We start from the raw sequence: 277,753 nt of genomic DNA, 5'->3' as shown, positions 1-277,753 counted from the left end.
TTGTTGATTCTGTCAAGGCAGGAAGATGGACCTACTGAGTGAGTGAGTGTATTTAGGCAGGAGAAAGGCTGTGTATGCGAGAGTGGTTCTGTGTTTGTTACTAGGTGTTTTTGCAAATGTCATCGAAAGTACTTTTGATGTTTGCAGTATCTATTGAGGGAGGGCTCTGACTGGGTGTAAGTAAGGATATGCTGGATCTGAGTGGGTTTGTATGTGAGTATGTGGGTGTGGTTGTATGCATGGGGCTTTGTGTATGTGAATAATGATTTCTAGGTGTGTAACTTTGCACACACAGCCTGTCTTTGGTGTTTTCAGGCTCGGCAGCCGTGCTTTCAATCAATTCCAGATTGGAAATAACTGACCAAAATGCTGAGGATAAATGACAGTTAAGTGATCAGCCCTAAATAATAGACCATCTGTGCCACTCACACACACATGCACTGACTGGACTGGACAATGGGCAGGAGTGTTATGAAAAGCACTATCTGGACATGACACAGCTGTGGGACTCATGAACTCACAGCAGCTGTGGTTTACTTGCATTAGACCTGCACAAGACCAAGCCAGCAAGATCTGTCAATACTCCAGCAGGCAGCACTAACTGGATTCAGTGGGTTGCAAAAAAATCAAAAAACAACCCCCCCAAAAAAAAACAGTTGTGCAAAGGTGAGAGGAGAACATTTTTGGGGGGAGGGAGCACCACCATGGGTAGAGGAATTGGGGTGGATAAAATCAAAACACATTTCATATATGTATGAACTTGTCAAAGAATAAATGATTCAAAAGAAAGAAAAAGGATAAGTATTTGGAAAAATCATGGAGTCCAGCTGTGCACGGTGGCTTCCTTCTATCATTTCAGCACTCAGGAGGCTGAGGCAGAAGTACAGTCCATGAATTCAAGACCACCCTTGAATATAGAATGAGACTCTGTCTCAAAAATGAAGCAAAAGCTGGGAGTGGTCGTGTACGCCTTGAATCCCAGCACTTCAGAGGTAGAGGCGGGTGGACCGATATGAGTTCTAGGCCAGCCAGTGCTGTATAGTGCAACTATCTCAAAACAACAACAGACCAACCAACCAATAAAAAATAAAACAGATGATGTCTAAGACCCAGGTGTCATGTCATACCCTGTCATCTTAATACTCAGGAGGTGGAGGCAGAAGGATCAGGAATTTAAGGTTTAAAAAAAAAGGTATTTTTTAATTATTATTTTGTGTATATGTGTGTATTTGCGTTTGAGTTTGTGTGCGTTCGAGTTTGCATGTGTGTACACACATGTGTGTATATGCATATGGAAGACAGAAGAGGGCATCAAAGTCCTCTGGATCTGGAATTTCCAGCGGGTGTGAGTTATGGGAATTGAATTCCAGTCCTCTGCAAGAGCAGCGCAAAGTCTTAACTTCTGAGTCATCTCTCAAGCTCCCAAATTTGAGTCTTAACTAAACCGTAAATATAAACTTAAAAAATTATCCTCCAAGCAATACAATATGATGACAGAACTGGGTGTGGCAGTGCAAACATTTAATCCCAGCACTCAAAAAGGAAGAGGCAGGCGGATCTCTCTGTGAGTTGCAGGCCAGCCTGATCTTACATATCAAGTTCCTTGCCAGCCTGGGTAACACAGTGAGATCCTATCTTAAAAGAAACAAACAATGTAATGACAGTATGCATAGCACATATAAAATGAGTACTAATCATGTCATGTAGAGATGACTGAAAGCATACAAGGGCTGGGGCTGTAGCTCTGTTGGCTGAGTGCTTCCTACCATGTACAAAGACGCAAATTGGATCCCCACACCACACTACACACTTTCAGTGCCAGCACTTCGGAGGCAGAGACAGGAGGATGGGAAGTTTAAAACCAGCCTGAGCTACATGAAACCCATCTGAAGAAAGAGTCCTTACCCACACTTGGCAATGGATATGTGTTACTCTCTGCAACTCTTCAAGAAGTCCTCACCTGTGTCTTGCTTTCTTCTGAGTTCCTCTCTTTCTTTTAACTCTCCTGCTTAAGCCTATGTTAAAAAAAAAAAAAAAATCCCTATTAAACCCCAACTCTGCTTCATTAAAAAATGAAATCCTCCTACTCAGAAACCTGAAACAGGAGGATTGTTGTGAGTTTAAGGCAAAGCCAACTTGGACTTCATGACGGCACCTTCTCTGTGTCTCTGTGTCTCCTTTGGTCTCTATCTGTCTCTGTCTCTCGTCTCTCCTCCTCTTTCTCTCCATATATATGGTAGGGACTGGAGAGATAGCTCAATAGGATAAGAACATTTGCTGTGCATGCAGGAAGACCTGAGTTCAAATCCCCCAGAACCCTCCTGAAAAGACTGGTATGACTTTGTGTACCTACAATCCCAGCATCAAGGGTCAGAGACAGGCAGGTCCTGGGATCTCCTTGGCCATCAAGCCTAGCTGAAATGGTAAGCATTCCCTTTAATGAGAGGTCAGGTCTTAAAGGAACAAGGCAAAGAGTGGTGGGAAAGACATCCAACATATTATGGCTTCCAAATGCTCGAACACCTACACACCCATGTGCACAGTGTGTGCGCACACCACACACACACACACACACACACACACACACACACACACGTGCATGCACATGCATGCAATATAAAAAGTGTCTGAGAATATGCAAACATTATGCTACTTTCTTTATTTTTAAGATTTATTTATTTGCTTTGGTTTTTTGTTTTTGTTTTTTTGAGACAGGGTTTCTCTGGGTAACAGCCCTGGCTTTTCTGGAACTCACTCTGTAGACCAGGCTGGCCTTGAACTCAGAGAACCACCTGCCTCTGCCTCCCAAGTTCTGGGATTAAAGCACTACTGCCTGGTGAATTTATTCATTTTTATTTGTATATGTATGTGTGTACCATATTTATGCCTGGTGCCAGTGATGCTGGAAAAGCGCATTCAATTACCTGGATCTGGAGTTATTACTATTATTATTACTGTTACATATAATAATAAATGCAGGTCCTGAAGCTCCCCATCCCCTCAGCCGACTCTCTGTTAAAAGTTCAATGTCCTGCTGCACATCACACACATACTTAGGCGTAGGTCTCACGGTGGAGAGCAGAGCATGTGACTGGGCAGGGGGATGGGTGTGCCTGAGGGAGGGGAGCTGGGGCATGTGTCCTCCTGTCTGGATGTGCCTAAGCAGGAGTGGGTGTGGGTGCACAAAGCGGCCAGTGTGTGTAGTGTGTTGGCGCACACGTGCACATTCGCATCAGTGTCTCCTGCTCTGGCTCCTGGCCCAGTCTCTTAAAGTATGCATACCAGGTGCCTTCTGTACTCAGCCTCAGTTTCCTTATCTGCTGTATTCCTGGGGTGGGGAACACCGGAAGAAACTCCTTGACAAGGATGGGTGTTCCCTTTACCACCCTGTCACTACTACCATGAGCCTGGCATGTCCTATCGGTCTCACCCACTTGTTTGCTTTTCCTAAGAAGGTTCTCATGACCTCTGGACCCCAAGGACAAGCCCAGGTGAGCCTACAGCTCCTGCAGCTTGCAGCAAACACTCAGAGACACAAGGCTGACATGCAGGCACTTGTTTTCCGTCCCAGGAGAGGGCTGTAGGCTCTCGTTCACACTGGGCTGGAAGGGCAGGGGGCATATGAAAGTGTCCTAGCATAAGCCAGGCTAAGTGCCCTAACCCCAAGGCCCTCAGGGCCCTCATGGGGCCCAGCCCCCACACCTGGCAGACCTGTAAGCCTGGCTGGGCTAGACCGCCCCACCCACACACTGGCCAGGCAGGCTGGGATGGAGATCCCACCTGCCCCTGGGGGCCTGTTCCTGCAGCCAGGGCAGCCCGAGACACACTGGTTCCTCTGTGTACACAGGCAGCCCCCAACCCGCAGCCTCCCTCCCTCTCCCAGCAAATTCCTGCCTCCTTCCTCATCCCTCACGGGGATCCTTACTCTCTCTCACGCCTCCTGCCCCATGAGACAGAAAGGCCCTGATTATTAAGCTTGGGGGTGGGGATGACTTAGAAGGTTTATAGGTCAGGGGTGTTCAGGGTTAAGTTTGGGGGAGCCAGTGAATTCCCACAAAAGTCATCTGCAAGATTTTTGCTTGTGTGTGCATTTTTTTCCTCATTTAATCCTCCCTCAAATCATAGCATAATTATTTAACTCTTGAAACAGGCTAATGGAATGACTTCCCCCTTGAGATGGAGGGACTCTGGTCTGGGGGTGTAGTTCACAGGTGGGGTGCTCAACTTGAATGCAGAAGCCCTGCACTCTATCCTCAGTACCCTTATAAAATGGGCATGGTGGGGCACACCTGTCATTTCAGATCTTGGGAGATAGGGACAGGAGGATTATAAATTCAAGGTCATCTTGACTACATAGATTTGTGGGGAGCTGGAGAGATGGCTCAGCAGCTGAGAGCATTAGCTGCTCTTTCAAAGGCCCTGGATTCAATTCCTAGCACCCATGTGGCAGTTCATGTGGAATTACTGTCTGTAATTCCAACTCCAGGGGATCTGACATTCTTACACAGACATACATGCAGGCCAAACACCAATGTACACAAATAATTTTTTTTTTAAAAAAGAATTGTGGTCAGCCTGGGCTCCATGAAACCCTACCACGGATCAGGGTGGTAGTGCACACTTTGTACTCAGGCGCCAGAGGCAGAGACAAATAGGTTTCTGTGAGTTCCAGGCTAGCCTGGTCAATACAGAGAGTTCCAGGCCAACCAAAGCTACATAGCAAGACCCTGTCTCAAAAGCAAAACTAAGCTAAACTAAACATGGAGCTACTAAGGTGGCTCAGTGCCTAAAGAAGCTTGTCGCCAAGTCTGACAACTTGAGCTTAGTACCCAGAACCCACATAGTAAAGTGTCTTTCACCCTCTATGTATGTTATGGCACAACTGTGCCAATACAAACAGACACATACACAATAAATAAGCAAAATGTAGTTTTAAATATTTTTTGTTTTCTTTATTTTTAATTACGTGTGTGCATACATGCAAGTGCCCACAGAACTGCAGGGCCTCTGCAAGAACAAGTATATACTGCCTAGTAAAGATTACCTCTGCGGGGGACTTTGTCAGGGGAAGTCTTCCTGGAGGGATGGAGGTAGAGTAGATGCTGGAATGATGGTTGGTAGGAGTCATCTTCACAAAGAACATTCCAAACAGAGAGACCTGTAAGGGCAGAGCTCTGGGGCAGGAATGATCCCTGTGGGATAAGGAATTTAAAAGGAGCTCCTAGGCCAGGAGCACACCTTTGATCTCAGTACTTGGGAGGCAGAGGCAGGTAGATCTGAATCTGAGGCCAGCCTGGTATACAGAGAGTTCTAGGACAACCATGGCTACATGGAGAAACCCTGTTTCAAACTCTCCCTCCCCCAAAAAGGAGCTCCTGTGTTTGCTATCTCTGATAATCTCATACTGTCTCCGGTGCCTGTGTCAGTCTTTCTCTAACCCAACCCATAAAACACAAGGCAATGCATTTGCCAGACATGTAGGGGACCTGAGGCAAGCGGATCACTTGAGGCAGGAGTTCCAGACAGTCTGTAAAAAAAGGTTAAAAAAAAAGAAAAGAAAGAGCTAGGTGACTAGGTATTGTATACACCAGTAATCTCAACCTAGGGTAGTTGAGGCAGGAAACTAGCTAAGAGTTGGAAACTAGCCTGGGATACATAGTGATAGTCTGTCTTAAGAAAAAAAGAGGGGTGCAAAGAGAGAGATAAGGAAAATGATTTATATATGGAAGAGAGAGAGGAGAGAGAAATTGCCAGCCATTAGGGAATCCCTGGATCCCATCCCAGCAACTCCCAAACCTAGGGTATGGTAATGAAATAGGGGCAAGAGGGACTAGAGCTCAAGGGCATCCTTGGTTACTGACACCAGCTTTTTTTGTTGTTTTTGTTTTGTTTGTTTGTTTTTTCGAGACAGGGTTTCTCTTTGTAACCGTCCTGACTGTCCTGGAACTAGCTCTTGTAGACCAGGCTGGTCTCGAACTCAGAGATCTGCCTGCCTCTGCCTCCCGAGTGCTGGGATTAAAGGTGTTTGCCACCACCGCCCATAGAGGCCAGTTTTTGAGACTCCAGATCCTGTCAAGACAAAAGAGGAGGAGGAAAAGGAAGAGAGAGAGAAACAGAGACAGAAAGACAGGGGTCCTGCAACACATCCTAGCTTTCCTCCAGTCTGCCAAGAGCATCAGACAGGAGGAGAAACTGTTCCAGTCAAAAGGAATCTGAGGAGACTTGACTGTGTGACATGTGGGCCTGTGAGTGTGGCCCAGAGAACTGGCCTAGCCTGCTTGTGGCCCTGGGTTTCACACAAAAGCCATTTAGGATCCAAAGTGAGCCCTGAAATAAAAAAGGGGCATTTTTGGGAAAATGGAGGCAATCAAAGCAATGATTAGACTTGAGCTAATAATGGAGAGTTAAAAGTAAAATTAATAAAAAGCTTCCTTAATTCTTAAATTTAGGTTTTTATTTGTTTAGCATGTGTGTGTCTCAAAGGACTGCTTGAAGAAGTCAGTTCTCTCCTTCCAACATGGTGGCTCCTGGGGATCAAACAGAAGTCATCGGGATTGGGGACAAGTCCTGCAAGCTGTCCTCTTCCCTCCTCTAACCTCCACACCTATGTGGCAGCAAACGCACCCACACTCATGAATACAAGCTCTCTAACAATAAATACAAAAATCTTAAAGTAGTCTATAGTGTAAGGGGCTGTGCTTTGTTGGGAGAGCCTCGAAACTGTCAGTGAGTGGCTGGGATGGGGCTCAAAAGACTACATCTGCCTAGAATCCACCAGTGAGACACTGGGGGCGGGGCTCAGCAGTGGAACTCTGACACCCACCAGTGACACTGGGGGCGGGACTCAGCAGTGGAACGCTGACCTAGCATGTATGAGGCCCCAGGTTCAATCCTTTAGCAGAAGGGAGGCAGGGAAGAGGGTGTGGCGACCAAATGTGAGCAGTGATAGAGCCTAGCTGAACATCTGGTCCAGGAGTACCCGTGTACGTGTGTGAGCTTTGAATTGGCCCAGAGGGACCCACCATTTCTAAGACATTCCTACTGGTACCCAGGGGACCACACAGGCTCCATTAAGGAGGCCAACCTTAGGGTGTGGTTTTAGAGCTGGGAAGAATGCAGGGACTCAGCATTGACAGAACTTGCCAATGAATGTACACAGGCGGGCAGGATTGGGAGGGTGGGGGTGGGGCCTCGAAAATGCTCAGATCTCTCTGCCTTTCACAACTAGGAAGCTGATGCTCCCAGGGACAGAGATGGGGACACTTGATGAGGGGTTGGATGAGGAGGGCTAGTGTCACTTTGCACGGATTCAGTTTCAGGTCCCCAAGGGATATCAAGGAGGCCAGAGGTTTGTAGCATACAGATAAGGTGACTAGTAAACCACCAGAAACTGAGTCCTGTTAGTTTTTTTGTTTGTTTGTTTGGTTGGTTTTTTTGTTTGTTTGTTTGTTTGTTTTTCGAGACAGGATTTCTCTGTGTAGTTTTGGAGCCTATCCTGGCACTCACTCTGGAAACTCACAGAGATCCACCTGCCTCTGCCTCCCAAGTGCTGGAATTAAAGGTGTGCGCCACCACGGCTTTTGTTTTGTTTTTTGTTTTTGGGTTTTTGTTGTTTTGTTTTGTTTTGTTTTTTTGACAGGGTCTCTCTACATCTCTACATAGCCATAACTGTCCTGGTACTCTCTGTAGACCAGGCCTCAAACTCAGAGATCTGCCTGCCCCTGCCTTTGGAGTGCTGGGATTAAAGGTGGGCACCACCACCACCATCATCACCACCACCACTACCACCACCCAGGTTATTTATATATATTTTGAGACAGGGCGTTACAATGTAGCTCTTGCTGGCCTAGAACTATGTAGATCAGTCTGACCTCAAACTTAGAGACATCCATCTGCCTCCGATGCCCAAGTACTGGGATATGTCATCAAATTTATTATATTTTTTTGGTGTTTGAATGTTTTGTGTGCATGGATGTCTATGTACCACTTGCATGCAGTGCCTATGGAGGCCAGAGGAGGATGTTGGATCTCCTGGAACTAGAGTTACAGATGGTTGTGAGATTCCCCTTTGGGGGCTGGGAACCAAACCCCGGGGCCTCTGAAGAGCAGCCAGTGCTCTTAACTGCTGAGCCATCTCTCCAGCCCACATTCCCCTTGTTTGTCTTAGTTAAGGTTTCTCTTATTGCAATGAAACACCACAACCAACAAACAAGTTGGGAAGAAAAGGTTTCATCTACCTTACACTTCTTCATTGTAATCCATCACGGAAGGAAGCCAGGATAGGAACACAAACAGGGCAGGAACCTGGACGCTGGAGCTGATGCAGAAGTAATAGAAGGATGCTGGCTTGCTCATCACGGATTACTCAACCTGCTTTCTAATAGAACCCAGGACCAACAGCCCAGGGATGCCCCACCCACAATGGGCTGGTGCCTCCCCCATCAACCACTAGTAAGAAAATGCCCTCCAGGCTTGCCTACAGCCTGATCTTATGAAGGTATTTTCTTAATTGAAGTTCCCTCATCTCAGATGACTATGGCTTCTGTCAAGTTGACACAAAACTATCCAGCTCACTGATACAAAATCATGTGGGATTTGGAATGACCCAAGACACCTGTCAGTAAGTGACTGAACAAGGAAATTATGTAGCATTCAGTGCTAAAAAGAAGAGAGTGGAGGTGGGTGGTGGCGACACAGGTGAATCTCTGTGGGTTAGAGGCCAGCTTGGTCTACACAGTGAGTTCCAGGACAGCCAGGCGTATGTAGAGAGACCCTGCCTCAACAGACAAAACAAAACAAAAAGTGAGTGGGCCTACAAGGGGGCTCAGTGGGTAAAGGCACCTGCCACCAAACTGATAATCAGAGTTCAGTCTCTGGCACCACATGGTAAAAGAGAACCAACTCCTGCAAGCGTCTTCTAACCAATAATACACAGGCACCATGACACCTTCCCACACCCCCCCAAAAATTTTTTTTTTATTTAAAGAAGAGACCCATGGCCAGGCAAGGTGGCACATGACTATCATGCCAGAACTGCAGAAGCTGAGGGGGGTGGGATATCATGAGTTCAAGGCCACCAGGACTACCTAACAACACTAGGTCTTGGAATAATAATAGGGTAGGAAGACAGCTCAGTTGGTAAAGCACTTGCCTTTACCTCCCAAGTGCTAGGATTACAGGTGTGCACCACCACAGTGCACTTACAGGCTGTTACAAATGGAATGTATGGCTTCTGCATACTAAGCAAGGGCTCTGTTGAACTGATCTCTGTCCCCAGCCTGACTTGAGAGCTTTGAGATAAGGTCTCATGCACTCAAAGCTAACCCTGAGCTTCCTGTCTTCCTGCTTCTGCTTCTCCAGTGCTGTGAGATGGCAGGTGAGGGCCACCACACCTGATTTATTTGATGCCGGGAATTGAACCCAGGGCTTTGGGCATGCCAGGAGAGCATTCTGCCAGCTGAGCCATATCCTTGGCCTGAGTTTAGTTTTTGAGGCAGGGTGACGCTATATGCTCAGGCTGATCTGAACTCATTTTGTAGCTCAGGCTAGCCACAAACTCCCAAACTCCTCCTCTTCTACTTCAGCCTTAAGATGGAGGAACTGGGCATAGTGGCACATACCTTTAATCCCATCACTCAGAAGGCAGAGATAGGCTGATTTTGAGGCTAGCCTGGTCTACATAGAAAGTTCCAGGACAGCCAGGAATACATAGAGAGTAGAGAGACAGAGAGAGATTGATTCCAGGCCTGTCTCATGTAGACTAGAAACTATCTCTAGATGCTTGCTTGCTTGCTTCTCTTTCTTTCTTTCTTTCTTTCTTTCTTTCTTTCCCTCTTTCTTTCTTTTTGAACAGGGTTTCTCTGTATTGCCACCACTACTCAGTTCTAGATGATTTCTTAGTGGGATGCAAATGGATGTTCAACTGTGTTTGCAAAGCAGTGATAACAAGGAAGAAAAATCAGTACATGCTCACTGCAGCATCTGTGGGATCCATGGACACAGGGTAACAGCATCTGTGGGATCCATGGACACAGGGTAACAGCATCCATGGGATCCGTGGACACAGGGTAACAGCATCCATAGCATCCATGGACACAGGGTAACAGCATCTGTAGCATCCATGGATACAGGGGTGATCTCTAGAAGAGACAGAAGGTGATCTGAAAGGCTACTAACTCTGGCTGGGATGAGTGCAGCTGTCAGAGTCCTTGTCTAGTGCAAACCAAGAACTGGATTCTTTTTTTTTTTTTAAGATTTTATTTATTTATTATTGTGTTTCCATGTATATTTGCACACCAGAAGAGGGCACCAGATCTCATAACGGATGGTTGTAAGCCACCATGTGGTTGCTGGGAATTGAACTCAGGACCTCTGGAAGAGCAGTCAGTGCTCTTAACCTCTGAGCCATCTCTCCAGTCCCCCAAGAAATGGATTCTAACCCTAGCACCTTATAGCACCAGCATGGTGACTGCATGCCTGTCATCCAAAAACTTAATAAATAGATGCACAAGAATTAGGAGCTCGGGCTGGAGAGATGGCTCTGAGGTTAAGAGTACTGGCTACTCTTCCAGAGGTCTTGAGTTCGATTCCCAGCAACCACATGGTAGCTCACAACCATCTGTAATGAGATCTGGTGCCCTCTTCTGACCTGCAGAATATATGCTGAAGGCAGAACACTGTATACATAATAAATAAATAAATCTTTAAAAATAAAAAGAATTAGGAGTTCAAAGTCATTCTCAGATACATGAGAAATGCTAGGATTGCCTGGTTTACACGAGATCCTATGTCAATATAGTAAGAGAGCTGGAGAGTTGGCAAAGTGCTTGCTATAAAAGCATGAAGACCAAGCCCGGCAGTGGTGGCACATGCCTTTAATCCCAGCACTCAGAAGGCAGAGGCCGTGGATCTCTGTGAGTTCGGTCTACAAGAGCTAGTTCTAGGATAGCCTCCAACACCACAGAGAAACTCTGTCTCAGCCGCCCCCCCCAAAAAAAAAAAACAAAAAAACATGAGGACCTGAGTTTGAATCCCAGAGCCCATGTGGAAAAGGCAGGTATGGTGACATGTGCTTCTAATCTCAGTACTGGGGACACAGAGACAAGTGGATTGGTAGGGCTTATTGGCCAACCACTATAACATAACTGGCAAGTTCCAGACCAATAAGAGAGCATCTCAAAACACAAGATAGGGCAGGCAAGATGGCTCAAGTGGTAAAGATGCTTGCCACCAAGACTACCAATCTGAGTTTGATCCCTGGGACTCATAGGGTAGAAGGAGGAAACCAACTCCTGCAACTTGTACTCTAACCTCCAGACATGCACACATATATAAATAAGTAAGCTGTAATGAAAGATTAAAAATGTCTGGGCTGTAGTGAACCATGTCTTTAATCCCAGCACTCAAGAGGCAGAGGCAGGAGAATCTCTGTAGGTTCAAGGCCAGCCTGGTCAAAAAGCAAGTTCCAGGACAGGCTCCAAAGCTACACAGAGTAACCCTGCCTCACCAAACAAACAAACAAACAAAAAGATTAAAAACTAGGAAGATGGAGTCCTGAGGAATGACACCTGAAGTTGACTTCTTCCGTGTTCACATGCATTTACACACACAAATACGTAAGGTAAGCATACATACATGTAGAGGGCATACTACTGAAGTACTGTCAATCAGCGCATCCTTGTTTATCAATATGCCCAATAATTTCACCTGGTTTCTCTCATGGGCACAAATACCTGTGTGCCCCTGCTTACACACATAGGCTCTCTCACACCCACACTCACACGCATGTATTCCGTGTGTCATGCTCATGCACATTAATACTGGAACAGCTCAGGCAGGGTATGGCGCTCCCCCGGTGTGTCCTTGGTCATTTGTATGTCCTTGATGAGAAGAAACATTTTGTCCACTTCATCGCTTTCTTCAGCTCCATTCCTGTGGTGGGAGGAGGTGTCTGGGCAGACCAAAGCAAGCAGTGACTTAGCAACTATGGAAAAAAGCAAGGTCAAGGGCTGTGGCTCAGTAGAGCACTTCCTAGCCCCACAGGAAGCCCAGGTTCCATCACCAGAACTACATAAATACAGCTGTGGTGGTGCACACCTGTCACCATGGCACTCAGACTTGGAGACAGGAACATTAGAAGTTCAAGTTCATCCTCCAGTGCATAGCAAGTTTGAGGTCAACTTGGGGTCAGGGAGATGGGAGGGCTAAGTTCCCCTGAAGTCTGATGCCCCTTCCCAGTCTTCTCTCCATCGAATTAGCTCCCTCCTTTTCTCCACTTATCTGTTCTCTCCAGCAGCTTCAACTTTGGACCTTTTACATCTCCCAACTTTCCCCCAAACTGAATGTCCTCTAGGAATTTTTTAAAAATATATTTATTTTATGTATACTCGTGTGTGTCTAGGTGTATGTATATAGGCTGCCTGTGTTTGAGAGCCTATAAAGGTGAGAAGAGGCACTGAATCCCTGCAACTGGACGTACAGACAGTTGTAAGCAGCCATGTGGGTGCTCTGGAAGAGCAGCCGGTGCTCTGAACCATCTCTCTCCAGCCCTCCATTGCAATCAGATATTAAGAAAAAAAAAAAGAACCTTCAACACCAGAGAACCCAAAATCTTAGCCAGACTCTTACCCAGAGCCGGGTCTGTCTTTGGTTTCCTCCATGAACAGAAAAGCTCTCTACCGAGAGACCCACTCTGTTTGGAGTTCGTCAGCTACAAAGTTCTGCCTTTAGCAGAATCATGAGTAGAATGGTTGACGTTTGTGGTGTCTGTTACTGAGCTGTGGTAGACAGATTAACTGTCAATTTGGCACAATCTAGAATCACCTGGTGTCCTGGTGGCAGTGTCTCCCAACCCTCATCAATGTGATAAGCTAGAGTTATCTCAGAGGATGGAGGCACAACTGAGAAAATGCTTACGTAAGAGGGGCCTTTAGGCAAGCCTGTGGGGCATTTTCTTACTTAGGGATTCACATGGGTGGGTCCAGAACACAGATGTGCCTGTGTGTGGTGTGTGTGTGAGAGTGTGGTATGTGTGTGAGAGTGTGGTGTTATGTGTATGGTGTATATATGTGTGTGTGTGTGTGTGTGTGTGTGTGTGTGTGTGTGTGTGTGTGTTTGTGCGTGGGCCATGTGGTCCTGAGTTGATAAGAAAGTAGGTTGAGCAAACCATGAGGACCAAGCTGGTAAGCTGCAGTCCTTCATGGCCTCAGTTTCAGTTCCTGACTCCTACCCTGACTTCCTTCAATGATGGACTGTGATGTAGAAATGTAAGATGCATTAAAGTCTTTGCTCTCTACGGTGTTGCTTTTGATCATGATATTTTATCACTGCAATAGAAACCCTAACTAAGACACATGGGGATCGTCTCAAAAAGAGGTTGTCTAGATTAGGTCAGCCTGCCATCATGTCAGTGAGGCCATCATGTCAGTGTGAACTTCATTAATTCATGTAGAGGACTTGTCCTTTGTAGGTGATGCCATTCCCTAGGCTTCTAGAAAAGTCCTTCCTCCCCTAGGTTGTTTTTTGTAAAGTATTTATTTAATTTATTTTTGTGTCTATTGTGTGTATGTGTGTCTGTGTGTGTTTATGTGTACACATGTGTGCTAGTGCTCATAGTGGCTAGAAGAGGGTACTAGATCCCCCAGGAAATGGCTCCGCACACATGGGCAGGGCATCAATAACCAATTAAGAAAATGTTCTACAGACTTGCCTACAGCCAGATCTTATGGAGACATTTTCTCAGTTGAGGCTCCCTTCTCTCCTATGACTCTTGCTTGTGTTAAGCTGACATAAAACTAGCCAGCATAAATCCCTAGCACCTACATAAAAACTGGGCTCAGTCATGGGTATCTGGAGTCAACAGCAGGAAGTAAGAAGACAGATGAATCCAGGAAGCTCACTGGTCAGCAAGCCTAGCCAAAATGATGATCTCCAAGTTCAGCCAAGGACCCTGCCTCAAAGAATAAGGTAGAGTTGGATTGGTGCGATGGCTCAGCAAATAAAAGTGCTTGTGAGAAAGCCAGAAGACCTGAGTTCAGTTCCCAGATCCCACAGTAGAGATAGCCAATAAGCTGGTTGTGGCAGAGAAAGTGGGTGACAGGAGTGTGAGGCAGCTGTTCAAATTGCATCCATACTGGTGTTTAGCTCCATTTCTCCTTTTTATTCACCCAGGGACCCCAGCCCATAGGTCAGTGCCACCTGTGTTGACAGTGACTCTTCCCACCTCAGATAACTGAGTCTAGAGACTCAGACATGCTCAGAGACTTTTGCCTCCTAGACACTGTCAAATTGACAGTATTAACCTCAGTACTCCCTTCAGTTCTTTCCATCCAGTATTTGTCACAGAAGCATGAAAGTAACTAATCCGTTGCTATTGCCTTCTGTGGAGGGGGAGGGCACGAGCACTGGGAGACCCTGAACTCAGGTTGCAGACTTGGCAGCAAACTGCTCTCCCTCTGATCCAGCTCAATGACCCCACTGTGTGGACTTACAGAGCATGTACTATGTGCTGTGAGCTAGGGGTAACAGCAGAGAAGGCAGGTCCCATCATCACAGGGCTTGTATTTTAGCGACACAGTCACAATTATTGGTGTTAGGAAGAGAAGTGGACTTAAGAATAGCCAGGTAGTCCACATAACACAGGTCTTGAGCGGGGTATGGTGGTGCACACCTGAGATCCCAGCAAAGCTGAAGCAAGAGGATGGTAAATTTGGGGCCAACCTGAACTACAGAGTGAGAGCCTGTGTCAAAGGAATAACGAATAAGAAAAGACATCTTAGGCTGGCAAAATGGTTCAGTCCGTGAAGTATCTGTTAAAGAAATGCAACAACCTGAGTTGGATCCTCAGCACCCATACGAAAACCCACTGCTAGCCGGGTGGTGGTAGGGCAGGCTTGGATCCCAAACTCAGGAGGCAGAGGCAGGCAGATGTCTGTGAGTTCAAGGCCAGCCTGGTGGTGTACAGAGAGTTCAAGGACAGCCAGGGCTTGAAAAACAAACAGAAAGAAAGAAAGAAAGAAAGAAAGAAAGAAAGAAAGAAAGAAAGAAAGGAAGGAAGGAAGAAAAGGAGAAAAGAAAAGAAAAGAAGAGAAAAAGAAGATTTAAACAACAAGGGAAATGGCTCCTGAGGAGCTATACCTAGGTGGTCTCTACATACACACACACACACACACACACACACACACACACACGTACAAGTGAACACATTCACATGAGCATACACAACCATGAGTACACACAAACATACAAGCACTGCTCACACATACACTGAGTACACATGAACACACACGCATGAGCATACATAAAAAACCATGAGCATACACATACAAGCACACACACACACACTCATGAGTACACATGAACACACACACATACACAAGCATACACAAACATGAGCACACACATACAAGCTCACACACACACACACACACACACACACATGCTCAACACTGTTGTTGCACGTGGGTAAATAAGCTGGTTATGCAAAAAATCACCACTTATGAATATGAACAGACATGAGGCAAGGAGGCTCACGTGGTAGATTGCTTCAGTAATGACTCCCAGTATGTCTGCACCTTTGGGGAGTGTCATGTCGTTGTCCCCGTCCCCCCCACCACCCCACCCCTAGACTCAGGGCCAATAACATTAGAACCAATAGAAAAATATCACAGAAGCAGAGGCTTGGGAAGCATTTGCATACTACAGTGAGACATTAAAGTGAGGCAGGGGATGGAGGGCTACAGGATGGCTCAGCCAGTTAAGAACAAACAAAGAAAGAAAACAAAGGCAGGCTGCTACCAAGCCTGATAACCCTGGTCCCTGGGATCCACATGGTAGGAGAGAACTGACTCCTGCAAGTTGTCCTCTGCCCTCTACATGACATATACACACACACACAAACACTAACTAAATAAGTGCTGTGAACTAATATAAAAAGTAAATTGTTTTTCTTTTTGGTGACTGGGTCTCACTATGTAGCCCTAGCTGTCCTGGAACTTGCTATATAAACCAGGCTGGCCTTGAATTCATAGAGATCCACCTGCCTCTGCCTCCGAAGTCCTAGAAATACAGTCTAAGGGTCGTTATCGGGTTCATTTCTCTGTCAGTTAGAGAATTAAAGGGCAGGAAGATTTCTAGCACAGCAGGTGGCAGCGGGGAAATCTCCAGCACTTCAAACAGTAGACGGACAGACTCGGCAGTGAGTCAGGCGTGAGGAAGTACACACAAGCAGGGGGCACAAGGAGAGGAAGATGCAAAGCAGAGAGGCCCCAAATTCCAACCTCTCCTGGGAGGGCTGGGGTTGCAAAGTCCCTGAAGAGTCTTCCTCCCTGATTTAGGGTTGGTCAGTTTGAAGGAAGACAGGCTGGCTGATTGGCCCACAACTGCTGCTACTGTCCGGCCCAGGCCTTGAATTTTTTGACCCAGCCCAGCAGCGGCAGGGTCCTGCTGGCCAGAGACAAAAGCCCGAGAGGCCTTTGTTTTAAGCTGCCAGGCTTTTGTCTCTGGTCAGCAGGGTGAGGAAGAAACTGACATCTTGGAAACTTGGCACCTTTACCACCTAGCCCTGGCCCCTCTCCCTATCTGCTGTATATCAGGCAGACTGTCTAATTCCTAGTCTTTCAATAAGATTAAAAGGTGTTGGAAACACACCCAGCTCCATTATTTTTTTAGAAGTCAAAGAAGAAGTGGGGGAGGGGTGTGCAGGTTCAAGACAGATTTTCTCTGTGTAGTCCTGGCCATCCTGGAACTCGTTCTGTAGACCAAGCTGGCCTGGAACTCACAGAGATCTGCCTGCCCTTGCCTCCCAGTGCTGGGATTAAAGAGTATGCCACCAAGTCCCACAGGGAATAGTTTTTATCTTGTGTGTTTTCGTGTGAATGTAGGCATGCACTTGCCATGGTCTCTGTGTGGGTAGGTTAGACAGTAATTTTGTGGAGTCCATTTTCTCCTACTATCAGTTCGGTGATAGGGATCTGAACTCAGGCCCTCACACTGAGGTGACAAGCGCTTTACCCACTGAGCCATCTCTCCAGCCCTAAATTTGGGGGGGGGGGGCAGGCAGGGTCTCATGTAGCCTAGGCAGACCTCAAAGTCACTAAGGGTGACCTTCAACTTCTCATCCTCCTGCTTTTACCTCCTGAGTGCTATAGTACAAGCATGTCACCGGGCTTAGTTTGTGGTTGTTTGACTGGGGAGGGGTAATGTGTTTGTGATGGAGCCCAGGGCCTCAGACATCCTAAACATGTTCTGTGCCCCCAGTAGCACTTCCAGCTCTCCTGTCTAATAGTTTCCATCTGTGCTATGAAACAAGGCCTTCCACCCACTGCTGGAGGTGCCGTTAAACTTTTCCAGAACAACTTAGCCAAGTGTCCCTAGCACTACAATGAAACCACTCAGCTGTGAGCTGCTGTTTTCAAGTTCAGTGTTTGTTTTTCCTAAGAACAGGAACAGAGAAAACGAAAGAGTGGCCTCACTCATATATTGCAATAACACCTTGACGGGAATGGGAAGCAATCCCCAAGGGCTTGGGGCTGTGGCTCAGTTGGGAGAGCGCTGGCCTAGCCTGCAAGGAGACCTGGGTTCCATCCCAAGTATTGGGTAAGCCAGGCATAGCGGTGCTGTGATCCCAGCACTTAGGCGGTGGAAGCTGGAGGTTTAGAAATTCAACATCATCCTGGGCTAAACAAGACTCTCAAAGAGCAGTCACTGCACAAGCCTGATGCTCTGAGCTCAACCCTCAGGAACCATAGTGAAAGGAGAGCCCATAAATTGTTATCTGACTTCCACGTACTTGTTGCTGCACAGATATCTCCCAAAGAAATCAATGTAATGAGTTTTTAAAGGGAAATAGGGAGGAAGACGGGGAAAGAGGGGGAGAGAGAGGCAGGCAGGCAGGCAGGAAGGAAGGAAGGAAGGAAGGAAGGAAGGAAGAAAGGAAGGAAGGAAGGGAAAATAAGTTGGTGGGTATGGTGTACATCTGTAATTCAAGAATTCCAGAGGTTGAGGCAGGAGGATTTCAAATTCAAGGTCATCCCGAGCTACATATTAAGAACCCACTGGAGCTGTGAGCTGTGCTCTTGGGAGGCAGAGGCAGGCAGATGTCTGAGTTCAAGGCCAGCCTGTTCTACAAAGTGAGTTCCAGGACAGCCAGGGCTACACAGAGAAACCCTGTCTTCAAACAAAACAAAACAAACAAACAAAAACCTACCTGAAAGAGAGAAGAGGAGGAGGAGGGGAAGGAGGAAGAGACATCTCCACCCCAATTTCATTTATGAAAATGAAAAGCTAAAAGCAACCCTGGTGGAGAAAGAGGTCACAAGCTCAGGGAATATTTCACCTTCAGTAACAAGACACCTCCCGCGGCTCTACACATTCTCCTAAATAACATACCACCTCGTTCTGAAAGGGGCAAAGAGCATGACAACAAAACTATGGACTTCCCTCCTTAGATCCCCTCCTGCGGCTGGCTGAGCACACCTGGAGCTGCGAGCCCAGCGCAGGGAGTTAGCTCACTGCAGCAGCTCTGCAAGCTCCTGCTTGCACCTCACCTCTACAATCCACCGGTACTCAATGTCCCGGCTTCCTTTTCCACAGAACAATATGCTGACCAATATTTCCATGTCAGTAAATACAGGTCTGCCCTGTTCTCCCCATACCCCTATGCCATCCCCACACTTCTATGTCGACAGCCACTGAAACTATTTTCCATCTCTACTTTTACTAGCGATGGCATCACTGCCCAAAACACAGTGATGAGCTCACCTCCTCAGACACGTGCGTTCCCAGACGGTTGGTTGTTGGACCCAAACTGACCAACAATCAAATTGCATTCCAAAAGAAAAGGCCTTAGACTGGGGGTGTGGTTGAGCTGGTAAAGTGCTTGCCTAGTATTCTCTTTGCTAGCATAAACCAGGTGGGGTAGAATAGTCCTATAATCTCAGAGGTAGAAGCAGGAATTCAAGATTATCCTACACCATATAGAAGTTTGAGGCCAGTGTGGGCAACCTGAGGCCCCAATGAAAGAAAGAGAGAGAGGAAGGGAAGGGAGGCTGGGAAGGGGAATGGGAATAGGAGCAGGAAGAGAACAGGGAACAGGACTCGGAGAGAGAGAGTGGGAAATGAGTATGTGGAAGGAGTGGAAGGGACGGAATGGGAAGTGAGGGAACAAAAGGGAAGGGAAGAAATGGTCTTCACTGTCACTTTTAGTGGCTAGGGAGATGGCTCCTTTTGTTATGTGTTTGCCACACACACAAGTATGAGGAACTGAGTTCAGTTCCCAGCACCTACCAAAAAGTCTGGGCACGGTGGCATGCAGTGATAATCCCAGGTGTGGGGAAGGAGAGACAGGCATAGATCCCAATGGCTCCCTGGCTAGTCAGACAAGCCCAACAAAGTGAGCTCTAGGTTCAATCCCCAGCAACTACATAAAATGCAATGTAATGTGCTTATAACCCTATTGTTTGGTGGTCGGTGGGGACAGAGATGTGAGGATCCCCAGGTTCACTGGCCAATCAGTTTAGCAGAGTTGGTGCTCTCTAGGCTCAGAGAGAGGTCTCATCTAAAGAACTAAAGTGAGTGTGGCTGGAGAGATGGCTCACTGGTCTTTAGAGGACCAAGGTTTGGGTCTTAGAACCCATTTGGAGTCTCACAACCATCTGTAACTCCAGTTCCAGGGGATCTGATGCCTTCCTCTGGCCTCCACATGTCATGCATATCCATACATACACACAGGCAAACATTCAATTCACATAAGATTAAAACTGTATATTATTTTGTATAATATGTTATAATAATATAGCAATAATATAAAACATAAAATAGAAATCAACTGAGAAAGAAGATAGCTGACATTGACCTCTGGCCTCCACATGCACTCACATACACCTACACACTCACACACACCTGCATGCATTCATGCACACCTGCACACCTGCATACACACACACACACACACACACACACACACACACACACACACACACACACACAAGACAGATAACTCCTGGGTGAGGACACCCAAGGCTGACCTCTGGCCTCCACACACACATTCCCATATATACATACCCACACATACCTACATGCACACACATACACACATACACACAGACCAGATTTTAAAATGATTGTCATTTTCTGGTTCAATAGCTTTTTTGTTTTTTTTAACCCAATTCTCAGTAAGGCTGAATTTGTTAATATTTTTAGCTTTTCCCCAAATTAAGGAGTAAGAATAAAATGTGTGAGAGAGCTACTGAGGTGGGACACTCAGCTATCTGTGAGTTTCTTTTAAGATTCTAGAAGCTGGGCTCATTCAAAGCAGTGTTATTCAGTGCTAAAAGTCAGCAGTCAGGGGTTGGAGAGTGCTCCTAACATCCTCTGCACTCAGGGGCAGAGGAGGGAGGATGGGAACTCAAGGCCAGCCTGGACTACATGAGTTCCTGTCTTAAAAAAGAGGAGTGGATATGTGGCTCAGATGGCAGAGTACTTGACTAGCACCCGTGAAGGCCCGGTTTCAATTCTCAGCACTGTACACCGGCTGTGGTGGCAAAGGACATGTGGAGATAGGCAGACCTGAGTTGGGTGCCTAGTACCATGTGGAAAGCTGGATTACATTTGTACCCCAGTGCTGGAGAGGCAGAGGTAAGTAGAACTCCCTGAGACTCACTGGCCAACCAGCCTAGCTTTGTGGGGTCCCAGTGAGACCCTGTCTTAGAAAAAAAGAAAGAAAGAAAGAAAGAAAGGAAAAGAAAAGAAAAGAAGCCGGACATTGGTGTCTTATGCCTTTAATTCAAACACTTAGGAGGCAGAGGCAGGCAGATCTCTGTGAGTTTGAGGCCACCAAGTTTGACAACCTGAATTCAACCTGTGGTACTCACATGCAAAAGGTGAGAACCAATCCCTGTAAGTTGTCCTCTGACCTTAGAAGGCAAGTCATGGTATGTGCATGCCCCCACATACAGTAAATAGCCTTTTTTTTTTGAGATGAGGTCTCTCTATGTGCCCCTGACTGTTCTAGAATTTACTCTGTAGACCAGGCTGACCTCAAACTCAGAGATCTGCCTGCCTCTGCCTCCTGAATGCTGAGATTAAAGGTATGTGCCACCACCAATAAGTAAGTTTTCTAATGAACAAAAGAATGTTTAAATTGAAGACAGAGCAAGAGGATGAATATGAAAAAAGAGAAGAACCTGTTAGCAGAAGTTTTTGTTTTGTTTTAAGAAAGGGTCTTAAACTGGGTAGTGTGGCCCAAGCCTTTAATCCCAACAGTGGGGAGGCAGAGGCAGGGGGATCTCTGAGGCCAGCCTGGTCTACAGAGTGAGCTCTAGGTTGGCCAGGACTACACAGAGAAACCCTGTCTTTAAAGAACAAAAAGAAAGAGGGGGAAGGAAGGAGGGAGGGAGGGAGGGAGGGAGGGAGGAAAAGGGCTTATGAAGCCCAGGCAGGTCTTGAACTCCCTATGTAGCTGAGGATGACCTTGAACTTCTGATCTTTCTGCCTCTACCTGCAGGTGCTAGAGTGACATTTGTGCATCACTGTTCCTGGTTTATGCAGGGCTAGGGATGGAGCTGAGGACCTTCTGTATGCTAGGAAGCACTCCAGCAATGGGCCTCAGTCTCTCTCTCTCTCTCTCTCTCTCTCTCTCTCTCTCTCTCTCTCTCTCTGTCTCTTCCTTTTTTTCTTCTTTTATTCTTGAGACAAGGTCTTATGGTATAACCCAGGGTGGTCTCAAACTCTCTTTTCCTTTTCTTTTTTCAAATTTGTTCAAATTTGTTTGTTCTTTGAGACAGAGTCTCACTGTGTAGCCCTGGGTGGTCTCCAACTCACAGAGATCCGGCTGCCTCTGCCTCCTGAGAGTTGGAGTGATCTCAAATCTTCTATCTCGGTTCTTCAGTCTCTTGGGTGCCCCACTGGTCTTGTGTCTCCAGATGAGCACCCATAGCTGCTACTTTTGTTTCACTTGTTTTGTAAGCTTATTTGAACTACACAGCAGTTTCATAATAACCTTTCTCCCTCCTCTCCTGCCTCCAATACAATAAAGGAAAGGAGATATTTAGCTTTTCCATACTAATTCTTACAGTTTCCCTTTCCAGAAAGCTGCTTTCTTCCTGCCGGATTACTGAATGCTGCAATGGGAGCCCCCTAGTGGCAGAAAATGAAGGAAGCCGTTGGTAAAGCAATAGTCCCCTCCTAGCTGTGGAGCCTATGGTCTCCAACAATGACCAGCATGGCAACATATCTCAAAGGGTGCAACAGTGACACTCAGTCTTGCTGATAAACAACAATCTCTAGTTGAATTCAAGGCCCGCTCAACAGGAGGCAAATCCTGCCTGGTTCTGGTGTCATAGGCAACTTCCCAGGGTCTGGCGAGATCATAGATTTTTTTTTTTTTTTTTTTTTTTTTTTTTTTTTTTTTTGAGACAGGGTTTCTCTGTAGCTTTGGAGTCTGTCCTAGAACTCTCTCAATAGACTAGTCTGGCCTCAAACTCAGAGATCCACCTGCTTCTGCCTCCCAAGTGCTGCAATTAAAGGCGTGCGCCATCACTGCCCAGCCCAAAAGTCTTCTTTTGACCCCCACACTTGTGTGCTCGAGTGTACATACATGAGCGCACATACACACTAAAATAAATACCAAATATAAATGATCTGCACATAAGCCAATCTTGAAGAATGAACTTGCTTTAAGACAAGGAAACAGGACTGGCAAGGACAATGGCCTTGGGGGTTGCAGAGGTGACAGTTGGTGACAGAGTTACTCACATACATAGAGAAGAGAGATTAGGGAACTGGAACAGAGCTGGTGAAATTCCCAGAGCTCAGGTGGTGAAAGCTAGAAGATTAAGAAGAGTTCAAGACCAGGCTGGAGAGATGGCTCAGTGGTTAAGAGCACTGGCTGCTCTTCCAGACAGCCTGAATATGATTCTCAGCACCCACATGACAGCTCACAACCATCTAGAACTCCAGTTCCAGGAAATCTGATGCCCTCTTCTGGTCTCTGGAGGCACAGAAAGACATGCAGGCCAAAACACCCATAAACATAAAGTAAAATTTAAAATACATAAAATAAAGTACAAAGAAAGGGTGCTGATGGGATCGGAACAGCAAGAGAAAAAAGACAGTAGGTTATTAGGATGGAAGTAATACTGTGTGGCATAGCTTGGACTGAATTTTCATTTTCTAAAAGCAATAATTTATTTTGTGTGTATCAGTATTTTGCCTGCATATAAGTCTGTGCACTATGTGCATGCAGAAGCCAGCAGAGACCAGTAATTAGCCAGCGTGTGCTGGGAATTGAACCCAAATTCTCTGCGAGAGCAACAGTACTCTTAACCACTGGGCCAGCTCCCAGGCCCTCTGACTTTTCATTTTCATCTGCTTCCTCACCCCTGAATCACAGAAGATCCAGTGGTGTAGGCTCATTGGGGTTCAGAGGCAACAGCAGTTTCAGACCGCACTCCTGCTGTCCATGGTGCTGATGTGCTAGGACCCCTGTAGGTTGGAAGTCATCCAAATTTACCTTCGGTGGATAATGGGTAAAGACGATGTGGTACAGTCACATGATGGACTGTCACTCAGCTCTAAAAAACAAAGGAAAAGTGAAACATGTTCCATTCTAAACAGATGGAAACCATGGTGCTTGGTGACTAAGCCAGACTCAAAGGGACACACCCAGGAGGATTCTATACACAGAAGGTCCTCAGAGTTGTCAGACCTACAGACAGGAAGTCTGGTGCTGGGTACTGGGGTTTGGGGAGGACATGGATATTAATGGGAACAGAGGTTCAGCTTGGAAAGATGAGCAGGTTCTGGAAATGGAGGATGGAGAAGGTTGCACAATTCAAATGTTGCTAAACTTTACATTTCAAACATGGTTAAGAGGCCAGAGAAATGGCTCAGAAGTTAAAAGCACTTGCTGTTTATGCTGGCTTGTTTTTGTCAACTTGACGCAAACCTAGACACACCTGGAAAGAAGGAATCTCAATTGAGGACTTGCCTCCATCACTCGGGCTTGAGGGCAAGCCTATAGGGCATTTTCTTGGTTGTTAATTGATGTAGGAAGGCCCAGTCCAGCCATGCCTCCCCCAGGCAGGTGGGCCTGGACTGTATAAAAGCAAACCAAGCAAGCCATGAAGAACAGGCCTGTAAAGCAGTGTTACTCCATGGTCTCTGCTTCCGTCCCTGCCTTCAGCTTTCTGCCTGGAGTTCCTGTCCCGACTTCCCTAGTGATAGAGTGTGAACTAAGAGTTGTGAGATGAAACAAACCCTTTTCTTCCCAAGCTGCATAGTCAGGTGCTTATCACAGCAACAGAAACCCAACTAGAACACTGTTTTGCAGAGGACCTGAGTTCAGTTCCCAGCACCCATGTGGTTTGGCTTACAACCGCCTGAAACTTCAGCTCAAAGGGGAGATCTGCTGCCCTTTTTTGGACTCTGTGGGTACCTGAATGCATTTACACATACTCCCACACAGACAAATGCACATAAGTAAAAATATAAATGCAATTATTTAATTGGTTTTTCCAGACAGGGTTTCTCTGTGGCTTTTTTGAAGGCTGTCCTGGAACTTGCTCTGTAGACTAGGCTGGCCTCGAACTCACAGAGATCTGCCTGCCTCTGCCTCCCAAGTGCTGGGATGAAAGGCGTGTGCCACCAATGCCCTGCAATACATCTCTTTTAAAAAGATTAAGATAGGGACTGGAAAAATGACTCAGTAAATGAAGGTGCCTGCATCCAAGTCTGATGGCCCAAGTTTGATCCCCAGCCCCACAGGTGAAAGGATAGAATTAATCAAAGGCCAAACCAGAGCCATCCTAGAAAAAAAGGGCCCAAAACAGCACTATGTGAGAATCTGACCCCATGACCTGTGCAGATGGCTTGCACCTTCACACCCCCACACCAAAAAGCTGACAGTTGGGAAGGGGAGACAAATGGCTCTGACCCCAGGGCAACCCAAAAAGTTGAGAAGCAACTTTTTTTTTTAGACTTTATTTATTTTTTATTATGTATACAACATTCTGCTTCCATGTACATCTGCACACCAGAAGAGGGCACCAGTTCTTAGATGGTCGCCAGCCACCATGTGGTTGCTGGGAATTGAACTCAGGACCTCTGGAAGAGCAGTCAATGCTCTTAACCCCTGAGCCATCTCTCCAGCCCGAGAAGCAACTTTTATGAGTACAAACAATGCAAGAGATAAATCCCTGGAAAGTGCCCACTCCCCCTAGACTCTGCAACCAATCAGCTTCGAACCCATACCCCTAACCCTATTCTGTGATCTTTGCCTTTACAAACCCCTCATTTATGAGGCTCAGGGCCTCCTCCTGTGGCTGCTGTGCCAGTCTGTGGGATGAGGTCCCTGCCTAGGCTTGAATTTAAAAAGGAAACCTTGTGCGCTTGCATTCGGTGAGTCCTCTCCTTGGTAGTCTCTCTGGGGGGTCTTGTGGACTGGGCATAACACTAACTCCTGAGACCACTTCTACACACAGATCATAGCTTGCATACACCCCCACCATAATAAATAAGAACAAATACACTTTTTTAATATTTTATTTATTTATTATGTATACATCATTCTGCTTCCATGTATATCTGCACACCAGAAGAGGGCATCGGATCTCATAACAGATGGTTGTGAGCCACCTTGTGGTTGCTAGGAATTGAACTCAGGACCTTTGGAAGAGGAGTCGGTGCTCTTAACCTCTGAGCCATCTCTCCATGAATATACTTTTTAAAGAGACAGTTAAGATGGTACCTTTAGGTCTGGTGAGATGGATCAGCAGGTTAGGAGCATTGCTACATTAGCATAGGACTTGAATTCAAATCCCCAGAAACAATGGAAGAAGTGAGGAAGGGGCAATAGAACACGTGTAATCCCAGGACTAAGGAAGGTGGAGACCCAAGAACTGCTGGGGCTTACTGGCCACCAGCCTAGTCCTATGTACCATGAGAGACCCTGTCTCAAGGAAATACAGCAAAGAGCAATAAATCAGGACATTGTATGTCCTCCTGTGGCCTCTGTATGTGTACACATACCATGAGTGCATACACACACACACACACACACACACACACAGCTGGATGAACACACACACTGGTTCATTTGCTGCACTATTTTCCAAGGTCTTTCACCAGGCCCTAAAGAAGCTTCTCAGGCTTTCTACTCTCCCACGAGGTCCAGCCTGTGGCAAGGCCTTGGCCTGAGCATCAAGGGTCCCAGGCCCAGGCTGTGGTCCCATACAAGTAATACCTGATGAGGCCTGTGCTATAGCCCCAAGTTACTGATCCAGAAACTGTTGCAGTTTCAGCGTGAAATGACCCCTAGGCTAAACAGTGGGTGGCACTGTTTAGCAAGATTGTGGAAACTTGGAGGGAGTCTCTGGAGTGGACCCTGAGGGCTTGTTTTTTTTTTTTAAGTTTATTTATTATACATTCAGTGTTCTGCCTGCATGTATGTATGCAGGCCAGAAGAGAGATGGTTGTGAGCCACCATGTGGTTGCTGGGAAAGGAACTCAGGATCTCTGGAAGCACAGTCAGAGCTCTTCTTAACTTCTGAGCCATCTCTCCAGCCCCAAGGGCTTGGTTTTTTAATAATTTATTTTAACTTTATTTCTTGTGCTTTGGTGTGAAGGTGTCAGATCTTGGGGAACTGGAGTTAGACAGTTGTGAGCTGCCATGTGGATACTGGGAATTGAACCCGGGTCCTCTAGAAGAACAGCCAGTGCTCTTAACTGTTGAGCCATCTTTCAGCCCCAGCCTTGAGTTGGGTTGTTGTTGGGTTTTGTTTGTTTGTTTTTATCTCAACCTGGATACAGTGTGACAAGCCAGCCTTCTACCCCTGGATGGACTACACTCTCTGAAATGTAAATCACCCCCAACTCCCCTCCCTCACAGGAGCAACTAAAACCTCTAGAGCTCTACAGTCACTTTCCATGCCTGTTAGAGGTCAGGCTGGGGACCCATCTTGCCCCCAAGGTAGTTTGGCTCCATGGACTAAGCTGGAACAGGAAGCAAGAATCTCAAATCTCGGGGTCCATGGGAACAGACTCATTTTGGGTAGCCATTTCTGAGCACATAGGAGGAGCGATGCTTAGGAGTCACAGAGCAATGCTCTCAGACCCACACTGGGGGTTCTAGGCAGGCTATGTACTGTACTGTAGACCTGCCCTTTTGACGTTTTATCTCAATATAAGGTTTCAATAAGGTGCCTAGGCTGGCCTTGAGCTCTCGCTGAAGACCAAGCTGGACTTGATTTTGTGACTCCCTGAATCAGCCTCCTGAGTATCTTGGGATGACAGGCCTTCACCACCAGGACAGGCTGAAAGGAAACTTCCAGAAAGCCCTGTGTATGCCCAAGTCTTGAGCAGGGGTGGCGATCTAACCTTTAGGGCTTAATTTGTAGTATATACTGTCCCACAGAGCCCCTGAACATAGTAAGACTAGCTGAAGTGCATAGGCTGTGGGAATGTTTATATTTCACTTTGTATAAGTGTGTGTGAGAGGCAGTAGGCACACGAGAGTGCAGAAACAGTGGGGGGCCAGAAAAGGCCACCAGAAGCTGAAGTCACAACCAGTTGTGAGCCACTAGGAGTCTAACTCTGATCCTCTGCAAGAGCCCTTTGTGCCCCTTCTGAGCTGTCTCTTCAATGGCTGTGGGGTTTTAATAGGAGTAAGGGGTGCCTGAGACACCCTGGAGCATCCACAAGCCAGGCAAGAAGAACCAGCTTGTCTGGAGGCAGCATGCTGTGGACCCACAAGCGAGTTGTCACGGCAGTGGATGAGCTACAGGCTCCTTTGGGCTCAGCCCTGCATACTGAGTACAGACAGTGCGGTGAGGAGCCCTGAAACACAAAGACAGCATCCAGCTGCTTTCAAAGGGGTGACAGTTTATTAGGGGTTAGGTAACATAGTTAGTCAAAGGTCATCAGTGCAGCTCTGCCCTCCCCTTGGGGACAGGGCAAGTCAGTCCAGTGTGTGGGCCTTGGAGCCAAGGGGGAGGGGGTCCAGGGCGTGTCACAGTATAGCAGCAGGAATAAGAGTGTGAGCTCCCCCTCAGGCCCACTCACAACCTGGTCCAGGAACAGGGCTCCCATGTCAAGGTCCTCAGGCATCTGCTACTGAGCTGGGGTCTCCTGAGGCAGAAAGCGTCGCTGCCGAAGCACGGACTTCTCCTCCTCCTGTAGGGACAGGCAATTTATGTGTGTTAACCGGACTGGGTAAATGCCACCCACTTTGTGACATCTACATGACAGCTCCCAAATAGAACTGTCCAACCCTCACCACTCAAAATCAGTTTCATCTCAGGCCTTGCTTGATAAATGTCACCTTAGAAACAACCAGTTTTGCCGGGCGGTGGTGGCGCATGCCTTTAATCCCAGCACTCGTAGGTAGAGGCAGGCGGATCTCTCTGGGTTTGAGACCAGCCTGGTCTAAAAGAGCTAGTGCCAGGATAGCCTCCAAAGCCACAGAGAAACCCTGTCTCAAAAAACCAAAAAACCAAAAAAAAAAAAAAAAAAAAAAGAGAAACAACCAGTTTGTGCATCATGACACACTGCCCGGGGACACTAACACACTGTGGCAGTTAATTTTAATTGTCAACTTGATACAATCTGGAATACCCTGGGAATGGAGAGTTTCCTGGAAGCATGTGGTGGGGGGTGTCTTTATTAAGTTAATTGTCGTGGGAAGACCTGCCTACTGTGGGTGGCACCACTCCCTACTCAGGGCTGTAGAGTGGGGAGACGGGGCTGAGTGCAGGCATGAATACACATATTACTGTCTTCTGACTGCACACCTAATATCACCAGTTTTCTCAAACTCCTGCCTCCTTGTCTCCCCTGCAAATATTGAATGCAGTCTTGAATTGTGAGATAAATAAACCCTTTCTCACCCGATTTGCTTTGAAAAGTATTTTGTCATAGTAACAGATATGAAACCAAGGAAGGTTTAGTCTGTCAGTCCCAAAACATGAATCCTCACATCTTTAAACTTGTGTTCCCATGTCACCCGGCATCCCCATTCACCACCCCCTGGCCCCAAGACTTTAATCAGTTCCCTTCAATCGGTGGCACATGTGATCTGCTGGGGACATCAGGAATCCTTGGGCTGTCCATTCTTACCACCTCTGAGGCAGTGCTAGGGCTGGCGCCCTCGGGGGAGCCCCCTTCATCCCTTGAGCATTCAGGTCCTGCTTCTTCCTCATACTCAGTCAAGCAATCCGACTCCTCCCCTGGGATAGGAAGCACAGGGCACAGGTAAGGAGACATGGACTCTGGTATTTGCAGCCATGCATGCCCCTCCCCCACATCTCCAGGCCTACCACCCCCAACTCTCAAGGGTCCCTTCAACCCCTCACCATCAGCACAGCCATCAGAGACGTAGCTTGTTGGGGGCTCAATCCGGGACACGATCTCAGCCAAGTCAGTGAAGCCAGAACTTGGGAATGCGAGTATCTGTGGTGTGGAGTGGGGTGGGTGAGGCTTTGGAAGTGGAGATAGTCTGAGGGTCTTAAGAGCTCAGAGGGGACCCTGAGGTGGTGCCTGACACCTAAGGGGCTCAGTAAAACCCAAGGATGTACTGGATCATCTGAGGTTTCCAGATGACAGGGGCTTGGGGTTCTGGAATCTCTGAATAAGATTGGCCTCAGCAAAAGCATCGCAAGCTTACATCTGCACGGCGGCTCTCATTAAGGTCTGTAGACCGCCGATCTGTGAGCATTTTCTCAATGACTTCACCACGGGTCCAGCCTCCAAACACAGCCTTCCCATATTGGTAGCCCACATCCTGTAAGAAACAAGGAGGCTGGGACTATGCCTGACACCACTCCCTGCCCCAGCATCTACACAGTTTCCTGCAATATGCCCATTAAGTGCTTGACTTCTGGGAGAGCAGGCATGTGGATTAAATCTACAGCATACCTCCCTACAGATTTCTAGTTGGTAACCCTGTCAGACATTACCAGTCTCTCTCTTCAGTCTTTCCCACTCAGCCCCATGTGGTATTTCAAGTACCAAGTGACACAAGATGGTAACATGCAAAATTATAAGCCATCTATTTGTGAGTAGTGTCATGTCCCATGCCCATGGTAGACATTAGTCCATTATGGCCCATCCTTCCAGTGGTCGCAGAGGGATACCAGACATTTTAACGTGGGGCCTCTCTAGGGCATTAACTGCTGACCAGTTTCAGTTGATGTGGCCTATGGCATGTTTTGCAGGGTCAGCGGCACACAACATATGCTATATCCCTCTCCGGATCTATGGCAGACATTCCTAACTGGTCATTGCTTTCATTCTCCACTCATTAGAAATGGCATTAGAAACTACTGCACAGTGCTTCAGGCAGTGCAGCTGGCACATGACAAATGTCGTACAAACACAGAACACACACAGCCATATCCATATCGCATCTACTGAAGACATGCCTGTTCAATCACCGATCTACTCCCCACAGCCCACCTACTCACATAGATCTGGTCGAACTTTCCGAAGTCCATGGTCTTGAAGCAGTCAATGGACGGGCGCAGGTACTCGCAATATGAGCTGGATTTGACAACCTCCAGCTGCCGCACACATGACACATACGCCAGGCGGGACTGGATCTCAGCCATGTCTGGAACCTTCACCTTGTCTGCCCAGGGGTTCAGCCGTTTCCACAGCAACCACCAGCCAGACAGGCTGTCCCCATAGGTGCTGAGATCTGTCTCGTCCTGGCTTCCCACGTCGATGGCAATGACTGTTTTGGCTCCCATGCTGCGGGCGATGTCCGCTGTGGAGCCAGGATGTCAGCAGCCTCTCCCAACAGGGGCCCAGCAGGGCAGGGATGCCCAATACAGTCCCACAGATACCGCAATACAATACAGGGGGTGGGGTGTGGAAGGGTGCATGCAAACATCATGGGGTCATGCAAATGACATGGAATTTATGCAATGAAGCCAAGAGAAGCTGGTCCAGTGAGAATGGCAGTTATGTCTGTGCACTCCAGAGACTGTGTTGTAGCCAATCCCAGCCCAAGGAAATACCTGACTGTCTATTCAACTTTGTGTGGCTATCCTTGGGTTTCTGTTTCTGGGTATGCATGCCACGTGCACATGCCTGTGGCTGTTCACAGCTCTCTTGTCTGAGTCCCTGTGGGAAGCAGTATGTCTGCCTGTTGCCTGCATTTCTCCCTAGGCCTATCTGAATGTGTATTGGCAAATGTTCATCTGTGTGTGTGCTATGTGCAGGCTGGAGGTCAACACTGTGTGTCTTCCTCTACCACTTGGCACCTTAAAAATAAAAAAGATTAGGCTGGGTGGTGGTGGTGCGTGCCTTTAATCCCAGTACTCGGGAGGTAGAGGCAGGTGAATCTGTGTGAGTTTGATGCCATCCTGGTCTACAGATTGAATTCCAGGTCAGCCAGGGCTACACAGAAAAAGCCTGTCTCAAAAACAAACAAACAAACAAACAAACAAAACCAAAACCAAAATAAAACAAACAAAAAACTTAAAAAGATGTGTGTATACACACGCGCTCGAGCATCTGCCTGTGTTTATGTGCATTTGTGTACAATGCTCACAGAGGTCAGAGAGGCATGGGGAGACCCTGGAGATGGAGTTACAGGCAGTTGTGAGGATGCGGGTGCTGAGAACAGAATTCAGGTCCTCTGCAGGAGCACTGTACATTCTAAACTGCCAAGCCATCTATCCAGCCCTGTGCCTTCTTTATTGAATCAGGCTGTCCCACTAGAGCTCATCCACTCCACTGGATTAGCTGGCTGACAAGCCTTGGGAACGCCTCCTGTCTGCTCCACCCCAGTGCCAGGGTTATGGATGTTCACCACCGAGACCATCTTTTTTATGTGGGTCCTGGGATAGAACTCAGGTTATTACATTTGTGCCATCAACAGAGCCATCTACCCAGCTCATATGTGTCTGCATATTCAAGTGTGCTGGTCTCCTGTAGGTCTGTTAACACGTGATCTATGTGAGAGTTGTAGCAGGGTTTATATGTCTACATACAGCATTGGCCATCTCTGCAAAGGACTGTGAGAAAATGCTTTCAGTTCTGCCCTGAGCTTTCACCACATGACAGAAACTGTTGCTAAGAGATAGATTGTGGGGCATGGCTATCCCAATAAAACCTTATTTTAAGGCAGGCTCACACCCATAAACCCAGCACTTGAGAAGTGGATGATGGAAGACTATATGTTCAAGATCATCCTCAGCTGTGGTGAGGGCCAGTTTTGATTTAACAACAGCAACAACAAGAAGCAGGACCAGCGAGATGGCTCAGCAGGTAGGGTACTTATTAAACCATGATGTCTAGAGCTCAACCCCCAAGGACCCGCATGATAGAATGAGAGAACTAACTCCTGTAAGTTGTCCTCTGACCTCCACACATGCTGTGGTATGTGTATGCATGCACACACAGGAAAAAAAATAATATGTAATTAGAAAAAAAATCCTTTATTCATAAAGTCAAACACAGGCCCAGATACACACTGTGTATTATAGCTGGCTATCTCCTGGTGTGTGTGTGTGTGTGTGTGAGAGAGAGAGAGAGAGAGAGAGAGAGAGAGAGAGAGAGAGAGAGGCAGAGAGAGACAGACAGAGACAGAGACAGACAGAGACAGAGACAGAGAGACAGACATAGTAACTAGACAGCGTTTCTCTGTGTAGCTCTGGCTGTCCTGGAGCTTACTCTGTAGACCAGGCTGGCCCCAAACTCTGAGATCTGCCTGCCTCTGCCTCTGCCTCCTGAGTACTGAGATTAAAGGTGTGTGCCATCTCCACCATCACCCAGCAAGAGAGTGAGTTGGTTTTTAGAGCTGCACACTCATCCACTTCCTGTTGCACTTGTGAAGTCAGTGGACACACTGGGGATGCAGCTCAGTTAGCACTGTGTCTGCACAGCACGAGGGAAGCTCTGGGTTCCACCCCTAGTGCCATGTAAACTGGGCATGGGAGAGCACACCTGGCATCCCAGCAGCCCAGAGGTGGGCGAGGGAGGATCTGAAGTTCAAGATCATCCTTGACTACCTGTCAAGTTTGAGACCGATCTAAAAAAATTTTTTAAGTTGGTAGGTATGAAAAGTGCTTCTCGATGGGCGTTGGTGGCGTATGCCCTTAATCCTAGCACTCGGGAGGCAGAGGCAGGCGGATCTCTGTGAGTTCCAGGACAACTGCCAAAGCAATATAGAGAAACCCCGTCTTGGAAAACAAAACAAAACAAAATAAAAAACAAAACAAAAGAAAAAAAGAAAAGTGATTCGCTTGGTCACAGAGGCACCTTACTCAACCTGCATGTCTACACACACATGTTCCATAGCACATGCAGGACACTGGTCAGTGTGGATAAATGATATCTCAGGTATGTGTTTATTCATATGTGTGCCTGTGTTCTACCTATGTAAGCACCTGAGAGACAAGCGTGCATATGTGGAAGTGTATTCTCTGCATATTTGCATGTGTAACTGTACACCAGCCCTTCTTCCTCGTGTGTGCACCCCTCTGTGTCCACTGTAACACATGGGAATGGAGAGGAACTTCATTTGTTTGTTTATTTACACACAAGCTTGTCTGGAACTTGCTTTGTAGCTGAAAATGGCTCTGATTCCTGATCCCCCTGCTTCTGTCTCCTGAGTCCTGGGATGACAGGTGTGCAGTATCACACCTGGCTGTGTGAGCAGGAGGTAGAATGTAGAGCTTTGCTCACACTAGGCAAGTTCTTTACCAACTGAGCTAGAGCCCATTTTTAATAATACATATTATACATACATATATATATTGAGATAGGGTCTCATGTAGGCCACGATGGCCTCAAAGCTAAGGATGGCCTTGAACTTCTTTTATTTGTTTTGTTTTGTTTTGTTGTTTGTTTTCCCAGACAGGGTTTCTCTATGTAGCCATGGCTGTCCTGGAACTCTATAGACCAGGCTGGCCTCAAACTCAGATATCCTCCTGCCTCTGCCTCCTAAGAGTATCACCACCACCAGGTAGCCTTGAACTTCTTACCATCCTGCCTCTACCTTCCAAGTGCTGGGATCACAGGTGTGTGCTACCATGCCTGATCTGTGTACTTTTCAAATGTTCATGTTACTGTCCACATACACTCCCATATCTGTTTGTATGCATGTGTGTCAGTCTATATTCCTGTGCAGGCTGTATGTGTCTACACCCATCCATGTACCAGTCCCTTTCAAGTCTGCATGTGCAGGAGTCAGTATGGGCATGAGCCTGTGACAAAAATGTCCATGCAGATGTGAGTGGCAGCCACTTGCCTGGCAGGTTGTTGATGTAGCCACCGTCCATGAGCAGGTGCCCATCCTTCGGGTCGCACAGCGGGGGCAGGTAGCCTGAGAGCGTCATGCTGGCACGCACATACCGCCACAGGGAGCCTGCCCGGTGGGATACACAGACACAGACACGCACAAACACACTCAGACACACTTGGAGGCCCGGCCAGCCCGTGGGCTCGCTGACCTGGAACGTTGTTAACATAACACCCATCCACCAGCAGGTGCCCGTCCTTGGGGTCGCAGAGTGGGGGCAGGTAGGGACAGTAGGAGGCACTGGCCCGGACGTAACGCCACACGCAGCCTGTGGGGGATGGTGGGAGGGGGTGAGGTGCTCGACAAGCCTCCCAGCTCCCCACCCCTGAAAATGGACATACCTGGGACCTTCGGGACATTAGTGGGTGATGGTTAGTGGTTGGTGGACGGGCCCAGGTGGACGGTCACTTGTGTTAACAACGTCCCAGATGCTCAGCTGCCCCTCCCCTACAGCCCACCCCCACACAGCTGTCCAGTATGGCTGTAGCAGAGCCAGGCAGGATGCCACCCACCATCTTTGTGGACACGCATGGCCGAGGCAGTGATGTCTGTGGTCACATTGAAGTAAGGCAGCCACAAGTCCTGGGAAAGGGCAAAAACTGAGGTAGAAGGGGGTTGAAAACCCAAGGGAAGAGACAGGCAGAGCCAGGTATGGGGGGTGGACATACCTCAATTTGCTTATCCTGAAAGACACGGTGGATACTTCGGTTAAAGGCGGAGCCAGTAAACATGGAGGTGACAGGATATGTGAGGTCCAATACAGGCTCCAGTACAGAAGTCATGCTCTATGGATCAAGTGGTCAGAATGAGTTGCTTATAATCACAGAGCGATCATTGCTCCAGGAACAGCCAGGTACACCCAGGGGTTGTGATTGTTACTTGGTACCATGATTGCTCTAGCCAGAGTTTGGGGATTAGAGTCATTGGCTAAGAAGTCTCAGAAGGCTCATCCCAGGTCCCAGCCCAGGTCCCAATGATATTTCCATAAGGATCTAGGCAGAATCTCCAGAGCTCGGAACCCTGCCCACACTACTCAGTCAGGCTATGGCATCATCACACGTCTCCCTGCACTTCTGGGATGCTGCAACCCCATCTCCTTATACCCATAAAACATACCTTGGCCCATTCCCGGGCTCGTTGTTTAGTACGGCTGGCGCTGCGTTCCTCTGCGTACAGGGCCCCAATGAAGGAACCGATAGACGTGCCACCCACAAGGTCGACTGGTACCCCTGCCTCCTCTAATGCCTTCAGCACCCCAATATGTGAGCAGCCTCTGCAGAATGGAGGGGACCCAGTGACAAACTGGGGCTCTGCTAGGACCTGCCCCCAGGAAGTCTCCTGCTCCCACTTCTCCTCCTGACAAAGAACACTATGACCAGCTACCAGGCAGTAGGGTCTCTCCCGAGTAATAAGCCCCACCCATTGGGCATCCTGGCCTTGCCCCTTAGGATGCCCCAGTATAAGGAAGCTGTGTCTGTAAATATACCCCTGCCTCTCACCTGGCTCCGCCTCCACCAAGGACCAGGGCAATAGTGTTTCCAGTGAGCACCCGGGCTAAGCGGGAGAAGTCGCTGTGCCGGTCTGCACGCCTGGAGAAAACCTTCTCATACAGCTCATGCTGGGATCCAAGAGAGAATAAAGATGCATTAGACTCAGGTATAGGGACCAGGTCCAGGAGATCACTCAGGCACAGGCTGATCTTTGACACCAATCTTCCCTCCCCTTGTGCCAGACTGTCTCTGCTTCTAGTCAGAGGAGGGTGGGCCTCCTAGGGGCTCTCTTAAGACCCTACCAGAGCCCTGGGCCCCTGGGGAGCAGTCTGTATACCTAAATTTCAGCCTTAGGCAGAAGAGGGCATAACAGCAAGCTATGCCCACAGGTGGACGGGTGCTTCCCCAAACCCCAACTGGAAGCAGCAGAGGGTGTGCCACTAAGTGCCCTTCTCCAAGCCATGCCCAAACCTCAACTTCAGACAGAAGAGCAGTTACCCTAGTGCTGCTGGAAGGGAAGTATCCCCCAAACCTTACCTGAAGGAAGAAGCTGTGCCTCCCAGGGCTCTTATTTGTGCCACACCCAAGCTCTGCCCCTTAGAAGATGGAGCGATTTTTCACATTTCACCACTTACCAGTTTAGCTGGGCTGCGGCGTGAGAAGAGGCGGCGGGGGCAGCGCAGGTGTAGGTGCCCCGAGCACCAGCTGCGCATGTTGAGCCACTCCACCGTGCGCGTGGGACCTGGGCCTTCCTCCCGGTGCAGCAAAACCAGCTGCTTCAAGGCACGCACGGCAGTGTTCTCCAGCATCTGCTCCAGCTGTGTAAAACAGAGACAGGTGGAGGTCACTGATACCTTTCTACCCTCACCTGGCCAAACTCAGCTCTGTCACAGAAAACCCTGAGAGCATACACGACCTTATACAGGCACAGAGGGGCAACGGATTAGATCCTGAGGGGAGGATGGAGGGGGTGTTCTCCAGACCTGACCGACGGTGGGTTCCTGGTCACCGAGACCCACAATAAGAATGCAGTCAGCCTGGCGTAGACAACGCACTGTCCAGGGAGTCAGTGATGTATCGGTCTGGTAGAGCACAATGCGATGGGCATCTTCCTGCTGGGCCAGCCATCCTGACAACCGGAATTCTTGAATGCTGGGATGAGATAGTGAGTGTCATCTTGGAGCTAGCCTGGAGTCCCACAATCTCTCCCAATATACAGATAGTGTAATCCTACTGCTGGGAAGAGTTAGATAATCCCAGGTCCCAGCAATTAAAGTTCATGCCAAAGTAGGGATGGGGGGTGTCGAAATGGGGACTCAGGTGTCGCAAGGACACAAGTATGTGTATTTTCACATATTTGTTTTGCATCACTTTGGTACGTGACATTATCTACAGAATGCCAAGAACCATGTTACAAATAATAATAATAATAATAATAATAATAATAATAATAATAATAATACCACTCATAATTAAGTATGTTTTGAGCCACACTCATAGCTATGAGAGCTGCACATGGCCCCTGGGTTTCTGGTTTGACACCCCTGCTACGAAGAGGGATTTGTCCACATTGTCTCCTTACTGACCCACAGATGGGACACCTTATTCAGAAGCCTAGCTTGCCAACCCAATCTGAAAGAACCTCCAATAGATACCTTCCACCCTTCCAGCCCCACCCCCAAAGCCCTACACACCTATCTAGTGCTGAAGCTCCCAGGCGTGCGCGAATGATGTCACTGTTGAGGAGGAGCGTGGGACCTAGAGGTAATTGAGGAATGGAAATCAGGAGCCGAGCTCAACATTTGGGAGGCCTCTCCCAGAACAGATACTTGCAGCCCATCGCTGTGGCTTAGGATCTTTTCCCATTCCGCCACCCCCACCTACCCACCCACTGGGGTACATCCACTAATTAGGGAAGACTGGTGTGTACAGACATGGTCCCACTGGACAGACTTCCCCTCACCAATGGCTTGCAGAGCATGCTGAAGTTCCAGAGTAAAGGCCATCATGGGCACCTCAGCACACACAGGGAGGATGGCCACAGTGGACAGATTGCTGGCTGGGTTGGTCAGTTCCGAGTGTTGAGGGACACTGAGCCCAGAGCCTGTTGAAACACCAATAGCAGACTGGCTGAGTAACTCTGTTTGGAGAAGCTGATGCTCTCTTTCTCCCCCACCGCCCTTTCTTCTATCTTCCATCTCTTTTCCACCACTCCCCGCCCCATGCCCCCTCTACTTCCTCTTCATCTTCCACCTTCTCCTCTATCCCTGCTCTTTGTCCGCTAGCCTATAGCCCCTCACTGCTCTGACCTATGACAGCACCATACTGAGGCCATGGCTATAGTATCCAACATACAATTCTGTCCTTGGGGTATTTCTTGTTAAGACGTGGCCAATACCCTTCACCTTAATCTCAGTGAGACCCACTATGCAATTTTGCTATTGCTGTTCTTTTCTGAGACAGGGTCTCATGCAGATGAGAATGACCTAGACATCCTGCCTCCAACCCTCAAGTACTGGGACACCAGACGTATGCTACTATACCCATCACGCAATGTTAGGACCACTCCATTTCATTCCCATTCTGACTTGGGCCACTGTGTCCCAACATCCAGCTGGACAAGAATATAGTTTTGATTCATCTATCACTTCCCTGTCTCTCAGCTAAAGCCTAGATAGAAATGTCACTCCTACCCCTTGCCCAGGTATCACCTCACACTTTACCTCCTGGTTGGTCCTTCTCTCCCATATAACAACCTAGTGAGCTCAAATGCTTTCCAAAGCCCTCTGGCTCCTGACCTCATCTCTCCCTCTCAAGTTGTACCAAACCTGGACTGCAGCTATAGGTCAGTTGGTGGAGTGCTTGGCTTAGCACGAGAAACACTGCATTCCCTCCGCAATGTCACATAAACCTGATGTGGTGGCATATGCTTGCCATCTAAGCGCTCAGAAGGTGGAGGCAGGAGCATCTTAAATTCAAGGTCATCCTTGGCTATACAGTGAGTTCAAGCCCAGCCTGGGCAACATGAGACGCTATCTCAAAACAGAACGAAACAAAACAAACAAAACCTCCAAGCCACCAAACCTTGTGTGGACCTATCTACTTCTTTCCCACATCTAGCAAGGCTCAGCTCATAGTCCTCAGAAACCAAGCTTCCACTCTCCTCTCCCACTTTCTGCCTGCAGCCCCGTGTAATTGCCTTACTTCGCTTCCCTCTCTGTACTTACCAACTCCCGATGTTTATGTGTGTTGTCTAAATGATGTCTTTCCTACCTACATGACCTTGATCCCCTGAATGTCAAGGCTTATGTGGGGGAAAGCTCAGGCCCATTTGGTGGCATGGCTGAAACAGACTGTATTGTGATTTAGTCTAGCTCACAGAAACCACACTCCTGTACATAGAGCCACACTTCTAGCAAGCCAGTTTAACTTCAGAAGCCATTTAACAATGTGCCTCTAGTACCACAGGCTCTCGCTATTAGATTTTGATTCTTTCCCAGGATGCTCAGGGTTGTCTATCGGGACCAGGAACCAACCGCCCTACTGAAGAATCCACCCCAATGAACCTAAGAGATGGCTAGCAGGTAAAGGTGTTGCTTGGACAGGAGGATCTCTGTGAGTTCGAGTCCATCCTGTTCTATATACAGAGCAAGTTCCAGGACAGGCTCCAAAGCTACACAGAGAAACCCTGTTGCTTTGAAGCCTGACGGCCTCCCTTGAGTCCCTGGACCCAAATGGTGGAAGGTAGAACACTGATTCCTCTGACCTTCATACATGTTCAGACACGCACATACATACGTACACATACGATAAATAAGTATAATTCAAGTGTTGTCCTTACTTAAAAAAAAATACAAGAATCCACCCATGAGCATATTTTACACCAATCAACAAGCTGCCTGGAAACAAGGATTACATTTCCCAGCATACACTAGATGCATGTGTGGCAAGGGCAGCCCCCATTGAGACAACTTCCGGTCCTAATCCCGCCCCCAGCAAGATTTACAGTCGAATTCGGTTTCCCATCACGCTGTTTGATGGAATACTCTGAGCACACCAACCCTAAATCCTCCAGTATGCCCCAGGGTTGGCAAACTCACCTGGAAAGGGTCCTTGCAACTGCTGCAGATTGCCTAGAATTTTCTGACTCAGTAGATGAATAAGGCGGGTCACGACCTGAGGCAGGGGATTGGAGAAGGGTGAGGAGAATGGTGTTTTGTGAGACAGAAGGGTCCCACCTTTGCTTCCTTCACCTGGGAGACTAGAAATCCTGTCACTTGGGCTGCACCCTGATTAGGGCAGCCTGGCACACGGAGGCCCCGCCCCCTGCTCGCCACCTCCCCAACCAGGAGATGTACCTGTGGGTACCGACGTTTGATGTGGCCTAAAGTGCCCTCCGGGAGCTTGGCCAGCTCCGTGTCTCGAACAGCGTGTACAGTGGTGGCTCGTGGCTGCCGGGTCAGAGCCTCCACCTGGGATACAAAATAAGAATTCCCCACAGATGATAACGGGGACCTGAGAAGACATACATTTAGGTGAAGGGCTGGCTATGCTTGGAGACAGACAGGGGCTGCCCTTACCACACCAATGAGATCCCCGCGGCCATATTCCCCCACTAGCTCCTTCTTGCCACTGCCTCTTTGGATGACACTGCGGAGACGCCCATTGAGCACAATGTAGGTGCAGTCTGAGCGGTCGCCCTGCCTGGGGAGGATGAAGAGTAGAGAGTCAGGCAAAATTGTAGGCGGGGTCTGAGCAGTGAGGTGGGATCAGGATGGTACCTGTAGAGCGCGCGACCGGCTTCCACAGCTGTCCAGTCGATGGCAAAGTCCATCTGGCGCACGAAGGGGGACATCCTTGCAGCCACCGTGTGTGCTGCGCTCAGCACCACACTGGGCTGTGCACGCATGATCCTGCATGCAAAAAAGAAGGGATGTGTGGAACCAGGCTTTCTTGGAACATATTAAAAGGAATGAAGAAAGGGGTATCGGCTTGGGAGTGAAACAGAAAGGACTCACACCTGCCCGAGAAGGGGTTGGGAAGCCCTATCTGGGGGCTCCTTCCTACCTTCTAGAAATGGGGTGGGGGAATGATGTCTTGATCTCCCCCCCTTGGAAAAAAATAATTGGAATGGGGTCATCCAGGTGCCAGGCCCAGCCCAATCCCAGCCTTACTCGTAGAAGTCAGATTTGGAGATCCGCAGGAAGGTACAATCTCTCTGGGCTCGCAGCGTGAAGATGAGGGGTTCCCCGGTGAGCACGGCCAGCTGCCCCACCAGCTCCCCTGGCTGTGCCACAAACAGGCACACTTCCTCAGCCTTGTCAATCATGCGTTGGTACACATGCAGGCAGCCCCAGAGCACGAAGTGCAGGCTCACATCCTGTTGGGACAGAGGCTAGGTGATCAGATGAGCAGCTACAGCAGCTCTCCCCTAACTCAGGCTAGCATCCCTCACAGTAAAACTTAAAGAAGGGTTAAGAAAAGGCTGGGGATATAGCTAATGGCGTACAGAGCCCTGGCTTCCCTCCCCAGCACCATATACACAGACATGGTGGTGCAGCCTACAGTCCCAGCACTCGGCACTCTGGAAGCAAGGCAGAATGCATGTGGAGGAAAGAGGGTTCAAGGTCACCCCTGACTACAGAGCAAGTCTGAGCCCCACCACTACATGAACTAGTCCCAGCCCTCAAGTGGAGGCTCAAAGTCAGCCTCAGCTACAAACCCAGTTCAAGACCAGCCTGGGACGCTCATAATATAAAGTGTAGCTCACTAAAGCACAGTGTTTGCCTAGGAAAGATGGAGCCTAGAGTTCAATCCCAGCCCTGGACACACAGGTGCCCCAGTGCGCATCAGCAATCCCCACACTCAGAATGCAGAAGAAGTAGGGAATGTGAAAGACTCAGTATGAACTTAGTCTTTTTTTTTTTTTTGGTGTCCAACATAATTGTTCCCAGGGACACCTTGTGGATACCAAAACTCATTATGCTTTCACCTGGACAAATTGGTGTCAATTTGCATAGAACCTATACATACTATACATTCTCCTGTAGACTTTCAACTAATTTAGGCAACTACTTATACTCCCTAATGTCATATAAAAGATGCTTTGCAGTATTGCTTAGGAAATGTTATACCTGTCCATACAGACACACTAGTCTTAGACCTACCTATGTTTTATTTATTTTTCCTTTTTTACACAGGCTCCCACTATTACTTGCCTGGCCTGGAACTGCTATGTAGACCTGGCTGGCCTTGAACTCTAGAAATCCACCTATCTCTGTCCCCAGAGTGTTGAGATTAAAGGAGTGTACCACCATGTCTAGCCTTTTTTTTTAATATATATGTATTTTTGTTTTATGTGATAAGTATTTTGCTTCCCTGTAAATATGTGTGCCACATGCCTGCCTGGTGCCTCCAGAGTCCAAAAGAGGGCAATGGATCCCTGGATCTCAAATCACAGGCAGTTTTGAGGTGTGTGGGTGTTGGGTGTTGAATCTGTGTCCTCTGGAACAGCAGCAAGTGCTCCTGAGCCATCTCTCCAGCCACACTAAGTACATTTTCAGTCCTTGTTGGTTGAATTCTGCAGATAGGATGATCCTATGTATGTATCTACACCAGGATCTGCACCCAGGACAGACATTGCTAATGGATCACCAGACTTTTAGGCCAGATTAAGGCCCATGAATTCCTTACAAAAGAAACACAGCAGGAGGCTGCAAAAACACAGAGTCAGGCCTGAGGCAGATGACTGTAATCCCAGCATTTGAGAGGTAGAGAAAGGAGGAGGAGGAGTTAAAGGCCACTCTCAGCCAGATAGGGAGCTCCAGGCCAGCCTGGGCAATGTTAGATCCTGTCTCATAGAAATAAAGCAGACACATTTATGGAAACAGGAAGATTAGTGATCGCCAGGCCTTGGGTGAGAGGTTGGCAGCTAAGGAGAGCTTTCCAAGGTGATGAAATGCTTTAAAATTGATCCCGAAACTCTGAATGTACAAAAATTCAGTAAAACATACACTTTGCATAGTTAAACTGTATGAGTCATGGACTACCATTCAATAATGAGATCCCCCTTGAGAAGACCCTCTTGGGGCTTCTGCACTGGCTCAGAGTGAAGGCACCTGCTCCCAAGCTTGGCAGCCAAATCCAACCTGAGCCCCATATAATGGAAGGAAAACACTGACTTCTAAAGGCTGACCAACACCTATGCTTGTGGCGTGCATGCCCACATTAAAAAAATAATAATAAAAAAATAAAAATAAAAACTTTAAAGCAATAGTCCCCTTTGTGCTCATGTATCTATTCCATTTGATCCCCCCTGCTTTTGTTTCCTGCACAGAGCATGTTCCTTTCTACCCCAAGATATTTTAAAGTATTTTTCTTGTTTCACACCCCTCCCTCAAGTGCTCTAGGGCTCAAGCAGATCTTGGGTCAGGTGTGGTGCTGATCTCAGCACTCAGGAGGCAGAGGCAAGAGGGCCTTCAGGTCAGGGAGGGGCCCCTGGACTGCACAGTGAATTCCAGGCTAGCCTGGTTTATGTGAGACCTCAAAAAAGAAAAAGTAGGGACAGACAAGATGGCCCTGCTGATAAATGTTGCCAAGTCTGACAACTTGAATTCAATCCCAGGTCTCATATGGTGAAAGGAAAGAAGGGCTCCCCCAAGCTGTCCTCTGACCTCCACATGGGCACCATTTCATGGGTACACACACACACATACACACACACACACACACACACACACACACACACACACACACTTGTGCACACAAATAAATGTGATAAAAAGAAAAAGATATTTCTGGCCATTCAAAAGCTAAGCAGTGTCACCCCAGGACTTTTGCACAACTCGCTCTCTATCTAGACTGACCTTTCCTCCATCGACACCTAACTCATTGCTCCATCCTTCCTTCCTTGTGTGTGGTCACATTCTTAGAGGCACTGCCCTGTGTAAGCTAGTCTTTGTAGTGCCAAGAATTTGGCCTTTGTAGCTCTAAGCCCTATGAGTTTACAAGGACTTGTGTGCTCCTCTAAGTGACAGTCATCAGAACCGCCCATTTACCAAAGGCATACAGATTTTTTCCCCCTCCTGTCTAGCAAGCAGGACAGGATCCCGGACATGCCACAAGTTCAGTAAATGGATGATCCTCTCTTTCGTGGTTAGCCTGAGCAGACAGACACATCCCAGCCCCACCCCTTTATAAAAGAGGAATTGAAACCACTGAGAGATGGGAAGAGCTTTCCTCTGTCCATCACAGCAGCCTGTCTGATGCCAGACAAAGCACCAACAGTGATGATCGGGCAAGGTGAAATATACACACATGCATATTTGCAGCTAGTGCTTGGATTACATACGGGTATTATTAAAATCACACTATGGTGTTACTAGATTGGGAGATTGTGTGTGTACACACAGATATATGTGCATATGAAAGCCCTGAGTGTTGCTCCATCTTCTTTTTGTTGTGATTTGTTTAAGACAGGGTCTCATTATGTATCCCTGACTGGCCTAGAATTTTCTGTGTAGACCAGGCTGGTTTCAAACACAAAGAAATCTACCTGCTTCTGCCTCCAGAATGCATTTGCCCCTAAACCTGGCTCAATTGTGGTTTTTTGTTGTTGTCGTTTTAGTTGTTGTTTGTTTTATTTTGGTTTCTTTTTTGAGACAGGGTTTCTCTGTGTAGCTTTGGAGCCTGTCCTGGAACTCACTCTTTAGACCAGGCAGGCCTTGAACTCACAGAGATCTGCTAGCCTAGTCTTTGTGCTAGAAAGGCATGCCCACCACCACCCGGCCTCAATTGTGTTTTGAGACAAGGTTTAACCCGGTGTTTGCTTAGCTTAGGCTGTGTGGCTAGCAAGCCCAAGGTCTCCTGCTGTCTCAGCCTCACCTCTGCTGAAGTTACAAACAATACCCTGGTTTTTTTCATGTGGGTGCTGGGGATTTGAACTCTGGTCCTTGGGCTTGTACAGCAAGTTTTTTTTTTTTTTTTTACCAACTGAGCTGTCATGATGACCAGTTCTAGATTAGGAACTTTTCTTTTTGGCCACTTTTTCCAGACAGCGTTTCTCTGTGTAGCCCTGGCTGTCTTGGAACTTGCTCTGTAGACCAGGCAGGGTGGCAGAGATCCGCCTGCTTCTGCCTTCAAGTGCTGGGATTAAGGGAGTTCAGTACCACCATCAGGTAAGAGTAGGGAAATTTTAGTGCAGGAATTCTCGGGGCCTTGAGCATGCTAATATATTCACTCGGGATTTCCAAGAAAGGATAAAACAGCGTTTCTCAAAACCTGTTTAGCTACATCCCTTGTTATAATATGGGCTGAGTATCTCTTATTCCAAGTGCTTGAGACTAATAGTGTTTTCTATTTTGACCCCCCCCCCCCCCCCGCCAGATTTTGGGATATTTGAAGAAGTAAAATGAGGTATCTTGGTTGCAGGATGCAGGTCTAAACAGATGTCTTTTTTGTCTCATATGCATAACCTAAGGCTAATTCTTTTTAGTTTAGTTTTTGTTTTTTTAATTGGCTTTTTAAGACAGGGTTTCTCTGTTGTAGCTTTGGAGCCTGTCCTGGAACTTGCTCTGTAGACCAGGTAGGTCTTGAACTCACAGAGATCCGCCTGCCTCTGCCTCCTGAGTGCTGGGATTAAAGGCGTGCGCCACCTCTGCCAGGCCTAATCTTTTTTTTTAAGACATGGTCTTATATAGCCTAAACTGCCCTCTAACTCTCTATGTAGTTGAGGAGCACCTTGAACGTTCTCAATCCTCCTGCCTCTACCTCCCCAGTGCTGGGATTACAGGCAAATACTATAACCTCACGACCTGCATTCCAATGTGGGAATGTGGGTTTTAGGGATCAAACTCATGTCCTTGTGCTTGCAAAGCACACACCTTAACAACTAAGCCATCCTTCCAACCCCCTTAAAGGTAATTTCATACACTATTTTTACTGCTCCTTGTTTGACTGCACTCTGTCCCAGGTCAGGTGTGGGCTTCACTGCTTATATCATGTTGACACAAGGTTTTAGATCTGGCAGCACTGTGCATTTGAGATTTTCCATCTAGATGCTGATTACACCTTAGAGATAGATGGTGCAGAAAACTCAATTGGGAAAATTCTTGTGTACAGCAGGGTTTCTCAGTGTTGGCACTATTGACACTTTGGTCTGGATGACTCCTTGCACAGCCTGGGGATTCTAGTATCCTGGTCTCAGGGTCACACACACACACACACACACACACACACACACACACACACACAGACACACTTCCCAAGTCATAACAATCAAAAATGTGACATTTGGGGGAGGGCACTAACAAGATGGCTCAGTGGCTAAGAATGAATATTGCTACTGGAGAGGGCCCATGTTTGCTTCCCAGCACTAATGCTGGGTACAACCACAACTGCCCATAACTCCAGCTCCAGGAGATCTGATGCCTCTGGACTTCATAGTCACCTGTGCTCACATGCAAATACCAACACACATAATTTTGAAAGTTAAAAAAATAAAATTGACATGGGGCATGGTGTGCCAGTTTGAAAGAAAATGGCCCTGAAAGGGAGTGGCACTATTAGAGGTGTGGTTTGCTGGAGTGGGTGTGGCCCTGTTGGAGGAAGTGTGTCACTGTGGGGGTAGGCTTTGAGGTCTCCTATGCTTAAGCTATGCCAGGTGAGACAGTTCACTTCCTGTTGCCTGTGGATCAAGATGTAGAACTCTCAGTTCCTTCTCCATCACCATGTCTGCCTGAATGCTGCCATGATGATAATGGACTAAACCTCTGAAACTGCAAACCACCCCTATTAAGTGTTTTCCTTTATAAGAGTTGCCTTAGTCATGGTGTCTTTTCACATCACTAGAAATCCTATATAGCAAGAAATAGGGTCTTAATATGTAGATGATGTTGGCCTCACACTCATAGAAATCCACCTGCCTCTGCCTCCAGAGTGCTGGAATTAAAGGTGTGTACTACTAACACCCAGTTAAAATGCATATATTCATTTTTAAAATGCTGGATGGGGGGAGAAATGGCTTAGTGGTAGAACTCTTGCCTAGCATGTCCAAAGGCCCTGGGTTACCCCCCCCCTCTCTCTCTCTCTCTCTCACACACACACACACACACACACACACACACACAATTTCTTTTTAAATAAGCACCAAGCCCTAGAGAATAAATGAGAGGTTAAAAGCACTGGCTGCTCTTACTGAAGACCTGTTCTCTATACCCACATTAGGCAGCTTACAACCATCTGTAACTCCAGATCCAAGGGCTCTGTTGCCCTCTTCTGGCCTTCACAGGTACTGCACACACATGGTGTATACACATACATGCAGGCAAAACAGTCATACACATAAAAATGAACAAGGCTAACCAGGCAGTGGTGGTGTACACCTTTAATCCCAGTATTTGGGAGGCAGAGGCAGTTGGATCTCTGAGTTTGAAGCCAGCCTGGTCTACAGAGTAAACCTGGTCTATAGAATGGTCAGGGCTACAGAGAAACTCTGTCTCAAAAGAAAAAACCTTAAAAAAAAAAAATTGGTATGAAATGTTAGATAGAGATAGGCAGAGCAGCACAGCTGGTCCCAACAAAGCCAAGAAGACAAATAGAACAAAACCTCCTGCAGGGGCTACAGACCAGTTAGGCCTTTCTGCAGGCCAGGGCTGGGTTCAATTCAACCGTCTTCCTGATCAGCCAAGCCTGGGGGGTGGGGGGGGGGAAAGCAGCAGCCGTGTCACTGCATTTCCTCATGCCCCCGGGGCCACACAAGATTGACATCAGCCTCATCTGACTTCCTCTCCTCAAAGGAGCATGCATCTGCTATGAGCAGCCAAAGGGAGAGTAGAACACCCCATCAAGTAATGGAACCTCTTAACTATCAATAGGGCACACACTCCACTTGACCCCCAACTCCAGTCCAGGTTCTCAGTGCCTCTATCCCATTGCTGCCTTCAGCTGTCACTAGAAACACGAGGGGCTACAAGCCCCTGCAAAGCCTTTCCTGAGCTGTCACTTTTGCATTGCTGCAAGGAGCTGATGGGTTCTGCTTATTATCTCCCCGCCCACAGACCGAGGAAGCCAAGGACTTTCTAGACTCTTTGCCTAGAGTCACAAAGGGAACTGGAGACAAGGTGTGTGGGTATCAACTCTGGAGCTCAGAACTGGCTCAGCTGCTAAAGCACTTGCTGCTAAAGTGTGACAGTCAGAATCCACACCCCCAGAACCTACAGAACTGGGCATGGCAGACTGCTGGTCATTCCAGCCTCAGGGGGAGACTGGATCCCCAGCACATGCTAGCCCGAGACTGAGAGCATGGTGAATTCTAGGTTGGAATGAGAGGTGTGGAAGGAAGATAATTTCTGACAGTAACCATGAGCCTTTAAATTCATGCATCCAGCCAGGCGTTGGTGGCGCACGCCTTTAATCCTAGCACTCGGGAGGCAGAGGCAGGTGGATCTCTGTGAGTTCGAGGCCAGCCTGGTCTCCAGAGCGAGTGCCAGGATAGGCTCGAAAGCTACACAGAGAAACCCTGTCTTGAAAAACCAAAAGAAAAAAAAATTCATGCATCCATGTGTACACGCATGTATTCATACACGAATCCACACAAATGGAAACAGTATGCATATGCATACATACACAGGAAAACTGAAAAAAAAAAAAAAAGGAACGTATATTTCAAGCACCCATTCACTCCAGATTCCCCTCCTCCACATCTGAATATATGATTCCAGTCTCACAGCTTCTTCCTGCAGTGGGCCTCAAATTCCTCATACAGAGGATGGGGGGATGGGGAGGCTATAAAATGGTGCCTCAGGCTTACACGGGAACCACCCAGCAAGCCTGTGAATAACTGGAGGCAACAGAAGCAATGCAGAGCTGGAGTGTTGCTCAGTGGCGAATCACTTGCCTAGTGTGTGTGAAGTACTGTGTTCTATCCCCAGGCCCAAAGTACTATAACTAGTAGCAATAATCATAAAGACGAATAAAAGACCAACCAAGCTCCATGCCACAACCATGGCAGACACAATTGATGACTGGACCTTTCCTCTGTATCCTTCTTAACACAGGTGAGAAATTATGGTCTCTGGGTCAATTTTACACACACACACACACCAAAAAAAAAACCCCAAAAAACTGGTGTTTTTTTTTTTTTTATGTTTTTTCTTTTTTTGGTTTTTTGAGACAGAGTTTCTCTGTGTAGCCTTGAAGCCTGTCCTGGAACTCGCTCTGTAGACTAGGCTGGCTTCAAACTCACAGAGATCCGCCTGCCTCTGCCTCCCAAGTGCTGGGATTAAAGGCGTGCACCACCGCCCTTCTGATATATAAATATATATATATATATATATATATATATATATGCTCACTTTATGTTGTGCTGGGTGTGAAACCTAAAGCTTGGAGCACGCTAGGAGAATACTGTTCCAATTGAGCCATATCCCCAGACCTATTCCTACCTATTTAATAAGCACCTATCCTAGCAGGCAGGCACCAAGGCTGGAAGGAGGACAGAACATGTAGGTACATCACAGAGTCATGGGGGCCACAAGAGGAGAGAGTTAGAGGTTGGGAACTCCAGGAGAAAAAGTTCAGGGACTAGGGGTGAAGGCTTGGTAGGTCAATGGGACTTGCTGTGAAAGTAGATGGTGGAGATCACAAAACCCAAGGGTAGGTCATACATGGTGGTGCGCACCTTAAATCCCAGCAGTCGGCGCAGAGGTGGATCTCTGTGAGTTCGAGGCTAGCCTGGTCTATATAGCGAGTTCCAGGCCAGCCAGGGCTACATAGTGAGACCCTGTCTCAAAACAATACAATATAAACCTCCCACAGTGGGAGGCTAAAAAGGTATACGAAGTTGACCCCCAGAGAAAGAAAGCAGCCATCACTACATAAAGGTCAGGTATCAGAGGTCAAAGGAAGAGATCTGGTACCACAGGTCAAGGGTCAGGCTTACCTGGTCTCCTTGGCGGGCTATGATGGTGCCGGCTTTGGCATGATGTAGCAAGACTCTGCTGTTCAGTAGAGAGGGGTCCTGGGAAGGGAGGGGAGTTGAGATGGACCCAGCCAGGCCTTTCACCTGGCTCCCTCATACCCTGCCTCCCTTCACGCTCTGCCCACCTCAATCCTCATCAGCTTGGCTAGCTCTCTCTTCGCAGCCTCAAAGATGCTGCTTGTCTGGCGGCCCTGGTAGGGCCCAAAGGGACAGCCACCGGTCGCTGACTCATCTTCACAGTAGCTGTATTCACAGGCACCGGCTGGCTGCTCCCGGAGCTCCTGAGTTGGAGTCTGTGTAAGGCAGGAGGACCTGTAATTTCCTGTGAGTCTCCCAATTGACCTTTTCAAAGACTCACCCACTGGCCAAGGCCAGAGTTCTGAAAGGGGGGCTGTGGTGAGACGGGAGCAAAGAGAGGGCCTCACCCTAGCGGATGCTGTCTGAGGTCCCCCAGATGCCTCTTCTTGAAGGGAAACAGATATCCGGCCACGCTCATAGGCCATGTCAAAGTCAGAACGAGGGCCTCCTTGCAAGCCTATATGCATGGAGGCGAGGCAATAAAGCCAATAAGTTGGAGCTGGGGTAGAGCTCAATGAAGTGTCTGCCTAGAATGTGTAAGGTCCTGGTGTCCACCCTCAGGCACAAAGTAAATAAGTAAACAAATAAGTTAGTAACCACATCTATAACCAACCTTAATTCCATGCTAAAGCTGCAACCATGACAGATATGACTAACTGATGATCGCATTTTACCCCTGCATCTTTCCCAACACAGATGGCAGGAGAATGATCTCAGAGCATACCCACCAAAGTAAGAACCAAGGAAATAGGATATGCCCATTTTGTAGGTAGGAAAACAAAATCAGGACTGAAAAGCAGCGTGTCCTGAATTCAAATTTAGGCCCTTTTGACAGTGCTTTCCATACCGTCCACCACTTACTCCCCCCACCAGGGCTCCGAACCTGAGATGTCTACTGGCATGGAGATGCAGCGGCTCAGCAGAGGAGCTGAGGGGGCTTCTAGGGATGTGGGCTTCACAGGATCCCCTGGGGAGACAAACACTCAGGACCCTGTGCTCAGATCCATAGGCCTCAAGCTGGGACTAGGGAGTGAGCAACACAAGGTGCCTGGGGCAGGATCAATTTAAACCTGCAAAACTGGGCTCAGTAAGGGCTTGGGGCAGCAAGCTTGGCAACCTGAGTTCTAGGCCCTGGACCCACATGGTAGAAAGACAGAACTAACTCCTGCAAATTGTTCTCTGACTTCCACTGCTTGCATGTCTGCACCCCCCCACAATAAATAAATACATGTAAAAAAAAACATACACAAAACTAAGGGACTGAAAAGCACAAAGGCCAGAGATGGGGCTGAATGGGCTCAAGTCCTTGGCTGGGAGCAGCGGGAAGGAGTTGCCCTGGTACCTGCGGGTCCAGGCAGTGGGGCTCCAGTGGGGTCAGGGGGCCGGCCAGAGGTCTCCTTTGGGGCATCCTCAGTACCCGAGGTGCTGACTACCCGTTTAGAGCCACGGACAGGACTGGTGCGGGATGGGAGGCCAGGGCTAGGGAATAGGCGTAAGGGCTGGATCTCCTGGGGTAGGGAGATAGAGAGACATTTACAGCATGTCTAAGTGTCCCCCATTGTGTCCCCACATCCTCTTGTGTGTGTGTCCAACTCACATGGCTGAAGAGTTCATTGGTCAGACCCAGGTAGTTGTGAAGCGCCAGGAAGGTGACTCTCTGCAGCCTCACCATGATGATCTGCAGGGGCGGGGGCAGAAGCAGGAGAGGGGCGTGGTCAGGCTAGTGAGCAGTCAGCATCAGCAGCCTCCATGGAGGTCTGCTGCTCAACAGTGATAAGCAACAAGTATGCCTATCCACCAAGCACTGATGCCTAGGATAGGTGGGGCGGAGTGTTCTGCCACCCATGGAACACTTGAAAGGCCAGCTGACCTGCACCACTCGCACCAAGCTCTCAGGGTACTTGGTGAAGACAGCTGAGAAGGCTTCTACTGGGAGTCTCAGCACTGTAGAGTCCCGGGCAGCCCTAGCTGACACAGTCCGCTGGGGATGCTGGTGACCCTGGGAGAGGCACGCATGGGAAGAAGAGATAAGATCAAGATGTGTGAGACCACACCGCTCCTTGCACCCTTCCTGGTGCCAGTGACCACGAGCAATATCAGAGCTAATGAGATGGGGCCTCCCACCTTTCTACCCGGCATGGGACTGTCACTCACAGTGATGACGTCAAGGATGCTCAGAAGGCTGTTGACGCTGTCTCCAGGGACGACTTCCTTCACCACACACTCTTTCCCGTCCTGAGACACAGGGGCCACAGACCAGTGCCAGCCTCCTCCCAGTGGCTGCCACTAGACCTCCCATCCAACTCACCCCAGCAATAACCAAATTCCTAACCTGTTGTTTCCTACACATCACTCCCTGCCCATCTGTGTGGATCTCCCCAAATGGTCACGCTAATATTTTTATAGCACTAGAATGAGAACCCAGAGCCCTGCATGTACCAACCAAGTACTCATCAATGAGTGGCTCACTGGGGGATTCTAGGAAGGGACTCTACCACTGAGCCACGCCTGCTGTCCCTCACTGGGCAAAGGCTCTACCACTGAGCCATCATTAACCTGACTTCTGACATCACATCCAGGAGAAATGCCCAGCACCCACCCTCCCAAAATGGTTCTGCAAGGTCCACTCACAGGCCCTGGCAGACAGAGCTCCAGTAGCCCGTCTTGAACCACGTAGATGCTGGCATCTGGCTGACCAGGCCGGAAGACGTAGTCCCCCTGCCCAAGACGCTGGAAAACCATGTGCCGGCAGAGCTCCAGGAAAAGCGGCTTTTCAAAGTGACCCAGCACCCTATAGGATGGGCAGTGAGAAAGGGATGGAGGAGGTCAAAGCAGCCACAGGCTCTGCAGGAACCTCAGAGCATCCACACCCCAACACTTACCGAACATTCTTGAGCATGTAGAGCACCTCAGAGGGTAGGTGGGAATTGGCCAGGTCGCCTTCTGTGAGGTCAGCCTCCAACACTGAAGGTGGGGGCTCCTTCCGCTGTAGGGTTGGAGTCTCCTTCTGGATACGCAAGATCCTGATGGGAGGAGGGGTTAGAGCAGTGGTTCTCAACCTTCCTAATGCACAACCCTTTAATACAGTTCTTCATGTTGCAGTGACCCTCAGCCGTAAAATTATTTTCATTGATACTTCATGACTGTAATTTTGCTACTGGCATGAATTGCAATGTAAATGTCTGTGCTTTCTGATGGTACTTGTGAAAGGGTAGTGTGATCCCCCTCCCCCCCCCAAGGGGTTGCCACCCACAGTTTGAGAACTGCTGGCTTAGAGGGATGATAGAAGGCTCAGGCACCCATTTACCCTTTCCTTCTGGTTTATACAGAGCAAATTAAACTCACTGTCCAGATCAGGCCCTCTATTTACTTTTTATCATTAAAGTTTTATTAGCACACTGCCATGTTAATTCATTCAAGTATTATTTATTACCATCTTACTTCAAAGACAGAGTTGAATAGCCAACATAGAGACTGTATATACCCCATAAAGTCTAAAATGTTTGCTATATACCCTTTTTAAAAATATTCATTTATTTATATTTATTATGTATAGTGTTCTGCCCAGGCCAGAAGAGGGTACCAGGTGGCATTACAGAAGGCTGTGAGCCACCATGTAGTTGTTGGGAATTGAACTCAGGACCTCTGGAAGAGCACTGAGTGCTCTTAACCTCTGAGCCATCTCTCTAGCCCACTATATACCCTTTTACAGAGTAAACATATGGTGTCAACATCAACTTCAGAGACACCCCCCCACCCCATCATAGGACTCTAGAATTTCACACTTATATCTAACATTTTAATTATACCCTCCTTAACCCTCTCTTCTTTCTGCCAAACCCCTTCTTTTGGGGAAGTCCCCTTCCTACTTTTGTGGGGTATCTTGTTTGTTTTTATGGCCCATTGCTTTAATTAGGGGGTGCCTACATGAGCATGGGTTGGGGTTATTTACTTGAACAAAGGCAACTTCCCAGTGCCTACACCATTGAGGACTACGGCTTAGATCAATCAATGTCAGCCCATACTTCCTCAGGGAGGGGTGGAGCCTGGTGAACCCCTCCCCCTGGACTCTATAGTGTCAATGACACACTCCTAAGATCAGGCTGAAGGCAGAAAGAACACTTGTATTTGTCACAGGAGACCTGGAAGGCATTCCAGGAGTTTATAGAGTTTAGAAGTTTATAGTATGAGCATACTATGAAGACCCCAGATATAAACACTTCTGTTCTCTGTAAAAACCCTTCAGTTGTTGGGTTGGTTTTTTTTGTTTTTGTTTTTTTCCCTTTTAGGAAGCAGGGGGCCAGGGAGATGGCTCAGTGGAAAGCACTTGTTGTACAAGCACGAGAACTTGAGTTTAATCCCCAACATCACATAAGGGGCCAAAGAGGATCAAGCATCCATGTGCCTGAGGTCTCAGTTTAGGTGGCAGTGGGGACAGGCGGATCTCTAGGCTCCCTGGCCAGCCAGTCTAGCCAAAGGCATGAGCTGCAAGTTCAGTGAGAGATCTGTCTCAAGGGAATAAGGCAGAGAGCAATTGAGCAGGATACCCCATGTTCCCCTCTGTGCACCCACAACACGGTACATACATCACGCATACCTATACACTCAATTAATTAATTAAAAAGAAAGGGCAGGAAAGTGAAAGAGAAGGGAATGAAAGAAAGAAAAAAAAACAAAAGAATGAGAAAAATAAAAGGTCCATGAGGGAGCATCCTCTTAGGTGGTAATAAATGAGCCCCACTGTAGCTTTTCTGATGGAGACAGATGCCTGAGCTAGCCCTCCTCCAGTGTGAAGAATTCAGTTACAGCAGTTCTGCTAAGAACTTGGGGGAAACTCCTGTGAGTCACAGAGGTTTGTGGGGCAGGCCCCTTTACTAGCACAACAGTCTTGAGATAGACCCTCTCATACGAGCTAAATTCAGTAATACAGAGAAACCCAGATAGACCTCTTCTGTTTTGTTGGTATTTTTAGACAGTGTCTCTCATGTAGCCTAAGTTGGCTCCAAACTTGGTTAAGGAGCCAGTGCTGACCTTGAACTCCCAATCTTCCTGCCTCCACCTCTTGCATATAGAGACAGCAGGTGTGCACAGCACCATACCAGGCTCAGATAGAATTCTTCTATTGAGGAGATCTTAAGCAAGTCTTTCCCTGGCTCACAGTTCTGAGATAATTGTTCTGAACTCACAAAGAACACCAGGGTAGCTTCTTAGGAATATGTGGTTACCACAGACAATCCATGGTGCAGAATAACTATACACACTTTTGCGTGCGTGCGTGCGTGCGTGCGTGCGTGCGTGCGTGCGTGCGTGCGTGTGTGTGTGTGTGTGTGTGTGTTTATGTGTGTAGGCCAGAAGACAACCTCAGCTGTTGTTCTTCAGATGCTAGCAACCTTACTTGTTTGAGACAAGGTCTCTCAGAGAGGTAGAATTCACCAAGCAGGCTGTGCTGGCCAGTCAGGGAGACCCAGGGACTTGCCTGTGTCCACCTCCCCATCTCATTACATGAGATGACAAGTAAGCTACCATGCCCAGTCTTTGTTTTTTTAAATGTGGGTCCCGAGGATCACACACAGATACTGATGGTTACAGTACTTTACCAACACAAACCATCTCTCCAGCCTAATCAAAATAAACTAGACACACAAACAGCCCTTCTACTAAACCATAGAAAGCCCTGTAATACCATGGTTTGTCACAGAGTTCAAGGATGTTCCCCTTCCCCGGTATTAAATACATCCTGAGAAAGACCTTCAAGTAGACCTCCTGGTGCAAGAAGATCCAAGAACCATTTCTCTGAAAGTACCTTCTCAAAGACACCGACAAACACTTGGGATAACCGTCCTATGTTTCTTTTTTTTTTCTTTTCCTTTCTTTCTTTCTTTCTTTCTTTCTTTCTTTCTTTCTTTCTTTTTTCAAGACAGGGTTTCTCTGTGTAGCCTTGGCTGTCCTGGAACTCACTCTGTAGACCAGACTGGACTCAAATTCACAGAGATCTGCCTGCCTCTACCTCCCAAGTGCTGGGATTAAAGGTGGGCACCACCACCATCCAGCTTCTTCCTATGTTTCTAATGCAAAGGAATTATTTTCTTAAAAAATTTAACTTATATTTGTTTATCTATCTGTTTGTGTATGTATAGGTCAGAGGACAACTTGCACAAGTCAGTTCTCTCCTTGCCCCATGTGGGTTCCAGGAATGGAGCTCATGTCTTCAGACTCGGTAACAAATATCTTTACCTACTGTGCCATCTTGAAGAAGGCAAACATAATGTATACAGGCCTGTCATTCCAGTTACTCACCAGGCCGAGACAGAGGATCACATGGTCAAGACCTGCCTGGGCTACAGAGAAAACCCAAGGCCAACCTGGATAACTTGTTTAAAAAAAAAAATATAGGACTTGAGTTTGACTCACTGGTAAAAATGCTTGCCTAGCATGCCGAGTCTCTGAGTTTTATACTGTGCACCACAAAGCAAATTAAATAAGATCAATAATACCAAAAAATAGGGCCAGCAAGATGGCTCGTGGGTAAAGATACTTTCTGCCAAGCCTTACAACCTGAGTTCAATCCCTGGGATTCACATGGTGGAAGGAGACAACCAATTGTTATACACATGTTATGACATGTACACCTCCACATATAAACACATATATAATAAATAAACAAATTTTAAATAATAAAAATTTTAAGTAAAGTAGGGGCTAGGGATACAGCTCAGTGGCAGAATGCTTGCTGAATGAATGAATGAATGAATGAATGAACAAGGATGTGTCTTAGTTGGTAGAGTGCTTCCCTGGCACTCACAAAGACTTGAGTTTGGTTCCCTGGCCCATATAAACCAGACATGGTGACACATACCTATAATCCCAACACAAAGGAAAACTGGGAGTCAATGTTAGTCTTGACTATATACAAAGTTCCAGGTCAGTCTGGGCTAAATAAGACCTTGTCCCCATGATGCCCCTGGAGAGTAGAATCATGAAAAAGGCCCTCTAGCTAGCCATGCAAACTTCTGAGATAACTGCAATAAGACACTTTGAATAAACTCTCCAAAATGGCAAGACACCAGGTGCAGACACCTAAATATATGGCAGATAGCTTTCAGGGACAGGGTAACATTATTGAGACAGGCCTCGAGCCACAGGCGTACCCAAACCATAAGCATCACGTCTGGGAGAGCAAAACATTGAGATAGTCCCTGCCAAGTGAGAGCCTCGAGATGGCCCTCTGATGTGGGACATTCCAAGACAGTCCATATGTTTCAATAACTCTGAGGTACAGATGTGAGTTGCCCCTATCCAGCACTTGATATTATAAACCAGTGTCAGCCTTACTTCTTGGCAATGTTAAGCATCTTCAGTTTCTTCTTCATGCGGGGCCGGGAAGTGGTGGAGACTGAAGTGTCCACCAGGGAAGAAGTGGATTGTGATACCTGGGAGAATTAAGAATACCAGGTCAACTGGAGAAAGAGGAAGGGCAGATCCAAGAGGACCTTAATAAAGGCAGAGGTGTTCGCTATTAAGTGTAAATAGGAAAAGGGCCTGGCTTCTGTGGTCAGCCAGGCCAGCAGGAGGTCCAGGAACTCACCTTCCGCATAATCTTCCGGCCATAGAAAAGCACTTTGTCCCGCTTCCGGAACCGATACCGGGGGCCCTCCGGGGCTGGAGTTTCTAGGGGTAGGTGGGACGGAAGGAAGGGAGCTTTGAGATCCGTGCAGGCTCCAGCAAATTTCCCAACCCTGTGTCTTGGGCTCTCCGGGTATTGCAGTTCCCCCTCCATCCCTACAGCCTTCCCCCAGAGGGGCCCTTCGAATCCTCACTCTGCACCCGCAGCCTCCGCACCACCAAGAGGATGAGCACAGCGGTGACCAGCACCGCCACTCCGGCCCCGATCATCACGCCCAGCACCTGCGGAACGAACGGCACAGGCTGGGCACCGCATATCCGTCTCGCCAAGCCCTCCTCCAGGGCCTTTCGAATCACCTCTGCCCCGGAGGAGGTCGTGTTCAGCTCATGACTCGGTGTCCCCATCTGCAGAATGGGTCACTGCCGGTTCCCTTCCCACCCCCCACAGGGGGGTGGGGGAGCGACTGACTCTTCCCCGAGGCTAGGTGGCCCGCGATGCATGCCGGGAAACGTAGTTTCGCCTCCACATACATTCTCGTAGAGAGAATCGCGCGGCGCACAGCAAGCTCGCCGGGAGTTGTAGTCCGGTACACAAATTCCCCAACCCTTACCATTCCGGTTTGCAGGGGCGCCTCCATTGGTTGTTTCGGACTAGGTAGCAGGTCTGATAGCCTGCAGTCCTGGAAATCGAGGAGCAGAAGGGACCAGAGCGAGACGTCAATCAAGCTTACCCAGCCGGGACCACAGGCTACTCCCCCATCTCTTCTCACAAGCCACACCCCCTAGATACCTTTGGCCTCGATGACATCTCCATTCGCCGGGGTTGGGGTGGGAGCGGCTAGAGGGGGTGCTGCTGGACAGAGGGATGGGGGCGAATTGACCTCCCAGTCAGGATCCAGGGGTGAGACCAGCCTCCACCTCCTTGTCTGACCCTCTTCATTTAACATAAGGCCGACCAGACTACCCAGTATATTCATCTGCACCCTATGGTCAACCGGTAGTGGTCCTGGCACCCACAGTCAACAGTTCCCTGGCAGGTGCCTTAGGCCATGGTCTCTTCTGAAAGTGGTTCGTTCCTTCCTTAGCCTTGGCTTTCCGTAGGTCTGACTAGTCTTGATCAACCAACCCCGGTAAAAACTTGATGCCCCACTGGAGGAAAAGCTAGGACTCGTAAGCGACAATTGGACTCTGGGCTCCTGACTCAAGCCTGCCCCATCGAGGAATCTGGAAGCTGGGGTCGTTGAGAACTGCCGTGGACTCTCTTGGAAAAGGGGCCCTAAGGCCCTCGGGGTGGGATGAGCTCCCAAAAATGTTACAGGGTTAAGCTTGCAGATTTAACAGTCGCGAAACAGGAAAGCTACGGCGCGGAGCATCCCTGGGATTGTTGGAATGATGCAGGAGGTGTAACCAGGGACGCCGGAATTGGGGGAGGGTGGAAGGGGGCGGCGCACTGGAAAGTTACTGAGAGATCTGGAGGTATTCTACTAACGAAAAGTATAGGTGTTAGGGGGGAGCACCTGAGCTTCCTGGAAGATACTGAGGGAGGATGGAATGCTACCGGGACTCTTCTGGGACGCTGGAGATTTTTTTTTGATACCTTAGACTATTAATGGAAATTTAGGGGGATCGCAGAGCCCTGAGATGCTACCTGGAAAATTGTTAAATCGACTAATCCCGTTCCGTACTCCAAGACGCACCTGGCTACCGAAGCGGAAACACCGGGGCAAGGAACTCAGGAATGGGGGTGGGGTGGGAGCATCAGAAAGTCGGGACCTACCCGGAATCAGAGGACAAATCGATTCGGGGCAAAGCTGAAGCTCTCTAACGGTCCTCGAAGGGACACCCTTGCTCAGCCGAAGAAAACTCGGATCACCCAGGAGCTGCAACCAGTGTCCATCCAGCGTTCGCCAACACCCCTAGTTTTCCGTCCGCTGCCGCAGACGCGGCACCTTTAAATTATTCCACTGCAGGGCACGCCCCAGCTCCGCCTCCCGCCATGCTTGGAAGGTCATACTGCGCCAGCCATGCCGAGTGTGGCAGCTTCTTAAAGGAGCTGGCTTGTGGTGTAAGGGCTGCCCCTCCCACTACAAATTAGATCATCAGGTTTATGTTCCCTTTTATTTAACAGCCACCCTACATGCCCTCCCTTCCCCAGTGTCTAATTCGACCAGCCGGAGCCCTCACTAGGCCTGTCAGAAACAGATCTTTAAAAGCAAATTATTTTTTATTTTTATTTTTTTTCTTTAATATTTATTTATTATGTATACAGTGCTCTACCTGCATGTATGCCTGCAGGCCAGAAGAGGGCACCAGATCTCATTACAGATGGCTGTGAGCCACCATATGGTGGCTGGGAATTGAACTCAGGAAATTTGGAAGAGCAGGCAGTGCTCTTGACCACTGAGACGTCTCTCAAGCCCTCCGAAAGGCAAATTCTAAAAATAAATAAGCTGGGGTCCCAGGGGTACAGGGGATAAAGTGTAGTGGCGATCATCTTGGAATCAGTTTACCAGCAGCGAGTGGTCCTCTGGGGAGTCCCTGGAAGAGAGAAGTGGCAAGAAGGGGCATCGAATCTCTCTGGCACACACTCCTTCCTCTAGGCTCTATCAATCCACAACCCAGACCTGGGCTCCAACCTTCCACAGCAGCAGAGCAGGCTGCAAGCTGAGCCACTTCCTCGACGGAACTTGCCAGATGTGGGACTATCCTGGCACTGTTCGATGTAGGTCTGGAGCTCGCTCTTCTCTGTGCCAGTGCCTCCTGGGTGCTGGGGAGAGATGACCCCCAGAACCTGGCATGAAAGCTGGTCCTGACCTCCAATACTCTAAAGCTCCAGTCAATTGGGTGTCCCACTGTTTCTCTGATGTGACCACCCTGGGCCTCACTTCTGGACCCTTGCCTTGTGGCTTGCTTCACTGTAGAACCCTTTCCCATCCCTGGATGTGGCCACAGGTCTCAGGTTTACTGGTTTAATGCCCTCTGCTGATGACCAGGAGCCTAGACTGGGTATTTAGCAATCTTTTTTACGAGCTGAAACAAGGTAACTCCCAGGCCTGAACTATATCCAAGGGTGCTACATGTGTGTGATAATCTGAGTACTCCAGCAAGACTCAAGGTGGCTGCCTGGGGCCTGGGTGACAGTAATACACCTGTGAGTGGCTATAGATCATCCATGTGGGAAAGTGCACACACAGCTGCTACCAGTGACAAAATGAGGCAGGGCCCAGGAAAATCTTCTTCCCACTACTTCTGGACCACCACTACTTCTCCAAGCCTTTCTGGCTGCCAGGTCTTTGGATCTGCCTGTCTACAAGTACATTCTCCCTTGGGCTCCCATCTCTCCAATCTAGAATTCTTAGGAGATTAGGGGAATGCTCTAAGCAGCCATCTAGCCACAGTGGCTTTTGGATCCTTAGGTATATTTTTAGTGTGTGTGTGTGTGTTTGTGTGTGTGTGTGTGTGTGTGTGTGTGTGTGTGTTTAACTCCTGTGCCTTCTGGGGTGCTAAAAAAAACTAGTTTTCCTGCAGGCTGTGGGAGGCTGAATGAGAGGACAAGAACACTATGTAGGGTGGCAGGGACACAGGCATCACACTCAGCAAACATGTCCTAAGGAGTGTGGAGCACACTGGGTATCAAGTGGTCACTGTCCATCTAGTGCTAGTGGCGAGTATGACTACTACATGGGTTGCTAGCCATCAGCAATAGGTATAAGGAAGCATAGAAGGTTCCAGAAGGACCTTGATGTAGGTGGGTGTTAGGGTAGGTCTGGAAAGGCTTCTAAGCCTGGTGGAAGTGATTGCAGAGCATTCAGGAAGCCCTGAGTGCCACTCCCAGCACCGAATACACTTCATGAGGTAGTAAGCATCCACCTAGAAGCCCAGCACTCGGGTGGTGGAAACAGAAGGACAGAAGTTCAAGGTCATCCTCCAAGGAAAGATCTTAGCAGGCCTGTAAGATGGTTCAGAGAGTAAATAAAAGTATTTGCCACCAAACCTGATGACTCCACATGGTGGAAGGAGAGAACTGACTTCCACAAACCATTCTCTGAGCTCCAAACACTGTGCTGTGTACAACCCCACCCACCCCAAATAAGTGTTTAGAAAAGATCATATAGGAGAGGGAGGAGGCCGGTGAGATGGTTCCGGAGGTAAAGGCACTCAAGTTTGGGTTTATGGTCCATGTGGTGACAGGAGAGAACCAAGTCCAGCAGGTTGTCCTCTGACCTCCATACATGTAACAAGGTGTGTGTGTGTGTGTGTGTGTGTGTGTGTGTGTGTGTATACCTACACGAATGTGTGCTGTGTGCACCCATGCACACCCCCCCCTCTCTCTCTCACACACACACACACACACACACACACACACACACACACACACACTCACCTTTTGGTTCCCTGGCAGGACTGCAGGAAGCTGTCTTTTTTTGCCCATCCAGCTGAATCAGCTGTGGTATGTTCTAGGCTTCTCTTTCAGAACGACCCTGACAACCCCAACTACCCTCAAACCCAGTTCCAGCCTCTGGGTCTTCCTTGCTCCACCTACTGTGACCCCAGGACAACTCTGTGAAGCCAGACAACCCTTGGAGCTCAGGGATCAAAATGTTCAGGGGAGGGGAAAGGAAAACAGAATTCCCAGGGAAGAGGGTAAAGGTGGCTGACCTTGATGGTGTCGTAGGCGCCAGTGATGAGTGCAATGAAGAGACTCAGCACCATGTAGATGAAGAGGCTGATGAAGGAGTAGAGGTAGAGCTGGGAGAAGAGCCACACCAGGCTACTGTGACCCTGCTGGGCCTGCATGGCTGCGAATGTCACAAACATGTCGTCCCCATTGATGAGCGAAAATAGACACTCGGAAACCATGGACAGCGAGCGGAACTGCAGGCAGTGAAGTGGGGTAAGAGGATAAGTATGGCCAGGGGTAGTCAGGCTCACCGGGGGTCAGTGGGCAGAATGACTGGCAACTGGGCCCATCTGAGGGTCATCATATCAATGGCAAGGACACAGAGTTAATAGAAAGGTCACACACCCAGGGACTGGTTCCTCAAGAGTCAGAGGGGCTGTTAGATAGAGTAACTTAAGTCAAGCCATCAGTGACCACAAGAATGACCAAGTCACAGGGTCAGGATCATTGAGGGTCAGAGGACACAGAATACAAAAGTGCTACAAGGTGAAGGAGGTGGCTCAGCTGCCAAAGCATGAGATCCCAAGTTTGATCCCCAGCACCTACATAAGAAGCTGGGCGTGGAAGTGTGCCTGTTATCCCAGCACTGAGAGGTGCAGCCAGGAGCATCCCTTGGGACTCAGAGGTCAGATCATTGATCCTGATCATAGGCCACAGGCCAATTAGACCCCGACTCAAAAGAAAAACCAAGGTGTGGCTGGACATGACAACACATGCCTTTAATCCCAGCATTCTGGAGGCAGAAGCATGCATGTCCGGGAGTTTAAGGCCAGCCTGGTTTATACAGTGAGTTCCAGGATAGTCAGAGCTACACTGTGAGACCTTGTCTCCAAAACAAAACTAGTGGGTGAATAACTTTTTAGAAATGACAGCAAAAGCTGACCTCTGGCTTCCCCATACATGTGCATACACACACAATACATGTATACATGCACTCACACACACAAACACAATTACTTATACAAATGAAAAAAAAAAAAAAACCTAAAAGTCTGTAGACCAGAGGTCAAGGTGGGTCTTTCAGATCCTCGGGTCAACAACTAAGAGACCAGAGGCAGGTAGGGAGTCTGGGGCCCTTTAATGGTAGTTCACAGATACCTGCAGCACCCAGCAGCCCATACCTTCACGTGATAGGGTCCCAGGACAATCCAGCCACAGAAGCAATAGCCTAGGTAGATGACAGCCACACAGCAGCAGAAACGCATGACACTGGGCAGTGCCACACGAAGCGTGGCAATCAGGATCTGCAGAGGGGCAAGGAGACCACAGTGAAGGCAATGGCCACAACCTAACTAGCCTCTCAAATGTCAGGGAGGACCTCACCAATGTGGCCGGGGGGCTGCTGAGAATTTAGATAGGGCAGGACCCACCTGGGAGGAGCCTAGGACATACCACAGCTGGACTCAGCTGGATGGACAGGTATGGACAGGCTCCTGTGGTCCTGCCCAGGTACAAAGACGAGTGTGTCTGTGGTAGGTGGGTATAAGAAAGAGATTTGTAGTTTGGAGAGTGCCTACTATGCACAGGGCCTTGAGTTTGACCCCTGGCACTACATAAAACCAAGTGGAATACAGCTGTCATTCTAATACTTGGGAGGTGGAAAGCAGGAAGATCAGGAGTTCAAAGTTATCCTCAGCTATGTAGCAAGGCCAGCCTGGGCTATACAAGACCTTGTGTAGAGACACAGAGCCAGGCAGATCTGTGAGTTCGAGGACAGCTTGGTCTACAGAGAAAGTTCTAGGACGGCCAGGACTACACAGAGAAACCCTGTCTCAAAAACTTAAAAAAAAAAAACAAATAAAAAAGTAAACAAAGGAAGAATAAAGAGACTTGTAGTGGGTCACAGATTGGCAGGAATTAGTGACTGCTTTGTGTGCTTGGGTTTGTCCTAGAGGCCTGGAGCAGATAATACCCAGGGACAACTCAGGGGCAGGAGACTCACATTGTACTTGTGGAAAAAAGTCAGGTAGCGGATGACACCAACCCAGACGAGCAGAGTGGAGGTACCCAAGAGGATGCTGCAGACATCATAGCTGGCTAGGTTCTGTGGGAAGGAGTTTGGGATCAATCCATAGGCATACTCTCCCTGGGGGAAAAGTGGTCCCCAAACAGGCAAGCAAAAAAAAAAAAAAAAAAAAAAAAAAATGGAGACAGAGAGACACGGGGTCCTGAGAGCAGGGCACTGGCAGGACTCATACCTTTGCCTCAATGCCAATCTTCATGACAGTCCCTGAGATGGTAAGCACATCACTGGTAACCAACAGGATGTACCAGCCATTGACGAACTCCAGCCGTTCCCACAGACTGATTTCCCGACCCCTCCGCCGCCACATGAATGCAACAAACTCCTATGGAAGGAGCCCAGATGAGGGTCTGTCTAGAAACCACTAGGCCAACACCCCCACCAGAGCCCCAGGGCTGGGCAAGGCGGGCACCAGCGCTCGTGACACCAGGGCCTCACGTTCTGCAGCAGGAAGCCACGTAGCAGTGAGCGGGCACACAACAAGAAAGACAGGGAACAGGTGAGGATGACCACCACATCAAATAGAAGCCGGAAGCTGTTGTCTCCTGCAGGAAGGAAGGTTGGTCCCATCAAAACTTACATGTGGCCATAAGAGGCTGGAGCTAAGGGCTGGACTAGGGGAGCAGTCCTGGAGGAGAATGTGAGGGTGTGTGTACATCTGGTTTAGAGGGTTAGACTTAGAGGTTCCCTAGCAGGGAGTGTCAAAATCCCTGATGAACACTGGTATGGAGCACACTTTTTTTGTAGTGTTCAGCCAAGCTCTCTACCACTAAAATATAGCCCTATCCTGTTTTGTTTTGTTGTTTGTCTCAAAGACGGGATCTCATATATCCCAGGCTGACTTCAAACTTACTATGTAGCCAAGGTTGGTCTTGAATTCAGCCTCCAGAATACTGGGATTACAGGAAAACTAATTTTAAAAAAATTTCAAAGCACTGAGGATTGAACACAGGGCTTCATGTCTGCTAGGAATTACTCTGCTATTGAGCTACTTTTGAGACAGGGTCTTGCATATCCCAGGGTAACTTGGAATTTACTATGTAGACAAGGATGAACTTCAACTCCTAATCCTTGTGCTGTGAGTATAGGAAAATATTTACTTACTTATATATTTATTTGCAGTACTGGGGACTAAACCTAAGGCCTTGAGCATGCTAGGCAACCACTGTACCACTGGGGTACATCTCCAGCTATCATTTTACTTTTTGTTTTAAGGCTGCCTTTGAACTGTTCTGTACCCAGTAGCCCAGGCAGATTTTGACTTTGTGACTCCTCCATCAACCTCCTAAGTAGCTGGGATCACAGGCCTGGTTCCCTGTGATGGACTTGACTGGGCCCAGGACACTCCCAGGTGGGACAAGGTGTGTGATCAACACCGGTGCTCACAGGCAAGGCATGGAAGGTACTATAAGGAGGCCCAGGAAACACTCGGGAGGGAGGGTCAGGGCTGTTCTTGGGGTGGTAAAGCGTCTGAAGGTAGGAGGGTTTACCGTGTCTGGAGACACTGGGGTGTTTACACTCCTGGATGTGGGTCTGGGTCTCCAAGCGGATAGGGATTCGCCCACTGTGCGCTTTATTGTCAAACGTGATCTGAATGGGTAAGGGCAGAGTAAGCCTGAGCAGCCCCAAGCATCAACTCCCAGCCCCATGACAGATGGTCCAGGTCCCAGTCTCTACCCCATCACTCTCACACCATGTTGTGTGAATGCTCCTCTGATGGCCCTTAACCAGGGAGTCCGGAGGACCACCTGTTTGCTCACCAGCACACTGAAGGTGTAACAGTCTGGGATCTCATTGTTGATGAGGCTCTGCAGGTTAATTGTCTTCAGCTGGAAGTGGATGGTGACGTTGATCAGCCTGTTGGGGGAGGCTTGGGTGAGCAGCAAGGGTGCAATGTCAGCCGCTCCTATTCTGGGCTGACTTTGCAGCTAGCAGGGCAAACAGCTTACTCAGCTGCCCATCAGCTCACTGTGTGGTGGCCTCACCCCCCACCAACTCCATTGAAGTGGCCTCAGATCCAGATTTCTGGACTTGTCCCCTCCACCTTACCCTCCACCCTACCCTCAGCTGGACCCTTGAGCCCCTCAAGAAATCAGCCCCCTCAAGAGAAAAGGGCAATACTTGTGGAATTTCAACGTGAGGTTCTTGTAACTGGTGCTGCTATCCAAGAGATCCAAGTCCTCACTGGGGATGTCGGGGGGTCTGTCAGGAGGGTCCACCTGGATACATTCTGAAGACAGGTAGTCACGGAAAGAACTCAGGGAGCAGGGGAGGCCCAGGCCAGTCTCCCACGGTCCTGTCAGGTTATCTTCACTCTTTCAGCTTCACTCTTATATGCTTTATTGCTTTTTTCCAGCACTAGGGATCAAGCCTAGAATTCGAGTGCTGGGCCAGAGTCCACCAGAGCCACACCTCCAGCCCTTCTCTTCATACCTAACTTTTTGCTGCCTCCACCAAAACCAGGGTATGATCTACCTCATGCTCTATAGCGACCACAGCATGCCTCAGGCCCTCCAAAAGCTTAGTGAGTAGAAGATAATAAAAACAATGCCTGGCTCTTCCTGCCTCTTCTTCTTTCTTCACTAAGCATGCTGCACATGTCAAATAATTCAATCTGATTACAGACAGATAACTGACAAGGTCAGGATTTTAGATCTTTTTTCTGTTTCTCTATTTTCTTTTTCTCCCAACAGCCTCGCCTTTAGCCTCTCACTGGGGGATTCTAGCCAGGCTCTCTATTGCTGGGATCTCTAGCCCAGAGGTCAGGTTTTAATCCTGGAAATCTAAACTCCCCGAAGTTAGGCCTTGCCCTGGCTACTCACCAGTGACTACCCTTGGGTCAATATCAAAGGTATCATTGGCTGGGTCCACATGGCCACGGTGGTAGTACTGCTGGCAGAGAGCCAGAGCAGAGCCATTGGCCCAAGGGCCACCCCCACCACGGACATAGGCATACCGGCCCAGGGATATGTCAGGCAGTATCAGGTACTGTGGGTAGAGGAGAAGAGGGTCTGTCAGGCCCACCTGTTCTGTATAGTACTCCCCCAACCCTCTCACACCTGCTCACTATACCTGATCCACAGCATAGAAGATGGCTTGGTAGAGCTGTTCCCGTGTATAGGCAGCAAAGGTGTCATCCGCCCCATCAGAGTAGCCCAGCAGGAAGAGATGTCGGAAGGCAATAGTGTTCTCTTCCCGGAATGTCACCACCAGCTGGTTGCTGAGCCCAAAGAGAATGAGCTGCCAAGAAGAAGCCAGAGGTTGGCCCTGAGAGTACAATTCAGCAAGGCACAGATAGAGGAAGAAGAAAAAGAGAACCCAAGAGATGTCCCCTGGGGTGAGACAAGACCCTAGTGGCACTGCAGAGGATAGCCTGTAATCTGTTATTTGGTCTAAGTTAACCCTGAGCCCTGATCCTCCTGGCTCTACCTCCGTGTTGGGATGACAGTGTCCACCACACCTGGTTTATGCAGTACTGGGGATGAAACCTAGGGCTTCACGAATGCCAGGCAAGCATTCTACTGGCTAAACCACATTCCCAGTTGCTTTTGGATTACTATTGTGATGAAACACCATGACCAAAAGCAACCTGGGGAGGAAAGGGTTTATTTGACTTACACTTTCACATCTCACTCTATCACTGAAGGAAGCCAGGACAGGAACCTGGAGGCAGGAGCTGATGCAGAGGCCATGGAGGGGTGCTGCTTACTAGCTTGCTTCTCATGGCTTGCTCAGTCTGCTTCTTATAGAACCCAGGACCACCAGCCAAGGGAGGGAACTACCCACAGTGGGCTGGGCTCTCCCTCATTGATCATGAATTAAGAACATGCTCAACAGGCTTATTTACAACCAGATCTTACGATTGCCTTTTCTCACTTGGGGTTCCCTCCTATCCACTGACTCTAGCTTGTGTCGAGTCATATAAAAACCAGCCTACACACCAGCTCCTTCTACTTTTCCTTTTTTGCCTTGAGTAGCATAGTCCTCTGCACTTCTCACTCCTGAAATTCCACGCTACACCCATCAAAACATCCCCAATGCACAGTACGAGGTGAGTACTAGAGAATGGTCAGCATTTGTTTACTGATTGACAGGTAGTGTGCTAAACTCAAGCCCCCAGGACAGGTACCATTGGTCTATTTTGTGATCTACTTTTGCTGAGAGGCGATCAGGACATCATCAGATTGACTGGGTTCAGATGTCATCTACCCAGAGCTCAGCTACAGGGTGACTACACAACTCTTAACCTGTGTGAGCCTCAAGGGCATTTGGGTATACAGTGGAGGGAAGAGTGTGGCCAGTGCTTCTGGGAAGCTACAAGGAATTATTAAGCACAGATCTTAGACTTCTTCCTAATACCCCTGTCATTGAGATGTGGCAGCACGGGGCCATTCTAAGATGAAAACAGTGGCTATGGTGGCACTTGGCAGAAGCGCTGCCTGGCTGGTCTTACCTGCACAGTGACCACCAAGATCTTGACCACCTGTAGCATAAGCTTGCAGGGCTTACGACCTTTGGCCCGGAACTTATCACAGGGGCTCATAAAGAAGTACTTGAGACGGCGGCGGAGGTCTTCCTCTTCTGGGGGAGTTGTTGGGGCTGGCGAAGTTCCCACCTGGGACCCATACCCAGGATTGGGGGTCAGCAGTCGCTCAGTCTCTAAAAGAATGGGAAAAGATAGTAGAAGATCAGGGACGGTCAGTGCCCTCTGCTTCCTTCCCCAGCAAGTCCCACCCATCTACAGGCAAGGACAGATGGAGAAGAAACACTACAGCTTGAAACTGTAGGATGGCTCAGCAAATAAGGTGTCTGTCTTTGAGCCTGACAACCTGCATTTGGTCCTCTGAACCCACAAGGTGGAAGGAGAGAACCCACAAACTCATGCACATGCACACACATACACAATAAGGAAGTGTCATTAAGAGTATTTTAAAAAGAAAGAAAATCCAGGGTTGGGATGTAGCTCAGCTGGGAGAGTGCTTGCCTAGAATGCATGAAGCTCTGAGTCTGATCCCACATAAAAGAGACTGAGCATGGTAGTGCACATCTGAAACCCCAGCTCTCGGGAGCTACAAGCAGGAGGGTCAGGAGATCAAATCTATCTCTGGCTATACAGTAAGTTTGAGGCCAGCTTGACTTACACGAGACCCTGGTAAGAAAGGAAGGGAAAGTGCAGAGGACAGAGGTAGGAAGGGGAGAAGGCACAAACTTATAATTCCAACACTGGCAAGTTGAGGCAGGAGGATTACAAGTTCTAGGCCAGCATGGTTCACACAGTGAGAGAAAGAAAATGGACCCTGGCATGCCACATGCCTACAATTCTAGCACTTGGGAGGTAGAAGCAGGAAGATCAGGAGTTCAAAGCCCTTCTCAGCCTGGGATTCTGTCTCAAGGAGAAAGAAAGGGTGGGGGAGGACAGGTAGACAGTAAAATGGCTCAGAGCGTGAAGATGTTTGCTACCAAGCTTGAGGATCTAAATTTAATCTCCTTGCTGAGCCTCAACCTCATCTTCCAAATGAAGCAACCATTACCCCCCAATAAACTGAGAACTCAATCCTCAGACAGCCTTTATCTCAGAGCCTGGACTGAGGCTAGCCAGAAAAATCCACCAGTCTTCTTGTGGGTTTGGGGGAAGAAGGACCAGCTTGGGCTGGGCTGGGCTGGGCTGGGCTGGGCTTGCTTCTTGGAGGTTTTGGTAAGGCCTACACGCTTATCCCAACTCTAGCCTACAAGTAATTAGCACAGAGCAGAGCCCACATTCCAATGTTCTCAGGACAAATCCTCCAAGAATAACCTTTGAACCCATTAGAAACCAGCCCATCCCAAGCTACGAGTCTGGCCCTAACAATACTAAAGGCTGGTATAATGATTCATGTCTGTAAACCCAGCACTCAGAGGTGGAAGTTCAAAGTTTGCCTGAACTACGTACGAAACACAGGACAGCTTGGGTTAGAGTCTGACTCAGAAGAACCCCAAATGGGCTGGCAAGGTGACTCACTAAGTAGGTAAAGGTGCTTGCTGCCAAGCCTGACGACCTGAGTTCAATCCCTGGGGCCCACATGGTGGAAGGAGATGACCAACTCTTACAGGTTGTTCTCTGCAGCCAACTAACTCACTTCATCACCCTTCAGGGGATCACATGGCCAAAAGTCAAATTCCAGCCCCAGTTCACCTCCCCAACTCTTCCAGGAACCGGAAATTAAAACCATCTACCCATAAGGCTGAGATCCTGAAACTTCTTTGAGAATCCTGCCAGATCTAGCAGGGAAAGGCCCATTCTTCAGTGCATAGCTAAGTGTGCACATAGCTAGGTCATAGCCTGGTGCTCACACCCGCAATGCAAACACTTGAGAGTTGGAGGCAAGAGAGCTGTGAGTTGGAGGCCAGTGTGGAAGAGCCAATTCTGCATACAAGAACAAAATTCCCAGGTGGTAGCAACTGCTGGAGTCCCAGCCAGTCCTGGTACCTGGTAGGCTAGAATTGTCTCTAACAGTCTAGTCACCTCCACAGGAAAACCTTTCAGGTCTCGGTCGGTCTTTCTCCTACTCTCTAAGGAAAAAACAAAACAAAACCAATGAACAACAACAAACAGATGAAGTCTGGTGGTGGTGGCTCATGCTTTTAATCCCAGCACTCAGGAGGCAGAGGCAGATAGATCTCTGTGAGTTTGAGGCCAGTCTGGTCTACGGAGTGTGTTCCAGGACAGCCAGGGCTATACAGAGAAACCCTGTCTCAAAAAACAAAAACAAACAAAGAAAAACAAGAAACACACAGATGTAGTCCAGGTGGCTTCAAACTCATTAGAATTGAAGATGGCCTTAAACTCTGATTCTCCTGCCACCACTTCCCAAATGCTGGAATTAAAGGCATGCCTTTGTTCCTTGGCTTTCACCCTCTACCTGACAAAACTATGTAGATTTCCCCCCCTTTAAGAAAGGGTGTACTGCTCGCTTCGGCAGCACATATACTAAAATTGGAACGATACAGAGAAGATTAGCATGGCCCCTGCGCAAGGATGGCAAACTCCTGAGGTATTCCATATGTATGTATGTATGTATGTATGTATGTATGTATGTATGTATGTCGCTGGCTGACTTGAACTCACAGAGATCTACCTGCCTTTGCCTTTGCCTCTTGGGCCTGAGTGCTGGGATTAAAGGCACACAATCAGGCCTGATGAAAACAAATTATTTTATTTGTGGTGCTGGGGATGGGTTTGCTTGTGTATGCTATACAAGCACTCTATCTGTGAGCCACTCTTTCAGCCCTAAAGCTGCCAGGATGAAGCTGGCCCATGTACAACCTGTGGTTCCTCAGGTCTGAACCTGGCTCCTCCCTGTCTTGTCTAGGTGAGCTTGTTTACAAGCTAGTAGGGAGGAAAGCCAGAGGCAGGCAGTAACTCCCTAGCTAAAAGCACAGCTAACCCATCCCAGGCACTGCTGGTCAGGACTCCCAAAGGAGTGTCTGCAACCAGTACATAGTACATGAGATTTCAGCCCAGATTTTCCCATGACAGGCCTGGAATCATACAACTGGAAGCATACAGTCTCAGTTTAGGAAGGCAAGACTGCATGGGTTTGGGCAGCTGTAATTGAATTAGTTCTATAGATTCATGCAGGCCATCACTTTAGCTCTCTTCCTGCCTGCATTTAGGGAAGCGGAACATTGGAAACTGGCTGTCAGAAGCAAGCTTGCCTTGGGACTCATGTGAAAGTTACTGAGTTCCAGCAAACTGAGATATTGGAACTTTGGCTGCAATTGGGGACACAGCTCAGTGGTAGTGTGCTTGCCTAGTAAGCATGGCCCTAGGTTTAATCCAGAAGGAGGGAGCAGAAGAGGAGGAGGAAGACTTGTTTAGGCCTGTAATCACAGCGCTCAGAGGCTGAGGAAGGAGGATTGCACATTTAAGTCTGGTGTGATGAAGCATACCTGTGACTCCAGCATTCTGGAGGCAGAGGACGGAAGATCTCAGAGTTCCAGGACTGCCAGGGCTACATGAAAAGACTGTCTCAAAACAGGTTCAAGTCTGGCCTACAGAATAAACCACTGATCCCAAACAAAACAAAACCACCACTAACAAAATCCTTGGGTTTCAAATACTGTCCTAATGAGAGAAGCTGGCTGTGGGCCTGCTGCCTGCCTGTGCCTACAAACTCTGAGCAGAGATTAGGTTGGGGAAGGCAACATTGATAAGTCACATAAAACTTGAAAAGAAATGCTCCAGAATAACAAAGCCATCCACGGTGACACACACACTCGTATAATCCCAGCACAATCGAGGTCAAGGTGGAGCTATCAGGCAGGAGTCCTGCTGTCTGAAGCTGGAGAAACATGTCCCCCCACAGTCCAAGTTCTCTGGACTATCTGCCTCTCTCTAATAAGGCAACTAAGTTTCTGCCGGCCTTCAGGATGAACAATAATAATAATAATAATAATAAAATAAAAAATAAAAAATAAAGAAAAGAAAAAACAAAAAAAAACACTAAAAACAAAACTCTCTGCCAGAGGCTTGAAAGGCTGATGCCCACCCACTGGCTCTAGAAACCATCTGCCCTTGTCGCCTCCATAGGGCAGCTAAGAAGTCTGAAGCAGACTTTAGGGGGGAAACTGAGAGCTTAGTGTCAGAGGTTGGGGAAGATGGTGTACACAGTCCCAGGAGCTGTGGAAGCTCATTGCTTGAGGCCAAGCGATGCTAATACCCATCTACTACCTGGGTTTTGGGTACTATGCAACTCTCCGCCTGAGGTTAGAGATGCTGGTACCTATCCGACACCCAGGTTCCCATGGGGACTCTGGGGAACTTCAGAACTGGAAACTGGGAGCTCATCGCCCAGGATCTATGAGCCTTCTGCCATTCTCTCCCCCAGGGGAGCAGCTGAGAAGTCTGCACTGGACTTGAGGAACCGGAGGCTGAGTGCTCACCACCCAAGGTCGGGGATGAGGATGCGCACCCGCTGCCCAGGTTCTAAGAGGCATCTGTCAACCTGTCTCCCATAGGAACGCAGAGAAGTCCTCACTGAACTTCAGAATCTTAAGCTGGATGCTCGCCGCCCAAGGTCAGATATGTCAATACCCACCCAACACCCAGATTCTAGGATCTGTGGAAGCTCTCCGCCTAAGGTCGGAGATGCTGGTGCCCACCCGCCACCCAGGTTCCAGAAGCCAAATGCCCATTTCTCCCGCACTGGGCTTGAGGAGCGGAAGGCTGGGTGCTGGAAGGCTGTGTGCTCGCCGTCCGAGGTCGAGCAGCCGGGCGCGCCCTCCCGCCGCCCGCGCTCACCTGAGCCGCGCCGGCCCGACGCGGAGGCCATGGCCGCACGGTGAGCGCGGGACGCCGGCGGGTCCGAGCGCGCGCCGCGGTGACTGCGGCCTCGCTCCCTCCCGGCGGCGCTTCAAACCTTCTCGCATCAGCTGACATGCGCCGCGGTCACGTGAGCGGGGAGTCTGCGCTGAACACGTGACGAATTCTAACCCAGCCTACAGAGCCTGGGCAGAGAGTCCGCCTCCCCCAGGACCCCACAGTGCGCATGCGCTCCCCTCGCTGGTGACTCAGGCTAAGAGGAGTCGCGCGGTCCTAGCACCGACCTGCAAGACTAACAAAAAGGTCTGCGAGGCACGCTAGCTGCTAGTGTGTGGTAGGGGGTGGTTCCGATAGGGCTCCGCGTCAGCCTTGGGACGTGTCTACAGCTTGATCTGTTACCCTCCATGGTGTCCGGTGATGATGAGAATATCATCCCCTCTACTCCCAGAAACCTTTTGTCTCCCATCCAGGCTACAAACCAACTGTATTTGCTAAGACAAATGGAGACATTTTTCTAGCAGCCCAAAGACATCTGCCTTTTCTGCACTACTCCAACAGCCTCAGTCCTGCCTTTTACTGCCAGCCACCGCCTATGAGCCGCCTGAAGGACCTTCAAAGAATGTCTTCTAGAACCTCCTAGTGGCTTCCAATGGCTTTGCAACTACCAGTAAATTTCCCGCTTAAATAGTCTCCTTGTCCTACCATTCATCTCTTTATGACTTCAGGGCATTTACTATCTCGCATGAAACTCGATAGTTGGCGAACTTAGGTTCTGCAAGTCAGGTAATTCGAGTTTAAATCTAAGCAAGCACTTCTAACCATCACTTCAAAACTTCCCAGAGTACCTTAAATTCTGTGATCTATTTCATTTTATTATTAATAATAACCAATTAAAATTTTCTTGCCAGGCATGGTGGTGCACATCTTTAGCCCCGGGCGGATTTCTGAGTTCAAGGTCAGCCTGGTCTACAAAGGGAGTTCCAGGACAGCCAGGGAACCCTGTCTTAAAAAAACAAAAACAACAAAAATTTCTCCTCCTTTGCAAAATGGGAATCACCCAGTTACCTGCCTCTCAGAGCTGTGCAGAGGATTAAATGAGAAAATTCAAGACCATTTTCCAGTGCTGGGGCTGTAACCCCATTGGTAGAGTGCTTGTTCAGCATACATAAACTGGGATCATTACTGGGCACTAAAAAATAAGGCAGGATGGACTATGCAGTCAGTAAGATATTTTCTCAAAAGCCAGACATGGAGGCGGGGGGATGGTTTAGTGTCCCAAGTGCTTGCTATGCCAGCATGAAGATCTGAATTCAGATCCCTAGAATACATGTAAAAACCATGGCCTAGTACCTGTAATCCCAGCACTGGGGAGGCAGAGATAAGAGTATCCCTGGGGCCTGGGGCCAGGCAGTCTAGCCAGTCTGTGAGCTCCAGGATAAAACAGGTGAGGGGCTGAAGAGATGGCTTAGTTAGGAGCACTGAGTCTTGCAGAGGACTAGAGTTCAATTCCCAGCACCCACATGGCAGTCACAACCATCCGTAACCCCAGTTCCAGTAGATACTGACCTATAAAGACCCCTGTTGTAGCGTACACTTACCTGAAAACAAAACACTCATAGACATATAATGAAAATGAAAAGGTGAAGAGTAATTGGAAGACACCAGCCTGGATCCCTTGCCTCCATGTGTACACACACAGGCACTTGCATCCACACCTACAATTAAAACACACACACACACACACACACACACACACACACAGAGTCAGGCATGTTGGATCATGTAGAGGATGGATTTTGAGACCAGCGAACACAAATACACATATTCCCCCACACACACACTCAGGAAAAGTGATCCCTCCATCTAAATCAGAAATCTTGCTATGCTGTAGAATGTTCCACTCTCTGTACTTAGCTTTGAAATATTTCTAAATGAGAAGTGTCCATGCTTCACTGGTCTTGCTTCCTGCTGAGACCACAATGAGTGTTAGGTGTTTATTGTGATAGTTTACAGCTGTGACAGCACCCAGGAAACTAAGGCAAGCCTGGACCACATCAAGTTCCAGGCCAGCCAGGAGTACAAAATGAGACCCTATCTCAACAAACAAATGAAGGGAAGAGATGGTTCAGTTGTTAATCCTGGGTCAGTACCCAGGAACCACATGGTGGTTCACAACTGCCTGTAGCTGCAGTTCCAGGGCACCTGGCACCACTCTGGCCTCCCTGGGCACCAGGAATGCACTCCATTCACTTGCACATAGGCAAAACACTCATGCACATGAAATAAAAATAAAAACTTTAAATAAAACCCAACAGGCTGGTAGATGGCTCACCAGGTAAAGACACTTGCTGCCAGCCCAGATGAGTTTAGTTCCCAGAACCTTTATGGTAGGAAAACCAACTCCTGAAAGCTATCTGATCTCCACACAAAATGAATGTACTTTGTAAGTATATAAAAGATGCCTCAGTGGTTAAGAGCATGTACTGCTCTTACAGAGGACCTGGGTCAATTCCCAGCACCAAGATCATGGTTCATAACCATCTGTAACTCCAGTTTCAGGGGATCCAATGTCCTCTTTCTGCCTGTGAGGGTACACAGATTTACATGCAGGCAAGAACATTTATACACATCAAATAAAAATAAATATTTTAAGATAAAAGCAATAATCACCAAGATAGTCTAGCTTTTTGTGACAGTTTCACTACACAGCCCAATCCTCCGGCTACTACCTCCAGAGTGCTGGGGTGACAGGCCTGCACCACTACACAGGCTAACAGGCATTTGGTAAGCACATAAATAGGTAATCTCTACTCCTCTAGTGGCATTTCAAGGGCAAAGAGGTTAGCTCAATGACCCAATGGATTGTCTTTGGTGCCCTTCAGAAGCTTCCATGGTCAGCCCACTAGAACATCAGCATGCCAGAAATCCCAGCCTAGACGGTGTGCCTACACAGATCTGGCTGGCTCTGACCACACCCTCCAACCCTACCTGCAGTAGGAGAAATCAAAGGCAAGCAACGACGACACAGAGTCAGGAGGCAGGAGGATTTTACTATGAATATAACACACTTTCCCCAAACCACCATGGATGCCAGTGCCCCCTTTATCCATCAGGCCCCAGCAATGCCCCTTCCTCCTTTACCCACTTGGGACTCTCTCCAGTTGTAAGGGCTGGGCTGGGACTGTCATGAGTGGGAGAGCAGGGGTCAGTTTGGGACTTGCGGTTGGGGTCAGCACTGGGGACAAGATCGGGGTTAGAACTGGGATCAGATTCTTGGTTAGGACTGGGTACCACATCAGGGTCAGCATCATGGCCTGGCTTAGGGTCAGAAGATAGAACAATATCAGGACTGGCAATAGATCCTGAGTGGGCCTGGAGGATGGGATTTCGGAGGGAACCCAGCACAGAAGTTGGGTCAGGACTTCGGGCAGAGCTGGCACCAGAGCTGAGGTCCAGGCCAGATTCCAGCACAGAAACAGCTTCAGGACCTAGGAAAGAGATCTGCCCTGGCCGCCTCATAGATACGGGGCTCAAGCCAGACCCGAGGCCCAGCCCAGCTGCTGCGGCGGCAGCTGCTGCAGCTGCAGCTCCCTCATGCACCCGCTTATGCTTGGTGAGGCTGGAGGCCTGGCCAAAGGCCTTGCCACAGAGCTGACAACGGTAGGGGCGCTCGCCAGAATGGACGTGGAGGTGCTGCAGGAGTGCCGAGCTCTGCCCAAAGGCCTTGGAGCAGTGTGGGCAGGCATAAGGTCGCTCACCAGTGTGGATACGGAGGTGGTGCTGCAAGTTGGAACTCTGCCCAAAGGCCTTGCCACAGTGGGGACAGCGGTAGGGACGCTCAGCCGTGTGGGTGCGCTGATGCTGGAGCAATGCTGAGCTCTGCCCGAAAGCCTTGCCGCACTGCGGGCACGGGTAGGGACGCTCACCAGTGTGGGTGCGCAGGTGTTTAAGCAGCGCAGAGCCCTGCCCAAAGCCCTTGGCACATACCGGGCACTTGTGGGGACGAGGGCCACCGTGTGTGCGCAGGTGTTGGGCCAGCAATGAGCCATGACCAAAGGCCTTGCCGCACACAGGGCAGTGGTGTGGCTTCTCCCCGCTGTGGCTGCTGCGATGCTTGAGTAGCGTGGACCGCCAGCCGAAGGCCTTGCCACAGGCAGCACACTGGTAGGGCCTCGCACCAGTGTGGATGCCTCGATGTTGGGCCAGTGTGGCACCGTGGCTGAATGACTTGCCACAGTCGGGACAGCGGTAAGGCTTCTCTCCACTGTGGGTGCGTCGGTGTTGGCTCAGCCCAGAGCTTCGACGGAAGGCTCGTCCACAATCAGGACAGGAGAAGGGACGAGGTGGACTGGCAGGGGCCGGAAGCACCTCTGGGCTGGTGGCCAAGATTTCAGGGGTGGCAGTGAAGCCAGAAGGAAGGGAATCCACATCTGGGGCAGCTGGGCTGACGGTGTCATTGCTTGGGTCGAGAACCAGGGGCACCGGGCCAATGACATCAGGATCAAGGTCGAAACTTGAAGACATGGGATCCAGATCTTGGGAACCCGAGTCTGGCTTCCCCAAAATGGATTGTGGAGCTTCTTCTGCCTCAGGGTCCAGATCTTCAAAACTGGCATCCCCATCTTCTGAGACAGTGTTGAGGTCTTCCGGCTCTGGCTCCAGGCTTTCAGAAATAGGGTCTGGATCTTTGGAACTGGGGTCCAGGTCTTCTGGGTCTGAGTGAAGGTCTCCATAAAGTGGCTTAAGGCTCTTGTGGCCTGGGTTCCTAACCAGGACTGAGCGCCTCATCCTAGAAGTAGAACTGCTTGCGGCTTCTGGACCAGAATCTGCAGTAGGAGCACAGGAGGTTGGTGGAGGGAGGTTCTGGGGAAAGAAGGGAGATGGGACTGGCCATGCCACATACAAGTCCCTGTTAACCACATACAGATTTTGTCCTTGTCTTTAACCACAGGAAGAGTCCTAACTGGTGTCCTAGCCAGGTTTTAGAATAGAGGGACTCCCAGTGGGACACGCTGGGACACTCCCTTTCTCCCTTTTCAACTTAAACCTGGATGGGATAAGAGGCGATCTTGAGATCTTGTTTTTTAAACAGGGTCTTGTGCAGCCTGGGTTGTCTTTCAACTTGTTATATAATCAAGGATGAGCTTTAATTTCTTATCCTCCTGCCTCAGCCTCCTGAGTGCAGAGTTACAGGCTGTGCGCAACAACATTCAGCTTAGGTAGTACTGGAATTCAAACCCAGGGTTTCCTGCATGCTGGGTGAGTGACATCTCCAGCCCCATCCTGAGCTCTCGTGGAGGGCAGCTTGGGTTTTATGGGAGACAGTTCTAAGGTCGGACACCCTTAATCTGGGGAAAAGGGAGTCAGGGTTCTTTGTTCCCCATGAGGTCATGTCTGAATTCTTGCCCCACCTTGGAAAGTAGTAGATCTGGATGTTCCTGGTGGAGAGGGGAACTTGTGTGGGTTGTCCTACAGAAGTAGAATGGGTAGAGGGAAGGTGGAGACGGTAATGATAGCTGGTGCCCCTACTGTGCCACAGTGAAAAGGGCAGGGACCCTCGTCTGCTTCCAGGGAAAAATTCTAGACCTCACAGCTTGGGTGGGATATATTCTCTCCTAGACAGAAGATCTTTGATGTCTATTCCCTAAACTAGAGGACATGGGAGAGGAGACCTGAGCTAGCAGCTCAGTACACACCTGTAATCCCAGCATTTGTGATGCTAAGGCCGGAAGATCTGCACAATTCAAGGACAGCCTGGGCTAAAAAATAACATACAGTTTTCAAAATTAAGGAGAATGCATACAGGGGCCTCTCCTGGGGAAGGGGGTGCCAGGGCCACTAAGAACCCCACAACCAGAAAGGTGGGGAGAGCAGTTGGTAGATGTATTTTCCAATTGGCTAGAAGATTGCAAATTTTCACCCTTGGTGAATAGCCTGTGAAAACAATAGCTAGGGCACTGTGGGGTAACAGAGAGAACTGGGGGTGGGGGCAGAAAAGGGGAGAGGAGGAATGTCTCCAGGGAAGGGAATTCCTGAGACACGGACTCCATGATTGGGGTATTGGGACTGTGTTAGGGGAAAGGCTGGGGGTGGGGGGCACAGACAGAAAGGGAGAATATAATATAGGTCTACCCCGGGGCTGACGGAACTCTTTGTTTGTTGGGCTGGGCTTTGGGGGATTAAGGAGACCTTCTAGGCCCCAAGCTCATACCCAGGAAACAGTACACAGAGGGGTGCTGAGTTCTCCAACAACTTCTCTACCCAGGCCCACTGTTGGAGATTAGTGGGCAATATTCCTGGGTGTCCTCCCAGGTTTCTGGGAGGCAAGGGACTTTTAGATTGCTTTCGAAGGAAGCAGCCTCATGGACTCCAATCTTAGATGGAAACTCCCATCTCTTGGATGGGAGGTGGGAGGGCAGGTGCACCCCATTGCACCCTCTTGGGAAACGGGTTTCAAAGAACTCCCAAGACTGGAGGTTCGAGATAACAATAACTGGGATTTTTCCTGGGATCCTTGAGGTAATTCTACACCTCCCTCCTAGACACACACACACACACACACACACACACACACACACACACAATGGAGTAAAAGGCCTTAAGTCCCACATCGGAAGAACAATACCCCAGGCTTCTCTTCGTTTCCAGAAAGAAAGCACATCTCCATCACCTCCTGTAGCAAGGAGGCGTCCTGCACTGTAGGACCTTAGAACTAGCAGGAGCCTCCATCCATCCCAATCTCAGGCTCACTGTGGGGGGGTTTAGGGGTCGCCCCGGGGGTGGCGGGATAAACGCACTAGGCCTGAGCTCCTCGGGACCCCCTTTCACCGCGTCTGCCACCTTGACGACCCAGCTCGAGAGCTGGCACCACTCACTCAGCGAGGGGTGCATATAAGTAGCCCGGAGCCGCGCCCCGCACCCTGCTGTTAGTGTGGGGGGCCTCCTCCCAGCCACCTCCCCCTTTAGCCCAGCCATCCCCAATCCGGCCCGATCCGCTCTCGGGGTCACTCACCCGATGCCCCTCGCCCCTGCCCGGCCTGGCTGCACCCGCGCTGGCCAGCCGGCGTCTCCCCGCCCAGAGCTTGCAGGAAACCCCACCGCCCGCCAGCCCCGCCGGCGGCCCCCTCGGCCCAGCGGCCCCGCCAGGCGCTCCCGGGGAGCGAGAGGGGCCGGCCGAGGGCCGCTGCGGGAGCTGCTGGGACTTGTAGTTCGCCCGCGCCCTCGGCGGCCGGCGCCATCGCTGCCCCCGCCCCCCAGGCTAAGCCTTTGTCCCGGCCCGGGCCACCCGGGTCCGCGCTCATCCAGACTTTGTCTGCGCCCTACCAGCCCGCGCCACCCTGGCGCGACCCCTCCATTCACCCATGTGCCTCTTTCGGCCCCTTCTCCGATTCTGATCTGGACTCTCTCCATCTGTAACCCTGTCTCTGTCTCCATCTGTACATCTATCTCTCTTTCATTCTGTCCTCTCTGTCTCTTTTGCCTTCACTACATATATATATATATGATTTAGTGTGTATGCGTGCCGTGTTGTGAATGGGAAGTCAGAGGACAATTTGCAGGAGTCGGTTCTCTTTTTCCACTGTGTAGGGACGGCGTACCTGTACCAGCTGAACCCTTTCTCCAGTTCTCCTTTCTTTCTCTGTCCCTACCAGAATGTCTCTTTTTCCTTTCAATTTGCTTCCTCTGACCCGGGTTATTTTCTCTGTCTCTACCCTCTTTTGTCTCTGTCGGCCTCTGTTTTGGCCTTTTGCCCATTTCTCTATCTTGGTCAAACAACAGCTATCATGATATCCAAACACATAGGCAAAGGAAGCTTTGAGAAGTCTTGCAATTTAAAAATGTATCTGTCTTTGCTTTACCCAGTATTATCTCAAAAAGTTCAGGGCTGTCAAAAGGTCACAGTGGATGAAGGTTTGTGATGAGATGGGTGGGGTTAGAGGGGTGACTCAGCCCATAAACTGCTTGCTGCAGAAGCAGCTTGAGGACCTGACTTCAGACCTCTGGCACTCATGTGGAAAGGCACCTATAATACTAGATTTGAGGTGGCCGAAGCAAGAGGATCCAGGCACTCACTGGCCAGCCAGTCTAGCTGAATCAGTGAGTTGCTGGGATTAAAGGCATCTGGAAGCAGAGGTAGGTGGATCTCTGTGAGTTCAAGGCCAGCCTGGTCTACAAGGTGAGTTCCAGGACAGCTAGGACTGTTACACAGAGCAACCCTATCTTGAAAAAACAAGAAACCAAACCAAACAACCCCTCCCCCCAAAAACACAAATAAATAAATTCAAGATAAATAAATATAAAAGGTGGTGAACAATTGAGGAAGACACCTGAAGTCAACCTCCGTCCTCTACATACACGTGCACAGCACCCCCCCCATGCAGTTGTTTGCTCTTAGCACCCCTTACTATTGGGTAATCTTTTCATGCCCTGCCCCCAAGTAGTAAAGTCTGACACTTCCGTCTGCTCAGCTTCCTATTCTAATCGCAGTTCAAGAAGCTGGTGCCAGTGCTGATATCGGGAACAGGGACACATTCATTCGGTTAGCCAGGATTGAGGAGGGCTCTAGACCAAACAGACGCATCTCCCTCCACCACAGAGGGAATGAAAGCAAGCCCTGGGCAGCTGGCAGCTGGACCCGGACATTCTTGCCTGAGCATAAACAATGGCCGCAGACTGAAGCAAATGGTTCAGCAAGGCCACCCTCTGACCGTATCTGAACTAAGACTGACACAAGAATAGGCTGCAACCGGACTGATGACCACACATCCCCTCTTTTCCCCCCGTAATACAAATGACTGACCCTCTCTGCCAGCCACAGCCCACACTCCACTTTCAAGCCTCCCACATCTCTGAGATAAAAGTCCTGGAATCTCAGCCACAGACTGCATCAAACACAACTGCTTCAATTTTCCCTAAAGCCACCCAGTACAAGAAGTCTCCCAACCCTCTCTTGCTAAAGAGCCGCTTCCTGTTTGCTTCTTTGGATCTTTCTTCCTGAACACAGAAGCTAGTCTCCCTCCCTCCTTTTTCCCTCCCTGTCTCTACAAGGTCTCATGTAGCTCAGGATGACCTCAAACTCACTATGTAGCTGAGGAAGGCTACCCTGGGCTAAATGAGATACTTTTTCAAAAACACAGAAACTAAGCAGACAAAAACTAAAAGCAAAATGCCTCCAGTCAAAACCAAAATAAAAGGAATCACCTCCTGGGAAAAAAAGAATATTGAGATGTGGCGATCTCTCCAGACACCAAATTCCACCTCATGGTGGAACTCAAGTCTCCCCAGGTGGCCACAAGTTGGACCTGCTGGGCCATCTCACTGACCCCTCCATTGAGTTGTTTTTGTTTTGTTTGCTTTAGTTTTTTTGATATGGTTTCTCTGTAGCTTTGGAGCTGTCCTGGAACTCCCCTCAGTAGACCAGGCTGGCCTCAGACTCACTGAAATCTGTCTGCCTCTGCCTCCTGAGTGCTAGGATTAAAGGAGTGGCCATCATCGCTCAGCTTCAGTGAGGTCTTGAAAGACATAAGCTTCTTGCACACATTCTTTGCCAAAGAAGAGATTGCTTCTACTCCCTGTGAAATGTGAGAGCTGAATTCTCTGTCCACACTAAATGAGGAAGGTAATGAGGTAGATGTAAAACTGGGATGATCAGAGATAATCTAGGGGGATTCTAGATGCCTGTTTCTCCTGACATATTAAATATTCCCAATCCACAGAGCCCAAGCATCCATCTCAGGAGTCAGAGCTCACTCCAGGTTTTTATTTACCCTTCGGTTAGGTTATGACTTTAAATGAAATGGATGGTCTGGGCAAAGGTCTGTTGCTAGGAGACAGGATTCAGAAATATAAGACCCTAGATGGAAAAGTTTTCGGTGTGGCCAGGCATGGTGGTGAATATCTTTAACCCCAGCACTCAGAAGGCAAAAGCAGGCAGATTGTTATGAATTCAAGACTAGCCAGATCTACTCAGTAAGTTCTAGGCCAGCCAAAGCTATATAGTGAGATCCTTTCTCCAAACAACAAAAGAGAAACAATACAACAACAGAAAAAAAAACAAAACAAAACAAAAAACATCGTGGTGAGAGCCAGAAGGATGACTTAGTGGGTAAAAGTGCTTGCTGCCAAGCCTCAGTTTAATCTCCCCCATCATCCACATTGCAGAGGGAGAAAACCAACTCCTACAAGCTTTCTTCTGACCTTTACCCAAGCAACATGACCCATGTGCCCCACAACAACCTGTACTAAGTAAATGAATGTTAAAAAACAAACACACACACACACACTAAAACTTTAAAAAGTCTGACCTGGTGCCCAGGTCTCTATTACACTCAATATCCCTGCCCAATGCCTTTGTTCAACACTAGCCATCTTCTCTTTTTTTAAGCTAACTACCTTAAAGACTAAAAAAAAATTACTCATTTTTGTGTGTGTATGGGTGTTTTGTCTGCATGTATGTCTGAGCTCCACATAGAAGCAAGTGCCACAAGGGCTCAGAAGAGGGCATCAGACCTGGAGTTATGGACAATTGGTTTAGGCACCACATGGGCACTAGGAATTGAACCCAGGTTCTCTGGAAGGAGCCAGTATTCTTAACTGCTCAACCATCTCTCCTGCCTGATTTTTAATTTTTTTTTTTTTAATCAGGGTTTCTTTGTGTAGCCCTGGTTGTCCTGGAACTCACTCTGTAGTCCAGGCTGGCCTCAAACTCACAGAGCTCCCCCTGCCTCTGCCTCCTGGGTGTTGGGATTAAAGGAGTGCGCCGCCGCCGCCGCCGCCGCCGCCGCCGCCGCCGCCGCCGCCACCACCACCACCACCCAGCTGATTTTTACTTTTTAATTACTTGTGGAAGTGCATATCTCTGTGTGTTTGTGTATGTGAGTTCAGTGCACTCTGAAGCTAGAGCACTGGGGTCAGACTCAGAGGTGGGTGTGAGCCACTGGACGTGGATGCTGGGAATGGACTCTGGTTATCTGCAAGAGCAGCCAGTGCTCTTGACCCTCTCCAGACCCACTATTCTTATTCCGTGTCATTCAAACATCAGAAGAGCTGGGCGGTGCACGCCTTTAATCCCAGCACTCGGGAGGCAGAGGCAGGTGCATCTCTGAGTTTGAGGCCAGCCTGGTCTAAAGAGTGAGTTCCAAGACAGCCAGGGCTACACAGAGAACCACTGTCTTGAAAACAACAACAACAAACCATCATTAAGATCCTGCTGTAGTGTCTTATTTTGTTTTTTCATGCCAGGCTCTTGTTTTGTAAAACTGGTATCCACAATGTAGCTCAGGAGGCTCAAGTTCCCCATCCTCTTGCCTGAGTCTCCAGATGTGCTCCACCACACACAGCTGCTCAGGTATCTTGATGATGTCATTCTCTCCAGTACATACAACCCTCAGCATTGGGTACTTGTCTCAACACTATAAGAAAATATCTGATAGAAGCTCACAGTTTGGGGACTTGGAGATGTGTCAGCATTAAGAGCCACAAACTGCTCTTCCAGAAGACTGGGATTTAAATCCCAGAACCTACATGGTGGCCCACAACCATCTGTAACTCCACTTCCAGGGGATCCAAAGTCCTCCTCTGGCTTCCACGGGCACCAGGCCTGCACATGGTGTGCAGATATACACCCACATACTCTAGGGGAAAAAAAGAAAACCTCACAGTTGGAGGGTACAGTTCATCATGGTGGTATGGCAAGGTGACAGGAGCTAAGGCAGCTGGTCACATTGCTTCCACAGTCAGGAGGTGGCCCATAATGAAGACTGCTAATGCTTAGGCCATTTTCTCTTTCTTCTTCAAGCTGGAACCCTAGCCCATGAGATTGTGCCACCTACTTTTAGGGTCTTCTCTCCTTAATTAACCTAATCTAGAAACTCTCGTGTAACATGCTCAGGGATTTGTTTTCACAATTATTCGAAATTCTGTCCAGGGCAGCCAAGATGGCTCAGCCAATAAAGACCTCACCACAAAGCTTGGTCCTTGGGGGTCTGGGATCGATTCCCTGGAACTCATCTGGTGAAAGGAGAGAAACAATTTTGCAAGTTACCTCCTGACATCCCTCCCTCACTGTGGCATGCCCATGATAGAGCTCATACACATACAAATCAATGTAAAAAAAATAATCAAAGATAAAGCCTGTCAAGTTGACAATCAAGTGGTATTTATTGCTGGCTCAGGCAGGGGTTCATAGGAAGCTGGGGGCTCTGAGGGTCTACTTTCTGTCTCCAGCAGCCAAATCTTTGGGGCGTGCCCAGAGGCACATGGCTCTCTTGAATGTTTCTTAGCTTCAGTACCAGCGGGCCCTGATACTTGAAAGGAAACTCGTCTTGATATTGGGTGGAGAAGAAGCGATGTCCACCCAGCGGGGGCTCTATATGGCTGTATTTGCACTGTGAAATCAAGGTAGGAGGTCTGTCAGCCAACCTTGTGGCTGCTCACCCACCCTGGCCACGTCTAGACCTCTCTGGGGAGGACACTGGAGGGTGAGAAGAGCCTCAGCCTGGTGGTCATTGTACCCTGTGTTAAGGACCTGAGTTCCATCCCTGGGGCCCACATGGTAGAAGAGAACTGACTGCTCCAAATTGTCCTCTGCCCTTGCCATGTATACCATGGCATGTGTGTGCCCATGCACACACACACACACACACACACACACACACACACACACACCACTAAAATAAAACGTCATAAAAGTATAACAATGGGGGTGGGCACTGCAGAGCTGGCTCATCAGTTAAGAACACTGGCTGCTGCTCTTCCAGAGGTCCTGAGTTCAATTCCCACAACCACATGGCAGCTCACAACCATCTATAGTGAGATCTGGTGCTCTCTTCTGGCGTGCAGGGAACACTAAAGGGAACACTGTATACGTGATAAATAAAAACAATTTTTAAATATTCCCTAGAATGACCCTAGGACTGTGGATGGTCCTAGGTGGCCTCTATGTGAACCCTTCTTTTGAGATTTAAACCCTGTCTGGTAATAAATGTATCTGAATTGGTGTGGACTTGAGAGTGGGGAGAAACTAAGGATGACCTTGAAGCTGGGTTGTCATTAACATGATCCCTAAATTCTGAATGGTGGTGCATGCCTGCTATCTCAGCATTGGGGAGGTGAAGGCAGGAGTTCTCAAAAAAAAAAAAAAAAAAATGACTGTTAGCTTGATCCTCAGCACTGACAAAGTTACTTTCATCCCAGGTTCCGACTTGACTGCCATCTGAGACTGGAGTTAACAATACTTTGAGGGGTTGCTGATGAGGGGATGCATCCCGTCCCTCGGACTCACCTTCTGCAACAATTCTTCTGTGATTTTGGCTCGAACTATTCCATGCGGCTTCATCATCTTTTGGTTCGTGGTTAAAAAATCTAATTCTGGAGATTTGGGTTTCGGGAAAGTTGGGGAACAGAGGAAACGAATGAAGCAGAATATGAGGGACTAAGGGTGGAAGATTCGGGGCTCAGGCACCTATGTTCAGCTGAGGCTAAGACAGTGCGGAGTGTGGGCGGGATCAAACCAGAGGCGCTTGGAGGAAGGGCGCTGTGCAGAGCTAGACTCTGACAGAGGAGGAGGGCTTAGAGATTGATTAGGGAGAATAAGAAAGGGGGAGGGCCGGGCGCCACTCTGTGAGTTCGAGGCCAGCCTGGTCTACAGAGTGAGTGCCAGGATAGGCTCCAAAAGCTACACAGAGAAACCCTGTCTTGAAAAACCAAAAAGAAAAAAAAAGAAATTGGGAAGGGTCTTGGCCAAATCATAGGATTGGAGTTACCATAGTCCAGGAGATGAGAGTTGTCAACCGAAGGGAGAGTTAATTCGAGGTAGGTGGTGGCAGGCATTTGAGGGGCAGAACTTTGGGTAGGGGACGGGGCTTTAGGAAGGGGAGGGCCTTGGGGACATGGGCGGGGCTTCCAGGGAGCTGTGAATCTTAAGAGATGCGCAGGTCTTTGGAGATGGGGTGAGGCTCTCAGTTACAAGAAAAGCTTCTAGACATAAGTACGCCTTTAATTCCAGCACCCGGGAGGCAGAGGCTGGTGGATTTCTGAGTTCGAGGTCATTCTGGTCTAAAAAGTGAGTTCCAGGACAGCCAAGGCTACACAGAGAAACCATGTCGGGGAGGAGGGGAAGGGAGTGAGGGAGAGAAGCAAGTATTTGGAGGTGGGGATGGGCTCCTAGGGGCGGAGCTTTAAGTTATGGGTAAGGCAAATAGGAACATGAGCAGGGGACTTCAGGGATGGGCAGATGTGTGGGGGATGAGGAGGGAATTGGAGCTGGGCAGGAGTGGGTGCGGGTGGGGTTTTAGTACTGTTGCCCTGCTTTCAGATGTGGGAGGGCCTTTAAGAATGAGGGGGTGTTTTCAGCAATGGACAGGGCTACCAGGGACAGAGGTCTTTAGAGTTGAAGCAGGGAATGGGTGCAAGGCAGGCTTCAGGGAAGGACAGGTTTTGAGTGAGGTGAGGCTTTCCAGGAACCAGGGCCGACCTTTGGGAATGGGGAGGGCTCTCAGGGATGGGTAGGCCACACTCACCACCTGTGCCCTCAGGCAAGCTACTCTGCAACAAAGAAAAGTTAAAGGTTCTCTTTTTTCGTTTGGTATCTGGAGGGCAGTAGGCTGAGCGCATGGATGTTTGGAAGAAGTCTCCCAGCAGCTTTTCTTCTCCCAGGGTCACATGATCCTTCAGTTTCTCATGGGACACATGTCGGCTTTGAGGGTGAGTCACAGGAGGCAGCTGTAGGAACACAGGTTTCTAGGGATCTCCAGTCCAGGGGCTCCAGCACTGAGAGTCGGTCGTGCCTCGTGGATAGCTCCCACCCTCTTGAGTTCCAGATGGGCTTAGATTTAATTCGGTTATTGTATTTTACAGACAGAAACATTGAGGATTATATTGGTGTGTGTGTGTGTGTGTGTGTGTGTGTGTGTGTGTGTGTGTGTGTGTAACCCAGGACCTGTGGTCTACACTGAACTGCATCTCTTGTTCTGTGTTTGAGACCCTCCTCCGCCCCTGAGGGCACACTGGCACCTTCTCCCTCTTGCTGCTGACCTCACCATAGAAGAACTTTGTGGAGGTAGCAAGGCTGCCAGGGCCAGGGCACCAGTTTCCTTTCAGGATGTGCGACTCCGGGGTCTTATCATGGTGAAGAACAAAAGGCTCTGCCAGAGGAGGGGTGTGTCTGTGTTGAGCAGCGAGACAACGTTGCAAAGGGAACTGGAGTGGAGTGCACACACAGTAGGCTCTCACCTGGCTCTCGGGGGTAGAAGTGGTCGTTCATGGTGGTCCTGTCATGGAACAGGCTGTCTCCAGGACCAATGCTCACCTGGTGGATGCGGGCTGCAGTCTGGGCCTTGTCATACCTCAGCAAAGTAAGATAGGATAAAGGTAGGTACTCAGAATCTCAGGAAAATGCTAGAGGCAGTGAGCCATGGCTGAGCCTGGGGTGCGTTAATTAATATTTGTATTAATTTTTGACACTATGTAGACCTGGCTGGACCTGAACTCACAGAGATTTGCCTGCTCCTGCCTTGGGAGTTGTATTGGCTAGTTTTTGTCAACTCAACACAAATTAGAATCACCTGGAAAGAGGTACCTTCAACTGAGAAATTGTCCCCATAAAATTGGCCTGCAGTGCCTGTCTGCTGGGTATTTTCTTCATTAATGATTGATGTAGGAAGGGTTGGGCCCCTGAGGGTGGTGCCACCCCTGGGCTGATGATCCTGTGCCATATACAAAAGTAGGCTGAGCTAGCCCTGGAGAACAAACCAGTAAGCAGTGTGTCTCCATGGTCTCTGCTTCAGTTCCTGCCTCTAGGTTCCTCCTTGAATTCCCTCGACTTCCCTCAACAATGGACTGTAACCTCTAAACCAAATACTTTCCTTCCAAAGTTGCTTTTGGCCTCTGTGCTTATCAGAGCCACAGAAAGTTGGACAGGAGTGCCAGGATTAAAGGCATATGCCCCTTTACACAGCCTTATTTATTTATTTATTTTTGTTTTTGGAGACAGGGTTTCTCTATGTAGTCCTGGATGTCCTGAAACTCACTCTGTAGACCAGGCTGGTCTGTTTCTGCCTCCTGAGTGCTATTTTATATGTATGTACATGTGGCACATGTGTGTGGGTGTTGGTAGAGCTAGAAGAGGGCATTGGATCTCCTGGAACTGGAGTTATAGGCTGCTGTGAGCCACCATGTGGGTACTGAGAACCAACACGTACTAAACTTTCCTTCTTTATTTTGGTGTGTGTGCTGGTATACCTGTGTTGTGTATATACTGAGTGTATGCAAGTGTGAGCCTGTGTGTGTGTGTGCAAGTGTGAGCCTGGCTGTGTGTGTGTCTGCAAGTTTGAGCCTGGCTGTGTGTGCAAGTGTAACCTGTGTGTGTACAAGTGTGAGCCTGGCTGTGTATGTGCATACAAGTGTAAGCCTGGCTGTGTATGTGCATACAAGTGTAAGCCTGGCTGTGTGCATGCAAGTGTGAGCCTGACTGTGTGTGTCTGCAAGTGTGAGCCTAGCTGTGTGTGTGCAAGTGTGGGCCTAGCTGTGTGTATGCAAGTGTGAGCCTGACTGTGTGTGTGTCTGCAAGTGTGAGCCTAGCTGTGTGTGTGCAAGTGTGGGCCTAGCTGTGTGTATGCAAATGTGAGCCTGACTGTGTGTGTGTCTGCAAGTGTGAGCCTGACTGTGTGTGTGTCTGCAAGTGTGAGCTTAGCTGTGTGTGTGCAAGTGTGAGCCTAGCTGTGTGTGTGCAAGTGTGAGCCTAGCTGTGTGTATGCAAGTGTGAGCCTGACTGTGTGTGTGTCTGCAAGTGTGAGCCTGGCTGTGTGTGTGTCTGCAAGTGTGAGCTTGGCTGTGTGTGTGAAAGTGTGAGCCTGGTTGTGTGTGTGAAAGTGTGAGCCTGGGTGTGTGTGTGTACCTGTGTTTGTTCCATGGTACTCATGTGGCAGTCAGAGTAGCGCTTATGGAAATCAGTTCCCTTCTTTCACTATTTAGACCCTGGGGACTGAACTCAGGTCATCAGGCTTAGTGGCAAGTGCCTTTAACCACTGAGCCATCTCATTGTCCCGTACCTTATTCTTTTGAGACAAGAGTCTCACCAAACCTGGAGTTAGGCTGGAAGCTGACAAGTCCCAGTGATCTCTCTGTGTGCATCACACCATGGGGATGACAGGCACATGGCCACAGCCAGCTTTTTAGGTAGATGCTAAGGATTTGAACTCAGGTCCTCATACTCATATAGCAAACACTTTACTATCTCCCCAGCCTCCTACAGGGTGCTTTCGTAGGCAATGTGGCACTGTGGTGGAGCTTGGATAGGACATTTTCAAGGCAAGCAGGAGTTCCAGAGCCCCGAGTGATTCACCCACGCACTGCTGAAAGCCATGTGTGGGCAGACTGTGCTCTTTTGTACCTGTGTGGTGGCAGCTCCTGAGGCTTGTACATCTGTTTCATGTATGAGCAATGTTCGCTGTAGCCACCCTTACTGTCTCCTAGGCTCACACTGGAGGAGGCCTGTGGGCAAAGGAAGTGAAAGGTCAGAGTCACCCTAGCTGCAGTGCTGCCCCCCACCTCCTGGCAAAGCCAGAGCTACCCTGCTTTACCCTTTTACACATCAAGGCAGGTGGGCCTGGAAGGGCCTGGAACTGATTCTTGTAGGAGGTGTTTTCCTGCTCCTTATAATTCCACTTCAGGGTGTTGGGACCCCCTAAGGAAGAAGAAGGGGGGGGATAGAATAGGACTGATTTTCTTCAGCCTTAAGGCCACCTGGGATTCTATCCATAGGAAGGTAGCCTGAGCAGCCCTGAGCATTCTAAACTGAAGGAACTCTGCAAACTATCACCAAAAATAATTAAAAAAAAAAAAAAAAAAAAAAAAAAAAGCTGTTGGGACGGGTTGGTGGGTCAAGCCTGATAACCTGGATTAGATTCCCAAGTTTCACATGGTGAGAGCAAAGTGTCTCCGGCAAGCTGTCCTCTGACCTCCATACTAGAGCCCTGGAACATGTACACATGCATATAAACACACTAAATGTAAGAAAAAAAAATCTACCAAGTATTGAGACAGGCCCTAAGCTAAGTCCATTCCCCTCCACTGCGCTTTCTTTCCCTCAGTCTCTCCCTCCTTTCCTCTCCTTCCTCTTCCTCTGAGATGGGGTTCCATGTAGTCCAGGCTGGCCTCAAACTTTTCACATAGTCGAAGGTGGCCTTGAACTGATTCTCCTGCTCCTGCCTCCCTACAGTGCTAGCTTTACAGGTTTGGCTACCATGCCTGGGCTCCTCCCTTCTTTCTTTTATATTCTGTTTTGTTTCAGGGTGATTTTATGTGTGCATGTTGAGACAATATTTTTATCAGTAGTCCTAGCTGCTTAGGAACACTCAGTTCTCAACCTTCTGAGTGCTGGGATCATAGACCCAGCTCAGGCTGGGGCCTTGGTATTCTCTCATTCATCTTTTTGTTTGTTTGTTTTTCGAGGCAGGATTTCTCTGTAGCTTTGGAGCCTATACTGGCACTCGCTCTGGAGACCAGACTGGCCTTGAACTCACAGAGATCTGCCTGTCTCTGCCTCCCGAGTGGCTGAATTAAAGGCTTGTGCCACCAACACCCGGCTCTCTCATTCATTTTACACCCTTGAGGCCCAGAGACTTGAAGCTGCCTGATAGAAACAAAGAGCATAGTAGCTGGACAATGGAAGAGCACTTGCCTGGCCTGTCTGAGACTCAGAATTCAGTCCCCAACAGGAAAAAGAAAAGGCTTGGGAAACACAGCAAAACATTTGTCTCACAATCATGAAGACCTGGGCTAGGATCTCCAGTATCCACCTAAAAAATCAGGTGTGGTGGCACAAGGTGGGAACCTCAGCACCTGCTGGCCACCAGCACAGCCTAAGGAGGATGGTCCAGGCCAGTGACAGGCCCTGTGTAATGAACTGAGAAGCTGGCTTTGGCTCAGGTTCCCTCTCTCATGGGAGACCTGAGCATGTACGTCCTAAAGTGTTCTCCATGGCCCCTCGTCCAAGGGTGGGCTGTGCCCCCCAACTCTGTGACAAGGAGGGAAGAAAATGGCAAAACAACCCAAGAATGAAAACATCATGTATTTGAGAACCACCAATCCCTACAGACACTACTACTGCTCATCCCATGATGGAAAATCCCCTGTAGTAGGAAAGGGAAGGTATTCAGCCCTGGGAAGCTCACCACATAAAGACAAGATAGCTCAGCCAGGAACTCCACCGGATTGCCTCAACTTGCACAGTCAGTCCCTGTGTCCTCATTACCACCCCATCCCCACCTCCTGCCGTTCTGGAGTTTGCTATGTAGAACACACTGGCCCAGAACTCACAGAGATCCGTCTGCCCCTGCCTCCTGAGTGCTGGGATTAAAGGCATGTGCCACCTGATGTCAGTTTCTGCTGCATGACCACTTGTTCTGAATATCGTTTCTACCTGCTGTTATTTTTTTCTTTTACTTGGAAACCTTACCTGTAAGGACAGCCTCACTGCTCTGCCTGGGCCTGTTTCAGTCAGGAGCACTGGGGCTTCCACAGGTGGTCTCTGCTGGATGCTCTGAGCTCCCAATATGAGAATGTTTTACTAGATATGGCTAGTTTCTACTGTGTTGTCACTTGCTTTTTCTCTGTTATTTTGGCTTGCTATATACTAATAAACTCACTCATGCAAAACTAAAAGTGTGGTTATCATAGCTCATTCTCTTAACCCACAAAACACTGTTTCAAAATAAAAGATGGAAGATGATCCAGCTTTAATACTCAAGGTTGTCCTCTAAGTACACAATTGTACCCAAACACACACACAAGAAACTAGAAACCCAGAAAATCAAAGCACAATTCAAAGGAAATCCTCTTAGTGACCACAGCTACAATTGCACTGGAGTCATTGCCAGATAATTCCAAAACATAAAACAAAACAAAAACAAAAACAAAAACAAAGTAGGGCCTCATGCACACTAGGCCAGAGTGTATTGAGGTATATTCTCAATCCCTTTTATTTGGTGAACCTCACCAAGTCACCCAGGCTAGACTTGAACTCATACTGTAACCAAGCCTGGTATTGAATTTCTGTGTCAACCTCTGAAGTGCTAAGATTACAGGCATGCACAGCTTTTTGTTATAGTGTGTGTGTGTGTGTGTATGTGTGTACACGTATGGGTGCGCGCACGCGTATGCGAGTGTGCGAGTGTTCACGCGTGTGCGAGCGCACGTTGTGCAGGCCTGAGAACGTGGAGTAATTAGTCCTCTGCTTCCACCATGTGGGACTAGGGATTGAACTCAGGTCATCAGGCTTTGCTGCAAGTGCCTTTTCCCAGGGAGCTATCTCACAGTTTCTGGAACTTGATATTTGGAACTGGCTGATTCTTTTGTGAGGTAGTGCTTCGTTGTACATGGTAGGATCTGGGGAGTAAGCCAAGAATTTGCAACATTCCCTTCCCCTAGTTCCTGAATGCTAGCCTTCCAGCTGTGAGCCACCACTCATTCTGTGGAATTTTTTGTTTTGTGTGTTCGTGTGTACATGGATACATGAGAATGTATATGCATGTGAAGGCCAGAGGTTGATGTCAGGTGTCTCCCTCAATTACACTCCATCTTATATTTTGAGACAGGGTCTCTCATTGAACATGGAGCTCTCTGATTTAGTTGGACTGTCCAGCAAATGGGGAGGGGTGTGTGTGTGTGTGTGTGTGTGTGTGTGTGTGTGTGTGTTTGTGTGTGAAAGCATGCATTAATGATCCTCCTGTCTCTTTCTCCCAAGCATGCATTGCCCTACCCGCTCTAACATAGGTGTTAGGTGGATGGAACTCGGGTTTTCATGCTTGCACATCAACAGTGCACTGACTGTCATCTCCCGAGCCTTGTTTTATTTTTTTTGAGACAGGGTCCCAGGCTAGCCTTGAACTCACTATGTAGCTGAACTCCTTGCCTTTCGCAATGCTGGGATGATAGGTGTTGGCCGCCATGCCTACTTTATACAGTGCTGAGGTCGCATACCAGGGCTTCATGCATACTAGGTAAACACTCTTAACAACTGAAGGACAACCTCAGCCCTGGCATCTTTGGTCTCTACTGGTTGGCAACTAGAAGCGTTTTCCTCTGCAATATGACAAAGCGGCCATGGGTGGGGGTGGGGTTGTGAGGAGTCACTGAGCCTCCTTAGGTGAACGCGGCCAGGGCGCGCGCTCACCCAGGTGAGCGCTGGGCACACGGGGCTGAGGCTCGGCGTCGTGTGGCTGGTAGTGTGCCTGGTACGAAGTGGGAGGGATGCGCAGGTGCTCCCTGTCGCCTGAGGGCACCGAGTCGCGGTCGAAGATGAGGCGCGCGCCCCGGATGTCCTCGCGGGTGTGCGGCGACAGCTCAGGCCAGCGGTAGTCAGAACGTGCGATGGGCAGGTTGAGAACAGGATGCGCGTCCGCGTGCAAGTGCAGGTTGCTGATCTGCATGGCTCGCGCGCGCTCCTTTATGCTCTCCAGTCGCTGGTCCCGCGACGGTAACTCGGGCGGCGACGAGAACGCGCGGCGCACCTCGGGCACGCGCTTCTGGGAGGCCCAGTGCGGGTCCCTTTGGAAGACTGTGGCTGGCGGTGGCGGAGCTGGGCGCCGCGCCGGGGTGATGCCGGAATAGGCCGGGAAGTCCCGGTGCGTCGTGCACTGCATAGTGTTTTCGTGCAGCCGCGGATCGGGGCCCAGAGAGAAGTGGGAGGCCTTGAGGAACTCCACGGACCTCGGGCACACCGGCATGGTGAGGCCTTGGCGCCACCTGCGAGGGTCGAAGACAAAGGCTTGAGCTTGTGACAACTACCTCCTCCACTCCAGGACAATGCTGCCTTTCAATGCTTGGCCTGACCCCAGGAAGAGGAAAGAGACTGTCTCATACTTGGCTCCTACTGTGTAGGGGGTATTGTGGTACTGTGCCGGCTAGTTTAGGTCAATTAGCCACAAGCTAGAGCCCTTTTAGAAGAGATAAGTCAGTTGAGAAAATGCTCCACTAGACTGACCTGTGGCACATTTTCTTCACTGATGATTGAAATGGGAGAGCCAACCGACTGTGGGTGGGGCCATCCCTGGGCAGGTTCTATAAGGCAGAGCAGGCCATGTGTAGCAAACCGGTAATCAACATTCCTCCATAGCCTCTGCTCTGACTTCCCCGCATGATGGACGAAAAGCTGTAAGATGAAATAAACCCTTTCCTCCCCAACTTGGTTTGGGTTATGGTATTTCATCACAGCAATAAAAACCCCGAGATAGGTTATCCTGGACATCAGATAGCAAAAATAGATCAAGAACCCTTGGCGTTCATTAGATGATTATGGGTCTGGAGACCACATACATGTATGAATGGATATTTAAACACTGCGATGGCCGGTGAATCTGAAATCATGTAGGAGGCAAACCTCCAGGCAGGCATGCAAGATTTGTTGTTGGAGGTTAATTGGGGTAAGATGTGACCCTGAGCTGGGTTCTGGACTGTACAAGTCAGCAGTTCTCAGCCTATGTGTCGCCCCTCTTTGGGGGTCGAATGATCCTTTCCCAGAGGTCCCCAAAGACCATCAGAAATCACTTACATTACCATTCATAACAGCAAAGTTACAGTTATAAAGTAGCAACGAAAATAATTTTATGGCTGGGGGCCACCATATGAGGTACTAAGTAAGGGGTCACAGCATCAGGAAGATTGAGAACCTCTGCTATAAACACTGAAGTAAGCTGAGCACAAGTATTGGTAGCTTTGCTTGTTGAGTGCAGATGTCATGTGATCAGCTGCGCAGGCACCTTTTTCCGCCTTCAGTGTTAGACAGCACTCTGCTGCTCAGCCGGCTGGGACTTAGGACAAAGCTGCCTCAGCCATCTTCCTTGATGCTTCTTAGAGACCCTGTCCACCAGCATTCCTGGCTTTCACTTTCACCTCCTCCAGAAAGCCCTCCCTGATTTCAGCCTGCTATGTGCTCACATTGAACTCTTTAAAAAGCATACAATAGCTGGGTGGTGATGGTGGTAGTGGTGTACACCTTTAATCCCAGTATTTGGGAGGCAAAGTCACTCGGATCTCTGTGAGTTTGAGGCCAACCTGGCCTACCGAGTGAGTTCCAGGACAGACTCCAAAGCTACACAGAGAAACCCTGTCTCGAAAAACGAAAGAAAGAAGCATACATTAGGTGCTTGACTCTGCAGCACATGAACTGGCAGAATGCTTGCCCAGCATGCATTGGGTTAGAGCCCCAGCACTGCATAAGCCAGGTGTGGTGGTACAGGTTTGTCACCCCAGCAATCTAAAGGCAGGGCCTGGAGGATTAGAAATTCAAGTTTTTTTGTTTTGTTTTGTTTTGTTTTGTTTTTCCAGACAGGGTTTCTCTGTGGCTTTGGATGCTGTCCTGGAACTAGCGCTTGTAGACCAGGCTGGTCTCGAACTCACAGAGATCCACCTGCCTCTGCCTCCCGAGTGCTGGGATTAAAGGCATGCGCCACCAACGCCCGGCTCAAGTTTATTCTTAGCTGCATAGAGAACTGAAGGTTAGACTGGACTACACCAGCTCTCAAAAAACAAGATTGATCAATCCATGAATTTGATATCCAGCACCTTTGTTAGGAACCTCTCTCTTATAACCCCAACATTGGGTGGCAGAGATGGCGATTCCTGGGGCTCACTGGTATCCAGCCTAGCTAAATCAATGGGCTCTGAGCCAGTGAGAGATAGTGTCTCAAGGCAATTTTGAGAATGACACTTGAGTTGTCCTCTAGCCTACACACACACACACACACACACACACACACACACACACACACACACACACACACGGAGCTGGCTTTGTGTTAATGATCCCAGAATTTAGAAAGTAGAGTCAGGGGAATGACAAGTTCAGGCTCAAACCTGAGTGTGAGTTGAGATTAGCCTGGGTCAATGAATGAATGAATGAAATAAGGGACATTGCACTGACGCCAGCTGGTAGTGTTCACCTAGCATGTATAAAGACCTAGTTCCATCCCCAGCATGGCACAAACCAATCATGGTAATCCACCAATGATCCCAAAATTAGGAAGTGAAGGACATAGATCAGAAATTCAAGGTCACCCTGACTGCACAGCAAAGTTGGATGCCAGCCTAGGCTACCTTCAACCCCTGCCTTCAGGTTAGAGCTTTAGCTTAGAAGTTGAGTGTGTGCCTAGCATATGTGAGATCTGTGGTTGTCCCTAATACTGAGGGGTTCAGGAACAGAAACACAGACCTACCTAACTGGGTTAATGAATCTTGAACTAAGGAACTGTCTGGTTCCTCAGACTCCCTCTGGCCGTAGTCATCCCAGAGGATGGTCGTCTGGTCCTTCCTAGAGGTAGTCTAGCCCAGTTCATTGTGACATCATGACCTCAAGAATTCTCCCAGAAGATGCTGTCACAAAGGTGCCTGCTACCTGTGGAGACAGTCTAGAGGACCTGAGGTTGAAATCTGTCAGAGACCCAGGTATGAATTTGAGCTTTCAGAGCCTCAGTTTTGTGATGTGGGAAATAGGATGGATAATAGTGATGACTTTAGAAGAAGCGGTGTGTCAGGGGCTATTATTTTTAAAGTTTTTCTGTTCCTCTCTATCTTGACACTGCACACAGGGACTAATGTCCTTCAGTCACCAGCCTTTCTTGTCATTACAGGGCTCACAACTACCAAAGAACCTTTTTAAAATTTAATTCCTTTTTAAAAACTATTTATTATTGGTTTTCAAGACAGGGTTTCTCTGTGTAGCCCTGACTGTCCCAGAACTCACTCTGTAGACCAGGCTTGTCTCAACTCACACATCAGCCTACCTCTGTCTCCTGAGTGCTAAGATTAAAGGTGTGCACCACTGCTGCTGGGTTTAACTGTTTAAAAAACAGATTTTGTGAGGGTTATCATTAATTTTAAATTTAACTGATACAACCTAGAATCACTTGTGAAGAGTCTCAGTGAGGAGCTATGTAGTTGACCTGTGGACATGACTGTACAGATTGTCTTAAGTATCCATATGGACTCAGTCTACTGTGGGTGGAAACATTCCCTAGACAGGGTCCTGGAATGTATAATAGAGTGTGGAGAAGCAATGAGCACATTGGTCAAGAAAGTGAGCAGCCATGCATTTAATTCTCTCCGCTGTCAACTGCAGATGTGATGGTAGTAACTGAAGAAGTTCCTATCTTATCTTCACCTGGAACTGTGATCTGAAACTTCTCCCCTAAGTTTCTTTTTTTTCAGAGTATTTAAACCACAGCAATATAAATGGAACCAGATCACATTTATTTGTATATATTTGTGTATATTTGGGTGTCTTCCATGGTGGTCTGAGGATATCAGGGAACAATTTTTGGGAGTCCTCTCCTTATGCTACATGGGTCCTGGAGATTAGACCATCATGTAAGTTATCAGACTTGGTGGCAAGTGTCTTCCCCCATTGAACCATCTTGCCGAGCTGGTCTCATGTAGCACAGGCTGCTTTCCAACTTGCTATATAGTCAAGAATGACTACTGATTCTCCTGCTTCCACCTCTTTAGTGCTGGGATGACAGATGTGCGCCGCCATGGACCAAATCCAGGGCTTGATAAATGCTAAGCAAACACTCTGTCAACTGAGCTACTGTCCCGGTCCCCCAAGCTACCTTTTAAATGGATGTTTCCCTACTGCCCAAACTACCCAAAGGTTGCTTGGAAACATACTCTTGGTTAAATGAATTCTGACTAATTTGACTTGTCACTGTTTGTGTGTGTGTGTGTGTGTGTGTGTGTGTGTGTGTGTGTGTGTGTGTGTGTGTTGGGGTTTTTTAGAAAGTATGTAGAGGATTTGTTTTGTATGAGAGTTTTGCCTAGAATTTTTTTCTTTCTTCCCTTTTTTTCCATTGCTGTGGATGGAACTCAGGTTCTCTGCCGGTAAAGCAGGCATGATGGTAAATGTGCCTGTAATTCCAGCATTGTAATCTCCCCAGAGTCAGGAGGAGTCACCCACAAGTTTGAGACCAGCCTGCTCTACATAGTGACACCTTATCTTAAAAAAAAAAAAATAACAAAAAAGTGATGTGTCGGGGCAAGATAGCTCAGCAGGTAAGGGCACTGCCAGCAAATCTGACGACCTGAGTTTGATCCTGGGGTCCCACATGGTAGAAGGAGAGAACTGAAAGTTGTCAGGTGTTCATAAATACATCATGGGATGTATGCATTTCAGTGTATGTAAATTATACTTTAATAATGCCTGTTAAAAAGAAAGGGAATACACACACACACACACACACACACACACACACACACACACCACACACAGAGAGAGAGAGAGAGAGAGAGAGAGAGAGAGAGAGAGAGAGAGAGGACATTTTTTTTTCTTTTAAGCTGAAGGCCAGGCATGTATTGCATATCTTTAATCCCAGAATTCAGGAAGCAGAAGTAGAGGCTCTCTGTGAGTCTGAGACAGCCTTGCCTACATAGAGGGTTTCAGGCTAGCCAGAGCTACTTGATGAGACCCTGTCTAAAAAAGTAAAAGTTGAAGCTATAATGAATACCAAAGCCATTTGGATGGTTTTCTTCTCACAAAAGCAGTTCCAGACTATTGTGGCTTTTGTCCCCTGGGTTGAGGCCAGCTCTACTCCCAGCCTCCAACCCACCCCAGGGCTTTGGTCCAGCCAGCCAGACACAAACATTTCCTCCTCCTCTGCTTGCTGGGAAATGCAGGCTTTCGAGGGCAGATCTCAGGCTAGGGTGGGGGTAAGATCTCAGGCTGGGGTGGAGGGCAGATCTCAGGCTGTGGGGGTGCAGATCTCAGGCTGGGGTGGGGGTAGAAGAATGGGAGGTAGAGCACTTGCCTAGCATGCATGAAGCTCAGAGTTCTTGAGTCTCTGGATGGTTTTAAGGAAGACCACAAAGAAATGAAACAAGAGTGAAGCTGTGATGGGTAGAGGGTATCAGTTACTCTCATAAACTAGGAACCAGGGTGTGGGGTGGTGAGATGGCTCAGGGGAAAGGTGCTCGTCCCCAAGCCTGATGACTGAGTTAGATCCTTGGGATCCTTGTGGTGGAAAGAGAGGACCACCTGAATGTTGTTACACAGTCACATGCATACCACAGCACCTGCATGCCTACCGGCCTACACACACAATAAAGAAATGGAAAGTAACAGAAGGCTGGCCTCTCCCTCTCTCAGCTTTGCATGCTGCCTGTGTTTAGAGACACGATAACAGAGTGGCCTTGTCTCATGTGGGCATTCTGTGTTGGGGAGGAGGACACTGGCTGGGGACCAGCAGTGATTGCCAGACTGTGCCTGGCAACTCCAAGGCCAGCTAGGAAGGACAGGGCAGCCTAAGTATTTTCTCAAAGGTCAATCAAGCTCAATTCTTCACCAGCGGGTTGTAGTTGCTGGGAGAGTCAGGCATAGCCTGCAAAATTCAAAGCTGGGTCTCAGGGTGGAGAATGGCAGCAGGGTGTGTGTGTGTGTGTGTGTGTGTGTGTGTGTGCGCGTGTGTGTGTGTGTGTGCGTGCGTGCGTGTGTGCGTGCGTGTGTGTGTGTGTGTGTGTGTGTGTGCGTGTGTGTGTGCGTGTGTGCGTGCGTGCGTGCGTGCGTGCGCGTGCGTGCGTGCGTGGCGCGCGCGCGTGCGTGCGTGTGTGTGTGTGTGTGTGTGTGTGTGTGTGTGTGTGTGTGTGCGTGTGTGTTTGTATGTGTGTGTGTGTGCTGCAGAGAGCTTGGCCACATGCAGGGGTTTCAGAGAAAAGCATCATGCAGACACAAGCCATTGAGGAGTATACATATTCAAGGGATCTTTCTGGACATGGCTGTACTTACCTGGAGGCTGGAGGACAGCTGCAAATGAGGCCACCCTGGGACATATAGTGAGTTTCAGGCCACCCAGAACTATAGAGTGAGACCCTGTCTCAAATAAGTAAACATCCACAAAAATCCCAGAGTCAGATGTAGTCGTACCCACCTGCCATCCCTGCTATTGGGAAGTAGGGGCAAGACGATGTACAATTCGAGGCCATCCTCAGCTGCATAGCAAGTTCCAGTATAGCCTGACTCGGTGGCCAGGGAGGTGGCTTGATACATAGAGGACTGGCTATGCAAGTCTAAGAAGCCTAGTTCAATCCTCTGGACTTGTATTTAAAAAGCAGGGTGCAGTGGCACACTTATAGTTCCAGCACCAGGGAAGCAGAGACATGGGGACTCTTGGGACTCAATGAGTAGCCGACCTAACTTCATGGGTGAGTTCCAGGCCAATGAGAGACCCTATCTCAAAAATAAACTGGAAGACATTGCTGTCTGGGCTCTACATGCATATGCACACATGGGTATCCCCACTCACCGTGTCTCAACCCCAAAAAAACAGCTAAGGAGGAAAATAAAGGGGCAAGGAATATTCAGAAGGTGTGAACAGGAAGGCCCCATAAGATGATGACATTTAGGCAGAGACCCAAGAATTACAGATTCGAGCGAAGACCCTGTTTCAAACATGAAAGTGGGTAAGAAGTTTAAGAAAATATGGAGAGAAGATGAGAGCAGATACCATCTAGGTAGCTAGTGAAATCATTCCAGGCAGAGGGAAAAATGGTGCAAAGGCCCTGAGATAGAAAGATGGTTCTACCCCCAGCAGCTTGTGCGCACACACACGAGAAAAGAGATGTGTTTATGAGCAGGGGACAGAGGAATAGAGGTTGAAATGTACAGAAGATGTCTTTCAAAAGTCAATTATTCAGGTACGGAAATGCAACCTGGGGACCACTTCACTTCTCCTAGGTTGGCTATCACCATAAACAAGATGTTGCAAAGGCACTGGTGAGGGTCCAGTCCTAGTGCATGGCGATGTGAAAGCTTACATGCCACACCAAATCCAGTAGATTCTGTGTGACACGTTCCACAGACTGAGGCAATAACTTCAAAAGAAGGAGGTCTCCTGGAAACGGCTGTGGAACTCTCAGCAGGAGAAAAATATTGGGCTGTGGCAATTTCTTGTGGCAATTTTTGTTTGTTCTTCTATTCCTTTTTTTCCCCCACATTAATGAAATGTTCCTAAAAGTCTATGCTGACATTATTTATTTATTTATTTATTTATTTATTTATTTATTTGGAGACAGGGTTTCTCTGTAGCTTTGGAGGCTGTCCTGGAACTAGCTCTTGTAGACCAGGCTGGTCTCTAACTCACAGAGATCCACCTGCCTCTGCCTCCCAAGTGCTTGGATTAAAGGCGTGCGCCACCAACAACCGGCTCTATGCTGACATTTTAAACAAAAGAAATAGATAAGAAACCATCCTCTGAGATGGGGTCACTAGCCATGAACTCATCTCAGGAAAAACGAGCACTTTCTAAATCATTCATGTCATTCACATAAGTACAAATAGTAAAAACTTTCCCAACAATAAAATTTCATTAGGCTGTACATATGTCATCGAAAGTGGGCTTAAGTATCCGGTAACGAAAGCTTTTAATAAGAAAGAGTTAAAATAGTTAAAATAGCTCAATACTTCAAAAACTCACAAGAACTAGGTAATAGATGTTAAACAATAACTGACCATAAAAATACATTAATTTGATTTAAGAAATATGTGGTTGGCCTTGGATGATCCGATGTTAGTCAAGGACGGTCTTATGTTTTGACTAATCAAGGACAAATTTTATGTTTTGATTAACCCTGAATGATTCTATGTTTTGGATTTCGGTGTCACTGTGCCAAGTAACAATAATGTCATATGTTTGGGTTTGTTTAACAAAAACATCCCCTGAGAAAATATCTCTGTAAAAACAACCTTGTTTGAGAACTGCAAAATACACTCAGATTCAAACTTCCTCTGTGTTTGTTTCTGTTTGTCACCGCCAAATCCTTACTCACCTATTCATCGAGGACCCCCATCCTAGGGACTCCCATACCCAGCTGGGGTGGTCCATGGCACTAACAGTCTGGCAACTCCTCAGAAACAGGGAGCCAGAGGACGGTTCAGCAGTGAAAGGTGACTGATGAAGACCTGAGATGAAAGTTGTGCTATGATTTCCATACATGTTAGGGGCATCCTCACATATGTGTACACATGTGCATGCATACCCACATATACATTAAATAAAATGCAAAATCAGTTTTGGAAAGTGAAACACAGAGTTTGGGATGTATCTCAATGACAGAGTGTTGCCTACCAAGTGCAGGGTCCTAGGTTCTACCCCCAGCAACACACGTGTGCACGCACATACACACACACACACACACACACACACAAACAGAGAAGCTGGATCTGTAGTGTATGTTTGTGATCTCAGTGCTAGGGAAGCGGAAACAGGAAGGTTCCTGAGGATGCCACCATGCTAACCGTGATGGAGAGGTCTGGGTAAAGTGAGAGACCCTGTCTCAAAATAAAGTGGAGAGTAACTGGGAAAAACACCTGAGGTAACCACTAGCCCTCCATCTGTGCATTTCCAGCTATACACACACAACAATAACCAACCATACCACCCCTTAAAAAATGAAAAGAAAAGAAACCACATGAGTCAGTAACTCCATCCCTGGGATTGAAACCAGGGACTTGAAAAAGTGCATATCCATGAGTGTTCATAACATCTGTATTTATAAAACTCAAAAGACAGACAAAGCCTGAAAGTCCAACAATGGGTACCTGGATAAACACATTGTGGTATGTCTATCAAGTGGAATATTATTCACCTCCAGAAAAGAGATGGAATTCTGATGCATGTTATCACATTGACAAACCTAAAGAAAAAAAAGAGCTAAGATTAGTAAAAGAGACACATACATAAGGTCACAGTATTAAATTTCCATTACTGTAACAAAATGTAATCAACTTATTAGAGGGAAAGAGTTATCTTAGTTTATGGCCATAGAGGCTTCAGTCTCTCACCTTTATTGCTTTGGGCTTGTGGGAATTAGCACATCATGGCCAGAGTCTCCATGAATTCCAGGAAGCAAAGGGAGACAACAGACCTGGGTACAATATCCCTTCCCAGGGCACATTCCCAATGACCTAATCTTCTTTCACTTACTTCACCTTTTAAAGCAGCTGTTCTCAACCTGTGTCCCATATCAGGTATTTGCATTACAATTCATTAACAGTAGTAAAATTACAGTTGTGAAGTAGCGTAGTTTTATGGTTGGCAGTCACCACATGAGGAACTGTATTAAAGGGTCACAGCATTAGGAAGGTTGAGAACCACTGATAAAGAAACAAACAAGGGTTGAAGAGATGGCCCAGGAGTTCAGAACATAGCCTTCTACAGAGGACCAGAATTCAGCTATCACTAATTCTAGTTCCAGGAGATCCAATGCTCCCTTCTGTCCTCTTAGGGCATTCATACGCATGGTCTCAGGTGTGCCCATGTAAACAGTAACTACTGCTGGGGAGAGGAGACTCTCAGAGTAGCTAGGCTGCCTCCTACTTGAGTAGGAAGCTCCAGGTATCGTCATCCTCCAGGCTGACCCAGGTGGCTTTTCAGGGATGCCTTTGAGTAAGCCAAAGTAAGAAACCTCAATATCTCAACCTCACCATGTTAGACTTGAGTAAAATCATCCCTTTGTTCTGTCTTTGTTCTGTGTCTTCCCTCTTCCAGCGGAGCCACACCCCAGCCTCTTACTCAATAAGCTTCACTAACTAGCCTTTATCTATCCTTTATCTACCTACTCATAACTCACCACCCCGAGAGACTCTCCTTTGTCACTTGAAGAATACTGTCCTTGGGGCTGACTGGGAATGTGGCTCAGTCAGTAGGTAGAACATGTCCCCAGCACTGCACAAAAAGGACTTGGTGGCGCATACCTGCCATCCCAACACTCTGGATGTAGAGGCAAGAGGATCAGGAATCCAAGGCCACTTCTGGCTACAAATTCAGTTGGAGGCCAGCCTGAATTGCATAAGATCCTGTTTGGTAACACTCAAAATACTGGTGTCATAACTCCACCCCCACCCCAAATAAACCCCATGTTAAATTCAACCCTCCTTTGCCATCTCCAGGTGGATATAGACCGAACGCCTTTAAGTGGCCACCTTTGTCCTTCCTGGAAAAGAGAAATCTGTGTATTTTGTTGTGTATCATACACACACACACACACACACCCCACATGCTAAGGTGTAGCTATGGAAGTCAGAGGACAGTTTGCTGGGAGTCAGTTTGTCCCTTCCAACATGTTCGTCCCAGGAATGGAGCTCATGTCATCAAGCTTGACCCACAAGCACCTCTATCCATTGAATCATCCTGCTGACCCTATGTAGGTCTTTTCTTTCTGTTTATCGTTAGTTTTTTTCTGAGACTCAGTCTCTCTATGCAGTCCTAGCTATCCTGGAGCTCCCTATGTAGATCTGGCTGGCCTAGAACTCACTGAGACTCTCTGCCTCCTGAATGCTGGAGGCTCATTTTCTTCTAAAGGTGCCTTGTAGCCCTTCAGATGCCTTGCAGCCTTGTGACACATGCTTGTCATCCCAGCACTTGGGAGAGTCAGGAATTTAAGGTCAGCCTGAGTACATAGGATCCTAAAAAAAAAAGAAATCTAAAAATCAAACAACCAAGCAACCTCAAAGAAAATGAAAATTAAGATGCCTTGCTGTGAGAGTACACCAGTCACACATGCTCACTACAGACAAGTTGACAAAGCAGGCCGCAAGTGCAGCCCACTTTTAAGGAGAAATCCCTTTTGTGTGGGTCTGATATATGCTTTGGCTTGGATTTTTTTTTTTTTTTCCAAAGTGGACAATGAGTTAATTTTGAAACATTTTGCTTGCGGAGTTGCCTAAGCAGCCAAGGAGCGGATTGCAATAGGCTCGGAAGGTCATTCTGGGTGCCTGGGGGCAGGGAGTACAGGTTTAGCAGCAATACATTTGCACACTGGGTTCAGGTTAGCTCGCCAGTACTGGGACAAAGGGCCGCAGTGCGCCTGCGCCAGCCTTCAACTCTTTCCGGAAGGAGTTTTGCCCCGCCCCGGGTGACGTCAGGACCGAGTTGCCATGGCGCTGCTGAACAGTCTGGCTTCCTCGCTGGAGTCTTACAGGGGCCGGGACCGCCTGGTGAGAGGAGGCTTGGGTCCGTGCTGGGTCGGAGTGACCTGGAGTTTGGTCAGAACTCAGAGATGGGGAAACAGGCCAGGGAGGGGTTCCTTAAAGGGACCCGTATAGGTACAAGACACCCCAAGACCAAGTTCTCAGCACAAAGATTCATTTGCCCCAGGAGGACAAAGGACAGGGAATAAGAGACAAAGACAGGAGCTAGAGGACGAGAGAGAACTAGGACGAGAGGGTAACAAGGGAGAGGGGACAAAGAACTGCTTCTGCATAGAGAGGAGACAGATGTGGCCCATAGACAACTGGCAGTTTATGAGGGTAAAAGGGAAAACCCCTTGTTTGGGTGAAGTGTTTGATTTAAATTGGGCATGTTAATTAGGGTAGCCAAAGGGGGCTTTTGGTCGCTGGACTAGAGTACTTTGGTAGCTGAATCTTGGTAGCCTCGGGAGGAGGAAGTGGCCAGATGAAGGAATAGACCCTTGGGTGCTAACTTTAGGAATGTAATATAATGATTTTTTAGCATGGTAGAGACTTGCCAGCTAGTCCCTTCAGGTTCATGTCCCTCTGGATCGATCACACTGTCATCTGGTGTTGGACATTTGGGGTCAAACCTGCCAATCCGGCCCTGCTGAATCAAATAATGACTAAGATCTCCAGGCCACTGGTGTTCTCCGGTTGTTCTGAGCAGCCTCAAATAGGGCTTAGCACATTGCTTCCCCTGTAGCCGAACATTTGTAATGACAGAATCACCTCCAGTCGGGCACTTGGCTTATTTCAGCCAAATGTGGCCAGACTTCCAGAACCTAGCCATGGCGACTCTGAATGAAATCCACTGTAGCTGGCCATTGAGATGGCTTCTTGGACGATCAGCCAAACCAGTCAGGTCCCTGTACGAGCACGTTTGGTAGTTGCCTAGTGACTATATATGTCAGAGCTGCCGCAGACATCTCACGTGGGGATTTGGATGTCCCAGGGCTAGTGCTGCATCTGAAATATTTTGGTAATAGTAAAATTCCCTCCGCACCAGCATTTTGGTTGATCCACTTAGGCTTCTGAGGTTATTTGTAGCTTTCCCCACCAGCTCCTTAGAGGTTGTCATTACCGGTGGCTCCATGTTTAAGTTCAGCCCAATTACAGTGTTCACCATTACAGTCAGGCTGAAAGGGGGTTATAATCAAAACAACTTATGGCACAGTAGGAACAAGGCCTCGCTGGAACTCACTGTGTAACCCAGGTTGGTGTCTTACATGGGATTCTCCTACCTCAGCCTTCCAAATTGCTGGGATTACAGGTGTGCACCACCATACACAGCTTGAAACCAGCAAATTCTGGCAAGCAAATGAAATAATAAAAGAGCTGGGTCTGAAGCCTTGAGGTCCATCCCCAACACCGTATAAACCAGATATTCTGGCACAAGCCTGTGATCTCAGCAATCAGCAGGAAGATCAGGAGTTCAAGGCCAGCCTGGGCTACATGATATCCTGTCTCAAAAACAAAGAAAACCTAGATACAAGTGTGGTGAGCCCTCCGAATCTCAATGATCTAAGTCCCTTACTGAATGTCTTCCTTCTCTCTAAAGTATTTGCAACAAATTACTATTTTGCCTTTTAGACTGCTCTTTCAGTCCAGCTAAGGGCTTTGGCTGGACCAGGAAGGGCAAATATGTTTCCTTTCAGTCTGGTGCCCCTGCCTGTGGACAAAGGGGAACCCAGGAGGCAGAAATAGTTTTGTTTTCTTTGTCCCTGTGATTTCTTTTTCTTTTCCTTCTTTTTTCTTTCTTTCTTTCTTTCTTTCTTTCTTTCTTTCTTTCTTTCTCTTTCTTTCTTTCTTTCTTTTTTCTTTCTTTCTTCCTTTCTTTCCTCTTCCTCCTCCTCCTCCTCCTCCTCCTCCTCCTTCTTTATTTTTTGTAGTCTTGCTGTCCTGGAACTCACTCTGTAGACCAGACTGGCCTTGAACTCACAGACATCTTCCTGCCTCAGCCTCCTGAGTGCTGGGGTTAAAGCTGTGTGCCACCATCGCCCGGCTGTCCATGTCATTTCAACCATTGATGACACAAGCTAGCACTCTTGTGGGATTCTCCATGGCATCTCTCCTTTTCTCCCCTCCCTTGCCCTCCTTTCTTCTCTCTGTTGAAACAGGGTCTTGTTATGTAGCCCAGGCTGGCCTTGAACTTTCTTATCTTCCTGCCTCAGCTCCCCTGGCACTGGGATGACAGGTGTGCTCACCACACCTGACTGTGTGGCACTTTCTGTATTTTGATGTCAAGCTCCCATCTAACCCTCTTCAGAGCCTGGGATGTTGGTAGAGTGTTTGTCTAGCATGCAGGAGGCCTTGGGTTCTGTCCCTGGCACTGTGTATTCCAAATATGTCACACACCTCTAATTCCAGCACTTAGAAGGTAGAAGCAAGAGGATTGGAAATTCTAATTATGACCACAGACAGTGTCTGGCTAGTCTGGGCTACATGAGTCCTTGTTTCAAAATTGACAACAACTACAATAAAGTTACATCTTAGAGAGAAAGGGAGGGAGGAAGCAAGGAAGGAACTGGGAGGGAGGGAGGAAGAGAGAGAGAGGCTTTCCATTTTTAGCCAGGTAAAGTGCTTCATGCCTGTTTTTATAGCACTGGGGATGCTGAGGCAGGGGGATGATAGTAACTTGCTAGGCTATGTGGTGAGTGAGACCCAGCCTCAGCAAGCAAAAGAAAGAAACAAAAGATAGAAACACAACCTTTCAGTTTGGGATGGAAGTTTGTTGACTCTTAGAACTTGTTTTTAGTTTTGAGACAGGGTCTGACTCAGTAGCTCTTCCTGGCCGAAAACTTGTGGGTGATCCTCCTGCCTCAGTCTCTCAAGTTCTGAGAAGTATAGGCCTGAGCCACTATGCCTTGTAACTCTTAGAACCCTTTCCGGGTTCCATCCTAAAGGGCCCATTGCCTCTCGTGTGGTGGGGACTGCAGCTCAGTCCATGATGGGGACTGCTTCTGCTTCTGATAACTGCTTCTGGTCTCCCACAGATTCGGACACTGGGGTATTGCTGCCAGCTCGTCGGTGGTGTCCTAGTGGAACAATGTCCCAGCAGGTCTGAAATGGGAAGGCGATTGCTGGTGGTATCAGCCCAGCTCAGCCACTGCAGGACTGTCTTGCGACTCTTTGATGATCCGGCCATGTTTGTCTACACTAAGCAGTATGGCCTGGGGACAGAGGTAACAGGGTTAATGGGGCTGTAGGGAGAGGGGACTAGACCTTCCCAAGGAGCTAGGAGCAGTGGCCTCTGTGGGTGTTTTAAGGGCTTCTCGTTGGGTAACTTTATTATTTTTTTATGGCAGTGTTGGCCATGGAACTGGGGCCTTGTGCGTTACTTAAGCACCTGACTGCCAAACCACATACACTACCCCTCAGTGGGGGTTTCTAGGCCAGGGCTCTGCTGTTGAGCCCCAGCCCCAGCCTCAGCAGGTAAAAGTGCTTGCCGTTCAAATTCTATCACCTGAGTTTAGGTCCCCCACATTAGAAAGCTCACAACTGTCTCTAACCCCATCTCTGCAGAATCCCACACTCTCTTCTGGCCTCCAAAGGCACTTATACTCATGCGCATAACACACACACACACAGTTCAAGGTCATCCTCAGCTACATAGTGAGTTTGAGACCACCTGGTTTATGTGAGACCCTGTCTTTAAGGTAAAATTCTGGGTCAGGCAAATGGCCCAGTGGTAACAGTGCTTGCTACTTAGTCAAGAGGATGAGAGCAGGTTCCCAGCACGCATGTGCAGCAGCTCAGAAATGCCTCGACCTCCAGCTTCAAGGGATCCTATGCTGTTCTGGTCTCAGGGTACTGTACACACACACCCGAAATAAATAAATAAAAATTCAATAACAGCAACAACAAACCTTTGGTGTCCATTCCAGTCCTTCTGAGGTGATGCTCAGGGCTTTTTTTTTTCTTTTCTTCTTTTTTGAGACAGGGTTTTTCTCTGTAGCTTTGGAGTCTGTCCTGGAACTCTTTCTGTATTCCAGGCTGGCCTCTAACTCACAGAGATCCATCTGCCTCTGCCTCCCAAGTGCTGGGATTAAAGGTGTGCACCACCACTGCCAGGCAGGCTTGGGGTTTTGACAGCTCTCTGGGGAATTGTATTGCCTGAGTTGAGACCCAGTGAGCTGTCCAATTAGCATGAACCAAGGAAGCCAGGCCTGCACGGGCCCCCTAGCTCTCTTCTTGTACAACTGTTAAGAGGGTGGGCTGTGCTGCCCAGACACCAGGGCACAGACTCTGGTCACGGGATGTCTTGTGGCCCAAAATGGCACCATCCTAAATCAGGCAGTAGAAAGGTCTGACTTGCAGGCCTATCTCCAACACTTGGTTTCACAGGAGGAGGACATCTTCATCCGATTGTTGTCTGTCCTGAGTAACATGGCTGATCAGCTGTACTATCCATGTGAGCATGTCGCTTGGGCTGCTGATGCCAAGGTCCTCCAGGTGGACGCTGCTCGGTGGTGGACACTGAGCACTGCCCTCTGGATTCTCTCTCTACTCCTTGGAGTTGTCAGGTACGTGACATCTGCCAGAGGGGACACCTGAGGTCCCCAAGTAGTGTTACCTCAGCAATAAGGGGTGCCAACCCTTACATACTTCTTTAGGAGGCTCAAAGGAGAGGGCAAGTCTTCGTACTGGAGTTTCCTTCCTTAATTTTTAAGACAATTTTTATGTGTATGGTATTTTGCCTGCACATGACTGTGCACCGTGTGTGCAGTGCCCACAGAAGCTAGAAGAGGATGGCAGGTCCCCTGGAACTGGAGTTACAGATAGTTGTGAGCTGCTGTATGGGTGCTGGGAACAGAACCCAGGTCCTTTGCCAGAGCAGCCAGTGTCTCAGCTGCTGAGGGTGTCTGCAGCACCCTCCCCACCCCTCTAGACCCTCAACCCAGTTTGACCCTGGGTGTTTGTTTTCAGTAAGGTAACTACGTAACAGTTAGGCACAAATGTGCTGTTTAAAACAACACAGATCTGTTATTTACAATGCTGGAGGTCAGAAACTTGCAGTCAATTTCACAGGGTAAAGTCCAGGTGGGGTAAGGCTAGTCCCTTCCTGGAGGCCCCATAGTGTTTCCATTTCTGCCTTTTTCCAGTGTCTAGAGGGCCCACATCCCTTTGCTTGTGGCCCCTCCCTCCTTCAAAGTTAGCACAGCAGAGTTTTAGTGTCTCTGTCTTCTTTGGATCCCTGCCCTATCTCTCCCCTCTCTCTCTTAAAAGATGTATTTATTTTTGGGAGCTTTTAAAGAAAGATTTTGTTTTTAATTATGTTCATGGTTTCATGCATAGTAGTGTAGTGCCTGTGCCAGAAGAGGTGTTGGGTCTCTGGGTTTGGAGTTACTTGCAGCTAGGAGCCACCATGAGTGCTGGGAACTGAATCCACTCTCTGTAAGAGCAGTCAGTACATTTGCTTTGACCACCACCAGTCCCATAAAAAATGAATTTATTCATTATTTGTGTTTGTATGTGATATGGTAGGTGTGTGCCTGTGCAGAGGCCAGATGGGACATAGAATGTCCTCTATCACTCTTTTTGCCTTTTCCTTCGAGGGGGTGTCTTGGTCTCAACCCAGAGCTTGTGTTTTGGCTAGTTTGGCAGCCAGCAAGCCTCAGTGATCCTCTGTTTCTCCTTCCCCTTCCCTCAGCCCTGGGATTACTGGAGTGTGCAGGACCATGCCCAGCTTGCCATGTGGGTGTTGGGATCTGAACTCAAGTCCTAATGGTTGTATGTAATTGCTCTTAACCACGAAGCCATCTCCTCCTTGCTTTTCTTTTTAATTTTTATTATATTTAAGCCTGTATGTGTGAGAGGGCATGTGTGAGTATGTGAAGTCAACCTCAGATGTCATTACTCAGTCATTCCCCTTTAGTTTTCTTAATTTTCTCTTTTAGTTATTTGTGTGTGGGGCATGCATGCACTGTAGTGCACATGTGGAATTCACAGGACAACTTAACATGAGTTGGTTCTTTCCCCCTGAACCATTTGGGTTCTGAGGATTGAACTCAGGTCCTTAGGTTTAGTTTCAAGCACCTTTCCTGCTGAGCAATCTTGTTGGCTCTCTACTTTATTTTTTATTTATTTTTTTCTTTTTTCTATTCTTAGTGGTCTGGGCCTTTCTCATTCAGCTAAGTTGGTTGTTCAGTGAGCACCAGGTCCCCTCAGCACTGATTTTTTTAAGGGTTATATTTGCAGGCCATATATATATATATATATATATATATATATATATATTTACTTCATTTATTTTTGTGTGTGTGTGCGTGTGCTGTGGCCCATGTATTGAGGTCAGAGGACAAACTTGGGTAGTTACCTCCTTTTCCCATGTGGATGCTGGGATCCAACTTAGGGTACCAGGCTTGGCTGCAAGGGCCTTTACCCACTGAGCCATCTTGCCTACTCCTCCTTTTAATTTTTGTTGCTTTTTTTTTTTTTTTTTTTTTTTCCCCAAGACAAGGTTTCTCTGTGTAGCCCTGGTTGTCCTGGAACTCACTCTGTAGACCAGGCTGGCCTTGAACTCTCACAGAGATCTGCCTGCCTCTGCCTCCATGGCATGTACCCCCACCACCCAGCTTCATTTTACTTTTTATTTTGAGACGGGACCTCATTAAGTATCCCATTGGCTCCTCCTGCTTCAACCTCCCAGAAGCTGGTATGACAGGCCTGTGCCACCAGCCCTGGCTCTGGTAATTCCTTTCCCGCCTTTGGATGTGCTCCGCTGACGTGCTTGGACAATATCCAGATGTCCTTTCCTGACTATGGTTTCTTGCTGACCTCAGCTGACCTCCGAGGTCCCATCAAGCTTCCTGTCTCTGCACACTATTGGCTGTCTCCCGGCACTGGGCAGCTCCACAGCATGGTCCATTCTAGTGGGATCTGGGTTAAGTGATGAGTCCTGGGCTTGGAATGTGGTTCGGTTGGTAAAGTGCTTCCTAGCACACACAATGCCTTGCTCTCCACCTTCAACGTTGTGTAAACTAGTTGTGGGGGTGCCTGTCATCCCAGAACTCAGGAGGTGGAAGCAAGACGATCAGGAGTTGAAGGTCATCCTACCCATCTGGTTCAAGGCCAGCTTGGGCTACAGGAGGATCTGTTCTAAAACACTGACTAAAAGCAACTCAGGGAGGAAAGGGTTTATCTGGCTTACACTTCCAGGTGGCACTCCTTCATTGAGGGAAGTCAAAGCAGGAACTCAGGGCAGAGAACCATGAAGGAATTGCCTGCTGGCTCACTCGTAGGAGCCATGACCTGCATAGTTTGGATCTGGAATCCTGACCAGGGAGGTGGAGGGAATGGAGAAAGGACAGTGGCACTAAAGAAGTGACAGAGACTTGGGTACATGTGCAGAAAAGCTGGGACTCTAGTCTATGTAGTGAGTTCCAGGGAAGCCAGGCTTTTTACATAGTGAGATCCTGTCTCAAAAACAAAACCATCCAACAACTACCACCCCCACCCCCCCTACTCCACCCCAATCCCCCCCAATCCCATCACGACCACCCGCTCCCCAACAAACAAAGAGTAACAAAGAGTAAAGAAAAAGAAACGCTGAGGTCAGGCAGGGGGTATGCGTTGTAACGGGAGTGGTGGCACCCACTGCAGCTGCACCCAGGAATCTGCAGCATGGGGGGGGGGGCGTCAGATGGTCATCTGCGAGGAGGAAGCTGCAGTTGCTAGTTTTTTTTTTTTTTTTTTTTTTAAGATTTTTTATTTTTTTTCTTACTTATACAGTCTATACAGTCTGCCTGCATGCCAGCAGAGGGCACTGGATCTCATTCAAGATGGTTGTGAGCCACCATATGGTTGCTGGGAATTGAACTCAGGACCTTTGGAAGAACAGTCAGTGTTCTTAACCGCTGAGCCATCTCTCCAGCCCCAGTTGCTAGTTTTTTGTTGTTATTTTTTTTTATTTGGTTTTTTGAGACAGGGTTTCTCTGTGTAACAGCCCTGGCCATCCTAGAACTTGCTTTGTAGACCTCTGCCTGCCTCTGCCTCCTGAGTGTTGGGATTAAAGGCGTGTGCCACCACTGCCCGGCAGTTGCCAGTCTTTGCACACACTGTCAATCATTGGCACTCAGATCCTCTAGGGAACCTTTGCCATCCTCACTCTTTGGGGAGGCTTTGCTACCCCCATGGGGCTAAGGCACTGGAGGCCTTGACATGGACGAGCCCTAGTCAACACTACACATGTACTTAGGGCTCCTCTCACTCCCCCTGCTCCCTATGACCCCCTCCCACCCCCATAGGCTAATCTGATCCTCAGTCAAGGCCTTTCTCTCAGATGACTCTTGTCTGACTCTGTTTGACAATTAAAGCTAACTAGGACAAGTGTCTCTTCTTCAAGGCACAGCTAGTCTGCAACTCTGTGCAGGAGGCTGCAAACAGGGCCACTGTTGGCCAAATATGGAGGGTGGCTGGGTTCCCTAGGCTGAGGGCAGTAGATGTGTTTGCTGCCTCAGCTGCTGTGGAGAGCTGGCCCCTCCAACCCCAGCTTGCCATGCTGCTCAGCACAGGGCACCCCTATGGTCTCCTGTGTTGCAGGTCCCTGTGGACGGCACTGAAGCTAAGACAGATGCTGCGGAGCCCCACAGGCGCCTTCACCAGGTACTGCGTCCTAATCTCTCCTGCAGGTGGACAGAGTGGCCACCTCTCAGAACCAGGCCTCTGCTGGCCTTTGCAGGGCTAATGTGGGAACCCTTGCCCCGGAAGGTTGTAATAGATGTCAGCCATGCTTCATGGGACATGGGTGTCAAACTGAAGTATGGTTTAGTCAGATTCCAACTTTTGGAACCAAACAGGGTGTGGGGGGGCAGTGTGGATTACCCCAAACAGCTGTGTCATTGGAAAGTCTCACCCCAGCGTGGAAGACAACTTCCTCAGCTGCACAGCATCTCCATGCAATTAGGGCAGAACTGTATACAGCAGAGTCAGAAGGAAGTCACTAGAATGTCAGAGGAGGGTCTGATGACCCTCCCCACTTCTCTATATATGCAAGTCTGTCAGGTTCAGGGGATGGACCACTACAAAAGGGTGTGCATAGTGTGGTGTGGTGTGGGGTGTGTGTGTGTGTGTGTGTGTGTGTGTGTGTGTGTGCTCAAATAGCATTGCTTTAGCCTCTGGGTGGGAAGTAGTGCCTTTCCCAGGCAGGGAACAGGCTTGCTAGAATGAGGACTAAAGGCTGAGCCTTCATGGCTGTATCCCATGGCAGGGTGGGTTATATGAAGTTCAGGACATGGTCACAACCCCCACACTCCATGTGCAAGGATCCTGGAAAGAAGGTGTGGAATTGAGGCTGTGGGCCACTCTGTGCTTGCTCCTTTCTGGGTGACATAGGAAGGGCAGGCAGTGAGTGGCTTGCTTCCCTTTCTCTCTCACAGCCAGCTGCCCAGAAGCAAGCGGAGGGCTATGGAGGCAAGGATGTGGTCAGAGGTCTTAACTCTACTCAGCAACCTGGCTGACCTGGCAAACGCTGTGCACTGGCTGCCCCGAGGTGTCCTGTGGGCTGGCCACTTCCCTCCTTGGCTGGTGGGCCTCATGGGTACCATCTCCTCCCTCCTCAGCATGTATCAGGCTGCCAGGGCTGGCGGCACGGCTGAGGCAGACAGCTCTTGATGAGGCCCTGGAGTGGCAGGTAGAAGATACTGTGGGTTATCAACAAAAGGCTCAGATTCCCAGAGTGGGAGCCACTGGCCAAAGATACATCCATAACTGTGCACTCCAGTAGCTGTCCCCTGGGTGGGGTGGGAAAAGGGCTGATAGGAGATCTCAGGTCCCAGCTAGGGTTTCAGGGGAAGCTGCCCCTTTGGGAAGTAGGGGGCATATGAGGAGGACCCCAGGACTCCCAGAGCCAAGGCCAGGCTTGCCAAGTCCCAGGAGGACTCTGCTAGAACCTCCCATTTGATGGCATGCCTGAAGGTGAGTGGGAGAGACTTGCCGTGCCTCTAGTGTTGGGCTTTGGGGAAGATGGAATACTGGAATGCCTATTAAATATCTTGGTATGGTGCCAGTCTGTATGTGAGGTGATTAGTCACTCTCTGGCCTTCCCTCCTCTAGGCTAAGTCACACGGTTTGCTCACACAGGTGCATGGAACATTAAGTGGGAAACTTCTCATCTCTATTCCACCCCTTAGGACTCCCTCAGCCTACTGACCTCTCAGTATCTGACTGACCTCTGCCCACTGAGTCCAGGCCTGGGAGAATGTTATCTACTTCCTGAAGTCCTGGGAGGGAAACTATAGGTTGCTGCCTCCAGGAAGGCCACACCTAAATGAGAGAACAGTCATGCCAGTCATGGCGTCTTACCATATTAAGGGCCATAGAGGCCCTATTTAATCCGGGGACAGGCCATGCTTGCTGACCTCTCTGAAGACATTTGTGGATTTGTGTCCTGTATCAAAGAGACTATAGTGGGTGTAGCCTTTTTTTAAAAGATGTTTAAAATTTTATTACTTTAGTGTATGTGTCACTATCATGTTAGTGGTGGGGATTGGTTTGATGGTAAGCACCTTTACCCATGTAGCCATCTTACCAGCCTTCATATAGGATTTTTAATCTGGAAGCCAAGGATGTTTGGGAGGTGGTGGCCCAGTCTGAGAGACCAGACACAGCTGCCTTTGGACTGCACATGATGCCAGTCTTTTTTTTTTTTTTTTTTTTTTTGAGACAGGGTTTCTCTGTGTAGCTTTGCAGACCAGGTTGGCCTCGAACTCACAGAGATCCTCCCGAGTGTTGGGATTAAAGGAGTGCGCCACCACTGTCCAACTGTGTGCATCTTTTTAAAGATTTATTTATCGTGTGCACAGAGTTTTGCCCACATGTATGCCTGCAGGCCAGAAGAGATCACTAGATCTCATTATGACTGGTTGTGAATTGAACTCATGATCTCTGGAAGAGCAGCAACCTGAGCCATCTCTCCAGCTGTTGTGAGTTTTGAGACAGCCTTGCTACATAGCTCAGGGTCCCCAAGTGCAGAAATTTCTTTTCCTTCCCTTTCCTCCCAATTTTCTTTTCCCTGCTCCCCCTCACCCCGCCTCCAATTCTTGGTACTAGGGATGGATGAGCCAAGTCCTACTGTTGAGATACAATGGCCCCCTAACCCCACCCTTTGGTGATGGCTAAAAGTCCAAGAAACTTTGGTTTTACAGAGAAGACAGGTGCTTGTGAGCCACTGGGATGCTGGGACCACTTGGGGTGGTGGGGGTACATGAGGAATCCCAGCACAACACACCAACCTTTCATGTGTGGAGCACCTGTGCAGGGTTCATGGCTAGGCCAGGAACATGCTCTTGTCCTTGTGGTACTCCCACCAGCTCCAGCTATCATGCACATTGTGGTGGCATCCTGGTACCAGTTCCCCACCTCAAGTCTGAGCACATGCCCTCAGAGCAATGGCTCACCTAGTCAGGGTACCAGGAGAACAGAGGCCAAGTGTGAGGTCCAAGCCTAGGCTGGGAGGGTCTTCTATAAATCACATGTGCAGACACGGAACAAAAGGGCAGACACTTCCAGAAGAGAAGGCTCAGCTGAGCTGTCCAGTGGTTCTGGATGGGGATGGAACTAGATCTTACATGTACTAGCCTAGTCCTCCACCAAGCTCTAGCCCCCACCGTTCCTTATTTATTCTTTTTGTGCTAGAGACAAGGCTTCATGTGAGCCAGGCTGCCTTGAATTTTCTATGTAGTCAAGGATGCTTAAAATCTTTTGAGATGGTCCTATGTAGCCTTGGCTGGCCTCATACTCAGAGGTCTGCCTGCTTCTACCTCTCGAGTGCTGGCATTAAAGGTGTGTGCCACCATAACTGATTATAAACTTTTATCAAAAAAAGACTTGTGTATGTGCCCTTGTATACATGTGTATCTCATATGCATGCCTTGTACCTATGGAGGTAAGGGTTGGATGCCCTAGAACTGGAGTGATAGATGGTTTAGAGCCACCATGGGAACCAAACCCAGGTCTGTCTGAGAGCAGCCAGTGCTCTTAAACACCAAACCATTTCTCCAAGCCCTTAAACACAAAAGTGTATGTGTGAATACAGGCAGGTGTGGAGAGGCTAGAGGACAACCTCAGGTTCTAGCAGCCTGTCCTCTGCTGTGTACACTAGGCTAGCTGGCCAGTGCATTTCCAGGGATTTCTCATCTCTGCTTCCCATCCTAGGATAGTGCTGGATTTCAGAGGCATGCTTCTGTATCGGACTTGTGACCTGGGTTCAGGCCCTCACACTTGCATTTACCCACTGGGCCATCTCCTCCGCCCTGTCTCACATTTCTGATTCTTTACACCCATTTCCTAAGTGCTGAGATTACAAGTGTGCACCACCGTGCCAAAACTGGAGACAGAATGTAGGGTCTCATGTATGCCAGGCAAGCTCTCTACCAACTGACCCACATCCGTGTACCCATACCCACAGCACCCGCTCACCCTTCCACATTCATGTTCTCTGTCACCAAAATCTCAGCAGGTGACAGCTCCCTGCTTCTCACCCCCCACCCCAAAGAAGGTCTGCTTCAGCCTGAGGTCCTTTGGATACTTTTATTGCTAGAATCTGGTCATATGTTCTAGGGTGATTCCAGAGTACCCCGTGGCCAGGATGCTCTGCCATCACTGTGAAAATAATCATGGGGTAGACAAAGATCACGGTCACAATTGACAAGGGATGCTACTCAGTCTCACCAGCTTTACCAAGGAGATCTGCCAAGGAGGAACCCCCGGCTGCTGGTGACAGATACACTGATGCTCTACTGTGTGCAGTACACAGTTGAGATACACCTGGCCGCCTGGCAGGGGCATGATAAACCCTACCCAGGGCCAAGTGGAAATCATTGGAACTTCTAAGTCCAAAAAAATCATGGTGTCTAGGGTGGGGTCAGGGTATGTGAGTTGATGGTGAGCCCGGCCCCTCTCAGGGGCGGGGGTCCTGGAATGTTCTCTTCACAGAGTGGGAACTTAAAAGTCAGCTTTCCTGAAGTGTTCTGATATACCTCAGTACAAAAGAAGACACAAAACACTGATTAGCAACATGGCACGGATGAGGTCTGGGAAATGGAGATACACTCTGGATACAAGACAGAGACAGACAATGGGGCCCCCACACCACTACTGGCACTCTGAAGTCATTAGATGCCACAACTTTCAGCACCCTGTTGTCCACCAGCTTCTGCACTCTTGGTCACCACACCCAGTTACCTCCCAAGCCAATGGGCACCCAGCCCTGGGAACAAGACCAGAGCAGCTGCTGACCAGATTCCTGCTTTTCTGGCAGGACACTGAAGGAAAACCTCATTTCACAGGGATCAAATGCTGTCTGGGATATGTACTGTCCTGCTGAACCCGGCTGGGGTTCTGTGTCTCAGAGGGGTGGATGGGAGGATGCGTAGGTGCCCCTCCAGAGGCAGAGTAGGGAAAAACACCCCCCTACTACAAGGAGTGACAGCTGGATGCCCCTCCAGATTGATTTCTGAATCTACAGATCCAGTCCATTGCTCCATGGGCTGCCCAAGCCTCTCCAACCATGTGGCCTTCTGTGGCCAGGTTCACTTACTGATCAAGGCTCTCTGTGGCATCAACTGCTGCTTTGGAAGAGAGGAGTAGCTGGACTCTGGGTGATTCTAGGGCCTTCTGGTGCCTGACTCAGCTCAATCCAGACTTCTGGGGGTTATGGAACCTGCCTCTGAGCCAGTGTCTTCTTAGACCCACCTGTTCTTGTGTCCTGGCTCCCCAGCTCTGTGCTGTCTATCTCAGGGTTTAAAACAGTTCTGTGGTTTAGCTGGAGTTCGACTTTCAGTTTTAAACAACTTTGTTTACATGTACATATATAAAAAGGTTCAAGAGGCTACCACTAATTCTACAGAGAGCTGTGAGACCCGACACTAACAGGACAACCTCAGATGAGCAAGTGCCTGGGGATGCTCAGGCAGGGGAAGGGGATGGCCAGACAGTAACAGTCACCCATGGGATCCCCAGAGACAAAGGGTTATCAGGACAGGAGATCTGCTCTTGGGCCATGGCCCCCTCAGAAGAAGATGACATCTTCCTTGCCAACTTCATCCTTGGCGGTGAGTGGTGTGGTTGGCAGTGAGGGGGATGGGGATGCAGGTGGCAGGGATGTGCTTCCGGACTTGAAGAAGGCCTCAGGGGACGTGGCAGCTGGGGCTGGGCTTGGGAGGCAGGGGTCTGGAAGAGAGGTGGGACACACTGGTGTCAGAAGTCACCACAAGCAGTGGGTGGCTCCAATGTCCAGTGGCTGGGCTCACCTGGGACAGGTGCAGATCCATGGGTGGCGGGTAGGATGGGACTCAGTGACCGGCGGTTTCGTGACGAATTCTCATCCTTGCTTATGAACTTGTTGAGAAGCAGCTGCTGCTTCAGGTCGAAGGATGCTGGAAGAGGGAAGGTACCTGAGCTGGACTTGGCTATCTGGGTGGGAAGTGGGCCTCCCCACTACCTGCTACTTCCCCATGGGCAGCCAGATAAGCACTTTGAAAGGCGGCTCAGAGTCAGTCAATGTTGGGAGAAGGGTGTGGCTTCCAAGCAAACACCCTTTCCCCATGATCAGTAGGACATGGACTCTGCTTATGGATAAAGTCCCACAACACCCTCTGTGTCAACAGGGGATAGGGAATCTATGGGGGAGGGGCAAAGATGCTGGGTACAGCCCTAGTACCTGTCCTGTGACCCAGCTGTGAGGTTAAGTAAATGGGCATGGTGATTAGTTTTGTCAAAGACACAGCCTGGGACAAAGGGCTCTGTGAAGGACTGTCTACATCAGGCTGACCAGTGGGCATGTGTGTGGGAGATTGCCTTGTTTGCCTTAATCAGCGTGATGACCCAGCCTGAAAGTGGGCTCCATCATTCTGGATAAGAATAAGAAAGTCACCTTTAATCTCATCACTCGGGAGGTAGAGGCAGGGGGATCTCTGTGTGTTCGAGGCCAGCCTGGTCTACCGAGCAAGTTCCAGGACAGGCTCCAAAACAATACAGAGAAACCCTGCCTCGAAAAAGCCAAAAATAAATAAAAATAATAATAAAAGGATGAGGAAGCTGGCTGGGTCCTAGTCAAACATGCATCCGTTTCTGTGCTCTTGACTGTGATGTGACTCTCAAGCACTTGTCACCTTGATTCCTCACAATGGTGGACTGACACTGGAACTGTGAGCTAAAAACAAATCATTTCTCTAAGTTGCTTTTTGTCAGGGTGTTTCATCCCAGCAACAGAATACAACTGGCACAACGGACATCTGCTTTCTTGCCATGCTGCTTGCCCATGCTGGTGCTTGTTAACTGTCTCCCTTGTCTGAGGTCTGTCAGTTCTGCTGCTGGGACAGAGCACTCCATCGGGAGGGGTGTGCTTCTTCTCTGGATGCTACAGAGGTCCTGATTTAGGGCTTCCAATGAGGCTCTATAGTAACATTTCACCAGCTTCTCCCAGTGGACCTTCCACAGGGGTTCTTGAACTTTTGGGGTGGGGGTGCAACTCACCTGAGCTCTCCCAACGCTGGGAGCCCCTGCTCTTGCTGCCTTTGTCCTTGCCACCCTTGGTGGAGGCAGCCAGCTTGGTGGGGATTTGCTGTTGCACGGCTGTCTGCCTCTGAATCTGGTTGGTGGCACTGAGCAGCTGGATGGGCACATCACTCTTGGCTGTCCGGCTCTCAGCGGGGACACTGTCCCAGCGGGCCACCTCAGGTCGTTCTATGTACTCAGGTCCTGTGCCAGGTAGTAGCATGCTCCCTTGGGTCCCTGGTGTTTTGGCTAGAGCCAAGCGCCCCTCCAGTCCGTCCCCATTGAAACTGGGAGGATGGCTTGTGGGCTGGGCCTGAAAGTAACAGAAGACACAGCCTGTCGCTGCTGAACCTTCCCAGCCCTTTGGTGGCTCTGGCGTGGGGAGGACCAAACACCGCTGGTGAATGCTGAGAGATGATGGCGTTGTCCGCCCAGCTCTGGATCCAGGTCATAGCTGGGAAGGTGTATTCTTTATTCTGCAGCGCACTGCTTCAGTGTAAAGTGCTTCTGGTGATGTACAATTCATGAAACACACCAGTATATGCACATCCATGGTCATGCTGAGTCATATGACACATGCGTTCTCTCTCACACACAGATATGGTCACACAATTTATTTGGACTACTCACAGAAACTTTTCTGGAGACAAGGTTTCTCTGTGTAGCCCCTGGCTGTCCTAGAACTCAGAGATCCATCTCTGCCTCCTGAGTGCTGGGGTTAAAGGCATGTGCTCCTTTTAACAGCACCTTCTCCCTTGCCCCAAGCAAGGTATCACATAGCCCAAGTGACCTTGAACTTGCTATGTGGTCAAAGATGATGTAATTCTCCTGCCTTCACCCCTTGAATGCTAGGATGACTGGCCTGTGTCACTATGTTTGTTTGCTTTTAAAGATAGGGTTTCTCTGTGTAGCCTTGGCTGTCCTGGAACTCCCTCTGTACACTAGACTGGCTTTGAACTCAGAGATCCTCCTGCCGCTGCCTCCCGAGTGTTGGGACTAAAGGCTAAAGGCATGTGCCACCACTGCCCAGCTTTTTTTTAAATGCAGTGCTGGGACTGGAACCAGGGGCTTCGTGCATGCTGGGCAAGTACTAAACCAAGCCACATTTCCAGCTTAGTGGTTTGGCCACACAGGCCCACTCACCTCTGCCAGCACCTCTGGGGGCAGTGCCCCGGGTACAGTGTTCTGTTTCTTGAACCTGCGCAGCAGCTCCAGGCGCTCACGTTCTCGGTCTACTGCACGCTGGGCCTCGCGTAGACGCTCCAGGTCATGCTGGTAGGCCTGGCGTTGCCGCTCTAGTTCTGTGCGCTCCTGGTCCAGCCTCTCACGTAGCTGGCGTGCCTCGCCCTCTCGCTCCTGCAGTCTCGCACCTGCCAGCTCCAATTCCTGCTGCTGGCGTGCACGTTCCCGCTCCCAACGCTGCTGCTCCTGGCGCAGCTGGCTCTGCAGCTTTTCCACGCCTGCGCGCTCCTCACGCTGCTTCTCGAAGTTGCGCTGCCGCTCTTGCTCTAGCAGCAGGTTCCCACGTGTTGATTGCAGCCGGAACTGCTTCTCGCGCTCCTGGATGGCCACTCGCTGCATCTCCACATAGCTGTCCTGTTGGGCGATGACCGCCTAGGTACAGGGATGGGGTGGGGCTGATGAGAGTCATGCCCTTGGCTAGACCCAGCCAACCAGCGAAGGGCAGGAGCAGCCAGTCCCCTCCCTGATGCTGCAGGTACCTGGAGACTAAGAAGCAGCTGAGACAGTGTCTGGACCCGGTGGACCAGCTGCAGAGAGAAAGTCAAATTGGTCTACCTGATTATGGTACACAGGGCATGTGGGCATGCCATCCCTGGGGGAGATGGACCAGGAGTGGTACCTCTGACTCCAGGACAGTGGGCAGACATGAGCTACTCTCTGCGCTAGGCATCTCCACCTGTGAAGAAGATGACAGTATCAAATGGGACTGACCCAAACCACCACAGCTGACTATGGGAGGAGACAGGTTCTTGGCATGGGAGAAAGAACCCAGGGCTGGGCTGTGACTGTGGGGTACAAGTCCTATGGCCATCTGATGTATGCCCATCTGAGAGTCTGGAAAATGAAGCTCTGGGGAAGCCTGGGAGGTGGGTGGGTGCCTGACGTCCAGCTCTACAGTAGGGTGGGCTTGGAAGTGAAGCTTTATGTGGCCACGCCAGACACAGACACAGCTAGAGGCAGGTGGCCTTAGCCTCTGGAAGCCTCAGAAACCATGAGCAGGTGTTGGGTGTGCTGAGTCAAAGGAGAAATGTCAGGAGTGTAGACAGATGTTACTACACACTCTGGATAGCTTGTGGTACACCAATGTGGCACTGTGTTGAAGTGAAACAACTAAGGTTGTGCCCATTCTCTCCCCTGCCTCCCTCCCAAGTCACTGCCTGCCATTCCCAGGGGTCTGCAGGATTAACATGATAAGGCTGTCATGTTAGTGGTGGTTATGTTGATTTGGACTGTCTGTACCCAGGCAATCACTTACGGTCTGAGGTGACTCCTCACAGCCACTGGGGGTGGGGCTGTCACAGGGTTTGGAGTCTGGGCTGCCAGAAGGCCCCTGCCAGTCTTGGGGCCTGAGGTCGTTGCTGCACATCTTCTTTTTAAAGCTGCCACCTAGAGACCCCAAATGGACCGCAGAGGATGCTATGAATCCCACAGGGTCTGGGATCCCCTCCTCTTCACCCAGACCCTAAGTGTAATAAATACAGGCTAGGGTGCTCCCGGAGGCTGGCTGCAGAGCCCTGGCTCACTAACACTTAGAGGGCTGAGAGGACTGTTTTCAGGAATTACAATGCTGGAGAAATAGCTCAGCTGTTAAAGGCTAAGGCTCACAACTAGAAACTGAAGGAATCCCACCATACAGAACACTGGATCTGCTACTCATGAGCTTCCCCAGGCACAGACTCAGAGCTGGGTGACATACTTACTCTTGCTGGGGCTGCCCACACTGTCATAGCCCCCGAAGGTCTCAGCCCTCCGAGGTAGGCCTGCAGAGACACCTCCCTCCTCCACTTGGCCACTGGTGCTGCCCAGCTGCCGGCAGATCAGGCTCTGGATGCCCTCAACTATGGGGAAGAGGTGGGGGACATGAGTTAATGGGCAATGGGGGCTATGCCAGTGGTAGCAGGGAGTCCAGACCTGAGCCAGGAGCAAGTGTGGCAGTGAGTGCTGGCATGATAGGTATACACTATTACCTTGGCTTAGACAGTGCTGAGAACAGAACCCAGTGCTAGGCAAGCACTCTAACAATGGAGCCCCATCCTGAGCCATTTTCCTCAGCGTCTAAGGGACAGGCCAAGAAAACCGGCAGCCAGTGGGTTTGAAAACAACTCATCTTGGAGGCAGGCTCCCTAAGTTCAGGAACTTCTGAAGGGTGGCATGCTAAGATTCAGGAAGTCAACAATGCACAAATCTCAGGAAACTTACCAGAAGTTATATAAAAATAAAGGACAGCTGGAGAAAAGAGACTATCTGTCCAGCCAACTTTGCCTGCAAGTCGTGAAGGGAGCTCCAGGGTCCCAGGTTTCATTAGTTGTCACCTAAGCTGGGGTGGCTTTCAGTGATGCAGCTACCTTTAAGTTGTAAGTAATCCCTCTCTCATGCTCCTAAGTGACCCCAACAAACTTACTGGTTCACCTAGTAGGACTGGTGTTATTGCTACTTTGGTCTGTCATCAGTTTCCTATCTGGGATGAAGATGTATGTGTTCATGTCTCCTCAAAAAAAAAAAAAAAAAAAAAAAAAAAAAAAAAAAAAAAAAAAAAGACACAACATATAGAGAGGAGCCATATGAGCTCTGTGACTTGTCTCTCCAGCTTGTCAGGGTACCTGCTGCAATCTAGGTCCCAAGCCAGGCCTAGGGATGTGATGCACCAGTCCCTACCTAGGTCCAGTAGTAAACACATAATGTTAAATGAGAGCCAGACGGGAAGGCTGCCCACAGGGGTAAGGTGGTCTACAAACCCTTCAGTGACCCTCTACCATTTCAAAATCTCTAGACAGGTGAAGAGAGGAGAGGAGAACATTCCTAATCCATGTACCAGATTTATGAGTGTCATTGGAGGCCGAGGACACTGGCCTCAGGAGATAGGTGGAAAGGCAGTGCAGATATGGCTCAGGGAGAAAGACAGCCATTGGGTCTATACTAAGCTGTGCAGCAAAGGGCTGAGTGGTCTGACCTGCTGATGAAAAAGAGCCATCAAACATGGGCTGCCCACCCTGCTGGACACATGGGGCCCTGATGGCTGGCAGAGCGGTCTCTGCATGGTCAGAGTAGAATATGCGTGGAAACAGCAGGTTATATGTACCCAGTGGCTTACAACATGGCTGTTAATGCCTGGCAGCCTGCTAGAGCTAGAGGTGGGGTTATGGGGGGGGAGGGGGGGCTGTCCTAGAAAAGGAGGATCTGTATCAGGGAATTTTATTTTACTAAGAAAATTTAGATTACATTTTCCTTATTTATTTATTGTATATGACTGCACACATGTGATACAGATCACATGTGCCAGTCAGAGGACAACTTGCACGAGTTGGGTTCTCTCCTTCTAGCATGTGGATCTCTAGGACTGAACTCAGGCTGTCATGCATAGAGGTTAGCACCCTTACTTGCCGGCCATATTTTAGGCCCAAGCTTTGTATTTTTCCCCTTGAAGACATGTCTTTCATGCATCCTAGACTAGCTTCAAACTCATTATGGAGCTAAGGATGACCTTGAACTTCTGGTTCCCCTGCCTCAGTCTCCTAAGTGCTGGGATTCCAGGGCTTCACATACGCTAGCAAGCACTACACCAACCGAGCCACAGCCCTAACCAGTAGTCAACTATAGACCTCTGGGGTTAACCAGGTCACCTAAGGAGTGTTTGTTGGTTGGCAGAGAAAGTGCTTAAAAGATCTGGGTGTAGCTTAGTTGTAGAGCTCTTGTGTATGCTGGGTTCCCTGGATCACAAAAAAGCAAAATGACCATGGTCTTGGGTGAGGTCAGCCACACAGAGTCCTGGGCCTGGTTCTGGCCTCCCATGCAGCCCACCCTTACAATATCCTAACATACTACAGTGGGGCGGCTGACTTACTCTCACTCATGGCTGATCTGAGAATCTGCTCCCCTCGAAGGGTCTCAGAGGGGTCCCCGCCTCCTCGGAAGAGGCCTCGGCAGTGGGCTGACTCCTCCAAGCCACTCAGCTCAGCCATCTCCAGGTAGATCTGCTGCTTCTCCAGAAGGCTCTGGGCGATCATCTGGTCCTTCAGGCTCAGTCGCTCTACGGAGCACCCAGAGGTAATAGTCAGCCTCAGAGACCTGCCCTGGAGCCAGGCTGTGAGGTTGGAGCCCTACTGACCTGTAGCCTCAGAGGCACACTCCCAGCCTCCCCCAAACACCACTAGCTTCACAATGTGGTCCTGTCCTCTCGAGTCCTCCTCCCATTCTCACCAGGAACACCAAAATGGCAGGTAAGAATGAACAGGCAGGAGTCGGGGAATAGAGAGCCTTGAAAGACAATATACTTTTTTAATTAAAAAAATTTCATTACATCTGCAAGGTCAGGGGACAACTTGCAGGAGCTGATTCTCTTCATTCTGTAGAATCTGGGTATTGAGCTTGGGTCATCAGGCTTGGCAACCAAGTGTCTACCCACTACGCCATCTTGCCAGTCCAGGTTTTTTTTTTTTTTTTTTTTTTTTTTTTTTTTTTTTTTTTTTTTTTTAACATTTATTTGCTGGACATGGTGGTGCATGCCTTTAATCCCAGAACTTGGGAGGCAGAGCCAGGAGGATATCTGATCTACATAGTGAGTTCTAGGACATCAGGACTACAGAGAAAAAGATCCCGTCTCAAAAAAACAAAACAAAACAAAACCCCCAAACAAACCCAACCCATATTTGTTTGTGTATATGAGGGTACATGAATGTACTTGGGTGTGACATCTGTGTGCATGCATGGAGGCCAGAAGATGACATTAGGTGTCCTCTATCACTCTTCTATTCACTTGTGTGCATACATGGAGGTCAGAAGATGACATTAGGTGTCCTTCTCTATCACTCTCCTATTCATTTAGGGCAGAGTCTCTTCTCAAAATTGGGGCTCTATTTTCTCAACTATGCTGTAAGCCAGCAAATCCTGGCAATCCTCCTGTCTCTGCACTTCTCAGACCTTGGGTTACAGGTGTTGGCAGGACATCTAGCTTGTTATGTGGGGGCTGGTCTGAACTCAGGCCCACATGGTTGTGCAGTGAGTGTTCTTAACTGCTAAACCATCTCTCCAGCCCCTGGTTTGTTTTGCTTGTTTATTTGAGTTAGAATTTTGCTCTTCCCCAGGCTGGAGATCCCCAACTTGACCTCCCAAGTACAAGGATTATAGGTGTGATCTACCACTCCTAGCTTAAAAACTTAAAAGTTAAATTCTTAAAATTTTATGTTAGAAAACTGATGGCTTTTTAAATTGTTTTAAAAATTAATTAATTAATTAATTAAATATATATGAGCACTCTATCTATATGTATGTCTTTATGCCAGAAGAGGGCATCAGATCCAATATAGATGGCTGTGAGCCACCATGTGGTTGCTGGGACTTGAACTCAGGTCCTCTGAAAGAGGAGCCAGTGCTCTTAACCAGTGTTCCATCTCTTTAGCCCTCTAATAAACAACTTTTTTTTTTTTTGTTTTGTTTTGTTTTTTTGAGACAGTGTTCCCTGTGTAGCTTCGGAGCCTGTCCTGGAACTAGCTCTTGTAGACCAGCATGGTCTTGAAATCACAGAGATCCGCCTGCCTCTGCCTCCCGAGTGCTGGGGTTAAAGGTGCATGCACCACCAACGCCCGGCTTGAGGGTTTGTTTTAAACACTTATTTCCTTATTTGTGTACCACGTGGCAAGCATGCCATGGATTGCATGTGGTGGTCAGAGGACAACCTGCAGTTGTTGGTTCTCTCTTTCTATTATGTCAGGTCCAGGAATTGAAACTGGGTTGTCAGGCTTGGTGTCAAGCTACCGTTACATGTTGAGCCATCCTGTCAGCCCAGAACACGGGGTTGTTATTAACTAGTGAATTTCTTGATTTTTGAGACATCATCTTGTATACTCTTGGTTCACCTGGTCATAGCTATATGACACAGGCTGGCTCTGAATTCTCATCAATCCTCTCTCACCTCCGCCTTAGAGTTTATAAATCTTGGGGCTGGTAAGATGGCTCAGTGGTTACGAACATTTGTTGTTCTTGGAGAGGACCCGGATTTGATTCCTAGCATGCACAGGGTGGCTCACAGCTGCCTGTAACTCCCTCTTCTGGCCTCTGCGTGCATTGCATGCATATGGTACTAGTCACACATACAGGCAAATGTCCACTGCCCATACACATAAAATTAACAACAACAACAACCAACCCTGGTTCTTTTGAGTAAAGGGTTTTCTTTCCTCTGTGTAGCCCTGGCTGCCTGGAAGTCACTTTGTAGACAGGCTGGTCTTCAACTCAGAGACCCTCCTGCCTCTGCCTTCTGAGTGCTGTTACTAAAGGCCTGCATTACCATGCCCAGCTCCATTTACTTATTTTTTATTGTGATGCTTTTTTTTTGTTTAAATGATTTACTTATTTATTTTATGTGCATTGGTGTGTTGCCCAAATGTATGTCTGTATGAGAGTGTCGGAGCCCCTGGAAATAGAGTTACAGTAATAAGCTGCCATATGGCTGCTGGGAATTGAACCTGGGTCCTCTGGAAGAGCAGCCATTCTCTTAACCACTGAGCCATCTTTCCAGCGTGATGCTTTATTTTTAATCATTTACTTATTCATTCATTCATTCATTCATTCATTCATTCATTCATTCATTCATCTATTTATTTTTGAGGCAGTATTTGGCTCTGGCTAGATTTGCTCACCACATAGCTGAAGATGACCTTGAACTCCTGACACATATCCCTGTGTATGTAGTGCTAGGGTTGAAACCCATGGGCCTCAGGCAAGCTGGTCAACCACCCTGCCTCCTGAGCCGTATCCCTGAACTGAACTCTTGAAGAGGGTGAACTTTATGATATGTGCATTAAATCTCAATGAAGCGGCGTGAACTTGATGAGTTGATGAGGGTCTATGGTGACAAAGGGACCTGACCACAATGCTGACCCCTCTTACCTTGGAAGTCCCGGAGTCTCATGGTACGGGCTTCAGTCATCTTTCTTTCCTCAGTCTCACTGAAAGGGCCCTCCTCCTCATCAGGACAGCTGCAGAGAAAGGGGACAGCTACCATCAGTGTCCTGACATCAGTACCGCAGAGCATCCTTTTTCTTTCCCCCTATGCTGGTGAGAAGGCTTGGGGGGGTGGGGGTGGAGCCCAGATCTACAAGACTGTCTCAGCAGAATAGGCAGAGTGACAGAGGACATCTGACACCCTCTCTGGCATCGGTGCCTGAGTTTAATTCCTAGGACTCACATAATATAAGAGAATGACTGAGCCCCGCCTTCACAGGCATGCCATGGCCCCACCTTCTCGCCAATACAGAAATGTAACTGAAAAGATTACTGAGTCAGTGCCTGTATAGCTATGAAAGCGGTCTTCCACTGACCTACACCTCCCTGCACCGCTGATTTTTGTTGTTGTTGATGCTGTTTGCTTTTCATGACAGTGTTTCTCTGTGTAGCCCTGGATGTCCTCAAACTCAGAGATCTACCTGCTTCTGTCTCCTGAGTGCTGGGATTAAAGGTGTGTCAACAAATAAAAACAACAATCATTAAGGCATCATGCGTCCCAGGCTAGACTTGAATCTACTATGATCAAGAATGACTCTGAATTTCTGATCCTCCTGCCTCTACTCCTTCAAGTGCTCGGGTAACTGGGCATGCACAATCACAACCAGTTTATATGGTGCTGGGGCTTGGACTGAGGGCTCTGTGCATGCTGGGTAAGCACACTACCAAGTCACAGTCCTATGTTCTGTACTCTGCTTTTGTGAGGGACTTAGCTTGGAGGCAGAGGAGGGAGAGACAGAGAGCCAACACATAACAGCTCTCAAAGGGTCAGGGCTTAGCCAGAACTTGTGATCCTCCTGCCTCAGCTTCCTGATGTAGGGGGGTATAGCACCACATTCCACTTCTTGCACAAGTTTTTTTTTTCTTTTAATATTGATACATTTAATTTATATGTATGTGTGCACAATGCCACGTATGTGCAGGTAGGGGGGGCCAGAAAAAGGCATCGGATCCCCTGAACTGGAATGATAGGCAGCTGTAAGCCACACTATGTGGGTCCTCTGCAAAAGCAATAAGCACTGTTAAGCACTGAGCCATTTCTCCAGCTCCCATGCATGGGCTTTAAGTGCCCAGCTGTGACATGGAGGAGGTGGTCAGTGCACAGCTTACTTGCAGGTGACCGACTGACACTGGAGGTTGTGGACCACTCAAAGCTGAAGTTCCTGAGTGTGGTGGGAATGTGGATCAGGAGGCTGGTGTCTGGACTGCTTCCCCTGCCCCCGCCCCCGTCACCCAGACTCTGGTTCAGGTGGGTGGAAGAGCAGGCACTGGGCAGGAGTCTTGAGGGATTTTACAACCTGCTCCAGCGAGGCTAGCCTCAGACTGCTTATCTCCTTTAGAATTGCCTGGCCCCTCATGTACCTTATACAGAGATCCCCAGGCCTTCTTAGCACTGTGACAGGCTGAACATTGTTAGAAGGAGCAGGAACAGCTTCCATTAGTTCATTTATGAGAAGTGATTTCCTCAGGGGGCTGTGTGGCTCAGTTGGTAGGGAACTCATGAAGCTTGGGTCCCATCCCTGGCACTGTATGAACTGGGTACAGTGGTGCATACCTTTCATCTCAGCACCTGAAGGGTCATCCTTGGCTACATAGTGAGTTGGAAGCCAGCATGGGCTACATGAGATTGTTTCTCAAAATCACACAACAACCAACCAACCAACCAACCAACCAACCAACCAACCAACGAAGGGATCTGTCTGGGAGGTCAAAGTCAGAAGAGAATAGCTTCTCAATCCAAGAGCATGAACTGAGAAGGAAGAGCTTGCCTGAGGAGGCAGGCGACCCTGGGCTCACCTCTCAACGGCTCGGCGGATGTGGGCCATCCAAGTGTTCCTGTCTTCTTTGGAACTGGTATAGATCTCATACATCTCTGGACCTTGCATGGAGGCACTGATCAGAAACATGGCCTTCTCCTCATTGGCCACCTCTCTCACAATGAGCTTTTGCAGAGAGATGACAGGTGGCTTTGAGTCCTGTATGGGGAAAGGTGATGGAAACTTAACTGTTGTCCTGCTGAAGGCACATGATCTTGGCTGTTGTTCCTCATGTATGTGGTTTCCCATTGGTCTGAAATTCACCAAGCAGGGATACAAGTGTGTGCCACCACACCCTACATTTTTATGTGGGTTCTGGGGAGTGAACTCAGGTTCCGTCTTCAAGCACTGAATTGCCATGCCAGCACAAAACAGCAATGTTTTACTAATTGGAGACTATTTAAGTGACATCCTAGTATTGCCCTTTGAGGCCTTGAGCTCACTGTGAAACCCTGCTGGCCTCAAGCTTACAGCAATCCTGCCTCAGCTTTCAGTTGTGAATCACGATGCCCAGCAAAGGCCATGGCTCTTTTTTTGTCATTAATGTTTTTAAACATTTTGGCCGGGCAGTGGTGGCATGCACCTTTAATCCCAGCACTCAGGAGGCAGAGGCAGGCAGATCTCTTGAGTTCGAGGCCAGGTTGGTCTACAGAGTGAGAACCAGGCCAGGCTCCAAAGCTACAGAGAAGCTCTGTCTTGAGTGCATGCACATGCATGCATGCATGATGCATCTGTGGAGATCAGAGGACAGCATGTGGGAGTTGCTTCTCTCCTACCATGGAAGGTTCTGGGCATCAAGCTTGGCAGCAAGCATCTTTACCCATGGAGCCACCTACTGGCCCCAAAAGACATGTCAAGTAGTGTTCTGAGTTAATTTTCCAGACCCTGTTATAATTCATATATTAGTGTTAAGTCCAAGTACCTCAGAATGTGATGGTGTGTAGAGTTAGGGCCTTTAAAGATACAATCATGTTAAATAAGATTTGTATTTCCAGTGGTCCAACCCAATAGACTTGGTATCTTTATAGGACTGTAAGACTGGGCCAGGTGGGGAGTCACAGGCTTGTCACCCCAACACTTATGATGAAAGTAGGAAGTTCAGAAGTTCAAGGCTGGCCTCAGCTAAACAGTGAGTTCTAGTCAAACCTGGGCTGTATGAGGCCCTGGATTTACAAACGCTGAGGTGACCTGTGTATACAATTAAGCCCAGCTTGGGTGGCTTTTCTTTTTTTGTGTGTGCTTTTCTGCATAACAACTCCTGAACATATTAACACTGGGTGACTGTGGTTGTCTTGTCCCTGCATTTTTGGGGACTAAGATAGGCTACTTTATGTCTCACCTGTAACACAGTATCTGGGGTACACAGTGATCCACCTGGAGAAATCGCAAAAGGAGGCAGGAGGACAAGAGGGTTTAGGAAGATGATGGTGCTTGCGTGTTTCCTGAAAGTTTTGGGCCCAAGTGGCTCAAGTTTATTAGTGTCCCACAATCTCCTGATAGGGGGTTGAGGGGGAACATATAGAAATCACAGTGACATCTATGTCCTATGGTGTGCTGAGCTAAAGAGGGGACAGCTTTGTGAAAAAACAGTCTGACCCAGTTTATAGAAAGGCGGGACAGGGTGACAAGGGATGTAAGAATTCCTGAGGTACTTTGAGATCAACAGATGGAATCTTCCACTTCAATGATTTCTTTCTGTCCTATAAAATACTAAGTCCCTGGCCTTGGCCAGCTTAGTCACCGCAGACTGCTGTCCTTCGTTCTGATTAAAAGACAATCTGCATTGGGAGAGGTAAGGGTCCTCTTATGTCCACATCACCTCCATCAGTCCTGATCTACCACTTGGTGCTGAAAATTCGGGAGCTGTTTTGGGGTCCCACACCACACTCCTTCCCTCTGGTCCACCTTTCCTCCTTCCCCTGACCCATCTCTCTCATTTTTCTGATGCCCATCCATCCCATGGAGGGCAGGGCTACTCAGGGGCCAGGCTTACTCAGGGACTGAACAGCTGACAGTCATGATGTGGAACCTTCTAGGTCTTAGTGTCCTCTGTCTTTTCTCTATGTAGACGGCACAAACCCCAGTTGGGGGTTTTATCAGTGTGCCGTGTAAACACAGCTCAGGTCCCTTCTTCTACTCTCTGCCCCCATCCCCTTCTCTACAGACCTCCAGAGCAGAGGCCTTTTGCCATTTGCTATACGAGTACATTCAACATCTACACACCAAGGTAATGTTGTTTTGGCCAGACCCTGGGGCCTGTGAGTACCCAGGGATGTTGGATAGCAGGACAGCCACACACAGAGATGATGGGGCTGGGAAGATGGAGGATGCTTGAGGTCATGAGTTAGGGGCTAATCAGGCAGCAACTCGTTGCTTTCTCCATAGCCTTATGGTTATGGGCAAGCCCTCTGAACCCCAGTGTAGAGAATGTGTCTGTGAATCTGTAATCTGGGCACTCCAGGAAGGAAGTGTTTAACCCCAGACCAGACACTGCTCAAGTTATGTCTAACTGCAGCCCTCTCCAGCCTCAGAGCAGATTCTGGCATCCCAGCTGTTGTGGGAAGACAGACACCTGTCTGAGTCAGTAGACTCTCCAGGAGCCATTCTCAGTTCCCCCTGTAAGTTCACGTACCTCAATTAGACGAGCTTCTTCTCACTTCTCTCACATTTTCAGAGTGGCACATTCCTACCCTGGAATTCTGTCCCTTCTCTCTGCCACCCGGAAACCAGAGACAGCTACATGAACCCGCCTCTCTCCTCTCATACCTATAAAGAATGGTCCCTATTCTGCCTTGTGAGACTGAACTCTGTGCAGAGTCCCTTCCATGCTGCCATCTGCTTATGGCATCACTCTTTTTTTTTTTTTTTTTTTTTGAGACAGGGTCTCTGTGTATCCCTGGGTGTCCTGGAACTTGCTCTGTAGAGCAGGCTGGCCTTGAACTCACAGAGATCTGCCTGCCTTGCCTTTGCCTCCTGAGTGCTGCTGGGATTAAAGGCATGTGACACCACCACCCGGCTACTAATTCTTTCAATAAACTTCTTATGCAAGGACAATTGACCTCGGTGTCCCCTTGAGACCTTCCCACCTGATACCTTTCAATGAGGACCAGAGCCACACCAGGTTCTCAATTCTCTGTACATTCTAGTCCTGTCCACACTGGCTGGAACTTTCTGGAAGGATCACGAGACAGGGTCTCTTTCAGTCTGTTTTCCTCTCCATGTCTTGTCTTGGATGTCCCCTCTCTGGGGGCCACCACCGCATAGCCCCAGCAAGTAGGCCCAGGAAGACATTAGACACATACCACAGAAGCGAACACGTATCTCTGGTCCTTTTCTTGCAGTAGCAACAGCACATCAGTCAAGAGGACAGCGAGGACGTCTGCAGAGAGCAGCACAGGAGGAGGTCTTAGAGGTCACACGCTCAAAGGGCTCAAGACAGTTTAAGCACCAGGATGCTTCAACCTCTTGTTCCTCAAGTTCCCAGTCTAGCTCACCCCTTTCCACAAAGTCCCTGAATTTTGAGATTCAGAGACCTGGAATGTCAGAGGCTCCCACTCAAGCTAGAGCTCCAATGTGTAACTCAGTCCTTCCTTCCTTCCTTCCTTCCTTCCTTCCTTCCTTCCTTCCTTCCTTCCTTCCTTCCTTCCTTCCTTCCATTCGTTTTAGTTTCTCTGTGTAGCCTTTGGCTTTCCTTGAACTCTGCAGACTTTACTGGCTTCAAACATAGAGATCCGCCCACCTCTGCCTGGCAAGGGTTTATTTTTAACTATGTGTGTGGTGTCTCTGTGCGGTTCTGTGCATGTGTGTGCAATTGCTCTCAGTGACTAGAGGTGCTGGATCCCTGGCACTGGAGTTACAGGCAGCTGTAAGTTGCCCAGTGTAGGTTCTGGGAACTGAATTTAGACTCCTTTAAGAGTAGCGGGTATGCTTACAGGCTGTGCCATCTTTCCAGCCCCTCATTTATTGCTGTTACTGTTTGTATATATGTGTCCATGTTCGATGTGTATATATGTTCTTGTGGTGTACACACATTTGTGTGGGTATGCCTGTTCATGTGTGTGTATGTGTGTGTGTGCACTCATGCACACATTTGTGTGGGTGCACCTGTGCATGTGTATATATGTTCATGTGTGTGCAGATATCTGTGCACACACTAGGGATTGATACGGAGTGTCTTCTGTGATCACTCCCTGATTTTTTTTTTTTTTTAATGTGTATATGGCATGCAGGGGAATGGGCTGGGAAGGGAGGGAGGTGTGTGTATACCCTGGTGTGTATGTGAAGGTTGGAGGACAAGTTGTGCAAGTTGGTTCTATTCTTCCACCACATGTGGGTCACAGACACTTAACTCAGGATGCTAGGCTTGGCAACAAATATCAGTGCACAGTGAGCCATCTTCGCCCTCCACCTGACTTTTTTTAGATAGGGTTTCTAAACTAGGGTTAAAACAGTGTAACCAGCACTAGGGTTACAGGAATGTATCACCATGCCTGGCTAGGGATCTAACTCAGCACTTTACCCACTGAGCCATCTTTCAAGCCTCTAGGTGGTTTCTGTGTTGAAATGGACTTTTCTTTCTGTCCCAGGTTATATCTTGTCTTTTGCTGCAAAGATGCAGGCAGGGCTAGCCTCAGCTCCCTTGAGTCCCAGTCCCCCTAGGTGCCTATCCCTGTGTGAATATCTCTCACATGAGACTTTTGCACATGAGTGTTGCAGGGAAGCCTCTTTTTTTTTTTTTTTTTTTTTTTTTTCTTTTAAGGCAGGGTTTCATGGCTCCTACTCTGGTCTGTAGCTGAGATGACGCCGAATCCCCAATCATTTTGCTTCTACTTGACGTTTACTTGGTGCTGTGCACGGAAACCAGGGCCTCATGCATGCTAAGCAAGCGTTTAACAACTGACTACAGCCCCGTCCCTGGAAGAGCCATTTCTGATGCTCTCATCTAATTATATACTCTTCCTCCAGCCACTTCTCTGTACTCCACTAGTTTCTTTGAACCGGAAAACATTCAAATGTTGCAAGTTTGGTCTTGTTCCCATCACTCAGCTTGGTGCCAATTCAGGATGGAATATCAATCCAAGACAGAGCCCAGGGCATCAAGATGGTGCCTACCACTCTAACACAGCAACCAGAACTCCAAGGTTGTGTCATGTAGAGCCCATGTGACACCCACCAGAGGTGGCCAGAGGCAGAAATTTACCTTTTAAGCGCCCTGATGTGGACTTCCAGCACAAGGTGCCTTCCAGGTGGAGCTGGCGCTGCAGCATGTCCTCCTTGCGGAAGGTGAGTCCATTCTTGAGTTTGCTGGACGACTTCAGATCCACCTTGCCTGCGATCTCCCTGAGGCGCTGGCCCTTCTCATACTCACTGACTCTGGCATCTACTTGTGAGATGATGTCTTTGATGAGGTTCAGGGCCTGGCTCAGGTCTTTGTAGTCCTCAGTGCCAGCTGTCACACATAAGCAGAGGTAGCACTGTTTGTGTGCCCTTGCTCACAAACACAACAGAAGTGGTTATGGTTACATCTGGATAGGATCTATGAGGTGTGTTCCCTAGGGCCAGGGACATTGCTTAGAGGTCTTTCAGAACTCTCTGCCAACTGTAATTTCTGAGATGAAATGGTTCTCCAAAATTAGTAATAGCCCAGAGTGTAATGAACTCTGTTTCTGTTTGTATTATCTTTCGAAACAGGATCTCATGTAGCCCAGGTTGGTCTCAAACTTCCTATAGAGAATGACTTTGAACTCCTGATGCTCCTGCCCCCTACCTCCCAGTCCTAGGATTACAGGCCTGCAATACCACGCGTGACAATTTTTTTTTTTTTTTTTTTTTTTTTTTTTTTTTTTGTGGCAGGCATGGTCTCTCCACATGCCCTGGCTGTCCTGGAACTCACAGAATTCCGGCTATCTCTCTGCCTTGAGTGCTGGGACTAAAGGCGTACACCACCCCACCCAGCCTTTGCATTTTCTTTGTTGAAACAAGGTAGCTTGTTCTGTAGCTCCAGTTAGCCTGGAATTCAGTGTGGATCAGATTGGCCTCAAACTTGCAGAAGATCCTCCTATCTAAACTTCTTGCCACCATGCTTGGCTTAGAGTGGTGGTCAAATGGCACAAACTACCCAACACACCATACCCACTCCTATCACTATTATTGACAGATTTCCCTCAAGTCCTTTAGCTCTTCATAAAATGCCTCCTTCCACTTCCTGTTTCAATCAACAGAAGGCCCTTACCACCTGAAGGACGTAGTAGAGAAACTTGCTATTTTCTCATGGTCCAAATCTACCAGGGATATGAAGGGGTGGTCATTGTGCCTGCCACCATGAGCAGCTGGCTTGCTATACAACCATTCTACTGTGTTCTTTGTGGCTATCAGCATGCCACCCTTTTATTCTTCCTGTTTTACTATGGAATCAGGGTCTCATAATTTATCCTAGGTTAGTATAGAGCATGTATATCCTTCCTGCCTCCCTGTTGTGTATCAATTTCTTCTAAATTAAAACATTCTATCCTGGAGGGATGTTATTAAGACTCAGGAAGTAAATAACTCACAAGTCTCACTAAGTTCCTGAAACTCACCAGAGTCACATAGCAGGTCTCCTTAAGATTATAAAAGCAATAAGGAATGCTGAGGTGAGGGCATGCTCCAATTTGTTTAGTTGCCTGTAAGTTCTGCAGAGAGATGCGGGGTTCCAGCTTTTTTGAGTTCTTTTTTTTTTTTGTTTCCCTGTGGCTTTGGAGGCTGTCCTGGAACTAGCTCTTGTAGACCAGGCTGGTCTCGAACTCACAGTGATCCACCTGCCTCTGCCTCCCGAGTGCTGGGATTAAAGGCATGCGCCACCACAGCCTGGCTTTTTTTGAGTTCTAATCCAAGCTATTGTGGCTTTTGGTGATACAGTTGTCTTCAAGCCATCCCTACTCCTGTGCTTTATCCATGCTCTTAAGTAACCTCAAATCATTGGTTCATCAAGTTGTCCTTTGATGGTAGGTTACATTGGTCTGTTGTCAGTTCTCAATCTCTATCTGGGATGAACAGACATTTGTTAATGTCTCCCCAGGAAAAGTGTTACATAATACTAGGCCTCTTAAGTGCTGGGAGAACACCTGTGCTCACTGTACCCAGCTCAGATCTTGCCCTAGCCATATAACTCAGAGGTCATTTTTCTTTTATTTTTAAATTTTACTTTATGTGTATAGGTATTTTGTCGAATGTATGTTTGTGGAGGACAGAAGAGGACACAAGATTCTCCAGGAACTCACGTTGTTCATGCTTGTGAGACACCACCCAGGTGCTAGGACTCAAGCCCACGTCTCTGGAAGAACAGCTCTCAAATGCCTGGGCCATCTCTCTAATCCCAGAAATCGTTTCTTAATAACTCAGGAATCATTTTGTTCTCATCTAGTTCATGTCTAGTTTAAAGATAATGACCTGGGACCTGCCATGGCCCAGCCTTTGCTAAGGGCAAAGGTTCACCCAGCTCCTGTCCTCATGTGCTGACTGCCTGGCACCCAGCATAGTGGATTACAAGAGGGAACGTGGCCAGTCCACCGATGAACTCCAGAGCAGGTGGATTGAGACAGCCCTGCACCCTAACCCATGAGTATAGCAGAGTGTGTTCCCACCTTCTGTGTTCTGGATGATGCGCTCCACCAGGACTGGGTACTTGGTTATACGCTGTGTGACCAGAAGGATACACTCCTGAACTCCCAGCCGTCGCACAATGGAGAAGTTTCCAATTTTCTGTGAAATGGAAAATAAGTAGCTTGTATTAATTTCTTTTTCTCTCTTCTTCTTTTATTTTTGGGTGTTTTTGAGATAGACAGGGTCTCTCCATGTGAGTCCTGAAACTCACAGAGATCTGCCACAGACCAAACAGTTTATAATTAATATAAGCCTCCGTGTGTTTATTTGGGTCTAACTGGCTGTGGGACCAGATGGGACAGAAACATCAGTCTACACGCATAGATACACATAAATATAAAAGTTGAGTAAGATAGGATGGCCCTATGATCTCAGCACTCTGAAGGCAGGACTTCAAAGGCATCCTGGGCTACATAGTAGGTTCAAGGATAGGTAACCTGGGCTGTATTAGAAACTGCTTCAAAACAATCAAGAAGAACAGAACAAGAAAACAAACAAGAAAGGAAGACAGAGCTAGTTATGGACTATCTTGAGGAACACTTGGGTATCCAGTATGTGTTCACATTTGTACACACATGGACTCTGATCCTTGATCCTGACTGACAGCAAGTGTCCCAGAACCCTCCAGAACCAGCCTGGGTATCCATCCACCTTTGTTCCGAATCTGGCTCTCTAGTCACTTTTGATTTACACATATGTCTTTTAACTGAGAACCAAAGTGGCCACTTGGCCTGTTTTTTGGTGGTGCTGAGAGCAGCTCCCTGCACGCGGCTGAGCGTGGTGCTATTCGGGGCTGGTCAACAGCTATCTTTTTATTTTTATTTCATTTTATTTTATATGCATTTGTCCACATTCATGTCTGTGTGAGGGTGTAGGATCCCCTGGAACTGGAGTTACAGATAGCTGTGAGCTGCCATGCGGGTACTGGGAATCGAACCCGGGTCTTCTGGAAGAGCAGCCAGTGCTCTTAACCGCTGAGCCATTTTTCTAGCTCCCCCCTCCCTTTTAAAAGGCAGGGTCATATGTAGCCCAGGCTGGCCTTGTACTCTCCATGTAGCTTAAGGATGACCTTACACCTCTAATCTTTCTGCTTCTGACTTCCTAGTTCTGGATGGCAGGCATGCAGCAAACACACCTGGTATGTGGTGCAGGGATGGAACCCAGGGCTTTCGTGTGTGTGTGTGAGCTACACTCTCAGCCCCAAGTCAGAGAGGTCTCTTAAGCTTACCAGAGTGTCACTGAGGAGCTTCTGAAGAGTCCCTGCGTACTGCTTTCATAGGATCTCCCCCCACTACTGCCTCTGCCCCACTATCCTTTCCTCCTCTTTTCTTCCTTCCCCTCCTTCCTTCTCCTCTCTCTCTTTTGTGAGAAAGGGTCTCCTGTAGCCCAGGTTGGTCTCAAACTCCCTATGCAGCTGAGGACCTTGAATTCCTCCACCTCCTAAGTGCTGAGATGAACAGGTGTGTATCACACCTGTTTTGTTTTTTAGTGTTTTGTTCTTTCTTTCTTTCTTTCTTTCTTTCTTTCTTTCTTTCTTTCTTTCTTTCAATACCTGTTTACTTAGTTTTGTTTATGTGCCCGTGTGGAAGTTAGAGGACAAGTTTCAGAGTCAGGTTTCTCCATCAGGTGGGGGCTGGGACCAAAATTAGGTCATCAGGCTTGACAACATCGACCACCTTTACCCACTAAGCTGTCACGACAGCCCTGTGGAGAGTCATAGGGACCAGAAAAAGGAGAAAGGTTTAGAGAATGCATACCTCACAGAACTCTAGGAAGCTGGCATGGCTTTGAAGGGTGGTTCCCTGGGTGGGACAATGCCTCAAAGGGCCCACATGGCTGGGTGTCATGGTACATGCCTGTAATTCTAGCTGGAGGCCAACCAGAACTATATACTGGTCTCAAAGGTAAGGACTGGGGGCATGTGGCTCAGTGGGTAGGGTGCTTGTCAAGCATGCATGAAATCTGGGTTCCATCCCTAGCAACACATAAACTGGCTGTGGTGATGCAGTCCTGTCACCCTAATACTTGGGAGGCAGAGACAGAGGCAGAATCCGGAATTCATGGTCATCCTTTGCCTCCCAGAGTGTTTATAGTCAGAATAGACTTCATGAGACCCTGTCAGCAAACAAGTGAATATAAGAGTGAGGCTGGCATGGTGGTCCACCCCGGGAATCACAGAACTCGGAAAGCTGAGGCAGGAGGACCTGCAAACTTGAAGCCTGACTGGGATGCATAGCAAGATCCTGTCTCAAAAAACCAAAACAAGAGCCTGGGATGTGTCTCAGTCGGTCATGGCTTGCCACCCAAGCATGAGGAATCACGTTTGTGATCCCTAGCACCTACGTAAAGCCTATGATGGTGCATTTCTTCAAACACTGTACTCTTGATGTGGGGTGGGGGTAAGAAACAGGGGATCCCTAGAAGCTCCAGGTCAGCTAGTCTGGTGGTGAACAATAAGAGTTGAAATCTCAAACAAGGTAGAAGGTAAGAACTGACACCCAAGGTTATCCCTCTGCCCGTGACAGATGTGCCATGGCATCACAGCACATATGTGTGTCCATACAAACACTGCCACACATCACATAGCCACATCCTCACACACACACAAAACACAAAGGTTTTTTGTTTTTTGTTTACCTTGATTAAGTTTTGAAACTTCTTGCTCTGCTGCAGCAGTAACTTGTAGTGACTGACAGCATCATTGTGGCCACTACAGAACACACCATATTTCTCTTTCATTCTCTCTCCGGTTTCCCCTGAGAACTGACATGGAAAGGTAATGGAAAAGTTAGCCGCACATGACCTGTGAGTGCTGCCAGAGTGTTGCCATCTAGCTCACATGGTTGTTCTGAGAACTGGATTTTTCCTGAATGTTTCCTCTCAGTACCTCCTCAAGGCCTCAGTGCCAGCATAAGGAGGTAAGAGCGCTGTCTTGAGCCCGGCCTGTCCCCACTCTCCAGGTGGCCTACTCTGTTGCTACAGATTAAGTGAGTCCTAAAAGTAAGATCTCCCTTTCATATTCATTTTCTGCAATGATCATGGAATGATTTCTTTCCCCCCCCTCTCCCCGCCCCCTTTTTGGCCTGGTTTGAATCAGGCATGCAGAGGGTCAACACAGAAGGGTCACAGACTTCAGACACACCTTGGTACCAGAAGACAAGGCTCTTCTTTGGCAACTTCCTGCCCTGGACTACTTGATGTGATACTTGTTTTCTGTGGAACTCGGTAACTCAACAGGAACTTTTTTGTTTTTCGAGACGGGGTTTCTCTGTAGCTTTGTAGCCTGTCCTGGAGCTCGCTCTTGTAGACCAGGCTGGTCTCCAACTCACAGAGATCCACCTGCCTCTGCCTCCCAAATGCTGGGATTAAAGGCGTGCGTCACCACTGCACGGTGATTTCTTTACTTTTTAGTGCAGGGTTTTTTGTTTTGTTTTTTTGGTTTTGTTTTGTTTTTTATGTTGTGAGGCTGACCTCAAACTCTTGACCTAACTCCCTTCTGCTCTGAGATCCACATGGTGGAAGGAGAGGATCAACTGTGACTTCCTTGTCCTCTGACTTCCTCAAGTAACCATGTCACATGCACAACCTCCCACATAATAGTTGATCTAAGTTGTGTAATGATGGGGGACACCTGACATCCACCTCTGGCCTCAACAGGTACCTGCACTGGCATGCATATACTACCGCAGTTGGGGGCTGGAGATGGAACTCAGTAAAGCATCTGTCCAGCACACCCGAAGCCTGGCACACTCCCCAGCCTTGCATAAACTGTATAGGACACTGATAATCCCAGCACTCAGGAAGGGGGAGTCAAGGGGATCGGTTCAAAGTTTAAGCCACGTGAGCTACCTCAGGTCCTGCCTGAACCTCCTCCTGTCCCCCACAAAACCCAGCAAAATATCAACCAAGGAAACAAAATCAGAAGATTTTACTTGATTTTTACTTTTGAGATGGGATCTCTAGTCCCAGGATGGACTTCAATTTGCTGTGTAGGTGAGGATGATGAACTCCTGATCCTCCCAAGTGGATTATAAGCAGGAACCACCCTGCCCAGGATCTATGCAGTTCGGGGGATGGTGCTCTATCAAACTGAGGCAGATCCCTAGCCAAAAATGCAATTCTGAACAGTGTTTAGCTGTGTTCGATTGCCATCCCAGCCTCAGTGTTCCCAGGACACGAGCAGGCTGGACAAGAGCTGGCACTGAACTGTGTGCTTTATAAGACAGTGGGCATGTGACAACCAGAGTCATAATCTTATCAGAGAGAAGGAAGACAGGGTGGAGAGAGGTGCCACCCATCCTGGGCAGTACCTACCTGCTGGACCAGGACATCCCCGATCTTCTGGATGACATAATTGCGGTCACTGCCCTCCTCCAGGAACTCCTGCCGGCGCTCCTTGAGGCGGGCAAGGAAGTGGCTGTGCATTTCCAGGAGGTCATCAGCACACGGGAACAGGCGGCTGATTGCCGGGCCACTGAACTGCAGCTCCTCCTGCAGGGCTCTGGAGTACACTTTCAGCATGATCTTGAGCGTGCGCACATGGTGCGCCTCTGTCTGCATCAGCTCTGCAGGGACGGAGAGCGAGGGGGGGGGGGAGATTCACCTGGCTCCCAGGGTGCTCACAGCTGCTGCAGGCCTGCTGCAGCTGGACTGACCCTGCCTGCTCCCTGCCTAAGTTCCACCCTTATGGCTGGGCCCTTGTGCACGTGCGTGCGTGCACACACACACACACACTCACACATTCTCTCTCTCTCTCTCTCTCTCTCTCTCTCTCTCTCTCTCTCTCTCTCTCTCTCTCTCCCCTTTTATGGGTGACCACGACCAGCACATGCATAGGGAGGCCGGGGGCCCTAGGTTCTATCCCCAGTTACTTCACAAACAACAAAACGAACAATAGAAAGAGGAAAGAGTCTTGGGCCTGTGGACATAGCTCTGCAGGTGAGGGTGCTTGCCTAGTGTGCATAAGGCCTTGGAGTCCATCCTCAACACCTCAGAAAAACTGGATATGGCATTGTACTGTTGAAGTTCCAGTATGTGGAAGGTAGAGGCGGCCAATTGAGGAGTTCAAGGCCATCTTCCCTTCAGTGCTGCTAGGGAGTGGGAGCAGGCTGACTCCTAAACTTGCTGTGCTGCCTATGTTGGCTTTGGCTCAAATGCCTTCCTTCCTGCCTTAGCGACAACAGGTGCATCCCATCACACTTGGCCTTGTGGCCTTTCTTAATTAGAAGTCTTCCCTCCCTGAACTGCTATGTGAGTCTGAAGTCAAAGGAGCTTGAAAAAAAGTATTTCGGAATGAGCTGTGGAATGTCCACATCCCAGAAGCCTCTGTCCTTGAGTTCAGGAAGGTCAGGATGAGGAACTTCTAGCCTGGGTAGGGTAGAAACTTGCACATATCTGCGTGTATGTAACCAAACACAGACCTTAATACACCCAATGTCTGTGGTCCATTTATGTGCTAAAACTTAACCTCTGTGTTATTAAGAGCATGGCTGTAGGAGTGCTTGTCTATCATGAACAAAGACTTGGGCACTCCCTGAGCCACTTCCCACCTCCCAGCATGCCATAAACCAGGTATGGTAGCCCAGGCTTGTCAACCCAGAACTCTGGCAGTGAAGGCAGGAGGATCAGAAGTTTAAGATCAACTTTGCCCACTTACAAGGCAAGTTTGAGACCAGCTTGGTCTACATCTGCAGAGCTGATGCAGACAGATGCGCACCATGCCTAAAAAACCCTTGCCTATAAAAACAAAACAAAACTAACAAAAGCAGTGAGCTTTTGGGAAGTAATTTGGTCAGGTAAGCAGAATCTTCACAGATGGGAAAATCTTTATAGACTAGGATCCTGGGTTGGCAGGGTGGCTCGGGGATTAAAGACTACATAAGCTTGGTGACTTCGCACGTTATGCAGACACAAAGCTCAGGAACACCCTGGAAGAGCAGAAGGACTACGAGAGCCTGAGGACCAGGCCAACTGCTGCATGATGGTCTTCTGGACAGAACAGGGATGCTACACTAGTGAAATATCAATAACAGGGTTACTTGCACAAGATCTGAAAGACCAAGACCACACACCAACACACATGGATGAATATTTCACAGGGCTCCATCCCCCACTCCAGGGATAAGACCCCAATCTTAAGGGGCCAGCCCTAAATACATGTACATAGGGGCAATGCTAACTGGACTCAGTAGGTGACATAGATACACAGTATGTGATACACACACACACACACACACACACACACACACACACACACACACATTATATATGTATGTATATATCAGAAGAGGTCAGGAACTTGAGAGCAGGTGGATGGTGGGGCACTGGAGGAGTTGGAGGGGATAGCGAGGAATGAAAATAATATAAATATAGTATACTCAGGTATGAAATTCTCAAATTAAAAATAAAAACAGTAAAAAAAAAAAACCCAATAAATCAAGGTTAGAGATGCAACCAGTGGCTGGCAAGTGCTTCACATCTGAAGTTAACATATACAAAAAAGAGGCTCCTGCCCCTCAAAGGATTTGAAGGCAGGGTAGGAAGGCAACATCTAAGACCAGGAAGCTGTTTTTCACCAAATACTGAGTCTGTGTCCCATCTTGGACTTCTTAGTCTCTAGAGCTTAGTGAGCAATAAACTTCTGTTTAAACACCACCCTGCTGATGACATTCTGTCTGAGCAGCCCAAACAGACGGAGACAGTCACCAACAAGGTAAGAATGAGTCAGCCCTGGGCACTTGGCCAGGCAGGTTTGCAGGGACCTGTGCTAACAAAGCCCTCCCTGGTACAACAGGTAGGGCTGTCCCAGGGGAGTGGCAGGTGGGGCAGATTACAGGGTCTCCTGAGAGGCTGGCTAAGTAGCTCAGACTCTTAGGTGAAATTAGGGGAAGAAAAAAAAATGGGGCTGAGATGAAGCACAGTCAGTCGACTGTTTGCTTAGCATGCACAGAGACCTGGGTTCCGTTCCCAGCCCTGCAGAAACCAGGTGTGTGTGTGGGGGTGTGTGTCTGTAATCCTAAGTACTTGCAAGGTGGAAGACTTTTAAGGTTATCTAAGGTTACATAGTGAGTTTGAGGCTGAGACTATCTCAAAAAACAAAAACAAAACAAAACAGGACTGGTAGGATGGCTCAGTGGGCAAAGGTGTTTGCTGCCAAGCTTAATGACCTGAACTGGATCTCTGTGTCCTACAAGGTAGGAACTGACTCTTCCAAGTTGTAGTCTAACTCTCACATGGAGCTCTCTCTCTCTCTCTCTCTCTCTCTCTCTCTCTCTCTCTCTCTCTCTCTCTCACACACACACACACACACACACACACACAGACTTTTACAAAAGAATGCAAAGAGAAGAGTTAAGGAGAGGGCTGGCATGGTGGTACAGGCATTAGACACCTTACCATACAGGACGTCCTGTCTTTTTACCACCTCCTTCTTTTGTTTCTTGGCATATGCTAAATCCACAGAGAGGCTCCAGGACTCGGCCTCAAATTCATGGGCATCTGATTCAATCTCACACCTAAGTGAGGCAATGTAAGGATCTGGGGGAAAGACAGAAGGTTGTTGATAAGGCTGGAACTTGCCACATCTTCCTGTCCCCTTCATGGACACACCAAAGCCTCTGGCCTTTCCCTGTAGGGATGGGGCCATGTGGCATCCCTGGGAGAACAGAGAGGGTTGACCGTACCTTCTATGAAAACAGACTCAGCATTCGAGGACGTGAGTGACAGAGAGTCATCGGCCGTCTGCTTCAATTTTAAAAACACGGAGTCGGCTTCATCCATGTCTCCAGCGACTGGTCTGAGTGGAAATGGTGTTAATGTTTATTTTACAAAAAGAAATTAGGGCTAGTGAAATGCTTCTAAGCCTGGCTACCTGAGTTCAATCCTTAGACCCACACAGAGAGAACTGACTTCACAATGCTGTCTTTGGACTGCCACGTGTGCACAGCGCAGTGTGTGGCTAAAATAGGCATACATTGCTTGGAATATGTAAAACAAATGGGACTGTTGTTCCTAATTAGATAACTGGAGAACTTTCTGGATCCCAGCAGAACACTTGAACTTGCCACAGACCATCATTAAAAATTCAGAGACTGTTGGGCTAGGGATAGAGTGCAAAGTCAGAGCCCTTGCTCAGGATACTCAAGGCTCTGGATCCCACCCTCAACAAGGGGGAGGGAAGAAGAGAGAGAATCAGAGAAACAGAATTTGGAATTCTAAGTGGGTCCTCAGAGGGACAACATTAGGAGAAAAGCCTACGTTCCAGACCCAAGTGTGGGCTTGGGTTAGGTTGGTTCTGTGTATCAGCCGGTGGTTCAATCGTAAAAATGTGCTGTACTGGTCTAACAACAGACGCAATCGTGGCTGTGTGTGCTGAGGGAAGGCTGGGGAAGGAGTCTGGAGATTCTGCTACTTGCTCACACTTTCCTGGAAATGTAGAAATATTCTAGCAGTTGGGGGTGTGGCCCAGTGGCAGAACGCTTGCTCAACTATTGATGACATAGGAAGATGTTTCAGTCAGTCTGCGTGCAGGATGCGCAGCACGAATGTCCTTTATTAGAGACCACAGGGTTCCTCCTAACGACTTACAAGAGACTCGGCCTCACAGCAATATGAAGCAGGAGAGACATTTTATAGAGGGAAAAGAAAATCAGCCCCTTTCCCCAGACTCATCAGGGAACATGACCATATATGCTACGCTGTGTCTCTAACTCAATGCTGCTAGTCCTGTATTGATAGGACCACCTTGACATCCTGTGAAGCCACGTGAGGCATGACACTGAGCTGTAAGACCATAAGCGTGTTTTGGGGATGGAAGAAGACCTGCCCGGGGATGTCAACTCAGTATATTAGGCAAATTGCCACTACCTGTGGCTGAACATAGTCAGGGATACACACATTGGTTTTACAAAAAGAAATGTGTGTACTGGGCCAGTGAGATGGCTCAGTGAGTAGAGGTGCTTGCCTACAGGACCAATGACCTGAGTTCAATCCCTGGGTCCCAAACAGTGGAAGGAGAGGACCAACTCCTGAAAGTTGTCTTCTGACCCCCAGATGTCTGCTGGCACATATGCTCCTTTACAAGCTCCCTTACAAACACAAATAAGTAAATGCAACCTAAAAAGAAAAGTTCAATGTCATCTTTAGCTATGCTGTGAGTTCTGGGCCAGTTTGGGCTGTAAGACTGAGCTCTGATGAGATGATGATGATGGTGATGATAAATTTTAAATTTATGGATTCAGAAAGCATGTGTTAATGGGCATCAACCATGGGATGTTAAGTAAAGGTGTTTGTTTTCCCACCCTATGAGTGTACATGCCAGCAGGAGGAAACCCCCACAGCTTACCCAAGTCGTACCCCAGAACCGGCTGGGCTTGGTGCTGATTGGGGACCCCCTTTCTGAGAGACGGTCATGCCGACATTCCTGGAAGGAGCCGGGCTGCTGCCATCAGACAGGAGTGTGCTCCGAGGGTGCTCCTTCAGAGAGGCTGCAACAGAGGCAAACACAGAGTTGGTGCTGAGAAAGTGGGCAGGGTAGCGGAGGTCACCTGTTCTGAAGCCTCGCTCTGCCTGGGGCTTCAGCACCGACAGGATCTTGGAGGTCAATAGCTCATTATCCAAGAAGACGTTCTCGCTCCATTTCCTGGGGAAAGAGCCGTAGAAAGACAGCTCAGGGCGGCCAGGGAGTGTCCCCCGCCTGTCACCATCCTTGGAATGTGTGGTCCCCATGCTGGCGACCTAGTGCTGTACCCAGACTGTGCTGCGCCTGTTTTTGATGCCTTGGGTGGGATCCTTCTAGAAAACAAAGCTGCGTCTTCCCTGGCTGTATTGGCTGGAGCAGTGAGCTGGTGTGCTGGAAATTGGTTCCCACTGTGACTGTTTGGTGTGTAAACGGCACAGAATTTTCTCTTTCGGTAAAACAATTAAAAAAAAAAAAAAAAAAGGAACAACTCTCCCACACTCTGCTTGCTCTTTGCAGGGGGCAACAGCAGAGGACAGCTTGTGTTCACGGCAAATAATCTACTGTCGGGAGCTGTGCACTTGGCGTGTTTGGCACAAGACACTACACAGGATGATAATTAATCTGAGATTGGATGTCAGGATAACGCCGAGACCCACAGACCTGGAGGCATGATGCTGATTTAGCTGGCCGTGCTCCTCAGCCCTGGTGTAAAGAGTATACCTGAGGCTCCTTATTCTGTTTTGTGGACCCACCCAACACACAGTTCTGGACTGTCACTTACTCCAACTGCTACGTTTAGGATCTGTACAGGAGGATACCTGTGCTCACCGAGGGAAATGTTTCCCACTGACTGAAAATTGCTTAAAAAAAAAAAAAAAAAAAAAAAAAAAAAAAAAAAAAAAAAAAAAAAAAAGCAGTGCTGGGAATGGAATCCAGTGCTGGGAACGGAATCCAAGACAGTAAGTATACATGCTAGGCAGGTGCTGTACTATGAACCACACCCTAATTCCTCACTGGAAGATTCTAGGCAAGTGTTCCACCTCACTCGGAGCACCCTCACCCCAGCCCCACTGGGGAATCTGGGCAGGCATTCTACCCCTGAGCCATCCTCCCCTCCCCCAGGATTGGTTCCCTGTGTTGAGATAGCAGAAGACCCTTGCTGGGTGCTGCTCCAGTCTCAACTTCTCAGCCTCCGAAGCCACTGGCCAGACAATTCACATTCCCTTCGCCCCCACCCCAAGTTCCCAGTATTTCTTAAAACAGCAACAAACAGACTAAGAATGTGTTGGAGCCGGTCGGTGGTGGCGCACGCCTTTAATCCCAGTACTTAGGAGGCAGAGGCAGGAGGATCTCTGTGAGTTCGAGACCAGCCTGGTCTACAAGAGCTAGTTCCAGGACAGGCTCCAAAGCCACAGAGAAACCCTGTCTTGAAAAATAAAAACAAATAAACAAACAAGAGTATGTTGGAAATTCTCTGACAGGGCCATGGAGGAAGCTTATAAATTAAGGTATGGATCACTACCTGCTACAAACATTTTCAATTAAAATTTATTCTTAATTGTAAAAAGTGTTTGTTTGTTTGTTTGAGGCAGGGTCTCTCTGTGCAGCCCTGCCTGACCTGGAACTAGTTAGGTAGCTGAGAACAACTTCATATTTCTGAAAGTGCTGCCTCCATCTTCTGAGTGCCAGGACCGCAACTGTGCACCTGCACATCTTTTACTAGGTGCTGGACACGGAACCCAGGGATTCCTATGTACCAGGCGAGTGATCTTCCAATTGAGTTACATCCCTAGCCCTCATAACATTCACTATTTACAACAGCCCAGCATGGTGGGGATGTCACCCACCCTGTGCCTCAGATGTTCTGATGTCATGTTAATATATGTCTAACAATTGCTATTATGGTGGATGATGGCTACCTAGATGTCATCGACACACAAATACCCATTTACAAATAAAATAATAATAATTGGAAGTGGCTCAGGTCTGGGCAGGTATTTCCTGCTATTTGTACACCGTACCAAACCCCACCCAGGCAATGATTTAAACTCACAAATATGGGACAAACCTGAATGGTGGCCTCTGCCTGGGGCCTCTTATCATGGCTAGCTGCTCCTATGAACTAAGGTCTGACCCGAGGTTGCACAGATTCTGCTCTCATGCTATCCAGAGAAGAGAAAGTATAAATACCATCTAGGAATGTTCAGCTCCAAAGAATTTAAATAAATTCTAATTATTTATTGTAGGGAGACACTGTAGCCCCGCCTCCTAGGAGCCCTATGGGTGTGCCTGGCTATGCCCCTGAGGGTGTGGTCAGGGGAGGTTCAAGATGGGGGGGATTCTTAAGGGGCGGCAGACACGTGGGGAGCCCCTTCTCTCTGGCCTCCCTAGCTTGCTTCCTCTGGGCACACTCTGGCTTGTGCTTGGCCGGTATTACTTGAATAAAGATATCTTAACCTGTAACTTCACGTTATATCTGGGCCTTGGAGACATACACCTATAATCAGAATACTGGGAAGGACTGAGACAGGAGGATAATGAATTTAAGGCCAGCCTGTCTCAAAAACAAAAGATGACTAATGGTTAAGAGTGCTTGCTGTTCTTGCAGAAGATCCAGGTTCAGTTCTCAGCACCCACATGGCAGATCACAATCACCTGTAACTCCAGTTTTAAGAGACCTGAAATATTCCTTTGGCTTCCTTGAACACCACCACATACCTGTACATGTGTGCATTCACACATATACACATAAAGTACACTGCATGTACCTGAGACAGGGTTTCTCTGTAGCTTTGGAGCCTGTCCTGGAACTCAATTTGTAGACCTGTCTGGCCTTGAACTCACAGAGATCCAACTGCCTGTGCCTCCCCAGTGCTGGAATTAAAATCGTGACCCACCACTGCCCAACTTTTTTTTTTTTTTTTGGAGACAGGGTTTCTTTGTGGAACAGCCTACTTGTCTTGAAACTCACTCTGTAGACCAGGCTGGCCTCAAACTCACAGAGATCTGCTCCCAAGTTAGTGCTGGGACTAAAGGTGTGCAGCACCACAACCAGCACAAATTGTCCTCTTAATCTACACACATGTGCCCTTGCAGACAACTTCCCCTCCATCAGTTAAAAATATTAAAACAAACTAAACAGACAGTAAAAGCCTAACACCGAAGGCTAGGGTTACAGCTCGACAGTAGAGTGCTTACCCGGCATGTCCAAGGCCCTGACTTTGATGCCTAGCTGTTACAAGGTTTAACAGTTGCCTTGGAGGTCACTGAGGATAGATTCTACCCCTTACTTCCCTGGTAACACCAGAAAGGGAAACCCCATCTTAATTTTTAAAGCAAAGCCCCATTAGGATAAAGCTACTTCTGCCAGGCAGTGGTGGCACACACCTTTAATCCCAGCACTCGGGAGGCAGAGGCAGGCGGATCTCCGTGAGTTCGAGGCCAGCATGGCCTACAGAGTGAGTTCCAGGACAGGCTCCAAAGCTACACAGAGAAACCCTGTCTCGAAAAACTAAAACAAAAAGATGAAGCTATTTCCTCCTGTTCACAGCAGAACAGAATCTAAGTTCTTCCTCTGGCCCTGAGAGGAGACCCAAGCCACCCCAAATATCACAACTATTATCTTCTTTGAAGAGTTAATCCAGCTTTGCCCGTCACTCACCTGGCCAGAGCTCAGGCTACAGAAGAAAGGTTAATTGTGTCCTTAATGAGATGATGTGCTCATCCCTCTGGACAGCTGCCAGCAGCATTTTGAGTCCTCAGAAAAGTTAAGCATTTTCTGTTCTGTTCCCTTCCCTTGGGATATCAAACATGTGTCCCAGTTGCTCTGAGCCTTTTCAGTTTTCCTCTGAAGGCCTCCACTCTCTCCACCATGCAGTGGCTTGCTGGCCTTCATTGCAATGGGAATGATGGTCTCTTCCTCTCCTCCATCCTCCTGTCTAGGGTTATGTATGTTTCATCTGCTCTGATGTGTACACTTAAGGAGACCAGAAGAGAGCAGTGCCCTGGTGCTGGACTTACAGGACATTCACAGCTGTCCCACTGTGTACTGAGAACTGAAGTCAGGCCCTCTCCAAGAGCAGTAAGCAACCTAAACCACTGAGCCATCTCTTCAGCCCCTATTTTCCTAAAAATAAAAAAGCCCATCTTAAAATCCTTTTACTAATGAGTCTATGAGCCCAAAAGGAGACCTTAGTTTCTCCCAGCAGCACTGCTAATAAAGTATTAGCATGGGCAGAGTATGCTAGTGCATGCCTTTAATCCCAGTACTTAGAAAGCAGAGGCAGGTAGATCTTTGAGTTCAAGACTAGCCTGGTTGACATAGCAACTTTTCGGCCAGCCAGGACCACATAGTGAGACCCTGTCACAAAAACCCCAAACAAAAACGATCAGAAAGTACTGTAGCACACTTAAATGTTCTTTATATGATTTAGAAAGCAAAGTGAAGTGCTCGGGTTTTTAAAATGTATTTTTAAAAAATGCATATTAGTGTTTTGCCCGCATGTGCATCTATGCACCAAGTTCATGCTGGTACCTGTGGAGGCCAGAAGAGGATATCAGATCCTCTGGAAATAGAGTTATAGAAGGATTGAGCCACCACGTGGGTGCTGAGAAGCAAACCCTGGTGCTTTCAAGAGCAGTCATTGCTCTAAACCTCTGAGGTAGCTCTCCAGACCCAAGTGTTTGTGTCTTACGGTGAATGGGTCTAGACTGACTCTCTATAATGTTTGTATCCATGGTAGAAAACCATGAGCCAGGAGCTCTGCCTTAAATAGTTATGTGAATTGTGTTTTTTACTGTTTTTGTTTATGAGACAGGGTTTCTTCATGTAGCCCTGGCTGTCCTGGAACTTGCTCTGTAGACCAGGCTGGCCTGCAAGTCATAGAGATCTACCTGCCCCTGCCTCCCGAGGGCTGGGATTATTAAAGGTATGCTGCTGCACCACCACCACCACCACCACCACCACCATCACCACCACCACCCTTATTCTGGGTTTTTGATGCTTTCAATACTTTGCAATTTACGGATCCAATTTATGGTGGGACCATCCCTCTTAAATGCCAAGGCTAGCCAATCATCCCATGAGACAATAAAAGATTCACAAGTAGCCATGGGATGGCTCATGTTGAAGATCAAGGTGACTGAGTTTGATCCCTGAGCCCCACATGGTGGAATAAGAACCAACTATGGAAATTTGTCCTTTGACTTTCACAGCATGCTGTTGCATGGCATGTGAGCCCACAAATAAATAATAAATGTAAATTAAAAAATAAAGATACCCATCTCTCTCATATGGAAAACAATTCACAAGTCAACACCCACAGACAGGGTCTGTGTGGCTATGGATCATCAGCACACTCTAAAATCTACCTCACACTCTTGCTGCTCTTTCAGTCACAACGAACTCCTCCTCCACGATGCCTGGTTTCAATCCTCAATTGACAAAACCTACAGTCACCTGGGAAGTCTTAATGAGGAATGTCTACACTGGTTTGGCCTGTGGGTGTGTCTGGGGGGATCATCTTAATTAAGTTAATTGATGCAGGAAGGTCCAGTCTACCTCAAACAGAACTATTCCCTAAGCAGGGATCCTGAACTGTGTGAGAGTGTAGTCAGCAAGTGAGTCTGCCTGCATTCATGTCCCTCTATTCTTGACTGTAGATGGGATGTGACTAGCTGTGTGAAGTTCCTGCCTTGACTTCCCAGGACACAGTGATGGGATGCAACCTTGAATTGTAAACTGAAGCAAATCCGTTTCCCCCCTAAGATGCTTATCACAGCAACAGAAATAAAACAAGACACCTCCCTTCTCTAAGTTGCTTCTGTTAGGGTTTTGACAGCAATGAGAGTAATCATTAACCCCGGGGTCTCACTCTGTAGTCCAGGCTGACTTGAAACTCCACTTTGGCTTAGACAAGGCAATCTTCCTGCTTCAGCCTCTTGACTTAAGTGATATCATTACAGCCTGGAGCCACCACTGGTTCCCACCCACCTTCTTTCCCAGCTGTTTCCACACTACAGATCAAATTCCATCTGCTCTATCATCCCAAAGTCAGGGAGGTACAAGACTGTAAAGGGAGTGGTTCTCAACCTTCCTAATGTTGCAACCTTTTGATGCTGTGGTGACCTCCAACCACAAAATTGTTTTCCTTGCTACTTCACATCTGTAATTTTGCTATTGCTAAGAATTGTAATGTAAATGTTTGTGCTTTCTGATGGTCTTAGGTGGCCCCTGTGATAGGGTTGTTCGACCCCCCAGACAGGTCTTAAGCCACAGGTTGAGAACTGCTGCTGTAAGGGCCTAAGGCTGATGAGATGATTGGCACCTATCAATCTGAGTCCCACCCACTCTTGTTCCTTCCACCAGAAGCCACCCTTGACGATTCTATCTACATTTCCCCTTTGCTCCCTCTGCTTTCTGACTAACCAGAGGGCTCCCAGGGGGTCCCACATGCACTACTGTGCTGCCTGCTTCTAGACAACTGTGAGCTACACTTCTCTCGTGGCAGTCCCTTCAGTGTCTGTATGTCTTATCATACCTTATTCAAACAGGTCCAAGCTACCCTTCACACACCAGTGGCTCAGGGGCCTGGAGGTCTGCCTGTTGGGACAAGTGAAGCCATGCATCTCTGTCCCTCCTTTAGATAGCACACACTGTGCTACACAGAACCGAAGCTGTGTGGCGCTTGGGAAAACACTGTAAACCGGTTGGGGCGATGGCACAGTGGGTTAAGAGTACTTGCTGTGAAAGCAAGAGAACCGAGTGCAAATCACCAGCATTCTGGAAAAACCATGCATTTCTGGAACCTGTGTTGCTATGTGAAGACAGCCAGAGTCTAGCTAGCCAGCCAGGCTAGCCAAAACAATGAGCTTCAAGTTCAGGGAGAATCTGTATCTCAAAATCACAGTGGAGGGGCTGGAGAGTCTCAGCAGTCAGGAGATTGGCTGCTCTTCCAGAGGACCCAGGTTAGATTACCCCACCCAAATGGGAGGTAACAACCATCTGTAGCTCCAGCTCTAAGGGGTCTGATGCCTACTTCTGAGCACATGTGATACACAGACACAGCCACCTATAACTCCAGTTCCAGAGAGTCTGACACCTTCTTCTGGCCTCCATAGGCTCCCATATGTAAATGGTACACATACAGACAGAGGCAAACACTCATGCACATAAAATAAAAATAAATATTTTTATAAAATGAGTGGAAAGTGATGAGGATGTTGACTTCTGGCACCAGATGTTGACTTCTGGCTCCTGCATGTATAAACATAGGTACCACACCCACACACAGATATGTGCATATACCCCACCACCACCACCTACACACACACACACTGTAATCATACTCTTGGATGTGTGTGTTAAAGCAACACAATATAGACTGTCCACAGCAATGCAGTTTGTGGGAGTCAGTAGTGGAAACTTCTCAATCATCTCCCAACCTACTGGATGACCCCAGCATGGTCCAATGTAGCCATGGAAATATTATCCAGTTATTGAAGAAACACAGCCAGGCTCTGGAGGGAAGTCAGGTCCACATCCAGATCCAGCCAAAAGGCTCAATGGGGAAAAGTGATTGATGCATAAGCCTGACAAACAGAGTCTGTAAAAAAAAAAGCTGAATCTGGGGATGGTGACAGCTCAGTGGTCAAGAGCCACTGTTCTTGCAAAGGACCTGAATTTGGTTCCCAGCACCCACACTGGGTAGTTCACAACCATTTGTAACTCCAGCTCCAGGGCATCTAGCCTCCTCAGGCACACGCATGCATGTATGCACATGCACACACATTCACACGGTTTAAAATAAAATAAGCCTAAAAACAATAGTTGAATGCAATGCATTTGTAATTTCAACAATCCTGTAGCAAGATGGGCGGTGAAAGCTTGCAGGTCAGCTAGCCTGGAGTCTGAAGCAGAAGCAGAAACAGGAGAAACCCTGCTTTGACAAGCTGGAGAGAGTAAACTCCCCAAAGTTTTCTCCACTCCCCACACATGTGTAATGGTGCACATGTGCCCACACCAACATAACAAACAATAAAAACAAATACTTAGAAATCAAACCCAAAGACCACTCCACTGACAGGACATGTCCAGGCTGGGCAACGGACAGGAGCGTAACTACAAATGAACTGGTGGGTATGGAATCTTCTTTGGGAGGTTTCGTTTTCTTCAGATCTTGAACAGGGTCTCAAGTATTCCAGCCTGGTATCAAACTTGCTTTGTAGCTGAGGATGAACTTGAATTTCCGGATCTTCCTGCCTCTACCTCTCCAGTACTGGGATGACAGATGTGCACCACCATACTCAGTTTATGTGTTGCTGGGGATGGAACTCAGGGCTTGATGGACGCTAAGAAAAGTGGTCTACCCATTGTACTACATTCCCAAGGCTCCTTCAGGAGTTCTAGATCTGAAAAGCCACTGGGCTGCATACTTACTGAGCAACTGTGTGGTAGCTATGTGAACTGTGCCTCAATAAAACTGCTAGGCAAACACACACACACACACAGCTATGTGGAAGCTACCACCTTTCTGATTTGAAAATCACCATTCCATCTGCATTAGTCATTCTGCTCTTGGCTTTGAGGTAGGAAAACATCTCCAGATGCTTGCTTTCCTAAAGAAGACAGGCATGGTGGGAAGGGCAGGGGGTGGGGCCGGGACCTGGCCCCACATGGCAATTTAGCCTGTTGCTGCCCAACACTACCCATGAAGCCATAAAAGACAACTTGGGGGCTGGGAAGTTACTCATTGCTATAATGCTTGCCTAGCATGCAAGCAGCCCTAGGTTCAATCCCTACCACTGAGTAACCCAGCATGGTGGTATCTGGTGGCTGTAGCAGTTGTGTGATACAAAGCTGTTTCTGCAAGGGACCCAGAGAGGAGCCAATATTGAAAAAGAGAAAAAATTCTTTGTACACAGGGGATAAGAAAAATCCAATCATTCTCTGGAAGATACAACAGGCTATTTTCAAGATGATTTAAAATTTTGTGTGTGTGTGTGTGTGTGCATTTGTGCACATACCATGACATGTGTATGGAGGTCAGATGACAAGTGATGGGAGTTAGTTCTTTCCTTCTACCATGTGGGTCCTAGAGAACTGGTCAATAATAACCTTTGTGGCAAGAACTTTACCCACTGGGCCATCTCACTGGCCATGATGATTTTACTTTCCCCCAAATGTATATGTGTGGATGCTTTGCCTATGCACTATGTGCATACCTGATACCCAAAGAGGCCAGAAGACAGCATCAGATCCTCTGCAACTGGAGATGGCTATGAACTGCCATGTGGGTACTAGGAATTTAACGTGGGTTACCTAGAAGAGCAACCAGTACTCTTAACTGCTGAGCCATAAGCCTCAAGATGATTTTTTAAACCCAGTTTGAATATTTTGCAGTTAAGAGCAATTTCCTAAAAAGGACGGAGGACTTGGGTTTGCATGACATGATGTCATGGCTTTCACCCACAGAATTTATAGGAGCAAGCAGCCTGTGTTGTGAGGGTCAGGCTCCTAGGACCTACTGTTCAGCTATGGCCACCTTATGACTCAGCCACTCATAATTTCCCTGTGGATGGAGACCCAGTTTCATGTTGTCAACTGATTATGTATAGTACACGAAGCCCAGCACCACTTACAGGTAGTGCACACCTGTAACCCAGCACCATATACAATCCTGGAACATGGGAGACTGAGGCAGGAGAATCAAGAGTTAAAAGTTATCTTTGTCTACATAGCCAGTAGCAAGGCTGGCTTGGCTACAAGAGACTATCATTAAATAAAATATTTTTCTTCTTCTCTCTGTCTCTCTGAGACGGGGAGAAAGGGTTGGTTCTCACTACTATTGTAGCCCTGGTTAGCTGGAAATTCACTATGAAGACCAGGCTGGCCTTAAAAGTCACAGAGATATGCCTGCTTCTTCTTCCTGGGTAAATGCATTAAAGGCGCTTGCTGCCATTCCTGGCTACATTTTTCTTTAGGAAAAAGTTCTTTCACATTTACTTGGTGTGTGTGTGTGTGTGTGTGTGTGTGTGTGTGTGTGTGTGTGTGTGTGTGTGTTATGTGCTTGGCAGAGGCGGCAGGCAGAACTCATGCAGACAAATTGAGGGAGTGAGTTCTCTCTTCCTACCACATGGATTATGGAGATTGGCCAATTTTGGGGCATACCTACTGAAACACACCCAAACCTATGAGGATCTACAAAAAGTTACATTAAAAAAAAAAAAGGCAAAAACAAAAGCCAAATTGAAGGAACACAGAGTTAGCTTAGTGGGTAAGAGTCCTTGCTGTGAAGGCAAGAAGAACTGAGTTTGAATCGCAAGAACCCATGTAAAACACTGGGTGTGGTCATGCATGTGCTTGCAACCAACCCAGTGCTGCAGGAGGGAGAGACAAGAGGATCTCTGGGGCTTGCTGGTCAACCAGCCTAGCTCCAGGCTCAGTAGAGACCCTGCCAAGAGAATACAGTAGAAGGTAACAGAGCAGGACACTGAGCATCCTCTGGGCTACATGAGCACATGCCCTATGAAATCAAATGGTTTATTCCTTGTAGACAACTTTCAAAGGAAGTCCAGTATGAACCATTTAGTGGTCTTCATTAGTTTTAGACTTTAATGTATAATCTAGGCAAACAGATTCTAGAATTACCAATTTTTGAAATGATTCATTGTGGCTCATATCTGTAATGTTAGCACTTGGGAGGGTGAGGCAGGAGGACAGCCTCAGGTTTAAGGCCACTGTCTGGGCTACAGTGTGAAAACTGCCACAAACAAACAAACATAAAATATAAAAACAAGGCCCTGAGAGATGGTTCAGCAGGTAAGCCCAAGGACCTGAATTTGATTCCTAGGAACCACATGGTAGAAAGAGAACTAACTCTTGCAAGTTATCCTTTGAACTCCACATGCCTAGTATGGCATGTGCAGCACCTCTCCACGATAATAAGTGAAATATAATAAAAATGTAAATGAAAAAGAAAGAAAAAAAATCAAGAAAACCAACTTTTTTGTTCTGTGGGGGAGATGCTGGTGCCGGGACTGAAGTCCCGTGTGGCCGGGCAAGTGACTTACACTCTCAGCTTTGGAAATGGACATTTTAAAGCAGCAATTACTCATCTCCTCCCACTCCATAGGTCCCAGAAATCTTTCCAGCCCTGCTGATGCCTCTTATGTCACTCCAGTAACATCTCTCCAAGGAAGCTGGGCCCTGGAATGGAAATGTCCAGTTTTCTGTGAAAAGGCCACTCCACAGGGAAAAAACCGTGTGTGTGTGTGTGTGTGTGTGTGTGTGTGTGTGTGTGTGTGTACATGCGCACAACACTAGAAAACTGGTCCCTCCACACAGAGGAAGCACTGACTTCCTATTCTGTCGACTGCTCTTCGGGGAAGATTCCTGTTCCAGGCAGAAAGTGCTCCCTGGCTCTGGAGAGTTCTAGCAGGTGTTTGCTTGTGCTAGCTCAAGTGTTCAAGACACAATTAAGAGCAAAATCGGATGCAGAGTCAAGTTTGCAATTCACAGTTCCTGCCGTTTCTGCCGCCTGAGGATCGACTAGATCGATGGGAGCGGGGAGCTCATTGATTTTCCTGCCGTGCCTTGTTCTGATGTTGCAGAGTCAAGACAGTATGAAAAAGAATAAAGTCCGTGGGTGGGAGGGATAACCTGCTCGGCACCACACCTCAGGGGACACAGCAAAATTAAAAGGACATCTTGTAGCTTGAGAGGTAAGTATGAGTCAGAGAGTATATTCTCCCTAAATTGGTACAGTCACCCTCCAAGTTTGCAGACTGTGCAGTTGCAGACTTTAGGGATTCTGGATGGAAAATACAGGGGGGAAACTGCTTCTTTAATTTTTAAATATTTTTTTTGGAGGGGAAATGTATTGTTTTTTTAAAGTTTATATTTTTATTTCTGTTTATGTATATATACATGCGGCAACTGGCCTTCAACCTTCAGGGTGATCTCCCCCCCCCCACTTTACTGTAGGAATGCTGGGATTAAAGATGTGTTCCACCATATTTGGCTTTTTCCATAGGTACCAGGGATTGGAACTCAGGGCCTCATGCTTGCATAGCAAGAGCTTTACCTACTGAGTCCCCTTCCTGCCCAGAGACTGGTTTCTGTGCCAGTTCTGTGTGACCTTTATTCAAGTCACCATCTCCAATATGTATCAGGGGTTAGACATCAGCTACAGAATAAAATCTATAGGAGAGACTGGGGAGATGGTGACTGAGTAAGAGTGGACCAGACTGCTGCTCAGGCCACAGTATCTGCCCCAGGAGGCTCCTCCTCTCTCTGATACCCATGGGCAGCCCCTGAGATACTGTTGAATTGTTGTAACAGACTTCATGGTGCTTGGGTTTCTGAACCTGGGGAGGTGAATTACATCAAAGCGGGCATCGGTAGCTATACATTCAGCATCTCACTGCCTTCCCTGCCCCTCTTGCCAGGGAATCAGAGCTCCTGTTGCAGACTGGGGCTGTGAAACCTCCCCCTCAGAAAGGTATGAGACTCCCACTTCTGCCATGGGGAAAGCAGACAAGGGATTTCCTCCCAAGGCCTCCACCATGCAGTCTCTAAAGGAGTCCCACCCTTCCACCCCCCCCAATGCTGCCGTCTGTCTACTCCTGCCATTGATAGCTCTTCTAATAAACTTCTTACACACAACACTCCATCTCAGTTTCCCTCTTGGACCAGCACCTGAGACCTTTCAACAGGATGCTGAACCTAGCCTGTGTGTGTGCGTGCCCGAGCACACACAAGTACGTTAATGAAGTCTACAGGGGGATTTGTGTGTAGTCTATGTACTATACACAGATATATAGTCTATGTAAATACTACACCAGTGTGTGGGGAGAGAGAGTCCTGGAACCAATTCCTCAAAGAGCCAGCTATACCCTCAGTAATTGCAACAAAATGTATATATATGCTCCCTATTCCCAACCCCCACCAAGCTCAATAAACAGCATTAAAAAAATAAAAATCTGGGGCTGGTGGGAGGTTCAGTGGGTAAAGGAACCTTCCTGCCAGGCCTGACTACCAAGCTTCAATCCTGGGGACCCACATAGTAGGAGGAGAGAACTGACTGCTCCAAGTTGCCCTCTGACCTCCACATGTGGAGTGTGGCACAAATGCTGCCCCCAACACAAATATATATATATATATATATATATATATATATATATATATATATTTAAATTGTAGTGGGACCTAGTAGTACAGGCCTGTCACTCCAGCTACTCGGGGAGGCTGAGGTATGAGAATTTCTAGTTCAAGGACAGCCTGGGCAACTTAGTGAGACTCTGTTTCACAGGGTTAAAAAAAAAAAAAATCCAAAACAAAACAAATCTGTTGGTAAGGTGGCTGAGGCAAAAGGATCATATTTCAAGATGATCTTCAGGCATGCATGGAGTCTAAGGCCAGTCTGGGCTAAAGAGACCCTTGTCTGAAAAACCTCACCAAACACAAAATTTAAAATATCTAAAAAAGGGCTAGCTAAGTGTGATGTTGGCAAGGTGCTTGCTGTGCGAGCATGGGAACCTGAATCCCATGTGTGGAACTCCAGTGACAGGTCAAGGTGTGGTGACACACAGAGATAAGCTGACTTCGGGGTCCTGACTGTTGAGCTCCAGGCTAATGAGACTCTAATGACACCTGTCCTGTCCTGTCCTCCACACACACATGCACATATGTGTTCACGTACAACAACATATGTGTGGGCGTCAGCAACAACTACTCTGCAAGAACTGACCCATGTCAATACAGTGGAGTTTCACTTCTTTCCTTGGGGACTCATGATATTTTACACATTTTTTCCCTTTATTGTTTGCAGTGCTGGGTACTGGACCAGGGGTCTTGGGTGAGCATTATACCACTGAGCCACATCTCAGCAGGGGCTTGTCTGTCTATTTTTATCTGTCTATCTCATCTACCACCCGTCCTTCCATCTTTTTGAGGACACTGCCTACCATGAAGCTGGCTTCAAACCCACGGCCTTCTTCCTTCAGCCTCCCTGAGTGCTGGGATGACGGGCACGCTGAGACAGCCACGTTGGGCAGCTGGGCGACTTCACAATGTATTGGGTGATCACACCTGAATTCCTAACTCCATCTCCTAGGGATGCCTAGTGTAGTGCCCTATGGACTGCCCACAGCCCTGCTTTCCCTGGGCCTGGGTGAGAACAAAACGAGGCTTTACTAATGAAAGCTACGGAAAACGCCATGCAGAGGAAATGGAACATGGGGAGAGAACTTCAAGCAGCCTTCTGTTTTGTGTGTGTACATTCACTGTGCTGCACATGTGGAGGTCAGAGGTCTTTCCACTATGTGGGTCCTGGGGATCAAACTCAGGCTGCTGAGCTTGGTGGCAAGCACCTTTATTCCTTGAGTCCATCTTGCTGGTCCACTTTGTGTTTTTAGGTAAGGTGTTGCTGTGTAGTACAGGATGCATCTTCCCCTGCTGCCATCCCCTGCCCAAGGTGAGGGTTACAGGTATGAGCCACCACTTCCACCCCATCTGGCCTGACACAGGAGGGCACTCTCAAATGAATACTGAACACAATGAATGTGTCTGTGGCCTGCCCTCCACATTAACACTGAGTGCCAGGATGCCATACACGTTGCCAAAACCAAGAGCTACAAAGCTGCTCATTACATAGAAACAGATCTGATGTCATGTGTGGCCTGCCATTGTGTGATGATGATTTAGTCAGTGACAGTATCCCAGACAGTGACTCCATAAATAAGATTATCTAGTGACACTGCAGCCATCTTAGTTTATGTAAACACACACCATGGCGCTCACTTGGTGATGAAACTGACAGTGTATTAGTCTGATTCATTTCTCTCTCTCTCTCTCTCTCTCTCTCTCTCTCTCTCCACACACACACACACACACACACACAAGATAAGGTTTCTCTGTAGCACTGGAGCCTGTCCTGGAATTCACTCTGTAGACCAGAATGGCCTCAAACTCACAGAGATCTGCCTGCCTCTGCCCCCTGAGTGCTGGGATTAAAGGCGTGCACCGCCACCACTGGGCTCTGATTCGTATCTTACAACACAGCCCCATCATTGAGTAACATGTGGCTATTTATAGCTATGTGATAGACATATACCCCAAAAGCTTAATTTGATTCACTTTTTACCCCCTTAGACTGTAGCCCAGGCTAGCCTCAATCTTACTATGTAGTCAAGGATAACCTTAATTTGGGATCTTCCTACCCCCACCTCTTGAGTGCTGGGGTGACGGGTGTGCACCATCATGCCCAGTTTATGTGGGACTGGGGATAGCACTCAAGGCTTCCTGTACTCCCTGCATCCCCAACCTCTTGAAATACTATGCTTTGGATTCTTTTGGGGGAAGACTGTTAGTGGAAGTCCCCAGAGAAGGTGATGCATCTTCCATTCATGCCCAGACAGCTGACTCTTCCTAGTCTAGTCTTGTCTGCCTCACAGTCAAGTTATCTCAGTTCAGAGAGCGTCCAGAGAGCAGGCCACTCTCTGTGGTCACAGTTATGGCTGCTGATGGGGTGCTGGGCTGCAGGTCTTCAGTGTTTATTCTGCAGACATCTACTAAGCCCTGTGGGGTGCTGAGGATACCTGTTCCTCCCAGTGCTGGGAACCTGAAACAATCTTAGTGTCTATGATTTCCCATTCTGGAAACTCCATTCTCTGCATTTCATTTTATTTCATTGACTGGATCTCACTGTGTAGTCCAGGCTGATCTCAACCTAGTGGCAACTGCACAGCTGTAGGGGACAGTGTAAGCCACGCCTGCTAGAAGCTGGCTACAGGTGTGCCTGACCACGCCAGTCTGGTAAGGAACAGACAATCAGTCTCTTGGTATTCACTTCTATTCTACTATGAATGTTTGCCTGTGTGTGTATGTATGCCACATGCATGCCTGGTGCCTGGAGCTGGTTGTAGGCTGCCCCACAGGTGCTGAAAACCAAACCTGGGCCCTCTGACTGACGGAGCAGCAAATGCTCTTAACAGCCCTGCTTTCTTTTGTAAAAAAGTTTCATTACACGTTGAAATACAGTTTGTGGGAGTGGACACATGCCACTGTGCATGTGTGGAGGTCAGAAGACAGCTTGCAGGAATCAGTTCTGTCCTACCACGTGGAACGGATTGAACTCAGGGGGTCAGGTTTGGTGGTATGCACCCTGACTGCTAAGCAAGTAGCAGTCCCTTTTGCAAGGTAGCCCCAGAACAATGCTGAAAACTGTGTTATCACATGGACCCTGACCTCAAAGTGGACGAAGGAAGTTCTGTATGGCACCAGCCACTTGATGCCAGCATACAGGCCATCATGTCCCTGTGTTGAAGGGCACTGGTGGGGGATGAAGGCATCTGGGTGTACCTGTCTGTATTGTAAGGACCACTGCTACCTCAAGGGTTATTATTTGTGGTGGCACTTTAAGTTCTGCTAGGGGCTGAACACAGGCCTTTTGCATGTTAAGTAAGGGCTCTGTCAACTAAGCTATATCCCTAGCCCTTTTTTTCTTCTGTTTTTATCATCTTAACCTAACTCCCATTTTTCACTTTTATTTAATGTTATGCTGTTTAGTCATTATTTTATTATCCACTATGTGGTGTGTATCTGTGTGTGCAGGAAAAGGCCAGAGGAGGACATCAGGCATCCTGTGTTATCACTCTCCAACTTATTCATCTGAGACACACTCTCTCAGTGAACCTGGAGCTAGGCCCGGGCTCACCAAACCCCAGCAATCCTCCTGTCTCCACCCAGCAAATCCTGGGATTATAGGAGTGTGCACACAGCCATACCTGGCTTCCCTCTTGGGTGCTGAGGATGCAAACACAGATCCTTAGCTTGTACAGCAAGAGCTCTCAACCCGAGAATACCCAGTCCCCGTGTCCAGGCTAATCCTGATTGTTAGTGTGACTGTGAGCTAAACCACCAAGCCAAGGTTTGTCTGTTTCCTGAGTAACTAGCTAAGTGTGGAACACTGGCCCTGACTGTGGGCAGCAGCAGCCCACAGGCTGAGGGTCCTGGCAGGATAAAAAGGAAAAGCAGAAAGCCATTCACTAGGCCCCACAAAGTACTCTGACTCTAATGCAGCTGCTAATGCTGCAAACAGCCAAATGGTCCTCTGAACACTTGGTGCCTCTGGCCAGCCCCTCTCCTCCCCTTCCCTAATGAACTTTTGATTTAAAAGTCATGTTGGTTCCCTCAACCAGCATCTCTGTGATGCACAGATTTGGGGTAATAAGAAACAGGCAGAAAGGCTGGATGCAGGTGGCCAAATCTCTTTATGTTGATTCAGTGTCTTGCACATTGCCTGCACAAACTTTTTAAAGGGATTTTTATTATTTTTAATTATGTGTATGAAAGTGTGGGTATGTGTGTGTGAATTGCTGGTCCCTGCAAAAGGGTGTGGGATCACCTGGACTGCAATTCCAGGCAGTTGTGAGCTTCCAATCATTGGTGCTGGGAACTTAGGTCATCTGCAAGGACAGTATATGCTCCTAACCACTGAGTCATCTCTCCAGCCCTATCCTGCTTTAAAAAAGAAAAATCATTTCTGTGTGCATTTTTAGTATACAGGATGGCTCCTAGGGCCTCACTAATGTGAACAAATGTCCTAAGGCTAAAGCTCTATCCCAACTCACCCTTATTGTTCTCAACTTTAACTTCAAACTTTTATGGAAGTGACAAGAATACTGCTGAGTCACACCCCCAGCCCAACTGGGGGATTCTAGGCAGGGGCAGCTGTACCACTGTGGCACGCCCCTAGCCCCTCACTGGTGGAATCTAGACTGATGCTCTCAGACTGAGCCACACCTACAACCCTCTCATTGGTGGATTCTTGCAGAGCCTCTAAGCCACACCACACAGTCTAATTAAGCATTTTTCTAAATTGATATCCAAAATTATGCTCAAGGGTTTCATGTTATTGTTACAAAATGCTTGAGAAAATGAATTTAAAAGGGGTTAGGTCTATTTCATCTCCCAGTTTCACACTTGCTGGGCTCTGCGATAACATGGGATACCATGGCAAAAGCGGGTGGCAGCCAAGGCCTCTGACCTCATGGCAGCTAGGAAGCAGAGAAAGGAATGGGTCTGGGTCCCAATAAATACCCCTTCCAATGGCAAACCACAGTGACCTAACTTCCTCCTCTCCAGGTGCTGTATCCCGAAAGAATTCCACTCCTTCCCAACAGCACCACAGGCCATGAACACAGTCAACACATGAACTGTAGGAGGCATTCAAGATCCAATCAACAGCAAGTACTGTCCATCCATCCATCCATCCATCCATCCATCCATCCATCCATCCATCCACAGATTCTCCTAGCTATGTAGATCAGGCTGACCTCAAACTCAGAGTTCCACCTGTCTCTCCCTCCTGAGTGCTGAGATTAAAGATGTGTGCCACCACACTCAGCGCGTTTATTTATTTAGTGGTTTGTTTAGTGTACATGCCCAGGCATAGGTGGAAGTCAGGGGACAACTCAAGGGAGTTGGTTCTTTCCACAAACTCAGGTCATTAGGTTTGACAGCAAGTGCCTCTATTCTCAGAACTGTCTCACCAGCCTTACTGTGCAGGCCAGGCTTCCCTTGAACCCTGGATTCTCCTGCCTCAATCTCTCTAGTATGGAGATGACAGGAATGTGCCACCACGCCCTGCAGGTCTCTTAATGTCTACTACCCACAGTTGTATTCTTGCTTAATAAAGATAAGAAGTAACTAAGGCAAATGGCTACAGGTGACTCATCTGAGAAGGAATTAGGGCAGAAACCAGCTGGCTGCCCAGTGTTGTCAGTACTGCAGTGCTGGGAAAGTGAACAAACTCCCCATCCGTAAAGACTCTGGTTCAGCAAGAAATGGTCCTTAGGAAATACCACCGAGGGTCCTGAAGAATGCCACCCCTGTCCCTGAAACCCAAGTTCCCTGACTTCGTGTTTTTTTTTTTTTTCAGTACCAAGGGTTGAAGCCTGGGCCCTGCACAGGCTGGATATGCATTCAACCACCCGGCCTATCCTTCTCTGTTGATAGCACAAAGTTTAGAAGAAATTCAACACTGGCTGGAGAGATAGTTTAATGAGTACGGCTGTGCAAGCATGATGACTTGATGTGGATCCCCAGTGCCCACATAAAAGCTGGGCCCAGCAAACTGGTTGCAGTGGCACACACCTTTAATCCCAGCACTCGGGAGGCAGAGGCAGGCAGATCTCTGTGAGTTCAAGCTTGGTCTACAGAGTGAGTTCTAGAACAACTAGTGCTACACAGAGAAACCCTGTCTCAAACAAAACAAAACAAAAACCTGGCCCAGCAACACTCAGCACTGGGGAACAGAGAGGTGAATTTCAGGGGTTTTGGACCCCCTGGCTGGCCATTCTAGCTAATTAGTTAGCTACATGTTTAGTGAGAGACTCTACCTCAAAGAAATAAGGCAGAGGGCCAGCAAGATGGCTCAACAGATAAGGGAGATTGCCATAGAGCCTGGTGACCTGAGTTTGATCCCTGGAACCCACATGGTAGAAGGAGATAACTGACTTCTGCAAGTTGTCCTTTGACCGCTATAGGTGTGCCATGGCAAGTGCACAGGCACTCATATTAAATAAATGTTTAAAAAAAAATGAAGGTTGGGAGCGGGAGACATGGCTCAGCAGTTAAGAGCACTGGCTGCTTCTCCAGAGGACACAGGTTTGATTCCTAGCACCCAATGGCAGTTCACATCTATCTGCAACTCCAGTTCCAAGAGATCTGATGCTGCCTTCGAACCTTTGCAGGCACCAGGCACAAAAGTGTTGCACAGACATACACATAGGTAAGACACCTATACACACAGATTAAAAATGAACTTTAAAATTGTTTTCAAATAGAGTTGACAGTAGGGAGAGCAGAGAGAACTCCACTTTAAACACCCTCTCCTCATGTAGCCCAGGCTGTCCTCCAACTCCCTAAGTACCGGAAAACAGCCTTATCCTCCTGCCACCATCCTCCAAGTACAGGGATCTCAGGTGTTTTTGCAGCACCAGACCTGGTTTGTGCAGCATTGAGAATAGAGCTCAGGGCCCCATACATGTGAAGAGAGCATTGTACCACTGAGTTCCAGCTCCAGCCTTTCCACTTTCCACTTTTTTTTTGGGGGGGAAGGGGTTCGAGACAGAGTTTCTCTGTGTAGCCTTGGCTATCCCTAGAACTTGTTCTGTAGACCAGGCTGGTCTGGAACTCACAGAGATCCAACTGCCTCTGCCTCCTGAGTGCTGGATTAAAGATTCGTACCACCACCCAGCATCCATTCTTAATGTGACAGGGTCTCTTGTAGCCCAGGCTGGCATACAGTTTCCTTTGTAGCCAAGAATGACCCTGAGCTTCTGAACCCCCAGCCTCCATCTCTTAGATTGTTACCTTGATGTGATCAATCTACCTCAGCCTCTTAAATACTGGAATCACAGGTGTGTGCCATCACACACAGCTTGATAAGTTAGTTTTCAAATGGCTTGCTTCTACTAAGTTCTCCACAACTGTGCTAAAACCCAAAAACTTTCAGAACACCAAGATGTGGCAAGTGGCCTGAGGTGATGGGCCACACTCAAAACAGATGTGTACAAAAACAAGAAAAAAATGACTGCCCAAAATTATCTTCAAATGGCCCAGCAAGATGGCTCAGTGTGCAAAGGCTTTTGCTGGCAATCAAAGCCTGATAGCCTGACCCAAAGAGGTAGAGAAAACGCCCCCACAAGTTCCTCCACATGCATTATCCCCCAAAATAATAAATTATCTGCATGCCATGCAGAGGAGGTATAGATGAAATGTGAATGAATTTTGTGCTTGTCCGGGTCTTAGTTCAAGGTGGTTCATTTGCATATGCAAATATTCCCAAATTAGGGGAAATAATCTAAAACCCGAAGCACTTCTGGTCTGAAGCACTTGGGATTAGGGAAATGCAGCAGTATAAATACCCTTAGGGCTGGGTGGGTCAGTGGGTAGAGTGCTTGCCTAACAGTGCTCCAAGCCCTGGGTTCACCCTCAGCACTGATACAGAGTGGAATCAGCTTCTCTCCCCAAGTTTAGAGAGGTAGATTCAGGTACATGGGAGTTTTCTCCAGAAACATAACCTGAGAAACTACTTTACAGCCAGGCGGTGCTGGTGTACGCCTTTAGTCCCAGTCCTTGGGAGGCGGAGGCAGAGGCAGGTGGATCTCTGAATTTGAGGTCAGCCTGGTCTACAAAGTGAGTTCCAGGATAGCCAGGACTACACAGAAAAACCCTGTCTCAATAAAACAAAACTTACTTCAGGCTAGACCTGGTGGCACATACTGCTTTAATTCCAGGACTGGGGCGGCAGAAGCATAGGCAGGTGAATTTCTGTTGAGTTTGAGGCCAGCCTGGGCTACATAGAGAGTTCTAGAACAGTCAGGGCTAGATAGAGAGACCCTGTCTCAAAATAAACAAGAAAACAAAGCCCCTTCATCACAGTATTTATTCGTATATTTTAAGTGTGTGTGCATACACACACACAGTAGGTATGCATGTGGAAGTTGGCAGAGTTGATGCTCCCCACTATGTGGGCCCTGAGGCTTGGACTCAGGTCATCAGGCTTGGCAGCGAACACCTTCATCCACTGAGCCAGCTCAAGCCCCAACACATATGCTTTGGGGGCAAGCAAAATGGGCTGCCTACGTTTTCCAGGGCTTGGATGAACTTCATGTTCCTAGTCAGTGACTTGCCCTGCCCCCTCCCAAGTCTGCTCCACTAACTGGAGTCTTACTAAGACCAAATGAGGAGTCCAGTCAGTGTCTGAAGATGCAGCCAGGTCCTCCTCTGCTGACTCCCTAGTCCCCAAATGCTAATGCCTACGCAATTAGCCTCTGAAGAGGTCCTTGGCCCTTTCCAGAGTGCAGATGAGACCAGGTGGATGGGCTCCATACAATCCACAGAGAATTGGGGCTCAGCTCTGCATCCCAGGCTACCTGAGTACCCCACCTACAAATCTGCCCAGAGTTAAAATATCTCTGAGGAATAACAGCATGGCAAGAGAATGACACTGGATCACAGCCCAGGAGAGCCCAGGAGACGGAAAAATAGCAGTACGGCCCACAGTGATCAAAGGAATCTGGAATGTCTTAAGTCCTTTCACCTAAGAAAGATGTCATAGGGTCATTAGCACTGGATTTTGCAGTATGAGTAAGAGGTTGTTAGGAGAAAAGGAGGAAGGGGAACCACATTCCAGAAGGGACAATGGGAAAGGGGAAGAGAGGAGAGAAAGGAATGAAGGAAGGTATACCAAGTGGAAGTTAGCTGTGAGTGGGTGGCATGTGCTGGGACAGCAGGGCTGGGCACATGGTTCATTCTTTTGTGCTTTTACTTCCTGCACCGGGTGTGAATGGAGGGAGAGACATGATGGAACCTGCATTTCACAGAGGGAATGTGACTGACATGACAGGCAGGCAGTAATTAAAGGAACAGAGTAGGAAACTAGTCTGGTCATCTGCATTCCAGATGACAAGTCCTGTGGCTTTAAGGAAGCCACAGGGTGGAACAGCAGGAAAGTGGAGCTCTGTGCCCTGTGAAACACTGGGGGGTAATGGGGGGGAGGATGCAGAAGCTGGAGAAGGGAGAAGCCGAAAGGAGATGAGCTCCTGCCTTCTTAAAAGCCCAAGAGGGCTGATTTCCAAAATATACAAGGAGCTCAAGAAGTTAGCCACCAAAACACCAAACAATAAAATTAAAAAGTGGGGTGCAGAACTAAACAGAGAATTTTCAACAGAGGAATCTGAAATGGCTGAAAGACACTTAAGAAAGTGCTCAAAATCCTTGGCCATCAGAGAAATGCAACTCAAAACAACTCTGAGATACCACCTCACACATGTCAGAATGTCTAAAATCAAAAATACCAATGACAACCTATGCTGGAGAGGATGTGGAGAAGGAACACTCCATTGCTAGTGGGAGTGTGAACTTGTAAGACCATTCTGGAAATCAGTATGGCGGTTGCTCAGAAAAATGGGAATCAGTCTACCTCAAGATCCAGCCATTCCTCTCTTGGGTATATACCCAAATACTGCATGTTCATACAACAAGGACATATGTTCAACCATGTTTATAGCAGCATTGTTTGTAATAGCCAGAACCTGGAAGAAACCTAGATGCCCCTCAACTGAAGAATGGATTGAGAAAATGTGGTACATTTATACAATGGAGTACTACTCAGCAGAAAAAAGCAATGGAATCTTGAAATTCGCAGGCAAATGGATGGAACTAGAAGAAACCATCCTGAGTGAGGTAACCCAGTCACAAAAAGACAAACATGGTATGTACTCACTCATATATGAATTTTAGACATAGAGCAAAGGTTTACCAGCCTATAATCCTCTTCACCAAAGAAACTAGGAAACATGAAGGACTCTAAGGGATAAATGGTCCCCAGGAATGGAAAGTGGCATGAACTCCTGAACTAATTGGGAGCATGAGGGTAGGGGAGAGGGTGCTGCCACAATAAGAGCACAAGAAGAGGAGTAGAGGAGAGGAAATGGAGGAGCAGAGATATTGAGTAGGGGGAAGAATAGAGGAGAGAGAGCAGGATGAGAGATACCATATTAGAGGGAGCCACTATAGGTCGGAGAAGAGATCTGGAACTAGGGAGATCTCCAGAGACCTACAAGGATGACACGATCTGACAATCCAGGCAATGGAAGAGAGGATAACCTAAAAGCCCTTCCCCTAAAATGAGATTGATGACTACTCTTTATGCCATCCTAGAGCCCTCATCCAGTGGCTGATGGAAGCAGAGACAGACATCCGCAGAAATACAATGAGATGAAATCTGGAATCTAGTTGAAGAGAGGGAGGAATGAAGATCGAAGGGGTCTGTACTAGGTTGGAGAAACCCACAGAAACAGTAGGCCTGAACAAGGGAGAACACATCGACCCCAGATGCTATCTGGGAGGCCAGTACAAGACTGATCCAGACCCCTGAACATGGATGTCAATAAGGAGGCCTCTGCACTCCAGGGAGCCTCTGGTGGTGGATTAGTATTTTTCCCTGGTGTAAGAAGGGACTTTGAGAGCCCATCCCACGTGAAGGGATACACTCTGGCCCTGGACACATGGGGAAGGGCCCAGGCCCAGCCAGGAAGATTTGGTGGACTTTGCAGAGCCCCTGTTGAGGGCCCTACCCTGCCTGGGGAGTGGTGGGTGGATGGGGTGGGGGGTAGGTTGGGAGTGGGGGAGGAGAGATGGGGGTGAGGGAAGGGAGAGGGAGAAGGAACTTACATGTAAAACAAGCCTGTTCCCTAACTTGAATTAATTAAAAAAAAAAAAAAGGCCCAAGACAATGCAGGGGTCAGCTGGACACTCACAGCACTGAAGGATGGTGTTCGCTAAAAGCAGGCAAACTCAGGGATGGAACCTAGGACCTCATGCATGTGAGGCAGGTTCTCCACACCCCGATTCTCACCAGGACCTCTCTGGAGGTTTCCAGACAGGCTCTCCATTCAAGCCATGCCCCTACCTCCACATTGGGGGATTCTTTGTAGCAGTTCCACCCAAGGCACACCCAACCCCTCACTGGGTAAGGAAGCTTTACCCTTGAACTACGGGCCCAGTTTCTGTTCCACTGTCATGATTATCTCTTTGAAAGAGAAAGGCGGGTGTGTGTGTGTGTTGTTTGGTGGTCTGCATTCCCAGGACAGTCCACCCCAGCCTCTTTGGCTCCAACACCAACAATGCTGGTGAAGGGACCAGCTCAACTTCCGGCAGCCATAACGGCTGAACACGTGCTTGTCTGACCTTGTCCTAGACACTAGAAAGTCAGATGCCTGCCTCGTGACAAGGAACCAATCAGAAGTTAGCTGGTGGTGCTATGCTTTACCACCCTGGGTGTACTTTACGGACAAGCACACAGCAATGACGCACAGAGCATAGCAACCACCCTGGGAAGGCCTATGGGCCATAATAACCAGTTGGCCAATCAACACAGGGCAAGCCCTCCAAGCCTGGAGGCACAACAATCATGAGCTTCTGTGTACCCCTAGACACTCCCCTTATGCTGCCCTACAAGATTTCTCTCTGCAGTGGTTCGAGCTGTCTTTGCTAGCCCATCCGCCATGGCAGGTGGGTGAAAGACCTGAGCTAACATGGGGTTAGCTCGTTAAAAAAAAAAAAAAAACAATAAAGCCTCATGCAGTTTGCAGCAAGCTCTCAAATCTGCCTGGTGATTGGGGTGACCGAGGCTGTGGCCTGGGACCCCGGATACCTGAGTTTTCCTGGGGTCTAACATTCGGGGGCTCGTCCGGGATTTGGGACCACCCTTCACCTGAGTGGATTCATCTTGGAGGTAAGATGATTTGAGCTTGCAACTTATATGTTCAATGTTTTATGTTTGCTTGTTATGTCTCTTACTGTTTTGTTGGTTTGGTGCCACTTGAATTTGCTGTTTTGTTGCTTTGGTGACTTGAATTTGATCTGAGCCTTCACAGGACTCGTGACTCGTATTTGTAATTTGTACTGGTATTTGGAATTTATAATTTGGACCATAGGGAAAGCAGACGTGTGAGAAACAGATGTGTTTCTGGAACCCTTGGTTCCGCCCTAGACGGGTTGTTTGTAATTTTGGTTTGGGGCACCATTTCTTTGCCGCGAGGTTTGTCCTGTCTGATGTCTGTCCTGTTTTTGCTGTTTGTGACTGTCTCCATACTAACCACCCTCATTCCCGGATTCCACCTCAACTGTGATCGGCAGATGTGCCCGAAGAATCTCAGACTGCTGCCCTGAGGACACCCAGGACCCAGGAGGTACGGACGGGGGCCAAGGACACTTGGACCCGCCTCAGTTAGCAGCAATTGTAGCCGCCTGGTTCTGCTGCCCGTCTTCCTGGCGCCATTGCCTTACAAGCGGCGCAGTCGGATTGGGTTGGCGTCTGTTCTTTCCTGTCTATTCTGTGTTATCATCGTTGGTTTTCAATTCAGGATCCACCACGCCACCCCCTTTCTATCCCTACCTGTGGGTCTGTGAGGCATGCCAAGTGGGGCTGTCTCTGGCCCAGCTGCCGTCCTGCCTGGCCTGACTAGGGAGTTTCCCTGCTCTGAGGGAAAATGGCTGCAAGGCCGCCATCTGCCTGGCTGCCCGGCCTTCTCTGTGCTCCACACACATGGTATGCAGGGGAGCCTCGGGGGTCTTTTCCTCACCCCTGCATTGGCCGAGGGTCTGAAGTTACTAGCAGCACCCCCACCCCAGGTCTCTTCCCTGAGCATGTGGAACTTGGGTGGGTGAACTATCTGGTCTGATTTAGATGTTCTAAAAACAAAAAAAAAAAACAAAAAAAACAAAAAAAAACCCAAAAATGGCCTTAAAGTTATTAAAAACTATGAAAAGGGCTTTGATAAAAATTTTTATGTTGACTGAGAAATGAGAATGTACTAAAGTAATAAAGAGGAAAAGGGAGAAAGAAATTTGCCTAAGAATGTCTAAGAAAATCAGAGGAATAAACTAAAGGTATAAAGTTATAGAGAGTTAAAGCAAGTCATAGAAGGTCAGAGAAAAGGTTGTTTAAAAAAATGTAAACTGTTTGCTATGGTTTCTCATGTCTACAAATAATAAATTTAAAAATGGTAATATAAGTTAAAATTTTAACCATATTAAGCTAATTCTGTTTAAAAAGTCCTGTTTATTTCTCAAGTAATTTATGTATACTTGTTTTAAAATGTTCTGTTCCCTGGTATAACCTAAGTTCTGTTACAAGCATGTAGCTAAACAAATGGTGCAAGTTACGGCCATTTTGTAGCCAGCCACATGGCAAACTGGTCACATGGCTGACTGGTAGCCATTTAGCTAAAGTTGAGAAAAGGATACTTAAACCGCCATCTTGATTAAAGGTGACCGCATGGAAATTAGAGGCACCATCTTAGAAACAAGTTTTTCAGTTAAGATTTAAAATGTTAATGCTTCTATATATTACAGAAAGATATTAAGGGAATTTAAATTTCTTTTTAAAACCAGTTTTTTTAAATGTTTGTTTTTATTAATGTTTGTACTTAAAGAGCTTCAATTTAGAATCATTTTTAAGCAAAGCCTGACAATGTAAAGTTCTTGTTTTATAAAAGCTGCTAATATATTATAAGATGTTAGTTAAGTTTAGAGCGTTGGTGGCACACACCTTTAATCCCACCACTTAGAGGCTGGGGCGGGTGGATCTCTGTGAATTTGAGGCCAGCCTGGTCTACAGAGTTAGTTCCAGGACAGCCAGGACTGTTACACAGAGAAACCCTGTCTCAGAAATAAGTTTAAACAAAGCTGCTAAAATGTGTACATGTAGCTACTGTTTAAGGACTATAAGGTAACTCTATGCAGTCTTAAATTCAGCTGTGCTAAGTTTCAAATATTTTACTAAGTTAAAACCAGATACAGTCAGGCTAAAAATTAATTACAGAAATAAGACCTTATTTCTGTAATTATGCTTCTTGTGCTTAAGGCAAGTAACTGTATGCTTCTTGTGTGCTTAAGGCAAGTAACTAAAACAGACAGATTTCTAATGCTTCAGAGATCTTCAGAATATGCATTTAAATTGTTGTCTTTAAAGTTCATAATATCAGACAGACCTGCAGAATCCTGACAGTGACCCAAAGTCTCCAAAGAAGATTATGAGGCACCTCAGTTCCTGCACCTGGACCAGTGAGCGAGATGCTCAGATGTGATACCTGCCGCCTGCCAGAACCTGGCCGAGACTGTGGACAAAGCTGCTGGACACTGGAAAATTGATTGCACCCCCTTTGCCTAGACAAAACAAGGTCAGTCTTTTCCATGTCCCTCTTCCACAAAGAGGAAAAAACCTCTCACCTTATAGGCCTGGCGAAGATTGCTGTTCTTTGAGACAGCTGCCTCCAACGGTAATGGAGAAACTTGGGTGTGGCTAACTGTATATGGACTGGCTTCTGTCACTTTTTAGTAGATTCGGATAAAATATACCCTTCTCAGGTATTCTGAAATATTAATGGTTGTCAACTTGGCAGCATCAGACCGTCAGATCCACTATAGACTAGTCAGCATGTTAGCTGGTAAAATAGTGACTATCTACTCTTCAGGCACAAGCTCAAGGTTTTTAGGTTTATTTTGGTTGTTATCTAAGTACAAACTTAAAGGGCTTTTCATCAGGCCAAAGGCACCTCTGTCCAATCCATACCTGGCTCTCTGGACAGAAGAAAAATTTACATGCTTATAGCCCAAATCTGAAGTTTTTGCTAGGACTCAAAGTTATAAACATGTTCCTGCTGTTTGAACAGATATCCAGATATCTGCTTTTTCTGTACTGTGGGCTTCAGTAAATAAGTTTTAACCTCTGTTCCTAGTTTAAACATGTCTTAAACAGGTTTCTGCTTCTGGGAGACATCTGAGTATCAGTTGCTGACTACAGGCTGTTCTAAGTAGATTGTGAGCCCTGGACTTGCTGTGGATGTGAACCAGTCCAGCTGATGTGGACACCCCGTCTCTGCAACAGAGTCTGCCAAAAGCCCCTGATGGATTCCCCATTGCCTAAATTCCTTTTTTGCTTTTGACTAGCATTTCAACCTTCTGGGGTCCCTAACTTCGTCCCAAAGTCAGCAGGAAGTAGCTTGGGAAAGAATTCGCCGCCCATTTTCCCTGGTTAAAATGCTAAGTCAGGAGAGACTCCCTTGCATGGGGATGCCAATATTTCTCATTCCCTGATGGGGGCGCTAGAGAGACAGCAATTCCATGATTGGAATTTCCAAAAAAGAAAATGGGGGAATGAAGGGACCAGCTCCCCTTTCGGCAGCCATAACGGCTGAACACGTGCTTGTCTGACCTTGTCTTAGACACTAGAAAGTCAGATGCCTGCCTCGTGACAAGGAACCAATCAGAAGTTAGCTGGTGGTGCTATGCTTTACCACCCTGGGTGTACTTTACGGACAAGCACACAGCAATGACGCACAGAGCATAGCAACCACCCTGGGAAGGCCTATGGGCCATAATAACCAGTTGGCCAATCAACACAGGGCAAGCCCTCCAAGCCTGGAGGCACAACAATCATGAGCTTCTGTGTACCCCTAGACACTCCCCTTATGCTGCCCTACAAGATTTCTCTCTGCAGTGGTTCGAGCTGTCTTTGCTAGCCCATCCGCCATGGCAGGTGGGTGAAAGACCTGAGCTAACATGGGGTTAGCTCGTTAAAAAAACAATAAAGCCTCATGCAGTTTGCAGCAAGCTCTCAAATCTGCCTGGTGATTGGGGTGACCGAGGTTGTGGCCTGGGACCCCGGATACCTGAGTTTTCCGGGGGGTCTAACACTGGGATTGGGAAGACCTCACTATGAGTTGAGTGCAGGACCGACTCTACTGGCTTCTTTACACCCAGCTCCAGCTTGCTGGCCTCAGGCAACTCTAAGCTGCTGGGAGTTTTCAGATCTTGGCCTCTCACCTGGTCGGTAGTTCAAGCCCCTCCAGTCTGTGGCCTCCATCTTTGATAAGGTTTCCTTCCCTCATCATCTCTCTACATGACACAGTAAGCAAAGGTTTAACTGGCCCATGCTGAAGTCTGGTCTGGGTGGCCTCCTCTCAGGATGGTAACAGTCCACTAATAGGCAGTTTCATTCATCCTGTTATAGGCCTGGCTAGAGGCCAGTCAGCTCAGAATAGTCTCAGTAGCTCCGTGGATGCCGCCTATGGTACCCAAGAGCACGGTTCAAGAGCCAATCACATTTCCACATGTATGTGGTCAAACCGGCTTCCGTGGCTGGTGGACTCCGTGTTCCAGATTGGGCAGGAGGCTAAGGTGACAGGGCTTTTCCATGAGGGTTCTGAGGCTCAAGCCTTTACTGTCATGGTCATCACTGTCATCAGAACACCGAGATGGTTCAGTAGGCAAAGGCACTTGCTGCCAAGCCCGATGACCTGAGTTTAATCCCCAGGAATACGTGTGGTAGAAGGAAAGTACCAACTTTCGCAAGCTGTCCTCTGAAGTCCACATACACAATATGACTGACACCCCCCTCACTGGTCCCGGTTTGCCTTTTAAGCTGTAGATTAGGGACTGGACAGATGGCTCAGGGACTAACACACTTGCTGTGCAAGCATGAAGACTTGCATCCCACATCCAAGTATAAAGCCAGGTGTGGCAGTGTGAGCTGGGGTGGGGAGGGGCAGAGGCAGGAGGGTTTCTGAAGTTTGCCAGCTACTTCTCCAGCTTTAGTGCCAGGAGAAATCCTGCTTCAAGAAAAGAAATTGGACAGGCCTCCATGTTCACACCTGGGTCCACGCACTTGTATGCACATGCACACGAACACGAGTACACACAAGCACACACACATTCATACCCATACTTACTTACCAAAAATAAATAAATGGCACTCTGTGTCATATGGGCAATTTAGATTGTATGTGCACATGAGACCTCAAAATCAAAAGAGGACTTCACGAGGGAGAAAAGGTTCTAAAGGGAGGAGGAGATGGTAACAGGGTAAGAATTACATCACAGTTTCTCTCACACACAGAGCTTGGGTTCAAATAAACACACAAACCAGTCAGACATGCTGGAGGATGGCTCAATGGACAGGACATTTACCATGTAAGCATGAAGGCCAGTGTGGATCCCTGGACCCATGAAAAGGCTGGGCAGGCAAGGTGGCTGCTGGTTAAGAGAGCTGACATGGGACCCCCATGATGAACTAACTGTGAGACCAGCCAACTCAGTGAGCTGAAGTTACAATGAGACACCTCAATAAAGTGTGTGTGTGTGGGGGGGGGGATTTAATGTCAACTTGAGGCCTCCACATGCATATGCACACATGTATGCCACACACATGTGAACATGCAAAAAGGCACACCTCTCTTTCTAAATGCATGTACACACACATACACACATGGGCAAGATGGTTCATTGTGTGAAGGTGCTTGCCATTAAGCCTAAAGATTGGAGTTCTATCACTGTACCCAACAAAGTGGGTGGCCTGTTCAGTTGTCCTCTCACCACCACCACCACCACCACACACACACATACACAAAAGCAATAAAAATAATAAAAAGTACCTGGGCACAGTGGTATATACCTATTATCACAGTGCTTGGGAGGCACTGACAGAACAGGTTTCAGGCTAGCCTGGTTTACCTAGACAGTTTCAGGCTAGTATGAGAACCTGCCTCAAATAAAAGTAAAAACAACAATTAAAAAATCAAGAGCTCCCTCTCTGGGACTATGGGAATATATCACCTACATTCCCATAGTCCCAGCTCTCACAGGCTAAGGCAGAAGAATGGCCAGTCTATGCTATATAGCAAATTCAAGGCCAACCTGGCCTACATGTGACCCTTTCTCAAAACACATTTTACAGGAGGGGGACTATTTGGGAGGATGAAGATGATGGTGGGATGAAAGAATCCTAGGAGACTAAATATGCACAACGTTCAACAGTATTTATGCACAAAACATCATTGTAATATCTATTATTTTATATGCTAACAAAAATAAGTATTAAGAAGTTACTCAGTTAATAACAAAATAGGAGATAATATTATGTAGTAATGGAACTTTAAAAGTACTACTCATGCTCTGGGACATTTTAAACTTTATTATTCATAGTGTAGTAAGTAAAATAAAGGGTATTTGAACACAAGAAAGGGGGGAAACCTTCACTTGGACCCTAACCCAAGTCCTTCAAGCCTAACAATTCTCACAGGACCCACACGGTAGATGGAAACACATATATACACACAGAGAGGGAAGGGGGGGAAAGTGGAGAGAGGGGGGGCAGGCAGGCAGGCAGACAGACAGACAGACAGTCAGTCAGTCAGTCAGTCAGTCAGGGAGACAGAGACAGACCACCCTATTAAGGGGTAAGATCAACCGCCATCCAGAAGAAATGGCCTTTGTGTGTGCACTGGGAGAGGTGCAAGGACGACATCTATACATGATACCAGAGGCACAAGATCCAGATGAAGAGGACTGAGGAGTTCAAGCAGCTAGGTGAGTTGCCTCACTGTTAACAGATCTGCAAGGTGGGGCTGGCCCTACACAGCCCAGGCTTGTCTTACAGGTCACTTCCTTCCAAGGATTCCAATTTTACACTACTGTCTGGTATGGGGTAGAGAGGCATTCAGACACATTGAGTTAGGAGCAAGCCTGTCAGCCTAGCCCATAGGAGACTGAGGCAGGAAGATCCTGAGCTGGTGGCCAGCCTGGGCTACAGAGTGAGTTCAAGGGTAGTCTGTGCTAAAGATTCTGTCTCAACACACCCACCCCACCCACTGAAAGGCCTACTTGAGTTTCATAGTTAATGAAACAGTATGTCCTTCTGACCATACAAAGCCAGATGCTGGGCCAGTGGAATGGCTAAGAAGATAAAGGCACTTGCTGTGAAGCCTGAGATGTATGCTTGATCCCCAGAACACACATACATGAGGGAAGGAAAGAAACACCTTCTCAAAGTTGTCCTCTGACCCTCACACAAGTGCCACAGATGTGCATGCATTTTCTCTCTCTCTCTCCCTTACCACTTCCTACTAGCAAGTGTAAAAAAAATTTAAAATCCAGGAGCTGGCTCAATGGTTCAGAGTACTTGCTATTCTTAGAGAGGATGAGGGTTTGGTTCCCAGCACTTATGAGGTAGTTCACAACCATCTAGCTCCAGGGAACCTGAGACCCTAACTTGGCCTCCTTGGCACCAGGCACGCACCTAGTATGCATACATATATGCAAGCAAACACTGCTCATACACTGTGGTAGTTTGAATGTCATTGGCCCCCATAATCTTATAGGGAGTGACACTATTAGGAGGTGCGGCTTTGTTGGAGTAGGTGTGGCCTTGTTAGAGGAAGTGTGTCACTGTGTGGATGGGCTTTGAGGTTTTCCTATGCTCAGGATACCACCCAGTGTCTCAGCCAACTTCCTTTGCCTGCTAGGTGTAGCACTCTCAGTTCCAACACCGTGTCTGCCTGCATGTTGCCATGGTCACCACCATGATGATAATGGACTAAACCTCTGAAGCTGTAAGCAAGCAACCCTAATTAAATGTTTTCTTTGTAAGACTTGCTGTGGTTATGGTGGCTCTTCACATCAATGAAAACCCTAAGACATACACATAAAAAGAAATAACTGTTTAAATCTTTAAAATAATCAGAGCAATAACAAAAAACAAAACACACCTTTGCTGGGCAGTGGTGGCACATACCTTTAGTTCTAGCACCTAGGAGGCAGAAGCCTGTGGATCTCTGTGAGTTCAAGGCCAGCCTGGTCCACAGAGTGAGTTCCAGAACAGCCAGGGCTACACTGGGAAACTCTGTCTCAAAAATAAAAAAAAACAAAACAAAAAATACACAAAGCAAGCAATCCAGATGTTGAACTATGAGGGTCCTAGCAACACCTCCCTTTAGTTGGGCATCACAGAAGTACAGCTATCTGCTTTTCTTCTGGGTATCTACTTATGTGTAGCCCAGGTTGGTCCTGAACACTCTATGTAGTCCAGATAACTTTGAACTTCTGATCTCCTGTTTTCACCTCTCAAGCACTAGGATTACAGGTGCACCACCACACCCAGCTTATGTGGTGCTGAGGGTGGAACCGGCAGCTTTGTGCCCGAGTCCCTGCCCCTTTTGGGAACCTTTTGTTTGTTTTCAGTTCTTTCTGAGAGCCTGACATAGGGCAGGCTGACCTTAAACTCACTATGTAGCCAAGGATGACCCTGAACTTTTGATCCTCCTGCCTCTACCTGCAGAGAGCCGGGGTAATGGAAGAACATCAGCATGCCTGGTTTCTGCTTTCTGCTGTACTGGGTGTCAGTCTTTAAAAGGTTATGTCAATTCAACTGGTCACTCAGAAGTCAAAACTGGGCAGTAAGATGACCAAATGGCTCCAGGTGCTGTCTCCAAGCCCGACAACCTGAGCTCTATCTCCAGGAGCCACATGATGGAAGGAGAGCAGTGACCCTTGCAAGTTGTTCTTTCATTACCACTAAAATAAATAAATAAATAAATATATGCAATAAAATACTTAAAAATAAAATCCCTTAGTGTCTAGAAGTAGTTTTCATGAAAGTTGTTGGTTCTGACAAGATATGTTCAGTGACTACACAGCAAAGCTTCCCAACTCCCCTCTGGCACTACAAATAAAGGGGTGTGTGTGTGTGTGTGTGTGTGTGTGTGTGTGTGTGTGTGTGTGTGTGTGTGTGTGTGTGTGTGTGTGTGTGTGTGTGTGTGTGTGAAGATGGCTCAACAGTTAAGAGCACTGCTGCCTTTGCAGAGGACCTGGGTTCAGTTCCCGGCACCCACACTGTGTGGTTCACAGGGGCTATAACCCCAGTTCCAGAAATCTGGTCCCCTCTTCTGGCCTCCACTGATATTACATATATATGGCACATATACATATGTCCAGGCAAATAGTCACACGTGAAAATATCTTAAAACAGACAGACAGAGGCAAACCTCATGAGTGAGATAAAGGGCAATGTGTCAGCAGAGGGGTCAGGAAGACACAGGAAATCAAACACTTGAGGAAGCCAAGAGAGTTGTTTTCTTTCAGAGACTAGAAAATCATTCTGCCCTAGACGGCAGCAAAGCAGGAGTGTCAGGGGAACCCCGGAAGGATGCCACGGAAGGGAGGCTCTAGTATGAACTTGCCAAGGGTAGGTCAATCTTCCCAAAGCAGGGAGTAGAACAACTTTTTTTTTGCCTGGTGGAGGGTCAGCAAGATGGCACAGCAGGTAAGGAAGCTTGCAACCATGCCCAACAAACTGAGTTTGATTCCCAGGACTGACGTAGTGGAGCTGGAGAACTAACTCTCTCAAGTTGTCCTTTGACCTCCACACATGCCCCCCCTCCCCCATAAATAAACAACCTGGTAGTACCTGAACTCGGAGCAGAAAAAGGATCGCTGGAGGGAAGGGTGGATCTACATCATCACTCAGCTTCTGAGACCCACAGTCTCCTAATCTGTGGCTTTCACCACCTTTACAAAGCCAGACAGTCTAGAGACAGAACTGTAGAAAGGCCAAGACTAGGGACCAGAGACATGGCTGGGTGGTAAAGTGCTTGTGGTGCAAGCTTGAGGACCACAGTCTGGATTCCAGGCACTCATACGAAAAGCCAAGTTGTGGGAGTGTGCACCTGTAACTCCAGCTTTGGGGAGGTAAAGACAGGTAGAGAAGAGATCCCAAGGGCTAGCTGGCCAGCCAGTCTAGCCAAACCAGTGAGTTCCAGGTTTAGTGAAAGACCAGGACTCAACAGAAGTGGACAGTGAGTGAGAAGGACTCTTGGCTTTGAACTCTAGGCTGAACGTTTGTGTGTATGGATGCATTATTACCAGCATGCACTCTCGTGCATGTGTGCACATGTACCTCCCCTCCCCCAATTGCCCTGACCACAAGTGCTGACAGACTATGGTCCATGGGTCAGACACTTGAATTTGTAAATAATCTTTCTATTGGAACAAGGCCACACCCACTCAGTTACATATAATCTTCAGCTGCTTTGGAGTAGCTGTCCTCAGCCTAAAAAAACATTTACCACCTGGCCCTTTTCCCTAATTATTGTTTCATCAATTCCACCTCATTTCCCTCTTCCTTTATTGCAACTCTTCTATTCTCACCACCACTTCCCCTCCCAACTTCGTGTGTGTGTGTGTGTGTGTGTGTGTGTGTGTGTGTGTGTGTGTGTGTGTGTAAGACCCATGGAGTACGCTTACTATTGCCAGTACATATCTGGGTGACTGGACCTCTGAGGGACCACAGGGACCACATCCCTGAAGAAAACCAACTCTCCTTCCCTGGCAGCCACCAATTAACAGTAACTTCTCAGCTAGGGGTGAGACTTCAGGACCCCTCCTCTGTCCACACTCTTGGCTGACTTGATCATGTACATACTACCTGTCTTTGTAGAAGCAACTTGCTGGTCCCTCTACTGTATCTAATTAGCTTGTTCTAGAAGGAGGGCCAATTCCACCACCAAAAAAATGTGCCAGGTGAGGCGAGTCGAGGAAACACCCATGATTATGTTTGACAGCAGAAAGGATTAGAATGAAGGAAGTGCAGAAGGGATTAACTACAGGAATCATCACCGAGTTCCAGAGCGCTAAACATGAAAACAGGAAACAGGCGTTTTGGTCTCTGAGCATCTTAGTTTCCCTACAAGCCTAAGGAGGCCAGCTATAATGGCTCAGAAGCTAAGGGCACTGGCTGCTCTTGCAGAGGTCTTGGGTTCAATTACTAGCATCCACACAAAGGCTCCCAACTGTCCATAACTCCAGTCCCAGGGTAGCTGATGCCCTTTTCTGATCTCCACAGGCACCAGGCACAAGTGTGCGTAGACACACTCATACACATAAAATTTAATATTAACATTTAAGAAAAACTTTATTTTTATGTTATGTGCATTGAGTGTTCTGCCTGCGTGTATGTGTGAAGGTGTCAGGTCTCCTGGAACTGGAGTTACAGACAGTTGTGAGCTGCCATGTAGGTGCTGGGAATTGAACCCTGGTCCTCTGGAAGAGCAATCAGTACTCTTAACCACTGAGCCACCTCTCCAGTCCCAAATATTAAAAACTTTAAAAGAAACATCTAACTTAAAAGAAAAATCTAGCTATAAACCATTCACATAAGTCAGCAGGGGGCAGGCAAGATGGCTCAGTGAGTAAAGACACTTGCTGCCGCCAAGTCTGACCATTGAGTTTGCTCCTGAGGCCCAGAGCTCATAAGGTGGAGGAAAGAACTAGATATTGCAAGTTGTCATCCGACCTCCACACAAACCCTCCATACAAAATAAATAAAAATGCAATAAAAATTTTTAAATGTAAGTCGGCAGTCAGTTTCTAAGGAAGGAAAATTCCAGAACCTTGCAAAGGCCTTCATTAGTATTCCTTTAACAATTACAATGGCGTGAGCTTGAATATATTTTAATATATCCTGTGTATCAAGGTCAGGCTGCAACCTGGCTGTGACAAGGGGATTGGTGGAAGGGATATTTTCTCCCCCCCCCCACTTTTGAATCTAAAGTTATAGAGTCTTGTTGTGTTCCCCAAGTGGGGTCACACATCTTGGCTCAAGTGATCTTGCTTCAGGTTTGGGGCCATGTCTGGTTGATTTTTATATTTGGTAACAGTGATATTTGGTTGTTTTCTGGTTCCATTTTCACATGTGTGTATGGGTGGATGGGTATGTGTATATATACATGTTTTCTATACATGTGTGTGTGTGTGTGTCCCTGTGAGCAAGCATGTGGAGGCTTGGGGTTGATGATGGTAATTGTATTCAATCACTCTTCTACACGATTCATTGAGGCAGAGTCTCTCGTCAAACCCCCGGGCTCAGCAGCACGGATAGCCATCTTGCTCTAGGGACCCCCAAACTCTGCCTTCAGAGGCCAAGCTCACAGGTGTGCTGCCAATCTTGAATTTATGTGGGTTCTGAACAAACGCTCTAACCACTGAGCTGATTCCCAGCCTCTAAGGTGGTAACTGAACACATGGGGGGCTGGAAGAACTATAAACGGCAGGGATAATACCTGACAGACTACAACATTTATTTATTTGTTTGCTTGGTTTATTATCGAGGCAGGTTCACACGTAGCAGAGGATGGCCCTTTAACCTTGATGAAGTTGAAACTATCTTGAACTCCCGATCCTCCTGCCTCCACCTCTCACTACAGTGGCCTCCTTACGCATCCTTTTACGTTTATTTTGGGGGGCGGGTACATGTGCCAGCATCGTCAGGCTTAGCAGCAAGCCAACAAGCCCCCTTACCTGCTGAGCCCCCTAGTGGCCCTCACCTATTTATTCTTTACAGTAAATTATCTCCACAGTCCAGGTCCAAATTTGTTCTAAAGAGTCTGACACCTTTATCACCTCTTCCTTCTGTGGGTTGAGTGGTTCTAAATCTACCACTTGAACTTCAAAATTCGAAATGCTGGGAAAGTACTGGATGTGATGGGATGGCTCAGCTGGGAAAGTGTGAGGACCTGACTTTGGATCCCCAGCTCCCACTTTAAAAACCAGGCTATAACTCCAGTGCTGGGACAGGAAGATCCCAGGAGCTCCTTGGCCATGTCCATTAAGCACAAAGATCTGGCTCACCAGGGCTATGCCATGCAGGTCATACCCCACATCTCTGCTTGATCCTTGCCACAATGGATGGGTTTGTAACTGTCTCCTGTGGGGCTATCTAAGTCTATGACTGACTTTACTCCCAGTGCACAGGGATTCACTATTTAGCCCAGGGTGGCCCTGAACTCAACATTTTCAGCTTCAGTCTCCAGAGTGAGAGGGCAGTCCTATGTAGAGATGTCTAGCTCATGCTAGCTCATTTGTATTTCTTTAAAGCTCTCCAAAATGTTTTTCCTTTACCGAAAGGCTCGCTCAGTTTCAAACTCTTCCTTAAAATTCTCTCCCAGGGCCAGAAAGATGTCTCAATGGGAAAGGCACTTGCTGCCACGTTTGATCCCTGGAACTGACATGGTGGAAGAAAAGAACTTCCTGTAGGTTGTCTCTGATACACACACACACTGCACTGTTTCCAGTTCCTTTCCTTCCAATATATTCAGTCTTGAATTCACCAATTGCCATCAATTTTACACTTATTAACGTGTGTGTGTGTGTGTGTGTGTGTGTGTGTGTGTGTGTGTGTGTGTCATGGTATGCATGTGGAGGCCAGAAGACAACATGACAGAGTTGACTCCTTCCTCCCTCCAGAGTTCCAAGACTCAAACTCAAAGGTGCAACAAGCACCTTTATCCAATGAGCTATCTGGCTGCCTCAATCACCATCAGTTTTAAAATGTTTCCATCACACCAAAAAGACACCTATGAGCTTACTTAGTTGTTACCCACCCCCACCCCCCAGCCACTGGCAAGTACAAATCCACTGTGTCTGTGGGAAATGCCCACTCTGGACACTTCAAGTTCACTTATGAATCAAAGCTTTCTTCTCCTTGCTGAATAGTATTTCATCATATGGATGGACTACATAGATCAGACCAGCATGGACATTTGACTTATCTCCATTATTGAGCCTTTATGAACAATTCCAGGGATGTCTGTGCACAGATAGACCCTGGCTTGCAACGGTCTGTCTTATGATTTCTCAACTTTATGACTGTGCAAAAGCAATACGAATCCATACAATAGAAACTATCCTATGAGATGGCTTGGTGGATAAAGGTGCTTGCTGCACAAATGTAATTCCTGGGACCTACATATGATGGAAGGAGAAAACTGACTTCACAAAGTTGTCCTCTGACCTCCACCGAGTGCCATGGTAGACATGTCTCCCCATCCCCCCATGAATAAGTTTAAAAAAGAAACTATACTATGCTGCTTGCTAGACTGTATTAGGATGTATTTTTTCTTTTGTTGACACTAGGCGACTAGGACCTCATGACCATAAGACAGGCACTATACCACTGAGTCTACAAACACAGCAGAACCGTTTTTACTTTTTTATTTTGTGACAAGAGTCTCAGTAGGTTGCCCAAGGTGACCTCAAACTTACCTGGTAGGCCTTGACTTTATGCTCCTCCTATTTCAGTTTCTCGAGCAGTTGGAATGGTACACCTGTGCCACCAGACCAGGCTTTATTTATTTACTTAAAATTATCTTACAGGGCCCGAGAGATGGCACGGAGGGTAAAGGCAAATGCTGCCAAACCTGGCAACCCGAGTTCAATCCCCAGTACTAACATGGTAGGAGAGGACCAAGATGCTGTTTGCTAACCCTGTACACATTCCCACACATTATCTATACAAATGTATACACCCCTTCAAACACAAACACACAAACAAACACACACACACACACACACACAAATACATGAAGTTAAAAACTTAAAAAAAACAGCTCACAAAGTAACAGGCTTCTTTATGACATTTTCATACTTAACTTTGGTCAATCTCTACCCCACCTTCTCTAATATGCCCTTCCCCCCTCAATATCCTCCCTTCCACTTTCATTGTCTTATGTGCTCTACTGCCTTCCCCATCTCACAGGCCCCTTTCTAGTTTCCCACCTAGATAACATACATATTTAACTATTAGAATCAAGGGTCCACATATTCGATAAAACGTGGTATTTGTGTGGAATGGGCCCAGCTTTAAATCCATTTCCAACTTCTGATGGTCCCTCAAGACACGATCTCACCAGAAATCAAAGACCCACGCCCAAAAACATTTCTGTGTGGTGTGTGGACCAATGCGTGCGTGCGTGCGTGCGTGCGTGCGTGCGTGCGTGTGCAGGTCCATGCATGGAGGCTGCAGAAGGAGGTTGGGTGTCCTGCTGGAGTCAGAGTTTCTTACTGAACCTGGGGCTGCACTGGGAACCAGCAAGCCCAGCTCTTATCTCCACCCCACCCCCACTAGGTATGTGTACCTAGTTTTTTGTTTGATATAGGGTCTCACTGTGTAGCTCTTGCAGGCCTTGAACTCACTTGGAAGAACAAGCTGGCCTGGAACTCAGAGACCACCCCCCCACCCCCCATCTCCAGAGTGCTGGGAATAAAGGTGTGCACAAACACAAGCACTCTTGGCTTCTATTTGTTCTGATTTTTAAATGCAAGTGCTAGTTTCTTCACTCAGGCTGCCATGCTTACACAACAAGCAACCCATTTAGCCCTTCCTGTAGCCTTGCCATACATTTCTACAGAGCTCTGTATCCTTTCCCTGGTGAGCCACCTCATTCTAGGTTTAACCTCAAGATTGTCAGTGAGTTTTTCCAAAGCAACTACAGCCTTCTAAATTCCAGGAGTATAGAAGGGTCTCAATCCCTCTATCCCGCCATCTGCCCTCCTCTCCTTTTCTCCTCTGCATAGAAGGATGGAATCTGCAGCCTATATTTGCCAGGCAACCACTGTAGAGCATAGCATGCTCACAAGTTCCCATCCATCCCAGATTTCAGTTAGCACTTCCTGGACCACATAACAGGGTCACAGTGACCCACCAACCACCATACCCACCAGTGCAAGCACCATGCACCTAACTCCCTTGCTGCAAAACTAAGGAGGCTCAATGGTTTTGCTCCTCATCTGCTGAGCAACAGTGAAAACCACTGAGTGGTATATTTTAAAGGTAACTTTATGGCATATGACTTGTATCACAATGAAGCTGTCACACTAAAAGAGTAAAAGAAGTTGACATTTGATCCTAACCAAACTGACATACTGAAAATGTAACCATACACTGTTTCTCAAATGTGTTGTCAGAACCTTTAGAATCCACCCCCTCCACCCAAGGACGTGATACAAGTCAGTGTATCTGCTAGTAATACTTTGTTTTTCTAGACTGGGTCCCATGTAGCCCAAGATGGCTTCAAACACACTGTGCAGTCACCTTGCCTCTGTTTTGAGTGCTGGAGTTCCAGGCTTGTACCACCACACCCTGGCTTACATAGTGCTGGGGACGGAACCTGGGCTTTGTGCTCAACACAAGCACTCATGAAATGAACCACATTCCTGTTGAGCCAAACAACATTTTATACTTAATTGAAGGGATGACTCTATTTACTCACAAAGGCAGAGAAGCCAGCTTTAATTTGGTTTACTCATAACTTGATTTGAATGAGAATGACACGGAGTGACAGCGAGACAGCTGCAGGGGCTGACACACCAAGCTCCAGGGAGGACATTGTTTTCAAGTTTTCCTTACTCTGCTAGCTGCATTCCTCCCTGAAAAATAAATTCCTCCAGGTCCCTCCAGAGCTGCCCTGAACTGTCTTGCACCTGGTGAGAGGGTCCCCCCCCCCCAAGGTAGCCAGCTCTAAGTCCCTTTCAGTAGGGAAGGCATTTACTTAACAAGTAACAAAGAAATAAGATGGGCTAGGTTTTAGACAGGATTTGGAGCTTTAAGTAATTTAAGGCAGCTGGAGGTGAAAATTGCTGAAAAGTCACAGATGGGGTTGGAAGAAATGGAAACATGACCCAGGGTGGGAGCAATGAAGGAGACCTTGATAGGAGATCAGAACTATGTTAAACTCGTGGTAGATAAACACAGGGAGGCACAGCTGCTCACCACAGCCAGGGTGCCTGGGGTGGGTAAGCGGTGCAAGTGGCCAAATTGCTACTGTGTGACAAGAATGCAAATTACACCCAGCTATGCAAGAAACAGCCGATGGGCCACTTCAGTAGGGAAAGTCCAGAGCCATTCACCAGTGAACTTAAGAAATCACAGAACCTCTGAATTCCCCTACCCTGTGACATTGAAAATAGAAACAACCTACGTGCCCAGCCCTGGAGAAGTTGGGGTTCAAGGCCAGCCTGGGATGGGGTAAGACTCTAGCTGTGCCAGTTTGTGAAAGGCGGAAAGACCGAACCCACTTTACAAATGGAAATAAGGGGCTAAGGAGGTGGCTTTTTCCTATGCAAAGAACTGGGTTCAAATCTCAACACAATAAAAATAAATGAATGATATAAAACAAATGCTTGCTCTTTACAAGATTAATCCTTTTGTGTTTTAGAAGTCCTTGTCCCTGCCCCAGAGAAGGGCTTAGGAACCATCAAGAGTAACAACCAGGGACAAGTCTAAATCCCGATCCAATCCAAACCATCAAGACACCTAATTCCCCTGGACTCACCACTAATAATCTAGGATTGCAGGTGAGAGATGGCTCAGTGGACAAAAGTATTTGGCAGCACAAGCCTGATGACCCGAGTTCCAATCCCAGACTCACATAGAAGTGGAAAGAGAATCTACTCCAAAGTTGTCCTGTGGCCTCCGGCACCAGCACTCACACACATCACGCACACACAACAATCCGCTGGGTCTGGAAGCAGGTCCATATGCACAGGTTATATAACAGTTGAGCTCCAACCATATGCCAGACATTCCACTACATCCCTTTCATGCATTACCTCACTGAACCCACATCTAGTCCTTACTCTTATTTTAATGAGAAGACAGACTTGGTGATGTTACATGGCCCATAGTATTGGGACCAGAACCCCAGGTCTGATGCTACACTGACACAGGCATCTCTCACAGTTCAGACGCCTGCAAAAAAAGAAAACAAAACAAAACAAAAACCCCAACCCCTTCATCTTCAAATCGCCCTCCCTCATCAAGCTGTGTGCACGCTCCCGGCAAGAAATGGAAAGGCCCTTGAACGACGCAGCCCCAGATCCCAACGCCCCCAGAACTGAGCAAAGACGGAGGAGATAAACTCGGAGGAACTTTCCCCCTCCTGGCCAGCTGTTTCTTCCATCAAACTACAGGTAATTAAAAGAAAAGATAAGGAGAGGACAGCAACAACAAAACGCTCAATTTGGCTGCGAGCAATCAAAGTTGCAGCGCACCTGCTGAGTTCTCAGCCCGGAAGGAATTTAGAAAGCAAGAAACGAAACACTCCCGGTTTGCGCTCGAACGCTCGCAGGCAAGGGTGTCAAGATGTCCGGAGGGCCTAAAGTGGTACAAGGAATTGCTGTGGGGGACACGCCACCCTTGACCCTGGACCTGGTGTCCCCAAGCCAGGAGCAAAGAGCGGTACTTAAGTGAGTGGCTTTTCTCTCTCCTTTCCAGGAAAGGTGGCTGCAGCGTCCACGGCGCCGGGACAGGGTTGTTGGGTATGGTCTGCACCACTGCACCCCATATTCTCCACTTGGAAACCTCTTGTATGAAGAGGTCACCTGCATGGGAGGCGTGAACGGCCCTGAGGCAACTTTGGGAGTGTGTTGTCTAGGAAATAGTTCCCAAAGGGTCCCCGTCCCCGGCTCCTGCGCCGCGAAAATCGCCCCAGCCCCCTCACCTCTGCAGGGTCCCTCACAGGCCGCTCTCTGCCCTGCTGGCTCCTGGGTCGCTCCCGCAGCCTCCGCCCGCCCGGCCTCCCAGGAGCCGGAAGCGATGTACCGTGCGAGATCAAGCTGCGCGTGCGTAGGCCGTCCCCAGGGGGCGGGGCCCGGAAGGGGGCAGGGCCTCGCCAAGAGGTGACTCCTCCAGGCACCTGGGACTTTGGGACTTTGCACTTGGCTGGGTCTATCCTCTTACCAACCTCAGCCCTCAACATGCTTGTGCACAGGTACACACAACACTCGTGCACATATGTGCCCTCACCCGTGCAGGCACACATACACACCACACCCACAAACTGCCAGAAAAACGGAAAAAGAACAGAAATCAAAAGAGTTACAACAAAAATCCCCATAGCTAATAGAGTGGGAAAAGCACAACAGATTTTTCGAATATCACCTACTGCTAGCTTTTGAGCCTCAGTCCTCTCCTTTGCTTAGGAGTGCCTTTTCCTTCTTTAATAAACTTCTCCCTCTATCGCTCTCCCTCCCTCCCCAGACACTCCCACCTAGGAAGCTTATCAAAGACTCTACTGGGGGTGGGATGGCCGTGATTTGGCCTGGTGGTTAAAGGTTCTTGCCACCAGCTTGATGTGTTGATACTACGGACCCACACCGCGGAAGGAACAGTCACCACAGAGTGGTTTCTTTAACCTCTATATACACATATGCCATTACATACAAGTGCCTTCCAACCCCAACATAGAAGGGGGGTGTCAAGGCTGGAGTTAGAATAAGTGACCTTGGCAAGCCGGTAGAGTGCTTCCCTAGCATATAGGAAGCCAGCCCCTGCACTGCACAAATTGAGCATAGTGACATATATTTATCATCCTAGCACTCAGAAGGTTGGGGCAGGAAGATCAGGAGTTCAAGGCTATATAGAGAATTCCAGGACAGACTTGGCTACAGGACAGCCTTTCTCAAATAAGTTAAAAACAAACAAACAAAAATAAATAAATAAAAGTAAATAAAGTAGAAAAATTAAACATGGGATGAAACAATGGCTTTAGTTCTGAGTTAGGTAAGAACTCAATCCAGATTAGGCAAGAACTTTTTTTTTTTTTTTCCGAGACAGGATTTCTCTGCAGCTTTGGAGGCTGTCCTGGAACTAGCTCTTGTACACCAGACTGGTCTCGAACTCACAGAGATCCACCTGCCTCTGCCTCTTGAGTGCTGGGACTAAAGGCGTGCGCCACCACCACCCGGCTGAACTTTTTTTTTAACATTTATTTTTATTTCTTATGTGTGTTTTCCTCAATGTATGCATGTGCACCGTGTGTATCCCTGATGCCTTAGGAGGCCAGAAGAAGGTGTTTGATCCCTTGGAACTGGAGTTATGAGTGGTTCTGAGCCATTGTCTTGGTGCTGGGAACCACTCATGGGTCCTCTGCAAGAGCGGCAAGTGCTTTTAACCACTTAGCCATCTCTCCTGCCCCAAATAACTTCTCGTTAGACAAAGGGGCTCATGCATGTAGTCCCAGCTATTTAAATGGCTGAAGCAGGAGAATTGTGTGAGTCCAGGAGTTTGGAACCAGCCTCCATGATATTGTAAGGCCCTATTTTTAAAGAGAAATGTAAAACAAAACAATCCCTTCCTCAAAGAACAATAAAAAACTAAGAAAGAGAAATATTTAAATTCTTTGGAGGAACTGGGATGTAGTTGTTAGAGTGTTTGTCTGGTTCGCATGAAGCCTTGGATTCCACCCTCATCACTATATAAAACCATTCGTGGTGGGGCACACCTGCAATGCCGTTTCTGGGTACATGAGATAGGAGGAGCAGAAACCCTTGCCTAGCCAGTTTGAGGGCAGCCTGGGTTACCTGAGACACTGTCTCCAAAATAACAGCAAAACCAAAATTCTTGGGTCAAGTAAAGGCATTTGCAGGCAAGTCCTGACAACCTGAGTTTGATCCTAAAGACCCACAAGATACAAGGAGAGAAATGACTCCAGGAAGGAGTTTTTCACTTCGAATGTGGGGGTGGGCATACTTTCAGATGCAAACAAACAAATGTGGGAGTTTTCATTCAGGCTCAGTTTCCTCATCTATGAAGGAAATGGGAAGGGAGATGAGGGTACCTCTCAAGTAGTTAGGTGTTTGCGACAAAAAGTGCTCAGCACAGCCAGGCTGCCCCTTGTTATCTGCACAAACTCTCCAGGACCACAACCTTCCATTCAGGAAACTGGAGGTTGAAGGAACTGTTGACTGCCAAGGATGTATTTGCTGGGGTTCATTGATCACCCCACTCTGTCTGCTTTGCTTACTACAGGATCTAGCTCAGGGATGAGCATTTCTCTAAAGAGCCCTCCCAGAAAATAGTTCCGGCTCTGCAGAACATTCTGTAAATGACTCACTCCTACCACTGTTTCCTAAATGCAGCAGCTGGTAATCCATACGGAAAGGGAGGCTGAAGCTGTAGCTCAGTTGGTAGAGTGCTTGCCTAACCTGCATGCAGCCCTTGGTTCCACACCCAGCACCACAGAAACTGAATGTGGTGATTCATGACCATAATCCCAGAAGGAAGTTTGGGTCATCTTTAGCTACATGGCAAGTTTGAAACTTTGGGGCAGCCTGGGCTATGTGAGACCCTTTTGAAAGGAAAAAAGGGGGGGGCAGGTCGAGAGAAAGGGACATGGGGAGGCCACTGGGTAGAGGGAGAAGAGACAGAGAGGAGAGAAGGAAAAGAAACCAAGACATCACACCTACTCAAAAGTAGGAAGACAGCAAGTTCAAAGTCTTCCTGGGCTGCTGAGTGAGTTCAAGGGCAGCCTGCATAACTAAATAAGATTCTGTTTCAAAAAGTAAAAAGCTGGCTGGAGGTGTGTCTCAGAGGTAGGGCACCTGCCTAGAATCCCCCAGTAAGACGCTGGGGGCATAATACAGCAGAATACTGGCTTATGTGTTGTATTGCCTTGGTTCAGTCACCATTACAATAAATAGTAGTAGCCACAGGCAGAACACCCATAGCTATTTAATTAGCAAAATGACACTTTGAAAAAAAGTGGACAGAAGAAAAGTCTGCCACTCAGGTGTCCAGGAGGCACCAGGTCTGTTGTTCTCACTTCAAAGTCTATGCACACCCTAGGGCCTACCAGCAGTCTCAGAATACTGGTCCTCACCTGGGGATACTCTGTCCGGCACTAACACAAGACATTTGACAATGTTTGGAGGCATTCTGTCACAACATTAGGGTAGGCAGGTACTATTAGTACCAAGTGGATTGAGGTCATTGTTATAAGTGTTACTTGGCCCCAAAGGCCAATAGTACTAATGTCCTGTACTTGTACCTTGAACTTGCCTGAGTCTTGATTATCAATACTCTGTAGTTTGAATTCTTGCTACAAACTGCACACACACACACACACACACACACACTCAAACAAGATAGGTTGGCCTTGAATTCTATCTAGCCTACTTCAGTGTTGAACTTCTGATCCTCCTGCCTCCACCTCCTGAGTTCTGGGATCTCAGGCATGCACCTTCCATGCTGAAGGTGGAGCTCAGGGCTTTGTGCATGCCAGGCAAATGCTCTACCAGCTCACCCATGTCTCCAACACCATCTACTACCACCAAGTACCAACTACAATACCACTTCCTCTTTAATTCTCTTCAAAATTGAGCTTGATTTCAAAAGGGCACTGTTATAAATCCCAGTGACAATCAGAGTCCTCTTTCCCTGAGGATTCCAGGAACCTAGGACTGCTTGCTAAGCACAGACTCACACCAGCCCAGCCCAACCCAGTAGTTTTGGGCAGCCCCGGGAGGTAGGAAACTCCACACTATAGGTTGAACTGTCTCCTCTCATATATTATAGCCCCAGCCCTCCTTTTATTCCAGAATGAGACCATGGCTCAGTAAAGAAGCTTGCGACAAAGCCTGATGACCTGAATTCTATCCCCAGAAATGGTGAGAGAACTGTCCTCTGTACCCACACACACTCACACAGAAAACAAAAATAAATAAAATGCAATTCAAATAAAGGTCAAGCTCTTGAGTACATAGTCTTAACTCACAATGAGCTTCATAATGGACTAGGTTGAGTCCCTGCTCCAACATGATGATGGATCCTTAAAGAAAGGGAGATTGGAATCTGGCCTGATGACACAATCAGTAAAGGCACTTTCCTTGCCAGCACAAGGGACTAAGTTCAGTCCTCCAGAACCCATGTAAAATAATAAATAAATAAGATGCATGAGGGGCACAGTGCTTGTAATTCCTGTAGGCAGAGAGAGATAGGAAGACCCCTGGGGCTTTCAGGCAGCCGCTGAACCAGCAAGTTCCGGGTTCTGTGAAGACCTTGTCTCAAATAATGGAGAGTGACGGAGGGAAATACCCAGAATTAATCACTAGCCTCTGCACATATGTGAACACATGTGTGTACAGGTCCATGGATGTACCTGTACACACATCACATGTAAAACAAGACGGGATGACACATGAGGAAGGACGTCAAGGTTGTCTTTTGTCGTACATACATGAGCAGGTGCATACATGAACATAAAGAAAAAAGAAGAGTTTGGGACCCCAATGTGCACACGAGGAGAACACTGCAGGATGATGCTGTCACAAGCTGTAGAGTTATCAGAAGCCGGAAGAAACTTGACTGACTCCCTGTAGATATCTTGACCTTGGCCAGCCAGGTCGCAGAACTATGACGGAATACATTTCTGAGATTTTAGCCAGTAAGTATCATGTATTTTGTCACCACATCAGATAAATACCCTGCCTGAGTCAAGGTCCTGATGGATTTTTACAAGGCCAAAGCTGTGTTAGGGAGCTTAGTCACCATCCTCAGTGACTGACTGGTCCCTCTGCTTCTCTCCAGGTGGCTGCTGACACGTGCTCATACCAGTGAGAGTGAAATAGAGCCAGAATGTACCAGAAAATGGAGGGACATAAGGAAGAAAGAGGGCTGACACCCTCACTGGGTGGATAGATGGTGCTGGACTCACCTGAACTCAGCAAAGGTTTGCCACACAGAGGACAGTTAGAGTAACCCACGAAGGTTCCTCGAACCAGCTGGTGCCCGTTGACACACTCCCGCCTCCCTGGAGAATCCTGAAGCTTATCCTTTAGGTGTGCAGGGCTCTTCCCCTGCATGAGACAATGATAGGTCTCAGGACATCCTTCTGCATGGTGTGGTGCAAATCCCTCAATGCACATGAGTGGCCAGGCCCCTCCCCTGAGGAGATCCAACTACCAGGTTCCTCCCACAAAACACTCTCACTGCTCTCATGCTGGACCCAGCCCCCACCCTACAGAGTAAAAGAGCCTAAGCTCTGGACTTGAACTTCCACCAACCTGCACTCTGGAAATCTCCACCCCTGACTCTCCACAAGAAATCCTATATAAACTCTCCTTCTGTTCAGTTCTCTGTGTGAGGTGAGACTTTGTGGTATTCCTTGGCTCCCGACTGCCAGGATACCTTTCCCTTAAGAGCTGTAGAAACTCTTCCATCTGGCCTTTTTGTGTCCTCCACCTCCTTGTATCCAGTTCTGGTTCAAATCCCAGGGTTCCTGAGTCAAGTATACTTTACCGAGCTCGGGAAGGAAGAGAGAGTCCCCCTGCCTCCAGCTCAACCCCTCACCTTCTCCTTCTGCCTGGTGACCCTGCTTCGGAGGGAGCTCAGGCTACGCTTCACTCTGGTGCTCCTGTCTGTCTTCTCATTCTTGCCTGCACCATCCTCACTCCTAGAGGGTGGGAAGGAGGTGACAGAGGGCTCCAGGCCATTCTGAGGCAACTCTGAGAGGTTCTCCTGGAATCTGTCTCCCCCTTGATGTGTGACCTGTTTGTAGTTCCCAATTCCCTATCTTCCCTTCCCTCTTTTCCTTTTCCTCTCCCCTTCCTTCCCCCTCCCCTCACTGAGCAGTCAGTCCTTGAACCTGTGATCATCCTGTCTCAACCTTTGCTCTCTAGGTAAAGTCAGCTCTTAGGGTAAAGGCCCTACCATAGCCACCAATGTCAGGGTGCGCTTACTCAGACAAGAACTCAAACCAGGTGAGGCTGGAGTGGGCTCCAACAGGGCTGGTGGACTTGTGAGCTCGCTGACGGGCCCTGTAGGAGCAGAGGAGGACAGACATCTAGGTCTTCAGGCAGCTCAGTCCTTATCCTGTATTTCTGCATCCCCAGGGCTTCAGAGTCCAGGAGCATCCTAGGGGTCCTGCCTGAGGGCCCACCAGTGACTGCATAAGGGGACATGACAGCAGGCTGTCCAGCAGAGGGCGGTGGTACTGTGTCTTGGACTAACCACAGGAGCATGTCAGGAAAGTTTTATGATAGATTTTAGGAAACAGAGACCTTTTCTCCTTTGCTTCATTCTTTATTAGGCTTCCTTCTTCATCTCTCATCCTCCTCTTACAATCCTCCCTTTCCTACTCCCCCCACCCCCTCCCCATCTCATTTTTAACCTCCTTCCCCCCCTTCCTTCCCCTCCTTCTTTGGCAGAGTCTCACTACATAGGTCAAGTTAGCCTTAAACTCACAATCTTCCTGCTTCATCAGTCTCCCAAATGTTGGGATGACAGGCAAGGATCATCACACTTCTCTTCTCTCTGCCAGAGCCCTGTAACTGACTACTCCTACCTATGCCCATTCTTGTCCCCTCACACCCATCTCCCCCAATGGCCCGCCACCACCGCCATTTCTCCCTAACTGCCTCCTGTTTGTCTTCTCCCGCACCTAGCCTTCACACCTGCTCCCTTCCCACTTACCCATGGTACTGTCGAAGTTCCTGAAGCACTTGTTGTACTATCAACCTAGGAAAGGGGTGGATTACAAACCTATGCACCATGACCAGACCCTAAGGCCCCATGCACACGCTAACTGGGTGCCCTGAAGCCCCCTTGATGACTTCCTCCTGGGCAAAGGTTGAGAGAGAAGCCCCATTATATGAGACTGAGCTAGATTAGGCTAGCGTGGTCAATTATTTAAAAAAAAAATTGGGAGGAGGGTGTTTGAAACAAGGTCTCATGTATTTCAGGCTGACCTTCAGCTTACAATTAGCTAAGGATGGCCTTGAACTCTTCAACTCTCCTGCCTCCACCCACTGAGTGCTGGGATGACAGGGAGACACTACTTCATGCCTGGTCTATGTAGTACTAGGGATGGAATCCAGTGCATTCGAGGTGAGCCCTCTACCAAATGAGCCACAGCCACAGCCATGGCTGCTCACAAGAGGCAGCTACATCCTCTGGCTGCAGCCTCTACCCACCTCCCCCTACCCAGTCCACTGGGGCACCCCTGCCTGCTGTGGTGCAAACCCTCTTCCTGACTCCTCCCTAACTACTGGGCATTCCTGCCTGCTGTGGGGCAAACCCTATACCCACCTCCCCCTAACCACCGGGCACTCATTGCCTGCTGTGGGGCAAACTCCTACCTACCCACCTACCCCTAGCCAGTCCATTGGGCATTCCTATCTGGTGTGGGACAGACACTCACACATGGTCTGGCTCCACGTGATCCTTTTCCAGGCATTCCAGCACAGGTGGTTCAAGGCCTAGAATCAGTTCCCAGCACAGGGGACACAGGAATGAGCAAGGGTCCGGCTCTACACCTGCCCACACCAGCCCCAGAAGCATAAGAGGCTGAACATATAACTCTCTAAGGGAGGAGAGACAGGAAGAAGCCCTGGATCAGGGACTGTCTTGCTGTGTATGCAAACTTAGCAGACTCTCCCAGGCACCCCCAGGAGCTACACTCACTGTTCCTTCTTTCAGAGGACAGTCAGGGAGGCTCAGACCCACTCACAAAGCCGGTCGGATTTATATGACAGTTTGAGTGACAACAGAGAAGTATAGTCTTTGATTAGAGATTCAAAGACAAGGAGGGAAATAAAGAGAGAGCCAGAGCAGGGGTGGGAGGGAGAGAGAGCAAAAGAGAGGATGTAGAGAAGAGAGGAGGCAGAGAGAACAATGGAGAGAGGAAAGAAGAGAGAGGGGGAGGAAGGGAGGGAGGGACAAAGAGGGCAGGGTAGAAGATGACTCAGTAGGTAGAGGGCTTGTTACCCTGGACTCACACAGTGGGAGGAAAGAATCAACTCCTGTCTTCATAGCACATGTGTGCAATTGTATGTGCACATTCTTCTCAATACATCGCACACACATTATTAATAATAATAAAATAAAATAAAAAGGAGTAAAGGAGAGAGGGAGAGAAAGAGAGAGAGAGAGAGAGAGAGAGAGAGAGAGAGAGAAGAGAGAGAAGAGAGGGAGGTACAGAGAAGAGAGAAGGAGGAAGAAGACCCAGAGGTACCCCAGAGAAAGGCTGATGGCAGACATTGGAGGCGATACCCTCTTTCTGGATCCATCAGACTGCAACTTCCTTCCCCAGTGACACCATGCTCCCTTCATAACTCCTGTCATCCCTGAGGCCCAGCTGGGGCTCCACCCATAGAGCGCTTCCCTGTCTCAGCTAGGCCTGGCTACCTTGCACAGGTGCAGGGGACTCGTCTGAGCCAGAAGCCAGTTCCAGACAGCTGATCTCCTCACAGGACACAGGCACTGACTTGGATCTTAGCCTTTTCTCAGGGCTGCTACATTCCTGTTGGGGGAACAGGATTAATTGCCCTGCCCCAGGTCAAGTACACCTCGGGTACCACACCTATTCCCCCACCTCCAACTCCCAGCCACATCAAGGCCTCTATACAATCAAACTGTGAGCCTTTCCCAGAAACCGGGTTATATTTGAGGCTGTGGTACTCATATCCATATGAATGGTGAATCCCCCCAACCGTGGGTCATGTTTAGGGACAAAGGTATCGTGGACACAGGCAATGAATTCCCCAGGTGTCTGAGACTCATTCTCCCTGGATGCAGCCCCCAGCCATGTTTTCCTTCCACTGTGGGCTGCACTCTAGGTTGGATTCTCTATGCCTGGCTGGGGCTTCAGACAAGGGAACAGGCTCTCCTTCTTCTAGCCCACTGGTAACATTTATGACCAAGATATCACCCCCCACCCCGTGTGTGTGTGTGTGTGTGTGTGTGTGTGTGTGTGTGTGTGTGTCTGTGTGTGTCTGTGTGTGTGTGTGTGTGTGTGTGTGTGTGTGTGTGTGTGTGTGTGTGATGTAGAGGCCAGAGAACAACTGTGGGAGTTATTCCTCAAAGTGCAATCTACCAGTTTTGTTTTAGGGAAGATTCCTCACTGACCTTGTAAATTAGGCTGTGCTGGCAGCAGGTGAGTCCCAGGGACCCTCCATGCCTCTTCCTTCGCAGGGCTGGGATTACAAGCATGCTCCACCACAGCTGGCTTTTTCTACGTGGGCTCTGGGTATCAAACTCAGAGCCTTGTGCTTGTAAAGCAGACACTTTTCTGATGGTGCTATCCTTCCAGTCCCATGAGTCTCCTTTGATGGGAACATGTCCATCTTAGAGAAGACCCTTTGACTCTGGGGTAGTGCCAGATGTGGCTATGGTGTATCCTATCTGAAACTCAGGTTGGAGTTGAATCCCCATTGTGGAGTATTAAGGGGGTGGAAATGTGACCATCTGACTTTAGACACAGTCCTTGGGGAGGAGTCTAGGGTTGCATTAATGTTGTTCAGGCTGGGGCACCCCTGGGTGCAATTTTTTTTTTTTTTTGTGACAGGCTCTCACTGTGTAGCCTTGGTTACTTGCAGCTCACTCTGTAGACCAGGTTGATCTGGTCTCAAATTCAGCCATCTGCCTGCCTCCTGAGTGCTGGGATGAAAGGTGTGCACCGTCATGCCCATTCCACCTTTAAAGATTGTGTATGTAAACTGGGTGTTGGTGGCGCACACCTTTCATCCCTGCACTCAGGAGGTAGAGACAGGAGGATCTCTGAGTTCGAGGCCAGCCTGGTCTACAGAGAGAGTTCCAGGATGGCCAGAGCCACACAGAGAAACTTCATCTCATTCATGTACAGTGCATGTATGTGCTTGTGAGGCTATATACACATGTGTGTGGAGGCCAGAGGTCAACACTGAGTGTTTTCCTCACTGTCCATCTTACACTTAAATTTTTTAATTAGTTAATTTGTGTATTTTTATGTGTGTAGAGGTGTGTGTTTGTATTCATATGTGTGTAAAGGTGTGTGTTTATATTTGTATGTGTGTAGAGGTGTGTGTTTGTATTCTAGATGTGTAGAGGTGTGGGCATGGTTACATGTGGAGGTTAGAGGACAACTGGGGATTGAATTTAAGTCATCAGGTTAGGTGCCTTTACTCACTGGGCCTTCTCACTAGCCCTCCACTTGATATTTATTTATTTATTTATTTATTTATTTATTTATTTACTTTTGGAGGCAGCATCTCTCACTGAGTGTCACTGGGCCTGGATTTCATCAACTGGGCTAGGCCAGCTGACCAGTGAGCTCCAGGAATCACTTCTCACCCCTGCCCCCCGGGCCCTGCTTCTGAGACAGGGCCTCTCTATATAGTCCTAGCTATCCAGGAACTCACTATGTAGACCAGACTGGCCTTGAATTCACAGACATCTGTCTACCTCTAGCCTCATTTGCTGGAACTAAAGGCATACTCCATCATGCCCATGCCCAGTTTTCTTAGCAGAAGCCGACTAGAAAGCCTGTCTCAAAAGAAGATGGACAGCACTGAGGAATGACATCTGAGGTTATTCTCTGGTTTCCACACTCTCTCCCTACCCTACATGCTCAAACATGAATGTGTATGTGCGCGAGTGTACTCTCATGCACTCATATATGCACACACCCATGCATGCACACACCCATGCATACACAAGATGATAGACCCTGAAGGAATATACACGGACACCCCCTGTCTACTGCTTTGTGATGTACTCAACCTCTAAGGACCACCAGATGAGAAGAAAGTCATCATCAAACACAACCCTTGACCTTGGACAACTAAAACAAACATCTTTTTTCTATAATACACCTAGCCTGTGGTATGTTAGACACACACACACACACACACACACACACACACACACACACTATTGCAAATATGTCAGGGTCCAGAGATGTCACAGCCATGGGCCAAATTAGGGAGATCCCTCTTCCTGTCCTCACAAGTGATCAGTGACTCCTGGTATCTATGGGGGAGGTGCTCCCTCTCACATCACACTGGCATCGCAGCCCAGTGGGGTGCCTGATGGGGTTGTCCTTCTGTGTGTATATTTCTCTTATTGGTTGGTGAATAAAACACTGTGTGGCTAGTGGCCAGGCAGGAAGGATAGGGAGGGCTACCAGAGGAGGAGAATTCTGGATAGTATAAGTAGAGAGGAGTTGCAATGTGAGCCCAGGAAGAGAATTCCGGGCATTCTTCCGTAGGCATTCTCCAGTAGGCCAAGACCACGTGGAAACAGATTAATAGTAATGGGTAAATAATTAAGACAGAGCTAGCCAATAAGAAGCCCTAACCACTGGCCAACAGTTTAATAATTATTATAGCATCTCTGTGTGTTCATCTGGGGCAAAGCGGCTGCGGAACTGGACAGAAAATCTTGTAACAGGTGCCTACTGTGGGGATTGGCGTAGGTTCTGCCTACCTTACTTGAGGGTTCTTCTGGGATCTCACTGTCAGGTAAGCATACTTGGGTCCAAGACTTCTGCCCCTCTCCAGACAGATTCAGAGCAAGGCTAGCAAGAGTCCGGGGGAGACAGGCTCCTTCGTCCACCGTGGAGGCATCGAGGCTAAGCCTGGGGGAAGAGCAGATATTGAAGCTTTAGTGGATGGTATATACCTGGCCATCGCTTTAGGGACCCAGAGGCAGGAGGGGACTCATAGGGATGTTTCTAGGCCAGGGAGATGGGAGTGGCACACAAAGGGCTCCAAACCTCCCAGTACCAGAGGAGTCTACATCGTCAGGGAGATTCCCCGCCCCTTTCTCTTTTTCTATGATAGTTTCCTTTCTTCCTCTGTCTCTCATTTCTTGCCCCTCCCCTCCCCTTCAATATTGAGGGTGGAACCCACGGCCTCATGCATGCATGCCAGGCAAGCACCCTACCATTAAACTACACCTGAGGCCCTTTGGGAGAAGTTGAGGCACACCGGTGCAGGGTGGTGGTGACCAGAGCCCCTCTACTTTTGCTGCTGCTGCTGTGGTGGGGGAAGATGGGCACTCATCTGTGTTTTGATCATATGTGAGTCTGTAGCATGCAGGTCGGGGGCAAATTTTGGGTAGACACCCCACCACTTACAGGCCATCAGTCATGGCTTTAACAGGGTGAGTGTGAAGCAAGTAGGTCCTTTGTGTACACATATGTGCATTTGCATGTGCAGGAATCTACACACGCATGCTCACATGCATTTGTGAGAACACATATTTGGGCTGCCTCTAGCAGTGCGGGCACATGGCTGGCCCCATGTGATGTGTTTGTGAGTGAAGGAACCTGCACATAGAGGTTCACACATGCTTCTTCCCACTTGAAACTTCCCCTTTGGAGGGAAGGGGAACCCTCAGAAACCCACAAGAAAGCTCAAGAACCTGATGTTGTATGAGACCTTCACACACAGTTGCTGGGAGAGAAGACACTCTTTGGTGGAGTTGCCTATTGTGCAGGGAGGCCCAGCCGTGCAGCTTTTGTGAGTCAGTTGGTATTCATGATGGAGCTGCTTTTTATTTATTTATTTATTTATTTATTTATTTATTTATTTTAATTTTATTTGTATTGGTGTTTTCCCTGTATGTATATCTGTGTGGGGGTGTCAGATCTTGGAGTTACAGGCATGTGGGTACTAGGAATTGAACCCAGGTCCTCTGGAAGAGCAGTCAGTGCTCTTAACCACCGAGTCATTTCTCCAGCCCCACAGAGCTGCTTCTGAGTTATCTACACTCAAGTAATTAATCCCTTATCCAAACTCCTGTAATTAACTCCAATGAAGTCAGTTCTCTGAGGTGGACTTGGATGATCTGTTACTGGTGCCCTATCTGAGGTGAAGGGATGTTTGTTTACATCTCCTCAGCAAAAGTCACACAGCTGGGTAACAGGCAGGACAGCACTATGTCCTGAGAACTGGCTGTGGTCCCTCAGATTCCTGCCCTGTGGCATCCTGGAAGGTACCAGTGGAGGTGGTGGGGGCTGACCTTCGACAACCCTCTGAGCAACTCCGTGGCCTCTCCCAGCTTCGTCTCTGAGGCAGGGCTGGATTTACTGCATCGCTTGAGCAGAGGGTCTCTCTTCTGACTTCTTTTCTGGGGGTCTCGGGATCCACAGCCACTTCAGACTGATGGTGGTCGGAAGGGGCCCCTAAGCCCAGATCCCGGAGGTACTCGCTGCCCTGAAGGGCTCCCATATCCAGACTGAGGTCTTCGGTGCTCTCACTAAGGTGCCTTGGAAGAGCATCTTCCTGTAGGTTGGGAAAAGAGGCTGTTTGTTGGTCAAGCGGTAACAGAGCTGAGGTCCCTGGACTCAAGTGCCCATTCCTCAGCACACAGCTGGTCTCATTTTCCTCTTGTCCAATGGGACCTCATCTCTGCAGCGGTATATTGTGGAGGTTTGACTAAAAATGGCTTTCTGTCTTGCTTTGGTTCAGTATTTCCTCATTATGCTCCCTTTCCTCCTTTTAGAACGGTAATTATATTCTGTGCCATTGCATGTTGGCAGTATATGATCTGCTATTTGGTTTGGATTTTATAGGGGTTTCTGGTTTTCCAGGGGGTTACAGTTAAGAGATTGCCACGAGTCTCAGAAGAGATTAGACTTCTAAACAGTGTTGAGACTGGTAGACTATGGGGACTTCTGAAGTTGGACTAAATACATTTTACATTATAATATGACTATCAGCCTACGGGGAGTGGATTCATGGTAGTTTGAAAAATAATGGCCTCCTCATATATTTGAATGCTCAGTCACCAGGGAATGGAAGCAGTTGAAAGGATTAAAAGGACTAGGAGGTGTGGCCTTGTTGGAGGAAGTGTGTCACTGGGAGTGGTCTTTGAGGTTTCAAATAAGCCCAGAGTCTCTCTGCTATAGCACCTGCTTGCATGCTTGCTATCACGATGATAATGGACTAAACCTCTGAAACTGTAAATAAGCCTATTAAATGTTTCTTTTATGAGCTGCCTTGGTCATGGTGTCTCTTCACAGCAATAGGACAGTGGCTAGGACATATGCCTAACCTAGGGTTCAAGGGTTCATTTCCCTCAAAGTCTTCCACGCTGAATCTCTGTGCTTCTTAGCCAGAACCACACATCACTTCACTGTATGCAGAGGCCACATTTTACTCTCGTGTGCATGTGCGTGTGCGTGCGTGCGTGCGTGCGTGCGTGCGTGCGTGCGTGTGTGTGTGTGTGTGTGTGTGTGTGTGTGTGTGTGTTCCTGTCTGTGGAGGAACAGTGCCCATGTGTAAAGGTCAGAGAGGGTCAATCCTGTGTGGCCTTCTTCAGGGTCTTAGTTTCATTTCCAGTTGCCGTAATAAAATTCTCTGTCTAATTAACTTCAGGGAGAAAGGGCTTATTTGGCTCAAAGTTCCGGGTTGTAGGGATGGTACCACCCCCAGTCAGTTGAGTCTTCCCTCCTCAGCAATTATAGTCACCACAAGCCCTTCAGACACACCCACAGGCTAACCCAGTGTAGACAACCCTTTATGAAGTCTCTGTTACACTGTGTCAATTAGACAATCAAAAATCACCATCTATGCTTGGTATTAGTGGCACACGCCTTTAATCCCAGCACTCAGGAGGCAGAGGCAGGTGAATCTCTGTGAGTTCACCAGAGCGAGTGCCAGGATAGGTTCCAAAGCTACACAGAGAAACCCCGTCTCTAAAACCAAAAATCAACAAACAAACAAAACAACAACAACAACAAAATTACCGTCCCCCTTGGTTTTTGAGACAAGGTCTGTCAGAGGCCTAAAACACACCCATTTGCCCATGCTGGTTGGCCAGTGAGATCTGTCTCCCCTCTCAGTACCGGGATTACAGTTTATGCTGCTACTCCAGGCTGGTTTTGTTTGTTGGGTTTCTTTCTTTCTTTCTTTCTTTCTTTCTTTCTTTCTTTCTTTCTTTCTTTCTTTCTTCCTTCCTTCCTTCCTTCCTTTCTTTCTTTCTTTCTTTTTTTTTTTTTGAAACAGGGTTTCTCTGTGTAACAGAGGCCTGGCTCTCTTGGTATTCACTGTGTAGACCAGGCTGGCCTTGTACTCACAGAGATCCATCTGCCTCTGCCTCTGCTTCTGCCTCTGCCTCCAGAGTGCTGGGACTAAGGTGTGTGCCACCACGGCCTGGCTAGGCTGTTCTGTTTTATACTGTTTCCTGGTGTTGAACTCAAGTCTTCATCTCGCATAGCAAGCACTCTATGAGTGAGTCATCTTCCCAGCCCAGACTGCATTTTGTTTGTTTGTCTTTTGGCTCTCATAGGTAGGTGCCAAGGACAGGATCACACAGATCTCTGTTTACGGTCTGCTTTCAATGGTTTTCTTCCCTTTGTTTCTTAGACAGGGCTCTGCTGGACTCCTCTGGTAATGAGAAACTCACTAGCCTCAAATTTGTGAACCTTCTGTCTTAGTGGCCTCCATGCTGGGATTACAGCCATGCAGTACCCTAACTGACTCTTTCAATTATTATATCATTATCTTTTACATTTATTTGTTTGTTTATTGTGTGTGCTTCTATATCAGAGGACAACTTGTAGGAGTCCACTTTCTCCTTCTACCATGTGAGTCCTGGGAATGGAACTCAGGTCATCAGGGGTTTGTGGCAAGCTCCCCTACCTACTGAGTCATCTTGCTGGCCCCGTGTTCAGTTCTTTTATACATATACCTGGAAACAACATTGCTACCTCTTAAAGTAATTCTCTGCTTAAGTTTTATGGAGGTGAGGGACTAGGGAAGCACTCTAAATGCCTACGTGTGTGTGTGTGTGTGTGTGTGTGTGTGTGTGTGTGTGTTCACCTGTATGTGCACATGTTTGGGTGTCTTTGTCTATTACTCTCCATCTTTGTTTTGGTGACACAGGGTCTGTCACTGAACTAGAGCCCATGGTTTGGGCTGGGCTGGTTGGGCAGTGATCTCCCTGTTTCTTCCCCCACCCCAAGTGCTGGAGTTTTAGATCTACACCATCATGCCTGGCTTTTTCCGTGGATGCTGGGATTTGAACTCAGGTCCTCATATTTGTACAGCAAGTACAGCTTTAAAAACGGAGCCCTCACAGAGGAGAGGCTACCTTAAATGCCCTCCCCTGATAATGAGATTGATGACTAACTTATATGCCATCCTAGAGCCTTCATCTGGCAGCTGGTGGAAGAGGAAGCAGACACCCACAGCTAAACACTGAACCGAACTGGAGCCCAGTTGCAGAGAAGGAGGATTGATGAGCAAAGGGGTCAAAACCAGGCTGGTGAAACCCACAGAAACAGCTGACCTGAACAAGGGGGAACTCTTGGTTCCAGACTGATAGCTGGGAACCCGCATGGGACTGATTCAGACCCCATGAGTGTGGGTTTCAGTGAGGAGACCTCAGAAATCTATGGGGCCTTTTGTAGTAGATCAGTACTCATTCCTACAATAGGAATGGACTTTGGGAGCCCATTACACATAGAGGGATACTCCCTGAGCCTAGACACAAGGGGGGTGGGCCTAGGCCCTATCCCAAAGGATATGACAACTCTGAAGACCCCCTATGGAAGGCCTTGTGCTCCCTGGGGAGCAGAAAGGGTATAGGATTGGTAGGGTGTTAGTTGTGTGTGTGTGTGGGGGGGTGTGGGGGACAGGGCAGGAAGGGAGGCAGAGGGAACTGGGATTGACATGTAAAGCAACCTTGTTTCTAACTCAAATAAAAAAAGGAGGAAAAAACCAAACCAAACCAACAAACAAAAAAACTGAGCCCTCTCCCCAGCCCACTCCTTCCCCTGTCCTTAAATGCCACATCCAATTTTCAGTCAGTCTCTTTCTAAATGACCACAGTGTAGCTGTGGCTGGACCAGAGCGACCTTGAGCTTGCTTTCCTGAGCCTTTGGCTGCAGTTTCCTTTCAGATCTCGCCATCTCCTGGATTGCTCTATTCTTGTTCCTGAAGTCTGGACAACCTCGTGTGGACTCCTGTCTCTTTCCCCATTGCTTCCCCACAAGGTTTCCTACTATCTCTGCTTTTCGTCTTCCCATAAATATAAACACGTCAGGATGGGCTCTGGGCTGGTGCTGGGCTCCCTCCTTTTCCAGTGTCTGGCCTCTCTCATCCCAGGCAGAGGTGGGAGCCTGGCCAGAGCTTGGGAGGAGGGTTCTGGGAATCTAAAGCACAGCCTGTCCCAGCCTCTAGCCAGCAGGCACACTGGAAGAAGGGAAAACCCTACCCCTCCTTTTTCAGGAACACTTTTTCAGACTCGTTTCCCTGGGTGAGAAAAGAGGGGAGCCTGTCCACTGGGGGCCTTCCCAGAGACCTAATTAAACACTGTGTTCCAGGCCTGACACCCTGCAAGAGGATCTAGGAAATCTCTGCTCCTGCTCCCGGGACTCTGGGAGCCTTGGGTTGTGCCCCCCCCCATCCTCCCACCCAAACACATTACATTTCTGCTCAGTCTAAAGTGGAGGTAAAACATCCCAAGCTTCCCTTGGGCTACCATATGCATGCTCATAGTGTACACAGACACACTTTGTTTTTGCAGTGCTGTGGGTGGTACCCAAGACCTTGAGCATGCAAGACAAGTCCCTCTAAGACCGAGCCACACCCCCAGCCCCTCATGGGGAGCTCTAGGCAGCACTTCCTTCTCAAACCACAGTCTATGCCTCACTTCGGAACTGGTAGGCAGTCCCTCTACCTTTGAACCACACCTCTAATTCTTGGGTGTTTTTTGAAGAAAGGTCTTACCATGTGGCACAGACAAGCTTGAAGCTTGAGATTCTCCTGTCTGTATTTCCCAAATCGTAGGTAGGTTTTTATTTTTATTTTATTTTATTTTTTTTTGAGACAGGGTTTCTCTGTGGCTTTGGAGGCTGTCCTGGTACTAGCTCTTGTAGACCAGCCTGGTCTCGAACTCACAGAGATCCACCTGCCTCTGCCTCCCAAGTGCTGGGATTAAAGGCATGTGCCACCAATGCCCGGCTAGGTTTTTATTTTTAAAATGAAGATAGTTACTTATTTCATAAGCTTTTAGAGATAGCTCAACGAAACAACTTCAACTGTACAGTGTCTTTGCTCCTATTTTGCCATGAAAGTGTCTGAGTTTCAACAAACACGAGTCAATGGTGAAGATTCTTCATCTGCAAACCAAAGTCTGAAGCCATGACATGCTAATGCAAGTGGAAAGTTCCTCATGTGGCAGATCACAATCAAAACACAGTGATGGGCACCAGAAAAATGTCTCCCAAGTTAAAGCATTGGCTGCCTGATCTGACAACCTGAGTTTGGCCTCTGAGAACCACAAGTGTGGCACTGGACCAAAATAAATAAACATATCATTAAAAAATGAAAACCAAAACAAAACAGGGTAGAGAGGTGGCTTGGCAATTAGAAGCAAACACTGCTGTTTCAGAGGACCTGAGTTCAGTGCCTTCCACACATATGCTGCTGGAACACAACTGCACACAATGCACACTAGCCTGGGACTCCAGCTCCCATTATCTGTTGCCCTCTGTTGGCCTCTGAAGTTACTGCATTTATGTGCACAAACCTGCACATATATAGGCTTAATTTAAAAGTACCCCCTAACACAGACACAGACACAGACACAGACACAGACACTGACACACACACACACACACACACACACACACACACACACACGCACAAATGGAGAGACACAAAGTAGCATATGAAATACATTCAGACCATGTGTATTAACTGTACATGACATATCAGTGAATCCAAGATCTAAATGGGGTTCCATCCCCATTGCCTTAGGTATACACAAATATTCCCAACCTGGAAAAGTTCACAGTCAGGGCTGGGGAGACAGCCTGGTTGGTAAAGTACTTTCTCAACAAGAATGAGAACCTGAGTTTGATTCCCAGCATTCACATAAAAGTTTAAAAATTCTGTAACCCCATCAACTGGGAAGGGCAGGGACAGGGTCTCTAGATAGCCACCAAGTCCCCCTCAAATCTACTTGGGTTCAGCTACAGATCCTGTCTCAAAAAATAAGGTGGAGAACAGTTGAGGAGTATAGTCAATGTTGACCTCTGGTGTGGTGATTTGAATAGGAATGGCCCTCCAGTGTTTGAACGGTTGGCCAATAGGGAGTAGCATTATTAGGAGGTGTGACCTTGTTGGACTAGGTGTGGCCTTGTTTCAGGAAGTGTGTCATTTAGGGGCCAGCTTTGAGGTATCATATATGCTCAAGCTGTGCCCAGTGTGGGACAGTTCACTTCTGCTGCCAGGATGATCAAGACATAGGACTCTCAACCTCTTCTCCTGCACTATGCCTGCACGACTCCATGTCTCACCATAATGATAATGGACTGAACCTCTGAAACTGTAAGACAGCCCCAATTAAATGTTTTCCTCTATAAGAGTTGCCATGGTTATGGTGTCTCTTCACAGCAATAGAAACCCAAACTAAGACAGAAGTTAGTACCAGGAGTTTGGTGTCTGGTTTTGTGTGTCAACTGGACCCATGCTAGAGTCATCAGGGAGAAAGGAGCCTCAATTGAGGAAATGCCTCCATGAGACTGGCTTTAAGGTATTTTCTCAATTAATGATCAAAGGGGAAGGGTCCACACCCATTGTGGGTGGTGCCATCCCTGGGCTGGTGGTCCTGGGTTCTATAAGAAAAATAGTCTGGCTGGGCATTGGTGGCACACACCTTAAATCCCAGCACTCGGGAGGCAGAGGCAGGTGGATGTCTGTGAGTTCCAGGCCAGCCTGGTCTCCAGAGCAAGTGCCAGGATAGGCTCCAAAGATACACAGAGAAACCCTGTCTCGAACCCCCCTCCCTCCCAAAAGAAAAATAGTCCGAATAAGCCACGAGGAGTAAGCCAGTAAGCAACATCCCTCCATGGTCTCTGCATCAGCTCTTTCCTCTAGGATCCTGCCCTGTTTGAGTTCCTGTCCTGACTTCCTTCAGTGATGAACAGCAATGTGGAAATGTAAGCCGAATAAACCCTTTCCTCCCCAACTTGCTTTTTGGTCATGGTGCTTCATTGCAGCAGTTTGAACCCTGATTAAGACATTGGTACCAGTGTAGTGGGGTATTGCTGTGACAGATCTGACCGTGTTTTTGGGAGGATTGAGGGAGGTCTTTGGAACTCTGGCCTAGAAGAGCCATTGAGTGATAAGAGCTCTGTGGGGGTATTCTGTGGGAGATTGGAAGATAAGAATGTTGACAGCCATGCAGAGGATGGAGGCCTGGTTTGTGAAGTTTCAGAGCGAAGTTTAAAGATTCTAACAGGGCCATTTGTTATTTTGAATTAAGATCCAGTGGTTCTGGTTAGCTGGGGCTAAAGAATCAGCTGTGATTAACAAAATACCAGAACTACTAAAGCAAAACTTGGCTTTGCTGGGATACTTGATGCTGGTCGGCTGGAGCTAAGAAATTAGTAGGGATTAAGAAGAGACCAGTCTTGGGTGGTGGTGGCACATGCCTTTAATCCCAGCACTCAGGAGGCAGAGGCAGGTGGATCTCTGTGAGTTTGAGGTCAGCCTGATCTACAGAGAGAGTTCCAGGACAGCTTCCAAAGCAATACAGAGAAACCCTGTCTCAAGAAACAGAGAGAGAGAGAGTAAGAGAGAGAGAGAGAGAGAGAGAGAGAGAGAGAGAGAGAGAGAGAGAGAGAGAGAGGACCATATTACTGAGGTGAAATCTTCTGGGAAGTGTTTCCTGAGAGCACAGAGAAGCTGGATTCCAGAGATGACCAAGGTTGTACTTCACGCTGGTAGCCAGATTTGGTAATGTGTAAGAGTCACCCAGGTAGTACTGGTTTTGAAGGCTGAAGGGGTCACAGAGAGCAACTGAGGCTTGGCACTGGGAGAGGCCAGGAGAAGCCATTGGTGAAGGTGCAGGACTGAAGGGCTCATGCAAAGAAATTGAGGCTTGGCACCATGAGAGGCTATTGCTGAAAGTGCAGCCTAGTTGCAGCAGAAGTTTCCAGTGTTTTGGAGATGCCCATACCACAGATGACCACCACCAGCAGCAGCAGTGGAGTGGAGCCAGCCAGAACCTAGAAGACAGCTGTGTGTGCGGCAGAAGGAGGCACAGCCAGAGAAGTGACCCAAGTCCTTTGGAGGAGCCCAGAAGATCGGGAGTGGATCCCAGGCATTGGAGGGCTGCAATTTGGTTTTGCTTTTATTTGACTGTGACTGAGCCCTGGTTTTTCCTCTTGAAATAAGAAAGCATTTTACTGGAGCCCCCAGTTGAGAGACTTTGCATCTGAAAAAAACTTTGTATTTTAAAAGAGATTGGGTATTTTAAAGAGATTGAAATTTTAACGTGTTTGAATTTGTAAAGACTGTAGGACTTTTAAAGTTACTTATGTTTTTAATGTGAGATCGTGGGGATGAATAAGGGCTTGACAGTGATGGGTTTGTGTGTCAACTTGACGCACAGCATCTGGCCTCCACATGCATGGATGTACATCCACATAGATGCATGCCCATATACATACAAATCTAAACACCACAGGTGGTGCCTCATACGAGACTCTATCAGCAAAACCTCACACATACACAGAAGTCATGCCTGGTGGTGTATATCTAAAGTCTCAGCACCTGGGAGGCAGAAGCAGAAAAATTAGGAGTTCAAGGTTCTTTTTGGTTATTTAGTGAGTCTGAGGCCAATCAAGCCTACATGAGACCCTGCTTAGAGAAACAAGAAAACAGGGAAGGCACTTGGGTGGTAGCTCAACATGAGGACCAGTGTTCCAACTCTCAAATGTACCTAAAAGCAGGGTAGATGGGGCAGCTCCACTATAAACCCAGTATGTGGGGGGTGGGGTGGGGTGCAGAGACAGGCAATCCCCAGAGCAAGACAGCTAGCCAGACTAGCAGAGATGGTAAGCCCCAGGTTGAGTGAGATACCCTGCCTCAATATGTAAGGTTACAAGTGATTGAAAAAGACACCCGTCATCAACACACACACACACACACACACACACACACACACACACACACACACACACTCACACACACCAGAACAAATAAAGACAAATAATCCCACAGTTTTGAATAGGTGTACTTAGCATGTTCTGTTTGGGTGCTAGGGTTAAATTCAGAGTGTGGCCTGCTAGTATGTGCTCTCCCACTGACCTACATCCCAGCACTCTTTTTACTTTTTCTTTCTTTTAAGACAGGTGTGGGATGGTTGGTTTTAATTGTCACCTTGACAACTGAGAATGACCTGGAGGAGAGCCTCAGTTGGCCTGTATTGTGTGTCTATAGGGGGATCGTCTTAATGTCAGTTACTTGATGTGGGAAGAACTAGCTTACTGAGGATGTCATAGCTCTCTAGGCAGAGTGGAGACACTGAAATTAGGATAAACAAGAAAGCAAGTGTCCTGGTTAGTTTTGATTGTCAACTTGTCACAGCCTGGAGTCGCCTTGAAGAGGGAGCATCCGTTGAGGAATATCCCAGAATGGTCCACAGCTGTGCCTGTGACTGATGGTTGTGAGAGGGCCCAGCCCACTGTGGGCAGCACTGTTCCTAGGAACATGGACACACACACACACACACACACACACACACACACACACACACACACACACACACAGAGAGAGAGAGAGAGAGAGAGAGAGAGAGAGAGAGAGAGAGAGAGAGAGAGAACGAAAGGCTGTTCTGCTCACAGAACAAAGATGGCTTGGAAGGGGCTCAGATAAAAGCAGGTGGCCCCAGGAAGGCATGCACAGACCACCTGGGATCATCATTTTGATGGCCTCCCAGGAGCCTTGGGTTAGAGCTGAAGACACAGGGAGAGATGTGTGCTTTCCTGCATTCATTGTTTATGGCACTAAGTGGCTGATGTGAGAGAAGGGGAATCAGGAAAACAGCCAGGCGTCTGACATTGAGGAATGACTGGATGATGAAGATAATGACAGTGGGCTTAGGGGATGGCTTAATGGGTAAGAGCACTTGCTGCTCAAGCATGAGGACCTGAGTTCGATTCTCTAGCACCCATGCAAAAGGCTGTGTGTGGCAGCACATATACCTGCAACCCCAGTGCTGTTGGCTGGAGAAAAGAGGATCTCTGGGGCTTGTTGGCTGCTATCTTAGCTCTAGGTTCAATAAGAGACCCTGTCTCAAAGGAATAAGGCCCCAACAAAAAAGTAACTAAGGGGGAAAAGGAATTGTTTTAACTCACAGTTCCAGGTCTGTAACACAATTAATAAAAACCCAGAGACAGACATTGGGGCTCAAGCTGAAGATCAGAAAAAGCAAAGCAGCTGGCCACTAGCTCTTACCTCTACATCAGACCAAAATGGGTCTCCTGTCTCCACAAATCCTCAGAGTGCAATCCTGACTGCATTGCTCTCCATCAAGCCTCAGACTGCAGTCCTTTCAATTCCTGTCTCCTACTGCCTTATAGTCCTCTCTCTGTCCAGTCATATCACTCCTGTCTCCATATCCCTAGTGCTGGGATTAAAGGCATGTGATACTAAGTGCTGAAATCACCTTTGCATGCTCTGTTTCTCTTTTAGACTGGATCAATTTCATGTAGCTCAGTGTGGCCTTGAACTAACAGAGTTCCATCTGCCTGTGACCCGAGTCCTGGGATTAAAGGTGTGCGCCACCACTGCCTGGTTCTGTGGCTGTGGCTAGTTTTGCATTTTGATCCCCAGTGGCTTTATTAGATCATAAACAATATATAGCCATGCAGGTCGTAGTCCATCACAGGCACAGAGTCACAGTGACATCACTTCCACAGCTGAGAGCAGAGAAGAATGAATGAATGAATGTTTGCTTGCTTGCTGCTAGCACCATTTCTTTACTCTTATACAGCCTCATGGGAATGATGCCACCTTTAGTGGACTGTGTCTTCTCACACCAGTTAACTTTGTTTTTTTCAGACAGGATTTTATGTGTAGCCCTGACTGTCCTAGAACTAGTTCTGTAGTTAGTTTCAGGCTGGCACTTGTCTCTGCCTCCTGAGTGCTAGGAGTGTGTGTGTGTGTGTGTGTGTGTGTGTGTGTGTGTGTGTTATGGGTAGGTGGGTACCTGTGGAAGCCGGAAGAGGGCATTAGATCAGATCCCCCGTAGCTGTTGTTATGGTCAGCTGGGAGCTGTAGGATGTGAGTGCTGGGATCTGAATTCAGCCATCTCTCCAGCCCCATCAGTTAACTCAATTGAGAAGCAATTCCTCCATAGCCACACCCACTGGCCAATCCAGTACAGTCTCTACTTAGACTCTCTTCCGTGGTGACTCTAGGTTGACAATGACAGCTAGCCCTCCTTAGTTGACTAGACATAGGCAAACGCCACTGTGGTAAATAGTATTAACAGTCAACCTGACCATTACAGAAACATCTGGGAGGTGGGCCTCTGAACATGCCGGTAAGGGATTGTAATTTTTAAAAGTTAATTTTTTTATTGTTTAAGAATTTCATACATGTATACAATATGTTATGATTAAGTCCATGCCCCAATCCTTTCCCTCCAATTCCTCCCCTATTCCCACCACTACTTTTCTCTCCTAATTTAATGTGCCCCCACCCCCGCCTGAGTCCACTTACTACTGTGGCCAGTGTATTCATGGGTATGTGACCATCTACCAGACCATGGGCAGCCTCTAGGGTACATCACTGAAGAAAACTGGCTCTCCTTCCTCCAGCAGCCATCAGTTGCTAACAGTCTCCCAGCTAGCTGTGTGGGGCTTCCTGAGCCCTCCATAGTCCGTGCTAGGATTTTGGCTGGCTTCGTCTTATGTGGGTCTTTGTACCACTGTGAGTTCATGTGTGCAACAACCCTGTCATGTCAGGCATTATTTTGTTGAAGATATCCATTACTTATGGCTCTTACAATAATTATTTCTCCACCCCCTTCTGAGGTGTCCCTGAGTCTCAGAGAGAGGGGGTGTGATATAGATGGATTGTTTTAGTTGGGTTACTTGAGCTGGGAAGACCTATCTTAACTGCGGATGGGAGTCTTCCCAGATGCTGGACTCTACAGGTAGAGAGAGGCTGAGCACTAGCCTATTGTTTGACTTTTCTGAGGGCAACTGCCTCAAGCTCTTGCTGCTTTGACAGCCCTGCCATGATGGAATGTGCTCTTGAACTGTGAGCTAAATTAAACCCTCTCTGCCTCTTGGTGTTTGTCAGTGTACTTTGTCACAGCAAGAGGAAATGACTCTAAGACAGGTGCCCAGGTGTCCGAGGCTGGGGGACTGCCAGCTATGGGTCCTATTCCTGAATTGTATCCTTCTGGAATGATCCATATACATTGACAGCTTAGGTGGTGATCTGCTGTGACTTGGACGTGGTTCATGTCCACAGGGATCATATATTAGAAACTTGGTTCCCAGGATGGCACTATTCAGTTGAGCCTTTAAGAAGTGGAGCCTGTGCCAAGCACTAGGGAGGCAGAGCCAGGCAGATCTTTGTGAGTTACAGCCTTGCCTACATAGTGAGAGCCAAGCTAGTCAAGGATACACAGTGAGATCCTGCCGCAAGAAAAAAAAGTGTGGCCTTATTGGGAGGTCATTGAGATAATTGGGAATGTTCCTTAGGAAGGAACCCCAGGCTCTCTGGCTCCAATTGTGTGTGTGTGTGTGTGTGTGTGTGTGTGTGTGTGTGTGTGTGTGTGTGTGCAAGCCAGGGGACAACTTGGGAGCTTCACTTCATTAATTCTGAGTCTCTCATTGGCCAGAGCTCAACAAGTAGCCTGGGCTGGCCAGGGAGACATGGGGTCCACCTGTCTCCACCTCCCTAAAGCTCCATTGTTGGGAGAGTCTCGGCACTTCCCTTGAAATGCCATGGTGCATTGTGAAGGTCAGAGGGCAACTTGTGGGAGTCAATTCTCTCTACTTCATAGATTCTGGGGATTGAACCCTGGTCATTAGGTTGGGGGTAAAAGCCTTTACCTGCTGAGCCATACATAAATTAGTTTGTGTGTGTGTGTGTGTGTGTGTGTGTGTGTGTGTGTGTGTGAAGTTTGCCATGGTACCTGTGTAGAGGCCAGACGACAACTTGCAGGAGTCAGTTCTCTACCACTCGGGTCCTGGCAGAAAGTGCCTTTACCCTCCGAACCCTCTCTCTAGCTCATACACTTTTTTATTTATTCACTTAATGTGGGTTTTGGGACCCGGATTCAGGTCCTCATGCTTACAAGGTAGGTACTTTACAGATGGCAACACACCCCAGCCTGTCTCACTTCCTGTTTTGAGATGCAATCTTTCCTTTCCACACAGGTCCTGATATGATTGACCTTACAACTTGCTGTAGTCTAAATAAGAGTATTCTCCAGCCGAGGTCTGTGTGCTAACAGCTTGATCCTCAAGGTGGCGCTGTTTTGTGGTGAACTTTTTGTAGCAGGGATTACCTTGAGGTCATTGTGGGGACTCTCTAGGAAGGGATTGTGTGGCTTCCCCTCAGTGTCTCCTTCTGCTTTTGTCTCATCCATGAGACTAGTGGTTTGCTCTCACTTCTAGCCATGGGGCTGCTGAATCTTGGGCTGAAACCTCTAGAACCATTAGCCAAAATAAATATTTTCTGTTTATAAGTCTATGTCAGGTATCTCATCATAGTAATGGAAAGCTAATAAAAGACCTCACCACTAAGCCACATGAACTCATATTTTTTGGTTTTTACTGGGGCCTATTTTGTTTTATTTATTTTTTGCAATATTTATCAGTTATTTGGAAATTCTCACAATAATCATATTTTTCTCTTCCCCAACTCCTTCCAGATCCACCTCCCTTGCCTACCCACCTAAGTTGGCATCCTCTCACCGTGCAGTGGAGGGGGCCGAGAAAGCCCTGTGTGAGTCAGTGTGTGCTGTTGACAAAGATACCACCATGTCAAGGCCGTCATCATTTCAGTTTCAGAGGGATGGCAAGATCTTCCTTGGAGGATCAAGTGGGAATATTAACAGCATGTACAGAAATGGCCACCATAGCTTGTTAACAGGATGTACAGGACATGGTCACCATAGCTTGTTAACAGCATGTACAGAAATGGCCACCACAGCTTTCTCCCCTGGATGTTTACAGCCTTAAGACTGCTCCCCTGACAGGACTGCTCCGTTGAGATTAGCTAAGTCTGTCTCCCTGGTCAACTGTGTACCACAAATCCCGCCTCCTTGGGTGTCTGTGTAACAACCCTGCCCCCTGTCCGGCTGTATACAGTAACCACATCTCTGTTCAACCCAATATAACAAACATGCTGAGACTGGAGGGTAGGTGCTCTGGTTTCTCCACCCAAGAGCCCAGAATGTCCATCCCAACTTTTCTGCTCCCTACACTAGCTGGTGAGTTCTGGGAGAGTGAGAGATGCTGGCTCAGAAAACAACATAGATGACAGCTAAGTACTGATAGCTGAGGTTGTCCTCGGTTTGCATGCATACACATACACATGCACACACAAGCACATGCACACACAAGCACGTGCACACACATACACATGCACACACAAGCACGTGCACACACATACACATGCACACACAAGCACGTGCACACACATACACATGCACACACAAGCACGTGCACACACATACACATGCACACACATACACATGCACACACATTCACATGCACACACATATGCACAGAGGAAATGTGCATTAAAAAACCTGGGTGCTGGGGGAGGGGAGGGAGAGGGAGCGGGAGAAGGGATTGACATGTGAAGCAAGCTTGTTCCTAATTTGAACTAATAATAATAATAATAATAATAATAATAATAATAAACCCCAAAACAAAAAACCCGGGTCCTTCCCTTTGTAGTGTAACTGGACTCAGGTATTCTGTTATATTAATGGAAAATGGACTAATATATATACTATATAAATATATATACTGGACTCAGGTAATCTGTAATATAAATGGAAAATGAACTAATATATATTATATACAAATACATGCTGTACTCAGGTATTCTGTTATATTAATGGAAAATGAACTAATACATTAGATGAACATCCTTAGGATCAACTCCCCGGGGGAATCAATGGTTGTTATTTGTCTGTCCCTGCAGAGCTGGAGTGGAATTATATTCATGACCACTCCTTGGTCTCTTCCCTCTTAGGATTACCCTGATATATACTTCACCTCTACCCCAGTGCTATTTTTTTAAGTAGCATGCTGGGACTCGTCATGAGGACCACTGTCAAGCCCAGGTGGGCTCTGTAACATAATGCCCCACAAGTGCCCAGTCAAACATGGCACTAAGTGAAGTATACTTGCTGCCACCATGGTCATCAGCTGCTACCCATCTCAGTCACCCAATACCTGCCTGGTCATCCTCCATGGGTGAGAAGAAGTCTGGATTCTCAGGTTTCCAGAGTCCACGGCTACCCTTGGAGGCTGAGGCTGCGTCTCCAGAGTCCAAGGGCTGTGCACATGGCTTGGGCTCAGAGCCTGTAGAGAAAGGGGGATAACAGGATCAGGACTAAGTCAGGTGGACAGAGGAAGCTTGGATTCTGTACCCATCACCACTTGCCCTGACAGCCATGTGGTGGCTGATATTGTCAACTCGACAGGATCTAAAACTACCAAGAAGACAAGCTTCTAGGCTTGCTGTGAGTGATGACCTTAATTGGGCTCACTGAGACAGGAAAACTTGCCCACTCTGGGTGGCACCATCCTATAGGCTGTGCCCTGGGTAACAAAAAATGAGAAAGTGAGCCCAGAGCTGGTATTCATTGCTCTCTGCAGTTGCTCTGACTGCAGTTGCGATGTGACCAGCCGCCTCACACTCCTGCCATTGTGCCTTCTCCATCGTGGTGGACTGCACCCTGGAGCTGTGAGCCACAGTAAACCCTTTCTTTTCAAAGGTGCTATTGTAAGGCGTTTTCTCACAGCAGTGAGACAAGTGACTAAGGCAAATGGAGATGGTAAGAAAGAGCCGAGGAGGAAAAGTTCTTAAATGACCTTGAAGCCAACATACCACCTCTTCCCTAAACTTTGGCAGACATTTCTAGTCAACCACAGATGAAGCTTTTTCCTACTGAATTATTTGTCCGTAAGAGCCTGAGTGGATTCATGATGAAATTGGCTCTGGCAAAAAGTCCGCTCTGGACAGATGGTGTCAGGTTGGGTACTAATTCCAGTGTCATAGACTGAGCTCTCATCCTGCTGTCACATTCTGAACCTTGCCCTCCTGTCATAGGTTGACCCCTAGTACTGGTATCATAGATGGAGTCTCATCTTGATATCTTATGCTAATCTCTCATCCCACTTTGACATGCTGAACCATGATCTTGGTGTCATGGATGTACCTCACCCTGCTTTCATGAATTGAGCCCTGACCCTGGTATCACAGATATTTTCCTATGCTGTGATAAAACACCCTGACAAAGCAACCTAAGGGAGAAGGGTTCACGCTAGCTCACTCTTCAAGCTTCAGCCAAGGCAGCAAAGCTAGAAGCAGAGAGCAGTGGATGCTGCTGTTTAGCTCATGTTCTACAGGTATACAGTATAGTCCTCTAAGTCCAGGCAATGGTATCGCCTGCTCTTTGGCTATGTCTTCCTACATCAATTAACCCAACCTCATAAGTTTGCCCAGATACCCATCTCCCAGGTGATACAGATTCTGTAAGGTTGACAGCTAACACTGCCCATCACACAAATTAAGTCCCACTCTGGTGTCAAAGACTAAGCCATGATCTTGTCATCATATGGTAGGTCTCATACTGTTGTCAAGTTTAGCACTGACTTAAAATGCCATAGGCTGAGTCCCCATCCTGGGATCATACACCGAGTCATTCATTGTCTTTCTGTCACATGAACAAGCTCTATCTTGGTTGTTTCATAGACAGAGCCATGGTCTTGGTCATACAACATGCCTCATCCTGTTATCATTAGGCACCAATCCCAGTGTCATAGACTGAGCCCATTTGGGCATCACCTGTCATATGCTCTTGCTGTCAGGGTGAGTGCTGATGCCAGCTCACAGGCTAAGCTCTCATCCTGGAGGACTGATTACCGTCTCAATGCCTAAGCCAGTGATGAGCTCACTGTACAGTTTTTATTCTTCCATCCTCATAACATCTCTATGATACCTCATTTTATAGAGCAGGAACAGACTAAGAGAGGCATACTGACTTCACCAGAGTCCCACGAAACAGGTACAAGGCAGAGTTGGGATAAACCTAGGTATTTCAGGTTCAAATAAGGGGTCAGGCTGGGGCAGATGGCTCAGTCAGTACAGTGCCTGCCATGCAAGTGTGACGAGCTGCGCTTGGATGCCCAGTACAGCCACGTGCACCTGCACATGTCTGTTACCCCAGCACCAGGGGAGTGGAGACAAGCAGATTCTCCATGCTCATTGGCCAAACTAGCAGAGACAGTGAGCTCTTGGTTCAGTGAGAGACCACGGGTCAAAATCTAAGGTAGAAGGATGGTACAGTGGTTAAGAGCATTGGCTGATCATCTAGAAGACCTGGCTTCATTTCCCAGAACCCATATGGAAGCTAACAACTGTAACTCCAGCCCCAGGAGATACAATACCCTCTTCTGGCACCTGTGGGAACTGCACATACATGGTACACAGACATTCAATCAGGCAAATACTCCTACATATAAAAATAAATAAAATAAAAAATTAAAGAATAAAGTAGAGAGAGAGAGAGAGAGAGAGAGAGAGAGAGAGAGAGAGAGAGAGATCAAGGAATATGTCTGAAATCAACCTCTGGCCTCCAGACCCACAAGAACATGATACATGACACCCACCCAAACACACACACACACACACACACACACACACACACGGGGGGGGGGGAGAGGGAGAGGGAGTGAGTAAGAGAGAGAGAGACAGAGACAGAGAGGGAGAGAGAGAGAAAGAGAATGTGTCACAACTGCCAGGCTATCCTGTGCTCTGCTGGATTGGGAGGAGACTGTGCCTGTATATTTTCTGATGAATGGATAGACAGGTAGATAAATGACTAGAAGAATATGTGAATGACTGAATAGATGATAGATGGCTAGATGGTTGGTTTGGCTGGTTGATAAGTGAATGAAGAGATAGCTTATGTATGGAAAGATACTTAAATGGATGGATTAATGGATAGTTGATGGGTAAAGGAGTAGGGTTGATAGATGGATACAAAAATGGTTGATAGATGGCAACACAAATGGTTCCTTGGTTGTTAGAAGTATAAGTAGATGGATGAATGGATGGTTGACGGTTTGACGGTTGAATAGATGGATAGATTAGAAGAGTGGATGGGAGGTTGGGTAGTAATTTGGGTGGATTTTTAGCTGACTAGATTGTAGGTTTGGCTGGCTGGTTAGTCAGGAGATGCATAGTTACATGAGTGAATGATTGGACGGCAGAGAGTTAGCTGGCTGCCTGAATGGTTAGATAGTGAGATGGCTGGTTGTATGGAAGAAAGGAAGAATGGATAGATGGATGTAAAGGTGACTGGAAGAATGAATTGAAAGAAGGATGGAAAGATGGATAGAAGGACGGTTGGCTAGTACACTGGCTAGATGCTAGGCTGGCTGGTTGGGGGGATGGCTGCATGAAGAATGCTGGGGTAGATGGGTGGACAGTTGGGTGGATGGGTGGATTAGCTAGATGGAGAAATGATGGGATAGTGCACAGATACACGTTCAGGAGATGACAATGTGCGGGGCTAAGAGGGCTATAGACAGGAGTGGGTAGAGCTGAGGCAGAGAGGCTGGGCACAAAGAGACACAGACAGGGCAGACACAGAACACTACAATTTCACTGGCTGCAGAATGAGTGAAAGAATTATGACCAGAAGGGTTACTGGGGCAGCTGAGGGGAGAGGGTGGAGAGTCCCTCTATCCTGGGGGTGGGGCACAGCAGGTCTCAGTCATGTCTCAAGTTTTGCCTGGCTCTGCAATCCAGCCTCATTGTTTCCCTGGGAGATTCTCCGAGGGACCCAGGCAGTCAGTTACAGCGTTTTAAAGAGGCACAGAAAAACCCTTCTTAGTGCTGGGGTAAGAGCACTTGCTGCCTGAATATGAGGATCAGAGTTCAAAACCCCAGCATCTGTGAAAACAGCCACAGGTGGCCACGGGTGCTTGTAATCCCTTGCTTTGTGGATAGAGGAGACAGGTGGACAGAGGTTTGTGCACATAGTCTCTCTCTCTCTCTCTCTCTCTCTCTCTCTCTCTCTCTCTCTCTCTCTCTCTCACCACACACACCACACACACACACACACACACACACACACACACACACACACACTCTTTAGGACTAAAGAAAGACCAGAGAAACAGGGTAAAGGGGTCCCTATGGCTGACAAAGCTAGAGGAGGCATGGCCTGAGCAGGGAAAGGACTCAGGCCCCTGGCTTTTCTCTAATGAGCAGCCTCCCAGCCTAGGTTCAGGCCCAGGGCAGCAGCATCCTCCCCCACCAGCCCCTGTGGCCTCAGCCATAAAAGGGTGTAACAGTCACTGTCAGCGCTTACATTTCACTCCCCCACCTGCCGGCCTACAAATCATAATCCCAAACCGCTTGAACCCAAAACTGGGTTGTGCTGGATAGCCAGGATCCAAGACCCAGGCCACAGGAGGGCCCCTAGGTGACCCATGCCCTGCGCGCTAATCCTCCCAGGTTGCCACTACAAATGGATTTAGTGCCCTCCCCACATGGGCAGCTCTGCTTAATGAGCAGAATCCATCCGGAAGGTAGCCCCAGTCCTGAACTTGTTTCCAGTTTCAGCTCCTCTGAAACCTTCTTGCTGTGTGAGCTTGAGCAAGTTGCTCAACCTCTCTGAGCCCAACTTCACTCATGGTCAATAATGGGCAGTAATTTCCCTCTTAATGACTACTCTTTGATTGCACCCCAGTTCCCAGGCCACCCCCTCTCTCCAGCCCCAGTTATAGACTCTGGGTCTCTTGGTGCCCCCAACTGCTTTCCAGCCCCAGCACAGTGCCTGGCACACAACGAGCTTTCAATGGAGTGTGTGAATTGGATGAGCTGGTGAACCCTCATGTGTCCCATTCCCCGTGCCATGAAAATTCTGAGCAAGGGTTTGGCTCCTGAAGGTGACTCAGGGTGGCCAGGATAGACGGAGGTGTGACTAGGAGAGGAGCTATGTGTGTGTATGTGGAGGCACAGAAGGCCAGAAAACCAAGGGTGTCATGACAGCATGACCATTTCCTATCACATGGCTCCCCACCTCTGTGACCCAGAGACCATTTGGTTATCTTCGAGGGTAGCTCAGTGGGTAGAGCTCTTGTCTGGCATGGCCAAAGCTCTGGGCTCCACCGCCAGCATTACACAGCACTGGTGTAGTCACGCATGTCTGTCATCTCAACACTGGGGAGGTAGAGGCAGAAGGATCAGGAACAAAAGGTCATCCTTGACTACATAGTGCAGTTGAGGCCAGCCTGGGTTGCTTGAGACAGCATCACAAGCAACCCAGAAGGGAGGGAGGGAGGGAGAAAGCAGGGAAGGATGTCTTCATAAGGAGTGCTCATGCAAGCCACAGGTGATGTAATGCTAGCACCTAATCCCTACATAGTTAAACCAAGGCCCTGGCTACCCTAGAGCGAATGTGAACCTCTATGTGTGTGTGTGTGTGTGTGTGTGTGTGTGTGTGTGTGTATGTGTGTGTGTGTGTGTGTATGTGCGTGAGCATGTGTGCATGCTCAAATAAGTGTGCATGCCTGAGGGAGATGCATGTTTCAGAATCTAAAATCTCCTCCTTTTCTTTTCTGTTCTGAGACATAATCTCATGAAGTCCCGCTGGCCTTGAATTCAACTATGTAGCCTAGGATGACCTTAAACTCTTGATCCACCTGCTTCCACCTCCCAAGTGCTGGAAAGACTGACATGCACCAGTATACTGGGGAAGAAGCCCAGGGCTTGATACAAGCTAGGCAAGCACCCTCCTAACATCCCAGACCCTTAAATACTCCCATTTAAAATAGGTGCCTCACGGATGCACTTGTCCTATCACTGGTCCAGGAACCAATGGCACAAGGAACCCACATTAAGTTACCAAGCTCCCCCAAGGGAGTTCATCAGTCGGTGATATGGTGGATTTTCCTGCTCTAAGTTTCTCCCAGAGCCTTGGGGAGATGTTTTCTCTAAGAAAAGAGGGAGCCCCAATGTTCATGAAGGTCCTTGGTGCTCTGGGAAAATTTGGGGGTCATGGTCTCTGTGAACGACTTGGGAAAAACCTGTACACCAACTAAGGAAAAACTTCTAGGAGGACCGAGGTAAGCCAGTGGTTTGGGGGTCTCTGCCTGAGTGATGGTCTACTCCTTGCCTCCTTACCTCGCTTAAAGGCCCATCTCTTCAGCCACAGCTTGGAGAGAGCTGGCCAGGAGTGGTTGAGTGCAGAGTCAGCCATGGGTACCTCATGCATTCGAGTAGAGTGTCCAGCTTGCCCGCCCGCCGGCCCAGAGGGAGCTGAAGCTTAGACTGGGGATCCCTGCCAGAAACGGGCTGCCAGCAAGAGGGGCGGAGACTGCCGTCAAGGCCTGCCAGAGACATCAGCTGATGGAAGCCTGGGCTGGAGGAGGAGAACTGGGCTTTTGCAGCAGTGGAGAGGGGCAGATCCTGGGGCTACAGGCAAGTCAGGGCCCAGTATCTTTTGTGTCCTTCAGCCGAGACCCAGGGGGCTGCTTATTCTGACTTGAGACATTCCTGAGAGAAAATAAGCTCCCTCTGCATCCTGAGAGCTTGGCCATGTCGGCCTGTCTGTTTCTGTGTGCTTCTGCACTCATGTGATTGACAGGGCAAGTATTTCTTTATATAGATAATACGAATATTCTCTGTCACATAGAGAATGTATATACATGCACACATACTTGGTTTTGTGATTATGTGTTTAAAGGCGAGTCTTGTATATGGTGTATGTGTGTGCAAGTTGGTGTACTTGCATATGCACTGGAAGGTCAGAGGTCAACCTCAGGGTCATTCCCGAGGAGCAAAGTTCATGCTCTTTCTGAGTCAGTATCTCTTATTGGACTGGAGCTCTCCCATTAGACATTGGCCCGCTAGTGTGCCCTGGTGGTCTGCCTGTCTCTGACTCCCCAGAGCTGGCATTACAAGTGCTGTACACCACAATGCTCAGCTTTCTTTGTGTGGGTTCTGGGCCCAAACTCAAGCCCTCATGATTGCAAAGCCAGCACTTTACCTGCAAAGCCATCTCTCTAGCCCTTGTTATTTTTTTTAAATGAGTTATAATTTTTGAAGCAAAATCCCACTTTGTTCTAATTAACTCACAGTTAAAAAGATCATACAGTTGGTTTAAGCGATCCACTAAAAGCAACACCTACCCTATGACACTCTTTGTGCATCTCAGGAACTCCTGTGCAGTCAGAATAGTGACTTCAAAGGGGGGGGGATTGCTGGTTTTCCTTGGAGTTTTATGTTCTCACTATCTTCATGTACTTATTTACCAAACACAAAACAAAACAAAAACATGGCAGAGTTGAAACTAGAAAAAACAGTTAGTTTATGTCATCTCTCATGACTCATGTCCTTCCTCATCATCTCATAGTGCCCTTTGTTCTGTCGGGGTTAGGCTGTATCCACACTGCAGCTAATGGCTGACATATGTGTGTGTGTGTGTGTGTGTGTGTGTGTGTGTGTGTGTGTGTGTGTGTGTACGCGCGCACTATAGGATAGGATCTGCATGTGGGGGAGAATGTGTGTTTTTTGTTTTCTGTTTTCCTTTCAGGTGATAATTTGAGTAACCCGGATTGACCTGGAATTCACTGTGTAGTCGAGGATGGCCTTGAACTCCTGACTTTCCTGAGATGACAGGAGTGTATCACCATGCCTGCTATATGCAATGCTACCAACAGAACCTGGGGCCTCCTTCATGCTAGGCAAGTCCCCTACCAACTGACCCACATCCCTAGCCCTATTTCTGACTTTCTTGAGACCAGATCTCAAGTATCCCAGGCTGGTTAGAATTGTTATAGAGCCCAGGATGACCTTGAACTCCCACCTCCTCAGACTGGGATGACAGGCATGCACCACCATGCCCGGATCAAGTGTAAGTCTTGACTTTCAGCTTGTGTATGTGGACCCACATCTAGCATCAAGGTGGAGCCATGCGTGGTTGTATACACCAGGACTCTCAGCATTCAGCAGGGGGAGGCAGGAGCATCAAACGTTCAAGGCAAAAATGGACTGAAAATTGTATTCAGCTGAGAAGAATGGAATTGGAACGTTCATAGGACAGTGGGTGGAGACTGAAGATCACTATGCTGAAATACAGCAGACTCTGGAAGAGAAATGTTGCACGGTTTCTTTCATATGCTCCCTCTAGAGTTAAATAGACATTCATGCTTATGTGTATGTGTCTGTAGGGCATGACAATACAAAGAGAGGTTACACAGAGTTTGAGGCCAGCCTGGGCTACAAGAAACTGTCAGAGAGGGAGAGGGAGAGAGAGAGAGAGTGGGAGGGTGGGAGGGAGGGAGGGAGAGAGAGGGGGGAACAGTATGGAGAAAGAATGAAGTCTAAAGCAAGGCAGTGGGGGGAATCAAGAGAGTTATTTGCATATGTCTGCGTATATTGAAGAAATGGGGACTATTTGGGGGAGGGAGGGGGTCAAGCAAGAGAAGAGAGTGGATTCGGAGGGCATGGAGATACAAATAAAGTAGCACGTGTATGTTGGAAAAGTTTACAGTGCACCCCATTTCTTTGTATGATAACAAAAAATAAAATAGAATAAAAATAATAGAGTAGGTGGTTTTGAAAGCCTTTGTAACACCCACGTGCAGGCGCATGAAAACTTGCTCTCATCCACGCAGGTGCTGCCCCCTGGTGGTAGAAGCCCCACATTAGCCTTTGTTCTGAATGTCCCTTAGCCCTTAGCCCCGCCCACTTAGTTCAGGACACTCAGAGCCCACAGAGGCTACTCACTTAGCAGCCTCTCCCGCTTCATAATAAAATGTTGTACAGTCTATGAAACTTGGGGATTACGGTACCGAAAGCAAATCCCAGAACGGTGGTGTGGCCATACGATTTCCCACCTCCGTAATTGTAAACCCGGGTCTATGTATGTTCCTATCCCCACCCACAGGGAGACCAAACCAGAGACAAGACTCTGAACTCCTCCCTCACTCTCCGGCACCTAAATGGTCCCCAAGGTCTCTCTCTGGTCTTCTCTGTGTCCTGTGTGAACACTCTCTTCTCTCCCTGGGAAGGGAAGTAAAGGGGAGAGAGGGGAGGAAAGGAAGAAGGGAAGGTTGGGGAGGGGGAAGAGAGAGAAACAGAAGAGCGAAAGGCCCAAGGAGAGAACAGCTCCTGTGAGGACTCAAAGGCTCTCCTCAAACGGACTGGACTGTGGTCCAAGCATCCCATATGTGATGGCCTGTTCATCAACAGCAAACAGGTTGAAAGAAACGTTATAAGACAAACAGTCTCCTTAAATGGAGGTTCAACACGGGCTGGTAAGTCAGTTTACAGTTGTGTCTGTTATCTGAGTCATTTAGAATCAGTAGCAGTGACTCAACCCACCCCCCATTTCTTCTTTTTTCCCTTTTTGTCACCCCCTGCCCGGACAGGGTTTTCTCTGTGTAGCCCTGACTGTCCTGGAACTCCCCCTGTAGACCAGGCTGGTCTGGAACTTACAGAGATCTGCCTGCCTCTGCCTCCCGAGTGCTGGGATCAAAGGTGTGCGCCACCAACACACAACAAACTTAATCTCTTCTAAAATAGTGAAATATTTCCATAAAGCATCCCTCATTCCTTCCCTATTTGAGTATGAGCATGTGTGCATGAGTGTGTGTGTTTTGTATAATGTGTGTATGACTGTGTTTTGTGTGGTGTGTGCATGGGTGTGTGTGTGCGTGTGTGTTTGTGCACATGCACTACTCTCCCAGAGGATCTGAGTCTGATTCCTAGCATCATCACCAGGTAACTTATAACCACCCATAGCTTTATCTCCAGAGGATCCAACTTCCTTCCTTTTCTGGCTTCTGAGGGCACTTTGTACTCGTGTACTCCCACACCCCACATAAATAAAATAAAACAGATCTTAAAAATCAACAGCCCAGGGCTGGCAAGTTGGCTCAGCAGGGAAAAGTGCTTGCTGTCAAGTCTGACAATTGGGTTTGGTTCTCAGGACCCATGTGGTGGAAGGAGAAAACTGATTTCTGCAGGCTGTCCTCTGCACTCCACACACATGCATGTGTGTAACACCACAGTGCATACACGCACACCTGCTCTCCACACGTATGTGTGCATGTGACACCATAATTTGCTCTCCATACACATGTACTCATGTAACGCCACATGTGAACATCTGCTTTCCACACAATGCACTCATGTGACACCACACACGCACACCTGCTCTCCGCACACATGTATACGTGTGACACCACACACGAGAACCTGCTCTCCGCACACATGCACATAAATACATGAAACTGAAAACAAATTTTAAAATGAATGAATGAATAAAATAAAACTCAAACATAAAAGACAAGAAAGAGACAAAAGCAAATGATCACACTAGGCAGTAACAATAAAGATGTCAGCGTCTTTCAGATACTTTGTGCTGTGTAGATCTTCAGACCTAGGCTGACAGTGGGTAAAGGAAACTGTGAAAACCTCAGAGAAACAGGGACAGTGGGACTAGCTGAGAGATGGGTACATCACAAGACTTCCTTCCTTCCTTCCATCCTTCCTTCCTTCCTTCCTTCCTTCCTTCCTTCCTTCCTTTCTTTTTTTTTTCCGAGATTGGGTTTCTCTGTATTGTTTTGGAGGCTGTCCTGAAACTCACTCTGTAGATCAGGCTGGCCTCAAACTCACAGAGATCTGCCTGCCTCTGCCTCCCGAGTGCTGGGATTAAAGGCGTGTGCCACCAATGCCCAGCTGACCCTTTCTTTTTCTTTCTTTTTTTTTTAAAGGATTTCTTTTTTCTTATTTTATGTATGTGTTTTTCCTACATGTATGTATGTTCACCACATGTGCACTGGGCATGCAGTGCCCTCGGAGGTCAGAAGTGGGTGTTGGACTCTCTGGACCTGGAGTCACAGGCTGTTGTGAGCCACCCCATGTGGGTGCTGGAACTGAATCCTCTACAAGAGTATCAGGTGCTCTTAACCACTGAGCCATCTCTCCAGCCCCACTGGGCTTTCTTCTGAGATACAACACAGGAAGAGTCTGTGACATACACATGTTTTATGGGTGGGGCAACTCCGGAAGCAAGGCTTTACCACAAGAACACAGAACAAAAGAAAAGGCGGGGTCAATGCTGTTTTTCTGAGCTGCTACAACACACCAGGGACCAAGCTCAAAGATCTCATGTGTGTGACCTCAGGATTTTTCCCTCACACAGGTGCTCAAACAGAGGCCCAGAAAGGTCATGCCAAGGACAGCAGTGGCAGTGCTAGGATTCAAACACATGTCTACCCAAAATGACACACCAGCACTAACCATAGGACCGACCACAGAGCACATTCCCAGCTCTGTGTTAGGAGTTGGGGAGACCTGGAATTCCGAGATAGCCCAGCACAGATACACTGAGGAGTTTGCAGTTAACTGTGTGTATTTGATGCGTATGTACATGCTGGCGTGTGCACAAGTGTGGATGCATGTGGAGGCGGGAGGTTGACATCATCTTCCGCAATTGCTTTCCTCCTCATTCAAAAATTCAATCAATCAATCAATCAAGTACGTGTGTGTGTGTGGTGTGTGTGTGTGGTGTGTGTGTGTGTGTGTGTGTGTGTGTGTGTGTGTGTGTGTATGTGTGTGTGTATGTGTGTGTGTGTATGTGTGTGTGTGTATGTGTGTGTGTGTGTGTGTGTGTGTGTGTGTGTGTGTGTGTGTGTGTGTATGTGTGTGTGTATGTGTGTGTGTGTGTGTGTGTGTGTATGTGTGTGTGTGTGTGTGTGTGTGTGTGTGTGTGTGTGTGTGTGTGTGTGTGTGTGTGTGTGTGTGTATGTGTGTGTGTGTATGCATGCATGCCACAGAGTATGTGTAGAGGTCAGAGGATAACTTGCGGTTCTCTCCTTCCAACTTGTGAGTCCTGGGGATAGAACACAGGCCATCGGGCTTTGCCTCAAGGTTCCTTTACCTGCTGAGCCCTCTTTCCAGCCCCTCTTTGGAGACAGGCTCTCACTGAGCTTGAAGCTCACTAATGCAGTTGACTAGACAGCCTCCAGAGCCCCTGCTCTGCCTCTACAGTCCTGGGATATCAGGCCTGTACCGCCATGCTCCATATTTTTCCACAAGTGCAGGAGATCTGAACCCAGATCCCCATGCAATCGCCCCAGGCTCTGAAGTCAAATTCAAGACCTATAAAGAAGCTTCTCTTACAGGAACTCACAATCACAAGAAACGTGCTCAAAGGCGGGCATAACTCTCCCTTTCCCTACTTTGCAGAACCTGGGTGACTCCTTGGAGGGTCAGCCCTGTGAGCGTGACATTTGAAGCCTGCCTCTCACCTACCTCACCACCTCCATCAGAGTGGTCAGCTCTAAATCCACTTCGGCATGGTTCTGGGGGTCACCTTCCTGCACTTAGAGCGCTTGAAGTCAACAAAGAACACTAGGGGCTGAAGAAGCTGCTGGTCTGGATGTGCCTGCTACAGGGCACTGCGTGCCTCCCCACCTCCCTGTACTCAGGCAGCTGTTGTGGGAGGCTCCTCAAGAGGAGCCATGAAGGGATCCCTCAGTAACGCCCCAAGGTTAAGAGCACACAGCTGGAGGACTGTTGGGTCAAGGGTATCCCCTGTGCGAGACGTGGAAAGATCTGCAATTCAGCAGATGTCAGCCTTAAGTTTATTTTGCAAGTTGGGTTCTCCTAGCTTGTGTAAGAGGGGGCTGAATGGACCTCCGGAACCAATGCTTTGCAAGGTGAGGAAGTTAAGCTAGGGTGTGGGGGTACACATGCATGCCTGTCATCCTAGAAGTGGGGAAGCATGGGGAGGCAAACCTGGACTGCGTGGCAAGACCCATACTCAAAAACAAAACAAAACAGAACAAGATAAAACACGGGCACCTGGTGAAGGGAGACTAAACTTCTTGCCTCATCCCTGCCCCCCTGCTGTCCTCACACAGCTTTTGCTTACAAAGGGCTCTTCCAGACTCCAGCATGGGTCTCCTCTGGACCAGGCAGCCTTTGAACCCGCTATGAAATTGAGGATGGATGACTTTAAACTCCTGATCCTTCTACCTCTACCGCCCAGGTGATGTCTAGCAGGCATGCAACCTCCAGTTTTGATTTATGCAGTGCTGGGGATGAAACTCGGAGCTTTGACCATGCTAAGCAAGAACCCCACCTACTAAGCTATGTCCCCTGCACCTTCCAGGGTCATTTTAGGACTACCGATCTCAGCAGTGCAAACACAAGGGACAAACGGCTGCCCCAGTCTCTCATGGTCATGACCTGGTTGTTAGTACTCAGTATGTCCGTTGCCTTGAGGGCTTGCAGACTCACTATTGCCTTGTCCCAAAGTGCCCATCTGTGCACCACTCCTCAAGATGCTCACTCACCCATTGGATCCCGATTCTTGCTGAAGCAGGTGGCTATCCTTGTTAACAGCTCTTGCAGCCCCCATGTCAGACAGTCAGGGTTGCCAGGGGCACATGGGCCATGCTAACCACAGGGTGGCTCAACTTTGCCCAATTTCCTCTTTCTCAACCAACCGCTTTTTTGTTCCCACTGGTTTTATGCAGTGGGCAGCAGCCTCAGGGGTTTGTAAGGAGGGTAGAAAACAGGCAGGGGTGGGTTATGAGAATCTGGGAGTCTGCCCTTGGCTTGCACCTGCTGTAGGTGTCAGTCATGGGGAAGTAAAGTAGAGAGGCAGGAGGGGAGGCTCAGCCCACTGAACCCCCACCCAATAGCTTCCTGTGGAGGCAACTGCTGAAGAGGAACAGGGTGTGGGGGCCTCACCCTAACACATGGGTACACAAACAGAGACACATGAGACACGCAAGTCACATGTCTTCAGAGACACACACACAGGAAGACATACAGGGACAGAAGTGTGTGTGTGTGTGTGTGTGTGTGTGTGTGTGTGTGTGTGTGTGTGTGTGTGTGTTGTGTGTGTGTGTGTGTGTGTGTGTGTGTGTGTGTGTACCTATGGACAGATGTGTAGAGTTGGATGATGGATGGTAAATGTCTGACAGCTATCATTCTGATTGGCATCTGCCCATTCTTCTGGTGTAAACACTGTCACCATGGGTGACATTAGTTCTTCCACTAATGCACTGTAACCTGAGCTGTTAGGTTAGAGCCTGAGCCCTCATGGTCCCTAACAAACCAGCTCCAGAAACCCATCCTCAGGAACTCAACTAAGGGCTGAGGAAATAGCTCACTGGGTTAAGTGCTTGCCCTGCAAGCAAGAAGTCCTGATTTCAGATCCCCTCCACACACGACTAAAAGCCGGGGTGGCAAGGACACCTGTGACAATCCCAGCACTGAACTGGCAGAGACAAGAGGATCCCTGGGGAGGGCAGGCCAGCCAGCCCATCCCAGTGAGCTCCAGGCTCAGTGAGAGTTCTTATCTTCTTAAAAACTAAAGTGGGGCCAGGCACTTTAATCCCAGCACTAGAGAGGCAGAGGCTGGCAGATTTCTGTGAGTTCAAGGCCACCCTGAGCTACAGAGTGAGTTCCAGGACAAACAGGGCTACATAAAGAGACCCTGTTTTGAAAAACTAAAACAACAACAACCTCCCCAAAAAAACTTAAAGTGGGAGCTGGGGGTGGTGGTACAGAATTTTACCATCAGCACTGGAGAAGCAGAGGCAGGCAGCTCTCTGTGATTTCAGGCCAGCTCAGTCTCCAAAGCAAGTTCCAGGCCAACTGGGGTAAACAAACTACAGAGAAAAAGTAGAAAAAGCAGATTTATTCCATGTGGCTTCTCCGGGAAGAGGAGCAAAGAGACCCAGTACTCCTTCCTACCCCTGCCTCCAAGGCCTTCGTCAGAGTCCTGACATTTAAATAGAAGGCAGGAGGTATGCAGGGGGCTGGAGAGATGGCTCTGTGGTTAGGAGGACTTGATGCTCTTCTAGAGGACCTGAGCTTGTTTTGGGACACCCACATTGGGTGGCTCATAACTTCCTGAAATTCCAGCTCTAGAGGATCCAGTGTCTCTTTTGACCCCTACGGGCACTTGTACACACATGCACATATCCACACACAGACAAACACACATACATATAATTTAAAAAAATAAAATATTTGATAAAAGAGATATGCAGATATGTGGAGGGATAGCACAGTGGTTAAGGCTCTTTCTGTTCTTGTAGAGGACCCAGGTTCAGTTCCCAGCATCCACATAGTGATGTGGAATCTCACTGCTGTCTAAAACCCCAATTCTAGGTGCCTGACACCCTCTTCTGACCTCCTTGGTCTCCTGCACTTACATGGTTACATATCCATGTCTAGGCACACACATAGATACATAAAATAAATGATACATACTTTTAAAAAGGTAAGCACGGCTAAGCAGTTCCAGTCAAGGTATGGTCCCTCCTGTCATCATTGTCTTGGCTCCAGTATTCCCTACAAGATGGTCCTAGAATTGTGTGAAATCTGAAAGACAAGTGCTGTCTCTGCCTGGTCTAGGAGCCAACTTTTGCCTCTTTCCAGCTTGAGACTCCTGAGGAAATTCCAGCTAAATCGTCAAACAGCTAAAGGGAGTGGCACAAATGTTTCCTTAGAATTTTCCTGGGCCAGGGCAGAGGCTCAACAGGTAAAGAATCCCGTTAGCTTGTTGCCAAGCCTGAAAGTCCAAGTTTCCACTCGTGGGCCCACCACATGGCACAAAGATAACTGACTTCTATAAATTGTCCTCTGCCCCCCATGGGTGTATGTTGTATGTACATACAAACACCGGGGGGGGGAACATAATAGAATAATAATAAATAGTAATAAAGCAACAATAACATGGAATACCTTCAGCCCTGCCAGGATGGGTCTGCCAGTGAATGTAAAGATGAGAAGGGCTCATGCTTGGCTCCCAACTGTAACTGTAACTGTAACTGTAACCAGCGTGTCACTCTGGTGGGCTCCCAAATGTTTTCCTATGGGAAACAGCTATGTACAAATAGCAGCGTCCACACACGCAGAGAGCCCTGGGTTATACCCTGGCTTCTGCACATACGTGTGGAGCTATGCGCAGCTACACATACACAGGGACAGAGTGCAAGGCTAGGGGGAGTGAGGCAATGCCATGCTCATAGGATGTACCCCGAATGAAAACAATGGAAGGAAGAGTTGCCTCTGCTTACAGCTCCAGAGGGCAAGATGTCCTGAACACTGGGGAAGGCGGGGAAGCAGGGGTGGGAAGCTGAAGATTACATCTTTATTCACTAGCAAGAAGCAGAGTGCAAACTGGAAGTGGGGTGACAAATTCCATCCCCAGTGGCTGTCTTCCTTCAGCAAGGTTCCAGAACTCCCCTCAAACGTAACACCAACTGGGGACAAACATTCAAATACATAAGCCTACGTGGGACATTTTTCATTTGTATCACCCCAAAGGGGATATAGACCTCCGAGATACCTGTTTGCATAGGGCCAACCCTGGGGTTTGGAGACAGAGGGGCATCTCACACACCCTCAACCATGTCTGGCTTCTCAGACTCAACAAACCAGATCATTGATCTGGAGTGTTGGGCCTGTGATATGGCTAAGCAGATGAAGGTGGTTGCAGCCAAGCCTGATAATCTCAGTTTGATTCCCCATCCCATATTAGTAGAAGGAGAGAATTGACTCCTGCAAGTTGTCCTCTGACCTCCACAGGTGTGCTGTGGAATGCACAACCACACACACACACACACACACACACACACACACACACACACACACACACACACGAACGTTAAATAACTAAGAATGCAATAAAATTAAAATATTCAGGACAGTTGCAAGCTGGTTGTTAAATGCATTGTGTGTGTGTGTGTGTGTGTGTGTGTGTGTGTGTGTGTGTGTGTGTACATTTCTATTCATTTTTGTTTTATCTGTTCCTTTGGAGAATCTGACTAATACAGCCCTATTCCGAGTTACTCCATGTTGTATAAAACAGTGGTTTTTCAGGCTATACCTTGTCCTGGGAGACTCCATTTTACAAGGAGCTTTTGGCTGTGTTTTGAGGAACCCAGGAACTGCACCACCTGTTGGATACTTTCCATCCAGCACAAAGTGATAGGTGATTTATTCCTGAGAGTAGAAAGGGGGCTGCCCTATAAGTTTACTTGGGTGAATTGAAACTGTGAGAGCTCATGTGCTTATTAAAATCGTATTAGGGAAACAAGGTCCATGAACTTATCAGACACACCAGACTAAGATAAAAGTATAACTCCCTTAACTGGACTCCATAAAGTGATGGACACATAACAGTGGTGGAATAGCCCCACACCAACCTATCATCTGACACCCGATGTGTATGTCAGGGACTGAGGACACCCTGACTGTCCCTTGCTCTTCATCTAGGCTTGGTCCCCTACTGTTGACTCAGCCTACTGGATAGCTGCCTGTCCACCTGTTTGCTCTTCTGCTTCTGACCCCCATTTCCTGCTCTTCCTGGCTCAGCCTTTCATCTTGCACGTGACTTCTGCTGTTTGTTGTTAGTCCTGACTGAGGCAGTCTCTGATGTAGCCCTTTCCTGACTGCTGTGATTTGTTATCTTGTCAATGTGGACTCTCAGCCTGAAGTAGAATAAGGCACATACTGATTTGTTGATTTATTTAGTGATTTGCTTAAAACACTGCTTGTGACTCCTTTAATATAGGTGACAATGGTGCGGCTGGGACAATATATGAGGTCACTGGCAGTGGGTCCAAGACCTAACACTAATGCACAAACTGACTTAGTGGAGCCCATTCTAGATGGAGAGATACCTTGCCCAGCCTAGACACAAGGGTGTAGGGGCTGGAGAGGTGGCTTGGTCCTGCCACAACTAGATGATGGGACAGAGTTAGTAGACTTCCTAGGGGAGGCCTTACCCTCTCCAAGAAGCAGATGGGGGGGGTGGGAGAGAGGGAGGAGAGAAGGGAGGGAGAACTGGGATTGGAGTGTAAAAAATAAATTGATAAAAAAACTGCACCACCCGCCCGTTCCCCCCTCCCCCCACTGCTTATACTGCCTGTTTGCCAAGGCTGACTTCACCTGGTACCTGGGATAGGATGATCTGGAGGAACAGCTGAGGCAGAAGGTTATTGCCCTTTACAGCCTGCTGACACCGGTGAAATCCTGCTTGCTTGCTTGCCCCACCTTGTGGTTTTAGAGCAGAAAATAAGAAGACAAATGACCTGGGATAGAAGTCTCATTCAGGGCTTCTTCTAGTGGCCAAGGGGACTGTGAGACCCAGGACCAGAGTCTTTGAATGGAGGAAGACAAGACTGGCCTGGATGTTGGGATCAGGTGAGGCCCCTGGGGATATGCAGGGGAGGCAGGCTTGGTCATCCCACAAGGGATTACATCTTGTGGTGATATTTATGACTTACTAAAGCTTGCCTGAGGATTCAGAAAGCAAAGTCAGCCTCAAGCTATAGAAATCAGGCAGTGGTGACACACACTTTTAATCCCAGGATTCAGGAGACAAAGGCAGATGGATCTCTCTGAGTTCAAGGCCACTCACAACTATATTAGATTGAATCAGTCTAAAAGAGAATAGAGCTCATGCCTTTAATCCCAGCACTAGAGAGGTATAAAAGAAAAAAGCAGCATCTTCAGGAGTGAGTCTCAGGATTCTCTAGTCGCTCCGAGGAGAGGCAGCAGTCTGAGGCTTGGTGAAAGCTTGAGGAGACAGGATCTGCCCTTGCAGCCTGAGGTAGAGGTAAGAGATAGGGCTTGGCTGCTTTCTGGTCTTCAGCCTGTAGCTTGAACCCCAATATCTGTGGGTCTTTTATTTATTGTGGTACAACACCTGAAGCCTTGATGGCACTATTCTCCAAGGAAAAGGTCAATTGTCTCTGGAGAAACAGACAAATTAGGAGTTTAAAATGGGAGTGTGTGCCTTCTGAATGAACAGAGAATGACTGTGGGAAAGCTTACAATGGTCCCACAGCTCTGTGGCTATAGGATCAGATTGGCCCTAACCTGTCGGTCCATTGAGGTCTTCTTAGCTAAACAGGCATTCACCTTCCATAATAGGAGGTGACAGCACAGGGTTATATGTGTAGCCCTAAGGTAAGACGTCTGCAGAGAGGGCTGGACAGGTGAGAACCTGCTTGAGGGAGAAGCTGGACTTCTCAGCCCCATCCTATGCATCAGGCAGGGCTAGGCACATATACTTCATCCCCAACTCCTAGTTAAAGAACTCCTCTCTTCATGGGGTCTACACAGTCCTGATGTGAGACCCGCACAGTCCTACAAACCATGCTCAATCACTTTAAAAGAGGGACTGCTGACTACAGAATAAAGACAAAGACCTCCAAATTAAGGACTCTGTGAAATTAATTGGCCTTCCTTTAGTGTCAGCTGGCCACTTGAAAGGTTTAACTTTGATTAACAGGGTCCAAGAATTCTGTGTGGGTCACCTGACCACACAGACCAGTTCCCATGTATTGATGATTCTTGGTGTCTGCTGGCCCAAGAGCCTCGAGGATGGCTTCTCTGCCAGGACCTTCTCAGCTCTGGGCTATAGCAGCCACAAAGACCATTTAGCCTGAAGACACAAAGCTTCCCCATTAGCCTCCACAGAGGATGAAATTCTGCCTCCCTACTGGTTCCGATTGCAAGTGTCAGCTACATGACTCTGAGGCAGTCACAAGACCACTCGAACCTGTCCCTCCAAGGCATCCATCCTAACCCAATGCTCACTAACCTCACCCCACCAGCCAGCTCTACCAGACTCAGCAACTACATGGGGATGCTCACCAGGTAGGGTCAGTTGTGCTCCCGGGAAGAGTGCTTTCCAGTGTGCCACTGAGGGAAATGCCAGGTCCTCCCCTAGCCAAGAAGATGACAGCTGTGGTACCTGTCCCTAAATCCAGCCACACATGGGTCTGAAGAGGAGGGAGAGGAATTGCAGAGGAATTATAAAAGAGACTTTCTCCTCATAGCCTGATACAAAGGACAAGCTGCTTGTCCTTTTATTTATGGAACTTGTTGACTTTTTTACCAATGGGAGCTGAAGCCTCCAACAGGGGAAAGAGCCTCTCACAGCAAGTGACCCAAAGCAGTAATATATAGAGAAAGGGGACTGCTTACCCCAGGGGGTAAAATAAGTACATAAAAACAGAGAACATCCCCTCCAGCTGCTAGAGCCCAGATGTGGCAATGGTGCACTGGCAGGCTCACACAGAGTCAAGGCTGAGAGAGTCAGGGGAAACCAACAGGCAGCCATAGGCTGCCCTCACGTGAAGACATAGCCCGGAAGTCCCCAAGAGCCATTAACTGCTACCTGAAGGTATGTTTCATAACTAACAAAGGGGCTACTAGAAACCAGGATAGCTGGCTAGTTACCTCAGCTCTCAGTCTAGCCCAACAAGCTCAAGAAATAACCCCCTCCCCTGGAAAAACTGCCCTACAGGAATTTTTGGTAGCAGAGATACTTAGTGGTTCCAAGGTTGCCAATACTGACCAAACAAGCCACCAAAGCCCATCTACAATGTCCTCAGAACCATCCCAATCAGGGACCTGAGGCCCCTATGATGACACAAAACAGGAGCCCTACACATTTGAGCATCTAGAAACAGTCTTTACCGACATCCAACACAGTAGAGGGTATCAGTATTTGCAGTTATGGAGTGCACTTTCTCAGGCTGATCAGAAGCTCTTCCCATCTGCACAGAGAATTAACTTGGAACTTGACACACGGCACCAACCTCAACCATCAGACTAGCTGAGAAAGATGATTAAAAAAAAAAAAGGCTTTTAACATGGCACTGGTCAATATCGCTAAGAAACAGACCTCCCCAGGGAGACATTCTGTCATGTGCACTGCTTAGGATGCATTATATGCCCTGGAAATATGGTGACTCCTCCACTGTTCCCAAAGGACCTATGAGAGCATGAGCACACCTGTGTCCGGTGGCTCTCGAGAGATGTGGCTGACACTGAGCAAAATTCACCCACTTCCCCGGGCTCTTAAAGTCGAAGGTATGAAGCAGTGGATACACTATACCCACACCAAGGCTGCTTTGGTCCTGAGCCAGCAAGGGACGACGGAAGCCCACCCAGCCCAGCCTCTGAAACTGGCCAGCTCCAACTGACCTTGGAATGGGTGCACAGCTCAGGCCCTATCTGCTTCCTGATGTCCTTCTTGACCCTGTGGACATGCATCTGTACAGTCCCCACTCAGCCTTGCTGATCCTGTCACATAAATTAGTCTGGAGGGAACTCCAGTTCCCAGACTCCCATCAATATAAGTAACTGCTCCCAAGAGGGGTTTTGCCTCGTTTCCTCCAGGCGGTTCTGCAGAGAAATGGGGCAGCCACAGGCCATGCTGTGATGGATGCATTATATGCCCTGGAAATGTGGTGACTCCTCCACTGTTCCCAAAGGACTCAAAGGACCTGTGAGAGCATGAATACACCTGTGTCCAGTGGCTCTTGAGGGATGTGGCCAACACTTCAAAAAATTCACCCACTCCCCCACACTAATGCAACAGGCTGGGGTTCCTTTCAGAGACAGCCCCAGCTAGTGACAGCCTGTGGACAAGGGGACAAAGGACAAAAGAATGATTGTGGATTGTGGGGAACCCATTGGTCTTACTTTAAATACTGGTCATGTTGGACTTCTCCTTGAAAAGGGGAGAGAAAAGGGGGATCCTACAGTGGGACAAGGAGTTAAAGCCACAGTGGGCCTTTGGTTAGGGAGAACCAGGGAGGAATAATATGGGAAATGACATAGAAAAGCCCTTCTTGGCTGACTATGCTCACAATCAAGCCAGTTTGTTAATACTGTAGGCATAAGTAGCTAAATCCTAACTGACAACACAGTAGGGACATGGTGACTGTATGAAAAATAATGTATTGTGTGCTTAGAAACCACAAAGAGGGGCTGGAGAGATGGCTCAGAGGTTAAGAGCACCGACTGCTCTTCCAGAGGTCCTGAGTTCAATTCCCAGCAACCACATGGTGGCTCACAACCATCCGTTATGAGACCTGGTGCCCTCTTCTGGTGTGCAGATATACATGGAAGCAGAATGTTGTATACATATTAAATAAATGAAATCCTTTAAAAAAAAAAAACAAAACAGAAACCACAAAGAGTAGATCTTAAATTGTTTCCACAGTAGAAAAGATAGCTAACATGTGGTAATTACGTAGATCTAACAAACTAAACATATTAAAATATCACATAGGGGTTGAGGCATGGTTTAGTGGTAGAGCCCTGCCTAGAATCAGCCAGTGAGGGGCTGGAAGTGTGGCTCAACCACCTGTGTCATGGAATATTTGCTTACACTGTAATAAGGCACTGTCTGATTGGTTTAATGAAGAGTTAAATGGCCAATAGCTAGGCAGGAGAGGATACACAGGACTTCTGGTCAGAGAGAGAAACTGGAAGGAGGAATCAAGGCCAGTGGATTCTGCCAACAGACGTGGAGCAAGTCAGTGTTGTACTAAGTGATAACCAAGTCACATGACAGAATGTAGATTTAAAATATGGGTTAATTAAGTTACAAAAGCTAGTTGGGGAAAAGCCTAAGCTAAGGCCAAGCTTTCATGATTAATAAGAAGTCTCCATATCATTGTTTGGGGGCTGGTGATCCAAAGATAGTAAGACAAGAAAGCTTGTTACACACCTGTCTGCAAGACACTAATTAAGGAGACAAGCAATAGCGAAAAGCGAGGAAGGACATTTGTACTTCCACATTTGGAAGAACAAATTAGGAGGCCCAGTGACCCCAGTGTCATCTCTGGGGTTCTGACAGCAAAGGGTTGCAGAGCTAAGCAGCCCTGGTCAAGGTGTTGTCTTGCCCAGCATTGCCCCCTCACTGTCTCAGCTATGTCTCTCGTGCAGGGGCTGTCACATGTTGTCAGCCTGTGGGATCTTTTCCCGGGAGATCAGTTCTCCTGACTGGCCCAGGGTTTCAGCCTTTCTCTTCCCTCAATAGGAGATTCCTGGGGAAACTTGCGGGGGGGGGGGGGCGGTCCTTGTTCCAACAGTGTGATGGCTAAGAGGAGGAGTACAGGTATCTCTCATTGGAATACCCCTCTCCACGGGCTAGGGGGATGGCTCAGCCAATAAAGTGCTGTTTGTACGAGCACAGAGACTTAAGTTGGACATACAGCACACACATAAAAATCCTGGCCTGATGGTGTGTGTTTCTCATCCCAGGGCTGGGGAAGTTGAGACAGGTGGGTCCCTGGAGTTTGCTAGCCAACCAGTTTAGCTGAATTGTGTGTGTGAGCTCTGGGTCCCACTGAGAGATTCTGTCTCAAAAACTCAGATAAATGAGGATTGAGAAATGATATTTGAGGTTGAGTTCTGGCTTCCAAGCACACAGTCTCTCTCTTCCTCCCTTCTTCCCTCCCTCCCTCCCCCCGCTCACACCACACACAGGCGCGCGCGCGCGCGCGCGCGCGCACACACACACACACACACACACACACACACACACACACACATGCCTGAGTATCTTCTTTCCTGACAAGGTGTTTACCATCATGTGGACACATCAGTGAATGTGCGTGCACACACACACACACACACACACACACACACACACACACACACACACTCACACACTCACACTAGTGGGACCCTTGGCCCCATGGCAGTTATCATGTGAGTCTCTTAAAGTCACAGATGCTTGGTCCTGGAAGCAGCTCAACACAAACACCAGTACAGTATTTCAAACTTGTCTCCAGGGACACGCAGGGGACTGTCCAGAAAAACTAAAACAACACTCACATGCACGAATGCACGTACGTGGGAGGTACCGGGAGACACAGCAACACACAGATTTGCATGTACATATTCTGTGGTTATTTCTTCAATGAAACAGCCATTTTTTTTTTTTTTTTGAGTCTGGGTCTAAAGCATCCCAGGCAGGCCTCCAACTCTCTGTACGTCTGAGGATGACCGAGCTTCTGATGCTGCCTCCACCTCCCGAGTGCTGAGATGACAGGTGTGCACCTCCTCGTCCAGCTTTCTTCAGAAGCCAGTGCTTCATGCCCGTTAGGCAAGCACTCCATTCCCAGCCTGCGGCATGTGCTTATTAACCCCCACTTGTTCTGGGTTCTGTCTGTCGAACAAGGTAGATGACCTGAAAAGGATCACAGGTCAGTGGGGAGGCAAACTGGGACCCAGGAAACAGATCCAGGCAGCACAGGCATGGTGTGGAAGGCTTTGGCAGGACGTACACAGGGTGAAGGGATACAGGCTGGGTCGGGAAGGCTGTTGCCTCAGCCTGGAAGGTAGGGAGAGGCCATTTGAGCTGAGACCTGAAGGCTGTCAAGAAGCTAAACTTTCTGGGAATAGTCAACGGGGAGCTGGATGTGGGTGGGGCAGAGGCTGGGAGGAAAGACAGCCCAGAGGTCAGAGTTCAAGCCGCATAGCATAGAAAGTGAGTGCCACCGTGTGTGGCTGTAACCTCAGCATTGGGGCATGGCCAGCCCATCAATCTGAAATGCTGAACTCAGTGAGAGATGGGAGACAGCTCAGTCGTTAAAGGCTTTTGCCATCAAGCCTCACAACTGTTGTCATATCTCCAGGACCCACAGGGTGGGAGGAGAGCACCAACCCCTACAAATCGTCCCGGACCTCTGAAAGTATGTTGTGCACAGTTGTGCATGCACACCACAAACATACATACAATAAATGTGATAAAAGTTTATTTTTGTATAGTAGAAGACTGGTGGAGGAAGGTACTGGAATACTAGAATCCTGCTACTGTTCACACCAGAGCCTGCAGCCCCGCCACCCCCCAACACTCACAATATCTTACTGAGACCTTGCCTGTGAGTCCCTAGCTAAAGACTTCCCAGGACCAGGATTCTCATCTTTTGTGCTCCATGCCATTCCCTGCCTCCTGCTGATGATGGGAGGGACTGGCTACAGGCTCCTGTTGTGAAACACCACTTACTCAGAGAGCTAAGGGAAGGGACTCTGCTGTATGAGCCTGACACCTCTGTCCACCCCCTCCATAGTGTCTGTCTGTGGGCTGGGCCTCCTCTGCGTCCATGGGTGTCATCCTGTGTTGGCTGAGACAGGAGCCTCCCTGGGACTGGCTAACCCATGAATGAACTCCAGTCTCTGTAAGAGATCCTGAGAGCCCAGCTCAAAAACTAAGGTAGAAAGTATTTGAGGAAGACACCCACCTCAACCTTGGATACCTATACACAGAAACACACACAGCCACAGGCAGGCAGGCAGGCAGGCAGGCAGGTAGGCAGGCAGGCAGGCAAACAACAAAAAAATCCACCTATCCCAATGAGCAATCCACCACCACATACAACTCCATGACCTCCCACAAACTGGAAACAAAACCCACCCATAACAACAAAAAACAAAAACAAAAACAAAAACAACCCATCACCACCACCATAACAAATGGCCCCAAACAACAACAAAAACCAACCAAATAAACTCCCAGGAAATGGGAAATTCAGGGGAGAGCAGGACAGCTCAGTGGGTGAAGGTGTCACTGCCAATCCTGAGACCTGAGTTCTATCTCTGGGTCCCACATGTGGAAAACAGAGAATAAACTCCTTTAAATTATTTTCTGACCTCTACATTCAGGTGGTGACATGTATGCCTGCCCCAACAAATAATCAATAAACATATAAATAAATATTTTTAAAATGAGATACAAATGTTACAAATAAAATTAAAAGTAAGTATAACCTCATACACACACACACACACACACCTATACACATACACACATATACACACATACACACATACACATATACACACACACATACACACTCATACACACAAATACACACTCACATATTATTTTAGGGAAATAATCTTTGGTCTTTAAACATTATTATTAATATTATTGCTAGATACAGAGTCTACTTATGCAGTACAAGGTGGCCTCAAACTCACGATCTCCTCCATCCACTTCTCTGGAGTTGGTATTACAGGCCTGTACCCCCAGTCCTCAGCTGGGGAAATAATTGTGAAAATTATTGAGGAAAACAGCAACAATAACAAGCAAATGTCACTCCCTTTCAGCTTATTTGGAGAGTTTGGATTAAGGGCTGAGAACTTATCCTGTTTTTAAAGATGATTTGGGTGGGTAGGTGGGTTGGTGGGTAGGATGGCTCAGTGAGTAAGGATGCTTGCTGCCAAGCCTGATGACCTGGTTTGACTCCTGGGACTCAGGAAAGACCAACTCTTGTATGTTGTCCTCTGACCTCCATATGTGTGCTGTGCACTGCACACAAGTTAATTAATTAAAAATGAAATGAATAAAAAAGAATTTAAAACAATGATTAGAGAGGTGTGTGTGTGTGTGTGTGTGTGTGTGTGTGTGTGTGTGTGTGTGTGTGCGCGCGCGCGTGTGCAAGCCACATTTCAAAATTGGACAACTTCCTCTATTGCTTTCCCCCTTCCTTTTGGAGACAGTGTCTCCCACTGAATCCAGCACTCAGGGATTGGCTAGACTAGCTGACTGGTGAGCTCAGGGTCTTCCTGTCTCTGACTGTCTTCTGTATGCTGTCCTTGGAGTACTGGGGTTACAGGTCACACAGCCATGCCATCCCTAGTTTTTCATATGGGCATTGGAGATTCGAACTCAAGTCCTCACACTAGCAGGATAAGCAATTTATTCACAGGGCCATCTCACGCCCACCCCCCAACACACACATTAATAATCCCTGTTGTAACTGCTATATGGACCACTGTCCTGTGGCTTCTTTGGGCAGCCTTGTTCCTAGCCAGAAGGCTTAGATAATGAAGAAAACTTATAAATTGGTAAGAAAATGCAAGAAACCTGGGTTTCATCCATGGGACCCCATCAACCAGGCCTGGTGGGACACACCTGACATCTGCACTTGGGATGTGGAAGCAAGAGGATACGGTGCTTGAGGTCAGCCTGGGCTACATGGCATCCTGTCTTAAGGGGAAACATGAAGAGGAGGAGGAGGAGGAGGAGGAGGAGGAGGCAATGTAAGTAGAAAGCAGTGAGGTCATCAACAAGGGTGTCCATGCAAAACAATGCTAACTGCCAAACAGCGTTGAATGGAGTCAAGGGAGCCCAGAGTTAAGCCTTGGATGTAAGGGGCTGCTGACACCACACCTGGGACAGAGCCAAAGAAACCATGAAGACATGGATTATCATCTTGTTGTAGCCCCAATTAGATTGGAACTTAGGAAACTCATCTGTGAAAATTACGTGTTTGATTTGTACATGATTTTTCACACATTGTCATAAGATAAGTAAAAAGAAAGTGATTAAAAGCACTGGGGGCCAGGGAGATAGCTCCCTGGCCTCGATGTAGGGTGACCTGAGTTCAGTGCCTGGGACCACACAGTAGAAGGGAGAGCAACTGTCTCAAATGGTCCTCTGACCTTCACAGATATACAATAGCATCAGTACCCACCAACCACACTCCTGCATAAAATACTAATGGAACAAAATTTAAAACAAAACCCCCCAAACCACTGGGCTGGAGAGATGATTCAGTGGGCAAGTCACTTGCCATTTAGCCTAATGACCTGAGTTCACATCCCCAGAACCTGGAAAAGGCAAACAGGTCAGGGGGCATCTGCAATCCTAGGGCTCCTATTGTGAAATGAGAGGCAGAGGCAGGAGAGTCCCTGGAAGGCCCAGACACCGGCAAACTAGAGATATAGGGAACCTCAGAGACACTAAAGACACCCCAAGACCAAGTTCTCAGTATGAAGGAGATTTATTTGCCCCAGAGGGACATAGGACAGGGAATAAGAGACAAAGACAGGAGACAGAGAACAAGGGAGAGGGTTATTTGTCCAGGAGGGGGACAAAGGACTGGAGAGGAGACAGGAGTGGTCCAGAGGCAAATGGCAGTTTATAAGAGTAAAAGGAGAAACCTGTGTTAGAATGAGGTGTTTAATTTTAATTGGGCATGTTAATTAGGTGAGTCAAAGGAGACTTTTGACTGCTGAACTGGACCTTGGTAGTCAGCCCCAGGATGAGGACATGGTCAAATAAGGGAACAGACCGTGGGAGTTAGCTTCAGGAGTATGATCTAATGGCTTTTAGCAAAGCAGAGGGAATAGGGAGAAGGGCAAGGCCTGCCGGAGCCATGTTTGCCAGGCCCAGGCTGGAGTCTCTTAAGAGGCACCCCACAGAAGGTGAGGATTGGCACCCTATCCTCTGACCTCCACACACAATACACACAGTACATGTGTGCCTGCACTCACATCCACACATCCATATCCACGTCTCTCTCTCCCCCCTCTCTCTCTCACACACACAGATTTCATGTATGAAGTCGCATGTGACATTTGTCTTTCTATATAGGTCTTTGAAGAGATCAATCCACACTCCGTATGGCTAAGATTTCTTTATTTAGATAACACCAGCCAAGGGCAAGCCAAAGCGTGCCAGGGGCAGCAAGGCAGCCAGGCCAGAGAGAAGGGAGAAGAGGGAAAAGCGTCTCCACGTGTACGTGTGCGAGGTCCCTTAAGAACCGTTCTAGCGTCACCTTAGACTTCCCCTCACCACGCCCTCATGGGCGTGTCCCTGCACACCTGTCTGGGCTACTAGGAGGCGGGGCTACAGTGTCTCCCTACAGGACTTACTTTGCTTTCCAGTTCCATTCATTTTTTTCTGCAAAGGACAAATCCACCTTTCTTCATATATGAATGGATATGCACTCTACTTTGTTTATACATGCATTGTTGGTGGACAGCTAGCCTGATTCTATCTCTTAGCTATGGTGAATAGCACAGCAACAAGCATTGCTCCAGTTTTCTCTTTGTTGCTGTGAGAAGCACAGTGACCCAGAAGATCCTGGGGAGGAGAAGGCTTATTTCCTCTTACAGGTTACAGTCCAAGATGGAGTGAAGCCAAGGCAGGAACTGAAACAGAGGGCATGGGGGAGTGCTGCTTACTGCTTTGCTTCTCATGGAACCCAGGACCACCTGCCCAGGGATGGTACTACTCACAGTCAGCTGGAACCTCCCATATCAAACAGCAGAGAAAATGCCCCACAGACTCAGTCACAGGTTAGTCTGATGGAGGCAATTTCTCAATTGAGCTTCCTTCTTCCCAGGTGTCTGGTTGACAACCAAGATTAGCCATCACACACATGGATGTACAAGTATCTATGCAATACAATGCACACGTGTGTGAATGTAAGCCAGTTTGTGCACACTTGTGTGAAGTGGCCACTAGAGGGCATTAAGTGTCCCCCTTTCTGGCTCCCTGCTCATTCCTTCGTGGCAGGGTCCGGGACATAGTTGGGTCACAAGGCAGTACTATTTTCAGCCCTCTGAGGGTCTCACACTGACCTCCCCAGCAGCTGCAACAGTTTACATTCCCACACACAGCGGACAAAGGACCTTTCCCCCAATCTTCAAGGACTGCTTTCGTAGGTCAGAGAGTTACTTGAGGTTGGGGACAGCAGGGCCTTCTTCCCCATGCCTGTAGGATGAGGACTCGCCCCACCCCCTCTGCTGTTCCTGGACTATCAGGGAAACCACAGAAGACTCCAGAGCCTCAACAGGAAAACCATGTCTTACTATAACTGGAAACTTAATGTCCCCATAACTCAATGTCCACAACTTAAAGCCACTTGTAAGGCTGCTTGTGAGTCGTTTGAGTGCCTTGTGTGGTGGCTTATGCCATCTATCTGTATCTTTGTAACTGTCCCAAGAGGCAGGTCTAGGTGGCACCATTTTTGAGAAGAGGAAGCTGAGAATGTGTGAGGACAGCTCTGTTACATGTTGTTTCCTGGAGGCTGCAGTGGTTAGGTCACCTCAGAGACTGTGCTCGTTAGGGTTACTTTTGCTGCAATAAACACCATGACCAAAAGCAACTTGGGAAGGAAAGGGTTTATTTCAGCTTCCAGTTCCACTGAGGAGGTCAGGGCAAGATCAGAGGCAGAAACTGGCGCAGAGGCCATGGAGGGGTGCTGCTTACTGGCTTGCTTCCCAAGGCTAGCTCAGCCAGCTTTCCTATAGCACCCAGAACCACCTGCCCAGGGGTGGTGACCTGAACCCATGGGAATAAAGGTCCTGCATGGCGAGGTGTTGAGGGAGAGGACTCGAGATGAGAAATAAAGAAGACAGATAGCTGGGATTGGAAGACTTGAATGAGCTGATAGACTTACACCACACAGCTTTTTAAGCATCGAGGCATCTTTTCTACTATTTGCAGGGGGAGTTCGGGCCAAGGTCAGCCGAGAGCTAAGTCAAGCAGTATTGGCAAAGAGAACACAGGGTACCTCAGACACTGATAACCACAGCTTCTAAGGGGTGAAAGCCTGGTTCCCGGAACTGAACCCTTAAGTCCTTTGAGGCCTGGGACCCACAGCCTGGAACCCCACAGCCACAGCCCGGAGCCCCACAGCCAGGCCTTGCCAAGTCTGCCTTTCATCAGGACCTCTGAGAAAGCCTTGGATCTGTCTGACTCTTAGCAGGGTGTGACTGCCCAGAAATGGGCCCTCCCATATCAATGGTCAATCAAGAAAACACACCACAGGCTTGCTCACAGGCCAAACTGTGGGGACATTTTCTCAGCCGAGATTCCCCTTTCCCAAACGACTCTAGCTTGTGTCAAGTTGACATAAAACTAGTCAGCACAGAGACCTTCGTTGTTAAAAATGTACTGGTGGCACATGCCTTCAGCCCTGGCACTTGGGCAGTAGACACAGACAGAGCTCCGTGTGTTTGAGGTCAGCCAGGGCTGTCTAGTGAGATCCTGTCATAAACAAACAAAAAAGTATTGAGAGGAGCTGGAGATGCATCCCATAGAGTGTTTGCCTGGCATACACAAAACTCCGGTGCCAATCTGAGCGCTGAATGCCTGCACACCTGGAATTCCAGCACTTGAGGATGGAGGCAGGAGGATCAGAAGTTCAAGACCACCCGCAGTTATATAATGGGTTTGTGGCCACCTGGGTTACGTGAGACTGTGCAACAAGACAAGATTTACTGAGAGAGAAATGCTGTGGCTGGGAGTGTCTGCCACAGTAGCTGGGAGCCTTTGTTATTGGCCGTCTTTCATTGTTTCTCCTACTGCTGTGGATTTGTGAAGTTAGAGCTAGAGGTGTGTTCTGTGCACCACTGCCCTTCTTCTCTTCTCTCCTTCCCTCCCCTTTCTTCCTCCCCCCTCCCCTCTTCTCCATTCTCTCTCTCCCTCTATTAGTCAGGGTTCTCTTGAGGAACAGAACTGGTAGAATGAATATATATCTATATCAATGTCGACACAGCTATATAAGGGAGATTTATTAGAATGACTTACAGGCTGTGGCCCAGCTAGTCCCACAATGGCCGTCTACCAACAGAAGGTCTAAGAATTCAGTCATTGTTCAGTCCTCGAGGCTGGATGTCTCAGCTGCTCTTTGGTATGTGCTGGAGTCAAAGAAGGAGGCTCTAACGCCAGTGAAGGAATGGACTTGCCAGCAAGGGAAGGCAACGAGCAAGGGATTCCTTCTTCCATGTCCTTTATATAGATGTGGCCCAGATTTAAGGTGTGTCTTCCTGCTTCAAATGTTTCAATCAAGGAAACCCCTCACAGGTGTACCCAGCCTCTTGGATTTTACTTCATTCCAGATGGAGTCAAGTTGACAGCCAAAAGCCATCCCTGCCTTCTTTGCTTCCCTCATCCGTCACCTCCCTCCCTCTCTTCTTCCTCTACCTCTGTCCCTCAGATGGAGCATTGCTGTGTCGCACAAACTGGCCTCCAATTGTTGGGCTCATTGACTTCACAGATAAGGCTTGGCATTCAGAAGCACTGGCTGAAAATTTCAGGCTTTGTGTCCCAGGACAAAAAAAACTTTACAGGATCAAATGGCTAGAATAGCTTCAGGTAATTAAGGAAGGGAATGCACTCCTCAGGATGGGAGGGGCCAGGGACCTGAAGGAAAAGCTCTGCTCAGAAATGCTGTGCCACCCCTCAGAGTTTTGTGTGGCCTGGACTTTGTGTTCCTTTTTTTTTTTTTTTCATTTGTAGGAAGCACAGGGAAGGACTTCAGTCTCTCCCTCTCTCTCTCTCTCTCTCTCTCTCTCTCTCTCTCTCTCTCTCTCTCTCTCTCTCTCTCTCTCTCTCTCTCTCTCTCTCTCTCTCTCTCTCTCTCTCTCTCTCTCCCTACTGGTTTCCTTCCTCTGATAATCTTGATGCTGCTGTCTGGGTCTTTGTTCTCCTGCTATAATGGTCACAGTGGATGACAGTACAGAAGTGTGCCGCTGCCCCTGCTCCTCACTCTCTCATTCTCCACTGGGCTTCTCCAGATTTTAAAATCACATTTAGCGTGCATGCGCGCGTGCGCGCGCGCGCTCGTGTGTGTGTGTGTGTGTGTGTGTGTGTGTGTGTGTGTGTGTGTGTGTGTGTGTGTGGACATGCCGAGGTGTATGTAAGTGTTGAGGTCAGAGGACAATGTGGGGAAGCCAGTTCTTTTCTTCCATCAGGTGAGATGCAAACGCTGTGAAGAAGCATGGTGACAGTCTCATTCAGGGTTGGGGTGCAGCTCAGCTGTAGCTTGTTTTCTTAGTGCACCGGAAGCTCTGTAGCTTTGGAGCCTGCCCTGGAACTCAATTTGTAGACCTGGCTGGCCTTGAACTCATAGAGATCCGCCTGCCTCTACCTCCCTGTTGCTGGGATTAAAGGCGTGCACCACGAATGCAGGGCTAGGAAACATGCATTTTAAATAGCCAAAATTTGCATATTTACAAAAGGTAGAATGACTGTGTATTTCCCCTGTATTTACAGTTACTTATACTTTATGAATTATCTTATTCCTATTTGGAACATTTAAAAATCTATTTTTAAATTTTGTCTTTTCTTTCAACTTCTTTTTAGGTTTATTTGTTTATGTGTGTGGATGCTTTGCTGCGTGTGTTTCTGAGCACCACCTGAGTGCACTACCCTCAGAGGCAGGAAGAGGGTGTTGCATCCGCTGGGACTGGATTTACAGTTGTGAGCTGCCCTATGGATGCTGGGAATCGAACCTGGATCTTCTACAAAAGCAGACAGTGCTCTAAAAAGCTCTACAGTCCCCTGATTTTAGTTCCTCTTTTGTCTGGTTTGGTCTTGTGGCCATAATGTCACATGGACTGGTTACCTGCCACTCTAGGAAAGATTGGTAGTCACTATTCAGATTATCTTAGTTCTTCTTTGTGGACACAGACATGATCTGTCTTACCGCACTTGATAGAACAGCAGATTCAGTTTGGACAGTGAATGAAAAGCCATATTACAGAAGAAATTAAATAACAATATAGTATTTTTAACAATTTTTTAACAAATTATTTTATGTACCAAATATTAATAATATGGATAGAAACAAGAGTCCAGACTCATTAGGAATTAGAATTTTATAGTCTCTGTAGGCATAACCAAATCTTGCTTTTTAATGTTTAGATATGAAAATGGGCGCTAGAGAGATGGCTCAGTGGTGGCCCAGGTTCTGGTTGCCAGCACCTACATGGTGGCTTACAAGCATCTGTAACTCCAGTTCTAGGAGATCCAACACTCTCTTCCACCTTCTGAGGGCACAGCACACAAGTGGTGCACAGACATACATGGAGGCAAACACTCATACACATAAAATAAAAACAAAATTTAAAAAAGGAGAGACATGGGGATGGGGTAACAGGGGGCAGTGCTGTAGTATTGTCCACTTCCTTTTAATTAGAAAAATATAAATATTGGGGATTTTTGTTTTTCATTTTGTGTTTTTAAGACAAATTCTGGCCAGGTGACCTTGGCTGACCTAGAACTCACTATGTAGACCAGGCTGGCCCCAAACACATAGACATCCACCTGTCTCTGTCTCCTGACACACCAGAATAGTCATTGCTTAATTGATTTTCAATTGTACTATGGACACCTTAGATACTAATTTAATCAAGGAGCATCAGTACCTAAGATATAAGACAAATGCTACTATTATCGACGACCAGTGTCTTTGTATAATCTGTATAGGAAGAGTTGACCCAAAGTCTTTGGGCATCTCTAGCTAGAGTAAATGGAATTAAAGTTTGCTTGTTCAGCATCTATGTATGCTATGGCACCTTTATAGTGTTTAATTTGTTGTGTATTCATAATAATACAATTGATTGGGCTGTATATATTATATTATACTATATATTATTACATGATATATGAGTAAAATATATGATATGTACATATTATCATAATCTATATAAGATTATATGAGACCTATAGTAACATAAAATAATATATAATGCATAATGATATAATAGTATATTGTAATATATATTAATAGTAAAAAAAAGCTTGTTTTTAGAGGAAAAGCTCTAAAGAATTGGATTTAAAATATAGTTACCCCCAAATGGGAGCTTCCTTTGGAAGATTTAAAATACATTTTTGTCCATTTAAAACGAGATTAAAAACATCCAAATTATACTAAATGAGGGGAAAAAATCTAAAACAAAGAAAGTGAAAACTCATGAATGTTTTAAACATGAAAACCATTTTTAGGTAAGGAAGAGGTTCTGATTGAGCAAACAACAAAAGCATGTTTAATGAAAGAACATAATCTTGTTTGTTACTTCATTAAAATTTTATCTCTTAGGAATGTACCAGGTGAAATGTTAATTATCACACAGACTTTTTAAAAAGATTTTATTTATTGATTATGTATACAACATTCTGCTTCCATGTATATCTGCACACCAGAAGAGGGCACCAGATCTTATAACAAATGGTTGTGAGCCACCAAGTGGTTGTTGGAAATTGAAGTCAGTACCTCTGGAAGAGCAGCCAGTGCTCTTAACCTCTGAGCCATCTCTCCAGCCCTATCATACAGACTTTTAACAGTCCAATCAACATAAGTGTGAAGTCAGTGTTCACTTGTAGCTGAAGCTGGGCAAAGCCCCGAATTTCTGAGGCCCTCACGGATATGCTTTCAGGTGCAGCTAGTATGTTTGGTGTGAGACAGTTCATCACCTGGACCTGGGGTGAGAAGAATCTGGACACTTTATCTTCTGTCAAAACAGTTTGATGTGACATTTCCTCCTTATCCTTTGAGGAAGACTAATTTACAATAGCATATGTTGTTTAGTAGAGAGGGCCCATATGGTTTTTGTTTCATTTTTTATAGGCTGTCAAGTACTTACTTTATGTGGAGATGATGGAAATTTTCCAAAAGGAACACATTTTTTATTTAATCTTTTGAGATTTTATTTTATGAGTATGAGTGTTTGCTTGCATGTATTAGTCTGTGTATCACACGTGTGCAATGTCAGAGGGTAGCCGAAGAAGGTGTTGGCCCTCCTGGAAATCGAGTTATAGTCTTGTGCCACTATGTGGGTGCTGGGAATGGAATCTGGGTTCTCAGGAGGAGCAGCCAGTCCTCTTACCCACTGAACCATCTCTCCAGGCCCCAAAAGGGGTAAATCTTAAAGCCAAAGATATAGTTAATTTTGATAATTTATTAGTGTTATTTGTTTATCTAAAAGATCTAATTTATAGATGGATTTAAAAACTCATCCATTAAAATGAGTTCCCCAGTCAGCACATAACTTAGTAGGGATACCCAAATAAGAACAAATTTCTAACCAGAACTTCTCCATTGGCAAAGGCAATGACTGTCCAACAAGCTTTACCCAATGGGAAAACAAATAAAACATATAAAAATAAAATCTAACCACAGGTTTTAAAAGTTGCATTCAGTGAAGAGCAGTGCAAAGCTCTTGTTTTAAAGACATTTTTAAACATCACTTAAGAAAAGCACTGTTGTGAGCAGACACTTAAAGAGAGGAAAGACTGCCACCCAAATTCTTGGGCCAAATTATGCAAGATTTTTTTTTCTGTCAGACAGGGCTATCTCCCTAAAGGGGGTTTCAGAAAATAATCATTGAACATAGGAAGAAGTTCAACTTCCCCTCAACTGCAGGCTAGTTAATTTCCAGGGACTTTTGGTTATATAGGAACTTGGCAGAACATCTTATCTTGTCAGGGTGGAGGTCATGGTGTAGGGTGTGGAACATGTCACATGCCAGAAAAATGGGTCAAGACCTGGTCAAATCCAAATTATGCAGAAAACAGAAATTTATTTTGATCTTGTAACAAGATGGCTTTTAATCTTAAGATGGAGTTGGGCTGGTCCATCAGTCTTAGCTACTGAATCTTGAACTTAAGTAAGAGCCATTGCCTTAAACTCATCTTAGTTATATCCAGCTTCTTATTTTTACAGTCTTTCTAAAACTTAAATCTTGTTGTGGCCCCACATTTGGGGGGCCATCTGTGGTGACCCACGTTCTGGGTATCATCTCTTGGGTCCAGCTAACCTGTCTGGTCCATACCTGAGAGAAGGGAGTGTGGATTGAGGCAAGAAATAAGAAAGAGACAGAGATAGAGTTGGGAGGGTACCTGGCAAATACTAGGATCAGCCCCAAGTTTATTACTCAAAGCTCTGATATACCCCAACCAAAAGTGGGGAAGGCAAAAGACTTCCTTACCAAGGTACAAAGAACAAGCAAGCGTAATTACCTCTCATACCCAAAACATCAGGTAACTGATGAGGGTCCTTCTGTATATATGTTTCTCTTATTGGGTGATGAATAAGAGATTGGTCAGTAGCCAGGCAAGAAGGATAGGTGGGGCTACCAGACCAGGAGAAGGCTGAGGAGAAGAAGGCAGAGAGAGGATGCCTAGAGATGCCATGCTGCCAAAGGAGTAACACGCCCGATTACAGGTAAACCACAGCCTCATGGCAATACATAGATTAATAGAAATGGGTTAATAATTACGACAGAGCTAGTCAATAAGAAGCCTGAGCCATTGGCCAAATAGTTTATAATAATATGTCTCTGTGTGCTTATTTGGGGGCTAATTGGCTGTGGGGACCAGACAGAACAGAAACCTCCACCTACAGGTAACTACACCCTAAATCAGATATACTGTTGTCATGGTGAGACATCCGTTAGCTACACATTAGGACAGATATCTAGTTGTTAAGGCAAGACACACAATAGCCACACCTTAGGCTGAACATTCTGGGATTTAACCTTGGAGGAGCAATAATGGGCTCAGACTATCTGACCTTAAGTCATGATGAACTGACTCACTTCTATGAGCCTCAACAAAAGCTTAATTTAGTCTAACCTTGTTCTCATCTGTTTTTATCCCAGAATAATCTCCATCTCACTCTTCAAAGTCCTTTCTCATTCAAAAGTGCTTTTCTTTAACCTTCTTTAACAAAAATAAATCTTATACCTATAACCTTTATATCTTCTTTTTAAAAACTTGATGTTTTTGGTTTTATCTTTATTATTTTTATAAAATTTAGAAAATAATTTTAATAAGATAAATTTAAGTGAACACCCAGAAAGCTGTATTTAAAACATAGCAAACATATATGTGGTACCTTAAATATTTTTCTTTTTATTTACTCTTCTCTCATACAATATATCCCAACTGCAGCCTCCCGCCTTTACTCCTCCAGTTCCACTGTATCTTAAATATTTAAGTTATGTTTAAAAAATAAATTTAAATTACTTATTTGTCAAAGATTTAAAACATGTTGAAATTGTTTTTCTTTAAGCAAAAAGCATTCACTTCTCATTAGGGTTTGAGACGTTGGAAGCAGGAAAAGTATGATCTTGACTGTATTCCTTTGGAGTCACCTGTTTGTCTTAGGTATGCTAATCATTTAACAAGTCTTTACTTAAAATACTTATCTTTGTTTAAAACTAAAACCAGCCAGTCAGGATGGCTCATACCTTTAATCCCAGCACTTGAGAGGCAGAGGCCATTAGATCTCTGAGATAAAGGCCAGCCTGGTCTACATAATGAGTTCTAGGACCTCCAGGACCTCATAGTGAGACCTGTCTCAAAAACAAAACAAGAAACAAACAAACAAAGAAAGAAACTAAAAAGAGGGATGGATAATTATCCCAAATATATTATGATATAATGCATTAAGATTATCTTTAAACTTTAAGAAGCTTTTATAAGTCTTGAAGCAGGCTTAAAAAATAGCAATTAAAAATTGTTTAGCATTTTCTCTTATATAGTCCTAGTAAAGATATGAATCTGGAAAATTCTGTTTGCTAATTTGAAAGAGGCAGTCATTGAAAATATCCTTAAGTCTTTCAAATTCTTGTGTTTGTACATACATACATGTACAAGAACTTCTCAGACCTTGGAGTGGAGTGATTTGCAGCTCAGAGCAAAGCAATTATCCAGCAAAAAACATTGCACCTGGAGCAGGAGCACATATCTCGTAAATTAATCAATATCCTCGAGCAACAGAGACCATGTGGAACCAAAACTGAGACAGGGACCAAAGGAATAACATCGTGACAAGAGCTTCTGTACACACTTAATCACACCTAAGATATATTTCTTTTTTTGAGACAGGGTCTCTCTACATAGCCCTGTGTAGGCAGATTCTCTGTCCTGCTCCCAAATAACCACAAAGGGACTTACTATTACTTATAAATGCTTGACGGAAAGCTTAGGCTCTTACAACTTGATTTAACCCACTTCTATTAATTTACATGCTGCCACGTGGCTCATGGCTTGCCACCTCATTTTCCACACGTCTTGCTCCCTCTTGGACTGACTGGACACTTTCCTCTCCTTCTTCCCACATTCTTTCTCCCAGTCGGGCTCTCCCACTTAACTTCTTTCTGTCTAGCTCTTGGCCAGTTGACTCTTCATTAAACCAATGAGAGCAAAACATCTTCACAGTATATAAAAGGATTATCCCATAGCATCTCTCCCTTTTGTCTAATTAAAGAGGAAGGTTTTAACTTTAACACAGTGAAATAATATACAACAAAAACAGTTATCAGGTAAGAATTATCATTATAGATTTCCTCCAACAAAGCCATCCTTCCTAATAGTGCCACTTCCTATAGGAGCCATTTTCTTTTAAACTACCACACACAAATTGTTACTTATCTGAATGTCCTAGCAGCTTGGTGTTGCACAATTAACAAAGACATAAGTAGTTAGACACACAATTTAAATCAGCTTTTGTTCTAAAGTTCTGAATAGGCCTTTATAACCTTAAAATTATCATCATGTTCAGTAGATTCTAAATCAGAGTTGGATCTCACAAATCACAGTTGTAGCAAAATTCATAATAATCCAAAATATTTGTGAAAGCTTGTCTGCTTCCTTCTTCTTCTTCTTCTTCTTCTTCTTCTTCTTCTTCTTCTTCTTCTTCTTCTTCTTCTGTTTTGCCTGCATGTATGTGAGTGTCTGAGGTTGTCAAATACCCTGGAGCTAGATTTACAGACAGTTGTGAGCTGTGATGTGGGTGGTGGGAACTGAACCCAGGTCCTCTGGAAGAGCAGTCAGTGCTCTTAACTACTGAGCCATCCGTCCAGCCACCCCTGCCCCCCATATAAAATATTTGAGACTTGTTGCTTCCTTAGTCTAAAAGGAGACACAATCATAAACAGAGAGTTTATTAGGACTAAGAAGTTTTATCATTGTTGCTTTATGCTACATGGTCATATGAAGATGGTGGTGTCATAAGGCATGTACTCTTTAACTTTAATAAAGATGGCTGCCAGCCATGTGGCTGCTTACATCCTGATGAGGTCACCAGCCATGGTGGAGGAGAACCACGTGGTTGCTATTTAAAAACATCCGCTTGCCTAGTTTATCTATTTTTTAATGAGAGGTGAATTCAAGTTATTTACACACATACACACAGAGTTGAATCTGAGTTACATACACACATATACATAGAGTTGACTCCAAGTTACACACACACACACACACACACACACACACACACCGTTTAAATATACACATATATCCACAAGTAGATTTTTAAAAAAATATTTATTATACAGTGTTCTGTCTGCATATATGCCTGCAGGCCACAAGAGAGCACCAGATCTCATTTCAGATGGTTGTGAGCCACCATGTGGTTGCTGGGAATTGAACTCAGGACCTCTGGAAGAGCTGCCAGTGCTTTTAACCTCTGAGATATCTCTCCAGCCCCCCATAAATATATTTTTAATTATAAGATTATTGTTATAATTTAAAGTCAAATTTTGTTACAGATTTGGAGTTTTTTGTTTTTTTTTTTAAAGCCATAGCCAATGAGCAACTTACAAACCCTGAGATAAGAGTATGTAGCATAATCATAAGAAATTTATTTGAACTGGGCAGTGGTGGTGCACACCTTTAATCACAACACTTGGGAGGCAGAAGCGGGTAGATCTCAGTGAGTTTGACGTCAGCTTGATTTACAAAGTGAGTTCCAGGACAGCCAGGGCTGTTACACAGAGAAACCCTGTGTCGAAAAACAACAACAACAACAAAAAACAAACAAACAAAAAAACAAAAAAAAGGAAAGAAAGAAAGAAAAATGTTTTGAGAGCAGAGCACAGAGATAAAAGATTTTTAAGAGTGGAAAGTAGAACCTTAGATACTAGACTTTGGGATCATTTGTTTGTGTGGTAGCAGAAGTTGTAATAATCTGGGAGAATTTGGAAATGAAGTGTGCTTTTTCTATTTTTTTGGACATTGATCTGTACTGAGGCCAAGCTGTTGTAATAAAATCGAGTTCATGGAGGAAGAGAGCAAAGGTTGCAAAACAGAACACCATGTGGGTGTGTCCCTGTAAGTTCCAAGAGGGATCTGAGAGCCGAAGGTGGGAAGGTGCGGGACAGCAGGCAGGAGAGTCCAGGGAAAGGGTAGCGGGTAGCAGTAAGTATCTTTAGCAGAGAGGCCAACTGGATGTAGAAGAGCAGTGTCTGAGAGAAAGTTGTCCACGTGGTGGGAGCCCCAAGGGAGTAGAAGCTCGCTCCAGCCAGAGAGACACTTATGGCACAGGACAAGGAGATGATCGGTTAAGGGACAAGGAGAAGCAACCAGCAACTGAGAAGCACAGAGAGCAGCTCCTAGGGGGAGGTGAGGAAATTCGCTAAGTATAGACCCAGGAAGGCACAAAGAGAGATAGGTAGCTTCAGAAGGGAGGAAGCAAGGAAAATAAGAAAGCCTCTCAGGCTGCCAAAGGCAGGATTGCAGCTCCTGTGCCAGGCGGCCACAATCGGGACTTCTGTTCCTAGGGGAAGAGGAGAGAAATCTAGGAGTGAGCAGGAGAGAAGGGAGATGTCTACTTGAGTACAGCAAGCTGAAGGAGCCAGAGAAGCACATAGGTGCCCACGTGGAGGGCAACACGGGCCAGAAGGAAAAGGGGGGCTGAAGAATGAAATTCACAAACAAACGATCTGAATATACCTCAGAAGAACTGGACCAGCAGCTTGGTTTGGGGAGGACATGGCAGAGGAGAACAAGTGTGTGTGGGGTGTGTGGGCATGGCATGTTGCAGCTGGCCTGCTCCTTGGCTTCCACCACACACTCCTGCAGGGTCTGGTTCCAGTTCCCACTTTGCAACAAACTTACAGATCCATCAACCTGAGCTTAAAGATGGAACATTTAAAAGAAGCAGGGAATGGGGAATCCTTTTCCGTTCCCCCATCACTTGGTGGCTGCATTTGGATTGGTTGTCTAAGGATATTGAGGCCAGATTCGACTGTGAGGCACTAGGTGAAGGGGTCAGAGGTTCTCAAAGAGGCCAAAGGGGACCCAGAGGATATGGATGACGAAGTTCCCATAGTTGAGGAAGAGGAAAAGAACCAAGACCTGAAATCCAAGACATCCCGAGGACTCATTGGGACCAAAAGAGGAAGTCACAGGCTGTTCAGTCTCATCAGGGTCATCATCTCACTGGTCGGGGTGGGGATGGGAGTGGTTGAGCAGAGCTAAAAAGACTGTGACACGGTGCCTGGTACCAGGACTTTCAAATGAAGCCTAAAAGTGAAAACCAAGCTCAGAAAGTGAGGCATAATCCAAGGGAAATGATCAGAGGTGGGGTCAGGGAAGAGAGTCAACTATAGCCTTGAAGATGGTAGCTGGGGGTACTTCTGCCTCCAAGAATACCAGAGGGATGCCCGACTCTCAACAGCCACTCCCTTGGACACTCACTCGGATTCAGAGAAGCATTTACAACCACAGGAAAAACTTACTGGTTGTAGCTGCTGGAGGATGTCCAGCGACTGTTGAACCAGAAGGCAAATCTGTTTCAGGTGGACTGGAGATAAGGAATAGGGTCCCAACGTGGCCTAGACCTCCAAGGGGAGAGTGTGTAGGCACCAGGATATTCTAGCAGGTCATTGGCACTAATGTGAAGTTTTATGCTGTGGAGTACCTTGGAGGATCAGAACCAAGGAATACTGCAGAGACAGGTCTCACACAGTGATTTATTGTGGGCGGCGGTGTGTGTGTGTGTGTGTGTGTGTGTGTGTGTGTGTGTGTGTATGTGTGTGTGTGGTGGTGGGGATAAGGCTGTCTTGGAGACAAGAGAGAGAGACAGACAGACAGAGAAAGACAATGATCTGTGATGGAGAGGAGCATTTAAAGGGCATGCATGTTGCATTTGGTGCCTGGTGATGACATGACTGTGTGCTGAGTTACTGGAGGATGGCTGGGGCTAACAATCAGTGGTCTTTCTCCTCACATCTGTGGGATTAACAGAACGTTTAAGGTGTGAAAGTGGCTTTAGGAACATGCAAGATTAAAAGGTACAGTTTGCCATTCAAACTTAAGGGAACATCTTCCTCCTCCTTTTAAAGCTAATGGCTGCAGGGAAGATGCTTTTACTAATGACAATGTTTTTCTCAATGCTACTTTAGATCAAAGCTTGTGTTTGTACCTGAAAGAAAAAGGAAATCTGTCAATCTGCTATATGGTTTCTTCCTGCATCCGGCAATGCTGCCCAGTCTTTTGCCTTGCATCCGGCAACACAAACCTACCCCATATAGCCACTATCCAGTATTTGGTCATTACTGATGACACAAATGACCATTCTATTCCTCTAAGCTCCCCTAGAGGCCCTTGAACCAGAAACACTTCCGTCCAGAGTAAAGGTCAAAGACACTGAAACACATGACAGCTGTTTTACCTAACAGCTGTGAGAAAACAGAGTTTATCTATTGGGAACTTAAAAAGTTAGAATTCAGTTCCTCCTCAAAACATCATAGAGGAAGGAAGTCGGCAGAGGGACCCCCCTGGCTAAACTATTGTTTCTGCAGAGGCATCCCTGCCTAAGTCATTGTCTCTACAGAGCTGTCCCAGGCTAAGCCATTGTCTTTACAGAGCTGTCCCTGGCTAAGGCACTGTCTCTACAGAGCTGTCCCAGACTAAGCCATTCATTGTCTTTACAGAGCTGCCCCTGGCTAAGCCATTGTCTGTGCAGAGCTGTCCCTGGCTAAGCCATTGTCTCTACAGAGCTGTCCCTTCCTAAGCCACTGTCTCTACAAAGCTGTCCCTGGCTAAACCATTGTCTGTGCAGAGCTGTCCCTGGCTAAGTCATTGTGCAGAGTTGTCCCTGGCTAAGCCATTGTCTGTGCAGAGCTGACCCTGGCTAAGCCATTGTCTGTGCAGAGCTGTCCCTGGCTAAGCCATTGTCTCAGCAGAGGGCTGGCTTTGCAGACTGCAAGGAGACAGGCAGGAAAGCAAGAAGCAGAGGATGTCAGAAGAAGAAATATAGAAATGGTTGTTCCTATCCTGCTATGTTGGGAGGTCACTCTCCACTAGGTCTTGGCTGCTCTCTTGGAGGCAAGAGACTGTCACACTGCTCCATATGATCCTGTGGGACCAAAGCAGGAACAATATACCTTGCAAGTCAATGAAGATCAAAGCAGGAAAAATATACTTTGCAAGTCTCTGTATGCAGTCAAAGAATAAGTTCCTGTTTGTCCTGTGTTAAACCCTTGCAAGTTAAGATTTCTATTTGTAATTAAGAATAAGTTTTTGTTTCTTAGATCTGATGTAAACAATAAAACATGTTTTTCAACCTACACTACGTTTGTGACCCCATTCACATGTTGTATATCCTGGCACTTTCTCCCTCCCCTTCATTGTACCTTTCTAATGATGTGTAACAGCCAACTCTCTCACCCCTGTGAACATCTCTCTCCTCTAAGAGGGACCTCAAGAGGCAGGCAGGGGCTGCTCTCTAAAATCCAACTTAGGGTAAGACAGCTATCTGGCCAGTCCTGGGAACACCCCAAAGTACAGCTTGCCTTAATTGGACAGTCATGGATTTGGTAGCTTTCCTTGTGATTCTAAGGTTTAACAAGGCAGGGATTTTCTGTTTTCCATCTCAATTAAAGCAGGTTGCTCATTCATTAGTTTTTGTTTTCTTTCTGTCTGGATTCTCCACCCTTTCCCCCTTTTCTTTGTTGGTGTGCTATTTTGTGCAACATTGATAGTATTCTGTGTTTAACATTCCCTGTGCCCCGTCCAGGAAAACAGATGTGATGGAGTTGTCTAGACTCAGGAAGGCACACGCTGCATCTTTTCTCCTCTGTGGGTTTCAGCTTGGAAGCTTTGGGTGTGTGTAGCCTGGGATTCCTGTGGAGGCCAGGAGAGTAGTGTGTGGGTGGGAGCATGAGGAGAAAGAGCTGAAGTAGGCCTAGGAGGCATTTTTAATTAATTGATTAGTTAACTAAGTAATGTGTGTGTGGGGGTGTGTGTGTGTGCTACATCATGTGTGTTAGGTCAGAGGACAACTTGTAGGAGTCAGTTCTGTTCTTCCACCATGTGGGTCCCCAGGGGTGGAACTCAGGCTGCTGGTCTTGGTGGCAAGCACTTTTATACTCATTTTCCACGTCAGGATTTATTTTACTATTTGTCTATGCTAGAAGAGATGAGAGGAGGGGCCACCCATGTCTTGCTTCCAGAATGAGCCATGAAGTGTCATCAGCAAGTCCCTGATACCTGATCATCCTGCAAAGTACCTTGTATGCAATACATAGCTGCCATACCCGGTTTGGGAGACACAGAACTATATTATTATTATTGTTGTTGTTGTAATTACAGAGAAGACAGCCCAGTCTGAGCTTGAACTTTCTTTACAGGTAAGGATGACCCTGAACTCCTGATCTTCCTGTCTCCACCTCCCAAGTACTGGGAAAACAGATCTCTGTTAGCTTCTGGAAATTGCCTCTATCAAATTGTTCTGTGGGGATGCGAGGCAGTTACTTAATTGCTAATTGATGCTGGGCGTGGGGGGAGTAGCTCACTCCTGAGGTGATATCATTCCTAGGCAGGAGGTCTATGTATAAGAGAGCAGGCTGAGCAAGCCAAAAGAAGTAAGCCAGTAAGCAGTGTTCCTCTATGGTTTCTGTTCCAAAGTCCTGCCCTGATTTCTGTTGGTGATGGACTGTGTCCTGGCAGTATAAGCCTGAGGAACCCTTTCCTTCCTAAGTTGCTTTGGATGTGGTGTTCAACAGCAGCAGGAAGCACATGGGAACAACAGGTATGTATGCACCTGGTACATGTGGTGCTGAGGCAGAACCAGGGATGGATAGGCTAGCACTCCATAAACTGGGCCACATCTGTAGTCCAGAGCTTTAGGTTTGCACCACACAGAAATAGGGAGCCCTGGGAGGGTTTATGAGGAGGAATGTCAAAGCTGGGGCTTTGGATTTGAAATCTTCCTCTGGCTGGGCATGCGAGAATGTTAAGAAAGATAGCGGGGCCCTGGAGGCAGAGATGATGGGATGCTGGGGGTGGGGATGGGCACAGCAACTGTCTTGATAAGAGGGAGAGATGCTGATGCTATCAGACTACTGGAACAATGGACCCAGAGAAGTCAATTTTTCTTAGGAATTCCATGCTGAAGAAGGAAGGCTGAAGCCCTGGTGTAGCCAGAGGGGAGCTGGTCTCACTGGAAGAGATTTTTGAATGCTTCTAAATCCATAGGGTTGGCAAGCGTGGGACATGTCTCTGCTAGGGTTTCTATTGCTTTGAAAAGATGCCATGATCAAGGCAACTCTTATAAAGGAGAACATTTAACTGAGGTGATGGCTTACAGTGTCAGAGCTTTAGTCCATTTGAAAGGACAAGCCCCCCATTTTAGCAGCCATGACAGGCTAACATTTGCTTGCCTGACCTTGCTGGGCCTGCCCTGGTCACTAGGAGGTCAGATGCTCTCCTTGTGGCAAGGAACCAATCAGAAGTTAGCTGGAGGAGCTGTGCTTTACAGCTCTGGGTGTGCTTTATGGACAAGTGCACAACAGTGATGTGCAGAACATAGCAACCACTCTGGGAGGGCCTATGGGCCATGACAACCAGTTGACCAATCAACACAGGGCAAACCTTCCAAGCCTGGAGGCACACCAATCCTGAGCCTGTGTGTACCCCTAGACACTCCCCTTACGCTGCCCTATAAGATCCCGCCTCGTGGTTTCTTGGGGTCTTTTTCCAACAATCCACTGTGGTGGATGGATGAAAGGCCCGAGCTAAATGGGGTTAGCTTGTTAAACAGCTGCAATAAAAGACTCTTTGCTTTTGCATCGAAATGGGCCTCTTGGTGATTTTGGGGTTCAGAATTTGGGCACAACACATTGACATCGTGGTAGGACATGGCAGTGTGCAGGCAGACATGGTGCTTGATAAGGAGCAGAGAATTCTGCATCTTGACCTGAAGGCAATAGGAAGTGCTCTCTGACACTGGGCATGGCTTGAGCATATATGAGATGTCAAAGTCTGTCTTCACAGTGACACACTTCCTCTAACAAGACCACACCTACTCCAACAAGGCCACAACTCTAACAGTGGCACTCCTTTTGGGGACCATTTCCTTTCAAACCACCACAGGTTGGTTGGTCAGAGACAATTTGTAGAGTTGGTTCTCTCCTTCTACCATTATGTGGGTTCTGGGGATTGAACACAGGTCATCAGGGTTTTGTTGCAAGCACCTTTACCCACTAAACCATCTCCCCAGTCCGGATCACACACTTTTCTGATAACTTGTTAAACTACCTTGCAAGAGACTAGAACCCAGACAATGATGGTTTAGCGATGTGCAGGACCCTACTGGACCAGGCTTTCTCTGTTTCTCTTCCCAATGTGGTCTCATTGAATAAATCACCTTTCTCTGTTTTTAATTTTTGCCCCCCCTTTCTCTCTCTCTCTCTCTCTCTCTCTCTCTCTCTCTCTCTCTCTCTCTCTCTCTGTGTGTGTGTGTGTGTGTAAGACAACTTCAAGTGTCATCCCCACCCCCAGGAAGGCTGTCTATCTCCTTTGAGACAAGTTCTCACTTGGTGTGGGGTTTACTGATCAGGCTATGTGGCTGGCCAGCAGGCCTGGGGACCCTCCTGACCCTCCTTAGCATTGAGAATACAAGTGTGCACCACCCATGGCACTATGGCATTTTTATATGGATTCTGGGGATCAAACTCAGGTCCTCAAACTTGTAAGGCGTGTGCTTTATGAACAAGCCATCCTTCCACCCTTGCTTGTCTCCTTAGTTGGAGTCCTGGGGACCAGAGGCTGAGATTACCATCCTTTTGGGGTTGCCAGAGCCCAGGATTATATTCTAAAGGCTCCAGCAACAGTATTACTGCCCCCAGGGGAAGGGCATTAGCTTAGATATATGAAGAGAAAAAAAGGCAGAATACACAGATACTCGGCACACATTGGGGGCTGGGGACATAACTCTTTGGTGCAATGCTGTCTCACACGCATGAGGCCCTGGGTTTACGCATGGAGCATTGCATAAACTGGGCATGGGGTGTACATCTGTCATCCTAGCACTCAGGAGGAGAAGACTGAAGGATCAGAAATTCAAGGCCAGCCTTGGCTCTGTAACAGGCAGTGTGAGCCAGATTTTGTGTATCTTTGAGGTGTGTGACTGAGGATAATGCCTGGCTCTCTGCCCCATTATCCACAGACACAGCCAAGGAAGGGATAGTTTCTAGGGTCAGCAATTTGGACTCACTGGTCTCAATTCCCACCATCCTTTGGGAGTAGCTCCCTATCCACTTCCTGACATTTGCATTTCCTGTACCTGGAATTTTCCAGCCACTTCTCTGGTCTTTCTGGGAAGGTTTCTGTAGGTCTCCACCCCAGCAGCTAGCTCACAAGGATGACCTGTGCTGATGGCTTTCCTTTTCCTCTGTGTGTGCCAGGGACTCTGGGAACTCTGAAGGAAGGGCATGGTGTCCAGGGACAGGGAGGTCACAGATGCGAAGGTCCCTCTTGCAAGGTTCCCACAGACTCAGAATCCAGCCATCTGCCTGCAAGAGTGAGCTTTTGAAGTCCAAGAGGCACTGGGGGCTGGGATATCCCAGGACTGCCATGGGGGCTGGGATATCTTAGTGATCTGGCCACTTGGAGCTCATGTGGCTTTTCTGGGATGCCATCTCCGTTCAGAAGCCCCCCTCAGGGGTCCCTGTCTCTCTGCTATTCTCTAAACCTTTTTCGGTTCTGTTTTTGTGTATTGTCTTTATTTTTTTTCCCATTTAGGGAATCATTTTACTTTTCACATGTGAGTCATGTCTTAGTGACATTCTCTAGGAGAATAGAGCGGGTGGAATGTATGTATACTACTAGAAGGAGACTTACTAGGTAGGCTTACATGATATGGGCCTTCACTCTGGAGAAACTGAGAACTCTGTAGTTGTTCAGGCTGCAAGCTTGCCTCAATGCAAAGGCCTGGACGATGCTGGGAGAACTGCTGTCTTTAGTCCATTGTTGGAAGAAGTTGGGTTCTGCATCTGGATGGAGTGCAGCTGTATGACAGTCAGTGAATTGCCAATGAGGGTTGAAGGGGAGCTGAGAGCAGAACTTGGGGCAGAGGGACCCAGTACCCATCTGTAGCCAGTTCCAGGGGATCTGATGCCCCCTTCTGGCCTCTGTGGACACTGGCACATACACCGTGTGCTTCCTCAAACATGGACACACATAAATGAAATAAAATAATCTTAAAGAAAAGAAAAAAGACATAGAGAGCACTGCCCTTGCCCTAATCTGTGAGGCTTTGAATATGTCACCTGATACAGCAAAATGGGCTTGGAAGGTATGATTGAGGATCTTCAAACAGAGAGTGCCTCCTGGGGGCACCCAAGGCTGTGGAGGTGCTTGTGGGGAGGGAGGATCAGGGTCAGGCTCAATTAGCAGGTGATGTGAGGGGGGGCAGGGATGAGATTGGAGTTTGAGAGTGCTAGACTGCCTGGTCATGGTTGTGGGGGTGTAGCACCAACATCCACAAGTATAGGTAGAGACATTCCTAGAGACATGGGCTCAAAGATCCAGGCAAGGGTGGAGATGCGGGTGCCCAGATAGCTACGAACCTGGTGTCCAGAGATGTCTAAGGCAGATGTGGTTATGTCTATCAGGACTTAGTTCTATCTATGTATCATCTATCTATCATCATCTATCATCTATAGATGATATGATGATAATTCATTCAATCTGTGAATTATTAGTAAATCAATACATCCATCCAATCTATTTTTATCAATCTATTGTTTTTCTTTCTTCTTATCACTATTATTTCTCCCTCTCTGAGATGTCTCTGTCTGATATGTCTTTGTGAATGTCAGAACATGTGATGGAAGATGACAACTTTCAAGAATGGGTTCTCTTTTCTGCCATGTGTTCCAGGGATCAAAATTAGATCATCAGGCTTGTGTGTCAATTGAGTCCTTATCTGATGAGATATCTTGTCAGTAGCTTCTTCTTATCCCTGCCTTCATGCAATTTATGCATTATCTATCTATCTATCTATCTATCTATCTATCTATCTATCTATCTATCTATCTATCCTATTTATCTATGATCTACTAAATTGTCAATCAATTCAATGTGTTTATCTATCCATCTATCCCATCTCTTTCTTTAATTTATCTTCTTATTCTCTAAAGTGTTTTGAATGGCTTTCTTTCTTTTCTCCTGCTCCTCTTCCTCCTCTCTTCCCCTCCTCCTCTTTCTCTTCTTCCTCTTGGTTGTTCCTTTTACAAATGCGGCTATTGTGAAAAATAGAGTTTGTTGTCTTATGGTGGGAGGGGGTGGGGAGAGAGATGAGGAGTTAGTGCTGAAAACACAGAGCTTCAGTTTAGGAAAGTGAGGGAGTTATGGAGATGGGAAGTCTTGGTGGTTGTACACCCATGTGCATGTATTTAATATCACTGAATCCTAAATGTTTAATTTAAAATTTTAGTTTAAAAGTATTTTTGTTTTTTATTTGTTCTTGACAATTTAATACACGCCTAATGGGGAAAGTGCTTCTGTGAATGTGTTTGTCTTATTGGATGATAAATAAAGTACTGTTTGGCCAATGAGGCAGCAAGTTAGGCAGGACTAGGAGTCAAGGAGGATTCTGGGAAATGTAGTAAAGAAGTGGTGATCCAGGAAGGAAGTGACATAGCAGGGAGACTCATATATAAGCAAGGACAAGAAGGAAGTTATTCCCTTCTCTCTTCCTCCTGGTCTCTGTTCTGGAGTCGCCATGTGATCTGCTGGCAAGAGAAGGTGCCAGTGGAAGGAATCCTTGGTAAGATAATCTTATAAAATATATAGATTTATGATAATTAAGACTGAGCTAGAAGATGACAAATCCTAGTCATGGCCAAGGAGTATTTGTACCTAAGTCTCTGTGTGTTACTTGGGACCTTAACATGGAGGCGGGCAGAACTTGGGTGGCCTGGGAGAAAGCACTCACATGGAAGCAGGGCTCGGGTGGCTTGGCGGAAAGATTTATTGTTACACATGTCTATATTGATATGTATGCAAATGAATCTTGATCATAACCACAGCAGTTTCCTTCTCCCAGTGTCCCCTTGGCCCCACAACATGTCCCTCTGCTTCTGAGCGCTCTCACTTGGAAACCCATCAGACTCAATTAGTGTTTCCTGTTGGAGTGAACGATCTTGTTGGCTCAGTCTTGCCCAGGTAAGTTTCATGAGAGCAGTGCCCATTGAAAGGTTTCTGCACCTGATAAGCCTCTCCGCCGATGCAGCAATCCAAATCTGAGCAAATCAAACCGAATTAGAAAAAGCCCACGTTTAATGGATACAGCACTCCTGGATGGCCTTACAGCCCGCAGAGAGGAGACTGAAAAGAGAGACTGGAAAACCATGAGTCTGTTTTCTGGGGGGCAGTTTAAATTCCCCGTGGGAGTGGTCTTGAGCATCTCTGAGAGAGGGGTTACCATTTGGTGGGCTTTCTGAGCTGCAGCAGGGTTTGGAGAGATGGGCCTGGGATGAAGCTTCCACCAGAACATCCGTGTCTGGAAGACAGCGTTTGACAGCACTCCTTCTCATCCTCTTGCTCTTACATTCATTCTGCTCTCTCTTCTGCAACATAGCCTGAGCTTTGTGGGGTTCATATAGATGTCCCTCTTATGCCAGAGGACTCAATAGTCACTCGTTATCATGCTCATATTGAAGACCAATTATGAGTGTCTGCATTTCCTGCTGTCCACTGCACAATCACAATTCTCTGGCCAATGCTGAGGATGACATTAAGTATTGAACATATTCTACTATAATTAGAAGAGGTCTAGATCACTGGTCAAGACCCCTTTGGGGGCTGAACAATCCTTTCCCAGGGGTCGCCCAAGACCATCCCCAAAACACGGATATTTACACTGTGATTCTTAACAGTAGCAAAATTACAGTGATGAAGTAGCAACGAAAATAATTTTATGGTTGGAGTCACCACAACACGAGTAGCTGTCTTAAAGTGTCACAGCATTAGGAAGGTTGGGAAACCCTGATCTAGTTTAAAAAGGTACTCTGGCCTCTGTGGAGAAAGTAGGTCCAGGGACGGGAGGGCATGGGGCTTTATAACTAGTCTCACTTCCTGCTTCTGGCTCTTCCTGAGGGTGTTTCCTGTTTTCACCACCAACCCATCTCTCCTGCTGCGGTATCTTCCTTGACACCATAGTTTTCTTTCTAGAACCCAAATCAAAGTAGGCCCTTTCTCCTTTAAGTTGCTTTTGTTGGAGTGTTTTATCACAGCAGCAGGGAAGGAAACAAAGTCAGGACCAGACAGGAATGTGAGAAGATGATCCTGATCAATTATCCCAACAGACTCACCCTGTGAGTAGAAAGCATTTCCCAACATCCTCACTAGCAAGGTTTTGCTTTGATGAACATAAAGGTGTCCTCAGTGGCATGCATGTGTGTGTACACATAGGAGTAACAAAATATTTTAAAGGGGGAATAGGAGTAGGGGGGAAAGACATAATATGATGCATTCCATGAGAATAGGGATTCTCAGGCTTTACATTTTTTTGTATCAAATTTTAATTTATTTTTGTGTGTAGCTCTGTGGATGAGAGGGGGTGTTTCCATGTTCTATAGTGTGTGTGTGTGTGTGTGTGTGTGTGTGTGTGTGTGTGTGTGTGTAGGTCAGAGGACAACTTTTGGGAGTTGGTTCTCTCCTTCTACCACGGGGGTCCTGGAGATCAAACTCAAGTTATTTGACTGGGCAGCAATCCCCTTGATTCACTGAGCTACCTCAACAGCCTGGCTTTCCAATCTTGTGTGGCTGATGTTTGGGGTTGGGTGGTGACTTTCTTTTTTTTTTTTACTTTTGGTTAATTTATTGTATGTAGTTTTAAAACACATTTTTTGACATGTCAAAATGTATTGACAAATACTAGTTTTATGTATGTGTATGATACAATGTTTCCATACATGCATACAGTATGGAACGGTCAGATAAGAAACATTAGCAGATTCATCTCTCCAGATATTCACTATTTCTTCTTCCTTTTCTTGCACCAGCCTCTGGAGTACTGGAGTTTCCGGAATGCTCTACCATGCTTGGCTGTTCTCACCCTTTACTCTCTCTCTCTCTCTCTCTCTCCTTCCATGTCTCCTCCCCTCTCCCCTTTCTTCCTTCCCTTCGTTGACATAAGACTTAATTTTATTACTCCCACCAACATGTGTGTATTGAATATGGTGTATATGTGTTTGTGGTGTGTGTGTGTGTGTGTGTGTGTGTGTGTGTGTGTGTGTGTGTATGTCTATGTTGGAGGTTGGTACATGTGTGCAAATGTCTCAGTTAGGGTTTCTATTTCTGTGAAGAGACACCATGACCATGGCAACTCATAAAAGAAAACATTTAATTGGGGCTAGCTTGCAGTTTCAGAGGTTTAGTCCATTATCATCATGGGCAGGAAACATGGCACCTTGCAGACAAACTGTGGATCAAGATGTGGAACTCTCAGCTCTTTCAGCAGCACTGACATCTAGTAAGCCCCAGACATCTTCCTGTCCCCTCCCTCACAGATCTGGGGTTACAGGTGCACTGCGGCTTCACTTGGCTTTTTACATAGGTGCTGGAGATTTGAACTCAGCTTCTCATGCATGGGTATCAAGGGCTCTCACCCACTGGGCTATCTCCATGGTCCCTTGGTTGTTTCTTGTTCCTTATTTTACATAAAGACAAGCTTGAGATAATCACAGGTGGAGCTGCCTAGCCCATGATCTGAAGGCGGTAGAGTTGGGGAAGCTGCAAGGGGCTAGGTGACACAAAGGAGAAAGGTTGGTCCCAGATCCGGACAGGCAGGAGTGAGGGCCACGAAGTGAGTGTGCACCGAGATCGAGTACGAGTTGTGAGGTAGTCGAATCGATTCCGTGGCCTTTCTTCCTCTTTAGATGGGAAGGGAGGCACTAGCTGGGTGTATCCGGGTGGGGCGGGGCGGGGTGGAGTGCGCACCATTCCTGGAACCGAGGGTGGAAAAGTGTGAATCTGATTATGGATGTGGGAGGGGTGCAGTTGATGGGTAATTGGGGAAAGAATATTCTCAGATTTGGACGTTTCCTGCTTATGTGGAGCTCCTGAGTCACAGATTTTCTTGGTGACTGGAAAGCTTTGTGAGCTTCCTGTGACCCATGACCAGGTCCACAGAATGTAGGCTGGAAGGTGCAGGGTTGGAGACAGAGTGCAATTTGATTCTCACCTTTGGGGATGAAGGAAGAGGCTGAGGAGCTGGGCTATGAGATGTTTATTAGGGTAAAGAAAGAGTGTTAGATGGATGTGGGGAAACTGCAAGTCTGTGTACTGTGGGCAGGTGTGAGAATGATGTAGGTGTCTGTGTCCTCCTTTAAAATATCCACAGGCCCTTTCTAGTCTCCTGGCTTTTGTAGGCACTCCAGGTTAAACCCATAAGACTAAGGTCACAAATTAGGATCCACACTGAGAGGATGTGTGGTATTTGTCTCTGTGGGTCTGGGTTAAGCTCACTCGGAATTACTGCTTCTAGATCCATATATTCACAATTTCTTCCTTCCTTTGTTCGTTCCTTCGTTCGTTCATCCCCCCCCTCTCGTGTGTGTGTGTGTGTGTGTGTGTGTGTGTGTGTGTGTGTGTGTGTGTGTGTGTTAAGCCCTGTCTGTCCTGGAACTAGCTCTATAGACCAGGCTGGCTTAGAACTCATAGAGATCCACCTGCCTTTGCCTTGAGAATGCTGGGATTAAAGGCCTGTGTTTCCTTGGCCCATACAGAGTGGTACTATTAGATGTGACCGCGTTGGAGTAGGTGTGGCCTTGCTGAAGGAGAGGTGGGCTTTGAAGTCTTTTCAAGGTAGGCATGATGTGGCAGTCTCCTTCTGCTGCCTGTCAATCAAGATGTGGACCTCTCAGCAACTCCAGCACCATGTCTGCCTTTGTACTGCCATGTTTCTTGCCATGATGATAATGGACTAGATATCTGAAACTATAAGCTGCCCCAACTAAATGTTTTCATTTATGAGGCTTGCCGTGCTCATGGCATCTCTTTACAGCAACAGAACACTGACTGACTAAGACACTACTTATTGTGAGTAGAGTGTCACTGAGCATGAGTGAACAAGAGTGGCCATGTACCCAGGAGAACTCATGTGGTAGAACTCTTTCTGGCTGCCCCAGTTTGCACGCCTATCAGAAGTGAGTGTCCCTCTCTCCATACATCCACGCCATCACTCTCTCTTCTCTCTTTTTTTGTTGTTTTGTTTTTATGTTTGACACAGGGTCTCACTACGTAGCTCTGGCTGTTGTGGAACTCATGCTGTAGACCAAGCTGGTCTTGAACTCTCAGAGATCTGCCTGCCTCCCAAGGGCTGGGATTAAAGGTGTGTATCTCTATACCTGGCTGATGTTTAGCTTCTCCTTCTCCTCCTCCTCCCCCTCCTCCTCCTCCTCTTCTTCCTCCTCCTCCTCCTCCTCTTCCTCCTCCTCCTCTTCCTCCTTCTTTTTCTTTTTCTTCTCCTCTCCTCCTCCTCCTCCTTCTTCTTCTTTTTCTTCTCCTCCTTCTCCTTCTTTTTCTCCTCCTCCTCCTTCTTTTTTCTTTTTCTCCTCCTCCTCCCTCTCCTTCTCCTCCTCCTCGTCATCGTCGTCATCGTCCTCCTCTTTTTTTTCTGGCTTTTTGAGACAGGGTTTCTCTGTGTAGCTTTGGAGCCTGTCTTGGCACTCACTCTATAGACCATGCTGGCCTTGAACTCACAGAAATCCACCTGCCTCTGCCTCCCGAGTGCTGGGATTAAAGGCGTACGCCACCAACACCCATGGATGTTTAGCTTCTTGATCTTAGCCTTTTTGGCTGGGGTGAGATGGACTCCCAAAAAAGCTTTATGTAAACTTCCACAATGACAACTCAGTTTCTTAGAGGCAGAGTAAAATACAATGTGTTTTATGATATTGGGGTTTTCTTTTGCCTTTCCCCCCTTCATCAGGCGGTGGCAACAGTAGTGCTAAAGAAGGGTGTGAGTGCACAGCAGACTTTCTGCCATATGCCCACTAGACAAACACATCCAGCTAAGGTCTCCCCGCTATTGTTACGTCTGTCATAGGGCTCTTTCTTGACCCTCCTGCCCACAGTCTTTTTTATTACTTTTAGAAAATCAGATATAGCTGCTTTATTTGTTCATGATCCTCCTCGCTGACTGAATTATCTGTATAACTTCCTTTGCACACATGTTTATTGCCTGTTTCCCAGCTTTAGCAGGTCAGCTCCACAGGAATCCTGCACCCCTAAGCAGCTGTGGCACTCACTGAGAGTCAGAGGCAGGGAAATGGTGAGTTGAAGTCCATTCTGGACTACCTTCACCCCCTTAGCTGCAATGGCATTATGTAAATGTGTCCTTGTGCTGCCACTGCTGGCAGATTAGCTTGGCTGGAGTGATGGTGAATCAGTTAACAGTGCTTACTGCCCTTGCAGAGGACCAGTGTTTGCTTCCCAGCGCCCACATGAGGCAGATCACAACTGCCTCTAACTCCAGTACCAGGGGATCCGATGCCTTTCAGACCCCAAGGGCACTGCGCACCGACAGCGCATATAAATGTACAAAGGCACAGACGCATACACGCAAGTGAAAAAAATGTTTTTTTTTAAAGCAAAATAAATAGTTAAGAACAGGATGCTCACTTGTTAGCTTCATTCTCATAGCTTCTCTTCTAGACACGACATGACTGTGGCACACAGGAACTCACAGCTGTTGTGGTTACCTGCACAAGACCTGCACAAAGTCAAGCCATTTAAAATCCCAGCATGGAAGGAGGGCTCCCGAGGCAATCCCCTTATTAGAGGAGCTATTGGCAATTGTTGGCAGCTGTGGAAGGGAGACTCACTCTCCTCTGGGGACGAGACTGCTGGTAGGTGGCCCCACACCCATGCACATAAGGGCAGTGCTAATTGGACCCAGGGAGTTATTATTAACAATTTAAATAAAAAACATGAAATTGGAAGGGACGGGGGGGGGGGGGTGGGGGTGGAGGACCTAGGGGGAGTTGGAGGGCGGTATGATGGATAGATATAATCAGAATACACTGTATAGGAGCTGTAGAGATGATTTAGCAGCTAAGGCTTTTTTCTCCTCTTGCCGACAGAGGACTTGGGTTCAGTTCCCAGCACTAGTGTCGCACAGCCACAAGTGCCGACAATTCTAGCTTCGGGAGATCTGACACCCTCTTCTTGATTCTGTGGGTACTGCGTTCATGTGTGCAAACCCACACATAATTAAAAATAAGTTATTAAATATACTTTGAATAAATTATAACATTTCAAAAACAAAGCATTATTTAAAAAAAGAATACCATCTTTTCCAAAGTTGCTCTTTCTTAAACACTAACATATAAACAGAGAGTCCTGTCTTAAATTTCTAAGATCTTTTTGGAGTATACCAAGTTCCCTTGTGTGATAGCTAATATTGACTGTCAGCTTGTCAAGATCTAGGCCTATCTG

The 277,753-nt window shown here is 47.7% G+C and overlaps 7 protein-coding genes and 1 non-coding gene across 26 annotated transcripts; 2 read left to right on the top strand and 6 right to left on the bottom strand.

Moving 5' to 3' along the window:
• Positions 1-27,856: 27,856 nt before the first annotated feature.
• Positions 27,857-59,430, bottom strand: Pnpla6 (patatin like phospholipase domain containing 6). Of its 9 annotated transcripts, none has more exons than XM_035443208.1 (35): positions 59,247-59,430; positions 58,260-58,322; positions 58,081-58,149; positions 57,664-57,751; positions 57,432-57,514; positions 57,179-57,276; positions 52,729-52,869; positions 52,478-52,637; positions 52,001-52,081; positions 51,717-51,845; positions 51,444-51,524; positions 51,189-51,354; positions 50,730-50,813; positions 50,194-50,303; positions 49,894-50,061; positions 49,730-49,807; positions 40,965-41,170; positions 40,572-40,703; positions 40,371-40,494; positions 40,149-40,262; positions 39,891-39,966; positions 37,754-37,894; positions 37,485-37,548; positions 36,774-36,942; positions 36,426-36,608; positions 35,800-35,918; positions 35,417-35,573; positions 34,969-35,085; positions 34,813-34,882; positions 34,452-34,568; positions 30,456-30,757; positions 29,657-29,773; positions 29,346-29,442; positions 29,110-29,219; positions 27,857-28,167 (listed from the first exon to the last, which is right to left on the bottom strand). In XM_035443208.1, exons 2-35 carry the CDS (start codon positions 58,281-58,283, stop codon positions 28,105-28,107), a joined length of 4,038 nt encoding a protein of 1,345 aa, XP_035299099.1. In that variant the 5' UTR covers positions 58,284-58,322; positions 59,247-59,430; the 3' UTR covers positions 27,857-28,104. The 9 variants fall into 9 exon arrangements, with proteins under 9 accessions (XP_035299099.1, XP_027271579.1, XP_027271580.1 ...); XM_027415778.2 differs by lacking the exon at positions 34,452-34,568 and adding an exon at positions 34,250-34,366 and having other exon boundaries at positions 59,247-59,429; XM_027415779.2 differs by lacking the exon at positions 34,452-34,568 and adding an exon at positions 34,250-34,366 and having other exon boundaries at positions 58,260-58,319; positions 59,247-59,429.
• A 320-nt stretch (positions 59,431-59,750) lies between these two features.
• Positions 59,751-73,610, bottom strand: Mcoln1 (mucolipin 1). 6 transcript variants are annotated; one of them, XM_035443213.1, is made up of 16 exons: positions 73,454-73,583; positions 70,640-70,722; positions 68,627-68,832; positions 67,246-67,413; positions 66,996-67,161; positions 66,295-66,403; positions 65,934-66,030; positions 65,664-65,763; positions 64,612-64,718; positions 64,349-64,498; positions 64,093-64,194; positions 63,543-63,617; positions 63,272-63,394; positions 62,129-62,344; positions 60,094-60,236; positions 59,751-60,007 (listed from the first exon to the last, which is right to left on the bottom strand). In XM_035443213.1, the coding sequence occupies exons 3-16, from the start codon at positions 68,714-68,716 to the stop codon at positions 59,971-59,973; spliced, it is 1,683 nt and encodes a 560-aa protein (XP_035299104.1). In that variant the 5' UTR covers positions 68,717-68,832; positions 70,640-70,722; positions 73,454-73,583; the 3' UTR covers positions 59,751-59,970. The 6 variants fall into 6 exon arrangements, with proteins under 6 accessions (XP_035299104.1, XP_035299101.1, XP_027271574.1 ...); XM_035443210.1 differs by lacking the exon at positions 70,640-70,722 and having other exon boundaries at positions 73,454-73,610; XM_027415773.2 differs by lacking the exon at positions 70,640-70,722 and having other exon boundaries at positions 60,106-60,236; positions 73,454-73,610.
• Positions 71,114-71,219, top strand: LOC113835679. Its single transcript, XR_003485362.1, has one exon. It is a non-coding gene; the product is annotated as a U6 spliceosomal RNA (small nuclear RNA).
• A 2,894-nt stretch (positions 73,611-76,504) lies between the features above and the next one.
• On the bottom strand, positions 76,505-86,779 carry Znf358 (zinc finger protein 358). Of its 4 annotated transcripts, none has more exons than XM_035443205.1 (3): positions 80,487-80,625; positions 79,171-79,233; positions 76,505-78,337 (listed from the first exon to the last, which is right to left on the bottom strand). In XM_035443205.1, exons 2-3 carry the CDS (start codon positions 79,183-79,185, stop codon positions 76,577-76,579), a joined length of 1,776 nt encoding a protein of 591 aa, XP_035299096.1. In that variant the 5' UTR covers positions 79,186-79,233; positions 80,487-80,625; the 3' UTR covers positions 76,505-76,576. The 4 variants fall into 4 exon arrangements, with proteins under 4 accessions (XP_035299096.1, XP_027271571.1, XP_035299097.1 ...); XM_027415770.2 differs by having other exon boundaries at positions 76,505-78,300; positions 80,487-80,609; XM_035443206.1 differs by lacking the exons at positions 79,171-79,233; positions 80,487-80,625 and adding an exon at positions 86,757-86,779 and having other exon boundaries at positions 76,505-78,300.
• Positions 85,610-95,199, bottom strand: Tex45 (testis expressed 45). Its single transcript, XM_035443207.1, has 8 exons — positions 94,647-95,199; positions 91,054-91,157; positions 90,864-90,964; positions 88,706-88,818; positions 88,508-88,617; positions 87,994-88,195; positions 86,757-86,842; positions 85,610-85,860 (listed from the first exon to the last, which is right to left on the bottom strand). The coding sequence occupies exons 1-8, from the start codon at positions 95,197-95,199 to the stop codon at positions 85,633-85,635; spliced, it is 1,497 nt and encodes a 498-aa protein (XP_035299098.1). The 3' UTR covers positions 85,610-85,632.
• An 11,153-nt stretch (positions 95,200-106,352) lies between these two features.
• Positions 106,353-116,479, top strand: LOC100771214 (peroxisomal membrane protein 11C). Of its 2 annotated transcripts, none has more exons than XM_027415768.2 (5): positions 106,353-106,451; positions 109,460-109,648; positions 110,811-110,989; positions 115,008-115,070; positions 115,844-116,479. In XM_027415768.2, exons 1-5 carry the CDS (start codon positions 106,392-106,394, stop codon positions 116,076-116,078), a joined length of 726 nt encoding a protein of 241 aa, XP_027271569.1. In that variant the 5' UTR covers positions 106,353-106,391; the 3' UTR covers positions 116,079-116,479. The 2 variants fall into 2 exon arrangements, with proteins under 2 accessions (XP_027271569.1, XP_027271570.1); XM_027415769.2 differs by having other exon boundaries at positions 106,386-106,467.
• A 2,501-nt stretch (positions 116,480-118,980) lies between these two features.
• Arhgef18 (Rho/Rac guanine nucleotide exchange factor 18) lies at positions 118,981-192,927 on the bottom strand. Of its 2 annotated transcripts, XM_035443203.1 has the most exons (20): positions 192,804-192,927; positions 149,004-149,145; positions 147,343-147,455; positions 147,056-147,196; positions 143,975-144,225; positions 142,298-142,423; positions 139,642-139,759; positions 137,220-137,468; positions 135,322-135,398; positions 132,000-132,178; positions 130,089-130,177; positions 127,045-127,230; positions 124,904-125,041; positions 124,459-124,589; positions 123,823-123,879; positions 123,683-123,730; positions 123,105-123,575; positions 121,941-122,274; positions 120,716-120,841; positions 120,475-120,635 (listed from the first exon to the last, which is right to left on the bottom strand). In XM_035443203.1, the coding sequence occupies exons 2-20, from the start codon at positions 149,069-149,071 to the stop codon at positions 120,475-120,477; spliced, it is 3,063 nt and encodes a 1,020-aa protein (XP_035299094.1). In that variant the 5' UTR covers positions 149,072-149,145; positions 192,804-192,927. The 2 variants fall into 2 exon arrangements, with proteins under 2 accessions (XP_035299095.1, XP_035299094.1); XM_035443204.1 differs by lacking the exon at positions 192,804-192,927 and having other exon boundaries at positions 118,981-120,635; positions 147,343-147,450; positions 149,004-149,142.
• Positions 192,928-197,145: 4,218 nt separating this feature from the next.
• Arhgef18 (Rho/Rac guanine nucleotide exchange factor 18) lies at positions 197,146-221,562 on the bottom strand. Its single transcript, XM_035444160.1, is given in 13 exon segments — positions 197,146-197,334; positions 197,337-197,409; positions 197,411-197,492; positions 197,796-197,937; positions 198,431-198,533; positions 198,820-198,897; positions 199,553-199,597; positions 200,280-200,337; positions 201,266-201,380; positions 204,323-204,473; positions 205,862-206,120; positions 221,073-221,201; positions 221,538-221,562. Coding segments are annotated over 13 exon segments (1,449 nt in total).
• Positions 221,563-277,753: the final 56,191 nt, after the last annotated feature.

The sequence above is a fragment of the Cricetulus griseus genome, chromosome 4, assembly GCF_003668045.3.
Source record: "Cricetulus griseus strain 17A/GY chromosome 4, alternate assembly CriGri-PICRH-1.0, whole genome shotgun sequence".
NCBI classification, from domain to species: Eukaryota; Metazoa; Chordata; class Mammalia; order Rodentia; family Cricetidae; genus Cricetulus; species Cricetulus griseus.
The sequence above is the reverse complement of the archived record's forward strand: the minus strand, read 5'-3'. Positions and strand labels throughout refer to the sequence as shown.

Bases quoted from the DNA above. Each gene is read 5' to 3' on its own strand.
- Pnpla6 (XM_027415777.1), bottom strand. From the start codon at position 57,874: ATGGGGACACCGAGTCATGAGCTGAACACGACCTCCTCCGGGGCAGAG. The intron at 40,495-40,571 runs GTACCATCCTGA...CATCCTCCCCAG, and splicing joins GCCGGTCGCGCGCTCTACAG to GCAGGGCGACCGCTCAGACT. The intron at 29,443-29,656 runs GTAAGCTTGCGA...TCCACACCACAG, and splicing joins ATGAGAGCCGCCGTGCAGAT to ATACTCGCATTCCCAAGTTC.
- Mcoln1 (XM_035443210.1), bottom strand. From the start codon at position 73,484: ATGGCCTCCGCGTCGGGCCGGCGCGGCTCAG. The intron at 64,499-64,611 runs GTGAGGCCCTGG...CTCCTTCCATAG, and splicing joins GTGGCTTCCTGCTGCAGAAC to GAGTTTGTTGCATTCATGTG. The intron at 62,345-63,271 runs GTATGGGCTGCT...CACTGCCTGCAG, and splicing joins TGGGACCCTATCACGTGAAG to TTCCGCTCGCTGTCCATGGT.
- Tex45 (XM_035443207.1), bottom strand. From the start codon at position 95,199: ATGCCGGTGTGCCCGAGGTCCGTGGAGTTCCTCAAGGCCTCCCACTTC. The intron at 88,196-88,507 runs GTCAGCAGCAAG...GTGTTCCTACAG, and splicing joins CAAAGTTCTTCTATGGTGAG to CTGCCTCCTGTGACTCACCC. The intron at 85,861-86,756 runs GTGAGTCCGAGG...TTGATTTCACAG, and splicing joins CAGAAGAATTGTTGCAGAAG to TGCAAATACAGCCATATAGA.
- LOC100771214 (XM_027415768.2), top strand. From the start codon at position 106,392: ATGGCGCTGCTGAACAGTCTGGCTTCCTCGCTGGAGTCTTACAGGGGC. The intron at 109,649-110,810 runs GTAACAGGGTTA...TTGGTTTCACAG, and splicing joins AGTATGGCCTGGGGACAGAG to GAGGAGGACATCTTCATCCG. The intron at 115,071-115,843 runs GTACTGCGTCCT...TCTCTCTCACAG, and splicing joins CCCACAGGCGCCTTCACCAG to CCAGCTGCCCAGAAGCAAGC.
- Arhgef18 (XM_035443203.1), bottom strand. From the start codon at position 149,071: ATGACCGTCTCTCAGAAAGGGGGTCCCCAATCAGCACCAAGCCCAGCC. The intron at 137,469-139,641 runs GTGGGAACACAC...TATGTGTGACAG, and splicing joins CATCATCCAGAACACAGAAG to CTGGCACTGAGGACTACAAA. The intron at 120,842-121,940 runs GTGAGTTGCACC...TCCCTCTTCCAG, and splicing joins CCAGCGTTGGGAGAGCTCAG to CATCCTTCGACCTGAAGCAG.